This window comes from Doryrhamphus excisus, chromosome 19 (genome assembly GCF_030265055.1).
Source record: "Doryrhamphus excisus isolate RoL2022-K1 chromosome 19, RoL_Dexc_1.0, whole genome shotgun sequence".
NCBI classification, from domain to species: domain Eukaryota; kingdom Metazoa; phylum Chordata; class Actinopteri; order Syngnathiformes; family Syngnathidae; genus Doryrhamphus; species Doryrhamphus excisus.
In genome coordinates, this window is record NC_080484.1 from 9418169 (window position 1) to 9651352 (window position 233184).

At 42.1% G+C, this 233184-nt stretch overlaps 14 protein-coding genes and 2 long non-coding RNA genes across 35 annotated transcripts; 7 read left to right on the forward strand and 9 right to left on the reverse strand.

Moving 5' to 3' along the window:
* Positions 1–9679: 9679 nt before the first annotated feature.
* Positions 9680–23013, reverse strand: mideasa (mitotic deacetylase associated SANT domain protein a). 2 transcript variants are annotated; one of them, XM_058057551.1, is made up of 13 exons: positions 22455–23013; positions 20594–22116; positions 17921–18130; positions 17418–17760; positions 17286–17352; positions 17067–17209; positions 16892–16995; positions 15263–15338; positions 15083–15171; positions 13468–13611; positions 12836–12946; positions 12585–12754; positions 9680–11210 (listed from the first exon to the last, which is right to left on the reverse strand). In XM_058057551.1, exons 2-13 carry the CDS (start codon positions 21980–21982, stop codon positions 10964–10966), a joined length of 3093 nt encoding a protein of 1030 aa, XP_057913534.1. In that variant the 5' UTR covers positions 21983–22116; positions 22455–23013; the 3' UTR covers positions 9680–10963. The 2 variants fall into 2 exon arrangements, with proteins under 2 accessions (XP_057913534.1, XP_057913535.1); XM_058057552.1 differs by having other exon boundaries at positions 9681–11210; positions 17942–18130.
* An 852-nt stretch (positions 23014–23865) lies between these two features.
* On the forward strand, positions 23866–31301 carry ttbk2b (tau tubulin kinase 2b). The gene is made up of 15 exons (XM_058056772.1): positions 23866–24057; positions 24440–24556; positions 24645–24792; positions 24922–24995; positions 25305–25445; positions 25536–25640; positions 25720–25785; positions 26006–26098; positions 26408–26533; positions 26610–26767; positions 26867–27059; positions 27181–27392; positions 27560–27977; positions 28639–29276; positions 29380–31301. Exons 2-15 carry the CDS (start codon positions 24494–24496, stop codon positions 29777–29779), a joined length of 2835 nt encoding a protein of 944 aa, XP_057912755.1. The 5' UTR covers positions 23866–24057; positions 24440–24493; the 3' UTR covers positions 29780–31301.
* Positions 31302–31607: 306 nt separating this feature from the next.
* churc1 (churchill domain containing 1) lies at positions 31608–32928 on the reverse strand. Its single transcript, XM_058056776.1, has 4 exons — positions 32725–32928; positions 32472–32607; positions 32222–32292; positions 31608–32008 (listed from the first exon to the last, which is right to left on the reverse strand). Exons 1-4 carry the CDS (start codon positions 32827–32829, stop codon positions 31916–31918), a joined length of 405 nt encoding a protein of 134 aa, XP_057912759.1. The 5' UTR covers positions 32830–32928; the 3' UTR covers positions 31608–31915.
* A 142-nt stretch (positions 32929–33070) lies between these two features.
* On the forward strand, positions 33071–42224 carry LOC131107091 (zinc finger protein 106-like). 3 transcript variants are annotated; one of them, XM_058056768.1, is made up of 21 exons: positions 33074–33237; positions 33462–33595; positions 33897–33958; positions 34030–34233; positions 34303–35148; positions 35472–35748; positions 35956–36016; positions 36086–36240; positions 36312–36372; positions 36449–37181; positions 37257–37303; positions 37444–37592; positions 37687–37821; positions 37886–38002; positions 38094–38285; positions 39243–39305; positions 39399–39518; positions 39598–39669; positions 39757–39828; positions 40853–40999; positions 41078–42220. In XM_058056768.1, exons 2-21 carry the CDS (start codon positions 33464–33466, stop codon positions 41126–41128), a joined length of 3696 nt encoding a protein of 1231 aa, XP_057912751.1. In that variant the 5' UTR covers positions 33074–33237; positions 33462–33463; the 3' UTR covers positions 41129–42220. The 3 variants fall into 3 exon arrangements, with proteins under 3 accessions (XP_057912754.1, XP_057912752.1, XP_057912751.1); XM_058056771.1 differs by lacking the exon at positions 34303–35148 and having other exon boundaries at positions 33071–33237; positions 41078–42224; XM_058056769.1 differs by lacking the exon at positions 33462–33595 and having other exon boundaries at positions 33073–33237; positions 41078–42221.
* LOC131107093 (calpain-3-like) lies at positions 41386–49808 on the reverse strand. Of its 3 annotated transcripts, XM_058056775.1 has the most exons (23): positions 49411–49808; positions 47845–47914; positions 47497–47615; positions 47282–47415; positions 47044–47212; positions 46806–46889; positions 46644–46735; positions 46414–46491; positions 45895–46055; positions 45656–45822; positions 45560–45571; positions 44429–44637; positions 44321–44357; positions 44081–44104; positions 43882–43968; positions 42687–42764; positions 42565–42622; positions 42431–42495; positions 42245–42313; positions 42079–42157; positions 41786–41902; positions 41651–41709; positions 41386–41522 (listed from the first exon to the last, which is right to left on the reverse strand). In XM_058056775.1, the coding sequence occupies exons 1-23, from the start codon at positions 49717–49719 to the stop codon at positions 41496–41498; spliced, it is 2304 nt and encodes a 767-aa protein (XP_057912758.1). In that variant the 5' UTR covers positions 49720–49808; the 3' UTR covers positions 41386–41495. The 3 variants fall into 3 exon arrangements, with proteins under 3 accessions (XP_057912758.1, XP_057912756.1, XP_057912757.1); XM_058056773.1 differs by having other exon boundaries at positions 42431–42622; XM_058056774.1 differs by lacking the exon at positions 44081–44104 and having other exon boundaries at positions 42431–42622.
* Positions 49809–50836: 1028 nt separating this feature from the next.
* nrbp1 (nuclear receptor binding protein 1) lies at positions 50837–57096 on the forward strand. The gene is made up of 18 exons (XM_058056515.1): positions 50837–51360; positions 51569–51843; positions 51930–52052; positions 52702–52803; positions 52882–52971; positions 53041–53081; positions 53158–53252; positions 53339–53422; positions 53515–53573; positions 54235–54333; positions 54414–54546; positions 54629–54719; positions 54800–54850; positions 55259–55394; positions 55483–55536; positions 55611–55674; positions 55777–55832; positions 55968–57096. Exons 2-18 carry the CDS (start codon positions 51589–51591, stop codon positions 56061–56063), a joined length of 1629 nt encoding a protein of 542 aa, XP_057912498.1. The 5' UTR covers positions 50837–51360; positions 51569–51588; the 3' UTR covers positions 56064–57096.
* Positions 57097–59216: 2120 nt separating this feature from the next.
* Positions 59217–130614, reverse strand: nhsl1b (NHS-like 1b). Of its 9 annotated transcripts, XM_058056113.1 has the most exons (10): positions 130376–130614; positions 129895–129951; positions 129204–129328; positions 73763–73915; positions 71277–71413; positions 69921–70128; positions 68575–68706; positions 63686–66844; positions 62780–62900; positions 59217–60398 (listed from the first exon to the last, which is right to left on the reverse strand). In XM_058056113.1, the coding sequence occupies exons 3-10, from the start codon at positions 129304–129306 to the stop codon at positions 59753–59755; spliced, it is 4659 nt and encodes a 1552-aa protein (XP_057912096.1). In that variant the 5' UTR covers positions 129307–129328; positions 129895–129951; positions 130376–130614; the 3' UTR covers positions 59217–59752. The 9 variants fall into 9 exon arrangements, with proteins under 9 accessions (XP_057912096.1, XP_057912095.1, XP_057912091.1 ...); XM_058056112.1 differs by lacking the exon at positions 129895–129951; XM_058056108.1 differs by lacking the exons at positions 129895–129951; positions 130376–130614 and having other exon boundaries at positions 129204–129821.
* Positions 130615–130772: 158 nt separating this feature from the next.
* acbd3 (acyl-Coenzyme A binding domain containing 3) lies at positions 130773–137308 on the reverse strand. 2 transcript variants are annotated; one of them, XM_058056119.1, is made up of 8 exons: positions 137001–137308; positions 135402–135543; positions 134227–134367; positions 133939–134097; positions 133672–133846; positions 133246–133489; positions 132572–132859; positions 130773–132038 (listed from the first exon to the last, which is right to left on the reverse strand). In XM_058056119.1, exons 1-8 carry the CDS (start codon positions 137269–137271, stop codon positions 131824–131826), a joined length of 1635 nt encoding a protein of 544 aa, XP_057912102.1. In that variant the 5' UTR covers positions 137272–137308; the 3' UTR covers positions 130773–131823. The 2 variants fall into 2 exon arrangements, with proteins under 2 accessions (XP_057912102.1, XP_057912101.1); XM_058056118.1 differs by having other exon boundaries at positions 132572–132862.
* A 3204-nt stretch (positions 137309–140512) lies between these two features.
* mixl1 (Mix paired-like homeobox) lies at positions 140513–142146 on the forward strand. Of its 2 annotated transcripts, none has more exons than XM_058056120.1 (4): positions 140513–140958; positions 141031–141251; positions 141380–141497; positions 141580–142146. In XM_058056120.1, exons 1-4 carry the CDS (start codon positions 140862–140864, stop codon positions 142122–142124), a joined length of 981 nt encoding a protein of 326 aa, XP_057912103.1. In that variant the 5' UTR covers positions 140513–140861; the 3' UTR covers positions 142125–142146. The 2 variants fall into 2 exon arrangements, with proteins under 2 accessions (XP_057912103.1, XP_057912104.1); XM_058056121.1 differs by having other exon boundaries at positions 141583–142146.
* A 710-nt stretch (positions 142147–142856) lies between these two features.
* lin9 (lin-9 DREAM MuvB core complex component) lies at positions 142857–149484 on the reverse strand. Of its 2 annotated transcripts, none has more exons than XM_058057516.1 (15): positions 149180–149484; positions 148461–148493; positions 147815–147906; positions 147616–147720; positions 147375–147505; positions 146316–146441; positions 146084–146241; positions 145884–146017; positions 145652–145780; positions 145459–145560; positions 145286–145366; positions 145088–145213; positions 144831–145013; positions 143809–143906; positions 142857–143713 (listed from the first exon to the last, which is right to left on the reverse strand). In XM_058057516.1, exons 1-15 carry the CDS (start codon positions 149208–149210, stop codon positions 143608–143610), a joined length of 1635 nt encoding a protein of 544 aa, XP_057913499.1. In that variant the 5' UTR covers positions 149211–149484; the 3' UTR covers positions 142857–143607. The 2 variants fall into 2 exon arrangements, with proteins under 2 accessions (XP_057913499.1, XP_057913500.1); XM_058057517.1 differs by lacking the exon at positions 149180–149484 and adding an exon at positions 149049–149067 and having other exon boundaries at positions 148461–148492.
* Positions 149485–149781: 297 nt separating this feature from the next.
* On the reverse strand, positions 149782–158429 carry parp1 (poly (ADP-ribose) polymerase 1). The gene is made up of 23 exons (XM_058057515.1): positions 158204–158429; positions 157265–157430; positions 157072–157187; positions 155700–155914; positions 155424–155514; positions 155226–155342; positions 154976–155152; positions 154336–154501; positions 154115–154255; positions 153799–154038; positions 153313–153378; positions 153099–153231; positions 152818–153013; positions 152626–152754; positions 152448–152531; positions 152224–152346; positions 152005–152133; positions 151831–151929; positions 151262–151414; positions 151028–151155; positions 150884–150945; positions 150704–150818; positions 149782–150206 (listed from the first exon to the last, which is right to left on the reverse strand). The coding sequence occupies exons 1-23, from the start codon at positions 158324–158326 to the stop codon at positions 150125–150127; spliced, it is 3051 nt and encodes a 1016-aa protein (XP_057913498.1). The 5' UTR covers positions 158327–158429; the 3' UTR covers positions 149782–150124.
* A 606-nt stretch (positions 158430–159035) lies between these two features.
* si:dkey-206f10.1 (adenylate cyclase type 8) lies at positions 159036–170381 on the reverse strand. 2 transcript variants are annotated; one of them, XM_058057513.1, is made up of 21 exons: positions 169392–170381; positions 167822–168029; positions 167002–167742; positions 166767–166916; positions 165858–165988; positions 165569–165680; positions 165375–165502; positions 165113–165271; positions 164803–165037; positions 164561–164731; positions 164357–164457; positions 164079–164280; positions 162779–162871; positions 162528–162688; positions 162376–162457; positions 162127–162285; positions 161860–162006; positions 160665–160757; positions 160478–160592; positions 160119–160321; positions 159036–159965 (listed from the first exon to the last, which is right to left on the reverse strand). In XM_058057513.1, exons 2-21 carry the CDS (start codon positions 167972–167974, stop codon positions 159756–159758), a joined length of 3546 nt encoding a protein of 1181 aa, XP_057913496.1. In that variant the 5' UTR covers positions 167975–168029; positions 169392–170381; the 3' UTR covers positions 159036–159755. The 2 variants fall into 2 exon arrangements, with proteins under 2 accessions (XP_057913496.1, XP_057913497.1); XM_058057514.1 differs by having other exon boundaries at positions 160478–160757; positions 167653–167742.
* A 2704-nt stretch (positions 170382–173085) lies between these two features.
* Positions 173086–196863, forward strand: LOC131107312 (protein EFR3 homolog B). Its single transcript, XM_058057218.1, has 23 exons — positions 173086–173567; positions 181935–182011; positions 182507–182634; positions 183927–184077; positions 186366–186487; positions 188173–188322; positions 189097–189231; positions 189716–189794; positions 190274–190409; positions 190486–190647; positions 191393–191504; positions 191603–191654; positions 191796–191968; positions 192060–192135; positions 192220–192381; positions 192456–192587; positions 192658–192725; positions 192795–192922; positions 192992–193083; positions 193207–193255; positions 194990–195096; positions 195186–195235; positions 195327–196863. The coding sequence occupies exons 1-23, from the start codon at positions 173483–173485 to the stop codon at positions 195430–195432; spliced, it is 2532 nt and encodes an 843-aa protein (XP_057913201.1). The 5' UTR covers positions 173086–173482; the 3' UTR covers positions 195433–196863.
* Positions 196864–197693: 830 nt separating this feature from the next.
* On the forward strand, positions 197694–212371 carry LOC131107488 (uncharacterized). Of its 3 annotated transcripts, XR_009120265.1 has the most exons (5): positions 197694–198027; positions 199946–200164; positions 204424–204964; positions 206258–206374; positions 212057–212371. It is a non-coding gene; the product is annotated as an uncharacterized LOC131107488 (long non-coding RNA). The 3 variants fall into 3 exon arrangements; XR_009120266.1 differs by lacking the exons at positions 206258–206374; positions 212057–212371 and having other exon boundaries at positions 204424–204565; positions 204700–206249; XR_009120264.1 differs by lacking the exons at positions 206258–206374; positions 212057–212371 and having other exon boundaries at positions 204424–206249.
* LOC131107487 (pro-opiomelanocortin-2-like) lies at positions 198691–204586 on the reverse strand. The gene is made up of 3 exons (XM_058057582.1): positions 204363–204586; positions 200570–200706; positions 198691–200422 (listed from the first exon to the last, which is right to left on the reverse strand). The coding sequence occupies exons 2-3, from the start codon at positions 200678–200680 to the stop codon at positions 199754–199756; spliced, it is 780 nt and encodes a 259-aa protein (XP_057913565.1). The 5' UTR covers positions 200681–200706; positions 204363–204586; the 3' UTR covers positions 198691–199753.
* Positions 212372–219503: 7132 nt separating the features above from the next.
* Positions 219504–222699, forward strand: LOC131107297 (uncharacterized). Its single transcript, XR_009120234.1, has 3 exons — positions 219504–219601; positions 219691–219762; positions 220141–222699. It is a non-coding gene; the product is annotated as an uncharacterized LOC131107297 (long non-coding RNA).
* The last annotated feature ends 10485 nt before the right edge of the window (positions 222700–233184 follow it).

Here is a 233184-nt window from a genome sequence, read left to right on the forward strand (position 1 = left end):
ATATCATCAGTGTACGTGTTAATGCATGATCACAGCATGTATATCGAGGTTTTATTTAGAGGGCTTCATAGTCGAAATAGGTGTGTCCTAATGATGTGCTTTGTTAGCTAGCTCATATTAACTTGTTTTCTTGTGTTATAATGCACAGAAAAGGGAAATTTGTGTGTTCATGTTTGACATAAGGATTTTCAGTTAGCAGTTAGCATGAGTTTGCTAATACTAATTACGGCAGACATGCCGACAGAGTGGCAAAAGCTTTGCTAACAAACCCTGCAGGGATAAAAACTTTTTTCCAAAATAAACTGGAAAAGACGCCCCAACCTAGCTGGACCAGGCGGACAAGTCATCATGATATTGATTGTGATACATGGAGCACATAGCACATGATATCAGCCCATCTAGCCGTGTACAAACAAAACATGGAACGAGGGCTAACAGTGTACACATCGTTTGGTTGTCCATTCGGAGTTGTTCATATACTTGTTCTTTTTATTGTTCTGTGTATTTTTTTGTACTGTCAGGCATACTGTCAGGCATTGTGTCACTATGCCAGAAAAATAGTTCTTCGTGTTAGCTGCTACAATAACAATGCTGCTATAGCTTGGTTTATATACATGGTTTTTTTTTTAGCACTTTCTAGTCGAAATAAGTGTGTCCTGTTGCGTGCATTGTTAGCTCCCACATACAGACAAAGACGTGTGGTCATGTTTCACATAAGGATTGTGGTTGATGGGCAAAATTCCAAAAAAAACGTGCGGTGTTCCTTTAAGTACCGAAAATCTATGAATGATTTCTGAATTTCATGTAACTAATTCAAAAATCTCAAGAGACTTCCATTCTGCACTTTGTCTTCTCTCTTTGGCCTTTAGCACACTCACAAAGGAGTGTTGAGAGTGTGTTATTGTTTTGACAGTGCTTAACTTCTTTTTGCACTTGAATTACACTTCAAACATTGTCTGAACAGTCCATTCACGTTTGACCCTGGTGCTGTCTACTGTACAAAATGGGGTTTGTAATCTGAATAAGGGGCATCCCAGAACAGTAGTGTTAGTTTTACTATGACTGTGTTTCTATTTTCATATAGAAAAAAAAAAGGCACTGAAAAAAATCGCTGACCTGCGGGGTGCTCTTTTTCCAACCGGATTTATACGTTGCATGTACATGTGGGAAATGGAGTAGAAAGAAGCGGAAATAGGACTAATACGTCACTATTAAGTAGAAGTACGGTCCAATCAGTCATCAGGACCTACAGTAAATCTGTCTTCACCTTGCCTTGGACTCTGGGGAGTGACTTCCCATTAAAAGCATGCAGCATTTCAATTAGCCTGTGCGGACATGTTACATTATACATTATGGCCATCAGTCAAAGAAACACCACCAGCAGAAGATCATCGTGGGGCCTCGATAGAACGCCACATGTTCACAGATGCTGCAGTTTTATGTACACAAGTGAGGAGAACTGGATTGAAAAAAAACTGTCCAGTTCATAGCTTCCACTGGTGGTGCCGTGGCGCTTAGCGCCAGTAATGAACACTCACTATCCACTGTGGATAGAGCGGGATTTTAATGGAGGCAGTAAAAAGATGGCAGGCAGGAAGGATGGCTTGTAGTGAATAAGAGATAAACATGCTGCTCTGCATGGCAACACTGATCCCCTTCAACATGCCTTTTCATTTCATTTGCATTGATGTGTTGTAATAGACACTCACCAGGCTACAGCATTATGTAATTCATAGTCAGCTTATTGTCTCCACCAGGGGTGTCCAAACTTTTTCCACTGAGGGCCACATAGTGAAAAATGCATCTCAGCTTTGCGATGTAGGTGACAAAGCGTATTATTATTATTGTTAGGGATATCCGATATTGGCTTTTTTGCCAAAAAACGATATCGGCTGATACCAACATGTGTAACATGACATATCTCCTATGTATGACTTTGCTCTATTTTTCACGTTTTTGCTGTTGTTTTTTTACATTTTCCAAATATTCCAAACCTTCTTTTTAAATAATCTTTGTAAATATTCTTCTCGTAATATTATGACTTTTGGCCCATAATATTATAACTTTTTTTCCCCAAGCGTAATTTAAATGGCAACTTTATTTTGATTTGTTTGTTTCTCATAATATAACAGCTGAATTTTTAAAGATATTTCAACTCTGTGCTACTGAAATTATATTATTTTTCTTCCTAATAGTTTATTCTCATAAAATTGCAACTTTTCTTGGACTTTTTTTTAATATTTTGACTTTATATCTGAAAATGACCATTTTTTTCCAGATCTTTTCTTGCTGTTTTTTTTCATCGTCCAAACCATTTCATTTTTCTGCTTGTGAATTTTCTCAGTATGTTATTCCCACAATATTTTGAATTTATTCTCATATTCTCATAAGTTTTTCTGCAACCTAATTTTCCAATAATTACAACTTCATGTGTTGTTTTGTTTTAAACAAACTTGTAATATTAGAACTTTTTTAATGTATGCTTCTAAAATGAAGTTGTTTTTCCTAATAATAATATTATTCTCCAAAAATTATGACTTTTTTGTGACATTTTAAAGTTATTTTTGTTATTTTTAGTTTGTGTCATTAACCAATAAAAAACAGCCAAGACCCACAAGTGGCCATACTTGGGACACCTCTGGTCTGATGACACCTGTGGTTTGGGAAGCACTAATTTTTGGGAAAATGATAAGGTATATTTACACTGTATTACCTGGACCACATACAGCACTGCACCTTAAAGGCACTGCAGCATATTCTATTTTACCTCAGTTGAACGCATTAAATCATCCTACTCATCCACTTGCACCACGCAATAGTGCCGACTCAGCCTTTTGCAGCATCAATAAGTGTCCCTAATTAAACATCTATGACAATCTATGGCTTTATTGAATTCATAAATGTCCCGCCTTGCGGCCCAAACTGTGTTATAGGTTTTATGCAGCTTCATCTCTCTCCGGGTGGTCATTTTCACCCTAGCGGTCATTTGTCTTCACTGCTGCTTGTCCGGCAGTGTTGAACAATCCTCAGGCGGAAGTGATTAAACAGACTGACGGGATGGGAGCATCGATCATTAAGTTAATGGACGATGTTACTGTTATGACCGCTTGCTTGCAGCTCTATAGGGGAATTTTGCTGTTAGCAAATCTTTCATAGTCGAGTCACAGAATGTGAACAGTTAGTGTTATGGTGCGATAACACCGCTGCTACGGCTGTAAAAATCACTTTTACAGCCATGATCAGCAAAGCACACACACAAGAAAAAGTGCTCCCCCTCAAGGTCGCTTTGCCCATATCGTGCTCACAGTGCCAAGTATCAGTTGCAAAGAGCATTCCAACGGCTGTGAGACCAAAGGCACTTAAAGCAACAAAGTCATTATTCAGCGAGCAATTGGCCACAGCTTTGCTGGCCATGCACCCCCCAGGGATGGCTGTGATTAGCCAATAAGATGACCTTGTGAATAATTAATCTGCACACTTTATTTCAATTCGGATAGGACAGTATAGCAGGTTGCTTTAAAAGTTGGCCAAGGTAATAATGGAAAGGACAAGTGAGGCTGGGAAGGTTAGAATTTGAACTCGACATGTAAGACAAACCTTTCTTTGGAGTGGAAAAAGGCAAAATGAATGAACGTTTTTCCAAGTGAACTGAAATTTGTAATCAATATTAATGTTTGAATTACACTTTCACAGCGTTATTATCAGCAATGAGAGGTTGCCTTCAAAGATACCACGTAAATTAAATTGAATTTGCATATTTTGGGTGTATTTTCTGCGATTTTCGAGCATACTTAGCAGCAAATTGTATTTTGTGTGAGTGTTAACAATATCCACATATTGTTTGTCTTTGACTTTCTCTACACACAAAATAAAGATGTTGTTGTGATGTGTCATAGTGTGCCTGAACGCACCTGGCGTGTAGTGTAAAGAGTGTAATCTTTCATGTTTTTCCATATTGCTGATGAAAACTGTTGTTTGACTGCTCAGTTTATCGATCACCATTATCTTAAAATCAACTATCACCTCTTCTGTTTTTGCTAACATGAGAGACTTGCAACACTTTTTTGTGACAGTGACGGGCTGTTTAACTCGCAAACTAGAGAGCTAGCGACCTAAACGGTAGCCTCCAAGTTATTTCCTTTTAAACTTAAAAAGCCAAAAACTTACCACTTCCACACGGATAGGGAGGATAACTATTAACAGTTATTTAACCTTTAACATGAACATTAATCAAACGTAATTTTTTTTTCTGGGTACATGATACCATACAGCATCCATATCAAACTTGCGCGGGCCACACTAACATTAAACTTTCATATCAAGGCGGGGGCCTCAAACTAGTGCCGCGTGTTTGAGACCCCTGCCTTAAAGGCCACCGTACTTCCAGGTAGAGGCACATACGGACTTCAGGGGCTAGGCTAGTAACCTATATTGAATTCACCTATGTTTTTGATGCAATTTCATGCAATTTAAATGACAAATACACATGGTATTGTGTTATAAGTAGATGCTTCCTCTCAAATCATCGTCATACTTTAAAAAATATGTAAATAATGATAGATAATGTAGCATGACATGTTCATGTCAGCTCAGTGTATTTATGCCAGCATGTAAACAAAGGAAGCAGTTTGAGGCGGTCAAATGTCTAATAACAATACAGGGTGTAAAATATAGTCTGCAAACTGTACTAACAGCTTTCCTTGTGGTCTTTAGGAGGACAATAATTCTCATTTAGCCTCATCGAAAATGTCACGATTGATCACCGTGTACAATAACAGAAGACGATTTATGTGACGCCATCTCCATTTGTGCATTCACCGTTGCCAAAACAAATAAATAAATACTTGTTATGAGGGGAATGTCGTATTATAATTGCTTTACCCTGTTTAGGTGAACTTGGAAGTCGCCAGGACTCCAATAAGATAAAACTGTCTGTGAAAAATAGAAGTAATCAATACAAATACTTATCAAACTGACATAAGTGCAGTGCGAATGCCTCTAAAGCAGCACATGGCTACATTTAAGATGTTTTCTACACCATAAACAGAACCTCCACAACAACACAACTTGGTGGAGGGATTGAGGCAACAGAGAGCGTTTGAATGAGTTCCTAAGAAAGCTTGTGTAAAGTGTCTCTGCAATCCAGAGCACTGCATCACCTTCCTATCGGAGAAGAGAAGGCTGCATGCTGATGACTTTTTGATGGATGACACGTTCAGGATCCATCTGATGTGATGATGGAGCAGAGTGAGATCATAAAAGAGCCAGCTGCAGCGTGTCGGCTCAGGCCTTTGAAAGAAACATCCTCATGGAAATAGAAACACGCTGATGACATCAACTGGGCTCAGTGGAGCATATTTTTGGTAATATCTTTTGACCTGAACCTACAGTGTGTGAGTATGCGGCAAGGTGTGTTTCTTTGTTGGTCCTTTTTTAAGCGCCAAAATAGTCCTAACAGTGCATTATATACTGTTTATCGAAATCATGATAGATTTGGTTGAGTAAAAATGCAATGCAAGACTCACAACAGTGTATGCTATGCTGATTTAAAAATGAGAATAAGAATTGTTGAGGCCCGTTTCCAGTAAAAATGCACCAAAATAGTCACAACGATGTATGATATGCTGATTTAAAAGTCAGCATAAATTTGGTTGAAACCTATTTTCTGAAGAAATGCATCAAAATAATCACAACAGTAGAATATATATTGATTTAAAAATGAGAATAAGGACGGTTGAGGCCTGTTTCTGGTAAAAAATGCATCAAAATAGTCACAACGGTATATGATATGGTGATTTAAAAATGAGAATAAGGATGGTTGAGGCCCGTTTCCAGTAAAAATGCATCAAAATAGTCACAACAACGTATGATATGCTGATTTAAAAGTCAGCATAAATATGGTTGAGACCTATTTCCTGAAGAAATGCATCAAAATAATCACAACAGTAGGAGATATGTTGATTTAAAAATGAGAATAAGGATGCTTGAAGCCTGTTTCTGGTAAAAATGCATCAAAATAGTCACAACAGTATATGATATGGTGATTTAAAAATGGGAATAAGGATGGTTGAGACCTATTTCCTGAAGAAATGCATCAAAATAATCACAACAGTAGAAGATATATTGATTTAAAAATGAGAATAAGGATGGTTGAGGCCCGTTTCCAGTAAAATGCATCAAAATAGTCACAACAATGTATGATATGCTGATTTAAAAGTCAGCATAAATATAGTTGAGGCCAGTTTCCAGTAAAAATGCATCAAAATAGTCACAACAGTGTATGATATGCTGATTTAAAACTCAGCATAAACATGGTTGAGACCTTTTGTTTTGAACAAAATGCATAAAAATTGTCACAACAGTGAACAATATGCAAATTTAAAAGCCAATACAGTTTTGGTTGTGAAAATGAATATTCAAGACAATGCATGATATGCTCAATAAGCTTTAAAGATTTGGTTGTAGCCTGTTTTGAAGTAAAAACCCATTGCAGTATTCAGGACAGTGGCTGATATGCCGATATAAAAGTAAGGATTCATTTTATTGAGGCCAGTTTGGAGTGGAAATGTATTGGTCACAAGAGTGCAAGATATGCTGATCAGGATTGATTTGGTTGGGGCCTGTCTGGAGTAAAAATACAATTCAAGTCATGGCAGTGCAAGATAGGCTGCTTTAAAAGTCAGGATTGATTTGTTTGCTCTGCCCGTATGGAGTCAAACGGCACTCAATAAGTCACAACAGTGCCTGATATGCTGATATAAAAGTCAGGATTGATTTCTTTGAGGTAAAAATGCATTGGAATAGTCACAGCAGTGCATGATATGCTGATTAAAAAAAAAAAAAATCAAGATATATTTCGGTATCAACAAATCCATACTAGACACAATCTAGTTCTGAGACTCGAGGGTGAAAAACAAAGCACTGAGTGAATATCATTGTCATTTCAAGAGGGTGTTATATCATTGGATGAGCTGACGAGGGTCAAGGCAAGGCGGCATGAGCGCCTCTAAGAATACGACTGTACCTCATAAATTTATCAGCCAGGGTCAGAGAGATTGAATGTCGCCATCTCGTTTATTTGGAAATTATGATTTGGGCTTTGGACTAGCAGCGAAACTGAAGACACGACTACTTCATGCTCTGCTCAGCAACACATTCGATGCAGATCTGGACAAAGTAAGAATAGAAATGTTATTTTCTTTATAGATACCGTGCCCATTCTTGCACAGCTGAAAACATAATCAACATGAGCACAAATTCTTTGCTCGACTAGCTCATATCAGCAAACTGTAAAAACCATGCTGAATTGAACGCATCATTTGAAATTAGACACGCGAGTAAATGACAACAATGAAGTAGAAGGTCAAGCTCATGTATTTACTTCCGGTAAGGACAGAAATTGTATCCAAGAGGAGACTGAGGGCAGGAAGTGATGATACCTATAAAATAGTATATTTATATCCTTTAAAAAGACCATAGTCTAGAGCAGGGGTTCTCATCTGGTTTTATACTTTTATTTAAGTCACATTTAAGAAAATGTATTTTCTTAAATCACCAATGCTCTCATTTGAAACATTAATACACATAATCACGTGTCCAAAATGTATTTTAGAGGAGTTTATTAAGGCATTTTGTCAAGAAAATGAGGAAGAACATATGTAACTGCAAAGAAAAATACATGAATTGAAATTAAATATAAAAATAGCACTAAATAACACCACAAAATCACATATTTCACTTATAACCAGTCCGATATTGGCTTTTTTTTGAAGAAAAGCGATACGCCGATATTGGCCAACTTTCAATTTCCAATATGGATATCAGCTGGAATAAACACATATATGTTGTATATGTGTTGTTGATATCGGACCGATAATAATCGGACATACTTATAACTGCAATAAATGTGCAATAAATATGCAACCATACAGAAAGATGACTTAAGTATTGCTTAATTTGACAAACATTGGTTGTATATTACATATTTCAGTTGAAAACATTTGGTCTATTCATTCATTCATTCATTTTCTGAACCATTTATCCTCATGAGGCTTGCGGGCTTGCTGGAGCCTATCCCATCTGTCTTCGGGCAAGAGGCAGGGTGCACCCTGGACTGGTGGCCAGCCAATCACAGGGCACATATAGACAAACAACCATTCACACTCACATTCATACCTATGGACAATTTGGAGTCGCCAATGAACCTAGCGTGCATGTTTTGGTCTACAGGTACTGTATATAGAGTACATAAAGTGGAAGGTGTCTTAAATAGAACTTGTCTATTCGCAAGTCTTGAAAGACAGGTGTGGTCTTATATTAAGTGTTGTCTTATATGCGGCCCAGTACAGTGTTTGATTAAATGAGTTTATACAAGAGGTGGCATTTGGGGTAAAAGTCAAGTGTAGACACTCTTGTCCTTGTACACAGACCCGCTGCTTTATCCTCCATTATATACTTTGTTAAAGCAAGCAGGCCAACAACTCTTGTCATCCAGTGTGAAGTGTCAGGAAATAAGACGCCAATCGAAAGCACTTAGAAGAATTTGGCACGGCAAATCTCATCAAGGTGGCCTCTGGAGCTTCTCTTTTTTTTATGCAGAGCCAGCAGTGATGAACTATACGCGATTTATCGTTGCTGCAGTGATTGACTCATAACTGTTTCCATTCAAATTGAATTCCCATTGCTTCATCCTTCACCCCGATGTTTGATTCCATGTCGAGGGCTTCATCACACTGCTAAAGCAGCAGTGTTGACAGCGTGGAAATGATGATGTCCGCTCAAATGCGGTAGCCAGGCAAATCTATGCGCTCCATTAAAGCGAGCAGAGGCAAATCTTTGAAAACATGTCAGCGTCAGTCAGCGCGCCGCAATCGAAGGACCATTTGACAGAGCCATGCTGCTGACTCGAGCTAAAACACTGACCGGGCGAGGGGAGGGGGGGGGTTGTTTAATTCCATTAAGTTAGTCAGCATAGGAGGATGGACTCTTGTGTCCACAGCCAAGCGTCTCTCGTCTTTAAATTGCAGAGCATCAAGACGATGTACGGATAAGCAATCGAGCAATAGGTGTCACAGGTCAAGGGGTCAGCGGGGGCGGACGCACATAACATCAGTCAAGACCATTGAAATGAAGCTTGAGTGGCTTGTCACTGCTATGGCCTCCATAGTCATTACATGGAGTCATTTGGGTTCCTATCGTCAAGGACAGTGGAGAGATGATGTGGGTATATGATGTAGTATTTTCTACTCTTTCCACCGTGGGCTGGTACAAAATTTTGTATCATTACGTTACACTTTTCTTTTACATGTATTTAAACTTTCTTCTTGTACCTTTTCCCACAATATGGATCTTTTTGGTCCACACAGTGATTTTTGGTGACAAGATCATATACATACATCATTGATCATTATAGTTGCTCTAGGGACAAATATCAGTGTCCAATTTGTGACGAATGAGTAGATGACCACAATGAGTAGAGGACCACATTATTCTCTCTGACCTTGGGAAATGTCTCTTGGATCTCATCTCCTGAGGACGACAGCCTATCCTTTACTACGCATGTCCTCCAACGACGGTGATGTCCTTAAAAGTGGGTGCAAAGAGGACGGAGCCACCATGTTTGATTGGTTCCGTCATGCCACCATCATAACATACTGTAGGTCAGGGGTGGGCAAACTTTTTGATTCGTGGGCCGTGTTGAGTTAACAAAATTGTCCGGGGGGGCCAGAATATATATTTCACACATACTATTTTACGCTTATAATTCCAACAGTCCACATTTGAATTTTATTTTAAGTGTCATACTATCAGTTATATGTTCTCAATTCCCTTTTTTTCAGGAGCACTTTAAACATCAAACATCAACAATTTGCCAAATTGAATTTTACATTTAAAAAAAAAATTACTGAATAAGACAACCGACATGCAAGTCATGTTGCCAGCTTGTATGTTAAAGGAATAATACTGGCGGGCCAGATTCAAACGCTTGTCGGGCCGCATGTGGCCCCCGGGCCGCAGTTTGCCCACCCCTGCTGTAGGTCCTTAGGAAATAGTTTATCACAGTTTTAGTTTAAAAGTGTACACCAATGTCGCCATCTGTTGGTCTTCCAACGTACTGCATCCTCATCCGTTATGGATTATTACTGTAAATTATTTTTAAAAATCACTACAATTCCCCTTCTCTTGCCTCAATCCAGAGGTATAGACAATAAATAACCTTTTTAAATATGCAAATCGGTTGGAAAATAACCCCATTTTAACATTTAGGTACCTTGGAAATATATTTTATTTGTGCAAAATGTTTATTTGTTATAGAGTACAACTATAACAGCATTCTTTGCACATGGAAACAGAAACGCAACTTTATAATTTACATATTTATTTAAATTTCAAGCAATGTTGCAACAGATTTTTTTGGTTTATATTAACAAAATCACTGAAAAATGCATAAATACAACAATTTATATAGTTTTTTTTGTACAAATGATTTTAAAGGCTGTACAAAAGAAGTGCACAACCAAACTGGGCAACATATTTGGAATACAATGCTCATTTTGTTTTTTTTTTTTAAATGAGCCGTGAATTTTTGTCTTTGTTCTGTGCTAATTATTGTTGAACAGGCTACCTGATAATGAAACACCAACACCCGAGGCAGGTCAATGTACTGAAAATGACATATAGTCAATTAAATAAAGGTTATAAAAAGGCAACATTGGCAAAAGCGTACTGAGTTAAGTGCATTTAGAAAAAAATAAAGTTCTCTTGAATATTTTAAAAGATACAAATGTGTGAAAAATGTGGAGTGCCGGCCTGACTGAGGGACTTTAAAGCTGAACATTAACAGTGACAGCCAAGAAATGAGTGCAAGAGGTCTGCAGAAACCCTTGAAAGGTTTCTCCTGTGCTTATTCCTCTCATTGATCATTCTCATGCATCCCTTTTTAAGCCTGTTATCAGTTTTTGTCTCAGTGCCAGTCCTCGTCGTTGTCGTCCTCTCCCTCTGTCGAGTCGTCCTGGCTGCTCATCTCTGCCTGATTCTCAGTTCCGTCCTGATGAGATGCTGCCGTCGCCGCCAGCGCGGCCTCCTTGCGGGCTCGGGCAGCCGCCGCTGCCTGCTCCTCCGCCACCCTCTGGCGAAGAGCTGCAGCCTTCTTTTCTTGTTCGGCGTGACTCTTCATGTGGGCACTCCGACTCTTCACTTTGTTAAACACCCTGTCAGACAACACATAGCAGGTCATGCAGCCTGGAGACCACAATAACAGGAATGCTAATGTAGTCAGATTTATTTAGAGGCATATTTTAATGGGGCGCCTACTCATTTCCGGGCCTTTGTATTGAGTTCTGGACTTCTATAGAGATATTCCAGACTCTTTCCTGCATCCCGCTTAAACGGGCTGTGTAATTTACTCCACAACTTTCGCAGAGCCCACTCTGTGATTGGTCACGCTCCCGAGGACTTCCGGACAGCTACCGAACCCCTTTTGTTCGATTACTTACATGAAGTAAACACATTTAGGACACTGATAAATTGTTGCTTGCAGCTTGCGCTTCAACACGACAAAGTATTTCAGCAACAGTTTAGCAGATCGCAAAACAGTCCCACGTGAAGAGCAGCTGACAGATGAGCTTATTTTTTCTCTTGCTGGCTGGGAATCGGAAACTCCAACCACTTCTGCCTGATCTTCTTCTGTCTTAAACAAAATTAGCTTTGAAAAAAATATTTCCTGGTAGCCAATACTAAATTGGGCATGCCCATATTAAAAAAAGTCTGGGTTACAGTAAAGTCAGTAGAACTGTGTTTAAAAAAAAACTAAACAGGATGCAGAGCCATCCAAAAGTGCTTTCGGGGCTCACTTCCAAAAGCGCAAACCTCATTACCTGACGCCTTGGAATCGTTTAACATGAGAATACAACATTGTAACAACATTTATACATCAAAAAAGAGGAAAAGCATAATAGAGTCCCTTTAAGTAGGCTTTGGTGCACTAGGGATACTTTTTTTGTTATTCTACTCCACCGTATACAATAGCTTCAACCATCAATTGATAAATTCCCTCTTTGTGAATGGACTTTTTTCGTAGTTATGGCATAGCAAACCTTAGTACAATCTTCTAAATATTTTTAAAACATGATTAGAGCCATCTAGACAAGCAATAACACTCATATAGTCACTTATACATTTTTAATACCCAATAGAGTAAATATAATAATAGAAAATAGTACCTTTAAGGGTTCAGTGTTGGGTTTTAGCTTGTTGTGGGTTATGGCCTCAACAGTGGCCCATGTTATGATTCTGATTATTATGCTATTTTTATCATTCAAAACCATAAAAGCTGGTTGTTAAAGTCTGGTGCTTCGGTGGTGGTCTCAGCTAAGAAATACTGACACCTAGTGACCAATGTAGAATACAACATTCACAAGTTGTTGGGCTTTATGGCTTGTACTGTTGTTGTATTTTAGTTCATTTAGCTATGTTTATTTGAGGTATAAATATGCACAATGTGCCTAAATATGTATATATTTTGACTAATAATATGCCAAAGGTCATATTTGATAGAAGAGTTGCTGTGAAGACTTGGTACCTACCTGCCACACTTCTTGCATGGAAATACCGCATCAGGATCTTGTGTTGGCTTTACGGGCACTTTGCTCTTCTTTGCTGCCACGTCGGTCCGAGGCCTTTGTGGCGGCAGTGATGAGTAGGCAACCTCCTTGATGGCATTATCTGGTTCTCTGAGTGCCAGCACGCTTCCCGCCTGGAAAACAAGTTGTTATTATTATTATTATGATTATTACACATTTGGAGCCGACTGCCGGCAACCAACACCAGCACTCACATAGTCGTGAGCTTGTAGAGACTGAGCCACCATGGCCTGCTGATTTCTGTCCTGGTCGTAGGACATCTCCTTCTTCTCCTCCACCTGAGTTGGTTTCAACTGCTGGGAACTCTAATGAGTCACAAAACACATCACAACACAATCTATTAAAGTCGCATTTTGACTTGAAAGACAATTCTGCGTTTGGTGCAGTTCCTGCCCACATCAGACAGATGGCACTGTTTTGCTTCCTTTGCAATGCACTTTTATTTTTAATGAAACCTGCCTGGCAACAAAAGATTATGCAAACGTGACATGACCAGGATTAAAAACAAAACTGCAAATTCACACAAAAAGAGTTGCAATTTTTACTTTTAACCAGCTTTGGCTTTGAAAAAAATATTCCAAATGACAACATTAATGTTTAAGAAACATTTGAATTGGACCAATTAAAATACTCGTATATAAATACATATCGGTATCGGAAATTGACAGTAATATCGGCATATCATTTTTCAACAAACAAGCCAATATCGGAAATCCCTAATAATAATATACATTTCATTTATTTGTTTCCTATTTTTTGTACTACCACATACCACATACCATATGTTTTAATCAACAATTGCGAAAATGTACCAATATGATTTTACCTTAATGTCCACAACAGCCTCTGTGTATTTATCCACAGGTGAGTGGGAAGGGCCAAAGGTTAACATCCCATTGCGGGCGATCTTCACTTGTTTCTTGTAGGTGTAGTAGAACTCAACACACTGAGCCACAGTTTTGGTCTGGACCTGCAACGGAACATGTCACACATCCCTTCAGGGGCAGCCAGTAGGAAAATGTACTTGGGTGATCTGGTCTGCAATCTCGTGCTCATAAACAATAACAGAAATCTTCTGCTGAAACTGACCCGGCAATTTTCCAGCATCGGAGCTGTAAAAGAGGTGTGACAGGGTGTTTCTCAAAGTAGCGCAGATCGTTTTACACCCTAAGTGTCACTTTTCTTGTCCTGTTGTGCTGAAAGTAATTGTTGCTGTACAACAATACTGAGTGTGTATCAGTGGGTGTGTGAAAGTCACAGCAATATCCTGCCTGCTTTGGTGGGGTCTGGCATAGTCGAATAAATGCTGTATCTTGTCATGGCCCTTTGTGTAGGATCTCTGTAAGGAATCCGCAATCTGGCATACAAAGTGCATATCGGTCAAATAAAACCAGATTTATGGCTCAAATGGAAGTCTTTCGAGGGAAAGGGGTGAGGTAAGCCAACACAGCCATCAAATTCCTACACTTTTTCCTCTTGGTCAGTGGTTCTAACCTGTGGGTTGGGTTGCTACCCTGCCGTGAGGTGCATGCTATGTTTCTGGGTGACTGTTGTGCCATCTGTCCGACACACAGCCACAGATATCTGCTGGAGAAGAGCGCACCATACATAGACAGCATCTCAGTGCTGGAGCTCATTCTGTGTTGAAAACATTCATTCATTCATTTTCTACCGCTTATCCTCACAAGGGTCGCAGGGGTGCTGGAGCCTACCCCAGCTGTCTTCGGGCGAGAGGCGGGATACACCCTGGACTGGTGGCCAGCCAATCACAGGGCACATATAGACAAACAACCATTCACACTCACATTCATACCTATGGACAATTTGGAGTCGCCAATTAACCTAGCATGTTTTTGGAATGTGGGAGGAAACCGAAGTACCCGGAGAAAACCCACGCATGCACGGGGAGAACATGCAAACTCCACACAGAGATGACAGAGGGTGGAATTGAACTCGGATCTCCTCGCTGTGAGTCTGCGGTGTTGAAAACAATTACTTTAAATATAAGGTATTTGAGAACTGGGTCCCGCAGGCAAGCCAGTTAAGAACCACTGCTCTGTATGATGCATGATGTGATATTGATGTTGGGAATATGGAATATTTGTTAGATCTAAAACTTTTACTGTGTACACAAGAGAGTTATTTTCCTCGTAGAGTGTCCACAAATGTATCTAATTATGTCTTAGGGAGCAGTCATAATTCATCCACATCACTGGTGTGGCATATCAAGATGCTGATTAGACAACATGGTGTGCCTTAGGCTGGCCACAATAAAAGGCTACGCCATACTGTGCAGTTGAACGGTATTTCCCGACTTTGTTGTTTGCTAAATGTGGCCATGTGTTTTTACATTTAGAGGCAGTACAATATAGAGTATTGACTTTAAAAAGGTGTACAGAATGACCTTTGTGAAGAGGAGAGCGAGAAATGAAGAAGTGTACCAGTTTCTGCACCAAGAAAAAGTCCTTCCTGTAGGCAGAGATCCCTTTATTGAAGTAGTGCTTCTCTTCTACACTCCAACTGTCAGAGCCTGCCAGGAAATAAAGAGGAGGAAGTGTGGACTCATGACAACCTAACAAGCTAATGTGGCCGGCTCGTATAAACAGAAAGGCTCAACTTACCTGAGTAGTGATAACCTGCCAGTTGATGGCCTTTGGGGAAGATCGGCTCCTGAAGCAGCAAACGTCCGAGTGTCTCCTAAAACAACGTGAAAAACATCAATTGAGGAAAATGGAAACTGGAAATAAATGGCTGAAGACAAGCACAATGTATCTCTCCTATAAGAGCAAAAATGCTTTTTCAATGAAAATTCATTCATTCATTTTCTACCGCTTTTTCCTCACGAGGGTCGCGGGGGGTGCTGGAGCCTATCCCAGCTGTCTTCGGGCGTAAGGCGGGGTACACCCTAGACTGGTCGCCAGCCAATCACAGGGCACATATAGACAAACAACCATTCACACTCACATTTTGACAATTTGGAGTGGCCAATTAACCTAGCATGTTTTTGGAATGTGGGAGGAAACCCACGCATGCACGGGGAGAACACGCAAACTCCACACAGAGATGCCCGAGGGTGGGATTGAACCCTGGTCTCCTAGCTGTGAGGTCTGCGCGCTAACCCCTAGACCACCGTGCCGCCTTTTCAAAACTATTTCAACAGTACAGTTTCTTTATTCCATAATATTTTGACTTTATTCTCGTAACAATATAACTTTTTCCATAACTTAATTTTTACACAAATTACAACTTAACTCATTTAGTTTGTTTCTCATATTACGAGTCATTTTCTTTAGCATTCCAACATTATGCTACAAAAATGACGATACTTTTCCTCTTAACAATCCCAGCCATTTTTGGCGATATTGACCATTTTTTCAACGCACACAAATTATTGTGTTCTAGGGCTGTATGAAGTATTTACCAAAAGAAAGATTAGACTCTCATCTTTCCTGTTTTTCTGCTCTTTAGTAAACCAGGAGTAGAACATAGGTAGGTTTCAGCAAAATGTCAGTTTTCAACAAAAAAGGGAGGAATTTTTTGTGAAAATACATTTCAAGCATAACTTGCACTTTGACACATATTTAGCACTATATCCATCCATCCATTTTCTATGCCACTTATCCTCATTTGGGTCGCCGGGGTATGCTGGGGCCTATCCCAGCTGACTTTGGGTGAGAGGCAGGGTACATCCTGGACTGGTCGCCAGCCAATTGCAGTTTAGCCATATGCATTTAGCCCAATTATCTAACTATTCCACAACATAAACAACACAAAAAAATAGTTGTCTTACATGAAAATAACAATTTCATTACAACTACGACACATTTAGAACTCAACTGTGTGTGTGTGCATGTGTTAAAATTTCCCTTTAACTTTGTACATGCTCCATGCCTCCATGCTTTTTGGCTTTGTGCTTGCTGCGGAGCGCTTTATTTATCACATGGGAAAGATGCATGCCGAGCTCTCGTGGCTGGTTTTATTGCTTAAAACTGCACTAAACATGATCTCTTCTATTGTGCAGCTGCGTGATCACTTCTTTTTGACTTTCATACTAAAATACGTCTTTGGGATATGGCATTTGGGCTGAAAAAAATATATATTTTTTTATATAAATACGTCTGCTAGCAGTTAATATGTATTATGACAATTACTACTCTACTTTGGTCTTTTTCTTGTGCAGGATGCTGCAAATGGCCCCCGAGCCGCACTTCAGGCACCCCTTATTTTGGCTGTTTTAATAATGTACTTACAAGAAAACTCCCTCCACTTTCATGTAAACAATGCAGAGCCAGCTCCTGGTTGGTTCCTCCGCCGCTGATCACACTGGAGCACGCCATGTTCATCAGGTTCTCCACTAGAAAGACAACAGGAGGAGGATTAGTGAGCAGACAGATGGCGATACAGGTGAAGAATTATGTCACCCACCACTGTCCGCTTCTGTGTGTTGAAGCTGTGTGTCACCCAGAGGAAGCCAAACCAGGTCAGCCTTGTGCTGGTCCAACTGGGCCGAATGTTCGTGCTGCAACTCAGGAATATCTGCCTGGTACTGCTGCCCGATGTTGATGCGTCTGGACACGAAGAGGAGCAGCAGGTTAGTGGTCGCTTGTTTTCACGTTTGGCTTGTGAACATCCGTTGGTGCTTACGGTTCGAGGCTAACAGGCGTGGCGTCGGTGATTAAGGGCAGAACCGGCGGTGTGATATCTGAACTTGCTGCAAAATAGAATAAAACAGGTTTGGTACCCTTGAAGATGTTTTCAATATAAGACAGGACTCACTGGAACGCAAGAGGCTTCTGTTGGCCGTCTTGGGAGTCACTGGCGGCGGGAGGATTTGGTTGCTCACGGCAAAGTTGGTGAGGAAAGTGGAGAAGTAGAGTCCTGAGCCTTCTCGCAAAGGAGATAGGATGGGCGGGGGCGTATAGGGGGGCAAAGCGAGCGGATTGTCCAGCAGGCGTACGGGAGAGCGTAGATTGCTCTGGTAGGCGGTGATGCTGGAGTAAACAGATGCAGGGATGAAGGTGGAGGGTCTGGGCGGAGGAATGATGAGGGGCTCCGGCCGAGGCCGACGCTTCTGTTTGGTTTTTCCCTCCTCATCTACACCTGGATCGTTTTCTCCGTCCTGGAAGGAGAATGGACAATTATAGGACACTAATGTCCTTAAATAGTGGCCTTCCATTATAAGTGAAAAAATAATCAAACAGATGCCCATTAATATATTACCACTAATAATCATACATATTTCCTTGGCTACAAGCAATGCTAATGTCCCAGCTAGTAACCTGCTCAAAGCTCTCTGTCACCGAGTTTCTGAGGGATCTCCGTCGAGCCACGATGACAGACGGTTTGCAGTCGGACGGCACCGCGGGACGCTCCATCTGGCCCACTTGTCCGTGCATGGAAGCGCCCTGTAGTGATGTTTGACTCCTGTGCACTGGCACCGACACGGGGATGACTAAGGGGACCATGTTGCCTCGAGGACCGTCTCCCTGCTGGAACACACAAAGAAGCAATAGTGGCAAAATTAAATGAGTGCATATAGTCATCCATACAATAGTCACTTGTTATTACTAGGGCTGCCATTCAAACGTGAATGGGAACTACATGGGGTGATATTTTTTCATGATTTGCTGTTTAAAGAGGGCTGCACGATGGACGAGTGGTTAGCGCGCAGGCTTCACAGCTAGGAGACCCGAGTTCGAGTCTGTGCATGCGTGGGTTTTCTCCGGTTTTCCAAAAACATGCTAGGTTAATTGGTGACTCCAAATTGTCCATAGGTATGAATGTGAGTGTGAATGGTTGTCTATATGTGCCCTGTGATTGGCTGGCGACCAATCCAGGGTGTACCCCGCCTCTCACCCGAAGACGGCTGGGATAGGCTCCAGCACCCCCATGACCCTTGAGGATAAGCGGTAGAAAATGAATGCATTAATGCTGTTTAAATGTGGAAAATAAAAGTAAAGCATTTTGTAGGAATGGTCAATGACTTCTAACTAAACAATTTTCTATACCACTGGGTCATGGATAAGCTGGAGCCTATCCCAGCAGACTTTGGAGTACACCCTCGATTGATCCAATCACAGGGCACACAGACAAACATTCTCACTCACATTCACACCAGTGGTCAATCCATTTTCCATGCCGCTTATCCTCATCAGGGTCGCGGGGGTATGCTGGAGCCTATCCCAGCTGGTTAGAGGCGGGGTCTGGACTGGTCATATATAGACAAACAACCATTCACACTCACATTCATACCTATGAACAATTTGGAGTCACCAATTAACCTAGCATGTTTTTTGGAATGTGGGAGGAAATCCGAGTACCCGGAGAAAACATGCAAATTCCACACAGAGATGCCCAAGCAGACATTCGAACCCTCCATGTCCTGACTGGCAGTAAAGATGCTACATGTTTATACATCCTGAAAATCCAACTTTCCACAGATACTAGTGTCATTTTCAGAAACCTTTGGTACAATTTTCAGGGCAATCGCTCTCAAGTTATTAAGCACACTAAAGACATCAGATGATACACTAATTACAACTAGCTAACCGTGTAGGAAAACGAACTTGAGTGCGTTCAAGACAACACAGGAGTGCAACTGTTCAGCTTGACAGTGTGGCCCCGCCCTTGGAGTGCCTGAGAAAGAGTGTGAGGAATGTGGAGGTGTGCAGACATGCAGCCGCTCTGGAACGCTTGTGCACGACAGCGCTCGTATAAATGGCGTAGCCGCACTCACTGTCAATGCGGATTCAGTGTCTGTTAAATAGAGTGTTAGCACATTAGCTTTAGCACAATCTAACCCAGTATCCCTTTGCAAAGGTAGTAAAGCTACAGAGCAGTTATTGAGGCAGTGCTCCATTGCAAACCAAGGATGGGCATAATAACTAGTTAATGGAGTATCCTGTCATTTATTGTTTGTTAATGTGTTGTGGTAACAACAACAACAACTAGTATGGTGTACTGTATGTACTTTTGCTTTTCAAACTGAATTTTGTCACAAAGTATATGGTGTTTAAATGGTAGAATTTTATGTCTTTGAAAATGATTTTACTCGATATAAAACATCAATAATTGTGTTTTTTTTTTGCAATGGGATATTTTTGTTGGGAACTGGGATATACAGTTGCGGATGGCATTGCATTGTTCAAGTCATTATACAGTTTGCACGAATGGCTGCTGCATGGAGATGTACAATACAGGGCTGCACGCTACCTTTTTCTTTTTTTTTTTTTTAACTAGGAGCAGAGTGACCCCCTTACGTATAATTTTAGTAGCGCAAGCAGAAAACGTCGGGGCAAGCAACAAAAAAAGACTTGCGAAGTAAACTACTGAATTACACAAATTATATAAAACAACATGAAATACACAAACAATAAACGACAACAGTCTTTTCTATCCACACAGTTTCTGTCCATAGCTGTACATATTACCACTCAAATACCGGCCTTCTCTTCCTTCTTTAGTGTTTGTCTCCTTTCTTCCTCTTTAGGAGTTAGTGTGGGTTGGCAAACTAGCTACTTTTCTATTGGGCTGAAGTGTGAAACAACAAAAGTTGATTTGAAACAACAATAAATTTGTAATAATAATAAAATAAAACATCTGGGAAAAATAAGTAAGGGATAGGCTTAGACTGTGACAACATTTCATATAATATTTTTCATTCGTACTAAGGGACGTCCCTGGTCAAGTCAATATGAAACAGGTACTTTTAAAATGCGACCATTTAGTTGTAGTATGGAACGCTGCACTGTGTGCATGCACACAGACTGTTGAGGTCATAAAATAAACAAACACGAAAAATTGATTTTGTAAGAGTTGGAGGAAGTGTCAGACAGAAACAGAGAGGCGGCAGCGGTGTCCTTCCTCTTTAAACTACAGCTTGCCTTTCCAAACACTAACTACATTTCCTAGGCTAGAAATAAACACCACTGAAGTAATAAAGGCTTTGTAACCTCTGTTTTCAGCGCTGACAGGGACTCGGGCAGCGAGGGCATTTCTGAAGCCTTCTGAGCCAGAGTCTCCAGGTTGATCTCCTTAGATGCCCTCCTCCTCCTGCGGGTGCTCTGGATGACTCCCCCCGTCGCCACCTGGCCGCCGTCCGCTCCTCTGGCGGCTGCCTGAACCCCTGCTACTCCATTCTGGGAGGCTTCTTTGGGGGCTTGAGTCCACATGTTTGCAGCAGATGGCGGTGCTAGCGGGGACTGTCCGTCTCTGGAGAGACGGCGTGAGCGTCTCGGAGCGGCCGGTGTTGTGTCAGCGGGTTCCGCGGGGTTCATGGAGACCATTTCCGGGTATTGCTCGGGGACAGGTACTATCTCCCTGAGTGGGCCTTCCAGTGATGGTGCAGCGTTCTTTTTGTCAGGTGGGCATGGTTCAGGAGCTTGATAAGTGATGAAATTAGTGGGTTGAATCTCTTGCTTGGATATATTTTGTGCTTGCTGCATTTTCTGCATTTGTTGCTGTCGGTCCTGTAGTTGCTGCTGGTGGTACTGCTGCTGCTGCAACTGCTGCATTTGTTGCATCTGCTGCTGCTGCTGAAGTTGCTGCTGCAGCTGAAGTTGTTGTTGCTGCTGCTGCTGCTGCTGCTGCTGCTGCAACTGTTGCTGCTGCAATTGTTGCTGCTGCATCTGGTGTAGCAGCTGCTGCTGTTGTTGTTGTTGTTGTTGTGTTTTTGGCTGTTCTCCATAAGATAAGCTCTGCATTCCCTTGTTGCTGGGAAAAACTGGGTAATATCCCGACGAGAACTGCTGCTTGCTGAATGTTGTCTGGAAGGGCTGCAGCATGGAGCCCTGCACGTTGTGAGGTGGACCCTGCAGCTCAACACCTTTGTGTCCATGCTGGTACGCTTGCAGCTGGGCTTGATGCATTGCAGCCGCAGCATGCTGCTCCCATTCCAGCCCCCGCCCCTGGGCTGGAACCCGTGTGTTGTCTCTGTATACCTCAACCGGCCGCTGCAGTTGATTCTCACCCGCCATCGGAAGAGGGTTGTGAGCTCCTTTATGGAACGCCATCTGATTCCGGGCATTCACGCCGCCCATGTAGGGCCCAAAGTTCTGTCCCCATGCAGGCACGGGGGCTTCCTGAGACCAGCCGGTGGGGGCTTGTAAAGAGTCCTGGTGTAGCCACTTTACAGGGGCAACCTGTTGATAGGGTGGCAGAACCTGAGGCGCTTTCTCTGGGTTATAAACACCAGAGCTGCCAGCTGAGTCACTCTGGCTTGACTCCAAAGATGGAGGTCCCAGTCCGTAATAAACCTCCCCTGAATGCTGCACAGGCTCCTTCATGGCTGCTGCACGATGCTTACCACTCTTATCAGGGTTAATTTGAGGAGGTAGACTCATTGTGATGCAAAACAAGCGTGTCTTTGCTTCCTGCGGTTGACTTTTTGTGGAAGCCGGGACTATAAATCCAAAAGGAAATGCTGTGTCGCTATTACCACTGATGTTCAACGCCCATCCTCTTTAGTGTGCCGCACCTTGTAGGAAGGAAAAAAAAACTTTATTTACCTCTGAAGGACAACACACAGGAAATAGAGGCCTGCAAATAGCCCAGAAAGGTCAAAGAGCATGCATGATTAAAAGCTATGCATCATCTGTATGTGCAGAAACTATGACGTTTTAATGCAGTTCGCAGCAACAATGCCGGGCCTTTGGAGAGTATAGCTGCTACTTGGCCTAACAAGAAATACAGGAAATGAAGTTCAATCACATGCGTATAGAGCCAGTGGTGGTTGTGTTGAAAAAGCAGTAATAAGGAAGCATTGGAAGCATTGCTAGGTTAGGCAATGCACAACATACACGTTGAACATATTACCTCATATACACGACGGTTGCTTCTCCATGGCCAGCTCCAATGACTCACTTTGCTTACGATCAAAGTCATGCAGATCCATGAAAGCGGGTTGTGCGCAACAAATGTCACAACTCTAAACTAAACTTTCTCCACGGAGTTTCCCAGTACACAAATATGGCGAAGTCTTACAAGGGTGAAATAATCGAAAGCCGTTGCTGCTGCAACTGCTCTTTTACACTGTAGTTACAATGTTCCGCATTGTATCAGGCGAAATGCTGCTGCGTTTTCCTGGAAAACACGTCCACAACTTTTTCCCCTTGGCCGACTTTCCTCACACAGCGGCGACGGCGTGTGGAAACACTGCGATTTCCGCACATTTGAACATTGCGCAGTCGAAGCGCGCCCATCTAAAGTGGCGACGGTGGCTCACGGCGCGCAACATAACGCACGACAACGCTGCAAACGCACGCAAAAAAATGTGCAATCGGACAGAAAGCGGTGCAAAAAGCCCCGAACGCAATGCCTCACCCAAACAGATCACAGCTTATCCTGTTTTCCAACCTGCTGACTTAGACCCGCCCACAACTGCATCCGTGTACGCTTGTTTTGGTAACGCGGTCAGCACGAGGTGGCGGAGTCAATGGTGCAGTCGATTCTAGCATATCGTTACCTAACATGTCACGCGCTTTGCACGAGCAGTTATACTATAACATTTAAATACTACTAATAATAATATTTTTATTATTATTAAAATAAAAATCTGAAGATTTAAAGGTCTAGGTATGAAGCCAGAGCACTGCCATTTCATTTTGAAATGTTTGGTGTTGGAAAAGATTCAACTGAAAATACAGACATAAACATGAGATATTTTGTTCGGATACTTTTTTATTTCATTATGTTTTTCAGTATCAGATTTCCCCCTTCATGTCAATCTTTATATCTAAATGAATTGAAAATACATATTGGCATTATAGAAAAAGTACTTTTTATAAGTACTAAAGCACTGAAAAAGAGTCCATCGAAAAATGAAATGTCAATGCCAATACTGTCAGAGTTCCCCTTAATAATCATATTTTTTTATTGTCAGCGCTTTATTTTTGTGTTTCATTGTTCAGTGTCATTACTTGTTTCGATGCGACAACACTCTTCTACAATGCCAAAACCTGTTGTAGTGCATGTTTTGTTGCATTAATCCTCCTTTTTGTTCCTGCGAAAATGATAAAAGGGATGCCATTTACGTCATTTTCGTTTAGACTATGACTTAGACAACCTTTAATATCTAATGGTGTATTAAAATCCACGACTGAGTAATATGTTTGTTAGCTTCGGTTTGGGCTGTGGGCGATTTTATTGCTAACATTGTTGTGTATCGTTTAGGGGTTGGGGGAGGGCGGGGCGTTGCCATGGTGATTCTGCGGCTCATTCGGGAGCTTTTATGACGTCATCACCGCCGCTCGCAGGACCGCGCTGGGTATAATCAGCTGGTTAGCTTAACTCACGTTTAAGGTATGCCCCGTCGCCGTCCTTTCATCCGCAAGATAAAGCATCCGTTGGAATGACGTGGCAGTCGAGAACGGGACCATGGAGACTCTCTCTCGGGGTCTCACCGGTGCGACGGAGCGAGGTAACTCGGAGACGAGGTCACAGGCGGGGGAGTAAACATGCTATTTTAGCTTGTTTGGAGCTATCCGTCTTGGTCAGTTGTTGCCTTGCGGTTTCCCCCCCTCCTTGGCTAGTTAATGTTAGCCAAATGTCGCCCCCAACTCCACATTTTTGCGTCATTTTTATGCTTCTGACATATGGTTTTAATCAGCTAAAGCTAGCTGCTAACCTCTCGCGGCTATCAAGAGCACCAAGCTAGCTCCTGATCTGAGCCGAGCACAATCAGTCACTTTAAGCAAGTGATTAGAATTGACAGGAAGGTATCTAACGTTACCGATCATTACCCTCAGTGGCAAGTAGTGTGGTACAGAATAAGTGCTGATGCATGCATTTATTTTTTGCAGTGACGGGTATGTGCCACTGATGTCAGCTTGTGACTGCAGCTGAGATCACTCACCATGAGTGGAGAGCACACAGACATCCTGTCAACTGCAGATGTGGTTCGAGACAGATGGAGAGTGGTAAGACAAAAAAAAGGCACCCAAAATATATTGACGTCAAACCCATCAGGTTAGGCTGGCAGATAGGTCATGTAGAACTGTCCTGCAGGTAAGAAAAATAGGCGGAGGTGGCTTCGGGGAGGTCTATGAGGTCTTGGACCTGCTTAGCCAAGCCACTGTCGCTATGAAGGTGGAGTCTGCCACACACCCCAAACCGGTGCAGAGGACAGAGGCCGCCGTGTTGAAGAAGCTGCAGGGTGAGCAACATTTTCGATGCACAACCTGTACTGTAATTTAGAGATGAATAATGCAGGATGTACTTAATTCAATTGCCACAAATAGGACATTTTATGATTATGTCTTGACTTGTTCATGTCTTTTGATAGGCAAGGATCACGTTTGTCGCTTTGTCAGCGCTGGAAGAAATGAGCGCTTCAACTTTGTGGTGATGGAACTCCAGGTAGGCTCACCATCACAGGGTGCTAGAATATCTTTTTAAAAATCCCCAAATCTTGATTTATTTCACAAACTATTTGACGGAAAAACTCAATCAAATGTACACAAATGTAAATTTAACCAATCCACACTAGAGAATGTAGGCATTAATGTGTACTGCTTACTCTGAATGTTAGGCTTTCAGACACCAAAGTAGTTGTGTTTTTTTAATTTTTAGTCACTTAAGCTTAAGAGGATCTTTAAGCTGAAGTCGCCCAAGATCTTTGTTTTTACCCAATGTTTGAATCTAACCGTAAAATGCAACAAACCAAAGGGGAGGAACCTGGCAGATCTACGCAGAAGCAGGGCCCGTGCAACATTCTCCGTCTCAACAACCTTGAGACTCGGCAAGCAGATTTTACAAGCCATTGAAAGCATCCACTCAGTGGGTTTCCTGCACCGCGACATTAAACCGGTAAAATAACAGTCGCCTTGGCTACCTGTGACACATTTCAGTACCATGATTAATGATTGAACTTTCACACCTTTGTTCTGTCAATCACAGGCTAACTTTGCAATGGGAAGACTAGCAAGTACCTGTAGGTGCTGCTACATGTTGGACTTTGGTTTGGCCCGACAATATATGACCTCCACCCAGGAACTGCGTCCAGTAAGCACGCCCAGAGATCCCTAAAATATGTGATTTTGTTGGCTAAACGGTGTTCACGGTGTTTCCCTATCTTTTTCAGCCTCGTTCTGTGGCAGGCTTCAGAGGAACCGTGCGATACGCTTCCATCAATACTCATAGAAATAAGGTGACTTGAGGCATCTTTTGAGTTATAAAAATAGTAATAGGCAGTCAAAATGTGTAAATAAAGATGCCCTGTGCATCCCTCGGGTTGCATACTTATTTTTCCAAAATAATTGTGCTCTATGTGTGTAATAAATAAGCTACATATGCATTATTTGTGCTTGTAACAAGGCTTTGCTTTGGTATGCATTGTCCCTCTTATGTGTGTCATTATGACTGTGCAGGAAATAGGTCGTCATGATGATCTGTGGTCCCTCTTCTACATGTTGGTTGAATTCATGTCTGGTCAGCTGCCATGGAGGAAATTTAAAGATAAGGTATATTTCGACAATGATGGTTGCGTGAGTCCTTTTTGGCGCATAGTAAATCTGTACAGCTGTATATTGACATTAACTATTTTTGCAAATGTTGATCTGAAATCGGAAAACATCAAGTTAACAGGAGGGGAAGGGAAAGCGAGCTGTGTGTTTAGAAATACACCATAGACATTTTTGTGGGTGTCTCAATTACGTGTAGATTTTCGCCATTCTCCTGTATACTTGTATGTACAGCATGGACTCACTTTTGAGATATTATATAACAGTATTGTATATGACTGTATAAGTATATAACTGTATTGTACACAGGAACAAGTCGGAAATCTAAAAGAATCATATGACCATCGTCTGATGCTTAATCACCTGCCATCTGAGTTCAGTACTTTCCTGGATCACATCCTAAGCTTGGACTATTACACAAAGCCAGACTACGAGGTTAGCCATCGCTTGCTTTGTACACATATTTTTTTGTGTGCACCAAAAGCTGACACATGCGCTTCCTCTGTGACAGCTCTTGATGTCAGTGTTTGAGAGTGCTATGAAAAGCCACAATGTGCTGCACAATGACCCCTACGACTGGGAGAAATGCGACTCCGAGGACATGCTGACTATCACTGCGGTTGTGCCGACCGGCCAGGAGCTCACCCGCCTAACACCAGCACACTTGGGGTACTCCTCACCCTTTTTGCTAAAGCACTTTGACTCCATATTTCATTGCTTGTGTGAAATTCTGCACTGAATGACATTTTTGTCTCCCTTCCTCCACAGCATGGCCAATGCTTCAGTGCTGCCAGTGGATCTGCAGAAAGAAAACACTGAGGATGTCCTCATGCTCGGGGAACGCTTCAGTGACGCCGACAATTGCCCACCTATGCCCACCCCCTCTGGGCCTGTGAGAGACATATGGGAAGAGATGGATCGCATACAAAACCAAAAACATGTTGAGCCGGTGATCAGGAAGGTTAGTTGTTGGAAAAATGTAAGGACATATGCATACATTTACATATAGAGCATTATAAACAACTGAGGATGCCTGATGCCTGAATGAAAACACCAACACCTTCTGCTCTAATCTCACTCAGGTGGCAACTGAGGACGAGCACAGTCAGAACCATGGCAACCAGAGCCCGGCTGGGTCTATGCAGAGCTCTCCGAGACGAGTGCGATCTGAGACCATGTTCCTGGACCGGGCTGTGCCACTGCTGCGGAAGATGCGACAGAGCCAGAGCTTGGCGTTTGAAAGGAGACTAGCACCTGAACCGAAGCCAACTATTGAACGTTTCCTTGAGTCCTGGTTTGTAATTCCGACATAATATATATGGTAGTGTATTTCCTCATTTAGTGTTGATGCATGGTTATTTACTAAACTACAGAGAGTACCAAGTGTCTATCAGGGAATTGAAAATATCCATTTAAAAGCCTTCTGTCCAACACTAATTTTTATTTGTTATTTTTGTCCAGTCGGGGCAAACCACCTGCCCTTTCTCAGGTTGGGGAGAAAGCTGTGCCTGATGAACACTCTGGCACAGGGACCCCTGACCCCGAGGAAGGCGCAGTCAGCGGTGGGTTTGTTGCGGTCAACGTCAGTCCTGTGGTCCAAGAGGGAGACTCCCAGGACTGGGTGATGCTGGAACTGGAGCAAGGCACTAGTTCCGGAGCCATCAAGGCTTCAGCTGAAGCCCAACGTGATGACAAGCCAGGGGGGACCCGTGGCACTCCTGAGAACCGCTTGTGTGGGTCGCAGGATGGTCCGGCTCCACTGGGCAGTCCCCTTCTGTCACACCGCTCTATGGGTTCATGGTTACTTGCCCATAAGAGACTCCCAGGAATGCTGGGACAGATGCCTTCAGTCATTTTGGGAAGACCCCACATGGATCAGGTCAGTCAGTCCAGAGTTTTATTTTGGGAGAAGTACTGGCACAGGGGAAGAGTGGTTAGCACGCAGGCACACAGCTAGGAGACCCGAGTTCAATTCCACCCTCTGTCATCTCTGTGTGGAGTTTGCATGTTCTCCCCATGCATGCGTGGATTTTCTCCGGGGACTCCGGTTTCCTCGCACATTCCAAAAACATGCTAAGTTAATTGGCGACTCCAAATTGTCCATAGGTATGAATGTGAGTGTGAATGGTTGTTTGTCTATATGTGCCCTGTGATTGGCTGGCCACCAGTCCAGGGTGTACCGCGCCTCTCGCACGAAGACAACTGGGATAGGCTCCAGCACCCCCGCAACCCTTGTGAGGATAAGTGGTAGAAAATGAATGAATGAATGAATGAATGAATACTGGCACAGGGACTTGAAAATAAATGAGTGGTCGTTTCCAATTCAGGGTTGTTTCATATTGGGGTCCATACTGTATTTAGCTGAATGACTTTAAAGGTATATATGTTGTACAGTATTGTAAACCTTGCAGATTGCTAAGGAGGGTACATTATTTAATGCTAGGGTACATTTAGAGCTCAGCATTTGCCAAACTCTTACAAATGTGTTACATTTTTTTTCCTTCTTTCCTGTCATAAATCTAATCATTTGTTCTTTTCAGTCTTCCAGCTACACGCCACCGTCTCCTGTTCTTGAGAAGAGTGATCCAATGCCTGTAGAGGCCCCGTCCAGTAAATCTGATGAACTCCGGAAAGACGGAGGGAAGACTGAATTCGCTCCATCAAGCCCTCTTAAAGGATCCACTTCTCTCCTGACTAAAGACCCAGAGAGTGATTCCGGTCTGCCTGACTGCTCTTCAGAGCTGAACCAGCAGCCTCAAACTGTCTCTGCAGCCATTGCTTCTTTACGGCCAAAAGACTCTCCCTCCTCACCTAGACTGAGCCGCATCCCGATACGAGATGCCAACACTCCCCCTGACTCTCCGAGCAAGAACCTTCAAAGGGACAGACGGCACCGCTGGAGTAGCCCGGTCCCCGGATCCCCCACGCATTCCCCTTCTCCGTCGCTGTCCTGTGAAAACCTGCCGGCTACTTTGCCCCGAGAACGGCTTTCCTCTGAGCGAGGCTCGAGGTCGGACTGTGGAGGGGAAGACCCTCTTTCCCTGTCCTCCTCTTCGGGCAGTAAAAGTAAAATCCCACGACCCATGAGCGCCACTTTTGTTCCTGAGCAGCTCACCAGCAGGTTTACGCCTCATCCACCTCCTGGTAAACCCTCCGCGGGCCCTTGTGCCGACCACAGGTATGACATATATACACCAGTAACTAGCTAAATATTTAGCTTGTTAACTGAAGAAATAACGTAAAAGCTCATGATATTAATATTGTCTTGTTTATTCATTGAGGCGGCGGCACTTGAGAGTACGCGCTAGCAGCACCAGCGACGCCGACTCCCTGTCCAGTCTGAGCCAACTGGTACAGGACCACGGCGGTGTACTCATCAGCACGCCTCCTCCTTGCCCTTGCAACTCTTCCTCTTCCCTCCTGCAGCGTTCGCTCAGCTGCTCGCCATCCCGCCAGGAGCCCCGCAACGTCAGGGTCTCTCAGGGACGCAGCCGCTCTCCGTCTAGCTTCTCCGGGTCGCCGCCGCCACCACAGCCACAGCCATTGATGCCTCCCCCGCCCCCTCCGCCTCGGCACGGTGCTCTGCAAGCCAGGTCCACCGGACAGAGTCATAGGGGGCCTCGCTCTGTGGGGCGGGGCTTGAGCCAGGAAAGAAAAGGCTCAGGAAAACTGACTCGGTGATGAACAAGGAAAAACTGATCCGGATAGCATGTGTAAATACGGTATTCGCTTCAAGGGAATGTATACTGTATGTATAAAAAAAATGTATTTATTTATTTATCTGCTACATTAGCTTACATTAATCCATACATTGTAGAATCCCTTAAAATAGGCACACTTCAGGAATGAAAATGGTTGCAACCAGGCTGCAAAATTCAAGTGGGATTTTTGCACACTGGTTGCGGCCTTAAAAGCCAGCAGCATGTTTGTGAGTTTTATCCATGTACATATAAGCGAATGTCATCAAATCATTGTGCACTTGTGTATTTGTATATGACATACAATGAGTTCATGTTTATAGATTGAGAACTAACAATTATCATGCTAAATGGATGGAAATACGGTACATACTCAGTCTGACACTTGAAAGAACACTAAGAGAAAAGAGGGTCAAACCTGTGTCAACTTAAATATATATTTATATTTTGTAGGTAAGATAGCAAAAAATCCGCTCTGAAATGCTGCTGTTGCCTAAATAGGGATTTATTTTTGTCTCTTTTGAGTTGTCATGTCTTCAATGCCACACATGTATCTTTAAATAATTGATGCCATATCAGCCCATTATGAGACCAAAAAACTGTAGATAATGAGGAAATGATACACATTCATAAGATAAAGCACTAATATTCATCAACAAGCAGAAAAACAGTAACCATGACTAGCTGTATATTGGAATGTATTGCCAAGTGCACTCCTTGCTCAGTATTGTAAACATGCATGAGCATCATTATTGCATTACTTCTTTTTATGCTTCTGTGACAAGAATGTAAGAAAAAACACTATCAGACCACAGAGACATGTTGCTTCCTTGTCTTCCTGACAGTGACACAATAACACCATGACAGACACACAACGCATCACCCTCATAGACACTATGTATGTGACTGAGATTTTTGTTGGAGTCCACTAAGAGATGGTCAGGAGAACTTGGGCTTGTTTAAAGGAAGCTCTTTAACGGGCAAGACTGTACGAGCAGAGCGCTTTACACTAACCACAATCACTTTGCAACACAAAAATGACAACAGCACATGTAACAAGCAAATACATAAGGAAACTACTACTACGGGCAATAATACACAACTATGTATGTTTGTCTCCAAATGACACCTTCTTGGAACAAAATCTCAGAACATCACCGCCAGCAAGCACATGTTACCAATAGTGGTTTAAGAGAACAGATTGAATAAAAAAATGTCTGTCACAACTGTTGAGTTACAATGCATAAGAAGTGGTGTAAATTGTCATTAGGCCTGAATAAGTTGGTCACTCACGGCTGACTGGTATTCATGAAGATTTCTAGGGCACGTTCACACACAAAAGCAGTCTTGGGAGGCGATCAGCAATTTGCTGTCTTGCTGTTGCAATACAATCAATAATATCCAACATTACAGTGCTAGTGCTGTCAGAAACAAGTAGGCAAGAAAGGCCTATATTCCGAAGAACCATTCATGTTATTAACTGTTAATAAAGGTTGAGAAGATTGGATCTGTTTTTTTTGTTTTGTTTTTTTGTGAAATACTTGGTGCAGCCTCCAGCGGTGCTACCTCCAGCGGCCATGTATGTTGCGTTTGAGGTCTAGTATGATATATCACATTTAAAAAATGAAATAAATTGGAAGTTAAGTTACTAGTTGTATATTAAATACATTATTTGTACCACCAACACGTATGTATTTCTGTCATGCTGCTTTTAATCATGAAAATATACTTTATTCTGTATATTCTAATAAATTTTAATTGGAGGAAACTTAAAATATGACTGGTAGTATTAAATAATCAAGACAGATTTTTTTAGTAACTTTTTATTTGTTGTAAATGCAAGAAGGTGTAAATGTCAAGTTTATTTACAGTACATACCATATGTTAAAAACATTAATGTATATAATGGTATTAGACAGTAGTTTAATACAGCGCTATCTCTCATATCTCTCAGATATGCCATACCTGCCCAAACTTGCTGGTGCTCAAGCGTGCATACAGTCACCACTGTCACCCAAACCTCTGGGTGTACTGTTACTTTAAAATACTCAAGAAGTGATGATTATGTTAAGGATGGAAAAAAAAGTTGCAGTCAGCAGCATTGGTTGGTGTATGGGGTCTAGAAGAGAGGGGCGTTCTGTCTGGGGTCATCTGGCAACACGCTGATGGAGTCCTCTGCTTTGCCACACAGCAAGCAAAGCATTGTGTACTCCTAAGGGATGAAACATTAATCAACAAGTGAGAGAGCATCCCAGAAACACATGTGGACTCACATCAAAACCACCACCATTTAACTTCAAATGAATGCATGTTATAACAGAAAAGTATAGTCAACTACAGTGAGTACTAGGCATGTGTATTGGAGCAGAATGTGAGGTTCTTCGGATCACAATTATTTTAAATGTCTGAATCAATTCAGCCTTACCTGATAGTCATCAACAACAGAGAATGTATATTCATGTCTGGCGATGACATGGTCACAGTTTTTACAAATATCTGAAGGGGAGGAAAATGAGGTAGTTATTAAATGTTGATAAAACATTGCAATTATTCTTTTACAGATCAGTAACTCACATTGGAGTATAATTGTGATGCGTTTCCTAATACGTTGTGTGGATTAAGTGACATAGATGTATAGAAGATAGTGATATGCAGTATATATCATAGACACTTACGGTCATAGGTGACTATCTCCTCACCATCATCATCCTCCGTAGCTTTATTACAGATCAACACGAAGTCCCTGTGATGGCATTTGGCACAGCCCAGGTAGTTCATCAGATAAGAACCATTCTCCAAACAAGTGTTCCCCTGAGCAGGTATAACATTATCAATTCAGAAATTACATTTATGTTACATAATGAAGATATAAGCGTTTTACTGTTCACAATGCAATGATATCAGCAGCAGTAGTAGAATCTAACCTACCCGATCGGGGTACTCTTTTTGCACACAGCCGTTGCACATTTTAACTAAAAAAAAGCAAATAAATGGTATACAGTCTTTGGAAACAACTACATGTATACAGTACATAGAATCCTCTTCCGCATGGAAAGACGCCGCCTGCTAGCTTGCTCGATCTGTAACGCATATTCACTAAAGGAGAGCAAAAGTAAACGTCTTTACGGTATCCATATGGTTTGTAGATCTAAAAATAACAATGGCGGGCACACAACTTCCGCGTCACAACTTCCCGTCTTTGCTTAAAAATATTATAATTCCAAAATTACAATACAGTAATTTAATTTGTCTTTGTTAAATGTTTTAATGTGAAACTTTTTTTTAGGTTTATATTAAAAACAACTTTGATTTGAAGCCATGGGTTGGAACCTGACGTCAACAAACATGGCGGAGCTGCAGTAGTTCAATCTAAGCACCATGTGAACTTTTAGAGTTTTCCTCTTCTTTTGTCAGTGTTAACACCACAGGCACATTATTCGGGTAAGTGTAATCTCTTTACAATGTACGTATTTCCACCTCCTTTATTTGAGCAGGAGTATATACCCTTTTCATTGCCTGTTTAGTCCAGGCGTATTTACTATAACCTGCTCACATTACTGTGTACTTAAATAGCATGTTGCCTTGTTCTAATATTCACACAAATGCGATTCCTTATATACATATGTTGCTCGACCTAATCACTTAATTCGCTTCTTCTTTCCCAGACATGGCAACGGTTCAACCTCCACATGCGGGGGACAAACCATTGTTTTCGAACAAACACAAGCCACAAAAGACATACTACAGGAAACTCAAACGTCATTTCTGCATTTTGTGTCGTAATTCATACATGAAAAATGTAAGTCATTCCATCGTTTTCTATATAGCCTGTCCTTATTAGGGTGAAAGGTGAGCTGGAGGCAGGGTACACCCTGGTTGCCAGGCAAATACAGATTACACACATCAACAACCTTTCACACAATTTAGAGCCTTTATTAGTCTAACAAGTTGTTTTGAATAAAGGGAAGACGCTTGAGTATGCAGAGATAAGTAACGCAAAGTCCATACAGATGATGATGGTGACTGATTGTGCTAACAAATACACCACTATGCTCTCCTAAAGTTACTGCGGTTGATGAATGTATGTGTGTCACCTATAGAGATCCCACGAGCATATGCACAACATACTACACCACAAACAGCTGGAATTAGTGCTGGGCAAGTAAGTTAAATCCACACAAGTTTGCACCAAAAGGTGTTTTTGTTTCATTTCTCGTGTGTTTTTCTAAACAGTGTTGACTGTCATGATTGCCTGGTGTGCAAGGTGTACTCCATGGATCTGGATCAGTTCACCAAGCACATTGCCACATCTCAACATGAAACCAATTTAAAGAGCCTGATGAAGAAGAACATGAAGGCTGTTTCACTTTCTGCTACACTCCCCCAAGAGGCCTACAACAGGATCCTGGAGTGGAGCAAGAGCTTAAAGAAGGAGGAGTAAGATTTTCACCTATTATTTTTATTTGTTTATAGAATGAAGAGTTATTATTCTTGTTCCACTTGCAGGAAAAAAATAGTAAAAAAGAAAAGAAAGAAAAATAAGCAAATGGCTGGGCAGAAACGTGCAACAATGCCACAAGGAGCCAATGGACAACCACAGGCAATGCAGACACTGGCTAGTACCGACAGATTCAAACAAGGAAACCAGATGCAGCAAGGCAACCACACCTCCGTCTTCCAAAACAAGGAGAACAAACTGCATCAGCGCGTTGACACCACAAGCAACCGCTCCAAAAACAGCCAATCAGGTGGCGCCAATATCCCCGTGGTGGGCAAGTATCACAACAGGCCGTACCAGACTGAGGACACAAACGACTACACTAGTGATCAGCTTCCTCATTTAGGAAGCATCATCTTCAGCCAATATGAGCATAGCGGGTCTTCTCAACCACAGCAAAGTGCTCCAGAGTCAAACATGAGCATGGCGAATCCGCTTTCCATACAGGACATGGACGTCAGCTCCATGCTTAAAGAAATTAGACGGGCGCTTGGTGTGAGGGAGCCGTGTAGGGCAGATCGGGAAGCTCGGAAGCAGAACGCTGCCGAGTCAGGAACCCGGACGTCTGAGCCTTGCTCTTCAACTCTCAATAAGGGCATCAAAACATCTCATGGTGACACTGGTGACCCAGTCAGGAGAGAGACAAGCCAGTTGCTTAGCTCCACATCTACAGTTGAGTCTAACAGGGAGAGTAGAGGCAAGGTTCGGATTGCTCACAAAGGCGCGGGTGAAATCCCCGTCAAGACCATCCCGATGTTATCCGCTTTGTCTGGGCCTAAAAGTAAACCGAGCTGGAGGCAGAAGTACAGTGAGATGAATAAGAACAAGCAGAAGGACAAAGAAGGGCTTCCCAGGTGAGGGAATCATCATAATAATAATAATTTGAGCACCTCTGCCATGTACTGTTGGTTCTTTGGCATCATAGCCTTTCAGAGTTTGTTGCAAAGAAGTTCAGATGAAAAATAATAATTTGCAACCATATCAAGTGATATCTCAAATTAAAGGCCATGATGCAGGCTATCCAATAATACTGTATATCATATGTTTAATAAATAATACACTCTTGTACGGTGACAAAATGACCAAAATAAATGTGTACCTAATCTTAAATTTGCAAATATGCACAAATACATCACTTTTTGTATGTTTTAAAATGTTTTTTGTTGTTTGGCTTCAGGTTTGGAATTGAGTTGCTGAACCCTGAGCACAACCAATCTACAAACATCGCTGATGACCTGCCCCTCTCAGAGGGTTTCCACTGGGAGTCTGTCTCAAGTCCATGCATGCCCCTTCCTCCTGCTATTCCTGCTCCTCTTTCTCCTCGCCAAGACACGCCAGAGAGTGCGCCCAATGCAGACACACAGTTGGAGTCAAGCATACAAGCGTTAACTGTGAAAGTGGAGCGCAAGGAGGAGAATAGTGATGCCAACAAGAGGAAACGCCAACAACCACACGTCAGTTTTTTAAGAATGTAATACCACATTTATGTGAATATAAAGCGGTATTTTTTCCTGTCTGGAAAAGCTTTGATTATTATATTTGGGGTCTTAGATTTAAGCCAGCAGGTGGCGCCAGGCTCTTCTCCCCAAGAGAATCAAAGCCTTTCTTCCTATCACACACACAAAACTGACTATTATGTGTAAATATGTGTATTTCTGCAGAATGATGGTGTTTCTGATAAGGAAGCAAATGTTAAACGGAGGAAGACAACGTTAAAGAAAGGTAATGCTAATATTTCTTGCCTTATACCTTCAGTAATGCAAATATCTGAAGGTATAACATTTTTTTTAGACCAAAACCAAATGGACCAGCTTTTATCGGTGTCCCTCCGGGAAGAGGAGCTGAATCATTCCCTGCAAGATTTGGACAAGTCACTAGTTCTGGCCCGGAATGCCTTACAATTGGCCTACACGGAAGTGCAAAGACTTGTGTTATTGAGGCAGCAGGTACCGCTTCAATGCTTAATTTTTGTCTTTTCCTCAAATTTGGTTGATTTTGTCCCTTGCTGCTTTATTAGTGCACTGCCGAGGTGGACAGTCTGAGAGCCAGACGTATTGAAATTCTACAGGGGCTGCAAGGTACCATACTTGGGCCTACTTGCCATACCATAACTACTTGCAAATGTCTTCAATTTAATTTTGTGATCCCTTCCAGAAGTGTATTCTGCAAGCTCTAATGTGGTGCAGGTTGGCACCGCATCATCAGGATCCACTGAGAGGTCATCTACTACCGCCTTTGCTCCTCCCACCAACCTCTATCAAACGCCCGGTCCGGCATCCTCCATCAGCCAGCCCCCAGCCGCCTCCCTCCCGACGCCAACCATTACGGTTAAGCAAGAAGTCATAAGCCGGCCAGCTTCTCTACAGCTGCATGTCCAGATGAACGGCGAGGAGGCACCAGAGACCTACCCTTCGCTGCTACCATCTCTGCTGCAACCGACGACTCCTATTGTGGCTCTTCCGACTGTGACCCCTCTCCTTGAGGCCCCTCATGCTCGGACTCCTCCCACAGTGGCTGTCAGTCATTTGGATCCAGTCAAGATGGAGCGTTCGTCAGAAAAGCAACTTATCCAAATAGATTCCGATGATGAACATGAAGAACATTTTTTCACCGAACCAATGAAAGTAAATAAGAGTGTAGGAATTGGTTCTTTACCATCTAATGCAGCAGGGTTGGGTGACAAAGGGGATGATAGCGATGATTTAGTGGAGGTAATGGAGACATCCAAAACGGTGGTCATTGACATTGATGAATCCGAGAATGAGGAACCACCTGATAGTGGACCTTCAAAGGGACCAGGTCCACAAGAGGCACCTCAAAAGGGTGTCAGTGTGGAGTGCAGTTCTTCAAGCACACAGACTTATCACCAACTCAATCGAATTAAGAGGTGACCTTGCTTTTTCTTTGCTGATTAGGAATAAGTCGGTCCATCACTAAGTGTGTTCTCTTTATTATCACACAGGCAAACTGAAAGTCCTGTGTCTGTAGCTGAAACCAGTATTCCTCCAGGTGGGTGCCATGTTTATTGTCACTATTTTATTGTCAGCCAATCGGTATGATACCACTGCAGTTGGTACCCACACTAAAAGGTGCCAAAAAGTGAGTTTATTTGCCAAAACGTGCTTGTAAGCTTGTAATTCTTTTATCAGTGGTTGTTGCGGTTTCGGAGAAGGAGGAGGAGGAGCCATCTTTGGGGGCATTTTCTAATCACACAGCCTCCGTTCACGACCTTCACGTTCACAAGGGACTCTTGTACACGTGCTCTGCAGACAACACGGCGCGGGCTTACAGTCTGGCGGTATAATAGACACGGCGTGGATGCTACTACTTTAATCCATGCATGATCTTCATGAAGATCACGCTTGCGTTGTTTCATTTTTCCTCAACCACAGAACAGGGAATGCCAAGCAGTGTTTGAGGGTCACACAAGCAAAGTCAACAGTTTGCTGGTCTCTTCCTATCTCAACATGCCGGCACGACTGTACACCGGGTCCAGTGATCAGACCATTCGCTGCTACAGTTTAAAGGTACAAAACAATTCCTAATATAATTTGTCTTTGATCATCATTAATGTTTTTGCTTTGCTACTAGTCTAAAAAATGTCTGGAAACTATCACTCTACCTGACCGAGTGCTGTGCTTGCAAACTGCCTGGAACATTCTGTTTGCTGGCCTTGCTAATGGATCAGTTGCCAGCTTTGATTTAAAGGTACTGTCATACCCACCTTCACGTTACTCATTTGGCTATTTGCATTATTATTATGCTGGTTGTTATTAATAATCAAACTCCCTGGATTTAGACTCTGAAACCACTGAATGTGTTCGAGTGCCACGGCCCCCGTGGGGTCAGCTGCCTGGGCACGGCACAGGAGGGTGCTCGCCGAGTGCTGCTGGTGGGTTCCTACGACAGCACCATCAGCGTACGGGACGCTAAGAGCGGTTTGCTGCTGCGCTCACTGGAAGGTCACACCAAGACGGTTCTCTGTATGAAGGTGAGGAGACAGATGCTGCAAAATACTTCAAAGCAGGGGTCTCAAACTCAATTTACCTGCGGGCCACTGGAGCTAGGGTCTGTGCAAGGCTGGGCCGCATCAGGTTTTCAAAAAAAACCAAAAAAAAACGCATTTATTAAAAACAGAAAAATATACAAACTTTTTCAGTGCTTTGGTTCCAATTTTCTACAATAAAAGCTCTGATAAAACATTCCACTGTTCTCAAATATCTTAATTTTTATTTTTCTGCACAAAATAAGATGAAAAATAAATAAAATAAATAAATAATAAACAAACAAATCAAGAATAAAGAAAATCAATCAATCAGTAAAAAATAAATATAATAATAATAAAAAGGCAAATAAAAACTTAAGAAACCACATATAGTTGGTGGGTAGACAAATAATTTTTTTCAGATTGAAATGAACAAAGCATTATTAGAGCCCTGTAGACATGACAAAACACGACTATAGTCACATTTATACTTTTTTTATTTACAACATATTGCGCAACTGCAGGGTCTTGAGACACATGCTAACTCGCAAACTAGAGAGCTAGCGACCTAAACGGTAGCCTTCAAGTTATTTCCTAAATAGCCAAAAACTTACCACTTCCACCCGGATAGGGAGGATAACTATTAACAGTTATTTAACCTTTAATATGAACATTAATCAAACGTAATATTTTTTTCTGGGTACATGATACCATACAGCATCCATATCAAACTTGCGCGGGCCGCACTAACATTAAACTTTCACATCAAGGCGGGGGCCTCAAACTAGTGTCCTGCGGGCCACATTTGGCTTGCGGGCCGCATGTTTGAGACCCCTGCTTTAAAGGATGGAATCTGCAAGCACATCAAAATGTTATGTTTTGAGCATATTTTAGTAACTTTTGGGTTCCACAGAGTAATAATATTTCTAATTTGCATCTTTAATATTACTTGGCCTCTGCCAGGTGGTGAACGATCTGGTGTTCAGCGGCTCCAGCGACACGTCTGTTCATGCACACAACATCCATGTAAGTGTCAAAGCTGGTCCTGCCATTGTATTATTGTTATTGCATCGTGCCACATACATTTTCATGCCATTATTTATCACCTCTATGGTGTAGACGGGCGAGTTGATACGGATCTACAAGGGTCACGGTCACGCTGTCACATCCATTGTCATCCTGGGGAAAGTGATGGTGACCGCCTGTCTGGACAAGCTGGTTCGAGTATATGAGCTCCAGGTAGTAGAGCCTTCTTGTCGATGAAATAGTTGTTTTTATATGTATAAAGTCATCTTGCTGTTTTTTTTCTCCCCCTCAGTCCCATGACCGCTTGCAGGTGTACGGTGGTCACAGTGACATGGTGATGTGCATGGCTGTCCATAAGAGTGTGGTAAGGGGACACCGAAAATGGCTGACTTTCTTCCCGAGTCACCATCATGTTGTTTTATACTCTATATATATGCTGCTGTCAAAACAGATCTACACAGGCTGTCATGATGGAAGCATCCAAGCTGCCAAACTCAACCTGATGAAGAACTACCGCTGCTGGGTGAGAACATCTTTTCATGTTGGTCATGGTAATGGTAATGGTTTTATTTCATTTGAACATGCATCAGATTACAATTGAGTGCATCCCATAATCAGTTCACAGTTCCAAATGTCCAAAAGGAGTAGGAAGAAGCAAAGCTTATTAAATCCTACCCCTCCATCTGGCACTTTTACAATCAGTAACTGTTACATTTGTTCACTTCCTGCTTTCCATAATACAGTTTAAGGTTGTTGGTTTTTTTTAATAATGCACCTATATGAGCATACAATGACATAATGGGTACCATAGTAAGTGTCAATATAGTGATATATATAGCACATCATGACTGGTTCAAGACTCTTCATCCTTGTATTTAGCAAACATCAACTGCTTGTATTGTTTCTTGAATTCACTCATCGTTGTGCATTGTTTGAGGTCCTTACTCAATCCATTCCATAGTTTGATTCCACATACTGAAATGCTATGGCTTTTTAACGTAGTCCTAGCATATAAGTGTTTCAAATGTAGTTCTTCCCTGAGATCATATTTCTCCTCTCTTGTAGAGAAGTATTGGATGACATTTTTAGGTTATTGGTGGTTTTTAGCCTTATGCATTATTTTAGCTGTTTGGAAATTAACTATATCAGCAAGTTTAAGTATTTGCGATTTTAGAAATAAGGAGTTAGTACTTCTACATGTTTTTCTAGAAGTTAAAAGGACGTATGTTTTTACCTTGATTTTTACCTAAAATCACAAGAAAGTACAACCTGATCTAGTGCATTTCCTCACACAGTATAGGATTTCATAGAATATTATTGTTGACATTCATTTGTACAAATGAATGCCTCATTTGTAATGAATACCTCACCTTTTTAATAAGAGCCTAGTGCTCTCTGTGGTTGAGTAACTTGGAAACTAACTTCTTTAGCAAAGGAAGTGGCACTTGAAAGTGTCCATCTAGTGGTGACAACAACATACAGGCCCGCTATAGGACAAAACTAAATAAAGATTTCATCAAATTTCTCGCATTTGTGTTTTTTGGCAGTGGCAAAATTGCTCTCTGATTTTCGGCATGGCAGAACATATCGTCCAACACCTTGTAGGAGACCACACCAACCCCACTCTGGAGACAGTCAAATGTCGCTGGAAGGGCTGCAATGCTTTTTTCTCCACACAGCAGGAGGTCAAGCAGGTAATACATCGACCATCAGGTAATGTCTCTACTCATATTATCATGTATTTATTTACCTGTATTTCTTGATTTCTCTAGGATCTTCCTAAGCACATGCAGACACATGTGAATACGGAGAGCAAGATGTGAGTGAGGACTAACTGATGCAGCATTTTCTTCTCATTTTTCAATCCCATGATTTTGAACTCCCCTCCTCATAACAAACACATGTTGAAATCAGTTTCGTTCCGTGTCGGGCAAAAGGGCGAAATTGCTCTTAATAATGTCGACCGATTTATGTATTGAGTACATAAGTAGTGCATATTAGTGTGCAATTTACATGTACATAAACAACAGCTTGTCTTTTTAGGAATAAAAGATACAAAGAAAAAGCTGGAACATCACAGATTTTTTTTATTTTTAATTCCTTTTGTCATATATCACCTGAATTAAATCAATAACATAACAGCTCCTAATCGTGACATCCACTTCCTTTTAAGACTTGATGTGGAGATGATTAAGAATACATGGTCAGCTGAAGCCACTAAAAGAGAACAATAGAAACATCACCCAACAGTATTTGCTCTTCATAAACAAACACACGCAAACACAGGAAAAAGTACCGTCTGTTCTCACACATGGAATGAGAGTTTAAAAAAGCATTGGTCTAACCTCCAGCACATTGAGCTTGATCAATCCATCTCCGTCCTTGTCAAAAGCATGAAAAGCCCCTGCAGGAAACACTACATTACACTAAGTACAGTTGCAACATATTCATATGTGTACAATAACATGCAGTATACTTACTGAACATTCCCTCCAGTCTGACAAAACAGCAGATGTAACTATCAAAGTCGATGTTGAGGTGTTGGTTGGCGTAGCGCATGGCGATAATGTCATACAACTGTTTGTTCAGGTGGAAGCCTTAAACAGGAAGAAGTGTAACTCTGCATATCATAAGTAGATACTTTGGATGCAAATATGTCCTCTCGTGGCTGTGTGCATTATAGGAGTCAATGCATAGACTAGGAAGCCGTGGTCATATTGTATGTGCACGTTATTATGAATTTGGCACCAAATTGAACATTTTTTTTTGTCACCTGCTTCATTAACAGCATTTCGCATTTCAAAACTACTGATGGCTTCGCTTTGGTCTTTGTCGTAATGTTTGAAGATCACCTGCAAACAGTCAATGGAAATGACAAGCCATGGATAATGGACAAATGCAATAAAAAAATAGCATAAAATTAATTTAATGAGAAATACCTGCCACTGCTTGATCTTTTTCCACAGGTGTTTGAATTCCTGAAGATTTAGTTTTCCTGTTCCATCTGTCTGAAATTTGGCTCAGTTATGGAAGAAACTTATGGCATTTGTGGTGGTCCACAAATTTGGATCATCTTCCAGTATATTTCTACATGAAAGCCAGTAGGTGGCGCAGTACAAGGATACATCCATCAGTGCAATCATACTGCGACACGTCTCCAGGCTGAAACCTTCAGTTTTCTTATCGTCCACTGATTGGGAGAAGCACAGCTCCAGTGAGGGGGGGTCACATGACATCGGATGATATGTATTTGACTCACATTTTGACAGCACGTTCTTCATGATGGTCTGGAGCTCGTTGGCACAGATCTGCATGTCCTGATAGGATGGATGATCATTTCACAGGATGAATCCAAAGTGAACGTCCTTGTCGTTGACTCACCTCACCAGCGATTTGTTTGTAGATGACCCAGAACTGTTTTTCTTCTTCAGTTTCCTCCTCGGGCTCTAGGAGTTTTTTCTGGACACAAAATATAACATTCTGTATATTTTCACCATATTGGATCTACCGACCTTACCTACCTGCTGGACCTGGTAGTTGATCTGCTTATGATATATGCCGAACTAACTACCATATTGCCTTAGAATGAGATTTTTTTTGTGCTAACTTTCAGACACTTTTTTTTCTGTGAGTAACAAGAAGAAAAGCTCTGATTCACTTGGGGAGAAGTAGTTTGGCGCTACCTGTTGGTTTATAAGCCAACATGTCTTTTCTCAGATTGTGATTTTTTTTAGGGTAAAAAAACAATTCCTCTCTTATATTCGCGTTGATGGTGGATACAATACGATACTTAAGGAGGGCAGCGAGCACCAAGTCAGCCTGAGGAAGGAGGAGTACCGTATTTTCTGGACTATAAGTCGCACAAGGCCAAAAATGCATAATTAGGTAGAAAAAAACATGCATAAGTCGCACTGGAGTATCAGTCGCATTTTTTGCGGGTAATTTATTTTACAAACTACTTGACCAAAACAGACATTATGTCCTCTTGGAAGGCAAGTTCTAACAATAAAAGAATAGAGAACAGGCTGAATTGGTGTAAGATATGCTAACACAATGGTTATTCAGCTGCATGAAAAATAACCACGAACAAAAAAGCTGTCCAGTGTTTATGTAACATAAACAGTTTTTTTCATTTATAAGTCGCTCTGGAGTATAAGTCGCAGGAACAGCCAACCTGTGAAAAAAAAGTGTGACTTATAATCCGGAAAATACGGTAATCTGCGCACGTTGCCACAATTATTGACAACAAGCAGCAGAATACACCTACTGTAGTGGTGTAATGCTACAGCTGCTGCCTTCCATTTTGTCATATTGCATTGAAAATTATTTATTGAACAATTTGTTTCCCATGTGATCGGTTCCAACCTATTTCTGGAGTAATTTAAAATGTTGCTGTGTATCACACAGGCTATAAATAGTACTCATGAGTGTATGCATGATGCATTTCTCTCTGATAGAACCGAACACATGAGGGGAAAACCCAGCTGTTGGCATGGAGGTCACTTCTTTTATTCCCAGTGATGTTATTTGACCTGCGCCATGTTATGTTTGACATCCAACTATACAACTTAATTACCTTTGGTTTCTTCCTTATTTCACCCTGAATGCCGTCATGCTGGATTTCTTTGTTGGCGTGCGCTCGATCCGACACAAACACAATAGGCTATTTAAAAGACAGAAAGGGAGGAGACATTGAAGAGGTCACCGCGCCATTGTTATTGCTAACATGATGTGATTGGCAACATGGCGGTGGGGATGTAAACATGCTTTGTTACCTTGTCCTTCCTTTTCTTGTCTTGCTGGAGGACGGTTGAGATGAGATGAAACGGGTTAGTCACATTCGTGAAATAAGGATGAGGGAAAATATAGTTTACACCATTTCAGCAATTTCACTGACTTTGTGGATTATTTCCAGTCCGAGCTGTCCAGATTATGGTAATGATTTGATGCCTATTAGTTGTGTTTCAAAGCTTTTTGTCACTTCATGATGTTAGTTCATGTGCTATGTGACAAACCTGCAGGTGATCCGACCCGATGGTGCTCTCCGCCTCCCTGTGAAGAACACTTTCATTAACATGACCTTGATCTCATTTTAGTCACAGATCATATCGACATGTTCTTACTCTGACGTGTTCCGGTTCTCGGAGAACACCCTGAGAAGGAACTCTCCCTCATGATGAGGCTGAAAGGTGGTGGGGATGACCACGTACTCTCCCGGAGGGAGCCTGAAACGTTCCGTCACCTCCCGTAAGTTGATGTAATGCTTGCATTTAGCCTTGGAGGCGGTAAACAGGAAGAAGTCCTTCTGCAGATGCTTATTCGTGCCGCACATCTGCAGGGGGAATAAAGTGGGAAAGACACATGCTTGCTTATTTGTGTACTCTTTATGTTCTATTCATTTTTAGTATTCTAGTACTACAAACAGAATTGAATACTTTATTTTTGAGAAAATGAGAATGGTAGGTTAATGACACACCCTAACTGGTCCAGACCAGACAGCGACAAGTGAATTACCACAAAGTACATTCCAATATTAATAAACTGGATTTTTTTCAAGTTAATTTTTACCATTATTAGAGACCTTTAGACATAAAATAGCACCCCTATAGTTAAACTGTTGTTAGCAATCAAGTCTGGACTGTGTTACTAGTGACACCTAGTGGCCAGTGAAAATGACTCTTGTATTGCCTCAAACTATATTTGTATTTTAGTTCATTTATTTATTTATTTTAGAACATCTTTATGCTTAGAAATGCTTAACTTAGTCCAAGAATATATATTTGAATTTTCAGACTAATGGGCAGTAGTCAACCATGAAACCGCGATCAGTTAGGAATTAATTATTGAAAAAACTTGATCGGGAGGGATAATAATTAATGATATTATAGAATATATAAAATGTTATTATATAGCTTATACGTGCATTGTGATTGGCTGGTGACCAGTCCATGGTGCATAAATCATAAATAAATATTCAAACTCAGAACATTTTTTTGTCAGTGGTTATTTTGCACCCTAGGGTGCAGTTGCATTCCAAATGCAGCAGATGGTGCTCTAGTGAAAAAAAGCACAAATGCCAAATGTTTGTATTTTTATCCCCCCAAAAAGAAAAAAAGGGCAAAAATGTTTACAACTTTCACTATATTGCTGTATAATTACTGTACAGTACGACTATATTGATGCCGTCTCTCCGTTGTCTTTTGCTACAGTGTGAGGCACACATTACAGACTTGCTTCTCCCAGATGTACCGTACCTCTTCTGGCACCTGCAGGAAAACAAAACAGGACCGTCACTTTATCCGAAGAGTCTGCTGGGGGTCTGGGGCCAGGTCACATGATGACTTATGTACCTCGTAGATGGAGAACCCAATGGTAAGGAACCTAGCTCCTACATGCTTCTGCATGCGACGGCCTTTCTGCATGAGAGCCACGACGACCGTGCAGAAGTCCTGCGGGTCATCGGGGTCTTCGTCCTCATACAGCTGCAGGTGATACTGAGGGTTTGTCCAAAAGGTGTCTGTGAAACAGATGATTATGACAGCTAGGAGTACATTTACTTGACGGAAATGTGTGTGTTTTCCTTCCTCACCTGGGAAGTTTCTGCAGCCACCGGCCGAGCTGCCTCGCACCCAGCGTCCCTCATTGACTGACACTGTCCAGCTGTGCCTCTCTTCGCCCTGCAGTGTGTCGGGGGTCAGGTTACAGATCTCCAGCTTGGTGAAGTTCCTCTTGAAGTCTTCAAAGGACATCCTGGGTGGAACAGGTATCTTTGTTTATCAATATGATCTTGATCCAATGGCTTACAATAAGCACATCAGCAGCTTTGTCGATATACTGATCCTAGATCTCCTACTTTAATGGTCTGCAATACTGGTGGACCAGCCAGGACACAAAACTACTGCACATGAACATTGATTTGACAATGATTACTGTTAGAACATAGATAAAACTGAAACAGTATATAACCTTTTTTTGGGCTGACTGACTGTTCCTTAATAATAATTTGTATTTAAATTGCACTTTTAATCAACATAAATAAGAAAGAAAAATAAGAATGTGTATTAGTGCCATTTGTGGTGTTTCTGATACAAATACATATGAGTATTACCAGAATTCACTTGTCTCAACAGTTTGTTTCTTAAGATTGTCCTTGTCGGCAACAGAAATGGTGGACCATTCAATCGATCTGTCAAAATCCAGAAAAGGGTATTTTGTTATGGACCATATCATATATAAATGCTTGCAATTCATTCAATATAATTAGTGAATATGTCAACAAAACAGCTGGGAATATTATACTAATATAATTATAGGCACAAACGTTTTTCCAGATTTTACTTTGGGCTCCAGGGTCCCTTCCAGAGCACCCGTCCCCAGGGATTACGTAAGCGGATCAGGCGGATCCTGCTGTCGTTTGCGGCCTCGTCGCACTAGAAACAACACAAACACCTTCTGTTAGCGTTTAAACACAAAAATGTATAGCTTTATATGAGTGGATACCTCCTCCAAGGCTATGATGGAGTAGGCATGTCCCCGGATTAGACCAAGTTCAGTGCGGGACTCCATTTCACTGGCTGAGGTAACCTGGCAGATACAGTACATTCACTAGTAGTACATTGCATAAAGATGTATGTATGTTTTGCATACAGTGTTGCTACTACTGGAGCCTTAATGTCCCGACATGTGTTTTTAGCCCTGTCCCACAAATGTTAACAACCGTGTCTGCATGAGCGCTCACATCAATGGAGCAGCCCATCAGCGAGCCTCTCTGCAGGGCCTTCCTCATGATGTGGTAGAGCTCTTTAGGAGCCTCACACAACTCAAAGAACTCAGTGACCCCTCCGGTGAAGTCCTCCATGGCTTCCAGTGTATTTCCTCCTCTCAGGGCCTCATAAGAGCCATTCAGCCTGAAAGAGGGGCATTGGAGTCAATGTTTTGGACACATCTCACTATAGGTGCTTGTTATTCTTACTTACTTGGCATAAGCTTTTTCCAGAAGCGCACTCCAGAACTCGTTCTTTCGGAACGATTTGGTGAACACCAGCTGGTTGTTGCAGGTGGGGATGCGGTCGTCGACGACCACATCGATCCATTCCCCATAACGCCAGAACTGAGGACATTGTGTATTGGAATTAGACTGATTATCACCAAAAGAACGCTTATCATTACACCGTATGTGGTATAAACAAACCTGGAAATGGAAGATTCCGGCGTAGTTTTCTGTGAAGCTCTGATCGGGAGGAATCACTCTGTAGAGAAGCTTCTCGTTCAAAGTCAGACAGGCGATGGCGGCGAGCAACCAGCAGTCTCCTGTCAGCAGGAGATTCACATGTACATTCTATTATTTTAGATATGTGTATATATATAAGTGATATACATGAGGCCATTCAGGAGAGTGTAGATGGTAGAACATCATACAATGGAACATAAACAGCAGGAATATGGACATTAAATGGCAGATACAGACGGAAAATAAACATAAACTTGGTACATTTGTGCACATATTGTGCATCATAATGTGGAAAATCTGAAACATTACCCAATTCTCCCTGGCAGATATCCGTCCTGGTGGCTGCATCCACGATGAATTGAGGGTTTTCACATATTTCCTGTCATCGGAAAGAGAAAAAAAATTGTTACTTTGGAGAAATATGTTGGCACAGTACAGTTAACCCAACCGAAGGGTTACTATAGCACCAGCCCAACACTAGTTGTTTTGAACCAGCATGCTGGGTTGGTCCATTTTAACCCAGTAGATGAGTCAAAATAATTACAATGTTGGGTTGTTTTAACTACATATGTTGATTATATACTCTACTCAAATGCCGGCTCAATGTATTTGACCTAGTTGGTGCACATTATTTTCTATGCCGCTTATCCTCATTAGGGTCGTGGGGGTATGCTGGACTTGGGGCGAGATGCTGGTCGCCAGCCAATCGCCGGGCATACAAACAACCATTCACACTCGCATTCATACCTGTGGACAATCTAGCCTAACATGCATGTTTTTGGAATGTGGGAGGAAACCGGAGAACATGCAAACATAGATGCAGGATGGAGAATGGAGGCCGGGTCTTCCCGATTGCCTACATGCTAACCACTCGTGCTGCCCTTCATGGATCATATTTGAATATTTTGTATATTGCAAGTCATCAGCTCCAATTCCCAGAAATGTACCAAAAATTATCTTCTGAAATACTATTACTACTATGATTCATATATTTGATGTAGCTGATTGGCTGAGCAAAAGGAAATCTGGTAATATGGTTCCTAACCGTATAAAACGACAACAAAATCTAAGATAAATACATTTGTGACCAATCATGAGTCAGCAGTAACAATATCAGTTGCACACAAAGTGTGTTTACAAATCTAAATATGACATCTGCCGTGACTGACAAGACGAGGACATAACTCTTGCAACTGAAACCTCGTCGGTCCGTCCAGCTGGAAACCTTTGAAACCCTCTCCGACATTTGTCACATATTGACAGCAAAGCAGCTGCTCCAGTTCTGCAGGTCGCGACCTCTTCAAATCCCCCTCAATGTTGTGTTTAATACAGATTGGCTCTCACCTCCTAACTATACATCTCTGTCACCGCTGCCTGAAATCACTGGATGTAATTGACTTAAGACTACACTGCAACACACACACACACACATACACACACTCAGAGAGGCACATGGTTGACCATAAATGTCAAAATGAAGCTTGATGTTACAGATATAGAACATATTCCCTTGATGGGACTCCAATATCACTAATTCCCAGAGAGAGAGGTCACATGTAATTAATGTGAAATACTGATATTAGCTTAAAGCAGTTTGTAGTGCTTATTATAACTGAACTTGCAGGACAAAATACTAGATATATAATCTAATTTGGTTAAAATAATAGTTTGTGTCAATGAGATATTCATGTAATGTTTATAATTGTGTCATAAATATATAGTAGAAACAATAGCATAATTACTTCTTTCCAACAATTAAAAGTGCATGCTTGATCTGCTGGGAACATAAATTATAACATAAATATAAATTCAAAATTATTTGGAAACCAAGAGCCGCATGTAGATAGATGATATCATGGTGCTCCAAATACTCACCGACGGACGTTTCCACTCAAACTTCATGGGAGGTTTGTGACTGTAGAAGAGTGAGGAGTCACAGGCGGGGAACAGAGGGTCTTCAAACAGCACCTTCTTCTTCACGTATTTGTCCCGCAGCTCCAGAAAGGTCTTGAGACGCTTAGCATCCTTCACGGCCTCGTTTCTACTCAGGATGGCCGAGTAAATGGAGTTGGCCCCGGCCAGGGGGTAGTCTGCTTTCTCATCAGGCCCCAGTGATGCCTCTGTGTCGTGGAGCACTCTGACGTTGGTATCTTCAACAATAGGCACTCGGTGATGCTTCTCCATCTTTTTGCTACAACACAAGCTCTAAAGTGTTTTTTTTGTGTGTGTGTGTGTGTGTGCTAACGTGGCTCTAGTGATCACTTTCAGTTGAAGTTATCAGCTGCAAACAGTGACACCCAAGTCAACTCTCACACTCCTGGGTGCTGGGCCTAAATATAGAACCCTTACAAGGAGGGGAGGAGGCTTCTGGTAGGCTCTCTCCAAAAATACACATCCATTTGTGAACAATCCAGACCAACAAAGCAATTTAGATACTGAATTTTTACCTTCTCATTGATTAGTTAGCAATCTTATAAATGACGTAGTATGTCTGCAATATGGCCTCTACTAGAAAAAATGTCAAACCTCCCTCATGGGAAAAATAACTTGTACCTCTAATTAACTTTACTATGTTATCTGATACCATCTTGACTACAACGCATGTCTTTCTTTATACTTGTCAAGCTGCTGCACCTCCCCTGAAGTCTTCTGGTACATCCCAGCGGAGGCCTGCCTCACAATATAGAAATCACTGCTATAATCATATTTACTTCAGTGCATGTTATTGGTGACATTTTGGACTTTTGATGTACGCTATCTATAATGTCAATATTACTACAACAATGCCAATAATAAGAAAATATAGGCTCTTTCAATATATGCCTTACCTCTAAAAGACGCCTGGTACTTTGTGTAGTGGAGTACACTCAATAGAAAATACAGTATACTATCAGAATGGTAGATTGTAATCTTTTGTAGACAAATAATTTTTTTATATAGGATATATTTTATTAGTACAATATTTCTATAACGACATCTAGTGGTAACTTTGACACATTGATACGAAATACTATTGTATGAAACAGGAGGATTGTCAAACTAAGGTTGCCAGGTTTGCGAGACCGGTGTGTAATTTATTGTTTGGTCAGTTCAGGCAGACGTGGTATCGTGAAATCGTTTTAACGTGCAAATATATAGTATGTATTTCATGGTTGGTTTGAGTGAAATTTCGTTATTATGGCAGGTAAAGTGTTTGCAGATAGCAGATGTTGCTAAACCGTGGACCATTTTGAGCAAAGCGGGGATCGAGTGTTCAAAGATCTGGCAACAAGCGCGTGGCTCTGACGCGCCAGCTCTACCCGTGCAGTGTGCATCTGTAACTTGTCGCCATCGTATCCGGATGAGTGTGAAAACTAGCTGCTTAGAAACCTTGAATATGACAACTTAATTATATCATTTACGCCTCTTTGTGGGATTTTAAATGAAACGTTGCTATGTTAGGTTATTGTAAATGCGTTTAGCGGTGTCGTAATGCTGTAGTTATATGAACTGTTACTAATACATATCTTGAGTAGCAGCAAGGTTAACCCAAGGAGCGGTTGGCTGCTTGTGGATGCTAATGCTAAGTAGCTACATTGGCAATTAATTGAATTGTTTTGACTTAATTGTTATTCATATTGTTCCAAGTTCGTCCTGGTTATTTTGGCACGTGTGTCCGAACGGTTATCTTGAGCTAAGGCGCTAGCATCGCCAGGGAAGCTAGCCGCAACTTCACTGAGAACCCCATAAGATTTTTTTGTGGGCTAACGAAGCTAGCTACGGAGCTTGGCCGGACAAAAGTCAGTTAAACTGGAGCTGGTACCGTCACATTTCCTCCTTTAACACGTAAGTATTACATTTGCGTTACGACTAGTCGTATTTTTAACGTTGTTACGCCTTTGTAGCGCTAATGTAGCATTTTGTCAAACGCCAGCTGTTATCCATTCCGGTTGCTAATGCTGTACTAGCTGCCACATAGTCGTTTCATGGAGAAACGCTAGCTTCTTCGGTGTGCGACTATTGATTAAAACGCCTGGGATTTGTTGTCACACAGCGGGCTGCTTGGCGTGAAACATGTCTGAGGGCTCTGAGAGCAAGCAGGCCTCGGACACTGTCCAGGAAGCCAAGCCAGAGCCGATGGCCGCTGCGCCCGCAGGTCAAGGCGTGTCGTCCGTGTCTCCTCCTGTGTCCGTGGTGAGCCAGGCCCCTGCTGCTGCTGCTGCTGCTGCTGCTGCAGCTGCCACGGAGGATGAGGAGGAAGAAAGCGAGGATGAGTCTGAGATTTTAGAGGAAAGTCCATGTGGACGCTGGCAGAAGCGCAGAGAAGAGGTAGGTAGCCGATTTATCCATGCAGAAGAAGTCATGTTATTAACATTACATTGCACTGATAAATTATTACTTTGTCCTCCATGTAGGTGAATCAGCGTAATGTGCCTGGCATTGATAACGCCTACCTGGCTATGGACACTGAGGAGGGAGTGGAGGTGGTGTGGAATGAAGTCATGTTCTCAGAAAGGAAAAACTTCAAACTACAAGAGGTGGGTGCTCTTACATTTGCCCTTGACTCTTGCTGAACACTGTGGATGATCACACTTGTTAGGGGCGGATGATAAAAAACAACGTTCCCTTTTTGGTGATATCTGGCAGTATTGTGTTGTGCAAAGTAGTAATGGATTAGTGATACCACGCCATTGCCAGGAAATGTAAATATTATCTCTCAAGATGCGGTATCTCTAGCGCACCCTCCTTCCTTTGCATTGCTTGTTCCCATAAATTAATCATGTCCAGGGACCATTTTCATCCACCAGCTAGTTTTTTATTGGCCCTTGGCATATTCTTAAAATAAATGACATTTATTATTGATATATAGTAATAGATATTATGCTAATGTACTTTATCACCAACACAAAGCTAAGATGTCCATCGGAGAGGTTAGCATACATTGACCTACATTGTATTAGCATCTTCAATACACAAAATGTATCAAAGTTGTCCCCCACATCCTTTTTTGTGTAAATGAGTGTTTACCAAAAGAGGAAAGAGGATGGGGCGTTAATTGGAGAGAGGCTTTTATTAGTCTTTTCGTATATTTCATATATATTTCAATAGTTGCAATTGTATGCATGTGTAGTATATATAGTATATTCACTATATGCTATTGTGCTGACTTTGTATTTCTCTCTACAGGAGAAAGTCAAAGCCGTCTTTGACAATTTGATCCAGTTGGAGCATTTAAACATTGTGAAGTTTCACAAGTACTGGGCTGACGTCAAAGAGAACAGAGCCAGGGTAGATAGAAAACTCAACTTTTTGCCGTACGCTTGCATTCCAAGTCTGATGTTGACTTGTTTGCGTATCCTGCTGCAGGTCATCTTCATCACAGAGTACATGTCATCTGGAAGTCTCAAACAGTTTCTGAAAAAGACAAAGAAGAATCACAAGACCATGAATGAAAAGGTAATGGAGAAAGGGAGAGGAAAAAAGTGTTTTAATTTTCTCATAATCATATGGTGATATTTTTTCCAGGCATGGAAGCGCTGGTGCACACAAATACTCTCTGCTCTCAGGTTGGCCACTGTTTACTATTAATCTGACACATTCACTTATGCTAACCTGTGCTAACAGCCCTACTTTACTCTGCAGCTACTTGCACTCCTGTGAGCCTCCCATCATTCACGGTAACCTGACGTGCGACACAATCTTCATCCAGCACAACGGCCTCATCAAGATTGGCTCAGGTAGATGACACTGACAGCAGCAGGAGCTTTTAGTCATGGTCATGCTAAAATCATGGAGTTTATATTTTCCACTCCTGCCAATCTAGTGGCCCCAGACACCATCAACAACCATGTCAAAACATGTCGGGAAGAACAGAAAAGCCTTCATTTTTTTGCTCCAGAATATGGAGGTAAAATCTTTGCTGGTGAACTGTTTGACTCACGTGCAGTTATTCCTATTGTTATTGTATTGCATTGATCACAAAACATCCTTCCCCCCCAGCTGTTGCCAATGTCACCACCGCGGTGGATATCTACTCCTTTGGAATGTGCGCCTTAGAGGTGAGAACTTGCATTCAGTCTGCTCCTGGCTCTTTAAGCCACATGATGACAAGGCTTATTTGTGCTACCACACAAGCGAGTGCTCTGTCAGTTGCGATGACACCAGCACTGGACTTGGGGGACAGAACACTTATTACAATCACGGTGCAAACACAAAAATGACAGCACAACATGGAACAGCTAGTGAGTACACACATTGGGCAACAACCAAAATCCACATCATTCAGGTCCCAGCATGCTTTGCAGAACTCCTTTTGTAAAAAGTTGCTAAATTTACATGTTTGGAGTTAACATAGTTGTTGTTTGTTATGCTCCTGTAGTAGCAGTAGTAGCAGCAGTATCAGTATTGTGTTATATCTTCAATCTTCAATGCCCACGTGATCGCAGCAACAACACATGCTAGCATATTGACCAAGGAGTAGGAGTGATGTCCGTCGACATTATGTTGCAGCTGAATGAAAAACCTGTCATGCACAATTTTACTATGGTGGCACAGAACTGGGCAAGTTTAATAGGACCAACCTCACGGTGCATTTGAAAAACATCATGAAGAGACTTCAAACTTTTTTGCAAACAAATTTGCAAAGTGGAAGAAACTGGGAGTAATGACGTCCTGTTTGAGACCTCTGTTATAAACCTGTTTGTTTCATCACTTTGACAGATGGCAGTGCTAGAAATCCAGAGTAATGGAGATTCATCGTATGTTTCTCAAGAAGCCATAAACAGTGCCATTCAGTCCCTAGAGGACCCCTTGCAACGGGTAAGTCCTCTCAGCATGGGGGGGTGTTTGGTACAGATAGACATTCTCCATTGCTTCATGTCCCCTCCTTGTTCCTGCAGGAGTTCATCCAGAAGTGTCTGGAGGTGGACCCCAGCAAGCGGCCCACCGCCAAGGAGCTCTTGTTCCACCAGGCCTTGTTCGAGGTGCCCCTTCTCAAGCTGCTGGCCGCTCACTGCATCGTCAGCCACCAGCGTAAGTGGGAGGATATCGCCACACTTCAACTTCCTGTTTATGTGGCGTCGGCGTATGTAAAAGCCAGCCTCTTGTCTCATAGACATGATTCCAGAAAACGCCTTAGAGGAGATGACAAAGAACATGGACCCCAACCTGGTGATTGTTGAAGGGAAGCAGGGCGTTCAGATGAAGTGAGGCCGAGAGCTTTTATCACATGACATCGCTTTGCTTTATTATTGCTTGGACTAACATTTGGCCTCTTTTGCTTCAGGCTTTCACAGTTTCCTGCCCTTGAGCTGGACAAGTTTCTGGAGGACGTCAGGTAAGGGATGAGCCTGTGGAGACAAGTACTGCCTAAGTGGGGGGGGGGGGGGGGTGTTCTGACTTTTCCCAGCAGGGGCCTCATACTAAAAAATGAAAGAATACAAGGGCTGCTTTGATATTTTCTAAAGAAGTATTATACATTTCATGAAAAACTGCTTCCCAGCTTTGTGACATACATACATTCATTCATTCATTTTGGTCTTCGCGCTTTTTTTTTTTTTCATTTTTTGGCTGTTCCCAAAATAATTGGTATCCATTTTCTCCTTGTATTGTTATGACTTGTCATAATATTTTGACAGGTGTGTTTTTAAATGGATTTATAAACAACACTAGTGTTTCCATTAGCTATATGGCAAAAGCACTTCTGACTCTTGAAGTAATTCCACCTTTCTTTTTGCTGTTTCAGGAACGGGATCTATCCTTTGACCGCATTCGGGATTCCGTGTCCACAGCAGCCTCAGCAGGAGGCGGTGAAGTCACCCATCGTGCCCCCATCTGTCAAAACCCCCACTCCAGAACCTGCAGAACTTGAGACCAGGAAGGTAAGCCAGCCATCCGCTCATTTTGGGCAAGTTAGCATCCCCCTGCGGACGCGCTGATGTTCCATCGCCCACCATCCGCCATCCACAGGTCCTCCAGATGCAGTGCAACATTGAGCCGGTGGACGAAGGCGCCAAGCATCATGTGAGTCACCTCATTTGTCTCGACAAGTTCTTGATTCTTCTTCTGCAACTAAAATGGGACATCTCTCCTCTCAGCTGACTTTGCTGTTGAAACTTGAGGACAAACTCAACCGACACCTGAGCTGTGACCTGTTACCAAGTAAGATCTTATCACTTCAATAGCACCGCCAGTCAAAGTGCTTGTGTTTTTATAGTACAACGATGACCAGCGTGCGTATTTGCATGATCTTCTGTCCTGCAGATGAGAATGTGCAAGAGTTGGCTGTGGAGCTGGTTCAACTCGGCTTCATCAGCGAGGTAAACGCATCACGCGTCACGCAGTGTCGTCCTCTCCAGGAGACACCACACAGCCGTTCATAAAGCTGACCGCATATGATCGCGTATGCTTGAATGGAATAAAGCTAAATGAAATGTCTCCGTGACCTCCACCAGGGTGATCAGCCCCGACTCACGTCTGTTCTTGAAGAGGCCTTCTCCAAGTTCTACAGCCGCAACGGTTCTCTCAACCCCGTCACGGTTTCCTCGTAGCCAAGGACCGGCAGCGGGCGCTCTCTCTCTCCATCCCTCCCTCGGCCGCAGCCCGCCTCTAACTGCCTCATGTGGACAGACCAAGGACAGCGCCTCCTTTGCAGTCCCGTGGTGGGACAAAGCTACCACTAAGTGGTTCTCTTTTATGTTGTCTTCTCCCATACAGTACAGTTCAGTACAGCTCAGTACAGTACTACATAGTACAGTACAGCCATCTGCTTCTCTTCTGTGAGGAAAGCCTAGTCGTCGAAGGAAAACTCACTCGGGCTTATTTCTTTCACTTCTAAAGTCGGGTAATGTTTAAAAGAGAAAGCAGCTACAAAAGAGCCGTATTTTCCTTAAGTCAGTATTAAAAGTGTATTTTTAACATTTTTACTTGTTGAATAGCTGTCATTCTCTGCCCCCCCCCCCCCCCTTCTGCATACCGAAGTGTGTTGTGGTGTCTCAGTCGAGTCTGCTTGTTGAAACTGTGGATGAAAACATGAACACGCCATGCTAGCTTCTCCTAAAAGCTGTATCATATAGATAAAAATCTATTTATTTGTCTTTAAGTGGAATTTACTCACTGAATGTAGCCCCACCCCACCCCCAAATTTTACTTTGCTGTTACTTTCTACCACAAACTTTTACAGGACTGTGAAAAGTGTGACATGGTGAGGCTGCTTTACATCAATGTGAACATGATTTTTTTTTTTATTCTGTCTGCATACGTCTATCTTGCTAGCACAGTTACTTCAGCTAAATTAATCATCTTTAAAATGAAGTGATTCATTTGGGTCAAAGCGTCTTAGCTTGCACAATCCCCCACCCCTCCTAAAATTCTTCCAAATTACCAAATGGCCATAATTGAGAAACAAGTCTTGCCTTTGAACGTCTCACAGGGTGTGTACATACTGACAGATTCTAGTGTGCTTTGGTTGTGCTGGCATCGAGTCTTGTAGACTATATGCTTCACACATTGTTCTACTATATACGTTTGCTATGTTTGCTCTTTTTTTCACTTTCTCAACATTAAAAAAAATCACTATCAGCACTCATGGTTTGTTCAGTGTGATGACTTGACATGAGCAACAAAGCGCATTAAATAAAACTAGAAATAAACAGCCATAACCCTGATGGCTGAACCAAAACCGTAAAATATTGTAGCGTTATATATATTGTGTAGTTCCAAGCTGCTGTTTCATGTGTAAGCTATAGAGGGCAGTCACGTTCAGCATGCTGGTTAGAGCAAGCGTTTGGAGAAAAGGGGGTAGAATAAGACATTGCGGAAGTGTCGGGGAGTGTTCATGCCGGGATGCGACTCAGCGTGCAAGACGGTAAGTGCTTTATGCTGCTGTTACATTTGGGTGTGGGAGGCCATTTAGGGCCAAACACATCAGAAATCTGCACACACACTTAAAATGTACTCTCACACACTGATTTTGGCACATGTGCACCGAAACGGAGCAAAGCACACGAAGCACCTGTACACATAAAGTCACCCTCACACACACTGACAATGGGCGCACACACCTACCTTTCACACGGGCATAGTAGTTTTCTTGTCTGTGTAAAGTTATATTAGTGTGTGGGAAAAATAATTTCAGTGCACCCGGAAGCTCAGGAAGGCACCGAAAACCTCCGATATTACCTCCAATTTTGCGGCTTCAAGATAATTTTCTCTATAATATACATTTTTATCGGCTAAGTTATAAAAACTTCATACTTGACAGACACATTGTTAATTATTTTGCCTAAATTTACATTCTCTAAGAACAAACCGCCTCACTTGCTGGGCACATTAGAGTTTTAGCATGTTTGACTGTATTTTATTCTGAAATTTAAGACGGGAAGTCATAGTATCTGCAACATCAAATGCTTTCCGGTTACACAGACCTGAGCTTCCGGGGGCACTGAATTTATGAATTTATTTATGCACTGATGTGTTTCGCCCTAAACCGCCTCCCATAATGTACAATTATGTCTAATGTATAAAATGCAGTCTATTTAGCTCTGTTAATGATTCCACTTGGCAACATTTGTATTTGTCTTTACTTGTCATTGTCAAGTATTTTTTCCAATTTTTTATGTACAAACCACTTCCATCCATCTGTTTTCTATGCCGCTTATCCTCAATAGTGTCGTATGCTGGAGCCTGTTGTACTAGTCTTAAGTACTGTCTATAGTGAAAGGTGTTAGTAGTTGGGGATAATTAGCGCCCTCTTCTGGACATTTTAGGGAGAATCAGCGCCCTCTGCTGGGTTATTGTAGACCTGGCACGTGCAACTGCACACCCTCGTGTGTGGTAGATCGTTTTTCCCATTATCGTCCCCTGAAGTCCTATTTTAAAACTTTTGTATTTCTGTCTTTACTTGTCATTCTAAAATATTTAAATTTATACTGGTATTTTATTTATGTACAAACTACGCGATAAACCGTACTAGTATTGAGTACTGTATTTAGTGAAACAGTGTTTTGTTGGGGATCATTAGCGCCCTCTGCTAAGAAAGTGTTATTCTTGTATATTTTAACATCCACGTGTATGTTTCGAGGCCGATCCTTTGAAATGGATTGAGTTATTTTGGCGTCCTTTCTGTTGTGACGCAATTAAGCTAGCTTGATTGCAGGGCCGAAAGGAGACTACGACATAGTATGCTAATGAAGACCTTGCTGAATTGCAAAAATAATCTACATTCAATAATAGTATTCTGAAGAAAATAGTCGTAGATACGCGATTTGACGTTGCTCAGCACTGTTTTTTTTACAGTAAAATATTGCCAGAACCCCCTTTTTGTTTAGCTTATGAAGGCGTTTTACCTTAAATAAACTTCTGTTGGGAAAAATGCAATTGGCAGAACAGCGCCCTCACCTGGCTGTGAAGAGGCACAGTACACCATTTATCCTATGTGTTCGCCAAGTTATCCTACATCATGGCATTCAGTCAAATTGATCAAGTACCATACCATAAATATAATTATGGTACGTCTGGCAACAAAGATAATAGAGGAGGATTCATTGAACAATATCAACTTATTTTTGTTGCTCTGCTGCGTTTTATTTCCAAGTGCTGGCATCTTTATTTGCTACCTTTGTGCCCTTCCGGTTGAGGCCTTTTATGAAAACATTTAAAGTGATGTAAGAAGCAATGAAATAATCCATAAAACAGGCAAAATGTCACTTAAAACATTCCTTTTCTATTTATTTACATACACAACAAATATAAAACTGTAGTAGGATAAACTTTTAAAGGTCATAGAGGTCATTTAGAAGCGGTATTGGCGGGTCGGACAAACTGTCATGTTGTGTTTACATCCAGCTTTTCAGTTCATTTGTTTGGCTCTTTGGTAACCACGACGACCACGAGGAGATGACCGGGTAAGAAAAGGATAACTTCTTCCACACAGACGTTGCTTGCTTTGAGTAAAACGTTCTTTAAAAACAAACACACAAAGAAAGAAGAACTATGCACAGTGCAACATCTACAATAAAGTCAACTGATGGATGATTTGAGGCTATCGTCACTAGGTGGCAGCACTGTGTTGTGACAGCATTGAAGTAAACGACAATGAAAAACAAACTGGGTTTGAAAGATGAAAAAAAGTGTAGTCCCAAAACCTCACATCAGAATGTCTTTGCCTGGGCAGGCCTAAGGGGGCGGGGCCTGCTGCTGGCTCCGCCTCCTGGTAAGTATGATTGAGGTTCTGCTTCTTTTATCTATCGTCTGCTAAAGTGCCGTTTGAGTCTTTGAGGCTCTCCGCTGTGTCCCCGTACTCGCTCTCAGCCATCTCACCATCTCGCTCGCAGATGACCGTCATGGGGCTGCTGAGGATCCGACAGCGGGCGTTATACTTGCTGCTGGCGGCCGAGGGCGGTGTGCGCGAGCGTCCGTACTTGCTGCCGCACGCGGGGAAGGCGGTGGACGTTGGCGAAGACAGAGCCAGGGCATCATAGCGGTTCCACTCGTCTGCCGCCCTCTTACTGCGGCTGGGGGAAGCGCAGGGGCTGGAGACAGTGGGCGGCGAGGATGGGGAAGCGGCAGACCCGGGAGGGTCCGACACGCCCTCGGATCGCGGGCGCTGGCAACGGGGGTCCGTGGAGCGCAGCATCTCGGCGGCGGACATCCTGAAGCTGGTCTCTGAGCGGCTGCCCTTCTTCAGGAGGAGCGCTTTGAACGTGTCGCTGCTGGTGGATGACTTGCGAAGGTGCCGCTGGATGGAGCCCGCCTGGCGCGGCGACGGCGACACCGGACCCGGGGACGCCGCGTTGGTGGGCGTCAAGGGTGGGGACTGAGAGTGACTCCCCGATCGGGACTTGTCCTCCTCAGACTCCCTGCGACCAAGAACCTTGCGCTTGGACCTGTGGATGACAAAGTGTTAGTGTTAACTGTCCATTACTGCCACCTACAGGACTGAAGGGAACCGGTTTGTGGTGGGTTACCAGGGTCTGGCCCCGCTGTTGGGCCTGTGCTCTAAACGAGTGCTTTAGTTGTTTGTGTGCTGGTGGCTTTTCACAAAAGATTATGCCGCAATCACTTTGGCCCCACATCCCCCCCCCCAAAATCTTTGGCCCAAATGTTGCCATATGCCCGCTCCGCCCCGCTCCCAGCCATCACTGACTTAGCCTGAAATATGCAGCGACTGTGAGGGTGAGGATACATTTATCATGGAGCGCGTCTGATCAGATTTGATGGAGAAATGAATGAAAGTGTTTACAAACGTGCCCGAAGCGTTTTTAATCACAAAAAAACATTCATCCCCCCCGCCCTCTTAGCGGTTGCACTCAGCCTGCCAGCATAAAGCCACGACGAGCAGCAAACAAGGGATTAGGGCTTGCAGTGAATCAGCCTTATTAATGTCAGAGGGTCCCGTCGCTAATCCTGAAGCAACCACGTCAACATGGCCGACTAATTACAGGAGAAAGGTGCAGCCGGGGATGGAAATGATACACGGAAAAACGCGTTTAAAAAAGGGGAGAACTGAAGGACGGCGTGAGACGCAATCCCTAATCCTCAGATTACATCTCCAAAAGAGAGTCTGAAGGTCAACCAGGTACATATGAGTCGGTTTGGGGAGGGGGCGGGGTAGGGGAAAAAAAAAAAAAAGACAGTCAACTCCAATATGAGCTCGTGCCCTACATTCAACCTCGCAGAGTTACATAAGCGCTTCCTCACACACCAGCACACACACACCTGAATGCAGACGAGCCGTGCGGTTAGCGGGGCACGAAACTGCTGGAATGTCGGGACGCCGTGACTATGCTTTTATTGGCGGATGCTCTGATTATTACTTAGAAAAAATCTTTAAGCTAATTTTATGTATTTTTGGACTTATTCACTATCAAAGATGCAAATAGGTGATGATGCAATTTCTCAATAGAAGAGATCATGTTTGGTGCAGTTTTAAGATGAAAAAAAACGATTTGGCATTGAGTATTCCTATTGGTGTTAAGTACAACGTTAAGTTTGTTTGCGTTGAGTTTGGCTAAGGTCGTAAATTCTGTAAATGTTACATTATAGCACACTGTAGGTACTGTACTGGAATTTATTTAAGATGTGTAGCGAAGCCACTCATTTAATATCTTTTTTATCCAGTACTGTTCTCCATGAAGTGGCGAGTGATTGGATGTTCATCTAGCTAGTTCAACTCCAAAAGTAACGGTTAGCTCTCAAGAGCGTTTTCTCATGTTTGGTACTCATGTTACACATATCGGTTGATATCGGTATCGAAATTGAGAGTTTGGACAATATCAGTGTTCGCCATATCGGACATCCCTACTAGAAACAAAGCAAAAATGTTAAAAAGTGGATACTAATAACATTGCTTTGTGTTTTATATACAACAATAAAAAATATGAACACTCAACATCATTTACCATTTTTTAAAATATCAGCCCTTTGTCTTCACTTTAACAGGTCGCCGAATCGATCACGGAACATCCAAACAAAACATACTAACACTCATCCTGTCTCCCATGATGTGTTTATGTGTTCACGGTTTCAACATAAAGTCAATGTGATCCCATGAAATGAATTTCCTGCGCTCGGTCCAAAACTGCGGCGGCACGTGAGCGTGAAAACCGAAGCGGCGCGCCGCATGAGAAATTTATGTGTGTGTCCCGCCCCCCCACCACCCCTCGCTCCTCCCCGACTTTGAACAGCAATATATGTCAGCGAGAGAGAGAGAGAGAGAGAGTAAGCACGAGCGGCTTGCTGTCTGTCATCCCCTCTCCAGTGGCCTCTAACCCAGATGAAGCCCACCGGGTGTCGACTGGCTTAAAAAATGAATGAAGTCTTTTTGTTGTTGCGTGTCTGAGAATAAGACGCTCACGTTGTGTATTCTAAATGGTGAGATGTCGTCTAAAGAGAGATGCTAGACATGCGGCGACGGGACAGTGTTGGCGTAAGTTACGACTGTGAGGAGGAGGAGGAGCAGGAGGAGGAGGAGGAATGATGGCATGGTGGAGCCCAGGAGAACCACAACAAAGTGTATATAGGAAGTAAGACGCAATATAATCAGTGAGTCATCGCAACTTAAACAAAATGGAGTGCAGTACTTGAACGCAACCAGCAGAGGCGCTGTTGATTGCCAAATGTAAAGCTATGGTAAATGGAGCTATTCCGCCAATACACTAATAGCGGACGTTAGTTTTACCCTATTGATCATGTGTAGTTGTAATAGTATTAGTAACCTTCATGGAAATAGGAGTTCAGAACATTTATAGAGAGTCGGGAACGGTACCTGTGAATGGCGGCAAAGAGGTCCTCTGTAGTCCGAGTCCGTGTGGGAGTCGGGGTCACCATGCTCCCCTCCGGAGTCCCGTTGAGAGATGACTCGGCCGTGTTGGATTCAAACACGTCACCTGCGAGGAAGACACATGCCGGTTACACGGTGTGCGTCTCTGCCGCCGCCGCCGTCTGTCTGCCTTCCTCTGATGGGCCGTCCTCTTCCATTCTCCAGCTTTTCTCCTCCTTTTCCTTTTCCAACCTACTCGCTGGCGTCTTTCCCGAGCGCCTGAGCCGCCGGCTGCGAGCGGTCTCACTTTACACTCTCTCATCCTCCCCTTCATCCCTGCCTCCCTCCATGTGATGCCGTGGAGCCCCTCCCCCCTATCGCTACAACCATGAAAAGCCCCTGGGATGTTAACCCCCGCCCCCCCCTGTTTCTTTACCTCAGAGGGAAGGGGGAAAGATAGGGAAGAGCGGGAAGGGATTAGATAGTAGACATGGAAAATTGATTTGGGAACAGGGATGAATGAAACCCATCCACTTGCTATATTGCTTATCCAGTTCCGGGTCGAGGCGGGGGGGTGGGGGTGGAGCACCCTGGACTGATTGACAGTGGAAGGCAGGGTGACTGTGGATGGGCAACAACTCCGTCCACTACATGAAGTACTACAATACCAGTGGATGAAAGGAGAGGAGTTTGTGTGTAGGCTCTGCTTTCCTGCTGATAAGCACCCCCCCCACCCCACGTCTTAAAAAGCTAGTGGCTTTAACTTTGGCTTCCTTTGCTATAGGCGGAGAGAATGAATTTCACAGCTGTCCACACAGAGTGGGCACACCACTACTGCAGGATTAAAGTAATGGGCTTAAACTAATGCTGCATCAGCGTTTAGATAAATAGCAATCAAGTTAAATGACAAACCTGCATCCTCCTCCTTGGAGCTGATGGACCCTGCTGAGCTACTCGTCTCATCCTCGTCGTCGTTGTCGTCAGGGGTCTCCCCGTTCTGGCAGGGTTCTTGGTCCAGGCTGGCGTTCTGGACCGCAGAGATATGAGACTCAGACTGGATGTCTGTGGACGTGTCGCTGCTCTCTTCTTGTGGCTCGGAGCTCTCTAAACTTTCTTCATCCTCCCCAAGCTCCTCTTCTTTAACTTGTGGTTGGGATGCATGGACGACTTTGTCTTCAGCTTGGACCGGCTGAGGGCTTGGCGGCGGGACAAAAGAGAATTTGGGTTTCTTGGCGATGATCGGAGGCTTCTGTTTGGTAAAGAGACTCGGCAATACTTTCTGTTCTTCGCCGTCTTCTATTCCGTTTAAAAGAACACAGCCATCTTCAGGTTTTCCATCGCCCAGACAATGGGGGGTGTCACCCGTGGTGCTACAGTCTAAGGACAACTTCTCCATAAGGTTGGACACAGGCGAGGGACTAAGATCACATGAGTTCATCAGCACCAGGGAATGAGACTTGTCCGGGTTGTCTATCCCTTCCTCCTGAGCTTTGGACCGCTCCTGGTCGATGTCAGCCTCCTCCAGGCGCCGGACTGATCGTAGCTGAACACTCTGTAGAGCGAAAGGCGTGATGAGGGGCATGGGAGACTTTGTGGGACTGTTTGGAACGGTAGCTTTTGGCGCTTTCTTGACAGCGGAAGGGGTGGAAGAGAAGGAGACAACAGCAGGCAGTGGAGGAGGTGGTGGGGGTCCCGTGAGAGACATAGGGGCTGGTGGCGGGGGTGGAGGACTAAGGCTCCCATTGAGCGACACACTGGGGTGAATTAGAGTTTCAGGGGATGGAGGAGGTGGGAAATCCGGTGAAATGGCGCAACCGAGTGGCGGGGTCTGGGTTTGAGCCTGTGGCGTGTGCAGCAGTGTGGATGCTGGGGGAGGAGGAGAAGCGGGGGAGCGTACATTCATGTTTGGTGGCAGAGGAGGAGGGAATGGCGGCGGTGGGCTAAGGGGGGTGTTTGGAGCTGACGACGAGGTCACGGGCACAGGTGGTGGCGCGGGATGCCCACAGCTTTTGAGAGAGTCTGAGGTGTTGGAGGAAAGAGAGGTGGAGGAAGAGGACATAGATATGGAGGAGATGAGAGATGATTTCCTCTCAGGAACTTTGGGCTTGGGTCGACTGCCTGAGGGAGACATGGACCGGATGCCAGATGGCACCGGTGTTCCAGCTGTGGGGGTGTTGGACTGGCTGGAGTAGCCGCTGGAGGGGGACGTGAGTCTGTGCACTCGTTCTGGAGATGTTTTGGGCTTCACCTCCACTCTTTCTTGCTGCCCTGGAGCGTCTTGTTCCTGGTGGGTCCCATCAATCTCAGTTCCGTTCCGCACTTCTCCTGGTGGAGGCCTGGTTGCCATGTTATCTGTATGAGCTACAGGTGTCTGCGCACTCTGGTCCCCGTGGTTACGAGGGTATTCCATGTAGTAGCCCCAAGAATCAGCGTAGTCGGAACGCAAGCTGCTGGTGTCACTGTGAGCGGGGGTCACGTGGCACAGCGAGTAGGCATTGGACACGCCCATTCCGTTTGCACTAGTTGCTAGCGATGTCGCGGAGCTCCCTGCGCTGATGCTACTCTGACTCCGTGGACGAAGCACCCAAGGGTCATCGTAGTCACTGCTGGGGCTGTGTGACGGCGAGGACGGCGACGCGCCTTTCCCTTTCCCAGGTCTCAGCCCCATCTGGAGACTCTGCTGCAATGTGGCAATCAGAGTCTCATTCAGCATGGCATTGTTGGGCTCGCCGTTACCACTAATGGCGCTCACACCACCAAGAGGCTTTTTGGGTCCAGGTCTTCGCTTCAGGGAGTCTGTGCGAGCCGGAGGCAGCGGGGGTTTCTTGGACTTGCGAAGGGAGATGCTGCGGGCTAGGGAGCGATCGCTATAAAAGCTTCCGTACTCGTCCTGATTGGACATCTCGCGGCACTCGTACATGCTGTGTCTGGTGGCCCGTCCAGCGCCCGCCGCGTGTCCGCTACCGTGGCTGCGTGAGCGCAGGCCTGAATCCAGGTGCATGGAGGTGTAATATCCGTCATTGTCCTGGGAATAGAGTGAGCTGGAGTCAGTAGTTGTCCTGGACGACACCTCCAGGCTGTTGTACAGCTGGTTGATGGGCGTGGAGGAGCTAGAGGTCAGAGTGTGGTGGGGAGCTACCACATTTTCCGGGGCGTCGTAGATCCACTGCTCGTCTGTCTGACACGAGGGCGGCGTGGGTGCCAAGGTGCTGTGACTGTGCAGGCTGTTGTCCGATAGCCCAGACTCCTTGGCGGGTGCCGCTGCACCCCGACTCCCTTCCAATGACGTGTGAACAGGAGTGGAAGTGGCCAGGGCTGGACAGGTGGCACTGTGGGTGAAGCCGGCCGGACTGGAGGTCAGGGAATCAGTGGAGGAGGCTAGACCAAGACGTCGAGCTGTCGGGTAAGCCGAGGATGGCGAGTGGGAATGCTGTCCAGTGTTGACGGTGATGACCTCGGATGAGCTGGGCAGGGTGGCATTGGGGATGAATGAGGTGGAATAGGCGGCATGCGGCGAAACCACACAGGCCTGACCGCCACCCCAGTCGCTGGACCGCGTCCGCCTCACCTCCTGCGACTTGGGTCTGGGTAGGGTCCCCGTCCTTGGGACGTTCCTCATATGCACAACTGTATCGTCAGCCTGAAGCTTTCCAATCTGCCTCTGGAGAGTGTTCTGTTCTTCGGACTTGATGGGAGTGCTACTATAGATAGGATCGGCGCTGAGTGACACCCGAGCGCCCTGACGGGGCAGACTGTGAAATCGGGACGGGTCTCCGTTATGCTGATGTGACAGCATCAAGATCCCAGAGCTGTCGCTGCTGGAGATGGATATACTTCCTGTTGAGGAGGAAGCAGAAATGCCAGCCAACTGGGCAGCGATACCCTGTCCTCGCTGAGCCCGAATTCTCCTCATGGACGGTGGTACAACTTTCGCTTCCTCTGTCTGGCAGCTTGAATCTCGGGTTTGGGAACGTCGGAGGGTGGAGTTGACGCTCCCGACCCGGCCCAAAGTGGAGTACTGTCCTGGGATGAACATGGAATGGGGGCGTAGTTCTCCACCACGTCCTTTTGCTGTCAAAACAAAAAAAAATATGATAAGCTTGATAACAATTCCCTGGTAGTTCAACTACCTGTGACTCTTCCCTCCAACTTCCACACTAGCTTCACAAGGGAAGCTAATGAATTAGATTTTCTGCAACCTTGTCTGATGTGATAAGTTCTGGTCTTGCTCATTAGAGAGGAAAGGATATGAGAAGAGACTCCTTAATAAGTTTAGCCTTGTCTACAGGAAGGACAAATACTCCCTTGGGGTCATTAGCTTGCAACATGCAGATACATGCACATGCATACCATACACAACACTCAGGTGGTCATGCAGGATATGCAATAGCCACACAATAAATAAAACATTTTAAAGAATGAATCGTCTCCTCTGCGATACTCGCCTTCCAAAACATAGACTTGCTCCTCTTTCACCCTCCCTAAAACACGCATCAACTCTACACTGTCGCTGCAGCTGCTGCTGCGATAGATTAAACTGCGGTTCTGCTTGGCAAGTCAGCGGCTGGTGCAAAGGAGAGGGAGCGATGAAGCGCCAGGACAATTAGGCGTCAAGGCATTCAGAGGCTGTCGTCAGCCGCTGGCCGCTAACAAGACTTTAAAGCTCCGTGCCTGTCTTCCGCCGGGATGCTATCGCAAAAGAGAAATGACTTTCTCCTTAAGCGCTGCGGCCGGGCTACAGCGAACGCAGAGCATAAATAATCATTAAGCATGCGGTGGTGCTGCATGGCACAGGTCACTTGAGAAGAAGAGCCTAAAACCTTTATTTGTGAGGAGATCAGGCGGAGATGTCGGATACTTAATTAGTGTATTGGTTCTAAAATCCAGCACCAATGCATGTCTGTAGACGACAACAGTGTATCCCACTGGGTAGGCAGTGTATCCCACTAACAACACAGGCAAACTTTTTCCACAGAGAGTCGCATACAGAAACATTGAAGGATGCTGTGGGCTACTCTGATACAGTTTGTACTTACTAAAACTAATTCAATGTACATATGTGAAGCTATTTGGACAAAGCAAACTGATGTCATGTCTAATAATGTTATTATTAACAATGGATTCATTTTCATTTTAGAATATGCCAAGGGACAATAGAAAATGAGATGCGGGTCGAAAATAGTCCTTGGGAGGCACTTTTGACACCCCTACTATAACAGTATAAGGCTCTGCATATGTACCATAAAAGTTGTTTTTATTTGTATTATTTTAAATACTTTCTTATATATTTTTTTCATTTAATAAAAGTGTCAACTTTTCTCTTTACATTTTGCCTTTTTTATATTATATTATATTATATATATATATTATTTTGTAATATTATTTTTACAATGTGCGCTGTCACTCTTGTTGTAGGTCTTTCTAATATCATGTCAATAAGTAACTAGCTTATTACAAACAGCTCTCAGATTGACACGGCGTAGTTCCGCAATCCTAGACACTTATTACATCGTGGAGTTGGGACCGCCACAGATAAATACAAAAATATGTCCTGTGAGATTTTGGAGGAGGAAAAAGTAGAGCGTATAGAATCAGGATTCCTGGCTGTATTTTAGGAAATAAATGAGGACAGTTGGATTTAAAAAATGGGAAAAAGAACAACCACTGAGCAACAGCACGAGCATGTATTGTTTTAGGAAGGAGTGTTAGAGTGGAAGGATGTACAGTTCTGTGGACAGCAGAGGGCAGCAGTTGGCGGCATCCCCACACACACACACACCCACACCCACAGTGACGCATACCTAGCTCCAGGTTGAGGTTGTCAGGCAGCCCTGATATTGTCTTTCTGCGTTTGACCTTCTTGGGCCGGCGGGACACGGTGTCAGTGTTAATGAGGGAGCGCCGGATGCTCGCCTGCCGGTCAAACACTGCGCCTGGTCGGCAGGAGGTGGCGGGAGGGGAGGGGGGGAGGGGGGCGAGAGCAAGGCAGGCGGACACACAGGCAAGACAGCACACAGTTAGTGTGGAGGGCACGCGCTCAAACAACATGCAGGAGAGTGTGTTTATCTTCAAGCAGACATGCAGCAAAGTTTGGACACCTTAGTGAGGTCGGATGGTCAAGTTTACAAAATGGTGGTTTCAACCCAGGGGAGGGGTCGACACAACCTGCAAACACCATAGCTTATTCCTGAGGTAACTATCTGATCTTGGTCTCAAATGTAATGTTACAATATACCACTACTTTGTGTTTGGTCACAGTAAGTTAAAAAAATAACATATCAGCAACGGCAGCCAATATGTAGGAAAAGGAAACCACAAACATATGAGTGAGATGAGAACACATGCAAACACACACACACACATTCCAAAACCCATGGTAGTGTCTCATTTCCAAGATGGAGGAAGCATATAGGCATGTATAAAACTACCTATAGCCCAATAATCTGCCAACTAGGAAAGACTGAATGAATAGTGAGTCTGCAACAATCAGTTCCACATCAAATCAAACTCATTGATTATATTTTAATATTAAAATGTCAATTTGGCGAATGAAGAAAATCAATAATCAAGAAATGTAATGAAACTTAATACTTGTCATTCTAGTTTATCCAAAATGTGATGGACTTGTCCAAGCAAGCTTTCCCACACAGCAGACAGTAGTCCGGAATAGAAAGTATGCGGAAAAATGAAGAAATAGCCAGTGATGTAATATTACAGTGTCATCTGCTGTATACTGTATATATCACATATCCTAATAGCACCAGGTATTCCCACCTATCTTATGCGCAGAAATGTCAAGAGTGAGATGTTACATCAGCGTTTTCAAGAGTTGGACAAGTATAGCTTTGAGATATATATATATATAAGACACGAACAAGGGAATTGCACCGACATATTTTTGCTGCGTGTTCATCTGTCACGCAACACAAGCGGGCCCGCCTGACATGAGGTCAGTGGAAAGCCTTGACCCTTTCGGTGAGACTGTCAGGACGCTTTTTCACACGCCAGCTCACACACGCACATGGAGGGAGGTCGGGGGGTTAAAGTGCAACAAGCCCACTGGAAGGGAAGGGGAGGAGGGGAAATGCACCCAGGTATACAAGTTGCCTTTTCTGTGCTAAATGGACCTCCAGGAATGGTTGTTTACCTGTGACGTTGATGGCGACTATGTCAGTGGGCACAGATTGCGCCGTCTGCCTCATTCTCTCCTCCGGGGTCGGGAGGGGCGCCGGTTTGGCCCACACCACGCCCTGTCCGTCCACCTCGGGACTGTCTCCCTTTTCGCTCTCTGCCAGCGGCGTCTGGGACCTCATGGAGAGCTGAGACTGATCATCGTCCGGTGATGAGGCTATGGACTGATGGGGGGAAAAAACAGATTTGACTGTTAAACTCAACTACTGTGAAGACTTGTCTCTGTTATTACACATACAAAAGTGTGTGGAGAGATGACAAGACAGTAGTAACAGTTAAAGGAAGACCATCTCTCATGGAAAGAGTGCAGACTGGATCTCCTGGAAACAGACTCCAAGGTTTTGTTATGTTGCAGCATCCAATATAGTTGGTCAGCAGCACACATTAGGAAATTAAACCAGATTTCTGTCCAGTTTGCACAAATGCTAATTCATTCCTGCATAAGCCCCATCATTGAAGAAGCACTGTGACTAGAAAGAAGACAAGAGGTGCTCTTATATAGCCACCGTGCATGGATGGATGGATAATTGAGGGCAGGCAACAATGCCGAGTGAGAGGAGGAGAGAAACTTTTGTTATTTTGCATGATAGCAGAGCAGGAGCATGGATTCTCTGTTGGAAGCTGCTGTCAGGTAACGTTAGCCTCACTGTGATGGTGGAAGGCGGAGGACGGGGATTGGATCGGGTCGGGGAGGGTGTGTTAACGAGGGATCGCAGAGGACACTTTAGAAAAAGGTCAAGAGTGCACGTAAGAGAATGCAATGGATGGAACAAAACATGTAGTAATGAGCCTCTCCGGGGCCCCACGTGTCACGTGTGATTGTTTTGGTTGATGAGCAACATAGAATGCACCGTGAATGGATCCACTACATCTCGAACTGTCTCCCAGAACAACCCATTGACCAAATGCATGGTAACACACAAGCTCCATGTAAAAGCCAATTAAATGATTTTTTATGGCCATTTGATTGATTGGAATGCAATTGGAATTGGTGAAGGAAGACAAAATTACATTTTTGTGTTAGTTTTTGTACTTTTCCAGCAAACAGTAAATTAGTCTGAAAGTGTTGCACCGCTGACTGCAAGAACTCCCGTGTTGAAAGTTGTAACCACTAGGGGGCAGGTTAGCACCGTTTTATTGCATCCTCATAGTGCTGAATCAGCACATGGACTTGCAGCGCATAAGCCATGCACATTTTAGGAACAGATTTTCACCAACTCAAGAGTTAAATTTGAACAAATTTGGCTAAAGTCATGTGATAAATGACAACAACAAACAACAAACATGGCACTGTATTTGCATGCACGCTTGCCTGTGTGCGCACCTTTTTATCATCCTCGTCCTCCTCATCCTGCAGGCTGCTGTTGGACTGTAGCGGGTCGGAGAAGGTGGGTCCCTGCGAGTAGTACTGGGAGCTGCGGAAACCATCTTTCCTCAGCTTGTCACATTCTGATGGTTTAAAAAGAAAAACATGCTATTATAACACATTAGCATGATAAAGTCTCTTTACACAGGCTAAGGTGATTGACTACATTCAAACTACTATTGAGTGCATGTCTTACTACAAACACATTAAAATGCCACACACCAATGTTATGTGTGTGTGTCCCTGTGGGATGCTGCCAAGGACTCCTCACACCTCCTCTCATCACCACCTGCTGTGTGTGATGGTTACACACACACACACACACACACACACAGATGTCCCACTCCCCCCAATCTCCCAAAGTGTGTTTTGCATGTCGTCTGTCTTTGTTCTGCTTTGCTGTTTTAAGTAAGTGACTTTATTGGCAAGGACTCCCTTCTCCCCAATTAAACAGCACAGTACATGCATGCACGTGCAGGCAGACCTTGCATGACTAATTGGACTCATTTACAATAAACATGCATCGTACAGACATCATGCTTCCAATGAGGCAAGGAAACCTCATTACTGTCATAATGGCGCTAACAATGGCGATGAGATGACTGCCGTTGATAAATAAATGAGTCCCCAGTGAGAGCTGTGTTGTCTGTTGCTAAGCAGAAATGGCACGGAAATGCAACATTATTATTTGAATACGCCTTCATGCGACAATGCATGCAAACCGTGTTAACAACATCACAACTTATACCCTTGGGTATCAACAGTGGCAGTGATTGAACTATTACACAATACATGGAAGATATCGACTGCAATCATGTAAGTGTTGCGCAACTTCCTGCACGTTTTCTATTGCGAAACTACACCCCTGTGACAAATTCCACTGTGTTGAGGGCAGGACAACCAGTTGATGAATTATTGATTATTCTGCTTTGGGAGCAGTAATAAAAAGCGTGTGTGCTTCCATGTGCCTTGCTTGTACATGTTGGTGCAAGTGATCTGGGCCCAAGTGAGAATAATTGATAGGTATGAGTATTTTTGTCAAATATTTTGTAAGTAAAACATGCGCAATAACAAACATTTTAGTGAATTTCAAGGAATTATAGACCTACAAAAATCATTTAACCTTTTCCTGATTCAGAACAAGTCAGAAATAGGACAATACGGTTTGAGAACACCACAATGCACCCCAGTGGGCATACTTGACGTATATTTTGCACACACATTTGTTCTGCTTTCACTCAACAAGGGTGCCTGTGTATGTCTTCAACCCTCCCACTTCCTGGGAGTGGAGCAACCTTTTGTCACATCCACACAGCACAGGTTCTCTCATCTGACACCTGTTAGCTTTCAGTGACGACCCCCGGGGCTGGGTGGTGATGACAGCGGGGGGAGGGGTCTTATTTAATCCCAAATCCCAGGTGGTATTCGTGTACACATCAATATTACACAAGAAATACGAGTCCCTGAGTGACTGTGTGTTACACTGTATGCCTCACCTCCCTGACGATGACACCTAGTGGCCAATGTGGAACACATTTTAGGTTTAAAAAAGTTTAACTTAGCCCAAGAATAAGTATAATGTAGTATAATGTAGTATGATGTAGCGAGGGAGCGATAATCGAAACACAAGTGCTGTGAGTCAATGCACCGTGTTTGTTTGAAAAGAGGTCTGGGAGGCTTTGTGTACGTGTGCGTGCGTGCGTGCGTGTGTGCGTGTGTGTGCGCAACACACTAAAAAGGATCTAACACTGCTGTGTTGTTAAACAAAAACACTGTGTGGAACACCAATTGGACTTTTTTTTAACACTGTGGATTTCATGTGGTTGCTTTCATGTCAATCACAAGTATTCGCAATTATTAAATCAACTACACATCAAACGGTCTGTATCCCTCAAGAAAAATTGTTAAATTATTCAAGTAACGCCCCGCCAGGAATTCCATGTTAGAGAAATAGTGAATGAAAATACATAAAAAAATGAAATCATCATTATTATGACAACAAAAAATTATTGGGAAATATGACCAAAAAAAAAAAAACACGGTCAGGTCTACTATTGTGGAATTTTTTTTTTTACCAGAACAACGATGTCCAGATGTAATTTTGAGGGAAAAAATAATATTGGAAGAAAATATTTTACAAACTTATAAAACATTACAAGACTGTACTTTTTGACTAAACAGTTTTTATAGAAATTAAATAATTTTTTAAAGAAAAAAAAGCTAAAAAATGTATATTTTCCAAGAAGTTAGCCATTGCAATAATTAATTATTAATACACCATTAAAATGTTGTTTTACTGAATGAAAAAGAACAGTATTAGCAGTATTTTTTAATCATTTATATAAACACTGTAAAACAGAATAAAGCACTCTATAGTTGCACTTAAATGCACCATGACTCCAAAATACTCTTGATGCCAAAATACTGCTTACCTCGTAGGGCGCTCTTCAGGTTGACTTTGGCCTGCCGGTGGAGGTCTTCCACACAAGGTGGCCTGGAGCCTGGTAAGAAGACGTTCTCCTGCTGGTGCCATGGAGCTGTGTAGTGAACCGTCCACTTGCTCTCCTCATCTAGGTTGGACACCGCTGCAGAGACAAAACAGACCACGGTGAGATCCTCTAGGAACCTTTCTTTTATGGACATTTCCTTATTCCAGAGGTTTGTTTGTGTTGAGAGGAAGGGGGGCAGGGGTCTTTGTAAGCCAGGTGTTGGTCTTTGCACCATTAACATGACACTTAACTGAGACATTGCATGAGAGGCCACACACGCCCATGGAATCTGACTAGCTTGTAAACTAGCTCCAAAATTGCACATAATTGCTCTAAAAATGAACCAAGAGAGGTGAGCAAATAAGCAAGAGCAATGTAGTCTTTTCCAACCAAGAAAATGTAATATGAAACACTTCATGAAACACTTCATGAAACATCAGTCCATGTCTAATCACAATCAACACGACTTACCAAGAGAGCGTATCCATGACAAAGTAGGTGATCTTGGGTGCAGGATTAACTCCATTTGGTGGAACCTAATTCTAACCCAGACCTCTACCTGTAGTGTGTCCTCTGGAGCTCAACAACTGACGTGTCTGGCTAGGACAGAAATGTGGAGGACTGAGGAGGAAGGGCAATGAAATTGCCGGTGGAGAGCTTTTTCACAGGTGCTAATGAGCCCTGCAAGGATGCTACTGTGGTTGTGTGGTGTGTGTGGGTGGGTTGGGGGAGGTGGGAAAGTTCAGGGCGGAGGCCCAAATACAACTGGAAATTGTCCTGACAGAGAAAGTGTGAGTCAACGTATGTCTTCTTTGATGTCAACGCTCACCAACTATCATCTCTTTCATGTCCTCATCAAACCAACCGTCTACATTCAACAGTCTCTGCACATGTTTAAAACCTGTGCTTTCACAGCATAGACAAAAATAACAATTATACATGCAACATGCTAGTAGAGCACACCGTTCAGTGCCCTTAATTGTATGATGCTACATGCAAAAAGACTGGGAAATCTCCAATTTAAAACTCAATAGTAGCTCCAGTCAAATGTAAACATAAAACATGGCCGGCAACTGCCTTAAACTAGTATTTGGATGTTTAGGAAGTGATCATTTGATATTCATCATTTAAAATACTGAAGAAGTGGATGCGGAAATTATGTAGTAGTGATCAGTTTCTATGCAAACTCAATGATGATAAATGGTGATTTATACTAAAAACAATAAATACAGTTTATATTGTCTTTTAGCACATCTCGTTGGGGGGCAAATGGGGACATGACTTGGTGACTGATGGGTCGGCTGGACAGCTGGGGACCAAAAAAACAAAACTGGGAGAGGATGGCCTTGAGCAAGACACCAAAGTGAGTGTAGTATAGGCTACACTAACAATGTATTGAAAAGCGACAATGACGGCTAAGGCAAACAATAGCCAATTCTGTCTTTAATGGTGTTCCCAATCCGTTTTCAACTAACGTCCCCATTTGTGTAACGACTGCATGTTTTGAAATCTCAACAATCAATCAGACCCAAACATATGCGCATATTTGGAACACTTTTCGCTCTGCAACACACACTTAGCACAGGTAACCCTCCCCCACCCTCGTCTCACAGTATGGTCCCTCAAAAGGCCTCAGTCTATACTAAAGGCACACACCAAGGACATGTGGAGCGCGGACACAAAGCCTGTATTGTGTCTCTGCATCAGTCCTCGCATCAGGCCTTTCAGCGGCCACAATACGCTCTCTTGCGAGCCTCTGCTGGACCGCTGTGCAAAAGGATCTTTCAGACGTCTGCTAATCCTGCTCTTCATCAGCTTCAGTTCTCCTGAAAGCGAGAACTCAAGAGTTGCGTCAGAGCTAAAAGTAAAATGTTTTTCTGTAGACTTGTTTGGAAGATCCAAACAGTTTGACTTTTTTGCTGTATATTCAAGTGTGCTATTAAATTCAAGTGTAGTTCACTATCAATCCACAGTAAGATTCAATCTCAACTATGTTTGCGGTCTAAAGAAGTCACATGACCTCATGTATGGGCATTTGACCGACATCCATACAGAGCTCCACTACTGGCACAACTCATATTCTGCTTAATATGATTTTGGAATTGAAACAGGAGTTCAAAACACTCAGAGACTGGATCCTCCCATCTTATTAACAAATAGAAACGCAGAATTTAAGTGGCGGTTTTGGCTTGAATGATGCCCTGGACGTATCAACGCCGTATCGACCCTGTGCCTGTGCACCCCGCCTACACCAGTGCTTCTTTTTTTCTAAATTGTGCACCTGATGGCTTTGACTTTGTCTTTTCCATGTTTTGTTCACACAAATGAACAGTACTAGTCACATCATCTCCTACCATCACCCAACTAACAGGCAAGGTGACGGTACTACACACAGAACTACACGGTACCAGACCCCCCCGGCCTCTTTGATGGCCACGTCTGGCCCATGTACTTGAAACACAAGAACTTCAAGGTGACAATATCAACTCATATCGACTCACAATTACCATGTTTGAGGCTCTTGGTCAGCAATATAATTTATGACATTAACAATTAAACGTTTTATTTTTGTGCAATTACTGTTGTCAGTTCAATTTTTTGCCTTATAATTAACTGGGTCCAGCATTCGCCTCCTTGCTATACAGCTTCGGTTCAACATCATGTTTGATCACGGCCTGTAGAGGTCTGCCATGTGCTGAATCGATGAGGATTTGGTGAGCACTCAGCATTATTCATTTATTTTCTACCGCTTATCCTCACGATGGTTGCGGGGGTGCTGGAGCCTATCCCAGCTGTCTTCGGGCTAGAGGCGGGGTACACCCTGGAATGGTCGCCAACCAATCACAGGGCACATATAGACAAACAACCATTCACACTCACATGTATTATAATTAACTAATAATTATAATTAATTATAATTAACCTAGCATGTTTTTGGAATGTGGGAGGAAACCGGAGAAAACCCACGCATGCACTGGGAGAACAACCGAGGGTTGAACTCGGGTCTCCTAGCTGTGAGGTCTGTGCGCTAACCACTAGTCCGCCGTGCAGCCTAGCTTAGCATTCATTCATTCATTCATTTTCTACCGCTTTTTCCTCACGAGGGTCGCGGGGGTGCTGGAGCCCATCCCAGCCGTCTTCGGGCGAGAGGCGGGGTACACCCTGGTCGCCAGCCAATCACTAACCACTCGACCGCCGTGCCGCCCTAGCTTAGCATTAGTAAATAGATTTTTTTATATATCATTCCCCCCCTCTAGCACCACCTGGAGAATGCCCTGGGCAATTGCCCATGTGGCCCATAGTTAGAACCGCCACTGTATATACGGATACTGGATATATAGCAGCCGGCCACACAGCCACAAAACATTTTAATTCCCCAGTTACAATTCAGTTAATGCCATTCCCCCAAACACAAAAATGACCATGGTAAGACAATCAGACATAACTAACATATTTCATATTTCCTCAACATAATGCAATTTGACACAGTCCCCAACCTCTTAGTTGTCTCCAATCCATAGACTCAACCGACTTTCATTTTGGACAATTTACACTTTTTAAAAAGGTCAACACTACCCTTACAATAATGAAAGTTAACCATTAACGCCCTCCAAGAGCGGTGCGCCCACGTTAAACGCAGACACAAGGCTGAGTTTCGGAGCAAAGTGCAGGCATGTGGAAAAAGTGCTGAGCAAATGATCGATGGCCATAATTTGAGAGCCTCGACTTCAACATACATGCACACACACACATGCTATAAATACACCTGGGATTAAACGTGGCACGAGCGGCTCACATGCTTCATAAGCAGCCATCGATGAAAGCCTGCATCAACTTACAGCTCCTAATGCTAATCGGTTCACTTTCTATTAAAAATGTTACACATCCTGGAAATTGTGCCAAGAGAAAGGCTCAAATATTTGTCATAGTAAATTTATAGACCCCCCTTGACTGCCAACTTTACAAAGTCTTGGCGGCGTGGTTTCCTGGTTACAAGATGCCACATTGAAAGAGTGAAGGGTACACGCCCCCGCATTATAAAACAAAAAGTGTTAAGTAGAAAAAGCCTTGGTGTAGATCATTTAAATATAAAACGTAACAATGATTGAATGTTATTTAGCCTAAAAAACACAACTTACCCTTCCTTTTGAAGTATTTGATCACAGATTTTAGTGAGGTCCCGATGAACACCATTATTCCAGTCGTGGACAGATCCAGGTAATAAAAGCGTCGGATGATGAAGGCTTCACTCACATTCTCACCATACTCCGCAGCAAGTGTGAGCGTCCACTATGCTGACAAGTGAGACTCTACCTCTATCTCTCTCTAAACACGATCAACTCCCCACTCCACCCCGAGGCAGTCCGGTCCTCAGGGACACACACAGTGGGAGGGGTGTGGGACCGGCCCCTCTGTTGTTCTGATGTGCTTTGGTTACCAAGGAGCCATCACTGCCTCTCCTTTTAGTTCTCATCATTTCATCATCTCGCTTAAAGTTAAACATGCTCTATTTTATTTACAAGCTTTCACCACTCCAGCACACTCGTCTTGGGAATGTTTATGCATCTCATTAAACTGGCAATCACCCCCTTCTTCATTTGATTTTTTCAGCTATTCTTCTCAGGAGGATGCAGCTTTCCACCTGCATGCAAACGGTCTCAGTGCATTATTTAGAGCGGATTAGAGGTGTAGCTTAGTTAAAAAAAGTGAGTTAATGTGAGTCACATGAATATAGATCACATACAAGCCTCGCCATTGTCCGACACACACAACGTGCACCTCCACCGCCCCTCCCTCTGCCACCGTATTTCTTTTCATCCCAAATGGTAGGAGACTGCTGTCTGATGGGAATGAAGGGGGAGGGTGGGGGATTGTGGGCAGCAACAAGAGCTTGAATGGGTCTGGAAATGATCCTTGAATGTGTGGGTTTTAAAACTGAAAAGCTCCCTCGCTCTTGAACATCACACACAGAAGACACGTTTTTATTATTCATTTCAATTTTATAAGAGATAAACAATACAAACAAGACAATACAACCCAGACTCAATCAACAGCACCACGTAGTGCACTCCATTTTACCTCAATTGCGTCATGATGCGATTATTCAACATTAAATTCAACAGAGCGCCCCCTTCAGGTGCTCCAAAATTCCACTCAAATGCATGCATATAACAGTTAACTTATTTTTACACTTGTGCAAGTTGTGCAAGATTTGACCCTGGTACTGATCAAATTGAAATGACACAGAATAGACAGTTCACTGCTACTGACTTAAAAAAATGATTAATACAAATATTTAAATGCTGATATATCAGAAATATCAGTGGTGGTGTGAAAATGGACTATGAAAGTTCACAACACGATACGATGTGTGTTTTGGTTGCTTGGGTCATGCCTGACTTAAACTGCGCGGCACGTGTACAGTATTAGGATCAGTCATTATTAGAGAGCCTATTGTTCTCTCACACACACACACACACACACACACACACACACACACACACACGCATACAAAGACATAGGTCAACAGTTCCACCCACAGAAGTAGAGCCTCAAATGTAGGCCACTTTGGGGATTATTTGCATCTACAGACAAAAATGGCCGCCTCATACAATGTCAGCCCAATTAAATACGTCTGTCATTTTTGAGTGAAAGTTAAAGACCCTCGAGATGAACAACACACCTCTGAGGAACGCACATTTGCATTATGTCTTCATATTAAAAATGTGAAATGTGATGTCTACCGCCATCCCAGAATGGACCTTGTCGACCTTAGAGGTTCCACAGTAGTATGCAACCCAGTCACGAGCCCTATTACTTTAATAAAATGGTCATATCAGCATGAATTATTGATTTATCATTCAATAATACACAAATGATTGTTTAATGGTCCATAGCACTACTTCATTGTTATGTCTTTGAGTGAAAGAATATTAACATGGTTGCTGGAGAAGGAAAATGGAGGCCATATATGAATTATTAAGACTTGTAGCGCTTACATGCTGTGATTAAGAGTTGAAGATGAATAGGCATGAGGCAGAGATTGACGGGCGGGGGTAGTAGATGCCACATATGGAGACTTTTTAAACCTTTTTTTTTTTTTAAACACAAAAAGATGCACACACCTCCATTCTCACTCGACATGTCTCTGCTTTTATTTTTGCAATTGGATTGGATAGAGCTAAGCCGAGCCCCTAAACCCCTCAACCGGACCTGATCCTCTAATGTTAAGCTCTCTTTGGTCCTTCTATCAACTAATTTTTACTGTCAGTCGTGAGTGCTTTCATGGCTGATAACATGATCCAGCCTGTATTGATTTTACGCTCCACACTTCCACTTGAAGTCTTTGTTTTATTTATGTGCATCTGGTTCATGCTCGGGCCGTGTGCACACTGTCGCGGTGTTGGGGAGTCTGCCAGGTGGAGATAAGCAGGGCCAGGTATTTTGTACGGCACGTGAGTGTGCAAACACTTTGCGTGTCTGCATGTTCAAGAGCCATTGAAGCCAAACACGTGACTGTTTAAAGAGATGTTTTAGGGCTTTGAAGTGCTTTGAATCCACAAATTTGGTGAGCTAAAAGCTTCATGTGTGCAGGAAAGGAGAAGAACAACATACTGTACGTTCATATGATGCACATGCATTAACTTATACTATGATAAATTATTTGATGACTGTTGAATTTTGTTTACTCAAATCGTTGAGTTTTTTGTTTTATTTAATTTTGTTTGTGTGAGCTGACCATGAAGGAGTAAGAACTCAACATGCATGGAGGAGGTACAAAATATATGAACGTGCATTGGCTGCATGACACACACAGAAAAGTGTGCAAGTGCAACATACAAAAAAGAATTAATTTTGCCCAAACTTGACAACAGCAAAAGCGTACGGAGAAGTGTGTAATTATACGGGTCAAAAATCAGCATTCCATATGCGTTTCTTGCATTTTTTGGCACGTAGACTGGCTGTAGAAGCCCATAAAACTGGTTGTGACCTATAGGCTCAAGTAAAATAGAAAGAAGAAGAAGAACTTCCGGCAAGCAGACTGAAAAACATGTTAGTTCTAAAATATTGTGCATCTCCCTGTTTTCTGTCAATGTGCATATATTATTTAGGTACATGTATGCTCTTTCATCCCTTCTCTACTATCTGTTATCGCTACATGGTGAATGAAAGCAAAGCCTCAGGGGTGGGGGTCAGCGGGGAACCTGATCGCTTTGGTCTTCACTGAGATGCATGCAGAGTAAAGCATGATGAATAATCCATTGGCAGAGAGATGCTGGAGCTGGGGCCAAGGGATCATTGATTCCAAATCATTTGTAATCAATGTAAAGCCGTGTTGTGGTAGAGGCAAGGCTCATGATACTGTGGTCGCTGTTTAACTATTTATCTTTTATATAGTGGTACAACGTCATGGATTTAAGACCATACGCGTAAAAGGGCTATTGACTACTTAGGATTTCAGGAAGGCTGTTTCAGAAAATGAAGACACCCATTAAAAACAGTAAGCACAAGATTACTGTATGATGTTTACAAGGTATAAGAAAGAATAACACTGAGAACCATATTATCTGATACAATGTATGTATGTAAATTTCATCAGTTATTGCTTCATCCATAGTTTATGTTCATTTATACAGTAGATTATTGCGTTGCGGTTGAAGCCCACCAACCAATGGCAAATGGTATCGAAATAAACACTTACACACTAAAATACAATAATACTTTATAACCCGCAAGTCATGCTGGGTAACACATTTTCCGAACAAATATAATCAGCATCAACTAAATTAACTGACAAAAATTTCACATCTAGCAGATTCTTATCCATCCACTATATTATAGCTAATTGTCCCTAAAAATACAGGGGGGGGGGTGTTGGATGGAGTCCTGAATAAACACCCACTCTCACTCAAACACAGAACAGAAGCCCAACAAGTGACGGAGGGCGAGGCTGAGTAAACAATCTGTAATGAGTGTTTTTTTTTTTTTTTGGAGCTAATGATTCTAACATGGGGTAACGTTCCCGTCCATTACACTCCAGCAAACTCAACTTAACAACCCCACCCACCTCCCCATCCTCCTCACAGGCTGAATGACCTTTTTCTGACACCAAACTCACCCGCTGTGTCCCAGTCAGCCCTTCTGTCTGCCTCTAAGGTTTGGTCCAACTTGCTCCAGCTTTGACAAACACAACTGGCGTCTGGTGTGATGCTTTCCTGTCACTCTAACTGGGATCGGTGTCACTTTGCCAACGGAATCTTACAATTTTGTGCATTTGACACAGAACCACAAGGGGTGAGTTTCACACCAAAAAGGTTCATCCGCAGCCGAGGTTATTGGGTAAATCTAATCCCCTGTCCTACCTTCTATGTAGCTGGGATTCCTTCACAGAGACAACACAACACACACAAAATGCAACAGAGGCACATTCAGGATATGTTTACGCAACAATCATCTTGCAAAGACAGGAGAGTTTTTTCCTTTTAGGTATTACTTCAGGCTACGTTAACTAAATAAACCCAACAAATTTGCGTTACAAAACATTTCATAGCCCACTTTGAATGGTTGACCATCTGTTAGCAGGTTATACACATTTCAGCAACTACTTTCTATAATGTATCTTCTCAAGTGATAATTTTATAGAAATGAAACTTGGCCCGAATTGACTTTTTAGGTAAGGCAGTTGGTAAACACGCATTGGTGGCACAGTATGCAAAACCCTTCAAAAACCAAAAGAAACTTCCATTCCTGCCAGATATGCCATTTGGATGGTTGGGAGAGGTTGTGTGGGTTCATTGTGAACAAACAATTTCTGTATCCACATTTTTTTTATTGGTATTAAGTACAAATAATTTTGTGGGCTATTGCTCAGCACTTCTGCCAACCCTCCACAGAGTTTCACGGAAATCCCTTACAGGGTTTCTGCATAACCCTGCGAGCTAACAAACAAACAATGGAAAAGGCAAAGACACATTTGCACGCATGGTAACTTCAAACCGGGCGGTGTGCCTGCTCTTCTGTTTAAACAGAACGCTTTGCCTTTGAAAGTTTCCTGACAATGGCACAGATTGTATCGGGAGCAAACTTTGCTTAAAAGACCTCCAGAAAGGACAAGAAGAATATAGATGGGCTGCATAGATGTTCACTTTGATGTGGAGCCATTTTTGCTGAGCAGCCATGCGAGGCAAGACAGGCAGCAATGTGAGAGAAATGACATAAAGACGGGCTGGAGAGAGAGAAAGAGAGGAGTGAGGGAACAATTGTTGCAGGACAGGTGAGATAGATGGAGCGTGATTGTAGATCTACACAACAAGGTGAGGCACCGTAAAGATAGATATTCAACAAAAGGCCATAACATAAAAAAGGAGTTGGCCGTCATGCCTAATTTTCTTCGGGAGCTCTCCAGTGACCCGTCTTTGAAATCCAACCTCAGTTGAAAGCTTGGTGGCAGAAAGAAGATGTTAAAGAAACGACGTGAAGCCCAAAGAATGAAAAGCAGGGCAGCTAATGGCCGTGACAACGAGAGCAGGAAGCCAAACTGTCTGGAAGGTCCCCAACAGCTCAGTCATCGACTTTTACAGCCTGGTGCTACTACCTTCAGTCTCCATTAAACCGTACACACCTGTTAAGGTTTATAAGCAGTCTCATCTCCTAAGCGCTCACCGTCGGGGAGGACAGCGTCAAGTGTTTTATGTCCACTTTTGGTTCAGGTGGATTTGTAGCTAACCGCCTGTTCGTGCCTTGGCAACAAGTTTTAAATCCCACCCCCAAGTTGGCCAGACAACACTTGTGCATGCTGGCCTGTTGTGTTGACTTTTGAAACTAATTTTTCCTGCTTAACTCTGAGCTTTATGTACTTGAAAGATCAGTGGAACGTGTGGTCATGGATATTATTACTGACCCATTGAAGATAACCCTTCTCTTTCAAGACTTTTGGGAAAGTTTTGGGAAAGACAAAATGAAGACTTTTAGCAGTAAAAAAACCAACTTTTTAATTACTCTGCCTCATTTAGCCACCGTTATCTTAAATGCAACATTATCTTTCCTCCTCTGTTGGTTGCTAACTTGTCCAACCTTTGAGGGTTTGGGTGGTTTGTGTGAGTGACTGGAAGAAAAGCTGCGATACATTTGTTTTGCATGCGTAAATCTCTAGAACCCAAATATGAAATGACTTGTCTTTGACTTTTTTGTAGGGGAAAAAACAAACACAGCAGCCACCTTTTTAGGCAACAACTAGTAGAGACCCTGGTTGCGGCTAAGTAGGGCGGCAGTCATAAGTAAATTGCAGAATAAACCAAATCATATTGTAGTCCATATCATCAGTCAAGCACTTTTCACTGTTACTTAAAGTCCTGGATGCCCTCTGGCTACATTAGGCCATTACCATCCAGCCATGCTGTCTCCAATCACATTGACTCAAAGCCCCTTGTCACTCCTGAGCGGAACCTCAGAGGAATCGCAGCATCGATATCCATGAGGCATACTTAACAGCGTCTGAGTGTGTGTCATCGGTATATTGATGACATCTCATTATAGATGCCTGAAAGTGGGACACCACTCTACTTTATTGTATGTGTGGAGGTACACCTTATTGTTCACATGTGCGCCTGCAGCTGTTTCTTCTGTCAGCTGCATTTACACAGTTGACCTAATCACATGTTGCACTTTGCACATGGAGGTTGACAAGTACATGGATTCAAACCTTCTACCTACATCTCAACACCACTTCTTTATGATGCTTTGTTATCAGATATCATAACTACTTTATTGAATTGTTTCAATGACCTGAATGAAAAGAACAATAAACAATGGCACTATTAAGCTGTGCGGTGTTGCTCTCGAGCTGCATGCAAAGGAGGGGGTCCTATCTGCGACAGACTGAGCTAATTTAGGTTAAGTGCCTCAAGAAGCTCAAGGGCACATACTGTAGAAACAAGCCACCTGGGGCTAGCTTGTAGTGCAGGGAGGAATGCAGTAAGAGAGTGTGTCAATGGGAAGTGGGTTAAAGCCCTACCGACGACAATATGTGCACATGTTCATCTGCACTTCCTGTAAAATGACCAGATACAGTAATTGACATGATAGTGTTTGACCTACTTCCTGTATTACACCTCATTTTCACTGATGCATAACAGTAGGTCATTACCAGGAGGGGTGAGAAGGAGGAGGCGACACTATATCATCCAATCAGCAACTGAAATGACAAACTAATTGACCAATGACCACAATTACAGGAAGTGCGTTAGACTATGAGGCTCGGGGCAGTTGGTTCAATCACAACTCGGATGCAAGTTCTCGGGGATGTCATCGATTACTGGAATGAGCGCACCGCTGGATGAAAAAAAAGATGTGATCATGGCTTCCTATGATGTTCATTTCCGTCTCGGTTTGTAACGATGGGTTTCCAGAATGTCGTCAAAGCATCACATTGGTATCTTCCATTGGAATATGAATATTATGGCAAATTTAGCCTCCATTCATCACCCAAGTCAAATACAAGATTCTCATCTGGTGTCCCTATCATCTTACGTATTCTACACAATTGTAATCCACCAAGAGAGGTTTAAATGTGTCTCTGGAGAAGCTTAGTGTGGAGAGATTGACGTGGATCTGCATGATCTATAATACACTATAAAACAAATCTAACTCAGTGTGACTGAGTGGGGGTGTCAGCTGTGTTATTAGATGATTTTCACAGATGTGTGTACAAATGCGCACATACGTGTGCTAAAAGGAGGTTCCCGCCATGATAATCCTACGCCGAAACCCCAAACCCCACTTAAGCCCCTCCCCCTTTCTCCTCGTCCAGCTTCATCTTGAATAAATCACCGCTGCCTGTCTCTACATCCCCTCCCCTTTTGGTCTCTACTGAGCAATAATGCAGGGTGGAGGAGTTATTATTAGAGGGTGGCCCTCTTTTGGGCACAAAGAGCGGGACCCCCGTTTGTAATAAGCCCCCCAGGGAATGCAATAGCCACCAAATTTAAGACCCTAAAAGCCAAATTAAATTCCTCATGACACCTCATGCGTCATTTCGTCTTAAATACATCCAGTTACAGGCAGTTAATTCAATATAAATTAAATTTAGAAATTAGCATAAACGCATCAGCATGTTGATGTATTGACACTAAATATTTTTTTTTTGCTGTGCACTAATGTAATTTCGACAATCCATTTAAAAGGCTACTTAACAGATAATCAACTTTGTGACCTGCCAGACAAACAGTGCGGTTGCTTCACTGTGTTGTAACGCCACACTGTGGTGAAAATGAGTAACAACAAGCAAATATTGTCATTTCTGCTCAAATGTCATGTTTTTTTAAACACACAACACACCAGATAGTATCTCTAAGTGGCTTTAAAGTTGTTTCCTCTTTGCCAGAAGGATTAAACCATTGAAAAAAAGCGGTGGAAATCGTCATGGAGAAGATTACTCATCAATGGCAGAAATGTTGAGAGCCTCTTTAAATCACTTTCCCCTCTCTCTCTCTCTCTCTCTCTCACGCTGTCTCTCTCTTTCATTTCTTTTATAATCAGTCTGATGAGAGAACATAGGAGAGGCTTAACGGAACCTCCAACTGATTGGAACTTTTAAGGACGCAGGCAAGATAGAGAGGTAGAGTATGGAGTACAGGAGAGAAGGAGAGCTTTGATGATGGAGAGGCGGGCCATTAAAGTCTATGAATGACAATAAACCTCGTTGCAAACCACTGTTGCGTGTACAACATGGATAAGGCAACATGCACAGACAGAAAAAAGACCGGTGAGTGCAAAGAGGTCCAAGTATCTGAGTAAATCAGTATAAATTCTCACTTGGGAACTGACAGCATGTACAGTAATGGAGGCTCAATATAGAGATAACATATAGTATATATTCATAGTTATACAGGCACTGTCTAGGTGCACGTGCGAGGCCAGATATCGGTGTTGGTGATCATTGTAATAAGGACAAGCATACTTTTACATATAAATCAAATAAAAAAAACAAAGAGGAAAGAGATGCACAGTGACAGTGTCATTATCTGCTTGATGTAATAATGAAGCTGCACACAAATACACCTGATCCCTTCCTCCAAACACCCTCTCGTCCTCCGCGGCTTCCTAAAGTACAGCCAGCTGAGGCCAGGCACACTTTAATCACACCATAACAACTACAGAATACACAATAGTTGTATTAACTAACCACTGCAATAGGAGTTGTGACAGCATACATGGAGGACATCATGAGAAGTGCAGACATAGAGAAACATTTTCCAATTGTAGGACTATCTTCAAATGTACAAAATGTTGAGTGAGTCAACCAAATTACCCACACATCCCAAGGGAGAACACCAAACAACTCGATTACCGCCCCAATATTTGTCATAGCTAGTTGAGTTTGTTTGATGGAGGAGTAGAAGCGCATGTTTAGTCACTGTCTATTAAGCTTTTAACAAGCTGAGCGGCGCCCCTGTCTGTCTGTCTGTTAGAACCACAGCTTGCAATTAAGCATAGATTACTGTTCACCTCCATTGCCTTATGTCCTAATGCACTAGAGAGCAGAGGTGTTAGGACATGCACAAGTCCAGCGAACAGGGTCTTGATGAAAGGCTGCAAGAAAAGAATACAGGCTGCTACGGCGGAACACAGAACCTATTTTACAGTTGAGTGATCATCACTAAACCCGTGACACCCCCCATTCCCGACAATGAGTGACTGTGCATGTCTGCGGAATCTCCTCTCTGGTCCATTGTTCCTCCAACCGACAACTGGAGAGGGTTCCTCAACACTTAGGACTGTGTGTATACTTATTCACTTACAAAACTAGTCAACTTCCCAATGTGTCACTGAGCCCTTCTTTTTGCTGGTGTCACTGATTTTAGAATTAGACAAGAAAAGCTTTTTGTCAATTCTCCTTGTAATTGCAAATGAGGGATTAGGAGAGTTCCTTTACTGGTCAAGAAAATCTCCTTAACAAGTCGAGGAGAGGGCAAAAAACAGTTCCATTAGCTCAAAAATGCATTGTCATGTAGCTGAAAACCGGACCAAATCAGGACAATTCTATTTATCTCAACCAGTTTCAAATCCATTTCATTTGGTTACAAGGCCCCTCAGGTGCCTGTCCCTCGAGAGATGTTGGCACTGATTGGTCAATAGCTTGCCTCTAATGGATTATCGGGGGAAACACCTGCTTCACCCTTTACATTGAATAAAACAAATGTTTGTCACACTTCCCACTTAGCAGAACAATTCCAAAGTAGAGACTTCAATATTCTGATTAGGGCTGTTTTAGTATATGGAAATCATCTGTTACGCAGCAGGGCATGATCACAAAGCAACTGTGATGCTTGAGCCAACCTAAAGAAATCAAACAATACTGTACTCATGGCAGGACATCTTGAGCTGTCATGATGCGTTAGTCAAAGCGGGTGTGAGGATGGAGCATGTGCGCCTGGTGGTCACGCTTAATGCACGGGAATAACAAATCTACAGTATCTACGATACTGAGTGGATAGCAGGGGAAGGGAGTAGGATCATTGAGTTGGTATAGTAAATATTCCTCAGCACCATACCATCCCCATATTGTCATGACGGTTCCTTTATGTAGCGGGTAGAAGTGAAATTGGGTCACCTCTTCACCCTGTCACGCAGTCAGTTAACTTCAGGGCCATCACCCCCAGCTGTTAGTTATTGTCTCTGGTTCCCAAGGGTGGTCCCCACTAGAGCAGGGGTGAGCAAACTACAGCCCGGGGGCCACATGCGACCCACCAAGCGTTTGAATCCGGCCCGCCAGTTGCTTTCTAAGTCTTTCAACTTTTAACATACAAAGTCAGACATCTTATTTTGTAAAAAAAAAATAATAATAAACAACAACAAAACTGTAAAATGACATTAGATAGTTTGATGTGGTCTGATGTTTAAAGTGCTCCTAAAAAAGGGATATGAGAACATACGGCTGATTTTGCCCATCATCCACAGTCCTTATGTGAAACATGATCACAGCTAAAAAATCAGCTGGTGTGTGGGAGCTACCATTGCATGTAACTCCTCGCCACTCTATTAATCCTTTCCATTGATGGGAACAGGGCTTTATAGTGGAAATAGGTGTGTCGTGACGTGCTTTTTTATTCTGTCTTTAGAATGCACAGAAAAGAGAAAGACGTGTATGATCATGTTCCACTACATTAAAGACCAGCAGTGTCAAAGGTCACAAAGCCAATCTCCATTGACACACGCAGAGAAGACAGACGGCACGGATCATTCGATTACTAGGGGATGGAAATCAGTTAATGGGAAGAGACAAAGACCAGCTTGAGAAGAGCTCAAGGCACCACTGTGAGGGGCACAATATGGAAGAAACAGCTCAGATGACGTAGTGTAAGTACAGTCAACTAATGCAATCAATACTGTAGCAGAGACTACCTGGAGCATTCCTTCCCAAAAGAAGTCTTTAGGCTAAAATGTCTACTTAGTCAAAGTTAGTTGTATGCTACTTTTTAACAACTTCAAAACTAGGGATTGTACCTTTGTCGTCTTGGAAAGTTTGAGTCTTCCCCAATGGGCTTTTAGCGAAGGGACCAAGCAGAGGTTTGGGTGTCCAGAGAGAGTCCTGTTTCTGGTGGACCTTTGACACGGACAGCAGGCGTTTGCGGAGGTAGCCCTCGGTCCGAGGTGGCCTGGCGCCAAGGAAGGCCTCAGAATGGAGGCTGTTCCCCATCTTGTTGGGGGACTGAAAGGAGAACGGAGCTCGCCTCTCACCAGGGGGTTCCTCATAGCAGGCCCTGTGCCAGCAGCTGACCACCGGCCTCGAGGAGAGGCAGTGCACATATGTGATCATCCCCTTGCTAAAACCTTAACACCAATCAGCTACCCACCTCCCTTGGGCTATGCAGACCCCCCAACTCCTCCTTTTTGCACAACCCTCTCTCTCTCTCTCTGGAGCCTCCACTTGAGGTGGTGGGATGGAGGATGAAGGGTGGGAGCGTGGAGGGAGGTTGGAAATTTTTGCAACCCACAGGGGACCCCAAACCCCCTCCAACTGGGTCTCCTCCTCTCTCTTCTTTGACAGTTTTGTCTTTCCTGTCCCTCTCTCAGGGAATCCTATTGATTTGCATCGATTTGCTTGACAAAGGAAGCCTGTGCACAGTTTCAGATTACAAATTTGAACTAAAAAAATATTTCACCACAACTCTTAGCAAAAGGCTATCACAGAATCCTGGCTGGCTTTTGGAATTCCAAAAATGACCACAGAAATCCAGACTCAAAAACGAGGATTTAAACAAAACAAATAGCAAAACACATGACAGCAGCGTGTTTTTAACCATGCCGTCTCCAACAATGACTTCAAAAACAATGTCCCCCAAAAGTCAGGAAAGCCATGGATCAGCGCTTCTACAGAAGTGTTGAGACAAGTTTGAAGCAAATCAGCATCCTCTTCCTCTGTCCATTCAGGTCGTCATCGTCCAGTGCTCCCACATGGCCTTCTCTTCGAGCACCACACCCCTCCTCCCTGTTCCTCTGATTCTCAACACTGCTGTTTCAATCTGTAAACCCAGATTATCCAGCCTCCAGGCCTCGTCTCCGCTATAACAGTCAACACAGATGGACACCATACTGCTAGTAATTACCTACTTCATGGCCAGTACTCAGATGTGGTTGAAACAGTCAAACGTGTGTCATAACAAGAAGTGCAAATACCCGACTTCTGCGCTTGTTTACCATGACGTAAATGACTGTTGTTACTAAATACATGCATTCGAATGACAATGTCTTTAAGTGGACAAAACAAACAAGCTATGACATGTGGAATTGTAGCTGACTGTCAATAGTGAGGCACAGATGGTAACACCTTAGCATGGACAGATGTACACACAGTGGACACCGGATTAAAAAAAGGATATCTCACAATCAGAAATGGCCCCAAACTTGACCGGTGAGGGTAGTTGGCAGCAGTTAAGGGACAATGTCTCCCTCTAGTGGTGGAGACAGAGGAGCCTCTCAAGGTGAATGCCACCAACAATTCTACATTTGTCTTAAAATGAACAGTGGATAACTTATTTCTACATTTGCTACAAGTTTGACCCTGAAACTGATTATTCCCATATTTTCACTTTGCATGCATTTGAATTTGAACAAACTGCGAGGTTAACCAGTGTCCTGGAACGGATTGCGTTCGACTCTTATTAGAATTTATTATGTGTGTGTGTGTGTGTGTGTGTGTGTACAGAGTTGGTTGCAATCCAGCCAAAGCCTGAGCAGATAGCCAGGGGCTGAAAGAACCATTAACGACAGTTATCATTTCCACAGTGTTGAGTCAGCCAATACACACAAGCTGATTACAAATGCCAAAACCACCACATGCACGCAAACACAAACCATAATGGACCAACCACAGCCTATAAATGTCTATAACCTCGCAGGTCATCCAGTACAACAACATTAGGGGTTCCAGAGAAGTCATGCAAACATTGACGAAAACATCAACAATGCATATTTGTGGCAAGCCGGATGTTCACTCACATGTCCACACGGATTGTGTGTGCTGGGGAGGGGGATGAGCGGGAGGACTAAAGCGGAAGGCTTTGGGGTGAGGGACAATGGTAACTATGGCGACGCATAAATGCGAATGGAGCGAGAGGAGCACCTGCATGCTGTGTTTTAGTCTTCTCCACAGGGAGACGGCCATTGTCTTCCCCAAGAAGGTCACCCCCGTTCAAAAGTTTTCATTCTGTGCACTTAATCCCCCTCCTCTTTTTTTCTTTAATTCTAAATTTGGTCTTTATATCGTGCAGAGAAATGCTTTATAGAGATGGTAAAATTAATTAAATTCTAACCAGATCTGTCAAGACACTCAATACTTCTCTACCTTGTCATCCTGTCACTTGGAGTGTGGGAGCATCCATCAACGCCACTACCAACAAAGCTGGAGGGCAAGCAAGAGGGTCACCCCGGAGTCAAAAGGGTCATGACCTTACTCCAGACGTGCGGCGCTCAGGTATGGAGGCTACCGCTCAAACTCAAGTAGGTTAACGAGGGATCATTCTTGGCATCATTTTTAATCAGGGTGCTAAAATGTGTTGATGCAACATCAGGCACACCTACACAATCTAATGGGAACCAATACAAGAGATTCAGCCACAATACGCCTATTATGGAGTTTTTATATCGAGTGTGTACAGTTAAGAAGGTGTAAATCCTCAGTGACATGCCACCACAGAGTTGGGGGTAAATATAGGTTTAGACATATAGAACTATGCAGGTCATTGCCCCGCCATCCCAAACTAACCTGACCGAAAGAGCGTGTGGAAAATATATATGCATGCACACACATTCTTGGAATTCAGTTCACACACATGTAGACACACACACACATGCCGCAATGCTAAAAAAAATATCATGTTTCAGCATGACTTTCAAGCACCAAGTGGACAAATATAGCTTCTGCAAAGTAGAAATAGATTTAAAAGACGATCCAGTGCATGCCACTTCACCAGGCACCCGACTCTAACAAGAAAAACATGGCAGTAGAGGACAACAAGGTATCCCACAGCGCATTTTTAAACAGAATCTAAAATACAAGCTAAAAGCCACTTTTACACTTTTGGCGTTTCTGTGGAATAAGGTGACAAAGTCAATCTGGAAATTTTTGCTGGAAACTTTCAATGAAGTTACACAAATGGATACAGTTTCCTTACTATTTCAAAGAAATACACTAGTATTTATTTATTGTAGCATTTATTGGAGTCGCCTGCGAACATCACCATCAAGTGACCCTACAAGAAGAATAAATGTACGGGCTTCACTGCGGTTTGTGACTCAGAATCTCGACTGATCAGGTTTTTAATTTGTGGGCTTACATGTGCTCCTCAGATGAAGAAATAGCTGATGTAACATCCACAAAGCCACATCAAGAGCCCGTCTCGACATCCATAAAGAAGCTTACGCTAAAAGTCATAACAGTCAAGGCTGCTGGCTGCGGAAAGGACATGGACCAGAGTTGGATGAGGGGGGGGGGCAGCTTGTTTAAATCATAACAGTCAATCTGCATCTTTGGCAACCACGAGAGCGACTCTGTTGGTCGGCTCCTGGGTGGGCGATGTCATGCACAGAATCTGGGTCAGTTTGCTGAGCTCATTGGACGGTTTTATGTTAAGGATGGTCATTTGAAGAAATCCCCTTAATCGATCATCAAAAAATGTTGGCATTAATTTATAGAATAATTATTCTGGTTATTAGGTGTGCTTGTGTTGCCTTTTAAGACGAAGGAAGCACGATGTTGTACAATTTGGAATTTAGCCAACGTATTTAAAGTCCCCCAAAACGACATGTGTTTTATTTTGCTTTTCTGTGGTTTATTGTGGCTTTTTTTCTTATTCAAAAAGAATGTAAGAAGAGGAATATGCACAGAAAGTTACATAAAGGAAGCCATATTCTGGATGAATTTATAATTTTACAGTGGTTAACTTCTTTTTGCACTTACAAATTAATTTGCATTAGTCTGCGTCACAAACTACCTCCAATTTTCTCCTTTACACTGAAGTTTTTTTGCCTCAACATTAATGGACACCACACACAGGAGGCAACATTCATTTTCAATGGAAACTGTGCGATAAGGCGAATTTTGTGGGTCACCATCCTGCCAAGCGACGCGCAAAATTTGTGTGTGTGAAGGTTTGTGTTTGTTATAGTACATACACTGGCTTGCGACACTATCCCAGAAAGTTGAAACATTTTTCATCACTGTCGCCCAGACCAGGAACAGCGGGAATATAAGTTCCCGGTAAGGGCAAGTTTACATGCATTATAGGGATGTAAGTTTTCGATGTGTTTCGCCAAAGCGCCTTGAGATAAGTTGTTACATATACACAATTTTACGTGAGAAAGTTGGAATGTTACTCCCCAAAAATGACTAAAGGTTGTATTCAAAGAAATTCACCTGTACCATACATCACGAATAAATCAATAAAATCAATCAATGAATTTTGTAAAAACACATAGATCTGCAGAGTGGTATATCTGTTTCGAGTCATACTGTGCGCCTGATGTGTGACTTGGTGTGGAAACTCCAACTGTCATGTGTTATTGCATGCAGCTGGGCTTTACCCCAAACAGTCCAACTGTTTTATCACTTCTGGAAACAAGAGAAAGAACAATCATAACATGATCCAGAATACTTCATCGGGGCTTTTAAGGGGTCTCTTTACAAACGAGGGCAAATATTTGTTTTTAAATCCTTGTGACATGACCATCATCATGATTTCACATGCATTCTTCAGAGGTGATGAAGTGGCTAGTTGAAGCCAACAGAGAGGCGTCATGTTGCCCGTGTACAGTTTCAATGAAATATGGACAAAGCCTGGAAGTATTAAAGAAAGTCGTTTTTACTGCACATTTTTTTTCCTGAACTGGCCGGCCATGCAAGCCAGTACATGCAGGACACAATGCAACAACACAGCAGCCAGAAACACACATTCATGTGCGAAACATTATGTTTTTGACGAGGACTGAATCCATTGGGAAGAGGAAAAAGCAGTGGAAGGAATCCACTCAGTGAACTGATCACAAGGACACAGTAAAGAATGATGAAAACGAGACGGGAGATATATTAAAAAAAAGCACAGGGAAGGAAACTGCTGTGTGACACACATTAGTTTCCACAAAGGAGGGATGGAGTTCAACTTTTCTTTGTCTCACAATGTCAGAGGCAAAATCCCCCCCCCCCCCCCCCCACACACACACACACTCCTGCAAAAACACCCAAGTTAGTTGCAAACACTTACCTCTCAAACAGAACATCTCCCCTTATTTAATTCCACATTTATCCACACGAAACAAGCACCTTCCTTTCTTCACACTCACAGATACTGACACTTACGCTCATCTCTCCCGGCGACTCCTGCTCGCCATCGCCCCCTCCCACTCCGTCTCCTCCAGTCACACACACACACGCTCCGAGCGGCAACACGCCAACTTCTACACCGCAGGAAACTGCTTTGCACCCCCCCCCCCTCCTACCACAGAAACCCCCCACCCCCACCCACCTCTCATTTGCTTGCCAATGTTGATTTTTAAAGGCTCAAAGCTACTGTCGCCCTAACAGCTACATCAGCTCTTCTTTATGTACATTTAAAAAGTCCTTTTTTTTGCATTGTCAGGGTATGTATGAGGGTCAGGGTACATTTATGAGACAATAAAGTGGGTAAAAATAAGAACAACACATGTGCACTGTCACATGTGCACAAAAAACAAAACCAACAGTACACTACTACACAAAAAATATGTTTTTGTGACATGTAAAGAAAGGTTATGGAGTCAGCTGACCCATTAGGCAATACAGGCACGTGCCTCCATACTGAAATAAGTAATTACTATTAAAGCAGTACTGACATATAAAATGTCACTTAGGGTGCCACTTTGGGTAGGGGCGGGCTCTGGAAGATTATAAGCTACAAACGCTATTATCACACTTGTTGTTTTGACTGATGTAAACACTAGCGTGAGCGTTTCCCCGCAGTTTAAACTGTTTAAATCAGCAGACGGTCAGCCCCCAAAACATGTGTTAAAAATAGTCCTGTGCAAACGGCACCTAGATTACAAAAGGAAAATGGTTGTTATTTTAGAGAATCTGGACAGTCAGCAGTTCACAATGAGGCAGGGGGCCGCCGGCTTGACGTCAACCGACTGTGCCCTGATCAAATATAATCACTTTAATCCCCACAGTTCAACTCTTTGGAGCAACGACACGCTTGGTGCAGCTCAAATTCTCCATACTTGAACAGTCCATGCAGGTATTAGGGTCCCATATTATCGTCTCAGTCCCATAATAGTGACATGTGTTACGCAATAATATTTTGCAACCCCTTATTGTTCCATTACTGTACATGATTAAAAGATTTTCAGTCACATACAGAAAGAAATCCAAGCACATTTCAACTAGTTGTTGCAGATACTCCCGACTACATAGCTAAAAAACAAAAGATTGATTTCCAATGTGGCTCCTGCATTAATAGGTCATCCATCAAACTATCAAATCCATCAAGTGTTGTTAGTTTATTTTATTTTTTTTACACACAGGTAATATGATGCTACTGTTGCTGTTTCAAATATATTTGTAAAAGAGGAGGAGATATGTGAGTCATGAACATGCTAATCTCAGCCCTATTATTGCTTGCAGGCTGTGACATGTTTGCCAAGACCAGATGTCGCCAGTTATGGGCTTAGCGTGTTAAAAAAAAAAAAAAGAAAGAAAAAAAAGGCATCACTGGAAATACTCAACAAATCGAACACACAAGCTGCTACCATACCAGATCATAAAATCCCTTTTCACTAAGTCCTCCACCTTAATTGGACCAAAAGTGGCTCGCATTAACCTCAGCTATAAAACCGCCAGCTCGGAAGAAACACTTCTGAGGTCTGCCTAATGACTGCTCGTTCTCAGTCCAGGGAGGAGGAAAAAGCACATGAGATGGAATTTAGTTTCCATCCTAATCAAATTTGCCACAAAAAAATGGTGGATTTATATACATCATATCAGAATTGGAAATTGTGAGTTTGACAATATCGGTTATCGGCAAAAAAGACATCCCTAATTATCACTTTCTCTAGGATTTCAAATTGGGGTGCCACTAAAAAATGTCGGATATCGGAATCAGAAATTGTGAGTTCGACAATATCGGCATATTCGTTATCGGCAAAAAGCCAATATTGGACATCCCTAGCACTAAGAATTGTTCGTGTCTATTCATGTTTTACTTTGTAAGGTTTGCATGTTACAATTGGTCTTGCTATTTCAGCCAATGTGAGTTTTGTAACGATTCAAGAGATACATTTAAAACATAAATGGCTTCTCCTAGATGTACGTGATGTTTTATTCATGTTATATGATATTATGACAGTCGGCCAATTTGTTGCTAAACCCCTGCAAAAGACATTTGTGCTTGTCAATCCCTTAAAGGCGTGTACCAAACTTGTGGTGCTTGGGTGTTTTGTGGAGCACAATGAACTGTGTGAGAAATTTCAAGTCAATGCGACATACAGGGTTTAGTATTTGTGAGGAAAAATGTGCATGTTTTGACAAATCTTCACCCATTTGTGTGGAACAGTTGAAGAATAGAAGAGTCAGCTTACACAAACTAGTGAGGTAGTGTAGCACAACAAGTACAAGACATGACTGCTAAACTACTGAAACCGACTTTTGTCAGTAGATAAAGCACATTCAGCTCAACGGTAAGCCACAATCTTATCTCGACTGTACATCTTCAACCATAATATGTTGATATTTTTACTGTCGGAAGCTATGCGTCAGCCAGATGAGAGTACGGATGAGCGCAGGTGAAATCAACGTCACTTTTGAATTCCTATGTGGACAGTGTTGGGCCAACATGGGTGTGCATCCTATCAACATGAACCTGGGGCGTCTTGCAAAATGAAATCCACAAACGTAATCCTCCCCTTTTCATTAAGTCTTTTCAGAATGAAATTCTACACTACCAACATAATAGGACATGTATGTGTGTTTGAAGCATGAAACGAACTGTGTGGGGAAAAAAACAGTGAGAGATTTGGGTTTTAGTGAATGTAAACGGGCTGTAATGCGATTTAATATAGGCTTTGTAGGGCTTTTCAGCATACTGCAAGACTGATCTGGGATCAGCCAAAAGAGACATGAAAGTGTAGTACCGTAATATGGGTCAAACAGAAATGATGGCACTTACCTGAAGAGGGCGGTACCATGATCAGCACATAGAAGAGAAGAGAAAAACGTATAAGTATATTTAATGAAGGGTATTTTGATACAACATGGCTATGGGCTCCAGGCCACATGAGCAGATTTCCATGTCTTTTTTTTTTTAATGAGGACTTGCTGGTTTAAACATCACATCCTTCCTCAGGGCAAATGATCATCTGCTAATCTGGATTTACACACGGACCCGCAAAGGATGCTGCCTGTATCAACCAGGTACTAAAGTACTAAAACTCACTAAAACTGTTATGCAAGTGTTGCGTATCTTCTGCATCACACCATACAGCCTAAGATTCTGAGGAACGCCACAAGAAGAACATACATAACAACCCCTTCATAAACAGCTCGTTAAAAACGTTTAGTGTGAGATGAGAGCTAGTCCCGGTTGTGGCCGCTTTGCATGCTAGTGTGCCAAGGTAGGGTTAATATTTAGGTCAATATGCAGTTGCCCTAAATACTTCAAATACACACAAACACACATTTGTACACTGAAGACTCTTTCTAAATATTACATCTCTAAATCTCCAAACTTGTCGACATGTGGACAGGTTCCCGCTTGAAAATCAGGATCATTCACTTGCGCAGAAACAACATATACTGTAGGAAGAAGCAGGGAAGTCATCATGCAAAGCAGAGATTACACTGGCTGTCATACAGGCTTGACAGGGATTCAGTCTCAAGTCAACACGCCTAAAGTGTAGTCTATTGCATCACTCGGCATTGAAATTCAGCACATACAGTATTTACAGTACATCCTTACGGGGACATACTTCATGTTTGATTGCCATTTAACATTTTGCACATTGCACTATTGAATCATACGGCCATATATTCCACAAACATGGCCAACATGGTGGTGAAATGTTTAATTTTGCCAGGAAAAAGCTATATTCCGCATTGAATCTCGACTGCTTGTGATACACCCTGCTCTTTACACAGCAAACAAGTTGAGACTGAATCATCCGCGCCTCTGCTGGTTGCAGCTGAGAAGTGCACACCATTGTACCGCAGTTGCTGCGAGAAAGAACTGGAGAAAGTAAAATGAAATCCAGACAGGTCCAGACAGAAAGGCCTCGTAAAAGAAACACTATTACAACTTCAGGGTAATTGTATTTCCAGGGCCCATGTTTTGAGGGGGAAATGCATTCGGAGTGCACTAACTCAATATGGTTTCCATAGAGTCTATTAGGAATGTAACTCGCCACATTATCATACAAGTATATGTGCAAATTATTCACATCAAAACATGCAGATTTATTGTGTCCATCATTAAATTAAATGCAATAAAAGAATATACGGGGAATGATTACTTTCTGTCATTTTTCCTATCCATGTTTTGCTGCTGGCACCAGCCTTAACCAGCAGTGCCGTGAGCAGCTTACGCTCCAGATGGCTCTCTCACACCTGATTGGCCCCGAGGCGTGCCGTGCCGGTAGGCAGGTCAAACTGGACCCAATGAGGAAAACGCTTCCATGCATGCACATCGCCGTGGCAACCGAGGCAAGCACCAAGCCAGCTAGTCGTACTGGAGACAGTGCGTGAAAATTGCAGGTTTCGGAGCCACAGGCGCTCATTTTAGGGCTATATTTACACCAAGCGTCTTGTAATGGTCTGCTGGCGTGCTGTCCAGATGTTATAAATACTTTGGATTGGTATGAGATATTTCCTCTGTGCGGTGTTTCACAGTTTATGTGCGCTATGTGTTTGTGTGTCGGATAACTACTATGATGTTTATGCTGATCTGGCAGGCAAGGAAAAAACAATATAAATAAGTACAGTATAATGCTTGCTGCAGGCTTCCAGTAATTATGGTGTTCGATGCACATTAGCTAATATCAGGCAATCAATAACCCCCCCCCCCCCTTCCTCAACAATTGTGTGGTGATAATTTGTCATGGATGTGATCAATATGGATCTTTGAAGTACCAGAAAATCAATGTGACAGTCATACCTGCCCGGATCGACTATGGGACTATTTATCAATTATGTGTACAGGGATGGGTGAATGTTCTGAAAGCTCCCCATAGCTGACGTCACGTTTAACTTCTTTAGACAGTTGAGGTAAAATCAGCAGCACCCCTGCTGGTTGCAGCCAAGTAGTGAACTCCATTTTACTTCAATTGCTTCAAGATTTGATAATTGTCAGAATCAATTAATCAAGTTTTACTTCCATCCCAGGGCAAAATCTAGCTAAACCTAGCTAATTTCAAAATAGTTACTATTAGGTTTTTATTTGGCTTTTTTGTAATAAAATCAGAGTAACAGTCATCCATGATGCAACAACCAATCAGCTCCTCCTTTTAAAGGCGAACCAGCGCTTGACTTTAACTAGAGAATAAACGATGACCTTCCCAAACGGCTGACTGTTGTTTGATCTGAGCTTGGCGACTTGTGTCCTTTGACTTTGTGAGGGAAAAAAAAATGTCAGGACCTTGAAGCATTTTGGTCATGTGCATCCCTGTGCTGTTTTCAGAAGGGGTGGGGTTTGTCTTCACGAGTGACAGATAGAGATATGATATAAACTTCAAGAACAACGTGAGGTGGCAGATACTTGAAGTGAGTCAATAAGATGGGTTATTATAGTGTGACAAGGGAATCGCTTTGCAAAAAAAATTCTATGTGCATAATATACGGTCAAGCAGTTCATAACAACCGAGGGTCTTTTCACACATGCATGCCACAAATGTCAACACTCAACAAAAAAAAGACTATTTGAAAATCTGCGACCTCTTCATCACCTCTGCCTAACTTGCACATTAAAACTGGTAAAGTGGATTACTGTATTGAATTATCTTGTAGCCTAGATCAGTGATTTTCAACCACTGTGCCGCGGCACACTAGTGTACCTTGAGAAACCGTCAGGTGTGCCGTGAGGAATTATCCAATATCACTTTTTATAATTAACATTTATTAATCATCATTTGCAAATATTATGTCAATAGCCATTATGTCAATAGTATATATGGACCCAAATATTCCAATCGCATTTGGTTTATTTGCTCAAACGGAAAGAATTGAACAGGGATGGAATATTCCTTTAACCAATCCGATTGACGTATCTTGTACCTGCTCAAACGGAAAGTTCTTCTTTGTGGTGTTTTTCTTCTTCTGTTGTTTATTGGCGGTTGGCAAGCACCTTTCGTATGCATTAGCGCCATCTGTGAAACAGAATCTAAACCCTTCTATACTTTATTCATAAGTCCAGTTTTATTAAAAAAGAAAATAAATGTCCCGAGTTTAATTATAAAATATTAGCAAGATTGAATTTGATCTTTTCCTGTTTAAATTTACCCCGGGTGCGTTCTTTCAGAGCATGCTCAGATATGACGTAACACGCAGATCCAGATGTTCTTCACTTTTAGAAATGGAGGCCAGCAATCGGCATTGGACTAAGCAAAGTTGGTTTTTGATTCAAACTAAATTTCAAGACTGGACAGACGAAAAACTGGCAATACGGAGTTATTCCAACAAGTGAAAGAAAAACTCGGGGAAGCCGGTATCACGTAATGTAGATGTTTACCTTTCACTGGGCATGCCCTATTGACTATTCTGGTTGATTTTCACGGCGCATGTAGACAAGAGATTGGAATATTCCTTTCCATGGATACCATTGTTTCCCGAAAGGTCATTCAGAAAGAGAAAAAGTGGTCATGTAAAAACGTGGCTACTGTGGAGTGTCTGTGGTGTAAAGACTGGCAGAGCAATGTAATATTGGTCCGTGTGGCAACACCTACCTTGTTCCTCCGATAGACTTATTGATGCACGTGTGAGGTCGTGGTGACATTTTGGAACATTTTTGGTTAGTGGTGTGCCACAAGATTTTTCCAATGTAAAAAACGTGCCGTGGCTCAAAAATGGTTGAAAAACACCGGCCTAGATAACCTGACAAGACTAAACGGGATTGGAGGCAACGGAATGCGACTGAACTCCATTCCGCTCCACTCGTGCGCCAGTACAACACTGGTCATCTTTTTTCAAATGAGCAACGTAGGCAAACACACTGCTGCAGAATGTGTCACGATCCTAACAATCCAGTTACTGCTGCTTTTACTGCTGCCTCCCAGGTAGCACAGGATTTGAATTGATTTCCATATGGGTGGTTATTGACGAATTTGCGTGTCAAATTAGGTCAGGCTAATCTGAGCAAATGGAACCAGAGATGACGGGCAAACAAGGTCCAAGTTAATGAGGAAGGCGTCTGCTCTCCGTCTCAGGTAAAGGTTAGGCTACAGTTACAAGCTAACTGATCCATAACTAATCAACTTAATCATGGAAACGTGATAGCTGGGGACTTGTTTTTTTAACATATGGAAACACCCACACAATACCGCCAGCCTGTAAGATCATCATGGCCATGACATCAGCTACTTCCACCTACTGCAAAGTAGCATTGTTTACCTAACGAGGCACTTTGACCCCCTAAGCATCTCGCTAAAACCCCAGCAACACCTCCCACGTGCTCTCTATGGCAACAAGGAAGTGGAGAACAAGAGGCCATGAAAAGTTTCTTTTTTGCTTCACATGTGGATGTAAACAAGTCATTCACTGTCTTCCTGTTTAGAGAACAAAGTTGGCCTGTGTCACCACGACACGTGGTTTCTTAGGTCTTCTGATAGATACAGTATCTTTGGAACAGGATTAATGAACCAACAACCTATCTTGTGTTGAGGCTGGTACACCCAGTTGTCATCGTCGTCACTCTCGTCTGACGCATGGCGGTCGCGGTGCGGGTGTTGAGAGGATGGGCGGCGGTTGTGGACCACATGGAGCTCGTTCTGGCTATGAAAGATGTGTCGGCTCTGTCGGGAGAGGTTGGACACGCTGAGCCAACTGAAAGCCCGCGATAAACCGGCCGGTTTCTCCTTCTGGAAGGACGATGACCTCCTATCACCTCTCATTCTCAACAGATCGAGATAGATAGATAGATATCTTTGTCTGTGGATATCTTCTTGGGGTCTTCGTTAGTGATGGCAATCCTCAGAAGGTCAAAGTACTGGTCACGAGATTCCAAACATTCTTGGGAACATTACGCAGATCCAAAACCAAAACCAAATGATTCCATGTTGGGCATAAAAATAATTCCATGCTACAGCTCAGCAATCATTCAAGTATTCATTTCCACATCTTCTGGCCAGAACTGTCAAAACAATCCTTCCTTTGCACTGAAGAGATCATTCCGCAATCCAGAAATCTTGTGTCCAGAGAACTTTTCAGAAAAAAACAAAAAATTCCTGGTGATTTCTTCACATTAGAACACGCGGCCAATTCACGTCCATGACCCACCCACTGAATAACTTGCAACTTGTCTCAGCACTAAAGATGAAGTCCAGGATCTATCATCCATCACAACTTTCCTTCTCCTTCCAGCTCAGTTGTCACCAGTGGATGAAGACAAGGCAGTCACGCTGATGATGGAGTGGAGACAAATAAGGTCCGAGTTTAGACAAGCAGGAGTTAGACGCCAACTTCAGGAAGCCCAGGTGATGAAGCAGGAATCCAACATGACGCACAGGCTACAACTGTATCCTGGACTTGGTTAGTCCCCCGGAGTCTGTCTTTGAGAACTGAGTGTTTCAAGGTTAGGATTCCACTCAACTCTGGTCGCCACGGTGCTGAAACCCGAGTCAGTCCGTCCCTTCTTCCCTCCCTGCTGCGCTGTCTGTTTTCTGTGACCTAGGCCCCGCCTCTCCATCCATCTGCCGGCATGGCAACCACTCCTCTTTGCTGCTCTTCTAATGCTCCCTTACACTTAACTCCCATGTCTACAACTCCCTGGACATCCTCCAGCTCCTGTATCTTAGATGTCGTCTTGAACATAAATGAATATAATATTCTGTGTACTTGAGTTGATTTTTAGAGCATATTGTTGGTCTCGCAAGGTCACCAGCATTAACAAGGGCACGTACACAACTGTTGTGAATGGCATCTATTTCAAGAGGTTTTCATGAAGGCGCTGACATGTTGCCTCAAGGTGCCAGAAGCGACTTCTCGGAAGGAGCAGTCGAACATGTAAGAACATAAACACTACAAAAGACTGGCGCCTGTTTGTACAACAATTTTGCAGTCAAAGTTATTACATTGTACTCCAACTATAAGCAGAGCTATTGACATAAAAAAACTAAGTAAACATGAAGTCGCCAAGAACACAGATGCCCTTAGGGACAAAAACAACATTTTTACAGGCCTCTTGGTGTTTGTTAGGGAGGTGGTTACACTTCGGGTGGTGTGTGACAACCAGCGCTTTGTGTTTGTTTGTGCCCATGTTTTTTTTTTTTTTTTTTTATTGAGTATGACGCATTCCGACTGAAAAACCACAATCCTAATTAATTCCTGATTAAACTCAAAATGAAGTGTAGCTTCTGATTTTCAAACCACCAAGATCTCCCTTTGAGGATAAGTTACACTACTGAAAGTCGATCCAAGGGTTTGTGGTGAGGATGTGGTGTAAAGTGAGACTCTTAAGCCCCACCCCCCAAACGCTCAATATGCGTCCCCAAACTCATTTTATTTGTCCCATTACAAGAGGATATCTTCCTTCTCAGCAATTCCTGTTTGTGATAAGAACCGATTGGTGACTACTAATATACACTGAAAATAATTTCATTTAATGACAAAAAATAGCAAACACTATGCTGGTCATTCCGTCCATTGATTTCTCCATTTCCGCAAGAAAAGCTGTTTCAATGTAGTTCCCGAGGGGAATTAAAAAGTCAAAGGTCAGCATCCTGGGTGTACCACTCATTACTTCTATAAAGCTTCTTTCAATCTGCTAGTGTCCACTGCAGTTGACTGTGTCTTTGTGTCTCATTTAACCAAAGGACATAAGTCAGAGAGATGCCAAGTGAATTGACCCGAGAAAAGCGGCAATGAGACATCATGGGCTACCGACAGTATGTCACTTTGAGACATTCTGCTCCCATATGATAAGAGAAGAGACAAACAATCAGACAAAGAGCCATGCCAAATCAGTTATCATGAGACGATAGGACAAAGATATTTATGTCCGATTCCCAAAAACAACTTGCAAACTCGCTTGGCAGAGGCGTATTATTATTGTTTTTTGCCCAAATGAAGCACCTTCAAGCAAAAAAAATGGCCAAATAAATTAAATTAAAGCACAAATACAATATAAGCCATTATGACCACCAAGTTGTGAATGTAGTATCTGTATTGGACACTAGGTGTCCATAATTGTTAGGTGAGATCACCACCAGACATGAAAAAACGACTTTCATTGCAGGGCATAAGGTAAACTGTCTTAAATGGCCTCTTATAATATGTAATGTAATATGAATGTAAAAGTGACTATATGGGTATAATTTCATGTCTAGATGGCTCTAATAATGTTAAAAAATGCATTTAGAAGAAGGTAAACAGGTTTTTTATACCATAACTACAAGTATATTCCATTTCTAAAAAAGGAATCATACTTTGCTTTCACTTACCGCGTTCAGATCACTTTATATATTACCATATATACTATATTTTTAGCATAAGATATGCCTTTATTCGTCCCCCAGTGGGGAAATTTGTAATATATCTACTGTACATGTGTTGGTGTTTACAAAATACCAAGGTGGCCCTTGTTTTCTTTCATTTTTCAGTATGTGGCCGACACAGTGGAAAAATGTTGGACACCCCTGCACTATAGGCACGCTCTGTGTCTCATGTCACAGCTTGCAGTCTGGTTCGAGTAACCCGATCAGGCATCACGCCTGTTCAATGTGTGACACCGATACCGGAGTAGCCACACAAAGCCTTAGAACGAGCACTGAGGTAAGAAGTTAAGGGATACTGTATGGCCAAAACAAACAGATTACGCACTGGCACAGCATCAGTGTGATGCCCTGGCCTAGGCTTCACAGCGCATCCATTTTTTTATCACACCATCAAACTAAACATTATATTACTGCTTGAATTGTCATGTGGTGAACTCTGAACCTGGACCTCTTACCCAATCCACCTCGCAGAAAATGACAAGTGCTGGTTATGTGTGGGTGTGTGTGTGGGGGGGGTGTCTTCTATCAATACTTCTAATCTAATGTCACATCTCAGGAAGAAGAATTTTGGCCCTTTTTCTATCCCTTGTATTGTGTATTACTGTTTTTGTCTTCTTATTTTGCGCAAACAGTATTTGTGAAATGCATCCAGCAGAAGAAGCACAATGTGTTCATTATATGACATGAGTCTGAGGATAAAAGCAATTACTATAATTGCCTATGTTGAAATTTCACTGTCAGGTCAGATGTTATGTAGCTTCAAACCACAATGGGGTGTGGCAAAGGGAGGCTATGAATGTGCTCTACTTTCTACATTATTCTGTAGTACAATACAGTATTTTCTACTAATTGTACAACGATATAAATTAGTATTTGGTTGATTTGTATGTCTCAATATGCATTGTTTATCCATTTGTTATTATTTATATTATCAAACACATATTGCAATAGATGGATGAAATTATTTACTCTTTCTTTACGATATTAAAGCTTAATGGATGTTCCAGTATTCATTCATTTTCTATGCAAAGTGCCGTCCACATATAAGTGATGCTTTTTGGAGTTGCAAGTAGTATTGCGTACCACAAGAGGGCGCCACAAACCAAAGTGCTGAGAATTGCAGCCTCTCTTTAGGTTAATAGGCCAGAAAATGGTCTGTTTATTTGTGTCTGGGCACTTGCCCAACATTTTACTATCGGCATTCAATAAACACCACATCTTCTGAAGAGTCGCTGGGAATAATGGTGTTTATGTGTGTGAAGAGATAACAAATCTATGGTGTAGATAAGACACCAGGGAATAGGGAAGGCATATCGTTGTATATACTAGGCTTGGGGCGAAAGCCCTGGAGTCCACTCTTGTCAGCTCTTTCTGCTCAAAAGACAAATCCCATCATTCCTGTGGACACGTGCGCCATTATTCCAAGCAGACAGTGCTCTTTATGTGTGTGTATGTCTTACTTAATTCTATTATTCACCAGGAAAAGCTGCCGGCTTAGCTGAGAGAACATTTCTCAGACGACTCCCCTCCTGAGTTCCTGCACTTAACCGGTATGTGTGTGTGCGCTTTTGTCCACAGACAACGAGGGAAAATGTTCAGCAGGTATTGACCTTTGACCTTTTGACCCCCGAACCAAAGCAGCAGCTCATTCCAAAATTGTGGAGCAGACAAAAGAGTGCTGAGTTTAATTCCGGGGGATAAAGGGACCCGTGTGTAAGGCATGTTGACATCTCTTATTTGTCTGATTGCGTCTGAGACTAGTCTGGAATAACACAAAAGAAAATTCATTATAATAGTTTGAGAGAGGAGTGGCACGATAACGTAATATGAGCAGGGAATTCACACACTCACACGCCACACACACACACACACACGTACACACCCACAAGAGGCTTGCGTCCAGCGGTTGAAAGGGAGAAAAGGGTGCGGTCGGCTCAACATTCCTGATCAGTCGTGCCTGAATGAGGGAGCTGGTCCAGCAGACGTGATGCCAGATGTGCTCAGTATTGAATCACTTTGCATATAGACGCACTGTACCAATAGTACAAAGCAAGAGTTAGGAGCTACAAATTAGAACAGTAGAACCTTTAAAAGCTAACACAATCTGTACCAGATGGACTATTTTCCCACTCTGTTTTGGATAAGTACTGCATCATATTTGCGTTTGTCCACAACAGAGAAATAACACACAATCACAATGTCTTTCACTTGAAACAATCACCACCTGTTCTTTTAGTTATATCTTACACACACACACATACAGTTTCGTTATATGTCACCTTCCTGTGTCCACCTACTGTAGCCAGGACTGTCTGAAACAGACCAACAGTTAACGGGAAGTTTCCTGATCATTGGGACAGCCTCCACAGAAGGAGGAAGAGGAAGACAGCTCGGACCTCACTAGACATTAGCTGGGCGGCTAATCACTCTCTCCATTGCTGGCATTGCTATTGCTTCTATTCACTCCAAATATAATAATTTAGGTTTATTAAGTTAAACTTACTTTGCACTGGGCAGAAAGTCACAAATTTTATATCAACAAAAGCAGCCGACCAACAACGTTGACATCAACTCAAGCGGGCAGTTTTCATTGCTAACAAAAAGACACGGTGGACTAGGAGTTGATTTTACTTAAAGGTGACCTATTGTGTTTTTTCCACTTTTCTGACGTATAAATGTAGATTTTCTTAAACGATGCCAAAGTTTCAGATAATGAGATTTGCGCACTTTGGAAGTAAGTTTGGGATGGCTCAAAACGCTTGGTTTCAAAAGGCGTGGTAAAAACTGTTCCTTTGTGATGTCACAGAGGGGCTGACTTCCTTATATGGTTCATAGTCAGGTGGCATTTTTGGCGTGTGTAGCTACATTAGATACCTAATTGTGCCTAAGATCTGGATACCGTTTAGTCATAAAATGTATAATTGAAAATATCCAGAGCTTCTTATGAGCTTATTATGTCCAGGCAGAATGTTTTATCAGGTACAATATTTGGCTTGCTGATTCATGAAATGTGGCCTAACCAGTTTAAAAAAGAATCCCCAGAAAGGATGCGTGTCTAGAGTGGTGACAGCATTCTGACAAACAGCTGTTTGAGGGAAGAGGAGTAGAAGGCCTGTCAGGAATGTGCAGTATTACTCAACATGCATGAACAAGAATCCAAAAAAGCTACAAAGAAAGAAGTTGATACAGGAATATGTGTACATAACACACCCATCGCTCTGCTGAGAGCAAAAACAAATATTCAATACCTGTGGATGACTATGCGTGTGTGTGTGTGTAAACATGTGATGCCAGGCGTCAAAAAAAAAAAAAAAGTACGTCTTTTCAACAATGGCCTCTGAAAATCTTATTACATAACATGTCAACAATGAAGAATAAGTGATTCGGCCCTTATTTCGGTGAGAATGAAAATAGTCAAGTGAAAACAGCTTGTCACAGTCTAAGCCCGTCCATGCTAGCGTGTGTAGTCGAATTGTAAGTTCGACTATTCTACTATCTTTGTTTACACATTTTGCCAGGCTCCACTGTCTCTCTGGCGGCAGCTATTTAGCTAGCTATAGTTATCCCAGTCTCTGGTTCATGCAGTCTCCATGTGACTTGTTGTTTGTTTTTTTTCTTTAACAAACTGACATTATGTGTTTAAAACAATGCGGTTCATTCGGAGCTGGTCACTTAACCTTGCTGTCTTGCCACCATTATAATAATAATGCCTTGTCTTCAAAACACCAGATGTATGTCTAATTTGTTCAACATAAAACACATAGTCCATCCAGTTCTAAAATTGTGACGCTATCGCGGTATCTTAAATGTAAATATTTAAACTACTTTCTGTGAAGATAAATTACAAAAAAAAAGATACCACATTCTTGCAGGGAATTATTCTGTTTTGCATGCATAACTTGTGTGCGTCATGCATGTTTGCGTGCTTAACTTCTTCTGTAACAATTTAAAAACATTCTTGATGTTATGATAACTTTGTGACTGGTTATTATTTTTTGTTATAGGAGCAACATTCCTTTGTGGAGATTTTATCAAGTCCCGACTACTTACTTACAAAAAAAACAGGAGTGAACAAATCTAGTACTGTGCAACAAATACAGTATAAAATGGGGCAAAAATGACATCATTTATTATTTCTAAAGAAGCCCCAGGACCATTAATCAATCAACAGTGTGCTTGGCTCCGAAATAATTTGACCATTAATAGAGAACAACATAACTAAATGTTACACTGCTCTAAAGACAATAAATGTTGATGATGTGGCTTGCAGAAATGGTTTGGCATGTAATTTCTTCCGAAAGTTCAACTGGGTCCAAACAAATAGAGACAGGACGCCATAGCCACATGTTTAAGTCATTTGCTGACCCAGCCACCAAAAGCCACGGCCTCGCTACAGGTGGTGCTGTCCGTGTGCGTCCACGTGTGTGAGCGGAAAGAACAACTACAGACACAACACACTTGGATCAGCATGTGCAGGTTTACGACCTGCTAAGATGCATGAGCGTTTTTACGCATATAAAGACACTTAACGGGTGTGTAAGTGGGAGGAAAATGTAATAAAAAGGCAGGATGAATGAAATAACGGTAGCAGCAGCCCTGCCATGCTGTCAAGGTGTGCATGTTAAAGTGTGTGTGTTCCTGGAAATGAAAAGAGGAAGTGTTTGAGGCAGAGCATGAAAACACAGCAAAGGAAAGAGAGAGAGAGAGATTTATGCTGACGATACAAACTGCAGGCTGACCGTTACGGTGACAATAGAGGCTGACTTTGAATCTCAGACACGTCCACACACAATACACACACAGGGAAAACAGTTCACTATTCTTTTGGCTTAGTGCTTTGCATCAAGCTAACACAAAGCCCCTTTAAAGGTTGGAATGAGACCAGTTTTAATTCACTCAAGCACACTGGTCCTCCTCAGCCTGAGAGTCAAGAAGTGAGCAAACCCCGCTCGGGAGGGATTTAAGAGCAGAATCACGCACCAGCTGGCAGCGCCGACTTCCAGTTGTTAGTCAGTGAAGGCTTTCAAGGCACATTACAGGTCCCGACGTGGAGTACGCCCACGCGGGCTAATGTCAACAATGAGGACGTTCATATTGGCCGCGCTAACATTGTGCATCCAACAGAAATAGCGCACCCGCTCCCCCCAAAGGAAATCCTCCCACAAGCTGTCAAAAGTTTGAGAGCCGAGTTCCATCTGGCCACGCTCCATCTCTCTCCCCCCTTTTCCCATCTGTCTTTCTCCATCTTGACATCTTTGTCACATCTCTCTTACTTTTCTTTGTCTCCGTCAAACACTAAATACACCCCTCCAATGAGGACACACGCCTCCTCGTCTGATCATCAATCGCGTTTGGGTGTGGAAGGGGTAAAGACCACAAACTCCAAGTTCATCTCGGACTTTAAGCCACCGCAGACCACTACCACCCACCCGGCATGGACTTTCCGGGCTGGCCATCCCACAGTTGTGGGTCTACGTTTGTCTTCAAGCATCCAATGTGCCTAGTGAATACAGTCAGACATTTCAGCGAGCATTTGTATTACAGCGTATGTTCTCTACACTACAGCTATTCCGCTTTAGAGTAGTCAGTGTACAGCTTGTATCACAATATAGATTTACTACTCAACACACAGCCACCATGCAAACAGCCAGCAAGATATTTGCATGGTGGTATTAGCATCATAGTCCGGGATACCAATTTATTGCTTCTAAACTTAAAAAGCCAAAACTTACCACTTCCACACAGAATGGGAGGAGAACCTTTTCGCTCCCTATCATGTCGGTCATGTAGTGTTAAGGCAATGTCATGTAAGGTAACATCTCATCATTGTTTTGCGTCATTACTACCACCCAGTGAGCAGAAAGTTACATATGTGTTACGAAATAGCGACAATTTATTAACTCTTCCTCAAAAAGCGCGGTATTGCGAGGGAACAATAACTGTACTGTTTTACCAGCTATCTCTGCGGACGGCAGAGTTTCTATGTTGCTTGTCCTGACTGGTTTACCGTTGTTAGAGGGGAAAAAGGGGAAAAGAATACAAAAATGACACCTACAGGTATTGTTATAGATATATTTTATCCTTTGGGGCCTGTTTTAGAAAGAAACCTTTTTGTGTTTAAATTAGCATTATAAAAGAGCCCATTACTGTCCTCATTATTGTACCCCATAGACTTAATTATATGAAGGCAAAGTAATTTTCTGTACCTTTTCCATGGCAACAATGATACCAGTGTGCGCTTAAAATGGGACAGTCATGTCATTTTTGGGGGCACCACCCTCGTGACAGACCATTATAACCCTTTCTGATAATCACAACATTGATGAAGATACTGTCAAAACATGAAATGCTTAAGCATTAAGGAGGCCATCAGTGATTATCTCATGAAAGAAGCCGAGGTGACATTTCAGGTTCTACGAAAGCTAAGTGTCAAATCCCTTCAGTATTAAGTGTTTCAGTACATGTGGTTCATCGGGGTTGCCAGATACAAGTTTGGAGAGCAAGATGAACCCGAGGTCCAGCAGGTCCAGAAAACAGCATGCAAGCTTCACTCGTTCAAAAGGAGCATAAACCGCACTGAATATTTGTAAAATAAATATCATTCATGAGAGCTACAAGCCCATTGATGTGTTTAAGGACTAATACTTGCTCACTTTTTGAAGTACTGTTGATCCACATTCATACACAACATTCTGAAGAATGTGTCATTTTTATTTTTTTCAAGGATCACCCGATGTTTGTGTTTACTAGTGACTGATCCTCTGAGTATGTGTAAGAGGGCCGGGGCGTGCCGTGTTTCCATAAGGTCATGGCGACATTGTACATGGTGTTTACGAGACACTTTCAATAAAAGCGGGTTGCACCAACAACAGCTGTAAAGACGTGTGCTGATGGATAAGTAGAATCCAAAAAAAAGCTATACGGGCGTAAAGGATAACAAGATAGGAAGGGGAGAGCTCATCCACGATCTTGCCCAAAAAGTTCATACTTTCTGAGGAGGTAAAAATAAGGTAAAAATGGCAACAGCTACTGGTACCGGTACTTTTACATTGATTAACTTCTTTTTACACTTAATAATGGAGCCTTAAGGTGAAGTATTTTTATATTTCGCTTCCAGGCAGACTTGGTTCCTGGACCCTGGACAGATTACTTGCCTAGGCCTATGTCATTTCGCAAACTAGACTGCCCAAACAAAGCATACTGTCCATTCATTTTTACAGTGAATGTGCCTGCTATATAACTTGCCATGGGGCCAAAGAATGCTTCAAGTGCCAGCAATTTCATAAAGAAGGAAACACTATTGAAACAATACAACCACTTCCACAATAAGTTCCATCCATATGTTATTTATAATTATTTCGCATCGCTTTCCGCATGTTTCTAGAAATATGTCGTTATGTCGGTATCTGTAATGGATTAATTTAATTTACATTATTTCCTAATATTGTCTCCTAAAAAACATTTTGTTTTTTTGTTGGACCTTTCGGAATGAATCACTAAGAAAAATATAGTTTACGTGCAATTTAGCTAACAAACAAACAATAAAAGCATAACCTCCGCAGCAGAGTTAAAGAACCTGGGGTCTACTGTACGTGGGCCCGTTGGACCGGTTGGCCCAGTTAGTTGTAGCTACGGGCTGAACGCCACGGAGAAAGCGGAGCACCGTGAGGAAGAAGTAAGCGATACGGTTCGCAGGGGTGTGAGAGCAGGTCAGACGACTCGAGTGAGAAAACACATTTTGGATGACATGAAGTGAGTGAGCCTCAGTGGGTGGTTACCAAAGACGCTCCCAATGTGTGTGTGTGTGTGTGTGTGTGTGTGTGAGACAGGGAGAGAAAAACAGATCGGCGCCTGTGGGCTCTGCATGGTACAGCGCTGACAAAACACTGAGGTTAATGATCTCACACACATGCACACACCAGGCACTGTTTCACGTTTTGTTCCCATGTTATGAAGACACCCATTGGGTCAGAGCGCTTGCGTATTTTTCCACACACTTCACACTGTACCATGTCGTATGAAATGTACAATGGATCAAAAAAAGGCACTTACCTGTTGAAGTGCACAGGAAAGGTGACATCGGGTGGAGGTCAGATGGAGGGCCAATCCCCATGAACGAGAGAAGATAGAAAAAAATTCAATGAAATGCTCAAATATGGAAAAATAAATACATGGGCATTTTTCTGGATATATTTAATTCTCCATTATATTGGACATGCAAAATTATTGAAATAACTTTCTTTACACAGGAATTGTTCCACTGTATTGGCTGTAATGTATCATGAAACACAGAACATTGAATTATTCATCAAGTGCGTTTAGTCCGACACTGCACTAAAGGTCACCAAAGATGATAAACACTGGAAATCATTCTGAAATGCACGCTTGGTATACAAGTGTAAAATGAAGTTAACCCTGTTAGTATTAATGAAAAGAATACAATTCTCAGTCTTTGCAAAGGCCAAATGGAAAGGTGTGTCACATACAGTAGGTCACATGTTAAAGGGGACCCATTATGCTTTTTCCACTTCAGACAGCTTGTGACCAATCACAGCAGAGTGGGCGTGCATGGAAGCAAGCCCAAATAAATTAAACAGAGGGTCGGAAGCAGGAAATCCATGGAAATGCTGCACTAAGGGATTCGGAATCTATAAGATCTAGGAGAGCTTTATGTGCGGCTTATCTGCTCTGTAGGAGCCCACAACTCAATGAAAGGATAGAACATTTACATAATGGGTCGCCTTTAACATACTTAATTGTGACACAAGTGTAAAAAGAAGTTAGCCACTGTAAAATGTAGAAACATTCTTCCCTTTTCTTAACACCTCTTGTTGAGGTTTCTACTTCCTTTATATTAATTGTCACAAAAAAAGCACACAAGTTAATCCTTTGATTCCAGCTGAACTAAACCTTTGTGTGGTATGCTGATGTCTCGTGTCAAGTCATGCACATCGACGTTCCACAGTTGTTTCTTCAGTTTCTTGTTCATTTTCATGCCTGGCGCCACTAAAGGTACCTTTGTTATCCTGATGACCGTGGCCCCAAAATAGCTCATACGAGTTTAAAATGTTTGACTAAGAACTTAGGTGATATTGGTTTTTATCACGAAAACCACAAAAGTTGTTGGATATCAACTTTTAAATTAAACTGTTAAGAACTAGTTTTGTTATCTTCATTATATCTGTCCAAACAAATGCACCTTTAGTTGTATCAGCAGTTAAACGAACCAACAAACTGAAAAAAAAGGGCGGCCTAAATTTTTTTCCCCATTACTGTATGACATTTTTTACTTTGAATTAGTCGAATTCCAAATTGCACTTCTACCTGCGCAAGGGTTCCTCCTTTGCTTCCGGGTCCAAATCCTGATGGCTTTAATGGGCATGATGCTGTCTATTGTCTAACACGAGATACTTGGCAGCAACACCAAACCACATCACACACACACACATCCATTCTCCGTCACAAGTGAGCGATGCCTCTCTGCATGCGTCTAGACCCCACACATGTTGGCCAATCAAAAACCTGTCACAATGAAAGAGGGGTGTGTGCGTGTGAAAAGGCAGGGGGTACCCCAAATTGGTGATCACACCACCGACACTGAGGTTGCTACGGTGAAAAAACTGCTGCAGTATCTGTCAGTTGTTGCCGAGGCGACACGGCTTGGACCGCACTGCCGTCCTTAAGCCCCTTTTCAGGAATCAAGTTGGGGGTCATCGCCGCACGCACGGATGAGCACACACACTTGTGCGATGTGAGGTGCTTTGAAGGGCTAATCTGCTGTGCAATCACGCCAAAGGAATGGTGCTGATTCGTTTCATGTGTGTCAAAGGTCAAAGGAGAGGCTGGTCCAGTGTGTGTATTTGATTTTGGGGTTTCATACAGTTAGTACGTTAATAAACCCGACTCCCTGATGCCTTAAGAGTTACGCTGGACATCGATTCGTAGCTTCTGGGCTTTTGGCTAGACTCTCAATATGCGGAACCAGCTTCGACTTCTACGTGGTATTTTACATCAAGTAGAGACTGACTCAACAGCGCCTCTGCTGGTTGAGTCATTCATATAATCATCAATTCGAGACAACTGAATCTTAACAATTAGCATTATGAGTTCTATATATTGTGCACATTTTTTGTGTACATCACAATACACAATATTGTTTTGTCTTCCTTTGCCTGCCAGTTTTCCTTTACTTCTTATCATCCACTGAACCACAAAAACAGTGGTCTTGCATATGGCAGCTGGTGACCCGAATGGAAAAAAAGGAATGTTTAGCAGGAGGTGACAGGATGGGACGGCCGTACAATACGAGACCTGCGTGTATCCTGGAGGGTACACGCAGGTCGATGACAGGGACAGGAAATGGAGCAGGATGTATGCGATAGTGCCATCACCCACAGGAAGCTGGCTAATACACCTCTGACAAAAAGGGATGGTGTAGGGCAGGAGTTCAAAAGCGCGGACAGCAATATATGATTTTCTTCTGGTATTTGTTCAGGTATTTGTTCTGGAGGTTTGGAAAAGCTATGGTCTCATGACAGCTTAGGTCACAGCGGGCATTCACTGACTCAAGCAAACACAAATAACAGAGTAAGGATTTCCTCTTTCCATTCATTCTTCATGCATTTCCTTTCCTCCTTCCTCTCTAGGTTTCCAATGTCACCTCACATTTACCAACAACATTCTTCGCATGCACAGTGAATGGACACAATAACTACATATAAGCGTGTTGCAAAGGTAAAAACAATTTGAAAGAAAATTGAACAATATATCATGACCAGGGCTGCATGGTTGGTCACACAGTCAGGAGATCAGGAAGATCTGGGTTTGAATTTCTCTGGGTTTTCACTGGGTACTCTGGTTTCCTCCCACATTCCAAAAACATGCTTGTTAGGTTAATTGCCGATTGTTTGTCTATATGTGCCCTGCCCCCAGGGTGCACCCTGCCTCTGGCCCAAAGACAGCTCCGATAGGCTCAAGCATACCCTCAAAGCGGCGTAGAAAATGGATGGATGGATGGATGGCATGTCAAAGGTACTGTCAAACCACACCAAAGTACTGAAGTTGCTTCTTCATGAACTGTGGTAGTGGTAATGATAAAGTTACGTTGAAGTAGAACATGTTTAGACTACTCAGTAGGTCTGACAAGGAGTCGGAACATAACCCTCCTGCTTGTAGGACTGGGATTTGCAGTTGAGGCAGTCAGTGAGCAAACCAAGGGCTCCTTTTCTCCAGCTTGTGACGTGTGCAGACTCATTTGTAAACAAACATGGCATTGATCGAATGGGATTTCTTCATGGTTTCATTTTGCGTGCCAGTGGCACCAAATGTTCACCTCCAACTTTACCCAGCCACCTGAAACGGTGGGATCATGACGGCTGCCCGGAGCTTGTTCCAATCGCCGTGGCATCTGACAGGTGCAAACACAGTGCAGCCTGTGTACTTTTATATATATATATTTATTTTTATTTTTTTAATCTAGGTATAAGGGAGCAACGTCCAAGCAAATACACACAAAGATCCCCGTCTCTGACATGACACCAAGGTGTTAGATCTGTCTGTGGTTCTTACATTTTGTTTTTTAATCACATATGTACAGGAATCTGCGGCATGTTCACTGTTTACATGAAACACTCAGCAGAATGCCTCAAGGGGGATTTCATGGCACAAACTTAAACAAACTTGCACTTAAGTGTCTGTTCCAAATAAGTCAGAGGAAGCTTTTGTTGTGCAACAAAATAACATCAATGAGCAAATGATGTTCTTATCTGAATTTGGTTTCCCAACTATCATTAGTCGGGCAAATTGGAGTAATTAGTTAATAATTCTGAGTGCGATGATGGGATTGCATCACATCAGCACTCGATGTTTGTTTCTCTGTATGCCGTGTCATTTCCCTCCTTGATTTTGATTACTCTCTGGTGGCTTTATTTTGCCTTTTCACCAACACGGCCCAAATTATTTTCTCTGCCATCTGCTTTTGTGACAAATGCCACTCAAGCTAAGCTACGATGAATGAGCCAGTCACGGACATCACAACATTGTGTTAGCTGTGTGTTATTGTAATCTTTACACTGAGCAAATAAATAAAAAAAAAACACTGGAAAGGAAATATAAGTACATGATGTAGGTTTATGTTTGTAAAGATATAAATCAGACTAAAAACAATGTTCATTCAATAAAGGATTCATGACCTGATTCCAATAATGTGGAATTACATGAAATATAAGTGGTACATGGAAACGTGACCTGATTCCAACCACAGAGGCCCCAGAGTGTGGGGGTCTTACGTTTCAAGCTGCCCTTGCTATAAGAGGGTCTGGTAGATGCACGCTCATACAATGGGCTTCTGTGTTGAAAGCTCCGATTGGGGAGAAGAATTAAATGAGAGGAGAAGGAAAGAGGGAGGGAAGGAAGTGTACGGGCCTTACTTTTAGAGGAGAGAGGTAGTGTGCAATTTATAGCGTGCAACATTATGTGTAAGAGTGGCAAAGTAGTTGGAAAAAAAAAAAGTTAAAAAAAAAGTCTATTCTGGGGCAAAAAACACCTTCTGTGGTTTTTAGGAATGTGTTCCTATGTGTTAGCATGCTAATGTTAGCATTGCTAGCATGCTATTTTAGCATACATCATTTTTTTTCCATTTTCATAGGTGCGATCTATTATGCTAAGTGTTAACATGTTAATGTTAGCATTGTTAATGTGCTAACATTAGCATACTAGAGTTTTTTCAAATTTTCATGACTATGAACTTAAGCAGACACTTAACGCTATCATGATAGGTGTTAGTAAGGCAATGCTAACATACTAACATTAGCATAGTAGCATTTTTTTACCATTTTTATAGGTAGACACCATTATGCTAGGTGTTAGCATGCTACCCTGAGCATGTTAGCATTGATAGCATGCTAACATTAGCATGCTAGATGGGTGCAACAATCCAAAATCAACATTACTGATACAGTGGGCAAATTGATTGATTGAATGAATGAATGAATAAATTATCGTCCAACCGTTTATGGTGACAGGCCTGGTCATGTTTTTTTCCAGCAAGTCAATTTCGATGAATTACAGCAACACCTATAATCTTCAGTGAATCAAAGTCAGAGGAAAATTATTCAAAATCTACAAACCATGCAACGCAGTACAACTTCAGAGAGAGGGTGCAATCTTTGATTACATGTGGCAAAACTTAAGAAGGCATACAAATGGCAGAAAAAAGTCGCAAATGATTGAGGTTAAAACCCAGACCGCCCAAACCAATGTGCTTCTTCTAATCTAATCTCTGGAAAAAATATGCATCTCAACTTGTATATGTCTTCAGAAGACTTTTGGGAACAAGAAGATGAGACCTTCTTAGAACCCGTGTCACTTCACAGCTCCTGAAAATGTCTTCACTGCCCATGTCATCCCAAGCCCACCACCACATGAAAGGACTACTGGGTTGGGCTCCCATATGGTGAGGAGACGAGAGGGCGCGTGGAAGGTAGTTGGTTATGGGGTGACCTATTGGCCTCTCACTTAAGACGCCCAAAAGACAGCTGTTTTCCTAAACTTTACCCTTCTTTCGTTCACATGCAAAAAATCATTTTGGAGCATAAAACCATAACCAGGAGAATGTCGACAGGGGTTTATTCTCATATTATTTTGGATGGTCGCTCACTTTTTGTCATGTGGTAAAGGGGCGGTGACATCAACATCTGCAGAAAGTAGTGGTTTGTTTGTCGTTGACAAATTTTTCCACTCTGTTTCAGGGCACCCAAAACGCTGTTTCCATGTGGATGAAAAGCTGAAATTCTAAAAAATAATTTGCTCTTTCCACCTGGAAATGTTCCTGTAAACAGCCAATAAACCGCAGGAAACAAATGTGAGTACACCTCATATTGGCCCCAATTAGACACTTTTTCTCCCCGTGTGTTACAGGGTCTTAGGTGTGAATGGGGAGCAGGTGTGTTAAAATTTGTTGTTATCGCTCTCACACTCGCTCATTGTGGTCACTAAAAAGCAAAGACCTCTCTGAGGATGTGTTAAAAAAAAAAAAAATGTTCCCAAACTTTTCACTTTTGATTTGAAGCATGTACCCCCTTACTCCTGCACACTCCTGTCATTAACTTGAAATACTGAACATGAATAATTGGTTAATTAGTTTGATGGTAAGTTTTTAAAAAAGTGTATTTTGCATGGTAAAATTTCGATAAATGTTTTACATGAGCACTGATAAATAGATGCGCATTCGTCCTAGGTATATTATTTCAGTCGGATTAGTTTTTGACTAATGAAACACTTTTTTTGCACAAAATCCTACTCAATTCTTTGGAATAGAGACTCATACATTTTGCAGTCTTGTGTCATAAATATACTAAATATTGGGAGTTACCCACCAATAAAAACACGAAATGTCGAGTCATGTCGCTTACTCCTATTTTACCCACTTCTTTCAAATTCCTCTCCCCTCCCTTCCATAGCTAGCCGTCATTCTAAAGAGCCACTGAGACGTGACTGCTGCTGAATGGTCATCTTGCCGGGAAGTATGTCGGTGTGTGCGTCTGTATGTAGGAGTCAGTGTGTGTATACTTGGGATGTTAAGCGTGTAACTGCAGAGCGCTGCCAGGGTGAATTAGTCTCTAATTCTCGTCTTTCTGTTGTGACTAGCCCTGTATAACCTCCAAGGAACACACATATTACCCAATGGAGGCTTGAATATAAATATTCAGGGCAGGAGGTAGAAAGAAATGTGTCAAGTGTCAACATGTCAAAGTCAAGTTCAGCCAGGTACTTGTTGACGCTGGTGTCAAAAAGCGCACTCAAGCTAGTTAAGAGGACATCAATGTGCAAAACAAAATGAAAAACAAGTACAAGAATGCAGGACAATGACCCTGCTTGTTCATAAAAGATTGATAAAAGAGAAAGATTGATGTCGTGTTGGTTGATGGAGCGCTCTTTTTCTCTTAGCCCCCGGGGGATGTGACATTTCCATCCAGACCGTGCATCGCTCTCTCAGTCTTACCACAACAAAGACCCTCAGTCTCATTTCCAGATCTCCACGGTCTCTGGGACCCAAAAGAGCCTTAACTGGCCATACTGGCAACTTTCACTGGCCCAAAGTCACAAAGTACTTTTGAACCTTCAAAATAACTTGAATTTGTAGTCCCAAGAGGTTAGAGTAAGGCTGAAGTTGAGATTGAGTCATTCTATCAGGGCTGCGGGTGCTTAATTGAAAAAAAAGGGGGGGGGGGGGGGGTATTCCCTTTAATACCAGGATGACTGATCTACTTTTGGCCTCATTGAGGTTAGCAGATTAGCAGAAGCAATTATCATCATATCGTCATACAATACAGCAGGGGAAAAACGCGAAAGCTCGGACTTACCGCATATTTTGAGACACTACAGCCCCCCCACCCGGGGAAACGGCCCTCTGCCTTACTTTAACACTGCATGAAGCCATGAAGTCAGCCATGGCATGTCCAACATAATAAAGTGAACAAAAAGTTCCTATCTGGTGTGGAAGTGGTAAGTTTTTGGCTTCTCAAGTTCTCAAGTGAGGCTAACTAGTTAGCTCGCTAGCTTGTTAGCTCTGTAGCTTGCTAACTATCTGGCTGTCTGGAGTCCCTATAGTATAGAAGTTGCAATATGGTGTACAAAAAAAAAAAAGAAGAAGAAGAATAGGTAACTCTAATGGTGTTATTTCAGGTCTATAGGGCAAAATAATGTAAAAACATTTGTATTTGGAAAGTCATAAACTTACCTTTGCTCAAACTTTGAAATATTGTTTATTAAAATTGAACCCTATATCGCTAAAATGTATTTAACTCAGTCGGGTCTGGAATCAATTAACCACCATAAACGAGGAACGACTGTATAAGAGGTCAAGATTAAGTTCTATTCCCATCATTTGCTATGGGAAAATGTCTTTGCTAGTACAATTAAATTAGATTGCACAAAATTCACACAGCGACCGGGAAAAAAGAAAAAGTACCCATCGCTCAAAGGGAGGAATCGGATCTGTCATAAGCACCAGAGAATGTAATGAGTGAAACTATGCTCCAGACAGCAGCATAATAGCAGTCACCTAATACGCTCGTCTCACTGTACTGTCAGAATGATACGGACTAACCGGAGGGCCATATTAGCACATTTACACAACCGGAACAGTGCTATTGACTTGAGGAAAGAACTCCACAAATGCACATAATCTGATTTCATGTGGTAAAATTCAATTTGAACATCCTCGCACTTTGCTTCCACCACGCTAATGCAAGCAAATCATTTACTTTAGAAGATGGGCATTGTTACAGCTTATACATTATGCACTGGGACTGTTTCAGCTTGTCATTAATAATGTTGATATTTTATTACGTATAAACAAGCTGCACTGTATTGTTGTTTATTGAAACATACAACATGTTTAACCCATCAGCTCTGATGGTGTCCCACAGGGTCATATGAAGAAAAAGTCCAGGAAAACACAGCTGTGTTAATATAGTAGTGACTTGACTGACTCTAAAAACATTGACAATTCTCTCCCAAGTACCCTTCAAAGAGTGAAGATCTGTGCCATAATATCCATAATAGCCATAATAATAATATCCATAATAGCCATTGTGCGTTGAAAGCGACAGGTAAGACGCCCACATGGCGCTATGAAGCGGGCAGGGACAGGAAAGGCGTGTGGCCTAAAGAGAGCTTGACGCGATTAAGCATTCTCTTGATGCATGGAATGATATTTCTCATAATCCCCTCCGCTCAGCTCTCTCTCGCTCTCTTTTTCTCTATCGCTGTGTGGCACAGGGAGGGCGTCCCTCAGGGTGCTGTCTTGTGCATGCGCACACAGATTCATGTCACAAAACAGCTGGATGGTGAAAACAATACTCTGCGGATTAGTGTCAAGGGAATGCATGCACACATTTGATACACCCGTAAGGGGAAGGTGGTTAAGCTAATGCATCTGACAACTTTACAGGTGCGGTTCGCACTTTTTGCAGACTTGTGATGAACCATAATTATTCTTCGTGAATGTGGATATGAGGGTGTGTCCTTTTGTCTTTTCACCTTGGGGCCATGTTTAATTGGCAACCTCAAATGACCTCCACCCCGATGCATGGTAAGAAGGTAGACAGTTAGGTAGATACTTTATTCATCCCCGCGGGGAAATTCGCATTCGCATGTCAGTTAAGTAGGGGCGGAGCCCCTCCTGTACAAGTAAATTTGTGCAACAATTGCGTGTCTCTTCTGCCTCTATCACATGTTCTGTCCTGAACCAGAAACACGTGCTACACCTTGAGTACACCTTAGCTGAACATGTGACCTAAAAGGGACACACCCACGTGCGCCAGTAAGCCAACATTAAGAGACAACTACAAAATGTTTTGCACATAAACAAGTCCTGCAGACAACCAACAGTGGAACACTAACCACAAACAAAACATGACACTATGAAAACAGTGTTTCGACAGCAGTAATTTACCTACAAGTCAGGACAGCATGTTTGTCTGCATGCGCGCGCACACACGTACACACACACACACACACAATGGAGTCTCTGTGGACATGGATGAAAGGAGCAGTGACATAACAAGAGTCGGTCCTCAAAAGGGGATGCCTGTGTGGAGTATGTTGTGTTTCACGACGGCAGATGCTGTGTCCCCTAAAAAGCATATGCATGCACGCGCACACACACACACACACACACACACACACACACACACACACACAGAGCTCAGACTGTGTCCACTTCCCTGCACCAACAGGTAACCAATGGTTGATAGAAAATAAATAAATGAAACATACAAAAAAAGAGTTATTAGTATAACATAGCAATATAATAATACCATCTAATGTGCACCATAGTAATTTGTATTAAAAAAATTAACTAAACTATTTATTCAGCTGTGGAAGCCTGACTTGACACGGACGTTTACAATCCAAAAACAGTTGTCAGTGTGGGTCCACTTCATTGAGACACATTTCAACAAAGTCAAATAAGAATCAAGGGGATTGTGCCGCAGACATGACAGATGTGACAGCAACAATGCTGTTTATCTTTCCACAAGCTGCCATCAATCCAGGGTATACAGTGCATATACTGTACGTCCAGTATGTTTTTACAGGCTTTGCATGCACTTTAGTGCATATGGGGGATAACAATAACCTTTATGCCCCTGCAACATGAGCTCCCACCTGCTTCAGCTGGTATTTAATGGTAACACTTTTAGTAAGGGCCTTTTCTCTTCCACAGTGCACACAGCAAGTTCCATACAGCCGTAACTAACAGAAAATAGAGATGTATAGATGAGCAAGGGGACAAAAGGGGAATGAAAGCCTAAGGTTGAGCAGGTGCCTGCTCTTTGTAGTGGGTTGCCCCGCCACTGAGAGCTAACATCAAAGCGAATAGGATGGATGGATGAGGAGGGAGGAAAAGGTCTGGAGAGCATATGAAATAACAGGAAGACACAGGCGTGAGGGGTGTGAGAGAGTGGACTTTGTAACAGAGGAAGCTGAGAGGACAGGAAAGTTTAAGCGGCAGAGACAGAGAGAGAGAGAGACACATGCTGTAAAGATGTTGTCTCTCTTTTGTTCATCTTGACTGGGGAATTGGCGCACAAATTCCACTGTGGCAAGCTACGCTATTTGCTTCTCCAGTGAAAATGCATTTGCAGGAAAACATCAGGGACTTGAGGACATTTTTCCCCACCCACCAAAACAATAAGACATGCAAACGAGGGGGATTCGTGGAGTCAGTGAGATGTACATCTGTGAATCTCCCTCCAAGCAGAGGTCACGAGGATTACGTTTATAAATCTTAAACCCTCCGCCAGAACAAACACTTGATTACTCCAACTGCCATCTTGCAGAACGGGTGCAGAAAAAGGCAATGAAAACAGCAAATCAATTGGATATTTTGGCACAGGAAACTAGAAATCCTGTCAATGTGGAGACTGCAGAGCCCAACCCATATTTTGCATGAACTTATCTTGCATGACAAAACACTTGCATGCATCAGGCATCTGTCAAGCTCTCACTCCCTAATACCGCTTTGTTCCCTCGCCAGGACAGCGCATGCATCCTTGGCGTTGCGCAGGGAGAGGCGTGAGAGAGGCCAGCACACACGCACACAAATCAGATACTGTCCAATGGAAGTAGAATCCCTTCTCTAGTTTGAAGGCTGCAGGCCTTTTCTTACTCCCTTCCCTATTTTTCATCAGTCCCTCTGACCCGGCTCTTTTGTTTCTTGGTGGGACCAGTTCGACCTCCTCTCACAAGCAAGGCTCTTTTCCAGGGAATGAACCATGTGGGAACTAACATGTGGATTGCGGGTCAGAGCACTTGTGGTTCAGGGAGTCCAAGGAGGCTGGACTTGATGCTGGAAAGATGCCTGAGCTCCTTACACTCGATAAAAATACAGGGTTGCATTTACTTAAATTTATTTTTGCATCACTTTATCATGTAGCGCAAACAGAAGTAGTCTTTGTTTGTACAACATTAGTTTTATAAGTACAGTCAATGTACTTTTGGACGAGCGGTTAGCATGTGGGCCACACAGTGGGCCTTGGTTCGAATCTCCGCTTGGGCTTGTCTGTGAGTTTGCGTGGGTTTTCTCAGTGTACTACCAAATTTCCAAAAAAATGTACAAAACACTCAAAATGGTTGTTTGTCCATATGTGCCCTGCAATTGGCTGCTGACCAGTCCCCGGTGTAGCCTGTCTCTCACCCAGGGATACCTGGGATAGGCTCCAGCATACATACATGAGCCGAGTGAGGATAAGCGGCATAGAAGATGGACGGGATGGGTGACGTACTTTTGCACATAATGGTAACTCTACGTTTGTGAGTAAAGTCTAATTATCCTTTACAAGTTAACTGTACTCACAAAAGTGAGTTGACCCTCATTTGCAAAACTACATTGACTGTACTTACAAAACTAATGTTGTACAAATAAAGACTAATTCTGTTTAATCTACGAGATAAATTGATGCCTTACTATTTTAGTAGATAAAACACAATATACGTACATTTGTCATGGTGAGTCTCTTAAATCAACTGTGTTCTTGTTAATTCAAGCTAATGCTAACCGATCAGAAGTCTGTAAGGGTGCGCTGTGCAATGTGCTGTTCCACTGTATTGGTACAAATGTAAGAAGGTAGTTAAAGGGAATAAAAGGGGGTAGTTTTATGTACACAAACAGGAAGGTTTTGCAGCAATGACTTCATCCAGACGTGGTTTGTTGTGTACCACGTGCGTCAATAATGATTAATATCGCTGATGAGAGTCGAGCAAGAACCAGCCATCAACAGATAGGGCAAGTGTGAATGAGCGGTCACACACTAAACATGACAGCATGCTTCACATGAAGGGCCGTCTGCCGTCGGGCCACAGACATACTATCTATAAATACCCGAGGGATGGCGGGAGGAATGCACTGGCAGTTTGTGTGTATAAAACAATGATGGTCAATGATGGTATAAGCAGTTCAGCAAGAAGCCACACTATTTGTATTTATTCTGACTAAACCTCGATGTACTACAACGGCTGCACAACTGCAGTTAGCAAGTTTCTGACAGGACTGAGGCAAAAGTCTCCACCAGCTACCAATTAACCTTTACAACAGCCGTGACCTATTTTTGACGTAAAAATAGCACACTCCCTCTATTAGTGTGAGTAATAGTAATGGCAGGCGTCATTAAGAGACAATTAAACTTGCACTGGCTGTCAATGAAACCCACTGTGTGTGTAAGATTGTCGTCTCACAGTAAAATGATCTCCACAAATTATGGGGGAATATGGTAAAAGTGGCTCAACAAAACCTGAATTCGTTGGGATCAACTTCACATAAGAGTGATGAGCGTATGACGTCATATTACTCTACTACCGCTTCAAAATGGAGTGTTACGAGGAGTTCACTGCCAAAAGCAATACTGTCACTAAACTATCTCACTAAACTCGCTTTGTATACCCCCCTATGTCTCCTCAGGACTGATACACACTGTTCTTGTTTTTGTTTGCTCTGTGTGTGTGTTTGAGTGCCCAGTCAACGCTCAGGTGACCCATGCGGAACCGCGGTAGAAACTCAAGCAAGACAAACTACTTTAGGTAAACTTTTGACTCCTGAGCGTCAGGTGTTACCCCGCTCTAAGCTTCTGAGGGAATGACCTCTGACCTCCAGGGTCTGTTGCTGACCTGCACGTCAACAATCAAATAGATTATGAATGAAAATACACAAGGAAGGAGAGGAAATTATACTTTACTAAACTACCATGTGATGATAACTTCCACTACTGATATGCTCGTCTCTGAATGCCGGCCCCCCCTCCTCTTATAGTGGTGCCCCACACCCCTATCCTGACCGGCAACCTGATACGTGCTCAAAGCTGAAGTTAGAGTAGGAATCTGGACTCACAGCCGCCAATAATAACAAGGATGACCGTAGTCGTCTTGCAGCATGCTGATTAGAAGCTGATGGGTTCATGTATGAACGGGCTAAGCTTTGATATCACAAATCCAGGTATTGCGAAACAGCTTATACATATAAAATACAACAGGCAGCAATGGCATAAGATAAACACTATCATGGTAATGCATGATAAAGTACACACAGAGCTTTTAGTAACCATAGTTAACGGTTTATGTGAAGGGATTTAAGCTGCTGTGCCCAAGTATATCATCCATCTAGCCACCCATGCTCATTATCCTCATTAGGGCCACGGTGGCATGCTGGAGCCTATCCCAGCTGACTTTGAGTGAAAGGCGGTGTCGCCAGCCAATCCCAGGTTTATCATACCGTCAAAACCTCATACCGGCCCATGTCTAGTTGTTGTGCTGTAGGATGGCGATAGTTAGACCTTGGAACTGATCATTTCTGGGAAAAGGGAGCTATTATGCTAATTTTTCCTAGAATTTGTGCTTCCTGCCAAAACGGTCTGTTTTAATTTATTGCACCTACGCCACTGTGATTGGTCACACGCCAAAAGTGCTTCCTAACTACAAATGAACCCGACTTTCTAAAATAGTGGGTATAGGAGTTGATAATAACTGAACAAAGTCTTTGGAGCGCTAATTGAAAAGTGCTTAGGAGCTACTAGCAGCTCATGAGCTACTGGCTGGAGACCCCTGACTTGCGGTGTATGAGTGGTAACATAGGCAGAGAGTGTATTGCGCCTACAGCTACGCCCACTCCTCTGTGACATCACAAAGGAACAATTTTGCAACACCCTCTGAAACAGAGCATTTTGAGCCATCCCAAACTTCTTTCACGGTTCACTTCCAAATGCGCAAACCTCATCATCTGAAACTTTGGCATTGTTTAACACGAGAATAAAACATTCTAACTAAATTTATAGGTCAGAAAAGTGGAAGAAGCATAACACTAATTGCCGAAAACTAATTTGGATTACAAAATTGTGCAAAAAATACCTATGATTGTGTGTACATGACCCCATACAGATGCAAACACTAGAAGAGTGTGTCATAACAAATCTGAAAAGGCTTCTACTGACCTTGAAGCGAGCGTGGGAGCGCTCACTTCTTTATAAAAAAATCTAAACCAAAAAAAAATAGATAATGGAAGTAGCAAATTCTTACCACGTGATAACACGGCAGATTAGTTAAACGTGCGCCGGCTGCCACATAATGGGCTCCCCATTAAACACATCTTAAAAGGTGCAACAGTCAATCGGTTTCACATCATGCATCACATTTGTTTTGGTCTCTGGAGACTGTTTGCCCATCTTATCATTGTGTGTCTGCGTGAGTCACAGTCAGAGGAGACTGGAAGGCAAGCCAGTAAAAAAAAATTACAAAAAGGAAACTGCAGTGCAGACGATGAGTCAGAACTTCAGTGGAATTATACATGGACTTCCTATTTTGCAACATACTTTGAAGGCAAATTTATTCAACAAAAGGATCCTCTGTAAAGAATTGATGACAACTACAGCATGGAAATTCTAGTGCAAATGAGTTGATGGTTCAGAGCGAAGCATAACACAAGAAACCATGTAACAGCACACTGGGGTGGCTCATCTTCAGGAATACAAATACACATAATTAAAATGTGCAAGGTGCATTTTAGAGCACACTTTTGAGGAAATGAGGAGCATACTATCTGTATGCATATAAAATGATCATATCAAAATTGCTAAGAATGTAATATTATGTAATAATATGGCTCTCCTGTGAGCCCGCCATGAATCAGACTGACAGTCTATGCCTCACGTTCTTCAGCTCGCAGACACATTCCCCATTGTGCCAGTCCAAGTTAATGAGTAACCGCGCTGAGAGCAGAAGAGCATTAAAAAGGGACTATAATCACAAAACTACAGAACTGACAACGGGGGGAAGAATGATCACAACTTTGGTCTCATGTGAGTGTGTGTACTGACGACACCGTGGCTTCCTGCGCCCTCAACGGCCCTTTGAAGGCAGCAACACAGATGGTCAGTCGGTTGGGAGGGAATCCATCATGTCTGACAGGAGTCAACAGCACCATTAGCATAAGTCAGGCAAACAGACGCATGTGGTCGGGAGACACTGGTCACTCCTCCCTTGGACTGTGTATGCAATTCCACATTCATCCAAAATATTTGTGGAAAATATGCCTCTAAAATCTATAATAACTACAAAGCAACAACTGTTTTGCTTTTTTTTGCCACTACGCATTTCAAAAGCCCCATACCATTCACTCACATTCAAAGCAGTAAAACTCCAGCATCATCACATGCTGTTTGTACAGAGGTTAACTTCTTTTTGCACTTGCATGAGTTAAGAATGTTAGTGTTTACGATGGCAATGAATGCATTATTCCCATTCCTGGTGACGGTTTGACCATGGAATAGATATTCATATTATTTTCTACTGTAAATCTGTTTTGACAAATCAGCATTACGGAAACTAAAATATCTGAGGCACCCCTCAATATGATACTGTACAGTTAGTTAGCTGTACACCAATGCATACTTCTATACTGTGTTTCTCACATGGTATGTTATATGTCTAAAAATGTTGAATGTGCATTTAAACTCTGGGAACATCCGCAGTTTCTCCTTGCTCAGGATAATGTGAGTTTGACAGGAAAGCAACATGAGAAACAATGAAGAAGCATGAAGTGAGCGTTCTTAAGGGTGTAGGGTGTGAATAAACACATTGTTTTTACTGCGTGCATAGCTGTGCATGGACTTACGGATTTGGACTTTCTTGGGGTCTAACTTGCGCACTTGACTCTGCAGCATGTGCAGCCTTCCCTGGATCCTACAGGACCTCCTGAACACCATCCCCGCCTCCATCTCGATGCCCAGGAAGATGTCGCTGGCAAGCCGGGAAAGATCGGAGAGTTGGTGAATGATGTTGGTGAGGGTGTGACAGCTAACCTCGTCCAGCGATGAGAATAAAACAATCTTTTTCACTTTGCGCCTGCTGGGCGAATCGTCCACCGGTGTCCGGCCACCTCTCGCCGGTAACCTGCTCACACGCCGCGGTTCAATACTCCTCTTGGGAAACGGCATCTTTACTACGTCAAAAGCAGTTAACCGGTACAAGTTTGAAAAAAACCAAAATCCTACTGGCTTGAAACGAACTCGAAACACATGTTGCACCAATCGGCGCTTGTTGCTTGAACATAATCCTTCAATCCCGCCATGTTTCTTTGCTTGCTTGCTGTTATTTCCACAGCACGCTGTGCAGCTGGACGACAACAGACGTTACATCCCAGTCTATTCAAATTCAAAAGAACACACCAAGACCGAGTACAGGCTGGGGACAGAAGAGAAAAAACACACACACCAGAAAAAGTGAAGAGGGGTAAAGCTAAATCACGGAGAATCCTCCCAACCACCTGTGGACAATGGATTCGGAGCCAGAAAGCAAAAGTTTACCTGCAAAAGGCTCACAGCAACGCGGGATGGGAAAACCAGGACTGGAATACATTGAAACTGGCACACGTCCACCAATTTGAGGATAAACTAATATTTATTACGAATATGTATTATATATTTAATATATATTACATATAGTACACTTTTTGAAGCAGTGATATTTGGATGATTAAGATTGCCATTAAGATTAACAGCGGTGCTAGCAGGTTCGTTTCCTAAATTAGCAAACTAAGCTGACACAGGACTCAAACAGCATATAGGCCAAACGTTAGACATATATGTATATATTACGTTTATTATTGGCCAAATTTCCACGTTAACAACCGAAAATAATAAAAGCACGAAGCTAACACGTCAATAGCTTTTATTAATTTCGGTTGTTAACGTGGAAATTTGGCCACTCAAATGCTAGCTCTCGATATGGCTTTAACGTAGAAATAACACGGCCAAGATAAAGTTAGTTATATCAGTTTGTTCGTACCTTTTCCCCCTCTGCATCCTCTTAATTCTTGCCTTGATTTATGTGTTTATCTACTGCAGCACCTGGCATTCCCGCCATGACAGAGACAACCGTGCTCCTTCTTTTTTTTTAAATAACACAGCTGCAAATTAAAAGCAGTTATTTGCCCAGTTGACGATGTCTCCCTGTGGTATTTTCATTGCGGTGTGTTGTACTCACAGCAACCTAAAGGCTAAGAATGAGACATCCATGCAAATATACACACACTATCTCTCATTACATGAGATCTAATATAGAAAGCTGCATTTGGATTCGAATATTTGCAATAAGTAGTATACTAACAGATTTCAAGCTGCACATCTATGTGAAAAGGTAACACAAATTAAAAAAAATAAAGCAAAGTAAACTAGTCAGGTCGAATAGATGAACATAAGTTTAATCAAGATTAAATATATGCCCAAAAAGATCTTCTAGAACTCCCAAACAAGTCAAAACAATACAAAAAAATGCCTCCCAACAGATTTTATATACCTCATTTTAGAGTTTTTCCTCGCAGACGTTCATTTGTGGGGTAAAATGTATAATGTGTATTTAATTTACCGTATACTTTAACAGTGCATCAACCTTTTCGTCCGAGTCTAAAACACGCCAACCCACCCATACATAAAGTTATTTATAGAATTATTTACATACAAAAAAAGGAGTCAACTCCATTTGGTGAGAAACAACGAGAGTAATCACACAGAAGACAGAGGAACTTTGCAGATGGACACAATAAAATGAACATAATGTGGGAGCTGCATTCAATTAAATTAGGATAAATGGTGTTATATATTTTGAGCAAATACGTGTTTAGATGTGATTTTTGTTGTTGGAATTCATTCACGTGTTTGTATACTTGTACAGTGAGATTCATGAGCCAACAACACAACTAATCATACATGATGTCATTGGGAAAAGACCCAAAATTGCAGGATGGTATTCCTTCATTAATTGTGCCAAGTTGTTGCCTGGCAACTGTGGTGGTTGTTACACTTTACACTGCAGTATGCTTAAATATCCATGTCCTTTGATTAACAGCAAAAAAGGAGACTCTGGCTCAGAGTGCGGGCATCACTGTGTTTGTGGCTACGGGAACATCTTCCAGGGAGGAGGAGCTTCACCGAGCAACAGGGAAGGATTCCAGGCTAAAAAGTGAGCAAATAAAACATGACTGACAAGGACATGTAGTGGATATATGATGCGGATAGAAACTCTTCTTCCATCTTGGGAAAAATAATCCCATACATTGGTCCCCTCACCAAAAAGAAAAAAACAGGGCTCCAGGTGTGATTTGTCACCCTCTGGTGGTGGCTTTCAGAATCGCTCTTCTTAGTGTCTACTGCCATAAACACACACACCTGCTGCCTTCATACAAACACATACGCACACAGACATATATACTGACATACACACTCCTGGGTTCAGGCTTATCTGGTGTAGTAGACTCTGTAGTAAACACTCTTGGAGCGCCACAGTGAGTAGGAGTTGTCAAACTTGAGCAGGTACACCCCGCGACCGGGGTACTGATGGCTGCCGGCATACACCTCCTCGTGACAGTCCCGCCGGTACACCGGCACAATCTCGTCCACTTGAGGCTTCCCCGCCCCCTTTTTTGCCTTCTCCTCTTCGCTCTGAGGCTCGCCTAAAAATACATAAGACAACTTTAGTTGGTGGCGTTACAAGCGGTACAGTTGGAACACACAGGTTGAAAAGCTTCACTCTTTTTGGTCACCTCAAGTTTATCTCCATATCTTCCTCGGCTTGGTCCAATACAGTCAAGCCATTAACTAGCGTCAAACAGTGGAATACTATTTGTCACAGTAAACTCTGATCTGGCTAGTGTTTACACTGCAGGGTGTGTAGGCAGTAGAGTTGGCCAATATATTTTATATACACCAGTATACTACTATAGATTCTTCCAATGATAAGAAAACTCATACAGGTATAAGTGATAAAAGTAAACAAGCCGAGTTGATGACTGCGTGCCATGGCGGACATATAAGGTGAATCAAATACTGTCATTGAGAGGAGAAGGAAAGTTCGTCTGTGAAAGTGTATTACAGTCCAGTTATTTGCAGAATTTGACAAGAGAAATATAAAGTATGCATCTCATACTAAATTCCCTGGTGCAAACATACAGTATACACACTACACTAGATTGTCTAAAACTGATACCTTCTTCATCCTCTTCCTCATCACTCGACTCCGACACGTGCACGCTGACCGAGGCCGACGCGGCATCAGTCCACTCAAAGAAGACCCCAAAGCCAATGTCGTAATAGTCTGTGGCGAACTCCCAGAACAGGTAGGAACCTTCCTCGTGTGTGGGCACACGAACAGTCACCACCTCGCCACGGCCCACCGTGATCACGCTGTCGGCGTCCTGGCGGATCTTCTCTTTAAAGTCTTTGATTTGCGGGCGTGTCCACATGGAGGGCGCAGCGATGACTGGCGGAGAGTCTGCTGCTAAAAGGACAAGACACATTACAATTACCATCACCAATAGAATATTGTGATGAAGATGTGCCAAAACACATTTGCAAACAATATTTTGGATATGTATGTGAAAGCTAACTCTAACATGGGTCTTCAATGAAAAAATAAAGAGATCCGTCTTTACTTATGATCTGCAAAAATACATTGGATATACAGTAATCCTTCATGATGTTGACTTTTCAGACCCCTCTGAATTCTGCATTTCAAAAAAGCATGAGCTCAAATCTAACCAGCCATGCCCTTTATGTGACATCAACAAGGCCAGGTGGGAGTCAGGTTTCAAGTTTAATAAAGGCCTCACTACACTGTAAACATCAGTTTCATGGCAAATACAAACGCCGTAGCCAACCTACCTAATAACGGCCCATTCTCAGAGACCTCTTCTGCTGCCTCCGGTTCCAGCTCTCGGTCTGTGTTTTCCATGTAGGAGTCCATGTGGCCGCCATTGACAGTGGGGGTGTCTTCACTTGAGGATAGTGAAGCTGCACACATCGGTCCCGCTGCCGAGGCCACGGTTGGATCACCGGTGCAGAAGGCACCTGCATCCTGGTGGGCGTGTACCATCAAATCAGCCTGTTGCTGCTTCTGTAAGGCCGCCTGGGATAAGAGCAGTTGGTTGATCTTCTTTACGTTCTTCATATGATCTATTATAAGTTTGGAATCAAGCAACTAGAGGCAGTGCTTTGTGTACAAACAATCCCACATGAGCCAGTCTCTAACAGTGTTGTAATAATGTCATAAAAAAACACCAGATAGTGTTGCTAGTGAAATGAGCCAACCTGTTGCTGGGCCAGTTGGACCTGGTAGAGCTGCTGCATGTACTGCTGGTAGTGCTGCTCCTGGAGCTGACGGATGAGGCCGATCTGCTGCTCAGGGCTGTTTGGGTACTGCTGAGCGGCGTACTGCTGGAACTGCACTGCGGTCTGGGCGTTCAAGGCTGCCATTATCTGCTGCCTGTGAAAAGGACGTCACAGGGACAAGTTAAGAGTAAGGAAGACTATGCGGGAAGTGGAAGGGAAGCACAGATGGATATTGTTACGACATACTTTTGCTGCTCAATCCGTAGCCTCTCTTCTTCGGCCTGCCGCCTTTCCTCTTCCTCCCGCCTCAACCTTTCCTCCTCCTCGAGCCTCCGTCTCTCCTCCTCCTGCCTCTGTCGCTCCCTCTCCTCCTCCTCCTGCCTCTGACGCTCTTCCTCCTCTTTCCTGTCAAGACAACAAACATAATCATACAACACAATTAAACATGTCATTTTTGTGTTCTGTAAAACAAAGCAGAAATGTGATGTACGGTCTTCTGCGTCTGCAGACTACAAGTGGAGAAAAAGAGTATACCTCTTCCTCTCTTGCTCCTCCTTCTCTATCTTGTGTGAGGTGACATAGGGCGCGAAAAGGTTGCAGCATTTGTTGAGCAGACGCACAAACTCCACCATGGCCTCCTCCTTCTCCATGTTGCCCAGTGAGGCCCACTCTTTCCTGTGGCAAGGAATAAATTATGGATTTTTATACTAAAAAAAACAGAAAATTATAACAGCACATGTGGAAAACAAAAAAAACGCCAGCGTGCCGAATTAAAACTGTACTCCAAAGGGTGTCTTTTAAATTCAGTATCATTATATCTGGTGAGAATGATGTTTAAACGATGTAACACTATTACTGTCATCACTTATTGTTATTATGGAAATGCATTTCTACAAATTAGGGAGTTTGTGAAAAATTGAGAAAGCTGGAGTGTAATACTTGGCTGTAACCAACAGAGGCGCTGTTGATTCATGCTCAACTCTGGCACAAATTTCTTATGTTGATCAACATATGCAGAAATATACTTATCAAGGAAATGTGGTCAATGTCTATGCCTATGAAGGCCCCATCAAGACCCCAAAGTCAACAAATAAACACCTGATTCTCTGTGCGTACAGTACTTTCAATCAAAACATTCATTCATTCATTCATTTTCTACCGCTTTTTCCTCACGAGGGTCGCGGGGGTGCTGGAGCCTATCCCAGCTGTCTTCGGGCGTAAGGCGGGGTACACCCTGGACTGGTCGCCAGCCAATCACAGGGCACCAATCAAAACATTATTGTTCATTAAATTACCACAGGAATATTTCACTCAATACGGACAGCATGTTTTCTGACAAATAAAAACAGTCAAGGCTGCACGGCGGGCTAGTGGTTAGCACGTGGGCCACACAGCTAGGAGACCGGAGTTCGATTCCACCCTCAGCCATCTCTGTGTGGAGTTTCCATGTTCTCCCTGTGTGTGGGTTTTCTCTGGGGACTCCGGTTTCCTCCCACATTGCAAAAACATGCTAGGTTAACTGGTGACTCCAAATTGTCCATAGATATGAATGTGAGTGTGAGGACAGCTGGGATAGGCTCCAGCACCCCCACGACCCTCGTGAGGATAAGCGGTAGAAAATGAATGCATGAATGAAAAGTCAAGCAACTGATCTGTGGAACAGGGTCCAAAGGTCACAAGCCCATGCAGGCCTTTTTGTGGGGGTTTACCTGCGGTCATTGCCTAGGACATCAAAGAAGCCGACCTCAGGGGAGGCATCGGGATTATAAGGGCCCAGCAGCACCTGCTTGTGCAGGGCCACCAGGCGGAGCTTCTCCTCGTAGGTGGGGTGGAAGGCCTTCCCATCCTTATCTGAGGGGGAAACAATAGCAGATGTTTGTATTGGAGAGCAGACGTGGAGCACTTTGCGATGACTTTAACAGCGACACCATTATAACTATTGACATTTTAAATGTGCCCTCACGAGGATACTATATACCCATTTATTGGTAAATGTGTATTTTTTACACTAACTAAACACCTCATTAATCATACCAGTACAATGTAATGAGATTCCATACAACCATTAATAATACTTCAGCAAACTATGGCCTCCACTCAAATAGATGCAATGTCCACATGAACAAATAAATCCTCTCCCAGGCAGTATTTGAAAAAAAAAAAAGTTCAATATGTAAATTGTAGCCTCCACTTCTTTATATGCCAGGTCACAGTCACCAAGTGGCCATTGAAAATCAAAATCAACACCTCCTTCATATAAACATCCCCTGGCCACTATTATGGACGAACACATGCACTGGTTTTAGCACCTTGGTGATGTGTTTGTTCCATATAACATCAACAAGAACAGAGTGAGCCCTATTGTCAGTCTCTGTCTCATGGGGTGGAGGCGGGGCCGGGAGTGTACACACAAGGAGAGTGTGTAACGTAGTACAAATTATATTAGTAGATTGCAATATATTGTCATATATTTCTTCATAGCATTTTTCTGAAAAATTTAATCTTGTCTTGTTCTCATAGACCCAATCTTGCAGCTCTATTAGGTATGATTAAAAATGGCCACAACAATAAGGTCGGCTCAAATTGACTTGCTGTCTTTTGAATGCCATAACTTTATCAACACTGGAGAAAGATTCCATTCAATTATGCGGTGTGCTGAGAGTACAAAAAACAGTTTTGTCCTAGAGCACCAACCCACACAAATTCAATTTCAGGAAATTATTCTGAATTAGGCGTTATTTTACACTATCTTACAGCACAGTGGATTACAGAAATAAAACGAATATGATATGGGATGCGTAGTATTTGAATAGCTGCACCATGGGGCGTGTTTGCAAGCTCCCATAAATCACAACAAACAACGCAAAGCCAATGACACTACCAAGCACGTACGAGACGTCAGGATGCGACAACGAATGCTACCCTTAACACTGCACCATACATTGCCATTGTGATTGTAATGGCTGCTAACGCCTGTGCGAAAGTACGATGGTAAACGTCACTCCCTTAAAAAGTCACGCCGGACGACAAGATGACAGCTCCGGCTTTGGGTTACAATCAAATCTACCTATATGTTTCCTAAACTAAGCAGTCCACTATCAAACAAAAAACCCGGAATTGGTGTGTTACACCTTTTTCTGCAGCTAGCAGCTAGCTAACTGCAGCTTGCTAAGTAGCAACATCGTGAGGTGATAGTTAGCATAAACTAGCATAGCTATACTAGCTGCAGCTAGCTCGTTTTTAAAGCTCATGGTGTACTTTCAAGCAGATTAATGCATTAAAAATGTACACATAACATAACAAAATACCTTTAAAGAATTTAAGCGCCATTCCGTATAGCTCATGTAGGGGAAAACCCCATTTCCCCTCTATGGCAGATTTGGCAGTCTCTCCATCTTCGCCCTCAGTGGCAACCGGTGTTTCGCTGTCGGGTTCCTCCAAACCTTTGGGCTGAAGATCCTCGGGCTGGCCCTGCTCGCCCTCCGAATCGGGACTGAGGGTAAGGCCGTCGAGGGAGACTTCGAGCCGGCTGAAAGCAGCACTGTCGAGGTCGCCGCTCTGAACCTCCGTCGCCATCATGGAGAAACTGTCAGCTGAAGCGGCCACGTACCTACTTCCGTTTTCACTGCCGGAACTTCCGGGATATGTATATTTTTGTAACGACTGCAAAAATTATTTAAACGACTGTCATCGATGTCCTCCATTTACATATACACTTGAAAAAAACAATACGATATTATCAGTTTTTCCAAACGTTTTTCACAATACATTACGGTAGAACATGTGTGCTCTCATCAACGTAAGCTACAAATAAGACACAAATACACTCCAATACAATAAATGCCTATTTTACTTTAAATTATTCGAGCAAGAAATGATCTAATTAATCAAACGCTCATTTACATAATGCTATCTAACTTGAACACCACATTATGGGTGTCTTTTCTGCTTTTTAGTCAACTTGTAGAACTAAGAAAAACATTTAAAATGCATTGAAAAATGACATATGCGTTAGAATATTTTCATTCATAATAATACTAGTAATCATGATAATAAATACACTTTTTACCCATAGGTTCCAAACAGGTACCCCCATAAAAGTGTTGTTACTACACTGATTCACATATTGTCTATTTTGTTATATTTAAATTAATATTTTTAATATTTCAATGTATCTATCTGTTTATATGTATTTATCGCAACTGTATTTAAAAAAAAATACATATTTGAATATTGAAAAAAATCCACCAAATAACTTCAGACTTATTTCAAAAGATCTACACATGATTAAGATTAAATTGTGTTGGTTTGTTACTACTTAAATATGGTGTCTGAATTGCTGATATGCACAACAGTACTAATGACTGAAGTTGTTATACAAGAGGAATAACCACGCACAGACGTCTAATTTTCCTTGCAACACATAACACATACCATAAGTGAGGGCTCAACAGCTTAGACACTCAATTCCCCCCCCCCCCCCCAAAAAAATACACTATATGAGAAGCTCAGTGTCCCATTCACAGTCTAATCAAATACACAAAGACAGCTAACATATCCCTGCAAACGGGAGAGGATAATTTACCTGTCTGTCTGTTAAATGTATAGTGGTCAGGCTAGAAAAGAAAAAAAAGAAGTGGTGCATCCCAAAAGGTGTCAAGGTGTCTTCGTGTTTGTGTCTACCAAGGTCACTTCCTTTCAGTCGTCAGTGTTTGATGTTTGACAGGACAACCTTACAACGGCCTTCCAGTCCAGTCCTGTAACACCGTGACGATGTCTAAAAGATCAGGAACTTCATCAGCCTGGTTTTAGTTAGCATTGCACAACAGACAATACCCAATTAGGAACATCAGACAAATGTAACATGTGAACTGTGTTGAAGGACAAACGATGGCGTCAAGGTGCAGGATGCCAGTGGGATGCCTTCTCGTGTTGTAAAATCCTAGCATGGAAATGCACTACAACATAAACCACTTGAATAGTAAAGCAATATTGGGATATTTAAGTTTACACTTGCACATGTCCGAAAAAGAGTAGATAGACGCAAATCTTATGTAGTCCTCACATTGAAAGTAACTGAAATAAAAGTCCAAAATGTTTATTTTTGACTGACTTGCAACATTTTTCTTGTTGTATTTTGTTGGCTTATTTTAATATGTACAAAAATCCAAAATATGACTTGAAATAAACCACAAAAACAACCTTGCAAGTCAAATTTTATTACTATGTTGGCAGATTGTTGTGCATATTTACACAATATACCACAGTTTTTTATTTATGTAATTAGTTTTTACTCTGATTTCTCAGATTCTTTGAATTCTGTTTTTGGCATAAATGACAGTTGGGTAAGTGCTATTCTGTTTGTGTTAGCAGAAAGATATGTGCACATATAAAGTACCTATAACCTACAGTACCGAGCATCTTATCATACTGTATATAAACGATGCTAAATGTGTGACAGTATATTGGAAACCCAAACAAAAATGAATGGGAATAGTTTAGTCTATTGTGATCATGCCTCCATTTTAAGCCCAAAAGCATACGCAACATGTTATATAGCATGCAGACATCATTCCAAAATGTCCCTTGGCCAAATATACAGGAAGACAAGAGGTGCCTTACCTCTTGACATGATCCCCCAGTGAAATTTAATGAGGGCCATTCAGCGCCAAGCACCCCCTGAGTACTTTTGAAGCACACTTTGTGTATTGTGACACACTTTGTTGTCACCGAAGGGCAAAGAGGGTGAATCACTTCCTACGTGCAGCCAAGTTCAAAGCATATCGAGGAAGAAGATTCTCTCACTTGAGTTGACGTTGAAAGACATTAATAAGAAGAGCCGTGTCATATTTGTGGATCCTGTAGGCATGCCACCAATGGGAAGACAATTATATTCAGACATAATTTATCATTTATCAGACATCATAAATGTATTCATTTGAATGTAAACATCAGATCAGATTTAGTCAGAATGTGAATTACAATGGAGGGACTTGGGAAAGTAATCAGTACACACGAGAAGAGTCAAATATCTAATTTAATACTGACAAATGTACAAAAAGGGAATTGAGTGCCATGATTGCTGCCCTTAAATGAGTGCTCTTGTTTAATTCCACCATTAATACTATTGCTCTCTTTGTTGTGCAGTGGCTATGAAATGTAATTATGCAAATAAGAATGACTTCTAGCAACTAATGAGAGGATTTGCTAGGTATTTAACAACAATTATGGATATGTACAGATAAACCAGATATTACAATATATTGCCTTTATATACACACTTTTTGGGGGCTATTTTCCGCCTTTATTCGCATTTAATGACACTTTTTGCACAAATTTGAAAATAATGGTAAAATGATAACATTTTATATAATATGCAGAGTTTACTTAATGTGCAAACCTGGTGATAATGTGCAGTGAAGTGATTTTTGCACATGTAATCCATATAAGCCAATTTCATTAATATTGGATTTAAACAGCAATTCTCTTTTGTTTGTTCAGTCCACTATTAATACCATTAGGTGTTTTGTAATGTAATTATGCAAATAATTACAGCAATAACTTTTCAGGAAGTACTTGGTTATTGAAAGTAATGTTAGATACATGTTTTTAACAACTTTAAAACATGTATCTTTAACTTCAGTTAACATTCTGTTTTTAGGCTTGCATTTTTTTTAGTTTTGTTTTTACAATTTCCGAACGTGTCATGTTTGAATTACGAGCCTTTAGTGTTATATTTCCAGTTTATCGTGAGAGAATTGTATTTGTACAAAAGTTGGGAGTACAAAGGCATTTTCTAGTACACCTGGGAGGTCGTGGGGAGAGGAAAGTGGTAGTTTCCGACCGTCTTTGAAGGTAACAGGTCCATTATGGCGTCGCCCACGCCACAGCGGATAAATGTTTTCTCTGCAGATGTGTATTGAACGTGCAGATTCCATTAAAAGCTCTTTTAAAATGAGACCTGCGGCCAGCGTCCAAGGTGAGACGCCTTCACACCTCCGGAGACGTCTGAAGTTTGCAGCGGATCCACTGCAGTGCCAGCCGGCGTTGATGGCCGCGTCGTTCACACTTTGCAACTCCGCGTCACCTTTGATCGCTGCCTCATTTAAGTGCCGGGGCTCTCCCGGCTCTGGCAAGATCAGTTTGTGGGTATATCGCGGCGAGGAAACATGTCTGCAGTCCATGGAAATCCGCCCCTTGGGGATCTGAATCACTTCCAGATGTACCACGAAGGCAACCTCCAGATGAGCAACATCGTCAATGCAGGTTGGTTCCTCTCCATATTATAAAAGTTTTACTATTACTTCAAAACAAACCAACAATTTATTTTTTTTACAGATTTTAGAGCCACGGATGTAACCAACTACCTAGCTTCTGCAGCTTCAATGCCAAGAGTGGATAAATGCGTGGCCATATTGACCCACAGAAGAAAGAGGACCAATTTCACTCAGCAGCAAATTGAAGTGCTGGAGAAAGTCTACTCTGACACCAAATATCCGGATATCTACTTGAGAGAGAGACTGGAGGCTCTCACCGGGCTGCCCGAGTCCAGAATTCAGGTAAATGCCATGGCTCCCATTCATTTTTGTGCCTTGAAGGCACCGTTTTGAAATGGGGAACATGCTAAAATAAGGCATCACTAAAATAAAACATATTGTACAGAAATCTTACATTTCTTCAATTTCAGGTGTGGTTCCAAAACAGGAGAGCCAAATCACGTCGGCAAGTAGGCTCCTCAGCCATGAAGGCCCCCAACCCGCCTGCATCCTTCAGCCAACTCCAGAACAGGATGGCTACAGAGAAAGGTGATTGACAGCCATGTTTTTGGTTCAGTTATTTAAAACCGTTTTTCCTTTGTACTGAGTTTTTCCTTGTGTCTTCTTCTAGCAGTGTATGATAACAGCCACAGCACAGAGGCTCACAGGACATCTGCTTTTAGACTAGAAGACAGCTACAGACCCCCAGTGCACCCAAATGCAGAAGATCAGCACAGGACTGGTGTATCAGCATCCTGTGTGTACGACAAAGACGCCAGCCGAGTGAAGCCTGAGCAGATGCAGCTCCACGAGCTAACTGTCAACGTCCCCTCCAGCAACGTCCTCCTTTACCCCAACGAGCACCGGCACAAAGTCCAAACCGGCATGACCGGCAACCATACTCCCAAGGTTTTGGTGGAATATGACAACTTCCCACCCAACAAGACCATCGGACCAGAGATGAAAGTGGTGATTCCGCCCATCCCCACGCAGAATAACTATAGCAGGTCATCGCCCAAAGACGCCGGGGGCCAGATACAGTACCCCCAAGTGAGGGCTGCAGGGGATGGCTTCAGTAGCTTCTCTCCAATCCACGGAGCTGAGACACCGGACTTTTCTGATTCAGACTCCGATTGGGAGAGTGAAGCCATGGTTGGCTTTGGTGGTTTTATGTAATGTGCTCTACAGAGATTTGTATCATAAGAAATGACATACAGTTGTTTTATTTATTGTAAAATAGTAATAAACTTTTGAATGCTTTCATCTTAAATATGATATTCTTGCTTTTTTTGCCAACGGCTGCATACTGAAAAATCAGCAATGCAGGGGTCATTTTGATATTTAGCTAATCCAATGTAGATATGCTAAATTAAACAGTCGTCACTCGATATATGACATTTTTAAGGAAATAAGTAATCATGGTTGACTATGGCTTATTATTAGTCCAAAAATATTGAAAGACTAGTAATATGTAGTACTCTGGTTACTAAGCATCAGTAAACAGCAGCACCAAGCCGACATACTATGGCTTAAAAAAAAAAGCTTTCCTCTCATTCCATGTGGAAGTGGTAAGTCTTTTTCTTGTTTGTCATTCTATCCACTCCATTTGAAACATTTAAACTCGCCTGCACAATGTGAACTAATGTTAAAACCAATACTTTGAAAATCATATACAGGTTTTCTATGAAATGATGAAAACATTCTGTATGTATACTAAAATCTATTTTGCGGAAATCTGGAACCAAGTAACAGCGCTAAACGTGGGATTACTGGCTATAAAACATCCTGCATCTTCCCCATTTTTGCCCTCGTTTCTCATTAGTTTTCTTTTGGTATTTTTAGAATGTGCTGCGGTCCGCACTTTGGACACCCCTGGCTTACAAAGTAGAAGTGACTCATAGCTTTGCAATATTATGTTTAATATAAAAAGACAAACACGTATATACAATTGCCCGAGGGGCGTGCTCATATATAACTTTACAAAACTGAAAAAAAAGAGATTCCCTATGAAATATTTATCAGTGGCTATGTGTGGTGGACGCAGCAACAGCCATGCCAAACGTGGAAATGCTAAGATCATGTTGAGGAATAAAAGGCATTAAAACCCCGGAATTCTCCTTTATAAAAATAGCAACGTCTCTTTTGTGAGTGCACACAAAAATTACAAAAGCCATTTCTGAATATACACCAGAAATGTTGACAACAGTCCAAATGAATGACAGATATTGTACAAGTATCTACAATAAACACTTTATAAAACATTCTTTAGCCTGCACTGTGCTTTCCCATCAGTGGAACACCAAAAAGCAGGGAACCTACCATACTTCCATAAGCATTACACACCAACTCTCAAAATAAATAAATACCTATAAGACTCAATGTTTGGCACGTGGAACAGACAAATACATTGGAGAGGTTGGAGATGTGACTTGTGTGGCAAAACCATTAAGACGTCCAAGTTTGTGTTGAGTGTGGTGCACAAACATGTTCATAGAATAAAACTGGAAGGTAAAACTATTCAGGACATCCTCCCACTGAGCTATTTCCATTGGATTGGAGCATCCCAAAGGGATGGCATATACATGCACTCGGGCTTGTGTTGACAGTTGGTATCTGGAAGTGTTTGTGCATGCACCTGTGCCGCAGAGAGACCACACACTCAGACTGCGTTGGTGTTGTTGGCTGCAAACGCGTGCAGATTGCCCAGCTGACTCAAGCCACTCTGGATGTGGGCCACGTGGATCTCCACATTATTCTGGAAGCAACTAGAAGCACCGTAACACATAAAGGAAGTGAGCTGGGAAGCGTGGCTTTTAAAAGTACATGAATAAAACATGAAGAGGATCAATTTAAAAGCTACCTGAGGTTGGATGGATCAATGGAGGCTTTGATGTCATTGAGGGAGTCTGTTAGAGATTTGAACTCAAATGAATTCAGGTCTCCTCCGTCTGCCAGACACTGGATAGCAAATTCAGACAAAAGGCATTGAGTGGTGCGTTGTGAGTGTATAAAAGGTACAATGGGTTGAAAGTACTTAGGTACAGCAGGTACAACCAATTTGGCAACACGCATGTTATTGATTCTTGAAGAGTAAGGTGGGGCACCCCGAGATCCAGAAGAGGGCACTGTTATTCATTCATTCATTTTCTACCGCTTTTCCTCACGAGGGTCGCGGGGGGTACTGGAGCCTATCCCAGCTGTCTTCGGGGGAGAGGCGGGGGACACCCTGGACTGGTTGCCAGCCAATCACAGGGCACATATAGACAAACAACCATTCACACTCACATTCATACCTATGGACAATTTGGAGTCGCCAATTAACCTAGCATGTTTTTGGAATGTGGGAGGAAACCGGAGTACCCGGAGAAAACCCACGCATGCACGGGGAGAACATGCAAACTCCACACAGAGATGGCCGAGGGTGGAATTGAACCCTGGTCTCCTAGCTGTGAGGTCGCACTGTTATTCTTCCTATTCTATTCTTTTCTCTTTATGGCAGTGTATGATGCATACTCGTGCATGAGCAACCACAGTGGGTGCATTGTTATTTTGGAACCGCAGGGTTCATCTACTCATTCTATTTATTCATTCATTCATTTTCTACCGCTTTTTATTTATCTTTTTAGTCTCTGGTGTAATACGGGAGCCAGGCAACGACATTTCGTTGGCAATTTCACTGCTGTGTTTTTCTGCAATGACAATAAAGGAAGTCTATCTCTCTATCTCGTCAGTAAAGTTGGGAGTGGTAGTCATTTTTGCCTTATAAGCCTTCGGCGATGTCGATATCTGGCACGTTATCATTGATGATAAATTAACTTTTGGGGCATACATTGTGCAACCCAACGTCTGCTGTGCAACAAGCAGTTGTTTGATGGAACTGACCTTGATCTGTAGCAGCAAAGCTGTGAGGCGGGACACAAGGTGCGTGAGGTTGGAGTTGGACATGCTCTGTTGTATGTCCTTGAAGGAATCGCTCAGCTGCAGCATCTGCTGGGCCTCGTCCTCACAGTGGCGCCGCAGGTCAGCCGGGTGGTCGGCAGGAAGCATGCCTTGATCTGGAGAGAGCTGAAAAGACAAAATGTTTACCATCAACAGCATAATGTTCAAATGATTTTAATCTGTTAGGATGAATCACTTACCTCGCAACAAAATTGCTGAACTTCGTGTAGAACTTTATTAAGATCTTTATTGAGCTGCTCCAGTTCAAGCACTGTGGTAGCGTAGCGCTTCTGGAAGTCGCGGTCAATAGGCAAGGAGTAGGACTTCTGAAACACATACATATAGTCTGAGTAGAGCTCGACAGTTAAGTCATAGTACTTTCAATGTGTGCATTGTACCAGCTTCTCTGCTTCTGTGTTCATTTCTTTTAAGTGCTTGATATGCTCTTTCTTGATCATCAAGATCTTAGACAACCTTGTCTAGTAACAGAAGATGAAGATATGTCAGGGTTAGGATACCGGTGCTAAGATTGCAGCTGTATCAGAACGCCATTTTAAGAACATCCATTTACCACTTGGACAAGGAACTTGACAGGAAATCCACCGAGGGTGTCTCCGTCTGCACCTGGCAGCTTGCTGCTCCACGTCGACTGGTTGATAAGAGGGTCGTGGTCCTGTTATAAGCGACATGGACATGATTCATCTTGACGTGCAACCCTAAGAATGTGATGAAGAGTTGTAGCATTGGGCAAAAATGTACTGTACCATAAGAACGGGTGTGGTGGCAGATGGGTAGGGGCCTCTGGGTGGAGTCATGAGGTTCTGTATGTAGCGTGTTGTCCGGTGCTTCTGGGCAAAGGCTGAAATGGGCATCGTCTCATTGGGCTCATTGCTCTGAAACAGGGAGTGATGACAGTGTCTTACAGTGTGTTGTGTATAATATATACTGTATACACTGCAGTATGAAAAAATTGTAAACAATAGAGATGGTGGGTACCAGAACTTCATAGTCAGGCACAGTATGTGTTCCTAGGCCACTTCGGTCAAAGGTCACACGATAGGTGGCGGCACTCGTGTCGACGGCATCAATCTGCCCAGTAAACAACCCGTCGTGGACACCTCGAAGTCGAGCTGTTGAGACCACGACATAAGACGTTAGCAAACACGTAGGACATATGCCCTGAAAATTTGGGTTACCGGTGACTTTGGTGCCTATGATGAGAGGAAGTGGGATCTCATCAGGTAGGTCTTTGCAGGTTGACACGTCAGACAGTTTTCTTTGCTGCAGCAGGCGCATCTTCTGTCTCTTTTGTCTTAGTGCAGTCCGCTCTTCAGCAAAGAATGCAGATGAACACCTGAATTAAAAAATATATATATCAACAAAAACAACCTTCACGTTTGACTGCGTCATGCAAAGTACGATGTGTACCGTCTGGGTTTCCCCATCAGTCTCCGGATTGTTCCCCACTCCACTCGAGTCAACTTCCGTGTTTTTAGGGTGGGGAAAGACTCCTTCAAACACAGACAGAATTCATTGTCTCCCTCAAAGAGAGGCCTGGGAGACAAATAGAAAAAGAACGCAATTTTAGAGTAATAACTACAGTACAACAAGGTAAATGCTGATTGCAATTTTGAAGCCATCACTTTGACAATCAAAACTGCAGTATCTGTTAAACAGATGTCATCTTAAAGGAAATTGCACTGTAGTATTGTTAGCTCCCTCATGCTGTTTTACTCTCTTTAGAACATACAGAAAGGGGTATTCAAGTTTCATGTGAGGATTGTGGATGATGATTACAACATTCTACCATGTTTTTGCACGAGTTGCTAACATTTGTGGGCAGTGTTTAAACTTTCACCATACAGCCGTTAACCCCCATACCCCAGCTGGATGTGTTGCATAAACAATAGTTATTAATGCCAACCGCCACCTGGCATATTAGAAACAACCACAACAACAACAAATTAGGGTTGGGCAATATTTCTTTATATAGATTGTTCCAATAGGTATAGATTCTTCCAATGATAACAAAATGACTTATACAGGTATAAATGATAAAGCCGAGCTGATGGCTGTGGATACATAAGATGCATCAAATGCTGTCATTGTGAGAAGGAACTATTATTTACTTGGACCTCTCGACCTAAACAGGTTGAAATGGCAATGAACGCAGGCGAACGTTGGCTGAATCTCCTCGTACAGAGCGTGATTAGAGGCTAGCAGGGGTTAGCTTAACTTAGGACGCCATGTAGTTGTGTGTGTGAGTGCGCAACTCATGCTTTGACACAAGTGTATTTCATTATATGGCTTAAGGTTTGTAGCTTTTTATACAAGACTCCACTGAATTGAAATTTTAAATATTGTGATTGCACGCCAAGGTCCATATCGCCGCAACGCACTGGTGCACAACGTGGGTGGCTAACAAAATGACTGTGATCCTTCCTCCCAGCAGTTTCTAAATGATGTGTACAGTGAAGGTGAGTTTACCTGTCAATGTTGGAGTAGAACCATTCATAGATGCACCATTTGTGAGCTTTGGGGAGCTTTAGAAGGTTCCTTAATCTCAGCCCTATTCTCTGAGATGACTTTTTATCTGGAGTCACCACATTTGTAAATTTCTGCAACACAGAATTTACACATTCAATAATCACACAATGTACTGTATACGTTCAACCATGTAGCATATATTTCTTAGCGAGGAGGACGAGGAAGTTTTTTTTTTGTTTACCTGTGGTGTGGTGTTGACCCTCTGGCTCCTTCTAGGGGATCTAGAAGGAAGACGCTGCTGTGGCTGATCATCCTCATACCGACTCCTCTTCGAGCCTCGGGTGGACTGTCAGATGCAATGTGGAGTTTAGCCAAATTTAGTTATGCAGGGGGGGAGTGAATGTTTGTCTAGCAATAACAGGGAACATTTTGTCTATTACCATGTCCATGGTGAGGGAGGACTGACGTCCCCTGGTGTTGTGAGCTCTTGGGAAGATGTTCTTTTCATTCAGAGTGTTGGACAAACTACCCTCTGTGGAAAGTCAAATTCAGAAAATTACGATATAAAAATAATTATCATGAAAGCAATGGTCGTAGAGTGGAACCTCTAATTCTGAACTCGACCAACATTCAGCAACATTGTGTTCGACCAGAGTTCCTCTGTTTGTGGGACCGTTTTGTGACCGTAATTATTCACTCACTACAATCGAATTACATCATACCAGCAAAGAAAAATAATTGACATCACAAACCACAACATGACTAAAAGAAAAAAAATTGTTGTGAACATGAGAAATGATGGAGGGAAATCATAATGATTTAACACATCATAGCCTATAGTGGCAAACCCTGCTTAACATGCCCCCTAGAGGCTGTGGGTAATATTGGTAATGACATAAAAACAATGATTGGACGCTTTAATTGGCAATAACGTAGCAAAACTAAATTACTGCTTTTCAGTGACCTTCTTACGGGAAAAACTAAACTATGCATACAACCAAGCAGTGTAGCAAAATATGACAAGCGGTTAAAAAGAGTGTAATAATAATGTCAACAATATATCCGCACAATTCTTGACCAACATACCTTTGAGACTGACAAGTGCCTCTGCCGAGGAGCCTGAGGGAATACGGTGCAAAATGAATAATTAGAATAAAATGTGTATTAAACAACTTCAAGAAAAAGACAGGCATTAAGCCAGTTGGTTTAAGCGAGGCCTACACCCCAGATAGAGCTGTCAAGCGCGGGTAACATTATAGCGACAGCTGAGTGAAGAGGGCGAATGGTGGGAAATTAAAGCAGCATTAAGGTCACAAATCCGAAGATAATACTCAATTGCGTTCTGCGTGAATACGCCGACTCAACCTGCTGCCCTGAGCACATTGTAATAAATCAATAATATACATACGATAAACTAATGTGGTAGTTGTCAATAATAAACAGTACTAATATGAAGCTTTGCTAGCTTGAGGGTTTAATCAACTAAATGAAGCTATGGAGATCCCTTTGTTATTAGCGGCTGCTAGCCGGTAGCTAAGCTAACATTATTTGTTTACCCAATGGAACTAAAGAAACTTGCTCAACTCCTCCTATTAGCTTTCGTTAGCCGCTCGTGCTAACAAGCGTTAGCCTTACACGAACAGACCGGTATCTCACTACGTGTAAAGATACTTTCCAAACTTAGTGAGAAACGAAGATCATCGCAAATGGTAGGTAGGTTATCGCCGCGTGTGAAGACCACAACGGTGGAATTAATGGGTAATAACAAAGCGACACTGGGTTGAATTTATATTGATGTTACTCACTCTCGTCTAACAGCTGGTCCATCTCCGCCATCTTGAATCAGCCGCGCCGCTTTTTCAAAGAGCTTGTCAAAATGCATTCTGGGTCGGGACGCTGCCTTAGGACTAGTTGACGAACTCAAACAAGCTTGTGTGTGACCAAATTGCACTAGTACGACCAATTAGCGTTAGAATAACATTATATATAATTTTACTGACTCAGCCTAAACAGGTATCACCCGTAACCACTTTGCATACCTCCGAACCGAAACCTTCAGACCTGGGGTGGAGGAAATGTCAAGTACTTGCATTTTGCTTTGGTGCATTGTAACTGTGTCGTAAGTATCACAATTCACAGAAAATGAACACGCTTGTGTTTAAATTCAAAATGTCAAAGTTGTTTTACAACCATAAGATATACAATAGCATTTGGTAGGACTTAAAAGGTGTAGCTTCAAATTGTGCAGTGACATCAAGACCCTGACATCACCACAGAGAATGGAACCCCACAGCAAAGATGGATGCCTGCTGCAACATCTCCACATAGCACACATACAAGAAACGTCTCGCTTAACACCCCAGATGGCCAAATTCTTTGCAAATCATGCGTAATACAAGACGGACCCTTTGTAGAAAGATTGTTTATTTTTGCAAGGGAAGACAGCTGCAGAGACAAACAATGCAAATATATACTAATACATGTAATACAGTATTCTAAGCGGGCGGAGTGAGTAACTATGTGGCTGTTGGTCACAAATCCCTACAAATCTATCCTCCTATGTCTTTTCTACCTAAAAATCAAAGGTTTGCTATGTTGTTTTTGACCTTCCTCGAGTGGATATGCAAGTACCGAATAAACGCAACGCTAGTACAGTAAATCTGCTGAAAAATCGCATAAAGTGACAAGAGATTAGCATCAATCCTTTAGCTGAGGGTATCGCCGCAGGGAATCAAACTCAAGGAGTGTTCTCACCACAAGGAAGTTTTGTAATTAAAGTTGATCTTCAGGAGATACTTCAGGTTTATTTGGGCTACATCATACACGATGTATCTGTGAAGCTTGTTAAGGAAAAATCATAACAAAAATGTAGTGTATATGCACATTTCTGGTCATGCTGTTAAATCTAATCCAAGCTAATCAGACCTACCATACTTAACCACAGCTCTCGTAGACTAATTAATAGTGGTGAGCAAACAATGGTAGTCAAAAGAGAAGGGGAGTGTTATCGGAGATGGAAGTACAGCACGTGTCACAACAGAAATTGTGAGGCTGTTCAATTCCAACAAGAAAGATAAAGACAGCGATGAGTGGAATAATAATGGGCAAAAAGGTCAGCTGTGGTTGATTCAACAAGACACTTTTTAAAGGGGAAGGGGAGGAAATGTGCATGTTTGGGACTTGGACAGACGAGAATATACAGTATACTTGAAACAAAACCAGCGGAATGAAAAAAAAATGTGTACATAGAAAGCAGCAAAGAATATTCAAAGGTCACAATGTGTATAGAGTACAATAAAATCCATGTCTGAGTGAGCATAAAAGGATACTCGTTGTACAGTAGGCTTGTGTCATCAATGTTGGTGTGGGTTCCTTTTCCCAGAGGCACTTCTACGCCATCTAAAGTGGTAGTAGCACTCGATTCAGGAGCAGTTCTGCCCAAACCTGCAAAGAAAAAGAAAATCAGTGTCTGCAGCATGAATTACTGGGAGAGAAGATTATTTTCATACCTTTAACACTATGCTTGCCCTTTGGTAATTTTGTGATATGGGAGGCCTTTTTCAGCTCATGCCTAAAGAAAAAGAAAAAGAAAAAAAAAAAAAGTCAGCATCAGCATCATTCACAGCGAGTTCATTCAGGATGATGTCACTTACATGTTGCCGAGAGCAACTTCAGCCAGCAGGAGAAGTCCCACAGGGTTGGACTGTGATGTGTGACAGTAGTTTGCGCTCTTGGACACCATGTCAGCAAAGTACACACCTTTGCCGAACATGTAACCAGTCTAAAATATAAAATAAAACAATTAAAACAAAAAAGGATAGGCTAAATGAAACGATGCCGCCTATAATGAGTAAAAGATCAAAGCCAAATTGGCAACATGTACTCACCACGGGTGCTTCCGGAGGGGCAATGCGGAGACCCTGAGACAAGATGCCAGCGTAGTTGGTGGCACGCGAGCCGTGCCACAGCAGCTGGCGATTGTGCAGTTCCTCGAAGGGGCGGAACCGCTGACGCTCTCCCTCGCGACTGATTTTGAAAATCTTGAATGATAGGTATTACAGTAATGTACACAAGAATTAGAGCTACACTGAAAACAAATACCACAATTTATGAAAACAAAGTTGTAATGCTACAGGAAGTACATTAGAATATAATGGGCTCTTTGGGTCCAACGTGTCGTAATAGTCCGACTTTATTCCTATAAAATTAAGCTTCATTTGCAACATTATTGTGAAATTCTGATTTGCTCCTAACGTTACGACTTAAATCATGACTCTCCCTCACTTTATTTTTGCTAAATTACTATTCATTGGTACAATTTCCAACTTTATTCTAATAAAATCTAAACTTTTGTTGTAATATTACTTGACGCTATTCAAGCAAAATAACTTCTATTAAAAATCCTGACTTTTCTCCCCTCTTACTAAGGTGACAAAATGAGGACGTTGTGACTTACATCTTCTACTTCCAGTGTATAGGTGTTGTGCGTGGCAGCATGTGTGTTCTTCACATATTGCATAATGATCTCTGCCTCCTGTGTGGACTTGTCCACAACCTGATAGACATAAAAAAAAATGAAAACCTTTCATAACATTATAACACAAGGCTAAAGCGATGGCATGGTCCTAACCTCAATCTGAGTTTTGAGTTTCTCATAGTTGATGTCAATTGGATCGCTCTCATTGTCCTGGGCCCCTCCTCTCAGCAGACTGTAAGCCACTTCAATGTCCAACAGGTTGTCCAGCATCTGAACTTTAGCCTGGACAGTGATATACACATGTATTTAGTCACCATCTGCACTTGGGTCTCATATTAAGACATGAAACACTGGATATTCTTGTGTCCATACTTGAATAAAGTCCAGGTTGTTGAGCAGTGGGGGTTTCTTCATGCCAAAGTCGTGAGGTATCAGGGTGTAGAAGCGATTGGACAGATCCAAAATCTGGGCTTCGGTTACACAATCTGACACAGCCTAACACAGGAAGAGGAATGTTTTGTTGAACAGCTAGATTTGGCGTTGATGTGAGAAATCAAACAAATTAGCAGAGGGTGTCACCACAGAGGTTAACTGACCTGCTGAACTTCAGTGAGGAGAGCATAAGCACTCTGAATTTGCCGCTTACTCAGTTTTCCCAAAGGCATTTTCTGGAGGTCAATCTGGATGCAGGATGGAAAACAAAGCCTTACAGATGATCACTCGTTTGAAGAACTTATTGCTTCTAAGACTGAGTCTGATCTACATTTTTTGTACCTCAAACTCCACCATGGCCTTCTTCATGCTCTCCACATCAAAGATCATTTTAATGAGGTCCTGGACAGGTTTGGCCAGCTTGGACTTTGTGCCAGCGGTGGCCGTCAGCCTCTTCACAGCTTCTTCATCCTGCTCAGCAACACCAACGGCAGTCACACACGGTCACTATATCAGCTTCCAAGGTGTCCATACCTGTCCGTAGTCGATCTCCAGGGGGTAGAACTTATTGGGGCATTTGGTGAAGTCAGAGCAGCCCCACTCGTTGCCGGTCTTTTCTCTGTACACGGACAGGAAGTTCTTCAGCGCCGAGTGCATGTCCCCATATTTGTCCAGCTTGTTGCCTCCGATAGTGGTGCCCACTCTGCCCCATGAGCGGAACACCCAGTACCTGCACATTGATGACAAATGTGGACACCATTGTCACTATGTGATGGATTCTAAGAAAGTGAGCACTTCCCATTAACCCAACACACCTTTTCTGTACGTCGTCTTCAAGCAGCTGCAGTTTGTAGTAGGAGTTGGTTCCTCGGACTATGTCCACAAGACCTAATGTGGCGCTGTACATTTTCCCGTTCTGCTCCAACACATGAGCGCTGTTCTCTAGACCTAACAAAACCCACATTATCCATCAGTCGTGTTCGGGGGGACAAAATGATGGCACTTTAGCCAACCAATCATTCTGACTACCTGAGTCTGGATCCACCGCAGCACCTCCTTTGACTGTCAGTTTCATCTTCTTGGTTTTGCTGCTACCTGCAAGAGTGAGCATGCAGTTTTATACAAAGCCACAGACCACCACAATGTATCACACCAGGTATCCAATTGTTTGTGACAGTGTGTATGGACCACAAAGTTGTTGGCAGCAGGTGAATCCAATTGGGATACATTGGGATAAAATAATGTGCACTGTATCTTGCTGTCTTCAATTACTCAACTGCAGAGAGTGCTAGGTGTTTATTACAAGGCAGGCGACTTTTTAAAAAATTTGTACAAATGCTTTGTTACAAGATCTAATACTGTATTATTATCAATTCTTCCACAAATACCGTCCGTTCCAGTCTTTGGGATTGTAATAGGAATTACTTTGGATTAAAATATAATTACCATCTGCATGCAGTGGTGAATATTCAAGTGATGATACTGTTAATAACTGAATATTTACTGAATGATTACCTTCCTCCTCCTTTACTCTGCCCGTGCTCTTGGAAGCCATGGCTCCAGACTTGGAGGCTGCAGTTGGGGCCGGCGCCTCCGCTTTGACCTCTGCTCCCCAGGGGGAGATGGCGTGCAAGGAGATCAACTCCTGGAGCGCTTTGTCCGACGACTTGATGTCAGTGAGGAAATCTTCAGACACGACGCGCACGCCGGCGTCCTTCACTTCCTCCATTTTCTTGCCCATCTTCTCCACTTCCTCTGTGGGCGGGGACCGTTACGTACTTTCAAAATAAAACTTACTGATGAAAGGTTAGTTTGTAGGTAGGTTACTCACTCTTGGTGCTAATGCAGAGTGTGGCTTTTGTGGCCGAGCTGATAATCTTGCCACCCATTTCCTCCACGGCGGCCTTGATGTCGTCTTTGTTCTTGGCCAGCTTTCCCACAGTCAACAGTTTAATACCAGTCAGAGGTTTATCTGGGGAAACACACACACAGTTTAGTTTGGCGTCTTCTTCATGACTGTACTTCTTCACAAGAGGTGCACTGGCCACTCACCTGTGGGTCCGCCCTCTGGGAGTGGCTTGGAGGAGGGGGCGCTGGAGGCACTTGCCAGAGGTTCAGCTTTGACTGCAGGCGTGGTTTGAGAAGGGGTTTCCTTTGGGTAAAGTCTGTCCTGTCGTTTAAACTTAAACTTTTTTAAGAAGGGAACTTCATGGAATTCCTAAAAAGAAGTGAAGCAGATATATATTATATGTTTTTACAGCTGCCCTCCACAGGTTCATAGAAAAAGGAGGATTTTAAACAACAGTGACATATCGTCTATATGACACAATTTCCTAACCTGCTGACTAGTCAAAACATGAAGTTGTTTTTTTCCTAGTGTTCAATCACCGCCACAACATCGAAAAAAATCCATAATTAAATGAATCAACTCGTCAAGCCCTCGTGACATCATGTTATGCATAGAGTCACGTGAGATGACATTTCATGAGTTGAGACGTCAGTTCAGTCTCTAACTTCTTTATACACTTGTGACAATTTAGACAATCTAGTATTTGAGGTAATGTGTGTGTCAATCATCATTTGTGCATGTACATGTCAGTTCATAAAAGCTTCATAGTGGCAATGTTTTGACCCCACAACAGATTATTCAATTTCCATGAATGCTTATGGGAAAATACTATAGAGGACCTACCTTGGGCATGACCCAGTCTTTGCGTTCGGGCTTTGTCGTTTTGAACACACACTTTGTCCAAGCTGAGATGTCCCCCGTGCAGTAATATGCATCCCCTTTGAATACGAGCTGGCCGAAGCACTCCTTGCATGGCTCAAGAGCACCAAAGGCCATGGCATCAGCCAAGCTGTCCACCACCTGTCAATCATAAAACGGTAACTTTAACAAAAGCGTGATTCAGGATTGTAGAGTCATTTTGAGGCACGCTCACATTTGATTCCCCTGAGGGAGCCCTTTGGTTATTAGCGAAAAGAAGCTCCTCCATGTCATTGACTGAACAAAACTTCCTCAGCTTGTCTTTAATTCCCCAGATCAGCTTACTTTGCTCCTGGAGAGAGACAAAAAGCACACTGACGATGAAGATGTGTCGAACGCACATTGCAATGTCTCCCGTGGAGATCCAAGTAACCTTCAACTGCTCCTCCAACTTTTTTTTCTCCTCCTCATCCGCCTTCTTCTGTTTCTTCGAGACTCCATCCACTTCTTCACATTTGCGCTTTCTATAAGAGGGAACAAATAATTTTGGCCTAAATTTTAGCCAAAGCCACAAAGGCTAAAAGTAGTTTCATCTGATGATAGATAAGAAAAGTGGTGGCCACATTGTATGAAAAAACTGGACTGGTTGCACAAAAAGAAAAAAAAAATACTACATACACGCTACCATAATGAATATTCTATAGCTCACCCTTCTGATTTGACGGCAGGGAGCCTCTTTTTAAGCTCCTCCTGGTCCTCTGCCCGCAACATGTTGAAACCCTTCAGCTGAGCACCGCTGTACTCGGGCTTGAAGTCCAACTCCTCCCTACGGCTCACAAAGCATGCCGTGTGGTACCAGCGGTCGATCAGGCCCAGTTGGGGCTTTTCTGGGTCCACCGTTTTATTCGACACACGGATCAAATCCTGTGAGCGGAGACAGTATCCACGTTTACATGAGGAGTTTTTCATCTTTCCGAATGACTTTTCCGAAAACAATGGTATACATGGAAAGGAATATTCCAATATCTTGTCTACATGCACCGCTATAATCAAACAGAATAGTCAATAGGGCATGTGCAGTAAAGCATCAATATCAACATCAGGTGATACAGACTTCCCCAAGTTTTTCTTTCACTCGTTGGAATAACTCTGTATTGTGAGTTTTTCGTTTGTCCAGTCTTGAAATTTAGTTTGGATCAAAAACTGACTTTCCGCAGCAGTCCAGTGCCGATTGCTCACCGCCATTTTTAAAACTAAAGAACGTCTCCAGCTGCGTGTTACGTCATATCTGAGCATGCGATGAAAGAACGCACCCGGGATAAATTTAAACAGGAAAAGATCAAAATAAATCTTGCTAATATTTTAGAATTAAACTCGGGACATGTTTTATATAGACACACATTTTCTTTTTAAAGAAAAACTGGACTTGTGAATAAAAGTATAGAAGGGTTTAGATTCTGTTCCACAGATGGCGGTAATGCACACCGAAAGCGGCTTGCTAACTGCCAATAAACAACAGAAGAAGAAAAACACAACAAAGAAGAACGCACCCTGACAACTTTCCGTTTGAGCGGGTACAAGATACCTCAATCAGATTGGGTATTTGGAGGAATATTCCACCCCTGTGAATCTGATTATATGTTCATTCGGATTTTCTTTCAGAATGAGGCGTATACAAAGGTTAAATTCTTTCCATTTGAGCAAATAAACCAAATGCAATTGGAATATTTGGGTCCATGTATACGTGGCTATTGAGGTGACATTTTTTTTTTGTTCTAGATAGCTAGAAATGCATATCCACAGGTGACCACAACATAACTCAAGAGTGGAGTTGAGAGGGGAAGTGGATTACAGTTGAAACGCCCCATGAGGTCAAAGTTATTGTTGGGGTCTATTAATAGTGGTTAACTTGTTTTTATATTTGTTTGACCGTTTACAAAGTGAAAATGGTTTTATGATGGTGATAGTTTGACACTGAAACAGATCATTTAACATTACTTTTCCTGAACACATACGGCAATATGAACAAACCACTGAGTGACGAGCATTATGAAATGAATTGCAATTCAATGTGTTCATACCTTTTGTATCTTCAACTCACAACCTTTGCAAGTGCTGCGGTTCGATTTGGCATATTCCACCGCAAAGCCATTCAGCGTCTTCTCTCCTTTAGCTGCACCTTTCTGTTCCCCTTTTCCTACAAAAACAACACACAAAAATGTTACCCCACAAAACATGGATGAAACCATGCGGAATGTTGGATGAAGCGCCGACCTCCTGTAGCTGCTCCACCACCTTCGATAGCCTTCTTGACTTTCTCCTGGTCTTCCCAGCGAAGGTCGGAAAAGCCGGCGATGTCGGCGGTGGACTGAGCTGCTGCTCTCAGCCAGAAGCAGGAAAAGTGATGCCAATGTGGGACCTTCCCGTCAAACATGGGCGACTGCCACAGAAAAAGCAAATTTGACTTTAAACCAGTGTAACATGCAAATGGCATGCATCACAAGTCCATGCGACATCATCACAGCATACAAAGTAAGTGCACAACTGTACATGCATGACGGTATCAATATGTGGTGCAGTCATATTATATCAATAAGAATAAGCGATATGCTTGGACACAGTGATCGATTTCTTATGAGTTCTATGGATACTGCAGCAGAAGAGTTGATTAATATGTGAAATCAATATTTTGTTGTACAACACATAATTCATATAATAATATGTACAATTGCCTGCAAGTGAACAGCAGCCCATGCTTGGACAGCTTCAATATTGATATCGCGATATCGATATTTTCCCCGTCTACCCCTAATGTGAACGGCTATAATGAACAAAAACACAACATAATCATGTAACTAAAGCACATCTTAAAGCCCGTATGACTAATGACATAGTCTTCTTGGATTTCAGCAACTGTAATTTCACGATAAATGCTAAAATCGTCTGCTTTTGATGCCGAATTGCATTAAAACGAAGACACGAGAAGCAGTGTACATGGAGAAATCTCATTCATAGTGGCAGCCATTTAAATTCCAATGGGGGCCTTTCTCCCTAAATCGAGACATTTACACAAATAAAGCCATATAAATAGTATGTTATATGTAAGGTTTAGTGATCTACGTTCAAAGAAAAAGCGTCAGACTGTCCAAAAAATAGCATGGCGTCAAGCATGGCGTTAGCTAGCTTGCTATGCTCAGAAGCCTTAAGCATTACCTGCACCATGATAGCCATTCTCAGCGAGTTGATAGCTATGTTTTCTTTGCACTTCTTGCACGACGCACGGCCGCTTTTAGCGTATTCAGCTTTGTACAGCTTGTCGTTCTGAGAGTCCGCCATTTTCACTAACTTTCAAAGCCAAATTTCAAAGACAGACAATGAGACAAACTTTCGAAGGATGACAACAATCAGAGCCGCACAATCCCGCGTGTTTACTTGCACAGAGGGCGTGGGATTTGAGCGAGAGGGTTCACTCTGTCTTACTTTCGTTACACCAGAACGAAAATCAAAAGTGTTCCTTCGGATTGCCGTTGTAACTTTTGAAGAGTTATCAAATTATCATCTGATATTAACAAGATTTCCATATTAACTAAATAATAACATTATCAATTCCGTCTTAAAATATATGTATTTTGTGGATATTTGTATTATGAATAACGACACTTTCTAATTGTATTCGGTATCGTTAGTGCCATGACCAATCTTTTTACTTGGCTGGTTTGTTTATAATTATATTTTTAAAATTCTAATCCTTAAAATATTAATGAATACAACATAATAACATTTGCACTAATTTCACCTCGGTGACTCATCTGTTGTAAATAGACGATCAGATGGAGGACCAGCAGCTCCAGCTGCAGACAGCATTAATCGAGTGCAGATAACAGAAGGCATATTCGGTAGTGTAGTCCCAACGATTACTAGATCATGATAAAATATACATAAAATAAACAAAAACCTATTTCCTTATACCTTTGATTATTTCCCTTTTAGTGTCATATTGCATCACAATTATTACAAACAACAAATCACTTTTTTATTCCTTTTATCTATTTGACTTTATTAGCAAAAAAAGTGATAACACTAATACAGTCCCAGAATGATAATAATCCCCTAAATTATGTATTTTAAACATAAATATCTTATCACTAATTCTTAACAAAACAAAAAGGGTTCTCAATCATATAGGTGCTGCATTTTAATTAAGAAGTCTTTCAGGCATTGGCGTTTATTTAGCCACTACATTCTAATTCAGATCAGTCACATGTGAGAAGTGTAAAATATATATTAGGTCCTTTCAGACTACCTATTGACAATAAAAAAAAACTGGAAAAAACGTTCTGTGCTCTTGAATTGACATTTTAAGCAAACAAATGTAGATTTTCTGAGATATGGGACATTTAAAATGCAGTTCCTTTGTCTGCCCTGAACAAAATGAGAGTGTATAAAACATGAATGAATATGTCAAAACAACACTGACAAAAATACAGATACAAAAAGCAGATAGATAAATAGAGAATAAACCATAAAAAACACTAGATACAGTATATAGGCCATTGGAAATCTATGTGAGGTGATTGTGGTTGTTTTGAGGTAATAAGTGCGTTTGGCTTGAAGGTATCAGAACCTGTTGCAAGATTATTATTGGCTTTTGAATAATGCCATTTGAAAACATTGTCATTATTTCAATATATGGTGAATTGAGGGTTGTGCATGACCAATTACATATGGAAGATTATGGAATGAAAGCAGCTGCCACCCATCAGCGCTAGAGGGCGCAGCGTGTCAGCTTGAAGCCCCCATTCGTCTCCCTCAGCTTCTCCTTGTGTCTGGCTTGGACTAGACTGAACACTATTCCCGCCATGGTCATGCGTCCACTGGTTCTGCCCCCCGGACGTCCATCTGGGGAAGTGTTGGCTATCTTGCTGCGCATGGTGCTGATGAAGTAGGTGCGCACCTTGCCCTGACATTCGCTTACCTGCAATGACAAGATCAGTGATCACGTTTAACAGTATGTATGACTTTCAGTAGGGGTCCTCCTCCTACTTCAGGGCAGTTCAAGCTGCTGCACCTTCCCTGAAGTGACACTAAACTAGAAATACCTACAATAGGAACACTTTGAGACACTCACCCCCTTGACAAAGATTTCTCCTCGTAGCTCCAATGAAAATCCCCACTCCATCAGAATCTTTCTGGTGGCCTCAGGCACCTGGATACGTCCGCTCACCCCTGTGCTCTCCATGCGGCTTGCCAAGTTCACCGTTGACCCCCAGATGTCATATTGAGGCTTGCTAGCGCCGATTACACCTGCGACCACCGGCCCGTGTGCAATGCCTAATACGGAGAAATGCTGGATTTCATTACAGACACTGAATTCCTCAGTCAGAGGAACCAGATGACAGCTTACGGGCAATGAGAAGTATTTATTTAAATAAACCTTCATATAAGCTGACGCCTGTTTACAAAGTGTGTCCACAGTCAGCCACTTACCGACACGGAGCTGAAAGTCTTTGGCCGAGTGCCTGTTAATCTCCTTCAAGGTCTCCTGCATCGCCATTGCAAACAGAACCAGCTCACTCAAGTGATTCCATTCATCCATAGACGACTGCAGGAGAGACAAATCGCTGAATAGTTCACAGACACATTTAAAAAAACGTAAGAAATGTGTCTGTCCCACCTGTCCGTCTGGAGCTAGACCAGAGGCGGCCATATAGCAGCTCCCGATGGTTTTGATCTTCTCGACATAGTCAAAGTACGACTCCTCCAGCAACTGAAAAGAGAGGCAGAGATGAAAACACGCTGTTAAGAAGACGCTGACAAGAGTGTCAGACTCTGTGTGACTATGTGGGGATGCTACACTGTGTCCCTTATAGGTTATCACATGGTTTGTCTGGTATCAGGCCAGGTATCATGCCCCCACATGCCAGACCGAAGGTCGAGGGCTGATACTGGCACGTGGGGGCATGATATTGGGCCTGATACCAGACAACCCATGTGATGATCTTATTATCACATACTATTTAATCATGAGCTTATTATCACGTACTATTTAATCAAAAGACCATTTTGTTTCCAGACAATTTTCAGTTTATTACATGTATTATATCTAAACAGTGTAAACACAATAATTGCAAAAATATTTCAACAATAATATTTTATCAACAGTCTTACCTTATCAATGTCTGACAATTAAAGTTCTATTAATCAAGTTTGGGTTTTTTGGTGACTGGAGAAGCACTAGGAATATTTATATTGTGTGTTCACGCTCTTGCGCTGTTCTCTGATTGGTTGTTCCACGGGCACGATACCAGAGCAGCGCGCTCTGAGTGGACAGCTACGGGGGCTGATACTGAACATGGTTAAACTCTATATTTTATCAGTATCATTGCTCTGGGTTTTGACACAGTATCATTTTGGCCTTTTCTCGTATCATTCATGGGCGGTTTTTAGGGTACAGGGCCAATTAATACTGTAGTATGTGATAATGTCTGTTATCATAACAGAGAGGCATGGCTTACCGTAAAAACACGTGTTAATTACGTAAAAAAAATTAACTTAATGAATGAAATAAATGAGTTACAGCTCTATTTTGACAGCCCAAACCATAATCCTTACCTCTAACACTATCCCCAACGACATAACACTGATCCTAATCCTAAAATTACCTTTAAACTCAACCCTAACCCTAGCCGTAAACCTATCTGCTCCAATCTTAAACCCCAACGCTAACCCCAAATCCGAGCTTATTACCATACCTAAGCCTTACAGTGACACCCTTACCTTTACCTGAATCCGAGCCCCCACCTGTTCATTCTTAGGGGGCATTTGATATTCCACTTTAGATATGTTTTCACATCACTTATCAAGCTCACCTCATCAAAGCCTGCAATGATCTCATTCAGCAGCCGTAGGCAGTCCACACCTTCATGTCTGACCTCTTTTTGCTCAAAGTACTCATTAAAGCCAGCAATGGAAGCAAACATGACTCCCACTTCATCATATGACTGGGAGTAAAGCTCCTAGAAAGACCACACAGACTTTCATTCATCCTCTAAATCACATTATCCTCACCATTTATCTGGCACAGAAACACAGTAAATCAAATCTATAATGATTAGTATATAGTTGAGTGTTTGTACCTCATCGTTCTTGCTACGCTCCAAGAAGTGTCTGGCCACGTGCACGGGCAGAATATTGTGCAAAAGACATTCATTATGTTCACGCAGCTCCCTCATATCCTCCACTTCCTGCTGAGCCTGCAGACGCCACAGGAAGTCCAGCCTGGCAGTGGCTTCCCACTAGAGACCAAAACGCGTGTACAGGACAGTATATTCATTACTTTCTACCACTCGCTATGGATTGACAAGATCCAGAAATGGAGAAGTTACCTGGCGTCCATTGTAGAAGACAGCAACAATAAACATGACCAAGAGAAGAATGGCAGTCCATTTCCTCCTGACATAGTGAGATCTGTGCACATGGAACATTGTGGTCAGTGAGTGTTTACTGTATAAAAAAAAGGCCTTTTTAGTGGGCTGACCTGTGCAGCATGTCGTGGCGTGCAAGAGAGAGGAAGGCCAGATGGATGAGGTAGGAGTAGACGGCCACCGCCAGCAACAACACCGCCAGCTTCAGCAGAGAGTTGAGGCGTAAAAAGACAGCGCACGTCACCATGGCGATCACGCCGCTCAGCACAAACACCTGGATAGATAAAAAAAAGATGAGATTTTGGGTAAATGCTCAAAATGGACAAAACTATTTTGGTTGTTGTTAGATGATCATTATTATTACCTCTGGGAAAGAACACACAGTGAGTGAACGTGAAGGCATGTTGGTACTGTCCATCATATTAGCCTCTTCTCTGTCTGTGAGAATGCACCATACCTGCAGGCAAAATGGACAGGACATGTTTTCCTTGTTTATTTTTGTTGTTATTATTATTATTTTTTTTGCTTTACGCTGGTATATACTTTCATTTGTTTGTGTTCCTGAACAGGATTTTTCATTGACATATTATATTTGATTGTATTTCAGTGTGGTTTTGTACAATGAAACATACAGTCGTTCCTCACCATTTCGTGGTTCGAAAACTATACTGAAAACTGTATTGCGTTTTTCAAAAATGTAATTGATAAATGGCCGCTGTTTGGTGATTGACGACTACCATTTCTATGTATTGTTGGCCTAAATGAAGCAATCCATTTTCTATGGCACGGGGGTATGCTGGAGCCTATCCCAGCTGCCTTTGGGGGAGAGGTGGGGTACACCCCAGGGCACATGTACACATTCATACCTATGGACAATTTGGAGTCGCCAATTAACATAACATGTATGTTTTTGGAATGTGGGAGGAAGCCGGAGTACCCGGAGAAAACTCGCGCACGCATGGGGAGAACATGCAAACTCCACACAGAGAATCGAACCCAGGTCTTCCCGATCTCCTGTGTGGCATCTTCAAGCATAACAATGACTAAATGAACTAAAGTAATGAACTGAAATACAAATACAGTTAAAGATATGAAAGGACTTTTGTCACAAGTATCTCACAGCAGGCACATTAATAATAATCATCATAATAACACGGGGTACTGTTGTGGCTGTACTCCAGATAAAACTCAACTCTTAATCCCTGATGTCACTTCCTGTTTATATGTTTGGAAGGCATAGGGGTGTTATTGTATGTCCAGAGGGCTCTAATAATATTAGAAACCATATGTAAGTGCCATAATGCTATGCTCTAAACATGTAAATATTTGATGACAAAGGAATGCTACTGTGTTGACATTCACAAATTATCAGTGATAAATGAGGGACTACTGTACAAATAAAGTGACTGGTGCTCCACATGAATTAGTTCTAGCTCCAACAACAGTCTGGTTTTCTCCCTCACTGTTGTTTACTTCTACGTTGGAAGTTAATTAGCGAGTCTAAGAGAGTTGCAGGTCATGTGTCCAGCCCGCTGAAGAGCTATAAACTGATCAAAGAAGTTGTAAGATGGGCCGACATAGCGACGACGCTGAAGCATAATTTAGGCTTAAGTGGGATGAATGAACAAACGGCCATCAGTTTACTGGTTAGTGATTGCACTCACCATGTCCATGGAGGCTAAAGCAAAGTTAATGACAATAGCAGTGAGGGTGAGCATGTTGCGAGCGTTGTTGTTTTCATGGATCCAGCAACAGAAGTGTTGCAGTCTAGCGGGGCACCACTTGAATTCTTCAGCTAACACGACCAGTAGCAGCAGCATGTAGGTGAGTAAAAACAGGGAAAACTGGATGATGGCTGGGAACATCCTGCAGGTAAAAAAGATAGAAAGGAATAAGAGAAAATATTTATTATGAACAACAAGTTGCGTTGGTGTCTTCCGACCTGGGGGCAGAGATGAGGGCCTGGGCAGCCATGACAAATAGGAGCATGATAAAGGAACACACCAGGTTGGAGTTGAACATTTCATCTCTCATCTGGGAAAACTATGGCAGTCAAAAAAGAGAATTAGAAGTCAACCCTGCAAGTCACAATATTCCAGAAGGTGTATGTTGCCGTATTTGCATGGTTGTCTAAATGTACCCATACCTTGTCCTCAATGTGTATGTCCTTGAACACCAGAGACAGAGGAGTGATGTGCTCCTTATGCATACGCTCACTGCTTCGAACCTCGATGGCATGTTTGATGCGTTCATTAATCTCCTTGGAGGTGGACCGCCATATGTTGGGTAATGAACCGTTGGTAAATGAGGCCAAGATCTGTAAGGGAACATGACACGGATCAGACCGATGCAGGAGGACAGCGAGACCAATATGGAATGAAAACCTACACTATTCATGTCAATGGCGCTCCCGAATGGAATCTCTGGATTCCAGGTTCGAATTGTTTTCTGTACTTTGGGTGTCTCATTGTAGTCGTCTTGATATCTGTCCTCCAGGGGACAAATGAAAAAGGTGTCAATGTTGTGTCTCCGCAGAAATTCACTCCGGTCCCCTCCTCGTCCATCCTCCGTCTTGTAGGTGCCTTCGAGACAGTCCAGGGTTGCCTTGGAGATGTGGATTCGCCTGTTGGAGAGAAATGGCAGATGATCTACCATTATGTTTCCAAAACCAGTCTTATACTTGCAAAAACCCACTCACCCTGGTATCCCGCCTGCCTCCAGCATGTTAGCAATGCCCACATCCCAAGACCAGACGTCAAACTGCCATTTCTGCAGACCCAGCACCCCGCATAGAACGGAGCCCGAATGGATCCCAATCCTCATGTCCATGTCAAAGTTAAGGAGCTTCCGTACAGACCTGATGTTGGCGAGTGACCAGAGATGTTTTGGTATCATCTCTTAGTAGCTGTAAACATATAACAACCACTGTTTGCAGCCAGGTAGCCTATAGTCGGACTAACCGAATGGTGTTGATCATAGCCAGCCCCATCTCTACGCAGTGACGGGCATGTGCACGCTGTGGTTCTGGAACTCCTGACACGCAATAGTAACAGTCTCCGAGTATCTTTATTCGCAGGCATTGGTGCTCCTGAAACATTGATACAATATTGAATGTGCATATTGTACATGTACAATAGGAAAGAAACATTCAAACCTCAGCCAGGCGATCAAAGCGTCCAAAGAGCTCATTGAGGGTTCGAACCAAATCCTGAGCTGACAAGTTCATGGATAACAGAGTGAAGCCCTTGATATCTGCAAAAAGTATGCTGCAGAGAAGAGAAACAAAAACAGGGATACAACTTAAACCACCAACCTCGGCCTTAAGAGGTAGCAACTGTACCATTACACCACCAGGGACTGCAAAATGACTGGGGGCAACAAACACAGTGTCAGCAAAACAGCATGTGTTCTGTTTGTAGTGAGGGGCGACTCTTGGCACCCACCTGACATCCTTATACTGGTGAATGTAAATCTTGTGAAATTCTTGAGGATTGAGCTCGTCTTCCATGGAACTCATGTCGGCAATCATCTCCAAGGCTACGAATCGGGGCAAGATCGATAGCACCAGACGCTCCTGTTCGGAAGAAACATTTATGAAGGATACAACAGTGTTCATTCATTCATTTTCTACCGCTTATCCTCACAAGGGTCGCAGGGGTGCTGGAGCCTATCCCAGCTGTCTTCGGGCGAGAGGCGGGGTACACCCTGGACTGGTCGCCAGCCAATCACAGTGCACATATAGACAAACAACCATTCACACTCACATTCATACCTATGGACAATTTGGAGTCGCCAATTAACCTAGCATGTTTTTGGAATGTGGGAGGAGACCCACGCATGTACGGGGAGAACATGCAAACTCCACACAGAGATGGCTGAGGCTGGAATTGAACTCCGGTCTCCTAGCTTTGAGGTCTGCGTGCTAACCACTCGACCGCACAACGGTATTACAAGAAAGCTAAATATCATCAATGGGTATATTTTAAAATCATGAGACAAATGGTCAATAATGGTCAATGATTTGACGCCCCTGCACAACCTAAAGCTCCATTGTTCCATTGAAAGATGGAACGGAATTTATGAGTTGTCGCACCGGTGGTCCATTTTGTTTTCGTCCAATCTTGCTCAATTTTTGCAGACATGTGCTTGTCAGTCGTCTAAAGATGTGTACCAAATTTCATGGTGGTTCAACACCTTATAGTTGCAGTGGGTGTTTTGTGGCGGCCATTGACAAGTGAGAGATTTCCGCTTATGGGGTCTAAGTTTGGGTGTTTTGTGTGCGGTGGTTCAGAAGTAAAAGAGTTGCCTTACTAAATACGCACAGTCATGTCAACAAAAGAGCTTCATTCTACCTGTCTCTGGTTTTCCTGCTCCAGTTTGAGGCGTCCTTCAATGCAACGCCGTGTTTCTAGAAACACCTGTCGCTGTGAATGATCTGTCAGGTAGTGGATGAAGAATCCAGCTGTGTTCATACCCAGATACAGAAGGCCTTTGGCAAACACCTGCAACCAAGAAAAAGGATTCATTCACTCAATGTAACCAGAAAGTACAACAACTAAGCGGCATCTAGACGATAGTTAGAACAACCTTTCTTAAAAGAACTGGATCGTTACGGTAGCATATGATCTCCAGTATAAGATGCAACGCTGACGTCAGCGATCCAGCACACATGGCCCACAGAAGAGGTAAGGGCAGCAGCGTGTATGTGGCAAACAGAGTGAACAAAAGGTACCACGACGGGTCTTTCTCCAGTCCATATGCCAGTCCTCCCAGTACCTGCGTGGACTGCGACAGCCAGCTGGCAAGCCCGGCATAATGGAGCCACTTTGGCGACATGGAGCCCTTAAAGTTTAAAACCACGATGCACAGCGCCACCGCAAACACCATGAACATGCACGTCAAGCAGCCTCGTAGTGGGTCCGTGACCTCCTCAGGGGCCAAAGCAAGGTACAGAACCAGGATCTGCAGTTTGGCCATTGCGTCAATGATGTTAGTGATGGCTAAGGAGTTGCGTCTTTGGTGAGAGGAGTGTTGCTGGTACAGTTTTTCCAGGTCTCGGGACTTAAAGGTATGTCTCAGGGTGGGTATATAGATCCCATGGATAATGTGGCCCCAGTGCACAAAGAAGTCGGCATCGCTGGCGTATTCATTCCAACCTGATGCCACGCTGCTGTGCATGCTTATGGAGCTACAGATTTGTGAAGGGTGGACTCGAAACGTAGAGGAGCGTCGCTTGACTCCACGCGAGGCCTTGCTGCGGATTTGTTTGTTGATTTCTTTCATGTAGGTATCCGTCACAAAGATCTTGTGTGCCGGCTCCACACCCACCTATCACAACAAATAATAACATATGATCAGTTCTGCTAAATACCCCTCTTAAATAACCAGACGTGGGATGGTGCTTCACCTGGGCGCTCAGCTCCTGCTGGATGATGATGTGTTTCACGGCGTTCTGCCACAACATCTTTTTACGCCGCAAGCCGGGGGACAAGGTGGCGGTCGGGAAGGGTGGCTCGCACAGCTCCATAGGAGAGATCTGCGTCTCAGCAAAGGTCACCATGGCGATGGCAACCTTGGCTTGAGTTGTTGATGGCAGATGTGGTAAAGATGGTGTCCTTGATGTGGCAGTAGAAAAGATTAAATAAGTCGGACATTCAGTCATTTATGAGCCTTATATCCACTGACTATGGACTGGGAACTTTTAGGCTAACAACAGCAAGACCAAATTGGGTCTCAGCAAGTATTTACTTGATTCTACACGCTAAAACAGGGTCTCAAACATGCGGCCCGCAGGCCAAATGTGGCCCGCAGGACACTAGTTTGAGGCCCCCGCCTTGATATGAAAGTTTAATGTTAGTGCGGCCCACACAAGTTTGATATGGATGCTGTATGGTATCATGTACCCAGAAAAAATGATTATGTTTGATTAATGTTCATGTTAAAGGTTAAATGACTGTTTCCTCCCTATCCGTGTGGAAGTGGTAAGTTTTTGGCTATTTAAGTTTAAAGGATATAACTTGAAGGCTACCGTTTAGGTCGCTAGCTCTCTAGTTTGCGAGTTAGCATGTGTCTCAAGACCCTGCAGTTGCGCAATATGTAAATAAAAAGAGTATAAATGTGACTATAGTCGTGTTTTGTCATGTCTAAAGGGCTCTAATAATGCTTTGTTAATTATAATCTGAAAAAATAATTTGTCTACCCACCAACTATATGTGGTTTCTTGCCGTTTTATTATTATTATTTTATTTATTTATTTATTACGGATTGATTTTCTCTTATTCTTGATTTGTTTATTTATTTTTCATCTTATTTTGTGTAGAAAAATAATAAGTAAGATATTTGAGAACTTTGGAATGTTTTATCAGAGCTTTTCTTGTAGAAAATCGGAACCAAAGCAAAGTTTATTCATTTTACTGTTTTTAATAAATGCGTTTTTTGTTTTTTTTTGGAAAACCTGATGCGGCCCAGTCTCACCCAGACCCTAGCTCCAGTGGCCCCCAAGTAAATTGAGTTTGAGACCCCTGCTCTAAAAGATTCCCATATATCCCCATCCTTGATATCCTGAGCTAAGGGGGCTAGAACTGTGTGTGCAGAGCGCCAGATCGGACCACCACCTGCTTGTGTCCACGTGCATCCAGAAGCTTTTCAACCAATGATCTGGTGGCCAGATTTAGACATGAGCTAGCTAATGCTCCTGAGTTAAACTCCTCCAGGTGGTTGTGACGCGCTACATGGTGACGCCAACCCCACTCCTACTGCAGGTCATAGGTCTGATTCCCACAGCTTCAATTCTGGACATGCCAAAAAACTCTTAAATATGGTCATTAGGAAGAAAACTTGTAATTAATCCCAATCCCACAGCAAAACAGTTATCACAAGTATATAACATCGTCCTAGATTTTTTGTTTACAGACTATTTATACTTTATCATCTATGGGTAAGCACAAACTGTGGCTATATAAAACCCTCAGACTGACCTGTAATGTTCAGCATTTTGCGTATTAGCTCCTTGTGTTCGGTTTTAGCCATGCTATACGCAGACGGCCCATCACAATCCATTTTTGACGATCCCTTTGCATACATGTGTGATCCGCACAGGCATGAGAAAGTTCAGGCATAATCCAGAAAACAAAAAATACATTTTAAATAAACATAGCTCCACAAGCGAGACATGGGACTTTTATCCAATAAAGAAGGAGGACAAATATGCAGCCAAGACGCGTAGAGCCGTTCTGGCAGGATTGTAGGTCACCACCTGGTCTGTTTTGAAAGGAAGTCCATAACTGGCAGGAAGCAACGCTGCAGCGATGAGGAGTGTAAAGAGGATTAGTTAGTCAGCAGCCATTCTCGCTGGCCTGTAGAGATGCGGTCACCGGGACCAAGACGAGGGCCAAGTCAGCCAAATCTATTAGAGGATTGGCTGACACTTGAAATTCTGCCAAATGTGTGTTTCATGTAGTCTAAACAATGTACTCACGCTTTACTGGAAGTAAGGCGTTTCTTTGAGAGGAGGCCTTTAGTTGCACAAATGCTTGTCTATGGAGAATTACTTTACTGTCTCAGTAGCAATGAACTGTCTCAATTCAGTGGTTGGTACTGGATTTCTATTGTAACACCACATTTATTTGAGGGAAGGACATTACTTCACGAAAATTGAGACCTTTCCTAATTCAGAATGATATATATTCACAGTCAGGGTAGACAAGTGGTTAGCGAGCAGGCCATACAGCTAGGAGATCCAAGTTCGATTCCACCCTCGACCATCTCTGAGTGGAGTTTGCATGTTCTCCCTGTGCATGCGTGGGTTTTCTCCGGGTACTCCGGTTTCCTCCCACATTCCAAAAACATGCTAGGTCAATTGGTGACTCCAAATTGTCCATAGGTATGAATGTGAGTGTGAATGGTTGTTTGTCTATATGTGCCATGTGATTGGCTGGCGACCAGTCCAGGGTGTACCCCGCCTCTCGCCCGAAGACAGCTGGGATAGGCTCCAGCACCCCTGCGACCCATGTGAGGATAAGCGGTAGAAAATGAATGAATGAATATTCACGGTGTCAAACGTAAAAAGCAGTGTCGTCATTAGGACTATTTTAGGGGGGGCTTCAGCAATAGTCACCCTAAATAATTTGATATTTTTATAGATTTTTTTACACAAAGAAATCTCTGACAAATTTAATATCATAGGGCAAAAGCAGGCTAATAAGCAAGCCAATAAGCAGGGTAATACGAGCCTACAACTACTAGTAGTAGTACTAGTAGTAATAATCAGAAGAAGAAGAATGATGATAGTAATCATAATGGGCTTATAGAAGAAGAATGATGATAGTAATCATAATAGGCTAATTAATAATATAATAATGATTATTACATAATTGATCACTGTCCACTGGACAGAATGGTTGCAGAGCTTGAGCAGCGGTTTTGCAGTGTAGATTGTGTGTACTTGTATAAATTTAATGGTGACCTACAACAATTGAGTATCTCTACTACATCAAAAAAAATGTCAAAAAGTGGGAAAGTTATATCCCGGTTCTTTTTTGTTATTTGTTCTTTTTTTATTTCTTTGAATGTCTACTACATTCATTCATATCCTGTTCATATCCAGAGTGGTAAGCCCCCCCTGTTCTGAGGACAGTAAAAAGGGATGAGTGATGGATTATTATTAACAATGACGATGATGTCTTCTCGCTGGGCAGAAAGCATCAACATGATCTCCACGGCTGTAAGCTGGTTACAGTTTTGAGACTTTCTTTGCTAATTGCAGCCTGGCAACACACAAAGCCCCTTAGACTGATCAAATGAGTTCCAGTCTGTCCCAACGTGAGTGTGTACACTAGCTCAGACCACTGGCTCCTATGTGTACATCTAATAATAGATTCCCCCAGGGTCTAAGGCAATTAGCTCACTTATAGCTGCAGTCTCATTAACATGACAACTGGCAAGCATGTATGGTATGGTAGGCCTTACCATGTAAGTTACATCAAGGAACATACAGTCGCTAACGAGTCAGGATAAATAAATTGGTGCGAGGCAATGTCAGTTCAGAGTAAATGAAGTTTTAGTGCCATCGTTAGACATGAGAGTGAAAGAGTCCGCACTGAATGGGAAGTTATTGTGAAAAGAGATCGAGTGCCTGTGAACTTGCCAAGCCCCTCCAAGCTAATTAGCATTAAGGCAAAGTACTTTGGCTGGGCACTAATGAGCTGATGGTCATTGGCGCTCAAGTAAAACAGGCTGACACTTTTGCCTTTGAGAATGCTGAGCTTGTCCTTTCCTGCTGAGCACTTTGCTACCTTGTGTCAGAAGAATAGTTGAAAAATATAGAATAGAAAAGGCACCACTAGCGTGTGTCATCTGTGTGTGGCGTTAGCATGTAAAAATCATACATGTGAATATGAGTGTGGAGGGTTGTTTGTCGATATGTGCCCTACCAATCCAGTGAGTACAAATATGTGTGTGTATTTTTTTAATGATTTGTGCTTGGCGTTTGCCCCTGTCGGCCACCGTAAGGAAAGAAAAAAAATCGAGCGATCGCTTCCTGACTCACTGCTGCCACCAAGTGGTAGAAAAAAGACGGCACTCTCACTGTGGTCATTGCAATATAAAAAAAATATTAGGCTGTATAGCACTGCTTAATTGTCTTACCAATTAATACATCAATTATTGAGCTTTATACACAAAAAACTAAATATTTTATATAAATAATATCGTTCCCTGTATGTGATGTGCATGTGTTCACAGCATGTTCTGTCAAGACGTGGGTTGACTCATATGTTTAGTAACGCGGCTGGTAGCAGTTGCAGTTGTATGCATATCCCATGTATATTTTATCCTGGCAAATTTAACGACTAACGTGTGGAATATATGTCAAGACTTCTAATGCTGTTCATTTTATGGTAAGGGGTAACTGTTTCTACTCGTCGTGATAGTTCAGATGAGTAGTAGCTAACGTTAGCTCGGTTAGTTACAGATGTTCATGCCAGTTTATCATGTGAATAATATTTCATAACACGATCGGGTGTTGGCAGACAAACCAAAGCAAGATAGTTAACAGTTCCCAAATTAGAGAAAAGTAAATTAAGAGTCAGCTGTAAAATGTCAACTTATGGCTAAGCATGTATGTTAGCAAAATTAATGTTAACCGACACCGGTCTTCATTCGTAATTCCTACCCGCATGCCTTAAAATGGAGTTAAGGTCTTAAAGTGCCCCCATTAGACAACACTGCAACACGTGCATTATGTTGTCGCGTGAGGAAAAACGTTGGCTAATTTTGTCTTGCTAACATCCACAGGCCAAAGGAAATCCTGCGGTTTTCCTGATTGAAGAAGCCCAGGTGACGCCTCAGTCAGGCGGCCGAGTGTCACTCCCCTTACCACCTCCGCGACACCGGAAGATTTCCGCCACCTAGTGGCAAACATCCAACATGACAGGTGAGAAATGTCAAACCAAACCACAACACCAGCTCTCCATCGCTGCCCATAACAATAATCAAATTATTTAACAATATTTATTTCTAGAAGACACTTGTTACCTAGAAAAGTTTTACCTGTTTATATTTGCAGGGGTAAATCCTCTTAGATAGAAATAATACATTTGACACTTTGCCTGGATTGAGACCTCCTCATGGCCACGTTGTTTGAATACCAAACCCACTAACTTAATGGCTGCTGCCATGGTTTCACTTGTTTGTGGGTTTGTGTACCCTCTTTTGTCTGGTCCAGAGAGTGAGACTTGGGTTGGATAGGGAGGCCCATTGTGTCAGAGGGATGTTTGTCAATGAGAGATGCACACAGAGCACAAAGCCATTGGACTAATCGCTAATCTCTCCGATTAATACGATGGATATGCCTATGCTAGAATATTAATGACTTATGTGCTTTAAGACGGGGAGTCTTAAGGTTGTCTTTGGCGCAGGCATCTATAGAAAACCAGCTTTTCTTCCTAGTTGACCTGGTTGGATTGTATTTGTAGATCTGTGGATATTTCATTCTTTTTGTATTCTTACGGATAAGGCATAGTGTAGTGCACGTTTGGTACATTTTGGTGTGTTCATTTGTTTGGCTAACATGCACATGCCTGTGTCCGACGTCCCGGCCTCACCGAGGCTGGCACTAGATTGTGGCACTCTTCTGGATCATCGTGTTGGCAAGGGTAAGTAACAACAGTGGCTCTTTTGTTATGAAGCAGTTTGTATGTATCTGCATTAGTGTCTTATATCATTGAGTCAGTAGAGTGTGCAACAACAACAAGACCAAAGTAAGTGTGGCACTTACTTATTTTCACCAGACTCAAATAATCATTTTTCATAGGAATAAAATAACTAATTGGTGGCTGTAATTACCTTAACGATGACAGGCACTGTTTTGTATCATATATGCCAAAATATTTAAAGTAAATATTGTTCAATATTATCAAATGCATTTGCCTCCTACTTTCTGCAGCTGCACCTCTTGACACAATGGTAATGAAATGTGGAATTGTGCACAAGGATTCTTGCTGGTGATCATGGTTTGTAATTGCAGCGTTTGCAGTTTATTAGCATTTCAAATAAAGCACAGGAGAAAAATGACAAACATGTAGGACACTCGGGAAGAAGTGCAAGTAAAGTAGAAAGCATGGGAGAGATGGACGACAGAGGGGATGGAAGGAGCGATGCTCGCAGGGGGGAGGGGGGGGTGGAGAGAAGGAGACTGCGTGGGTGGGAGGTCTTCTGTCGCTCCCTGTCCCAATTTAACTCCCCTCTATCATATCTACGGCCGTGTGTTTCTGCAAGTCAGATAAATTAATGGCGTGTGTGTGTGTGAGGTTGCGCATTGAATGTTGTTTCATGTTAAATCTGCACCAGAAGACAAATGGGAGAATCCAAGGTCATCCTGGCACGCTTCTCTGTGACGTTGCCTCTCAGCCCCCTTTTGCGCGCAAGTGCCTGTGTGTGTGCGCACAACAGGGGGGGAAAGTGTGTATGTGTATTTCATTGCATCGTTGCAGCCTCTGCACCAATCACCGTGTGCATTCATACGCCTTTTAGCTCCAAGCACACGTGCAGGCATTAATCCCTCAGTGTGTGTGTGCATTTTTAGTGCTCTTGGCACTAAAGCAGTGTATGAGTGACTGAACCTGCTCGAAGGAAGCATCTGTAGTGTGCGGCTCCAGCGTCACGTTCCATGTACGGTAAGGAGACTAACAATTGTCGTCCTTGTGTGTTGTTGTTGTTGCCGGTGTGAGCATGTGTGCTCATTGAAAGCGATCGGCATGCAGCCAGTTCGTCTGCATTCTGCAAACACATTTCATGAGTGTCACGTCATGGGACCATTGTTCCCCCTTCTGAGGACCATTAAATGATTAGCTTTGAAGAAGACACCACTTTTGAAGATGTTTATCTTTTGTAATCATGGTTCATTTGCTGTGTGATCTCATGTGGTTTTCCCCCCCGACACCAACTGTCAATAGCATGTACGCTCTAGCATATCAATCTTATTCCAATGTGCCTTTAACTGTGTCTAAGACTGTCACAACATTGACATCACAAACCTTCTTTCAAAGTTTGATGCAGTGCTACAAATATTGTCACATCGTGAGCAAATGTTTAGATTTACAGTGTGGCTGTGCGCTAGTTTCATCGCCGGATTGATTGTGATTCATGTGTCAGATTGGCCTTGTGTCAATGGGATTGGTGCATGTGTGTGTGTGTGTGTGTGTTGATGGCATTGCGCCAACCATGTTCTTTGCCACCCACTCCGGATTAAAATCCGTCCCTCGAACGTTTAAAACGAGGACGCCACTGCAGTGTGGCAGTAGATTTAAAATATGCTCTCAATGGATCAGCAAATGGGAGTTATGTATCATGTGGACACAGACAGGAAGTTTCATTTCATCCTGGACGCCGGTTTAGCTTGGCTCTCCACTTCCCGATATCATCATCATCATCATCATCCTCTCCACAATGCTCATCTCCCCTTTCAATCTCTTCCCACAAGCCTTCCTGTGCCAGCTTGTTATGTACAGACATGGCATTCAAACGAACAAAGAAACAATGGCGGTTAAATCTTTTTTTTTTTTTTTTTTACCCTAACTCTACCTTGAATCAACATTGCAAACATTCAGCTGTGTCCTTTCATTTAGCCATGTGACACATTTTAAGTAGCTTTCTTGTTGGCCTGCAGGACAAACGGCTTTGGAACCAGCACGTAAATTGTTATGTGTTTTTGCACACATGCATGCAAACTCAGCATGTTGTTGTCAGCTACATTCTCATTAGTGTATATGCATACTGTATGTGTGAGGTATACAAACACTGTGCTCGAAGATGATGCACATGCATACAGTGGAACCTCTAAAGTCAGACAATTTGGAGTTTCACCACAAATATACCTCGAAAGTCAGAAATTGCCTGGGTTTGATTCTCCATGTGGGTTTCCTCCAACATCCCCCAAAACATGCATGTTAGGTTAATTGGCGACTACAAATTGTCCATAGGTATGAATGTGAGTGTGAATGGTTGTTTGTCTATATGTGCCCTGTGATTGGCTCGCGACCAGTCCAGGGTGTACTCTGCCCCTCGCCCAAAGACAGCTGGGATAGGCTCCAGTATACCTGCGACCCGAGTGAGCATGAGCGGTATAGAAAATGGATGGATGTCGTATTAAAGTTCAAACATTTCATCCAAAATTTTGAATCATGAATCATTAAGAAATGGAATCCAAATGCTGAATCCGAATCGTCGTGAACATTTTTGCCCTATTTTTTTTCTCACTTTACAATATTTTTCCCATCCTCTCTCTCTCTCTCTCTCACCCTAATGGGGCAATGTTAATCTTAACATCCTTGGGGAAATGGAGAGTGTAATCTGTTAATGTACCAGCCCATTATTAGGGAGATATAAATAGCCTTGTGATTGGCTGGTTCCTTGCTGTGCATCCTGCATGGGCGTGCAGCTCTCTTTCCAATCAGGAAAACATGTCAGAGGTGTCACATAGGTCGGAACCTCTTTTCTTTCTGCTTATATCATTCCTCCATAGCGTCGTGTAGGCTTCAGTGTGCCTCGTACACCTCTGAATGTGTGTCTCGGAGGGTGGGCGGATGTCGTGAGACCCCCTGTTATGCGTGTTTTTCCATCGCTGTCATTAAAATGCTCACTTATCCACCCACTTAGCATCGCATTCCTTGCTAGTTCCACACTTGAGAAAACCCAGAACTTAACAAGTGTATATACATACCATATGCATTTGGGGATGTCTTCAGAACCCCTTCCTGTTTACGCTGTCAATATTTTATAGTTTTCAAGTTCATAACTACAGATACATATGGAAAATGGATGTATGTTGCGTAACTTCTCCTATGCAGCGACTGAAATAGTATCCATACCCTTTGAGCTCGTCCACATTTTGTCACATTATGACCACTAACATAAATATATTTTATTGGGATTTTATGTGATAAACCCAGACGTAGCGGCTCACAATTGTGAAGTGTAAGGAAAACAGCTTTTGTTTATAAATTAAAAACTGAAAAACGTGCCCTTCAAAAAAATTGACCCACTTTACTCTTTAACTGCAAACAGACTTCCGAAGTTGCCTGATGATTGCCGAATGATTGAATGTTGACCTAATGATTAAATAACCCGTGTGTAATGTGATTCAGTATAAATACAGGTGTTCTCTGACAACCCCTGAGGTAGCATCGTGAAGTCCAACAAACACACCATACAGTTCAGGGATAAAATTGAAGGCGTTTCAAGCTTTTACCAAGGATTTCAAGGATTTACCAAGCTTTGAACATCTCACGGAGCGCAAGCCATCATCCAGAAAAGGAAGTCGAACCATAAACCCTGTTAAGACAAGGCAGTCAATCAAAACTTAATGAGTACTGACCAAAGATGCAACCAGGAGGCCCGTGGTGGCACAGGAGGGTCAGGTGGGGGAATATTTCCACTGGATATGTATCAGTCTCCACTCGCCATTCCACTCGAGGTTGGCTGAATACTTTTGCACTCTGTTATTTGTAAAAAAAAAAAAAAAGTGAAAATGATTGATCATCTACTACCACTTTACGGTGGTATTAATAAAATAGATTTATGTTTGTGGTCATAATGTGACAAAATGTGGAAAAGTTCAAGGGGAATGAATACTAAAAAATAGATTTTTGGGTATCCTCATTGCCTCGGTTGATCTATAGTGCATATGCTCTGCTCTACGACCGCAGTGTTGTGTTTCATGATTTTGCATTTCGAGCTTCCTTATGTGGGGCCTCGAAAAATGTTCCCTGAGAAAATCCGTTTTCATCATTGTTCACAGTCTGGGGCCGGCAGATTTATGCTGGACAGAGAAGGTGCAATAAGAAGCTTTATAGTGTGATTCATTCAGTGCGTCACAATCCACCTCCTCCCCCAACACACACTCACTCCATCCTTTTTATTTTCTGCCCCTTTCTGTGTCTCAGCCTCTTTGTCCTCTAGCTCCTTTTCTCTCTTCGCTGGGGACCTGCATGATTTTTATTAATTCATCATTGACTCCTATACGCAGGCCCCAGGCCAGCACAGTAGGGGTTGGCGGGTGTGTAGCACTCAGGAAGGGTTGGAGAAACGTAGAGCAGAGCTGTGTAAAGTGACGGTGGAGAGTCGTATCAGTTTAAAGTGTAAAAAGAAGTGCATCACTGGTTATTAATTAATCACAAATTAAAATGAACTGAATAATTTTGCCGGTTTTGATAGCGTAATGACATGTTTACACCAGCAGGCGGTGCGCTGTGGTGCTGAGTGATTCAGTAGGGGGACTGCAGGATAGCTTTAGCCATGCACCGCTGATAATGAAACAAGCTTAGCCATGAGAAAACACAAACGGGATCTGTCTCTGTTGTCTCAGTCATTTTAATTGGCTACACAGTGCTCACTTCCCGTCTCTTTCATCTGCACGATTGTTTCATTACCTAGACGAACATGGTGTGTGTTCATGGAGAGTGTAGTTGAATACATCGCTGAAAAGAAATGTATGTTTTACATACCGTACAAATAGCATGTGAGCAAATACACAATTCCTAAAAGATGACATAGGCACTGCGGCGAGCGTCCGTTCTGGCTGAGGAAACTGTGGTTATCGCGAGGACATCACGATAACCAACCTTGTACACAGGAAGTTCTTGTAAACAATACTAGCCTTTTTTTGACTTGATACAATGTGTATGTTTATTATTATTAAATTGACCTCAGGGCGGCATGGCGGGCGAGTGGTTAGTGCGCAGACCTCACAGCTAGGAGACCAGGGTTCAATTCCACCCTCGGCCATCTCTGTGTGGAGTTTGCATGTTCTCCCTGTGCATGCGTGGGTTTTTTCCGGGTACTCTGGTTTCCTCCCACATTCCAAAAACATGCTAGGTTAATTGACGACTCCAAAATTCTCCATAGGTATGAATGTGAGTGTGAATGGTTGTTTGTCTATATGTGCCCCGTGATTGGCTGGCCACCAGTCCAGGGTGTACCCCGCCTCTCGCCCAAAGACAGCTGGGATAGGCTCCAGCACCCCCGCGACCCTCGTGAGAAAATGAAAATGAATGAATAAATGAATGAAATTGACCTCAACGGATTCTTTCCCTTTTGCCGTACGGCCGACGCAGCCGGAGCTGGTGTTAGCCTACAACAGGCATTTCAATCTTATGGAATTGTTTGCGGTAGCTGCAGCTGAGCCGTGACGGATCCAGTGTGAACCGGGGTAAAAGAAATATTTCATTATTTTTTGTATATTATGAGTGGTTTAGACAGTAATATTGTTTAGCGTCAATTTGTGGGACAATAAAGATTTTGAAATGCACCTGCATTGATTTGTAACTTGGTTAATTAAAAAAAAAAAGTTTCTTCAAATTTGATCTGGTCTTGTGTATCCCCTACTGTTAACTGACCAGCAACATTAGTCAGTGCTGTTTTTTCCCTTTTAATACATCTAATGATGACTGAATTGGTCCATGCCTAAAGGGAACAGCTATTGATTGTTTTGACCGGCTGACTCACTCTTGAGGGCCGCAAGCTGGCAGTTGGGCTATGGGTAATCTGTTTAATGCGTTCTCTGTGTCCTGTTTGAATCGGTGCTTCATTTGTTTAACAGCGACTGCAAAGCGTGACTGATGAAGCATTCTTTTTCAGGAAAAATACAAGGGAAGGGAAAGAATGAAGATGGAAGAAAAGCAATTTCTTTGCACATTGTTATGCGTTCAACTTTTGGCCATTGGCCTTTCAATGACCCTTCCATTCTTCATCTTTTGAATCAACCAAACTTGTTTATCAAGAAGCCAGTAGAACAGCAATTCTCAAACAGTGCTTCATTATCAGTTAGATGATTTGCTGTAACTTGTCCAGAGACATCATCGTGAGTCCATTACTGCTGAATTACCTCCTCTAACCAAAATCCAGCTATCAGTGACTCGCAAATTTGCTAAACAAATAGTGCACTGTTTGTTCTTGTCAAGCCGGTCTTCATTACACCATAGAAAAGGAGACAGAGAGAGAGCTTACATGTGCCTCAGCATGATTAGGGCTCTACTGTATTATCTTGTGACCACATTCCTTCCATATCATGTCTACCTCAATTTCACTCTGCCTGGCTTTTGTGTCAGACAATAAGAGCCTTTAATGTACAACAGCCCTGGGAGACAGAAGATGATGCATAAAGACCTTTAGTGTCTTCTGTAACTTCCTGTTTTTAATCTAATATTGAGCAATACAGCTCTGGACATCGCTGGTTAAAAATGCAACATCTGGCAACCAGAGGCTTTGCTGCTGAGTGTTTTGCTTCATTTGCTACGATACAATGACGGCTCTTTCCAAGCCAGACACACATGCTAAACAATTGGCATCTTTGCTCATTGCTACACTCGCTCTGGTCTTTGCCTGCAATGTAACAACTTGGCAGCTCACGAGTTTGCATGTTATTCTTCTCAGTGATGGTTGACACATTCTGACATCTAAAGGGTCTATATGGAACCGGTTCCACTAGCTGCCGAGAGGGCGCCGACATTGGAGTGTATGAATAGCATTACAGTAATCCCTCATTTATCACTGCGATAAGTGAATTTCCACAACGTAAGATTCAATATTAAGTATTTTCATAGTTAAAGAAGAGAAGACCTGTATATGACTTTCTAAATCAGATTCTGCCTTTTATTAGAGACCTATAGACAAGAAATAACACCCCTATAGTAACATTTACACTCATATTATCCAATATAGTAGATAAAATCAGAGAAAATAAACAAATTTAAGGCATAAATAAGACTAATGCTTGTGTATATTTCAATAAATGTCTTTCGGACATGTAAACAGGAAATTATGTCAGGTTCAGTTTTAGTTGCAGTTTGTCTTAGCTACTAACTTGGTACTAACGTTGGCTATCATTGAATGAAACACTCCACATTGTTGGTTGCTTCCCTGAGACTGCTATGGACATGAACATGTACGCGTAAATGAGACGGCCAGTTATTTTTTAACACAAATTTACAAACATGTTTATGTAATTGAATTTGTAACTGTAAAGAATCTAAATATTTTTTTGTTCAATCTGTTCTTTTAAACCACTATTGCTTACATATGTTTGCCTGTGGTGGGGTTGTTGTATTGATTTATGGTTTTAAAGGGGGCCTACAATGCCCATTTTCCCTTTGTATTGAGTTGTGGACTCCAAGAGCAGCTACACGCAGAAAGCTTTCTAGATCTTCCAGAATCTGCACCTAATCCAGCTGTATTTCCTTGGATTTCCAAATCGGTCTGTTTTTAATTTATTCCACCCACGGCCCGCCTCCAGGCACTCCGCTATGATTGGTTACACTCAGCCTGTACAGTCAACAGCTTGTACCCCGGTACGCCCATATAAGGAAGTCTGTCTCACTGTGATGTCACAGGGAGGCGGTGTTACAAAAAACTCTCTGAAACCAGACTTCCAAATGAGCAAACCCCATTATCTGAATCTTTGGCATCTTTTAACATGAGAATATAACATTTCTCACTAGTAGTGTTTTGGTCATGAACGAACGGGTGAAAAGAACTACTTCTTTTTTGTGAACGGAATGAGCGAGGTCTCACCGCCCCTAAAATACCCGTTCAGTCCTTTCAGTTGCAACACGTCATCACGTGTTGTTGCACTGTTGAGTCGGAACAAACGTGAACATGAGTGAACAGACTGACTCGACACAGCTGACCGGGTCTATGCACAAGGGGGAGACCAATGACCAATTGACTGAAATGAACGGATCTTTTTACTGAATGAACCGGAATGATCCGGTTCACTAAAATGAACAGTTTTTCCCACCACTATTTCTAACTACATTTATTGGTCAGAAAAATGGAAAATGCATAGTAGGTTCCCTTTTAAAAAGAGAACATTTGAGTAAAAAAAAATTGAGAAAAAATGGAGAAACCACCAAGTATAGGAGATGAAATGTATCATTAATGTGAAGCCATTGCCAGTTGCTGCCTTTTACATTCACGTCATGTCTCCATGTTTGTTTTTCCTTCCTGTTCGTCCTGTATCCTCTTAGGGGTTTGTGGTTGTTGCGGGGCTCTCAGGCCTCGCTACAAGAGACTGGTGGACAACATCTTCCCCGAAGACCCAGAGGTGAGCAGCTGAAACAGCAAACACACAGACGTCCATTTCTATTTTAGCATTATGTTGATGTATGCACTGTATAATTTTGCATATGTATTCTGTCTATCTTACCACCTCTGTAAGTCATGCTTGTCTGCATTCGCTATTGGGAAAACCACAGACGTCATCCTTAATTCCAACACAAATCAGAGACCAATTACTTCTGAAGAGATTGATTTGTTGCAGGTGGAAACCTTTCATCGGTTTCTCTCTGAATTCTGCATTAACCTACTTTATATGTCAGATCTACGTCCAAGACTGTGAAACAACAGCTTGGCTCTCAAAGGAATTGGAAGTAACTGGATTCTTATCGGTTGAGAACAATAAGAAAGTCCTACCAAAACATTTATTTAGAATTAACGTCAAGGGTTGTTTTTCATTGGAATTCAACTCCCCGTTACTTCAGATGAAGAATGTGAACAAGTACCTTCATCAATGTTTTCTTTCTTTCCATTACTCCCCAAGGATGGACTGGTGAAGGCCAACATGGAGAAGCTGACATTTTACGCCCTGTCGGCGCCAGAGAAGCTGGACCGTATCGGAGCGTACCTGTCTGAAAGGCTGTCAAGAGATGTGGCCCGCCACAGATACGGGTGAGCATAGCAAAGTCAGTTTGCAGGTCCCCATGAAAGCTGCCACAATTCTGCCCCGTCAAATGCTGCAAGCATTCAGTCTTCCCTTTTTAAAGGTTGTAACTGAATTTATTATCCTTACAAAATATCTACTTAAATTGTGGCTCGAACAAACATCAATCACTCCTCAAATGTACTGTTTTTAGGTAAATTTAAAACAACTCAATTTTGCCGGCCTCGTTTAATTGACATGTAAATGCGTGTTTGTTGGCGGTAGCAAGTGTACACATGTGAGCATCATGAGGCGTAACAAGACAGCGAACGCTTTATTGCTTTTGATACATTCATTCATTTTCTACCACTTATCCTCACGAGGTCGCGGGGGTGCTGGAGCCTATCCCAGCTGTCCTCGGGCGAGAGGCGGGGTACAACCTAAACTGGTCGCCAGCCAATCACAGGGCACATATAGACAAACAACCATTCACACTCACATTCATACCTATGGACAATTTGGAGTCGCCAATTAACCTAGCATGTTTTTGGAATGTGGGAGGAAGCTGGAGAAAACCCACGCATGCATGGGGAGAACTCCACACAGAGATGGCTGATGGTGGAATTGAACTTGGGTCTCTTAGCTGTGAGGCCTGCGTGCTAACCACTCAGCGTCCGTGCAGCCCGCTTTTGATACAGTGTACAAAATAATGTGGACCATAATATTGTTTAAATTTGTTGTCATGACAGGCTTACACGGGTTAGTACTAGGTTGTTGGAAATAAGAGGTATTATGACTGACACCTTGCATGGCGAAGGAGTGGTTAGCGCGCAGGCCACACAGCCAGGAGACCTGAGTTCAATTCCACCCTCGGCCATCTCTGTGTGGAGTTTGCATGTTCTCCCCGTGCATGCGTGGGTTTTCTCCGGGTAATTGGTGGTAGGTTAATTGGTGACTCCAAATTGGTTGTTTGTCTATATGTGCCCTGTGATTGGCTGGCGACCAGTCCAGGGTGTACTCTACCTCTCGCCCGGAGACAGCTGGGATAGGCTCCAGCAACCCCGACCCTCGTAAGGATAAGTGGTAGAAAATGAATGAATGAATGAATGACACCAGCTTGTGTCACATTAGACGTCTTTTCCACAACACACACAATCTTGGTATACATGGCGCCTGTAAAGCTTACATTTCAAAGAGAAACTGCTGCTGTGTGCTGCAAAACATTTCAACACCGTCTGCGTTGCAGCTGAGTAAATACATCTCCCTGACCATTATTTTAGGAAATGTGGTACCTGTGGTGTTAACCGTGTCTACTCTTTAGTTACGTATGCATAGCCATGGAAGCCCTGGACCAGCTTCTGATGGCCTGCCACTGCCAGAGCATCAACTTATTTGTGGAGAGCTTCCTCAAGATGGTCCGTAAGCTGCTTGAGTCCGATAAACCCAGTCTACAGATCTTGGGAACCAACTCTGTGAGTAGTTTTAGCTAAATATTTTAGCACTGTCTTTAGATTTATGATGTTGCATGTTGTTTTTTTTAATTAAATGTTATAATGAAAATACAAATACTTGATGTGTTATATAATATACTAATGTTGATCATATGCATGTACTACAATCAGCCACCTAGACGTTAGTGATGCGATACCACTGATTTCTTAGCCAATCTGATACTGTGTGAAGTCACAAAGTAAAAATGCATATTGGCCTGTCATGATAACAAAATGATAATTGTCCTACACATTATTTCAGATGAACAATATCACTGTCGACATTAATTTGAGATATTTTTTTCATCAATGTATTAATTATATATAGCATAATAATTCCATAAAATAAAACAATAAATAAAATAAATGGGGTATCAAGGTGGGAAGGCCTAACAGTAGCGAAAGACACCGTGTGTGAGCGCGCACTGTTTTGTTTCTATTAACTCTGACAAACGATTGTTGGGACGAAGTATGCTGACTTTGGGCGAGAGGCGGGGTACACCCTGGACTGGTCGCCAGCCAATCACAGGGCACATATAGACAAACGACCATTCACACTCACATTCATACCTATGGACAATTTGGAGTCATCATTTAACCTAACATGCATGTTTTTGGAATGTGGGAGGAAACCGGAGCACCCGGAGAAAACCCACTCACCCATGGAGAGAATATGCAATCGCTACACAGACATTGCCCTGTTACATTTCGCTGTTATTTTCTTCCCAAAAAATTATTACAAAATGGGGCATTATTACATGTTCAAGAATTTTATCCCAATATACAGCAATTATTACAAAATGTGGCATTATTACATCCGTGAGGTGAGACTTTATTGCATTACTTTATGTGGTGCTACACCAATAAATACACTCTGAATTAGGATTGCAGTTTTGACTGTTTAGCAGCCATTTTTTCATTGCCTTCTTAAATTATGCTTGTGTTGCCAGTTGTCTGTTCCATGAATTGTGGTCCAGGTTTGACACGCGAGATAGGAAAAGCAGAGTTGCCCAAATACAAATACTTTCCAGTATTATTCCCATGATTTTGTTTTGGACTGAATTAGAGGTACATCAGTCAGCGACAGAGGGCGTGTATGGAAGCCTAAACTGCTGCATCAGCCATCAGTCATTTCAGTAGATTTAGCAGAATGAAATGCTCTTCTAAAATGAGAGGCCATTATGAGGAGATTGGAGCTGGTCGACAGAAGCAGCTATCGGCGCGGCCGGCAGGGTCAGCAGAGGACACAAAAAAGGAAATGAGGTTAGCTGCGGACCACGTTGGCAAAGCCGTGCGGGCATCTACCCAGATTGACAAGACACGCCATCATCTCGCTTCTAATCTTCCCACCATCAGTCTCTGTCTTTGCACACCCTCGTGATTCTCTATTCGGGGCAAGGCTGTGCATCACACAGTTATTTTAGTAATTTTGCCATATTTCAAGCAACTGCAGTATATTGGTCTCAAGGTTGTTTTATTTTACTGGCACATCTGAAGCAGACCTGCACAGAGAGGTGAAAGGAGCGGATTAGACAGTTTATCACTACGGGGCTTATGCCTGTTTTTATCACACTCTGTATCGCCCGACCTAAAACCAGATACTCCACTCCTGCTCCTTAACACATGACCACACCAGTTTGTGTTTCTGTGCACTTTATTCTTACTTCCATGGCCAGAGAGGCTTAAGGCAAGGATTGGTGTAGATTGGGATGCAATAAATACAGTACATATACACCATACTAATGCTATAATCTCCTTCCAGTTTTCAGTCAGCTGATACAATAATGCCGTCAGTAATGTAGCACAGAGTAAATTCCCAGCAACAGTCCTGGCCTCACTTTATGTAGTTCTTTCAAGGACGCTTAATTTAATTCCAAAACCACTGCAAGCATATTTTATATTCGGGAAAATAGCTGTGGGTGTTTCTGATTGGGTAATGTCACCCATATGTAATGTAATTACCATCCGCTTTAACAGTTGGAGAGGGATGTGAAGCTAAATGTCAGGATGTTTTAATAAGGTCTTTTTGTGGCTCAGTTGGAGGCCCAACCCTTTCACCCCGCTTTGCTTACTGCTTTTCACTTGTAATTAGATGTTATGGCACTCACTTTTGACATTAATGCATCTGACGTTCACCATGGGGATTAGAGACTGGTTTTAACTGGGTTTAATCACACAAAATAAAATCAGATTTGGAGCTGTACATTACAACTCAAGGCTGACTTTAAATGAAAAATTAACATATGTTTTTCTTTCTCCAATCCTTCTAGTTTGTTAAGTTTGCCAACATAGAGGAGGACACGCCCTCCTACCACCGCAGTTATGACTTCTTTGTGTCACGCTTCAGTGAGATGTGCCACTCCGGATACGAAGACCCTGATATACGCACCAAGTGAGTCCAGAAACCTTCAAATGTAAAAAAAAAAAATAAAGCTAAACAAGTTAAACTTGGTGTTATCACCAAGAAGTTTGACATGGCACCTCATGGCAAAGAACTCTCTTGGTGATGTGGAAAATATGCTATAAAGATGTTCTCGGCTCGAAACTTAGATGCAGCACGGTGGCCAAGACCAGACAGCGCTTTAACAGGACAGGTTCCACTCAGAACAGGCCAAGGTCGACCAAAGTCGTTAAGTGCATATGGTCAGCATCATATCCAGAGGTTGTGTTAGTAAAACAGATGTATGAGTGCTGCCAGCATTGCTGTCAAGGTCGAAGGGGTGGAGTTGGGGTCTGTCAATGCTCGCACCATACTGCATGACTGTCACTCTAGCAGCAAGATGATGCACAAGAAAACCTGCAAACAGTTTGCTGAAGATAACCAGACCAAAGACATGGATAACTGAAACCATGTCCTGTGGTCTGACGAGACCAAGATGAACTTACATATTCAAGATAGTGTCAAGTGTGTGTGGCAGCAACCAGATGAGGAGTACAAAGAAAAGTGTGTCTCGCCTGGAGTGTCATAGTACAGGGCTGCATGAGTGCTGCCAGCAGGCATTAACATTTCCTCACATTTGTGTCTTGGTTAAACACACTCAAAGTTGAAATTTTATTTGAATTTTAATGAATAACCTACTTAGTTGGACACAAGAAATGATTGACTTACCGCTTCTCTGACTGTGCTGTTTTTGTGTCCTCGATACTCGTTGTGTTTATTTCCCTGCGTTGTACAGCGTGAGCCGAGGATTCATTTCTTCCAGCTGCGTGGCTCCTGAGTGCAGAGCGTTTCGTCTGCGTCTGTTTAGTCTGGGGGAGGGTTTGCGGCGGTGCAGCGCTTAGAGTTACACGTGTGGCTACTGTTCACAGTACAGTATTGTTTACAGTATCTCAATGGTAACGTGTGAGTCTTTTCTCGTATTCATTTGTTCATTAATTTTCTACCGCTTATCCTCACGAGGGTTGCTGGGGTGCTGGAGCCTATCCCAGCTGTCTGTGGGTGAGAGGCAGGGTACACCCTGGACTGGTGGCCAGCCAATCACAGGGCACATATAGACAAACAACCATTCACACTCACATATCTATCACATACCTATGGACACTTTGGAGTCGCCAATTAACCTAGCATGTTTTTGGAATATGGGAGGAAACCCGTAGGAGTACCCGTAGAAAACCCACGCATGCATGAGGAGAACATGCAAACTCCACACAGAGGGTGAGATCGAACTTGGATCTCCTAGCTGTGTGGCCTGCGCGCTAACCACTCCTCTGCCGTGCAGCCTCTTTTCTCTTATTTCTCCGATATTGGGTAATATATGTGTGAGGGTGACAATGGGGTGTTCTCTTGTTTTTTATGCTCTAAAAAATTTAAAATAAGCAATGCTGCTTCCCCAACATTCATTTATCATTATTTTTGTGTGTTTTGTTATTTTGAGGAGACTAAAAGTCACATTTTCAACTTTGACAATATACTTTTTACCTTTTTTTAGTCCCCAAAATGAATCTGAATTGTGTCAAATTACTGAAAATAGATCAAGTAAAACAGTCTGAAGATAAAGATAACAGAGCAGGAAATGTGAATTCCTAATAATAGTCTCCTCCACACGTCTCATAATGTTTGCTGTCTGCGTCTTCCAGGATCCGCATGGCAGGCATCAAGGGTCTCCAGGGCGTGGTGAGGAAGACTGTGAATGACGAGCTTCAAGCCAACATCTGGGACCCTCAGCACATGGACAAGATTGTCCCGTCTCTTCTGTTTAACCTGCAGAGTGGAGAGCGCACAGAGAGGTGAGCTGTGCTTTGGATGAGTTAAATACAAGTGACTTCCACACTTAATTAACACAGCATGGCCTAGATTTCCGCCCCTCAGCTGCACTCGCACAATCCACAGTTGTCGTGTTGTCGACTGCTCATGTAGTTTAATTTTTATTAGGGCAGTATTTTCCCCAGCAGGATTAGCCACCATCACACATGTCGCTCAGCATCACTGGGCAAACAGAAATAGTGCAATAAAAGCTAACAGAGCATCCCTGTGAAGGAGAGAGCATCGCTTCAGCGTCCTGGCAATATTCCATAAACTTTGACGTCAATGTCGACAACTGAAGGTTAGTGGAGCAAAAAGGACTATAAGATTAGAAGCAGAAACGGAGAGGTGAAAACGATGCAGAAGCAGACATGTACTTCCTTCTCCGCATGAGGTCGGCTCCTGCTATGCTCCTGCTATGTCTCCTGACACTGGCAGTAGCCACTGCAACACATAAACAAGCCATAAAAGTCATTGCAGAGTCTAATTGGGCTCACAGATGGCACCTCTTCAGCATTAATTGCCATACGGAAGCACTGAATGTGTTCTTCAGACGTTAAGACAATTTGGTTGTATAATTATTCAGGTCAAGAGTGATAATATTTTTGCTCATTTAGCGGAATGGTGTGCTGTGACAAATAGAGCCACAAGAGAATGTGTATTTTAAATCAAACTGATTGGAGACACATGCTAATTTTATCTCCTTTATTCACTCCTTCCTACCCTCGTCTCCTCTGTACTTTTCCTTCCTATCCCAGTCGCTCCCCTTCTCCGCTGCAGGCGTCGGCCAAGGAGAAAGAAAGCCCAGTGGAGCTGACCGAGCGCTGCTTCAGGGAGCTGCTGGGACGAGCCGCCTATGGAAACATTAAGAATGCTGTCACCCCTGTGCTCATGTAAGACATCCCCCACCCCCCCTCCACTCCACCATGACAAACATTTTCATTTACAGTATCGATCTCGTCTTCTCTGTTGGATCTCAAACTACGCCAGCTCTAGTTACACTTGCAGTGCCATTATACTGTATATTTCCATTCCATTATCCCATATCCGTTGGCTTCATCTTCCTCATGAGCAGCTATTTTCCATCCATCACTGTCCTCGTTTTTGTCCGCTGCTCATCACTCAAGTCATGTATCACGCCGTGTCCCTGCCTCCCCTGCATATAACAGCTCCGCTCCTGCCAACTGCACAGTAGAAATGACCTTGAATGTGTTTGATGGGTTCTATGAAACGGCTATTTAGTGATGATTAGCTCTTTCTGCCACTTCATTGCTTGATGGATTTCTTGCAAAGATGTGTTGAATAATTGTGTTTATATTTAACTAACTTAATTACTAAATTCTCCTCTGCCTTTCCACATCTTCTGTGTCCCTGTAGGCACTTGGACAATCATTCTCTCTGGCAGGGAAAGACCTTCGCTGTGCGGTGCTTTAAAATCATCATGTACTCCATTCAGGTAAGTCACATCCTCAATGACTTCCAGCCTTTTCTATGCTAATGGTAATGGTTTTGTTTGTTTCCGACATGTTTAACAAAGTTACATAGAGGAACATCACATGCTAACAATTCATCCGAAAAGGAGTAGGAAGAAGCAGAGCTTAATGAGTCAGGCGTCTGTTTAATAGGACTGTCAAAAACAGTGATTAGAGTAAGCACTCATTTATTGCGATGAATTGGTTCCAGACCCAACTGCGTTAAGTGAATTTCTGTAGTGTAGGATTCAGGGATTCACATGTTCTGCTACTGTTAAGACGTGTGGTATCGTGATTCCAAATTGTCATTCATTTGGCTCCGTTAATATACACAAATATATATACTTCTATCCTACTGAAATAAATTGACACACAGTTGCAAAAGATGAATTAATTACAAAACTGTGATTAATCTAATTTAAAAACAGCCCTACTCTTTAAACGGTATATTTGTCCTTGTCAGTCGCAGCACTCTCACTTGGTCATCCAACAACTTCTTGGTCATCTGGATGCCAACAGCAAGAATTCAGCCACCATTCGAGCCGGAATAGTTGAAGTTTTGCTGGAGGCGGCCGCCATCGCAGCCAGCGGCTCCGTAGGTGAGGTGCAGAGCATCTCTCAACATCAGCAACTTGCATCTGGACTTTATTGACAAGCTATGTGTGCCTCTCGCAGGCCCCACCGTGCTGGAGGTGTTCAACACTCTCCTGAGACAGCTCCGTCTGAGCGTGGACTACGAGTTTACCGGCTCCTATGACGGCAGCACCAACATTGGCACCAAGATTATTAAAGCTCACGAGGAGAGGCAGCTACAAGAGGCTGTCATCAGAACCATTGGTGAGTGTGTGATGTGTTTTATGTTCTCACTGACATGTATATAGTTGGACCGGGGTTATATACAGACGATTCTGATAACAATACCGTTTTAATTTATTAGTTTTATATTGCTTGTTTCAAGGTAAACAAAGCACTTCACACTGAACCCATTATTCATTCACCCCACAGTCACGCATCGGTGGTGGTATTCTACATCTGTAGCCTTAGCTGCCCTGGGGTAGACTGATGGAAATGTGGCGTGCAGTGCAATCTATTGCAAAACATGTCACTGTTTCATTTGGAACATATTCACAATTTTGTCAGCGAGAGAAAACTTTCCTGATGAGTAAGATAAACTGATTGATTGCATAAAAAAATATAAAAAGATAAGACTGATTGCTGATAAGTAACATGTGGAGCAAGTAACTGTCCAAATACTCCAAAGGGATAGTTTACCATTCATCAGTGTATTAATCTTATTGCCAAATGACATTAGCATTTCAATTATTTATTATAAACACTCCTGCGGTGTAGATGCTGTGCAACAGACCGTTTACTTCTTCACTTTGGCACAGATGAATAATAATAATAGTAATAATAATAGCCTGGCTTTTATTTTTGCTTGAATAAGAATGTAACACGCACCACTTGAAGTTTCTCAGGGACTATGAGCAGTCCACGTTCCGTGTATTTCAATGGACCATGCATTGAAGTTTCCTTTTTCTCAACATTCCCATTTTTCTCCACTGATGTTTCCTTCTTTCAGGTTCATTTGCCAACACTTTACCAACCTACCAGAGGTCAGAGGTCATGCTTTTCATTATGGGGAAGATCCCCGTTCCAGGTGTTCACCCGCTGCTACCTTCTACAGGCTCTGGGTAGGCTACTCTCATACATATAAGTTGAGTACACATAGAGTTGCCAATGTATTCTTTGTTTTGGTGAGGTCAATGTTTTCATTTTCATTCTTGTTCAGGCCTGAGGGTACCAGGATGATTCAGGTTATGTTGCTTAAGTCCTTGGTTCAGGTAAGTCTACAGCTTTGTTTAAGTCAGTATAGTAGGAAAAATGTTTCTCAGGGCAGAAATAGACTCTGATGCATCACACAAACAGCACTACAGTCAAAAGCATAACCCAGTGTTGTCCCGTTGTTCTCATTTTTTACAAAGGTGACTGCAGGTTTCCAGACCACCAATATGCTCACAGCTCTTCCCAGTTCTTTCCTGGAGCCTCTGCTGTCTTTCTCACTAACTGAGGACCCAGAGGTCCGACTGCTGGTGCTCCAGATACTTCTTAGCCTCATTGACAGGCACGACAACAGGCCCAAATTCTCCAACATTAGGTGCGCATGTTATGCTGAGCAGATCATTACAGACATAGAGTTTTAGATGTTTGTTGAACTTAGCAGATTTTACTTCACTTTGCTTTTGCAGCATTATTACGGACATCTCTGTGTTGAAACTCAAAGTTGATAAGTGTTCCAGACAGGACAACCTGTTTATGAAAAAGGTAATGCTACAGGCTTCACGTATGGGGGGAAACAAGAGAGCTACTCTTTTTAACGGTTTCTGAATGATTGCTTCTCTTCTTCAGCATGGCCAGCAGCTGTACAGACATATCTACCTGGGCTGCAAAGAGCAGAGCAGCGGCCGGCAGCACTACGAGAGCCTCTTTGCCTTGCTCGGTCTTCTCAGTGTTGAGCTCGCCAATGAAGAAGTGGTTGTAGACCTCATTCGCCTGGCGCTGGCTCTACAGGTTGTTTTTTTTTTTTATGTTACTGGCAGAGTGAGGTTCCTCAAGGATCCTTACCGGAGCCTCTTTTGTTGTAGGACCTGGCTCTGTCCACCGATGAGGCGCTTCCAATTTATAACCGTTGTGCAGTTCACGCACTCGCCGCTGCCTACCTCAACCTCATCTGCCAGCTTACCACTGTCCCCGCCTTCTGCCAGCACATACACGAGGTTAGGCTTCTTCGCGTTTTTGGGATGCATGATTTGCAAACACCTATGTTGAACACATTCCTCTCTTCAGGTAATCGAGGTGAGACAGAAGGAAAGTCCTTACCTGTTGCCTGAGGATGTCTTCATCGATATACCCAGGTATGTATGAGCTACATGCTTAATGAGCAACTTTACATTTCATTCTAAACCATCCCTCTTTTTTTCCAGGCTACCCACCTCGCTTGACAAAGTAGATAGTGAGTTGTTGTTCCTCCAGTCAAAGATCACAGAAGTCCTCGGGGGCAGCGGCTACAACACAGATCGACTGGCGACCCCTTATGTCCCGCAATACACTGGTAAGGAAGTGTTTTTAAATGAGCCCCGTCCACCCCTCAAGCCACATGTTTGACTAACTCATTTTACAGATGAGGACCGTCTGTCCAAAAGAAAAAGCATTGGAGAAACGATTTCACTGCAGGTTGAAGTGGAGTCCCGAAACAGTCCGGAGAAGGAGGAGGTAAAAGCCAACTTGTCTTTCAACACTTTACCCTCAAGTAAAGAACCCTCAGGAAGGGGATAATTAGCATCAATCATAACTTTGCACCTACTTGCATATCCTGCATCTGTTTCTACTCCACAGCGGACTCCAGCTGAGGAGATCACTTTCGAAACGCTGAAAAACGCCATTGGTATGTCCGTCTTGCCACTCTGCATTTGGGCTTTTGCGGTACATATCCAAATGTGGATAATTTAAATGTGGTCCACGTTAGTATAAGCATCCTATTTTAATAGCACATCCCTAAAGAGGGGTTGTGCTGAATTTGGCAAGGGGGTACTGTTCATTTTCAATGCTTTGCGATCATGACAGACATGTCTGCTCTTCATTACAGTCTTGCATTACTTTTTTTGCATCTTTGTATCAGGGAGGAATAAAGTACATTATTTCTCTAAAAGTCCTCTATTATGCAAAATCAGTCGACCGATATTATTATTCTCATGAACATGAGATATCAGTTCTTATCAGTATCGTTTTTCTGATGTACTCCACACAGCAACAAGCTTTCTCGCTCATTATGGCCGGGGGCTGGAAGTTGTGACCTTCACATTGTAAAGATGCAATTTGCAATGACTCTAAAGCACAATTTCAGATTCACTGTCTTAGATTTATTTTACACTGTGATGATTGACATGTCCTGAAAAGGGAGACATCCCATCTCCTTAGGGTTCCTCTGGAAGTGTCTATCTTCTCTTGTTTACATTCACAGTTATAGTCCTAGTAGCTCCATTGGAGCAGGAAGGAAGGTCTCCTATACCTTTCATCTCCCTTCTCCCCAGTTGTCTTGGCAATGCATCCTGTTCTGGTCCTCTGTCCTTGCTTCCGGACTCCACAAATGGTGTCTTAGAACGAATATTTTAACTTTATGGTCTTCTCTGGCTCCTATGGGTTAACTATTTCACAAGTAGCCCAAATAAGACCTTGATTTTATTACACGTCCCCCTGGGACATGACTTTCCTGTGCAAAGGAATGTGTTCTTGTGTGCAGAACACAGCTATTTTCCCCCAAATTTGTAACTCCAACAAAATATTTTTTTAATTGAATTAATAAATTATCGCTGATTTTGTAGTAGACTATGGACTATTCTGGTAACGAGGCGGTAGTATTGCAAACTTTTTGACTCGCGGGCCACATTGATTATGTTTTTACATTGTTTTTACATAGTTTTATGTTTTATTACACGTAACAGTCCACCTGGAATTATTATATCTGTAAAAGTGTCATGCAATCTGCTATATGTGCGCTTTGAGATAATTTATTTGATGTAAAGTGCGTTATAAATTAAATTTATTGTTATTAATTATCATTATTATTAATGAATAATTAATAAATAATAATAATATATATTTATATTTTATATATATTATTATGTGCTTGTGTCCCGTTTTTCAGGAGCACTTTGTAAACAACAGACCACATCAAATTAAATGAAAATACTTTGGAAAGAACGAACGGGCCATATTCAAACACTTGGCAGGCCGGATGTGGCCCCCGGCCATAGTTTGCCCACCCCTGCATTATATGAACATAATGAAGTCATGAAGGCAGCCACAGCATATCTGACAAGATAGAGTGCAAAAAGTTCTACTCACAGTGCTTGTAAAAGTGGTACATTTTTATACCACTGTGGTGTACACAATGGATAACAGAAGCGAAAAGGTGTTATAGGGGTGTTATTTCATGTCTATGGGGCTCTAATAACTATTTAAAAAGCCAAAAACAGGGTTGAAATTTAGAGACAGAGACACAGACATGATAAAAATAAAAAATGATATTCATGTTCATGATGAACTGAGACACCTGCTAATGAACACACACACACAGTCACATCTTCTCTGAGGGTATCTTGTTCTTGGATCCCCCTAGTGGACAGTGTGGGCATGGAGGAGCAAGAGCGAGAGCGGAGGAGGCAAGTGGTGGAAAAGTTCCAGAAAGCTCCCTTTGAGGAGATAGCTGCCCACTGCGGGGCTCGGGTACAGCAAAGATCATTTTCTACTCTGCACATCTTCCCAGGTTTGGTTTTTTGTCTTATGCTGTGTTTTATTGTTCTTCTCCTGTTTAGGCCACGCTGCTGCAGAGCAAACTGAACCAGATCTTTGAGATTACAATCAGGTGAGTTGCCCTTTCAGCATTGTTTGCTTCAGTAAATCTAAGAGGATGCTGACAATCATGAGCCCCTCTCTCGCGATCCTCTCTCTTCCAGACCCCCTCCCAGCCCATCTGGAACCATTTCATCCGGTTATGGCCAAAGCCAGACTCGATCCGTGCCCATCTACGAGATGAAGTTTCCCGACCTTTGTGTGTATTAGCCAGCAAGGTTGCTGCACTGTTTATCCTCCTCGGGGAGGGAAAACGCAACTGGGGATAATTGGGGGAGGGGCAACAACAACAGCTGCTGTAAGCCAAAACTCTTAAGAACAAGCCACATTTTTGTTGACCAGGGAGTGTGATTGCACTTGAAGCGAATGAGCTCTTCATTAGGAATGTTTCTCGGACAATCTATTTCCGTCTGCACTGATTTTTGTTACGCCTTTTTTTTGTTTTTTTGCCAAAAGTGCTTTCCTCTCCCAATTATTACTATTGTACTAGTCCGATAAAAACTCCCTAAACTAAACAGTAGGTGTTCTATGGTGTTTATGTCCATAATGTTGTCCCTCCTGTATAAATGTGTATATAAAGAGGATATATATGTGTATATACAAATCTTTAAGCTCTTGTACAGTCAAGAGGTGTGTGTGCAGATATATATATATGGCCAATAATGCGCTGGAAAGTTCTTAAGATATACAATTTCTTCCCTATTGAATAACCAGCAATGAATTCAACTACAGAAAGACCAGACGGCCGCCCTCATTAAATCTCAAATCCACATTAATTAATAATCAACTTTAGAGACAAGTCCTGCTTTTGATTTGTGTTGTTGCCATAGCATCCTGAGAGTTGAGTGTGCCCGCCCCCGAGTGAGCACTCGTCTCGCTCAGCATCTATAAGCCATCTTGAGTGTGTACAAAAACACACTCGCACATTCACACAAGTAAAAAAAAAAACGGCAATAAATTAACACTTGCTTGGCCAACAACTGTCGGGAGCAGTTGATGTATGTGTTTGAATTGTGTGTGTGTGTGTGTGTGTTTCCAAGAGTCCAGCCACAAGCTCTTTGTTGTGGTGCTGTGATGCTCCAACGTTTTATTATCCTCTGCTTCTGTGAATGAATTGCGTTACGAAAAACACATTCTGGTGCCCTAGATGGTTTGTCTCTATGACTGTCATGTAATTTTCTTTTTTTAATCTGTGTTGACTTCACGCTAGTGTTGTCCTTTTGTCAACGTCGTCACATGTTACCGTAGCTTATTTGTGCACGAATGAACCCCTTGACTTGAAGTATTTATCTTCTTGTGTTTTAACCTTCATGCGTTTGTCTCTTTGTTGTCATGACCTTTCTGTCTTATGACTCTTGTCATCGGGGTTGTTTTTATTATTGGAGTACAAGCCTATAAGCTGCTGAACTATGTGATTTTTCTCGTATCATAAGTGGCAGTGATCCCATCTGACTTTTTGTCTGGTTTTACTCGTAGGTCAAAAATGCTCATTCTGTGAACCCTGCACTTTAAAACAAAACTGGATGATCTAGTGACAAAGGCAGCTTTTTGGAATTTGGATGAAAAGAAAAGCCTTATCGGTGTCCTAACTGCATGCATCGTGATGTTATACCTTGTTGTACAATAAAGTCTCCCCTAAGTTTCGAATTTCTCATCATCTTCTTTGTCAGTCCAACCTCTGCACAGCAAGATCCAAACGCAGAAGTGATCCAAAAGAACCCAGAAAATACATGCAATGGGATAATGCTGCAAATGGCAAAAACACACAAACAAAATAGCATGAAATAAATGCTGCAGGTTCACGGAACAAACTGGGGTCAGCCAGGCTTACCAGGAAGGGATATCAGTCTTCATAGAAAGTTGGAAAAATGAGAAGTGCATTTTTCTTTGTCTTTATTAAACACTTGGCCGGTCAAATCAGCGGCCTTATAATACTGCCAAATATTACCTCTTAAGTCTTTACAAATAGAAACAGTGGAACCTAAGTTTTTGCCATAAATATGTCTCAGTAATAGTACGGCCAAGTAGCGCACCTCACAAAGTAGTTGAATGTCCAAACAAAGCATCCATGCCATGGCGATTCAGTCTGTGTGAATAATTGATTGTGGTTTGTGCTCTCTCTCTCTCTCTCTCTCTCTCTGTCTCTCTCTCTCTCTCTGTCTCTCTCTCTCTCTCTGTCTCTCTCTGTCTCTGTCTCTCTCTCTCTCTCTCTCTCTCTCTCTCTCTATCTATCTATCTATCTATCTATCTATCTCTCTCTATCTCTCTCTCTCTATCTATCTATCTATCTATCTATCTATCTATCTATCTATCTATCTATCTATCTATCTATCTATCTATCTATCTATCTATCTATCTATCTATCTATCTATCTATCTATCTATCTATCTATCTATCTATCTATCTATCTATCTATCTATCTATCTATCTATCTATCTATCTATCTATCTATCTCGATATATATATTTATGTCTAGCCAGGGAGTCTTTTCATAATTTTATTATGCGTGTGTGGTTTTATTTGTTCAACAACTCTATTTCTGTCGCCGTTCTTCCTCTTAAGCCATATGTGAGATGCGCTAAAGAGGCGTTCAAGTGCATTGTGTATTTTTGAGATGCAAGTGGCAAACACAATTGAATTCAATAGTACTAAGGTGACGTCTGTTCCAACATGATTCTAATATAAAGGTCCGTAGTTAACACATGTTGCAGGGGGAACGATTTAACGGATACATAACATAATGAGCCAGGGTAGTGTGTAATGGTGATGGTACCAGCTGCTGAAGTTTTACAATCGAATACGTGAGTAAGTATACAACTCTAGTATAATTCCGTCCACTTTTTAAAGTTGAGTTTGTAACGAACCCGAATGCCACAGCCTCCGTGTGTCTCGTCCGTCGCATTACTCTTCCCTGTGTTTGCTAGTCTTCAGTAAATGTAATGGTCGTGTTAAATGTCTACATTTCATTGGGCTTTTTCATGTACAGTCGTCCGTATTTTAATGCGGTCTAATTGGTTCCCGCAAAATAGGATTCAATGTTAAAAAATGTAATATTTTTATAATTGGAGCATAGAAAACCTGTTTATAAATACGGTTGTTAACATTATTATCACGCTTTAGATATGAAATAACACACCTATAGTCACCTTTACACTTCTAATATTCATTGTTTACACCAACTCTCGTGCTGCAGGGACTTGAGACGGATGCTAGCTAGCGAGCTAACCAGTTAGCCTCTAGAGCAGGGGTGCTCACACTTTTTCAGCATGCCAGCTACTTTTAAAATGACCGAGTCAAAATGATCTACCCACTACAAAAATGCAAAACATCTATTTATTTTCAAATGTATTGAGGATTGTTTGTACGTACAATGTATGTTGATGTACCTTACATAACCAAATGAGCCAATATTGCAAAACACACATAATTAACTATTAAAATTTTTTGTAATTACCTGAGTTTACTTTGATGACTTGCACTGAATTGAACCAGCCAGGGATGCATAGTCCGGACAGTAGCTGCTGATAGCCAGCCTCAAGCACACTTCCAAATGTTTATCAGTCATGGATAATATCCGTATCATAATATCCGTATAATATTCCATATCCGTATGGAAGTGATATGTTTTTTGCCTTTTTACTTGGTCCAGTTTTTGCCTTTTTACTTGGTCCAGCTCCTTCACTCATTTTAGTGACCATAAACTTTTGCGAGGGCTTAAAATCTCGCAATTCGCCGACTAGCTTAGCACTTTGCATCGTTGTTTACGCATGAGCGGTGACCTAAAGGTCAAAATTCAGTTGTCATCTGACTGGTTGTCCTGTATGTCAATCAAGTAACGGGGATGGATGATAGGCTGACATCGTAAGTTCTGCTGCACTTAGAGACGTTGTTTGATTTGATTGGTCGCCCGAAGGGCAACATTCAGTTGTCATCTGAATGGCTGCCCTGTATATCAATCAAGTGACGGCATTGATGCTGGGATGATATTTTTTTAATGTCACGCCGCGATCGACCAGCGATCGACCAGTACCACCTCCGCGATCGACCGGTAGCTCGCGATCGACTTAATGAGCACCCCTGCTCTAGAGTATTTGGATTTGCCTTATTTCTGAAGGGAGATATCACTTCAGTTTTTGTATGTTTCAATTTTTAGCTAGCCTGGCTAACTTCTGTATTGTTTTGTGAACCTCGTGAACACGCATATATGATTGCAGCATTTTCCCCTTGCATGCGTTTTATGGTGTTTGTGCCTTTTTGGTTTGGGATCATTTCTGTGTTTGGACGTTTGTACATAAACCAGCACTACGATTTGTTTGCCGCAAACAAAACCAACTTTTTAATATTTGTAATTTACAAAATTCAATAATCTCTGTGCTCAATAATAACATATACAACATGGAAATACAATAGAAGCATATAGTCAAGGTCGGGAGGGTCACAGCAATCAACCCCTCCTTAACATGCTGATGACAAAATGAGTTATTGGTAATAACATGCAGTGGTAATTAAACCCCCCTTTCCACTCCCGCCCTCACCCTACTATCCTTTGCACATCTTTGAAAATAATGTCCCTGAAGATGTTGGCCAGCACTCCCTGAGGTTTCTCCTCGTTGTCGTTGATGTTGGTAACAGCAGGCGGACTCCCTCTTTCAAGTGGTAGCCCTGTTTCTGTTTCCAATGCTTGGATCTGATTCCGGTTTAAATCGTCTTCTTTACTGTTCAGATGCCTGCGAGCCTGAGGGAGGAAAACCGCCTCCGAAGACAAAGAAGGCTCCTTCACCGGGAAGGCAAAGATCTTCACTGGTCTGCGTTTGCGGCCGGAGGGTTTCCCCCAACGGAAATGCTCCATGGCGTAGGGGCTTCTCTTTGAGCCTTTGGGTCCCAACTTGAGTCCAGGCGTCATGTTCCCCGGCGGTTTCCCCCAGCGGAAGTGCTCCATTGAGTAAGCGCTTCGTCTGTTGCTTTGAATGCTTGGCCTCCTTACCTGCGTCATGTTCCTGGAGGGTTTACTCCAACGAAAGTGCTCGATCAGATAAGAGCGCCTCCTCTCGTTGTTGGCCTTGGACTCGGGTGTCTTGTCTTTGGTTGTGTCCCGGGAGAGGCCAGGTAAGAGCTTGTTGTCTTGGCTGATGTTAACGGGTAAAGGGCTTAAATTCGGACGCTCTGTCTGGGTGGTGGATCTGCAGAGGTCAATGCAATCCTGCGTGGAAGCAATGACAGGGAGATGACTCCACAAAGCACTTTTATTACCGGGCCTGTAGTTTGGAATGTTTCCAAAGTCACATCTTTACAAGCGGCTTTATTGTACTGGAAGATTTTGCCCAAAAATGACAGAGAAGGCACTCACCAGTGTTCTCCCCTTGTTGCTGAGGTTTTTGCAGATGGAGCACTCTGACCCAAACACTGGGATTGAAACACACACCATCAGCGCCACTGGCAACCAACATGGAAGCACCATGGTCAGCCTAGTACACAGATGGTCAGCTGAAAAGGAAAGCAAAACGTACCACTTGAGAAATAGATTAGTCCATTTTTAATTTTTACTGATTGACTGGGAGACAAGCTTTTATTGCTTTTTGGCGAGGTGTTCAGTGTCCGTAGCGAACACAGCATGCCGTGGGATGAATGTTATTTCTTCTATATGAAGTGTGGTCCCTAAGGAAACCTCCAAGTTAAGGTTCAAGTTACAATCTTTGGGTGAGCAATACTACAAAAACATCAAATCATTAAACGATAGCAGAAATAGCGGTGTACAAATATGGTTATGCGATAATACTGTAGTTTGAAAGCTTCCATGTTTTTCAATAGGTGGCTAATTTCAATAAAAGTATCATAATATTAGCTGTGAATTGTTTTAATTTTGTCGGTTTATCACAATCAACTGCAGCTTTTTATATCTTATTTTTTACAACAGAGGTTGAATATGTTATTGTGCAACTATAAACAAAGATGCTATTTGGATATGATTTGTTATACAGTGTACACGACAAATGGAAAACTGGAAAAAATATATAAATATATACAGTATTATATCATATATAATGATTTTATGTATATTATTTTTAAATGACAGAAATAAAGAAAATTAAAGATAATTTATTATTTGTATTATATTTAATTTTTATTTTATATTTAAATAATTTTATTTATTATACATTTATTTTTGTAATTTTTTTTATGTATTTCTTTTTTTAGATTAGTGGCAATCCTCATGTCATTCTTTTGACAAAATAACTTGGGTTTGTTATCATTTGTATTTAATTATTCATTATTTAATTTTTCATTATTATGTATTTTTTGTATTACTACTAGATTACAGTGCTAATACCAAACTAGTTGAGACTGAATCCACAGTAGTGCAAGTGAATATATTTTGCTAATGACACAGGCGTTCTAAATTTAAGCAATGTATACTAAATGACCGCGTATTCCAGACTTACCCCGTCATTATATGGAGGGAACATGTGACACCTAACTTAATGGGCTTTCTAGTCGACGAGGCATGTTGCCAAAACAACAGCTGGGCAAAAATAAAAAGCATTTGCATGCAACAACTGTTCCCTTGTCTACCATCATGTGGGCACATTCCGCTCCCATTCCCTTCACCTAACAGGTTAACAGTATAGAAAGGTTTTTTTTCCCACATCATGAATTGAGGGGGATGGTCCACACATGTCAGATTTTACTACGGTCAATTAAACATGTTGACACGCATGTTCCAAGTGACCTAGTGGGTATAAACCAGAGTGCAACAATTCCAAGTTCAAGCGGAGACAATTTACTTTGACACGAGCCACATCTCAAGCGTGCAATTTGCTAGCTTTGGGAGCCTCACTTATGGATTGATTCATCTAGCGACACATCAGACGCTCTCATGCATGATGCAGAGAGTTATTCTCATCTTTTATTAAAATGTACTTAATGAGCGGAACAAGAAGAAGCAGTATTTCTTCCCCTAACACCGTTGGAGTTCTAATAAAATGCAGCATTTTTGTGGTGAATTGCAGTGCTTTTTGTTCTCCACTCTTGCCAGAAAAACACTAAAGCCAAAAAAATGAATCAGACTTTTGCGGGTAACTGCCACTCAAGATGATGCTTGTTACATTTTCGGCAGACTTTTGTTGCGTTTAATGTTTTACGGGGGCTAACGTTCTTTCACCCTTGTATAACAGCTAACCGTTGCCATTTCTGTCATCATTTCAGCTATAATGAGCTGAATTTCTTTCACATGTCTCGTATGAAAATTCTTTCCTAACGAGAACAAAAAGGCTGTAATATTATGTCATATTTGTGCAAGGGTGGGGACAAAGTCAAGTTTCAAAACATGTTTTTTTTTAAAGATGTGCAAGTCTAAGTCGAGACAAGGCAGGTTTGACACAAGTCCCAAGTCATAAAATTGAAAATTTTGACTCCTATGTTCTAAATTGAGTCCAAAGTCAGAAGCTCTTTTTAGTAGATTCAGGTAATCCACACATTTGGTTTTTGTTCTTAAACCTGATTGGATGTTAAACAGTTGTTAATCAGTTGCTGGAAATGACTTCAGAACAATCATGTCACTGGAATACTTTGAAAGGGGATTTTACTCAACACATTCACTTAAAATCTCAAGTATTTTCAAGTCATCAGACTAAAGTCCGAGTCAGGTCTTGAGACATTGGTGTCAAAATCCAAGTCAGGTTGCAAGTTGCTGTTGCAACAGTATCTTTTCACAGAGCCTTTTTTCACCCTTTTGTAGTTGGGAACTGATATTTTCCTGAAACTAACTTATGTTATTTTTTTTGTTGTGATGAAAGAGTCTGATCTTTCTTTAAGTTCCATGTTTACATAGACATTGAACACAATATTCTGTGTGCCTTGAAATATCAGTCAGAATTGTCAAAAGCGGCTGGTTGTCTTTTGAAAAAAGGCTGAGGTTGAATGAGTTAATAGCGTTTACTTAGGTCGTTAAATTTAACATAAAACAATTTAAAAAAGAGCTGATTTGAACTGCTTGTCAAAATGCAGCATGAATTATATGAAAATAAAGTTGTATAATTAGGACAAAGAAGAGAGTCGGAATTGTACAAGATTGTTTAATGTTTTGAAGAATTAAGTTTTTATGCTATATTAAAGGTATGTTATGCAAATGGAGCAACAAAAAATGGTAATGTTACAAGAAGATCGTCCTTCACTACAAGTGTTTTATTTCTGTTTTTATTATTCTAAGTAAAAGTCGCTCATCACTAGTGTTTTTAGGTTTTACAGGTCTTTTTGGTATGTGTTTTTCATGTTTTCCATCATCTTAAATGTTTTAGGCTAAAATATTCCTGCAAAAAGTGCCATTTAGGTAAAAATGTGATTGTTTTTTTCAATTTGAACACTTAAGAATGACTTAAAATCATTGTTTATATGATTATTTAGGGTTTGGACTTGATTTTAGATGAGATATGTGCATATATCTCATGAGGAAAGTAATTAATACATCAAAATATTTGTAAAAAAAAAAAAAGTACAAGACTCAAGTGATTGAAGTACTTCAATGTAATAACACAGCCTTCTATGAAATCATATTGACTCCCGTAGATTGTAAACATAAATATGACTTTGTACATGCTAAATATGTGTCCTTTAGTTAGAAATGGCACAAGAAAGTGCTACAAAAAGTTCAATACATTAAACTTATATACTAATATACTCAATACATTCATATCCAGTGCTATAAAAGTGTTAGGGTTGCTTTATATGATTTATTATAAGATCAGGGTTATAAATGATTTTCCAAATGAAAATTAAATTGTTGATGAATATGTACAGCCTTTCTTGTGTCATTTCCAGCTTATTCAACATGTATTCTGCTCATTTTTGCAATAAGTCCATGCTCCAATGCACCCGTGTCATCTTTAAGGCATCTGATGTTTTTTTTTTTTTTTTTACATTTGCCAAAATATTCCATGCGTCCCCAGTGGACACTCTAGTCTTCTTTTTTTTTTTTTTTTTTTGGTCGAAGTCCACATTTGCAGTGATAGATAACAAACAACTCTGTCAAATAGATGTTCCCCAAAGATGACAAGTAATTCATGCAATGCAGTCGAGGAGCAAGCAAACATCATGCACGCATTATGGGCTTTGGTAATCATGCATAAACAGTTTGTTTTTTTTACCTTCTATTGAAACCAAAATCCTTTCTGCAATTCCTTCTTGTTTTCCTCCCTTTCTGCTCAGATTGTGTGGCGCCTGCTCTGCCTCTCAAGCTCTGTACAGGAGAAGCGCTCACAGAAGGTCTGCTGCCAAGTCTTCCGGGAAAAAAGCTCTTTTTATAGACTCATGAAGCTTTGGAGTCTCGAGGCCTTGGGGTGTGATGGAAGTAAGGGATCTCCTACTTGCTGTGGGCGGGGAAGAATGTATCACTGACTGTGTGTGTGTGTGTGTGTGTGTGTGTTTGCGTATGCATGCGAATCCATCCCACGTCCCTTTTTTGTTTGTTTTTGAAATCAATAGAACCCACGTCACCCAACAGGTGAAGCACCCTGGAGGATTAACCTTCAGCTTCCGCCAGTCTTTTTAAAGCTTCGAGCATCCTTCATCAACTGGGATGCTGCAACCCCAAGGACGCATTCACACTTGATGTGTTCGATTTGGTTAAAAGCGAACGCCGGTGCGTTTAGCCCTGTTGTGTGACTGCCGTCATTTGAACCCTGGTGTGCACCCAACAAGCGGGTGGAGACCCGCCTCTCAAGCAAGTGAACTCAGATGTGCTAAGAAGGTACATCATTAGTATGTTTTTTTGTGTGTCTTTTTTCATTTATTTAGTTTTTTTTCCAAATATTGCAACATTTAAATTTCTTGTAATGTTCTGACTATTCCCATAATATTTAGATTTTTTTGTTTCACATGATACGCAGAATTTTCTTTACTATTTTAATTTATTCTTATTATTATTTTAATTTTTTATTTATTCTTTAATTTTAGTATCAGTAATTGTGTTTTTTTCTCATAATATTACAACGTTATTTTTGCAAAATTACAACCTTTTTTGGTAATTTTATGACTTTATTCAACAATTTTATTTTCAGAAAATTGCATTTTTGTGTGTTTTTTTTTTTTGCTTTTCTTTGTATTTATTGTATTTTTAGAACCTTCCTGCCCCTGCACCACACTTTGGAAAACCCTGTTTTAGAAGATTTTCATGAAATCCAAGCTGGATAAAAAATATAATATAAAATAACCTACATATTCCGATCCAACAAATTTGGGAATTTTTGACATGAATCATGTAATGTGATAAAAAACTACCCAATTAAAAGTAAAAATTACGCAGCTGCCTAGAGGGCGCTAAGTACACCGGCACACACATTAGTTATGGCAATGATAGCGATTTGGCAAAGTGTAGCTACTAACTTTATCATTGAATATGGAACAACAGAAGGGCTCCAAATTGCTGGTCGTAGGAGTTTTTATGTTTTAAAAATGACTTCTTTGTTTTACCCCTGCACCATTCAGCCCCAATTTAAATGCCAGTTGACATGACAGTTTTTATGCAGTTTTTATGAAAAATATACACAGTTCCCTTCAGTCTGACCTTTGCAACCACTATTGGTAACATATGCTAGTGTTATATACACTGCTTGAAAATGATGTAATATTGAGGCAATCCTTACTTAGTGCATATGTTCTGTACTGCAAGGTTACCGTAAGGCACGTGTTTTAGAAACAATTAGAAAACTCTCAACATCAAACTAAAATGTTTGTATGAATGATGGCTACACTTGTTCATTATGTACTCGCTGCCATCTAGTGGAATAGCTTTGAATTGTTCTGCCTGTCACTCGCTACATGTTGCTGGCATGAACAGATATATATGTTATTTGAAGTAAATCATTTTAATTTCCCAAAATGCACCTGATGACTTCAGTACCAAAACGCAGGTGAGAATGCAACCTAACCACTTGGTAATCCTTCCTCTCAATCCTTTAAAGGTCATTTTCTTCCCGGCACTTCAGGTGTGCAAATCGATTGGATTGTTGTTGTTTTTTAATCTTGTGTGCTCATCCCCCAGTGGAAACTTCATCAGCACCAAAGGACCTGGCTCATCGTTTTGGACGCTATGACGACTGCAGCCTGCAGAATGCGTAATCGCACGCACAGACTTAGAAGACAGCGACTTATCGAAAAGGTGGGTCAGTGTAGAGTATTGCCGCATGTGACACCGATATGACGCAACCCATCCTGTCCTTCAATAATCCTTTTTGCAATATGAAATTATACTATAGGCTTCCTTCTAAGTAGCCCAATAATAATAATAGTAATGCATCGCGGTTCAACTTTGTTGAATTTTGAATTGATTTGTTTAACAGCATATGAACGTGCATTGTGTTCTACGTCCTTGTGGTGTGTTAGAGCCATCTATGGTGCTCTGTATGTTGGCAAATTTCCGGAGTGAAAAATCTAGTTAAGTTCGGGGAGTTTATCCTTTACCTCTAACTCTGGTTTGTGTTAAGCGACACGAATTGTCATACTATTTTAGGGTTCATTCAGTGCCTGTTCAGAACGTAATTTAATCCCTCTCTTGGAGTTCATGCTTAACAGTCGCTCCGTGACGCCACTCCACAGACAGCAAGCTGAAACTGGATTTCTGTTTCAGATTGTGCCTGTTTTTGCTTTATACTTGGAGTGAAAACAATGAAAAGTTCTGTCCTAATTGTAATCCCATTCTGTGTGGAAATGTTAGGCTTCTTGGGGCGGACCTATTATGCATTTTCCACGTTTCTGACCTATAAATGTTGTATTATCGTGTTAAAGTTAGAAAAACTAAAGTCTTGCGTACATTTTTTTTTGCAATTAAAAAATGTCAAGCCCTAAAGAAGGTCTTAATATCATCGGGATAAAGTTGCAGTTGCAGAAAAAAAAAATCGAACATAAGACACAATGTGAAAAGAAAGTTTTCATATCGTGAGTTCTAGGGAGTGATGCCAAATAGCGTTCGACCACGAGGGAGCAAGATGAAATGTAAACTGAAGACCTGTGTGTAGAAATACATGGGAGTCACAGAGTATCAGGTCATTTCAGGAAACAGGAAGGAATGAACAATGTGGTCGTATATAGACCTATCAAGAAATTACACACACAAATAAGCATGAGAAAACACAACCAGCTGGGTTAAATAGCACCATAACTACTAATAAGAGGCAGGTGTGCCCCGCTGCTACGCCGATAACTGAAAACAAATTTTGCGGCTTCACTTTGAAATACGTATCCATTCCTAGATCAGCAAATTGCCTAAATTAAGGATTTTAAAGGATTAAATGAACCAAAACACAAGCATATGGCATTAAAAAGACGATTTCAAATTGTGAATGCACTGTAGTGTTCTATATTGGTCACTAGGTGTCAGTAATTGTTCGATGAGACATGCACCAGATGTGATCAACGGAGCCAATGGCGTAACTTTAAGTTTCCCCGTTGGGGGGGTCAAAATCTTTGCTTGTTTATCTATTTACCAAATAATTTACAATTAAGGTGTCGACCAACAATGAAAGACAGGGGCGGGGGCGTCACTAGGTTCTGGGAGGGGTGGGGTGCAGGGGGATGGGGTGGCTTAGCCCCCTTGAGTTGCACAGGATATGAATGAATGTAGTAGACATTCAAAAAAAACAAAAAAATCCAAATAACAAACTAACTAACAAGAACCGGGATATAACTTTTCCACTTTTGGACAGATTTAGTAGAGATACTCAATTGTTTTAGGCCACCATTAAATTTACACAAGTACACACAATCTACACCATTCTGTCCAGTGGACAGTGATCAATTATATAATAATCATTATTATATTATTATTTAGCCTATTATGACTACTATCATCATTCTTTTTCTGATTATTATTATTATTAGTAGGCTAGTATTAGCCTGCTTATTGGCTTGCTTATTAGCCTGCTTTTGTCCTATTATATGGAATTTCTCAGAGATTTTATTTGTAAAAAAAAAATAGGGGGCTGACGTCCCCCTTAAATAGGCCTAGTGACGCCATTTAGTGCTCTTTTCATGTTTCTGCGGTCCCCATCCCTTGTGCAAATTACACACCTGAACAGAGCTAGAGGCTTTTATTGCAGGTTTAAATCATCTCACGGCAGGCACAATAATAATAACAACGTAATAATATTCATATTAAGAACACGGACTACTGGAACCCACGACAAACTAAAACTCAACTCTGAATCCCCGAAGGCCAGAACACATTTAATATTTGTCTTAAATGGCTCCTATTCTCTGGTTGTATATACAATACTATATTGGGTTATACCAATGTAGCGGTGACTGTAGGGTTTATTTCATGTCTAGAGAGCATAAGAATCTTCGGGTCTGGAGCCGATTAAACTTTCTGTGATGATTCTTTGACATTTCAGCTCTCCAAAGGCGTTTTTTTTTTTTTTTTATTTAAACTTCTGAATACAAGCATCGTACATTGTTTGCTAAGGTGAAAGGTCGTATTGACATGTTTCCAAACAGAATGGTTGCAATTTTCAACCCCCGGAAATTAATTTCCTTAGGGTTCAAAGGTCATGTAATGTCTGTATTGAAGCGGTGTGCACCAAGGTTTTCTAGTGTTTTTATACAATGATTTGTCTATTGGTGCTTACACAACATGTTTAAAATGCCCGACAGAGTGATTACTTCCAAAACAGCTCATAGACTCATCGAAAATACCAGAGTGATGCTTTGAAAACATAATCTTGTTTTTCTTGGGAATGTGTGTGCTTGGAACCCCCAATTTGTCCCAGGTGCTACATCATCCCTCCGATGGGTGACCCTCAGACTCCATCTACTTGGGATGAGGATATTAGGTAATCATGATGGCTGTCATGACCTTTTTTGTCAGGAAGCCAACAAAGAAACTAACAGGAGGCTAGGGAGTGATGCCAAATAGAGCTAAACCACCAGGGAGCTATATGAAGTGTAAACTGAACTGAGTAGCGAATATAGAAGATATGAAAAGAAATATTAAAGGAGAGTAACATCGTTTCAGGAAACAAGAAGGGATAAAAAAATCTGGTCGTATACGGAGCTATCAACAAATAACGCACAAACAACAAGCATGAGAAAACACAACCAGCTGCATTAAATAGCACAATAATTACTAATAAGAGGCAGGTGTGCTGAACTGATCACAGGAACTGGAGGCAACAAAATAAAAGCACAAAAGATGAACATTCATTCATTCATTTTTTACCACTTTTTCCTCACGAGGGTCGCGGGGGTGCTGGAGCCTATCCCAGCTGTCTTGGGGCGAGAGGCAGGGTACACCCTGGACTGGTCGCCAGTCAATCACAGGGCACATATAGACAAACAACCATTCACACTCACATTCATACCAATGGACAATTTGGAGTCGCCAATTAACCAAACCGGAGTACCCGGAGAAAACCCACGCATGCACGGGGAGAACATGTAAATTCCACATAGAGATGGCAGAGGGTGGAATCAAACCCTGATCCTCCTAGCTGTGAGGTCTGCGCGCTAACCACTCGACCACTGTGCCGCCCAAAAGATGAACATGAGAGCAGGAAAGTTAAACATTCAAAATTTTAGCAATTAATCCATCCATCCATCCATTTTCTATCATGGGTATTCTGGAGCCTATCCCAGCTGACTTTGGGATAGGGTGAGAGGCGGGGTCTCCTGGACTGGTCGCCAGCCAATCACAGGGCACATATAGACAAACAACCATTCCATGTTTAATTCATTCATTTTCTACCGCTTATCGTCATGTTTATCGTCACAAGGGTCGGGGGGATGGTGCTTATCCCAGCTGTCTTCGGGCGAGAGAGGCAGGGTACACCCTGGACTGGTCACTAGCCAATCACAGGGCACATATAGACAAACAACCATTCACACTCACATTCATACCTATGGACAATTTGGAGTCACCAATAAACCTAGCATGTTTTTGGAATGTGGGAGGAAACCGGAGTCCCCGGATAAAACCCACGAATGCACGGGGAGAACATGCAAACTCCACACAGAGATGGCCGAGGGTGGAATTGAACTATGGCCTCCTAGCTGTCAGATCAGCTGAACAGCCCTCATTCCATGTTTTTTGGTTTAATTTTATTTCTACTTAGTGCTGTGGGCCAATATAAAAAGAGACAAACTGGGATGTTTTGATAGGTAGGAATAAAGCTGATCGCTTTTGAGGCGTTCTGCTATCTTCGCCAAGCAGGGTCATTTTGAAATTGTCCTAGAGCTATTGAGTTCATTTGTGGGACCGCCTTAATGAAGAGGAGTTACATAAGCTGTTTTCTGTAGTTTAGGAAAGCACCCGCTTGAAAGAGCCAGTTTAAAAAGTCAATGTAGAATTGTTGATTGTTACATTGCAGCCTGTGTTGTGGAAGATATGACTGGTGGTAACAAAGTGTTTACTGAGAATGTCACATTGTTCATTTTTTATCAAAAATGGATAAAGTGTCTTGGATATGAGGAGGGAGCCTTCGAGAGAGTTTTGATTATTTTTCTTTGATGGATTTTCACATCAGTCTGATAAAGCATTTCAACAAGGCACTTATTTCGGAGATAACGGTAATGCTGCTAATCGTCAGTCAGTCCAGAGCCACTGGCCTTGTTCCAGGTGTGGTCCCTATTGTATAACTGACTTCGGGTGAGAGGTGGCGTACACCCACGACTGGTCGTATTTCTGTTCATTTATTCATTCATTCATTTTCTACCACTTATACTCACGAGGGTCGCGGGGGTGCTGGAGCCTATCCTAGCTGTCTTCGGGTGAGAGGCGGGGTACACCCTGGACTGGTCGCCAGCCAATCACAGGGCACATATAGACAAACAACCATTCACACTCACATTCATACCTATGGACAATTTGGAGTCACCAATTAACCTTGCATGTTTTTGGAATGTGGGAGGAAACCGGAGAAAACCCACGCATGCACGGGGAGAACATGCAAACTCCACACAGAGATGGCTGAGGGTGGAATTGAACTCGGGTCTCCAAGGTGTGAGGCGTCCTAGCTGCTCTATTGGGATCCACAACAGGTCCCCTTTAATATCTTCTTAACCATCTGGCAGGATTTTGAAGCTAAACTTGTCATTCTAAATTCCCTTTCCTTTGTCAATTTCTTCTGAATATTTACCCCCGCTTGTGAAGCTAAATGCTAAAATCAAGCAGTTCTGTGGTCGATAGGGAACAAACGTATAGCAGGCCAAGGAACAGTTTTACTGCTGTGGCTCTGTGATAAATTCAAAGCTGAAGAACTATTCAAGTCCCATAGATGAAATACTCTATACTGAAACTGGAACTGGTCCATGGAAAAAAGCCATATTACTTTACAAATGCTGCTGGGATTCCCTTAAGTACTGAACTCGTTGAGCTTGCAGTTCATGTGTATGATTGTTTTAAGCCGTATAGCGTACTACTAGATGGAATTCCAACATGTGCAGCATCAGGCCTCAAGGATGAAAAAAAAAGAAACAGCTATACTTTCAGTATAAATCAGAATAACTAATAAGAATAAATTTAAACGGCTGTGGTTAGCGCACAGGTCTTACAGCGGCCTCGCACCCTCGGTCATCTCTGTGTGGAGTTTGCATGTTCTCCCCGGGTACATGCATGGGTTTTCTCCGGGTACTCCGGTTTCCTCTCACATTCCAAAAACATGCTAGATTAATTGGCGACTCCAAATTGTCCATGTGAGTATGAATCTGGTATGTCTATAAGCGGTAGACAATGAATGAATGAATGTAAACAAAAAATGTGCTTCTATTATTTTACATGAAAAAGATACTGTGTGTTCCTATTAACAATATATTATATAATCTATTTTGTTCATCTTGCTTTCATGGCCAGGGGAAACCTCAGGATGGATTGCTGGATGCCCTTCCTGACCTTCACCATTCATCCAGACATAACACTGGCACTACAAAGTACACTGGCGTGCAATAGGACAAATTAAACCAGAATAATACCACACTGCTGCTTAGTTATTACTGTCCCTTTCATAGGACCAACGACAGATTCTTTATCCTTAATGATGGTTGTGGTAATTAAACGTTCAATACCAAAAGTGCTGCCTTCATTGGTGGCTGTTTCTCCTCTCTGAGATCTATGATGTTCATTTTCACTTCCATGGTGATGTTTTTTCTATTTCCGTGGTGTATTTCTGACGGAAGAGGTTGCTTCAAGTTTGGGAAACATAATGAGGTGCAAATAGTTAATTAATAAGAGATGTTATCCATGCGGGCGGCACGGCGTTTGAGAGGTTAGCGCGCAGACCTCACAGCTAGGAGACGAGGGTTCAATTCCACCCTCGGCCATCTCTGTGTGGAGTTTGAATGTTCTTCCCGTGCATGTGTGGGTTTTCTCTCCGGTTTCCTCCCACATTCCAAAAACAATTGTCCATAGGTATGAATGTGAGTGTGAATGGTTGTTTGTCTATATGTGCCCTGTGATTGGCTGGCGACCAGTCCAGGGTGTAATAATAATACATTTTATTTGTATAGCGCTTTTCCAAATACTCAAAGACACTTTACAGAAGAATGAAGTTGAATACAGCAAGTAAACAGAATAGAAGACACACCAAAATACAACATTCATTGGTTAATACACAGTTAAAACATGAGGTGTACCCAAAGACAGCTGGGATAGGCTCCAGCACCCCCTCGACCCTCGTGAGGATAAGCGGTAGAAAATGAATGAATGAATGAATTAATGTTATCCATGCTGGAAATGAGTGTTTACGTAACAAAATAAAGTTTTTTAAAATTCTTTAAAAAAATGCATAGAAGCGCGCCGTAACCCAAGGACCACCTGTGCTGTAAATGGACATCTTCTTTGTGACATGTCTCATCTGGCTCATAATCCACTGCACCATGTTTCTTAGGGAGTGCAATAAAAATGGAGTGAGCCAGATCCTCTGAAAATGTTCTTATCTTATTTATGACGTCGGTACGTTTCGCAACAACATACTCCTCCACACCGTCAATCATCCCTATCAACCACACCTTGTTCCTTCTCATCATCCTTACGGCGGTTCGGACAATTTTGTGGCCTTCAGCTGCTTCTGGAAAATTTCACAACCTGAAACAGTATACTCTACCCAAGATAGGATTCTTTTCAACAAGCAAGCATTCATCTTTTGATTGTTGCTTGATTTAATCCACCCAGAAGAAAGGCAGTCTGCCTTTCTGCCAGAGATTTCATCCACCCTCCTGTAAACATCACGTCATTGACAAATTGACCTTCTATTTTGCTACACTGACCATTCAGTCTAACACTCTGCATTCCTGCTCTTGTACATACATCATCATTGATAATATCTCATCTGTCATCCGCTTATAACGCTGCCTTCTTTCTTTGGAGAAGTTTCTTTGGCGGTTTGGATTCTTCCTCTATCCCAGTTTGTCTAATCCCATTCATCTACGAGGCCACAATATTGATGTTGAAACTTTGGCTTGGACACCTTTTGCATGGTTCCTTCTTTCTTCGACAGTTTGAGAATTGGATTTTCATAGCCAAATCTGATTTGTTAGATTTTGCCTATTGTCATGGCGATGCCTACAAATAAACAGATTTCATTTGCGACTTTTTCCACCTCAAATAAAACGGCTAAAATACTAAAATCTAAACAAATAATGAAACTTATCCTCACTCGGGTCGCGGGTGTGCTGGGGCCTATCCCAGCTGACCCCAGACTGGCCGCCAAGCCAATCAGAGTGCACATATAGACAAACAATCATTCACACTTGCATTCATACCTATGGACAATTTGGAGTCACCAATTAACCTAACATGCAATTTTTTGGAATATGGGCGGAAACCAGAGTCCAAAAGACTCTTTACTGTGGGTGATTTGGAGTCATCCATTTTATTCACTTAGTCAGGAAAATGCTTGCGAAGGACAGCGTGCAGTGTTATATTCTTTTCCACCTTCCGGGTCAATCACTTGGTCTCTCGCAGTTGATCCTTAATGACGCGTGTGGTCTCTAACCCCTGCTGGTTCCGTGGTTCTTTTTCCCCGCCAGACAGCCTACGGTACCCACACAATGATCAAGTCTTTCTTTTTCTGGCTGTGGCCCCCCCTCTACAATACTCAAGTAGCGTCGGCTGTGTTTTGCTCCAATGGGATGTGTTATATCTGTTTTTCATCACCACTTGGGTGGGATGCGACACTCAAGATTTTCATTCTGTTATATCTGTCTCTCCTCACACCTGGCACAATCAAGCCTCCATCTTGTATTTCATAGAAAAATGTAAACTTTCTAATCAAACTTTTCTTCTTCCCCCCCAGGCCAGTTGGTGTTGAATCATAAAAATCTCTGTCAAACCCACAATCATTTAACCTCCAAAGGTCCTGGGACCTGGGATCCTCCTCCAGAAGAGGCCCCTTTTATGCCATTATCTGTAAACTTTAAAATTTTCTCATGGTTGCTCTATGACAGGGGTCTCAAACTCAATTTACTTGGGGGCCACTGGAGCTAGGGTCTGGGCGAGACTGGGCCGCATCAGGTTTTCCAAAAAAAAAAACAAAAAAAAAAAACGCATTTATTAAAAACAGAAAAACGAATAAACTTTGCTTTGGTTTAGATTTTCTACAAGAAAAGCTCTGATAAAACATTCCACTGTACTCAATATCTTACTTTTTATTTTTCTACACAAAATAAGATGAAAAATAAATAAACAAATCAAGAATAAAGAAAATCAATCAATCAGTAATAAATAAATAAATATAATAATAACAATAAAACAGCAAATAATAAAAACTTAAGAAAGCACATATAGTTGGTGGGTAGACAAATTATTTTTTTCAGATTAAAATGAACAAAGCATTATTAGAGTCCTGTAGACATGACAAAACATGACTATAGTCACATTTATACTTTTTTTATTTACAACATATTGCGCAACTGCAGGGTCTTGAGACACATGCTAACTCTCAAACTAGAGAGCTAGCAACCTTAACGGTAGCCTTCAAGTTATTTCCTTTAAACTAAAATAGCCAAAAACTTACCACTTCCACACGGATAGGGAGGATAACTATTAACAGTTATTTAACCTTTAACATGAACATTAATCAAACGTAATTTTCTGGGTACATGATACCATACAGCATCCATATCAAACTTGTGCGGGCCGCACTAACATTAAACTTTCATATCAAGGCGGGGGCCTCAAACTAGTGTCCTGCGGGCCACATTTGGCCCACGGGCCGCGTGTTTGAGACCCCTGCTCTAAGAGATGGGCTGAGCCAAGTGGTTCTTCATTGTCTTCTTTATCACAGTCTAATGGACATTGATGGGATCACCAGAGCGCCCGTCAGAAAATTAAGGTCTGCCTAATGCAGGGCAAAGCTGGCTTAGGCTAACGTCGGACAGAATTTGCCTTTCCCATAAGACATCATTGTGGATATGTAGTACATTCAGAGGTGGGACATTTGCCTGGGGCCCCAGCCAAGTGTACCCCAAGTGCTAATACATGTACAGGACAGAAACAACAACAATGAGTATTTATGATACAATTATGAAACAACAACGTAGCAAACCCCCTTTGGGGCCCCCAAAAGGCCCTATCTGCTTGCAGCACTGTCTGCGTCAATCAGCGCCAGCCACTGAGTTCCCCACTTGGGAGACTACAAATTTTTTTTCGGTGTGCAAAGCTGGGGTGGGGGCCACATGAATTTCTTGCTTTGAGTCCCCAAGGAACTTTGCCCCATCACTGGGTACATGGGGGTTATATTGGCAGACCCTGTGTCCAGGCCCCCGCTAATTACAGTAATAACAGTACAAACAGTTCTGCAGTCTAGCAGTCAAGCTGCAGTCCATACGAAACAACACCAGCCAACACCTCCATCATACCTTGGCAGAGCAGACACATTTCTCTGCGCTCCCGGACAGAGGGGTACAGAGGAGGTCCTTCCTTCCAACAAGTATTAGGTTCAACAGAACCCAGCAAGGCAAAGGCTCCTGACCTTTAACCTGCTTTTCTGGAAATATAACACCATACGCTCCACTGCACTTTTATCTCGTCCTGGTTTTTATGATCATTTTAGTCTTGTTTCTATCTATATTTGTTTAGGGGTTAAGTGCCTCAATGGCATAGAGGGCATAGAATGACTCTTCAATGGTCTTTCGTACAACATTCAACCCAGTTCACACACATGCACAAAGAATATAGGTCTGCTCCATAAACACTGGCTTGTAGCAGCCTCCTATTACACTCACATCCTTTACTTAAGTCAGGGGTATTAAACTCGCCACATATTTTGTGAACCCCTACTTGACATCAAAGTTTAGTAGAAGCAGCGGCAGCCGGTGCACCCTGGGAGAGCTATATTTATTTATTGCATTGACCTTGAGTCACATAAGCGATGGTAATGAGGCACGGGACAGAACGCAGACTGCAGTTGTTTTGGTCAGAACACAAAAATGACAGCAGTTAATAGTTATCACACATATGGCGCTAATATACTGTAGTTGTTGTTCATTATAATCCACTAGTAGTACTAGTTGCCAGGTGTACTGTATGTGCCATCTACCTGTTGCTGTGTGGTGGTTATAGAGATATTTATTCTGACACTATGAGTCAGATTGTTGTGTTCAGTAACCATGATGTTGACATTCCATTTTAGCTACCGCTTGCCCGAACAAAGATTTCCATTACGCAAGCAGAAGCTCCTCTGACCACCAGTTCAAGTACCATGTTTTTATAATTATGTTTTATATATTTTTTTATGGGCTGCATGGCGGTCGAGTGATTGCCGTGCAGGCCTCACTGCTAGGAGACCCGAGTTCAATTCCACCCTCGGCCATCTCTGTGTGGAGTTTGCATGTTCTCCCCGTTCATGCATGGGTTTTCTCCGGTTTCCTCCCACATTCCAAAAACATGCTAGGTTAATTGGTGACTCCAAATTGTCCATAGGTATGAATGTGAGTGTGAATGGTTGTTTGTTTATATGTGCCCTGTGATTGGCTGGCAACTAGTCCAGGGTGTACCCCGCCTCTCGCCTGAAGACTGCTGGGATAGGCTCCAGCACTCCCTGCGACCCTCGTGAGGAAAAAGCGGTAGAAAATGAATGAATGAATGAATATTTTTTTATGGGCTGCATGGCGGTCCAGTGGTTACCGTGCAAGCCTCACAGCTAGGAGACCAGGATCAATTCCACCATCGGCCATCTCTGTGTGGAGTTTCCATGTTTTTTCCCCATGCATGCGTGGGTTTTCTCCGGGTACTCCGGTTTCCTCCCACATTCCAAACACATGCTAGGTTAATTGGCGACTCCAAATTGTCCATATGTTTGAATGTGAGTGTGAATGGTTGTTTGTCTATATGTGCCCTGTGATTGGCTGGTCCAGGGTGTACCCCGCCTCTCGCCCAAAGACAGCTGGGATAGGCTCAAGCACTCCCTGCGACCCTTGTGAGGATAAACGGTAGAAAATGAATGAATGTTTATTGGACTCGACTGGCTCAGACTTGTGACAGCTTCTTGTGATGTTTATTGAAACATCAATATTTAATGTGGTCCAGACTCTACCGCCCACGGTCCCCAGGTAAGACGAGTTAGAGACCCCTGACTTAAGTACACGCAGTTATGAATGAATGAGGCTTCATCCGTTCACTTTCCCTTACAGCAAGCCCTGCAACACAGACAGTGATGAAAGAAAGAAATGTTCTGATACTGAACAGATGTGTGTATCCAAACAACAGCATAGTAAATGCTCAATTTGCATCGCCGATGGCAGGGTGAAATGTGCAGCCAGAGCATATTGTTTCATACAAACAGCGCAGTATTAAGGATTCATGTTGTGGTCTTTTGGTTAATTTGTACATTAGTGCTTACATTCAGCTTCATAGACGGAAGGCAGCTGCTTGCTGTTCATTTTGTGCTTTATTTCCTTCCTTGGTTGCTATTTTGGAATGCAGTTGCATTTTGGATTTGCATGTGACTTCCACCAGTCACTATTTATGAGTGTGGACATTCTGTTTTGACGCCGTTTTGTGTGACTTTTCTTGTTGCTCTCACACTATAGCAGCAGTTAAAGTGGCTTATGTTTGTTTGCCGTTACATCTTATATGGATATGCACTCATTGGCCACAATGAAGGCCATATTGAATGAGGGATAGTTACAAGATTAATTTGACTTTAATGGTGTTTATTTTGCAGTCGTCATCAAAAGTGGATTTGACAGTGGTTGTACAGCTAATGAAGCTTTTATGATGGCCCTGTTTGATCTTGTGACAGATTGTTTCTATTTCCATTAATACCTATGGGAACAATTGTTTGGGACAGTATGATGTTGGACCAGGGGCAAAATTAAATTTGATTTCAAAGTTAGGACAATTTCAAGGGCCACTGACAAATTGTTAATTACTAAAAAAAAAGGTGCCTTTGTGTTGGACCACAGAGGTTTCACATCTAATCTGGTGTTGCTTTTTCAGTGATAAATGAGTCTGACGGGTAAATAAAGCATGTGGAGACATGTCAAGCCAATCGACATCTGTATTTAGTTCAAGACAATAAAAAGTTCGATCCATCTCAATCTGACATCCCGATGAACACAGATAAAAGCGGCTACTCATCCTCATTTTTCTGGGCCAGACAGTGACAGATTATACAACTTGCTCTTGAGTTTCTGCTTGCTGGCATTTGAACCACTGACATTTTAATGCCTGTCTCGACCTCATAGGTCGTACTTCATTGATTTCATTTTCGGCTTTCTTCACTTCTCTGGCCAATTCTCCTGCTGGCCAGCACTCATGCATCCCCAGACCATGACGCTGTCACCACCATGCTAAACTGCAGGCAAGACGCAATTTTTAGTGTAATCTGTCTAACTCTCTGCTATTCCTGAGGGACACTAACACAGTTACACAGCATCTGACGCTAATTCCAGCACCATATACGTATGTATCTCCAACTAAAAAACACATCCCTAGTTTGCCCTTGTTGGTCTTTGTTCTGTGGTGTATGCAAGGGCTAAATACAAACAAACCAAAAGACAAAGAAAAGTGGATATTTTTTTCACTCACTAATGTAACTCTTACTGCAGAAGTACAATCTGCTGCATTTGGAAATCCCAGAAAATACAAAGTACACCTACAGTACACACTTAATAGTGTGATTCAAATATTCTGCTAAATGACTAGAGTTGGGCAAATATGTTTTCATTTGACAAATTTGGGTTGATTTAGTTAATACATATACTGGGAACTGTAAATTACATGTTTAAGTTCGTTTATGTTCAGCTAATTACTGATTTATTTTGAAGAGCATGTTGTTCTGCCACCGGATGTAGCCACGCTTTTATTTTGGTAGGGAACGTTTCTTTTTCCTGTATGTAAAAAAATGCTAACGTTGATAGCAATCCACCACGACAATGAGTTCACGTATTTTCTCAGGTAAAGTTGTTTGCACTGATTGTTTGTCAAAATATTGTGAGAAATGAGTTAATGAGTGTGTGTTTTTATTGAATTGGTCGTGTTTAAAGTTGTCAAAGTTTTCTGCGGTGAAGCGTCAAACCTGGGTGGTGGCAGGCTAACGTGGAAGACTACCTTGGAAGGTATGAAACGGCCGACTATATATTTGACTTTGTGAAGTGTATTGCAGAATGAAAAAAAATATTTGATTCACGTGATTACATGAATAAATTGATATGTGAATCAGTTGTGAAACTCCAGCACAATGTCATATTTTTGTTGTTGTTCATTCTGTAGTTTTCACTGTGCCCGTGGTGCTTACAATGCTAACACTGAGCCACAAGTACAGCGTCAGGCAAAATGATCTGACACATTTGTAGGTTAAATAAAAGGCAAATAAAGTAAAGGAAAAAAAAGTGTTTTTATTTTCAAAAAGTACATATAATGCCATTTTTTTTCATATAATGCCATTTAGCTTTGTTTCTTTATAATGCCATTTTCGTTTTTTGTTTCTTTTTCAGTTGTTGCCATGAATTGGACTGGTGAGCATGGCGCTTTCATTGTGGACACGTTTATCAAAACAAACTAATCTCTAACTGCAACACCAGGAGCGTTCCGTTTGCACGTCAATCTTGGTAGACATGATCCCGTACCAGCTCGAAACGCCATCTTGTTATACGTTACCAACTTCAGAGCTACTGGATCTGCATTGAAACTAAAATCAACCTGTCAACCTCGCACCGCCAGAACTGATTTAATTTTTAAAACATAATGGAACAGAATGGCATTATGTGTACTTTTCGAAAATAATTTTTTTTGTTTCTTTACTTTATTTGCCCTTTTTTTAACCTTCAAATGTGTCAGATCATTTTGCCTGACCTTGTATTAAGGCACCTGTTTGAAACTCCACGTGTGACTAATTAATTCCAAATGGGCTACAGGAACTACATGTTCAATGTTCACTTTTGAAGGGATTCTTTTTTCAATCCAAGAACTTTACTGGCTTTGACGGTTATGTTAGCCAGCATTTACAGTCAAGGTCAGCTGTTAACGTTAAAATCTATTGTCAATTTCTGTGCCATTTCATTTTTTTAACGGCTTTTTTTTATTTAATATGGAACATCTGCATGCGTTTGATTGCCCACAGATGAGTGGAATGTCAGACATTTATATGAGGTGTGACTTAAAAGGCGTTGTGGACTGTAATGCATGTCCAAGCATCACGTGCTGTACTTTACAAGCCTTCCAAGAGTCGACGAAAGATGACATCATCATACAAAGTTTGTAGGAAAAATACCGATATACCGATACCAATGTGTGCAACATGACATATTCTTGTGGTGGAACAACACACGTGTTGTATACAGCATTTTTTAAATGTTGGTTTTCAAAAAATATATACAGTATATACACAGTATTTGAAAAAATAAAAAGGGCATATTTCACACATAGTTACACTTAATTATTCATTCATTTTCTACCGCCCATCCTCGCAAGGGTCGCAGGGGTGCTGGAGCCTATCCCAGCTGTTTTCGGGCGAGAGGGGGGGTACACCCTGGACTGGTCGCCAGCCAATCACAGGGCACATATAGACAAACAACCATTCACACTCACATTCATACCTATGGACAATTTGGAGTCGCCAATTAACCTAGCATGTTTTTGGAATGTGGGAGGAAACCGGAGTACCTGGAGAAAACCCACGCATGCACGCGAAAAACATGAAAACTCCACACAGAGATGGCCGAGGGTGGAATTGAACTCGAGTCTCCTGGCTGTGAGGCCTGCGCGCTAACCACTCATAATGATTAATTAATATAAAACTGATTGTTTTGATAAAATGTAATCATTTGACAGCCCTAATATTAACTCACAGCATGAGTGCATTTGAGATCAGCATTTGAGATCAGTTTGCATCATTGCTTTGTACATGTATACAGTATTATTGCTATCATATTACAATCACATATTTATAAATCATTTCCTACAGGGTGACTGAAGATGTGTGTTCTGCTGCAAAAAAACAGCATATTTTGGGTGGGGGGGCAAAAAATCCATGATCTTGCAGAACACTAATGTAGATTTGTGACTGCGGGGGATCCACTGTAATCAATTACAGTGGAGTTTGTTTTGGCTAGGTCTGCAAATTCTTGCAATCATTTTGCTTCCCACAATGAATGAAGCAAATGTTGCCACAACAAAAACTGTTTCACACACAGTCAGGGTTGAAAACAGGAAGTGCAATTCATGGAATTTTAACACTCACTGTCTTGTAGGTCTGAACCTAATAAAGACCTTCTGGTTTGCTGTTTGTCCAGACTTTGGTGTCCCACTCATGAGAACCTTAGTAGTGCTGTTGGACTTATATATGATCTATGATGCGACTTGACCCAGCAAGTTGTGGTATTTTGTACTTGAAATCACTATAATTAGGTGGTTTAATGGCAGAAAACACATCTTATTTGCCCTACATTGGTTGGCTACCCATAAACCAATAGGAACGAATCGAGACGATTGCTTACCTCACTCCCAGTGCAACCATAAAACACATGTGGAACACAGACTATGCAGGTATATTACACAGTAATATACCTACAAAAGAATAATATTTTATAATCGATAATCCAAATGGCATGCTGGGAAGCCTACGAGCGCACTTACCCAACAGGAAGTTACCCAGCATGCCTTGTGGGTTGTAAATTAGTATAAAATGCTTATGTTTTGCATGTCAACTGTGGTTGCATACACGCTGCCGTTGAGTATTAATATTGTACAGAACAAAGAACTAGCATGTGGTGGCGTAATACGTAGGCACTGAGAAGAAGCTTTAATAGCCGTGTGACTCCCCAGGCAGTGAGGCGGACTCGTCTGGTGGCAGCGTGTAAATATGAAATTGAAAATCAAATTAGACATGATAGTGGAGAAATCTACATTGGCCGCATGCCCCGTCCCAGCAGCTGAAATGTGGCAACCATCATGTGGGATAAAGATGGTATCTTTGGAAATGTGAAAGGATCTTCCACAATAAAATGGACAGTGATAACATCATAAGCAGCATCCTGATCTCATTATCCACACTTCCTCCTCCCAAATAAGCCCGTCTGACTCCTTGCAACATTTCCCAGTGTGTGTGTCTTTTATTTACTTTCATTTTACAGTGCTTAGCTCTTTAAGTTCACGCTTGTGTTGCATTCAAGCCTGATCCGGGAATAGGTTTTGTATTTTACATTGTTTTCGATGGGATTTAAAAAAAAATTTGACATTAGTGTCACAGATCGGGTTTTTTTTTTTTTTTTTACTTTACAGCAACTAAACTAAACTTTTGTCACTGAGGACAGCCTACTAAAAAAACAATAGCTTCGGGGTGCCAATTTGGCGCCATCATTCTATGCAGTTATCCCTCGCCACATCACACTCTTTCAAAATATAGTATAATTAATAAATCATGCTGTTTTGTGGGTGACTGTGGTCTATTATTAGTGGAAAAAATATATTTGGCTTTTATTAAGGATTTTCAAGCATCCATCCATTTTGTATGTCGCTTATCCTCATGAGGGTCGCGGGTATGCTGGAGCCTATCCCAGCTGTCTTCGGGCGAGAGGCGACAAACAACCATTCATATTCATTCATCCCTATGGAGAATTTGGAGTTAGAGATTTGTTTGCAATGTGGGTGGAAACCGGAGTACCCGGAGAAACCCCACGCATGCACGGGGAGAACATGCAAACTCCACACAGAGATGCCCAAGAGAATCGAACCCAGGTCTTCCTGATCTCCTGACTGTGTGGCCTCAGGAACCTCACCTCAGGAACTGTCAACCAGAAGTAAAGAAAGGAACAACAACTAGGAACTCTCCCAATGCTAAGTTGTGAGTCTATATAATGTCGTAATATATTATATTGGGTAATATGAGTGGAAATGTTACTATAGGGGTGCTATTTCATGTATGTAGGGCTCTAATAAACTTAAAAAACTATTTAAAAGGTCATAAACAGGGTTTCTATGCTCTAATGACACAAATACTCACTTTCGAAAGAAGGTATCCTAATTTGCGGCTGTCATTCACAAAATTTGAACATGTTACATAGGAATACAACAGTCAACATGTCGGAAATTTGGATTGCTAATTGTAAATAATATGTAATATAAGATATAATTGTGGAAAGTGAAAATGTTGTAATTCTGTCTGCTGATGCTTCTCTCTACTCTGTGTTGCAGTTCCATATTTGGAGTTCCAGGGCGGTACCGCCAGGTGAGGACCTTCTTATACTTTTACTTTGCCTCGGTGGCAGTCAGACACCGGGTTGTCTGTAGGGCTCCATGCTATTGTTTTTGCCTACTATTCATTTCTGTTGCTAATCTCTTTGCTTGCAAGTACTTTTGCTCCAGTTTAGTTTCAATGACGGTGCCCTGTTTCTTAGTCTGTTTTTTATTTGTTTGTTTCTTTGTTTTTTCTGACCTTATTTCACTTTTTTTTTTAATCCTCTATAATTTCTTACAACACAGTTGTTATACATTTATTCGACACACAGTTGCATGACACATTGTAAACACTGAGTTCTGTATAAACTCCAGTTGTTAAAGTTTATTGCCTATAGGACTAAAGTTGTTCATTTATGGGCCATAGCATTTTTTCAACAGGTTTTTCTGGAATGAATGTGGAACATGTACACGTGTTTGAGCGCCCACAGAAAGGCGGTCATTTATGCAAGACATGGCATGCAACTTTAATGGATGGCCAAGCATCACATGTCAGTCTTTACGAGCTGTGTGTATAGGAGAGTGTGAGTGCAGTGAGTAAGTATGAAGATAAAGTACAATTACATTGTGGGGAAAAATATGAGAAGATTCCTGCAAGATTAGATAGCACACAGCTTGTTGAGACAAGCAGCATCATTTCATTACAGCTTTATTTTTGGAACATTACCATTGCATTACTGTATTACCACTTCTGGATCCAGCCTTCGCTCAGCTTCCCAAGTATCTCCTCTTGTGAGAATGGATTTTTTTTCAGAATATCTGTCCAAAGATAAATAAGAGATTTTTCTTTTTCTTACTGGCTTTGACAAAGGCTGCATGGCGGTCGAGTGGAGACCACACAGCTAGTAGACCTTAGTTGCATTCCACCCTCGGCCATCTCTGTGTGGAGTTTGCATGTCCTCCCTCTGCATGTGTGGGTTTTCTCCGGGTTTCGGTTTCCTCCCACATTCCAAAAACATGCTAGGTTAATTGACGACTCCAAATTGTCCATAGGTATGAATGTGAGTGTGAATGGTTGTTTGTCTATATGTGCCCTGTGATTGGCTGGCCACCAGTCCAGGGTGTACCCCCCGCCTCTTGCCTGAAGACGGCTAGGATAGGCTCCAGCACACCTGCAACCCTTGTGAGGATAAGCGGTAGAAAATGAATGAATGAATGGCTTTGACGACTATTTTAGACAACATTTAGAGTTCAAGGTCATTTTCGATATGCGGTCTGTCTAAAAAAAAAGTCACTGTTAACATCAGTGAGAGTTCTGTACACACTCCAATTAGCTGTTAAAGTTTAAATCTCTCCCTTCTAGGCTTACGTTTGCGAATTTTATGTACCATTTTCATGGAATGTGGAACATCTGCATGGGATTTAGTGCCCACAGTCGGATGTTTATGTGATGTGTGACTTTAAAGGTCCTTTAGACTCTCATGGATGCCCGAGCATTATATGTGAAACTCTACAGGCTTTGTGTATAGGAGTACAGACGAGTAAAAGATAAATAAAGTAAAATTACGCAGGAAAAGTTGCAATAGTACGGGGGATTCAGTATTGACTTATCGTAAATGCAACAGTGTGGTGATACAAGCAGCAAACTTGATTTATTCTCATAACACTAAAACTTAATGTAGTATAATTATGACTAGGGGAGTCTTAGAATAGTCGATGATTCAATTTGGCGGTGGCGTTGTCAAAGCATATAAAAATGTCATGTGATTAAGATTGTATCATTCTGACTACATGGCGAGCACATAATTTTGAAAAGATTATCTTTGTTTATGTTATAAATAGCCTATTTAGATTTAAAAACAGCCTGCTTTGTGTTAATAAAGAATAAAAAAAATGACGTGTGTGACAGAAGACCTACATTTACCACGCATTAATAAAAATTACCAGCTTTAGTGACATAATCCAGGGGAGCTGAAAAGAACACAATGGGATGCTAGGAAGGCCGTCAACATTGATGGACGTATTGGCTCATAATGGCTACTAAAAATTATTTTGAAAAGGTTAAAGATTACTCCAGAAAGTGAGCAGCAGCTTTTTTTATGATACATCAGATTTTGTCTGATGTATTTATTTTACAAGAGATTTTTTTGACAAGACCTTCTCAATATATAATATACAATATTTACAATCAGTAATTACAACCATTGATGGAAACAGTACAACAGTGAACACAATTTCCACATTGCCTCACCAGACAGCCTGGTTCCATCTGCGAGGAATAACACAGGACATGACAAAGTATTTCCACGTAGAGGCCACGCTGGGCCTCCACTTTCTCTCATATCATAGAAACTGATTTTTCATGATATACCTTGAAACTGGTAACCAGCCCATGCCTACTCTGTCGTCCACCATTGGGAATATCAGAATATATATATCAGATTTTCCCCAAAATATACAGTTTCAAGGCACCCAGAACACCCTTGCCGTGTGTACGAAAGCTTGAACTTTGCTGTTTCAACCTGAAAAACGTTCCCTTGTAGACAGCCCCTAGGCTTCATTTTACATCCAAGATGCTCAATAAGTCATGAATGACTTTCATCAATAACATGCGCACGTACTTGTGGGATACGCTTTCCCTTCAGCTCTTTTGGTTTTAGGGAGCTGAGAGGGTAGCCGTTTTCAGTTAAAAAAGAGACCATAATTGCGGATTTGTCAGTCTTTAGCACCAGCCTTAGCTGATTTAGATGAGACCAAACATCATCAAACGCAGACGAAAAAATTCAAAGGCTTACTCTGTTGAAAGAGTGGAACAATAGATGACTGTGTCTTCCACATAAGTGAATAAAGGCATTTGACCCATTTTGACAATTATTCACATAAATGGAAAACAGCAACTGACCAAGAACAGAACCCTGGGGTACTCCTTTAGTTACTGAAAGGAAAGAGGACAGAGGACAGACCAGCGACAGTTGTACCTGACAGTGTCAGACACCACAACCTTCTGCAGATGATTTGGTCCTGATGGACTCATCAGGCTGTGAACTTCAGCACTTATTGGAAAGGTTCACACCTGAATCTGGAAAGAGACTCAGCGCCTGTTTTACTCGTCTCTCGCCTCCAAACAGTCAGGAAGTGAGTTCACTCTGTTCATTAGTTCCAGCACCTTGGCGCTAATGAACAGAGTGAGCCCTTGCGTCTGACATATAATCTCCTTGTCTCAGTGGGTGGAGGCGGGGCCGCTAACATACACACATAGTGTAGAAGAGTGTAACATGTGTTTTTATTTTTTCATTATACAATTCTTGTGTTTGATGACTTTATTACCAAATTTATCACAGCTGGGTGCAAGTAGTTCAAACAGAATCTTGTAATTTGAAAAGTGTGTTTAATATGGTAACAAAATGTGTTTTTTATATGGTGTGATTAATTTTATACAAGGTGTGAGTGTGGTGTTCTGCCTGTTCTGTGTGGGTTATGTCAATTGTGTGTAATGTTTTTAAAAAGCAAGCCCTGTTTGTAAAATCATTATTAGGCCGGGATGACCAAATGTCCTGTTTTCCAAGGACATTCCGTCCTCAGACCCGCGTACAATGCATCTGGGTTGATCGAATGGATTGATCTGACCCCGGTGTGTGGCTATTGGGCGGATGCCGATTTCAGGGAGGCCTTGGCCTGACTTTGCTTGAATGATAAGCACAGTCCAGTCTGTACTTGCAGGATAACTAGCTGGCTGGTTAACCATGTAATGTGGAAGAAGAATTAAATTTTCAAATTAAGAATTAAATTACAGAGAACGTGAGGACAGCTGATTGGAAAAATATGTGGGGGCATGGGATATCAACATCTGACTCTAAATTGGAATCAGAATGGTTACTGACTCATGCTCAGAGTCACAATCAGACCAAAATGCAGAGGAGGGAATATTATGGACATAATCAGAGATGGGGAAACAAGATCATCAGGCATGTGAGATGATTGATGCAAATCAGAAGCTGAAACGGAAAGTAGGTTTATGCGCTCAGGCCAATCGGCTGGGTCAAAAGGTCCATACAAACATGTGAGGGACAGAATTGATAATAATAATAATAATCAGTTACACAAGATGGGTTTAACACACAAGAGGAACTAGACCAACTAAGAGAGAACTTAAGCACTTGCATGTATTTTGCCTCTGTATCGTCCGCAATTTGCCGTGGCAATACGTGTCATTTATTTACTTATTTCATGCCTGAAAAAGGGTGAAGACTAGTTGGCGCGTTGTTTGAGTTCTGTTCATACATAAATTACACACTTGGCAAAATATTTACTAATATTCACACATATTGACGCAAAATTTTTGGACACCAAATAAACCACTAATGTTATGTTAATGTATAAGAATAAATAATAGGATATCATTATAATGCAATATTTTCTTTAATGTGCCATCTTTCGCTCAGTAAATTTGACATTTTTTACACATGCAATTGATATTGTCTGTCAGACATTTGCAGCATTTCTTGAATTGCTGGCTTTTCAATAAGGGGAGTCACCATGAATAGTTCCAGCTTATATTTGAACAATGGCAGCTCACTGGGCTGGGGTGGCGTGGCTCAGCTGGTAGAGTGGTCGTCTCTTAACCTGAAGGTTGTTGGTTGAATCCCCTGTCCTGCTGTGATCATGTAAGATACTGAACCCCCAGTTGCTGCTGATGCTGTGTCATCAGTAGGTAAATGTGCTCACAGTGTCACAGTGCTTTGAGCAAGTGAAACACCCAAGATCAAATGATCTTATTGTCTATAATTTTTTGAGACCATAATAATCATAATAAATCATACAATATCATAATAATGCAATATTATCTTTAATGTGCCATCTTTCACTCTGTTAAGTTGCAGATTTGGTGTTTGTGACGTGTATTTTCTAACAGGCAATTCTTCTTGTCTGTCAATCATTTGCAGCATTTCCTGAATTGCTGCCTTCTCAATAGTTTTTTTCAATATGCTTTTCAATTAAAAAAACAAAACAAAACAAAACATGAATAATTCCAGCTTATGTTTAAACAATGCCAGCTCACTGTTTTGGTCTTATATCTGCTGTGGCGACTCCGTAATCAGGAAAAAACAAAAGAAACAAACTACCTGTCTCTGTCTAGTTAAATTAGTGCTCTCCAGCTGCCCTTTGACATGTATTAGGCCGAGTGGTTAGCATGTTGGCCAGTCAGGAAACCTGGATTTGATTCTCTGCTTGGGCATCTCAGTGTGGAGTTTGCATGTTCTCCCTGTGCGTTGGTTTTTCTCCGAGTACTCCGATTTCCTCCCAGAGTCCAAAATGTGGGAGACATAGAAAATGGATGGATGGATGAATGGCTGGCTGGAGAAACATGTATACACACACGCTTTAAAAAAACTTTGTGTTTTTTTTAGTTATTAGTATCATTTTAACGTTTTTTAGTTACATTATGCCTTATTGCTATATTTTTCCACTGTTGCTGAGTTTTTGTTTATTTTATTTCTGCAGTGAGCCAATATATCTCTTCCAATACATTGTCATCGATACGTCTGACTTTGATCTGTGCTACTAATGTAACATTATCACAACGACAGCTTTTCAATGGCGATGGAAAAAACAACCACATGTCACTCGTTGATGCTGACAGTGGGAACACTGCAGTAGGTTGGGTGTGTGTAAAGCACTGGTTCCAGTTATTGTCATTAGCGGCGCTGTACTTCACAGTCTGATTGGCTCACGGCTGTCCTGACGGCTTTTTTCCAATTCTGTAATCTCACCACAACTAATTGCACATCAAGACTGCTGGAAACACAAGGGGTCAAGACAAGCCGACATGGAACAAAACAACAAAACTACACAAATAGAAGTGCTAGAGTTATAAAAGCAGAGTGTACCAAGTTCAAACAGAATATAGTAACCTGAAACGCGTGGGTGTCATATGCAAAGAAATTGTGGGTTTTATAAAGAACTGCATCATTTCTACAAGAATGTTCCATTTTGCGAAAGATCTGAGGTGTTCTGCCAGTAGGGTGTGTGTGGTTATTCTAATCGTGTGTCATGTTTGGAAAAAGCGGGCCCTGTTTTCAAAACCGTTCTTAAACTCGAGTGACCAAATGTCCCGTTTTCTTAGGACATGTGCTCTTTTCACATCCTGTCCTGGCCATCTTCATTAATTATATGATCACATTGCAAAGTTTGGGAGAGCTATTTCGTTAACGTTGGATGTGCTGGATTTCGTCGTAAATTGGTTCCAGATCCGACCATGATAAATTAATTTCGAAAAATAAATCACCACCAAATAAATCATTAACAAATAATTAATTCAACTATTATTTTCAAAAAAGAATGTGAAAAAATATATATAAATCAATAATAAGACGGAATGGCCCGGTCAGAGCCGAGACCTAATGCCAGATTTCCTCATGTGACAAATTCATCGTGGAAACATAATTTGCTAGCCTGGGTTCCGTCCTTGAAAAGATCAAAGAACATTTCCAGGGGTCTTTATGGTGCACATAAAGTCTTGAAAAAAAATGCAAGGAAAAATGGAAGTGCAATCAAATCAGAAACATATGCTGTATATACATGTCATTATTTTGTTGCTTGCCAGTGATGGAGAGAGTGAAACATTTTTATTGTTGCATGCTTGGCTCAAATGTATCCATTTTATTTATACCATTTGTATTTATTTATTTATTACGTTGTCAGGAATATTGCACAATACATACAGTATATTGCACAGACCAGAGGTAGCCACAGGCCTATCTTTATCCGTTGTAAAACTAAAATAATAATTATATTAATACAATTATACATACATATTAATACAATTAGTAATACAGTTATATTCTATATAGTTAAATAAAATGTGCTACAGTCTGGAACATGATAGTGCCTCAGTCCTCTACAGTGACTCACATCATGAAAACTCAAAACAAACAACACCAGCATCAAATCTTTTTAAATAAGTATTAATTTTACAAGAATAAAGTCAAAATATTAAGAAAAAGGTTGCAATCTAGCAGGAAAAAGTCATATAAATTTACAAGAACAATGTTAGAATATTGTGCATCGATACACATACTTATGCTAGTTCCGTCAAACAACAGCGGCATAGATCAGCGACAACAATTGGGATGGCTGTGTCTTCCAGCACAAGACGTGTGCTCCAGTCCTCGTGTGAAAAATGCTGATGGCAATCAAGCATTTTTTTTAGCGAAGGATTGTGAATAATGGGCAAAATTCCAAAAAAAGTGCATTTCCCCTTTACACAAATTAGCCATAAAAATAAATAAAAATATTCCAAAGTTAAGCATTTAAAAATGTTTTGATAATGATATGAGCAAGGTTTTTTCTGTGGGGTCTGTATATACAAACTTTGAAGTGTTGCTGGAAAGTTGTTTTGCGCTATTGAAAATAGGGGGTAAAAAATCATGGAATGCATTTCAAGCTTGGCTGCGTCGGTACTCATCTGAATCTAAACTGGACTGAACCGAATTTCACGCTATTAGAAACTTTAGAAATCTGCTTCTTCAGAGACAGTGTGTTGTCCAACACCACCCTTGAATACTCCGGGTGTGTTTTCGCCACTGACATTTATATCTGTCATAATATGAACTTTTTCTTAGGGGAAAAAAACCCCCATACTGACAGTTTTATAAAGATTCAGTGTTAGTCATCCATTCTGCAATGTTTTCCATTACTGATGCAGTTTTCTGTTTTGATTTTAGCATGGACATACTGTATATAACGGTGTCATCTGGGTATGTTTAAGTGCTAACCTCTCGACAGAGGCAGGGGGGCTCAAGATTGATCCTTGGGGTACCCCTACTGAGGTAGGAGGACATGGTTGAAAACTTTGCAGTCTAGGTTGAAACCATGCCATTGCGTACCATTAATTACGCCAACAGGGACCGACTGGAGAGTGGGTGAATTCTGGGTTTTATTCTGTATTTGGTGCCAAAGCAGAAAAGGGCGGGGAATAAGCTTGGCGTGAACTTTTATATACAGTAACATGCCAAACTATTTTCCCTCTTTTGCATCTGAGGAATCTGGCCTGTATACCAACTCATATATATATCTCCTGTACGTCTATCTGCTAAAATAAAAGCAGAGCGCAGTATTTTATGTTACATTTATGAGTATTTTGCCCCCCCTTAAGCCCAGTTAAAAGCCTTTTACTGGTATTTTCCAAGTGCCACGTGACCTTGTAACATGTACACTCACGCAGACAACTCTCTCAAGCAGATTTTGATGGTTTTATTATCGGACTCATTATCTTTTTACTGTAGGATTCTGTCCACTGTTTGTATTCGTTCTGTTGTTGTACTACTTTGATATACTTCAGGGTTTAAAATCAATAATCCAAAAAAAGAACTTCCATTATTTATTGCATTATTGATTTATTTAATGTAATGTACTACTACTACTAATACATTATGATATTATTATAAAATTAATCAATAAATTAATTAAATGTCTTATTTGTCATAATTCTTTATGCTCTGATATACAATATACATATACAATTTTTTTTAAACATTTACAAAACACAGGTCACTTTGCACTAACAATTGGTATCACATTAGGATCACCACTACCAGCCAGATCGGAAATTAAATCAAATTACTTAAATGGCTTCTGATTTTTTTTTTTGGCCCAATGTGATAATCATTATTTTATTTTATTTTGTTTGTTTGACTAATATGTTCAACTATAAAGTAAACGCAATTAACAATTTAGAATTATTTGACTTTTAAAGTGCCCTGTGATTGGCTGGCAACCAGTCCAGGGTGTACCTTCCTCTCGCCCGAAGACAGCTGGGATAGGCTCCAGCGCGCCCGAGACCCTCGTGAGGATAAGCAGTAGAAAATGAATAAATTAATGAATGACTTTTAAAGTTCTGTGTCAACATTCGTGTTATTTCCTCTCTTGTTCGTTGAAGCTGTAGTTCACACATTGGCCACAAGAGTTCGCCATTTACTCAAAAAAGCTAAATCCAACTTTGGCTCTCTATTGGTACATACGATGCATACAACTATGTTGCTTTGTATTATTGTAATATTACATATATAATATTTTCATAAAAATCAGTATTTTATGTCTTTTCCAGGAAGTTCACCATAAAAAGTAAACAGTATTTAACAATAAAAATATTTGTATCACTACACTTATGAACGATTTATGAATACAGTAACAATATCAACAAAATAATACTATTGATCACATTATATTAGTATTCATACATTCCTGATAATAAAATGGCATCGATAATATTGATATATGGAATGATCCGCCCATCTCAAATATGTACCCGATTATTTTCCATGTCTTTAACTACAGCTGAATCAAATAATATCTTGCAGCAGTTT

Excerpts from the sequence above, each read along its gene's own strand:
- LOC131107312 (XM_058057218.1), top strand. The coding sequence starts at position 173,483 with ATGCACATGCCTGTGTCCGACGTCCCGGCCTCACCGAGGCTGGCACTA. Across the intron at positions 188,323-189,096 it reads AGTGGAGAGCGCACAGAGAG|TCGCTCCCCTTCTCCGCTGC; the intron begins GTGAGCTGTGCT and ends TTCCTATCCCAG. Across the intron at positions 190,648-191,392 it reads GGCTGTCATCAGAACCATTG|GTTCATTTGCCAACACTTTA; the intron begins GTGAGTGTGTGA and ends TCCTTCTTTCAG.
- ttbk2b (XM_058056772.1), top strand. The coding sequence starts at position 24,494 with ATGAGTGGAGAGCACACAGACATCCTGTCAACTGCAGATGTGGTTCGA. Across the intron at positions 24,996-25,304 it reads TTGTGGTGATGGAACTCCAG|GGGAGGAACCTGGCAGATCT; the intron begins GTAGGCTCACCA and ends AACAAACCAAAG. Across the intron at positions 25,641-25,719 it reads CCACCCAGGAACTGCGTCCA|CCTCGTTCTGTGGCAGGCTT; the intron begins GTAAGCACGCCC and ends TATCTTTTTCAG.
- mideasa (XM_058057551.1), bottom strand. The coding sequence starts at position 21,982 with ATGAGTCTACCTCCTCAAATTAACCCTGATAAGAGTGGTAAGCATCGT. Across the intron at positions 17,761-17,920 it reads TGACAGAGAGCTTTGAGCAG|GACGGAGAAAACGATCCAGG; the intron begins GTTACTAGCTGG and ends TTCTCCTTCCAG. Across the intron at positions 13,612-15,082 it reads TTTTCTTGGTGCAGAAACTG|GTCCAGACCAAAACTGTGGC; the intron begins GTACACTTCTTC and ends GTTCCGTTGCAG.
- mixl1 (XM_058056120.1), top strand. The coding sequence starts at position 140,862 with ATGTCTGCAGTCCATGGAAATCCGCCCCTTGGGGATCTGAATCACTTC. Across the intron at positions 140,959-141,030 it reads GAGCAACATCGTCAATGCAG|ATTTTAGAGCCACGGATGTA; the intron begins GTTGGTTCCTCT and ends TTTTTTTTACAG. Across the intron at positions 141,498-141,579 it reads CAGGATGGCTACAGAGAAAG|CAGTGTATGATAACAGCCAC; the intron begins GTGATTGACAGC and ends GTCTTCTTCTAG.
- LOC131107091 (XM_058056768.1), top strand. The coding sequence starts at position 33,464 with ATGGCAACGGTTCAACCTCCACATGCGGGGGACAAACCATTGTTTTCG. Across the intron at positions 33,959-34,029 it reads CTGGAATTAGTGCTGGGCAA|TGTTGACTGTCATGATTGCC; the intron begins GTAAGTTAAATC and ends TTTTCTAAACAG. Across the intron at positions 36,373-36,448 it reads AATTCTACAGGGGCTGCAAG|AAGTGTATTCTGCAAGCTCT; the intron begins GTACCATACTTG and ends GATCCCTTCCAG.
- churc1 (XM_058056776.1), bottom strand. The coding sequence starts at position 32,829 with ATGTACTGTATACATGTAGTTGTTTCCAAAGACTGTATACCATTTATT. Across the intron at positions 32,608-32,724 it reads AAAAAGAGTACCCCGATCGG|GGGAACACTTGTTTGGAGAA; the intron begins GTAGGTTAGATT and ends ATACCTGCTCAG. Across the intron at positions 32,009-32,221 it reads CTGTTGTTGATGACTATCAG|GAGTACACAATGCTTTGCTT; the intron begins GTAAGGCTGAAT and ends TTCATCCCTTAG.
- acbd3 (XM_058056118.1), bottom strand. The coding sequence starts at position 137,271 with ATGATGGCGACGGAGGTTCAGAGCGGCGACCTCGACAGTGCTGCTTTC. Across the intron at positions 133,847-133,938 it reads CTACGGATTGAGCAGCAAAA|GCAGCAGATAATGGCAGCCT; the intron begins GTATGTCGTAAC and ends TCCTTTTCACAG. Across the intron at positions 132,039-132,571 it reads TGAGGAAGAGGATGAAGAAG|GCGAGCCTCAGAGCGAAGAG; the intron begins GTATCAGTTTTA and ends ATGTATTTTTAG.
- nhsl1b (XM_058056108.1), bottom strand. The coding sequence starts at position 129,525 with ATGCCGTTTCCCAAGAGGAGTATTGAACCGCGGCGTGTGAGCAGGTTA. Across the intron at positions 70,129-71,276 it reads ATAAAAAGGTGCGCACACAG|TCCATAGCCTCATCACCGGA; the intron begins GCAAGCGTGCAT and ends TCCCCCCATCAG. Across the intron at positions 62,901-63,685 it reads CTCCAAGGAGGAGGATGCAG|GTGACGTGTTTGAATCCAAC; the intron begins GTTTGTCATTTA and ends TCTTCCTCGCAG.
- nrbp1 (XM_058056515.1), top strand. The coding sequence starts at position 51,589 with ATGTCTGAGGGCTCTGAGAGCAAGCAGGCCTCGGACACTGTCCAGGAA. Across the intron at positions 52,804-52,881 it reads TCAAAGAGAACAGAGCCAGG|GTCATCTTCATCACAGAGTA; the intron begins GTAGATAGAAAA and ends ATCCTGCTGCAG. Across the intron at positions 55,537-55,610 it reads ACGAAGGCGCCAAGCATCAT|CTGACTTTGCTGTTGAAACT; the intron begins GTGAGTCACCTC and ends CTCTCCTCTCAG.
- LOC131107093 (XM_058056773.1), bottom strand. The coding sequence starts at position 49,719 with ATGGAGAAGCATCACCGAGTGCCTATTGTTGAAGATACCAACGTCAGA. Across the intron at positions 46,890-47,043 it reads TGATGGGCTGCTCCATTGAT|GTTACCTCAGCCAGTGAAAT; the intron begins GTGAGCGCTCAT and ends TGTATCTGCCAG. Across the intron at positions 41,903-42,078 it reads AAATGCTGTTAATGAAGCAG|GCTTCCACCTGAACAAACAG; the intron begins GTGACAAAAAAA and ends TTCCTGTTTAAG.
- lin9 (XM_058057516.1), bottom strand. The coding sequence starts at position 149,210 with ATGGCGGAGATGGACCAGCTGTTAGACGAGA. Across the intron at positions 147,721-147,814 it reads CCTCCCTCACCATGGACATG|TCCACCCGAGGCTCGAAGAG; the intron begins GTAATAGACAAA and ends TGCATCTGACAG. Across the intron at positions 146,018-146,083 it reads CATAGGCACCAAAGTCACCG|CTCGACTTCGAGGTGTCCAC; the intron begins GTAACCCAAATT and ends TGGTCTCAACAG.
- LOC131107487 (XM_058057582.1), bottom strand. The coding sequence starts at position 200,680 with ATGGTGCTTCCATGTTGGTTGCCAGTGGCGCTGATGGTGTGTGTTTCA. Across the intron at positions 200,423-200,569 it reads GCAACAAGGGGAGAACACTG|GATTGCATTGACCTCTGCAG; the intron begins GTGAGTGCCTTC and ends GCTTCCACGCAG.
- parp1 (XM_058057515.1), bottom strand. The coding sequence starts at position 158,326 with ATGGCGGACTCTCAGAACGACAAGCTGTACAAAGCTGAATACGCTAAA. Across the intron at positions 153,232-153,312 it reads TGCGGTGGATCCAGACTCAG|GTCTAGAGAACAGCGCTCAT; the intron begins GTAGTCAGAATG and ends GGGTTTTGTTAG. Across the intron at positions 153,014-153,098 it reads GAAGACGACGTACAGAAAAG|GTACTGGGTGTTCCGCTCAT; the intron begins GTGTGTTGGGTT and ends ATCAATGTGCAG.
- si:dkey-206f10.1 (XM_058057513.1), bottom strand. The coding sequence starts at position 167,974 with ATGGTGACCTTTGCTGAGACGCAGATCTCTCCTATGGAGCTGTGCGAG. Across the intron at positions 165,038-165,112 it reads GAGGCAGGCGGGATACCAGG|GCGAATCCACATCTCCAAGG; the intron begins GTGAGTGGGTTT and ends TCTCTCCAACAG. Across the intron at positions 160,593-160,664 it reads GTCTAGCTCCAGACGGACAG|TCGTCTATGGATGAATGGAA; the intron begins GTGGGACAGACA and ends TCTCTCCTGCAG.